This window comes from Ictidomys tridecemlineatus, chromosome 7 (genome assembly GCF_052094955.1).
Source record: "Ictidomys tridecemlineatus isolate mIctTri1 chromosome 7, mIctTri1.hap1, whole genome shotgun sequence".
In the NCBI taxonomy this organism is placed as follows: Eukaryota; Metazoa; Chordata; class Mammalia; order Rodentia; family Sciuridae; genus Ictidomys; species Ictidomys tridecemlineatus.
This window is the reverse complement of record NC_135483.1, coordinates 145,095,447-145,339,239: the sequence shown is the minus strand read 5'-3', so window position 1 is coordinate 145,339,239 and position 243,793 is coordinate 145,095,447. Positions and strand designations below refer to the sequence as shown.

General features: G+C 34.9%; 2 protein-coding genes and 1 non-coding gene across 11 annotated transcripts; 1 reads left to right on the top strand and 2 right to left on the bottom strand.

The window, feature by feature from the left end:
• The first annotated feature begins 532 nt into the window (after positions 1–532).
• Positions 533–35,752, top strand: Ift70b (intraflagellar transport 70B). Of its 5 annotated transcripts, XM_078017644.1 has the most exons (6): positions 656–806; positions 1,237–1,367; positions 13,177–13,293; positions 23,512–23,698; positions 27,068–27,169; positions 30,245–35,752. In XM_078017644.1, the coding sequence occupies exon 6, from the start codon at positions 33,113–33,115 to the stop codon at positions 35,108–35,110; it is 1,998 nt and encodes a 665-aa protein (XP_077873770.1). In that variant the 5' UTR covers positions 656–806; positions 1,237–1,367; positions 13,177–13,293; positions 23,512–23,698; positions 27,068–27,169; positions 30,245–33,112; the 3' UTR covers positions 35,111–35,752. The 5 variants fall into 5 exon arrangements, with proteins under 5 accessions (XP_077873771.1, XP_077873770.1, XP_077873769.1 ...); XM_078017645.1 differs by lacking the exons at positions 656–806; positions 13,177–13,293 and adding an exon at positions 533–635; XM_078017643.1 differs by lacking the exon at positions 13,177–13,293.
• Positions 35,753–42,717: 6,965 nt separating this feature from the next.
• Positions 42,718–171,576, bottom strand: Agps (alkylglycerone phosphate synthase). Of its 5 annotated transcripts, none has more exons than XM_078017638.1 (20): positions 171,209–171,576; positions 150,409–150,498; positions 146,294–146,354; positions 142,930–143,050; positions 142,757–142,831; positions 137,922–137,993; positions 136,185–136,264; positions 132,698–132,778; positions 123,220–123,345; positions 119,061–119,169; positions 101,566–101,693; positions 91,188–91,239; positions 86,238–86,314; positions 84,236–84,348; positions 79,819–79,888; positions 77,539–77,600; positions 72,635–72,724; positions 64,842–64,941; positions 61,550–61,607; positions 42,718–46,577 (listed from the first exon to the last, which is right to left on the bottom strand). In XM_078017638.1, exons 1-20 carry the CDS (start codon positions 171,514–171,516, stop codon positions 46,456–46,458), a joined length of 1,995 nt encoding a protein of 664 aa, XP_077873764.1. In that variant the 5' UTR covers positions 171,517–171,576; the 3' UTR covers positions 42,718–46,455. The 5 variants fall into 5 exon arrangements, with proteins under 5 accessions (XP_077873764.1, XP_005324700.2, XP_077873767.1 ...); XM_005324643.4 differs by having other exon boundaries at positions 146,264–146,354; positions 171,209–171,575; XM_078017641.1 differs by having other exon boundaries at positions 146,264–146,354; positions 171,179–171,345.
• On the bottom strand, positions 76,670–76,776 carry LOC120883866 (U6 spliceosomal RNA). The gene has a single exon (XR_005726045.1). It is a non-coding gene; the product is annotated as a U6 spliceosomal RNA (small nuclear RNA).
• Positions 171,577–243,793: the final 72,217 nt, after the last annotated feature.

Below are 243,793 nucleotides of genomic sequence, written 5' to 3'. Positions count from 1 at the left end.
GTTTCAGGGTTATAGGATCATAAATGGGATTAGATAAGCCAGACAGTGTGGCTCAGACTCCAGCACTTTTAAAATATTATTAAAACCCCCAGAAAAAAAAAGCAAACAATTTTGAAGGGAAAGTAAGATATAACAGATCCCGACAAAGAGAGAAAAGAACCCTGGCTCTGGTTCAGGGGATTGGTAAGCCCCTGGAGCATTTCTAGAGTACATGTTAGAATAAGTAAATATTTTAGAACATGAGACATAAAGAAACAGGTCATAATTTATAGCTCAGAAGGGTTTCTCTAGTAGATTTCAGCCATGGCAAACATTTTTTTTTAAAAAAGAAAAGAATGGGAAAATGTATTGAGAAAAACAGAACTGACAGTAAAAATTTGCAGTTCCAGAGAGCAGAATGCCATGCACCACCTGGTGGCCTTTGCATTTTAAATTATCTGTTTCTTTTTAATTGACCAGATTAATTATTTCCACCTTGCCACTTGGCAGGTAGGGTCACTGTTCCTTTTCACTGCATTAATGAACCCATTCACTTTTTCTCCATGTAATTAAGACTGTGAGTTACAGATCACATTCTTAAATTGGCTTAGTATATGGCCAACTCAGTCTTGATTAAACAAAATAAATGACATCAGGTATTTCTCACTGAAAAAGAGTGTTGAGTTCCTTCTGAGTTTTCCTCCTGTTGTCCAAAGAGAGTGGTGACTTTGTTCTTTTATTTATTTATTTATTTATTTTAGAGAAGAAATACAGACGTGTAAAGGTTATAGCATCCAGGATGGTGTTTCATTCTTAATATACTCAAGGTCTGGAAACCTAAAGGCACTTGATGGATTTCTGTTTGAGTATTTCTTTGGCAGCCAAAATTCTGACCAAGTCCTTTCATGAGCTATTTGAAAAGAAATAACGTTAGAAATGTTACATTAGTTAAGTGAAATATATTGCCCTCTTCTGTTCACTTTGTTTTTAGGCTATTTAGGAAACCCTAGAAACATTAAGAGTTATTCAGTCAGTGAATACAGTGAACGCAGTAGAGAAGGCTTCCTTTATGGTGTCTACAGCTCTCAAGAGAGTCAGCCTTAATATGAACCAACCCAAATTGTCACCCAAAGCATTTGGTTTCACTCAGGATTTCTGCATTTCAACTTGATTCCCAGAGGAACTAAATTTATAAAGGTTATAAATTTATAACCTTTAAGTTTATAATTTAAAGGTTAAAATGTTTTCATCTTCCAGGACCTGAACTGGATTTGCTCTGTTAGAATGAGACTGATGGAACACCTGATCAGGAGAGAAACTGACACACATGTATCTTCAGGATGGTCATCTTTGTTACCAGCAAAAGGCGGGCAATACAAATTCAAAATGTAAGTAATCCCAGCACATTGTTTTGACATATTGAAGGCTTGTGAGAAATTATGTTTTTACTGTCTGAATACAGTGGGATTGGTATCAAAGATACAGCAACTTATGTTTTTCCAATTTTTACTCTGCTTCTTAGTGGAAATGGAATATTTTAGTCACAGGTAATAACTAAGCTCTAGTTATCAACCCTGTGACAAAACTATTCAAGTATGCAACATAACTTTGTTCCTAATTTTTATAATGGATCTTAGACTTTGCAATCATCTGTCCCACAGTTGTAAAACTTTATGATGTCTTTTTTTGTCTACTGAGACTTCAGGTGGTTAACGGCTGTATTTCCTTCCAAGCCAAAATGCAATTGCAATAATGATATCCATGTGCTTCGATAAAGGCATGTTGGCCTGTGGTTATGTGTTAAATAGGTGCCTTAATACACATACTCACACAGAGTCACAGAGTCAGCTGAAATGGCATTTCATCTTGGTCTCATGTATGGCAGACTGTGTCATGACAAAAAACATTCAAAGCGAATTATAGTGGCTTAGTGTAGCTCTCTGTCTTTTGCACTAAAAGGGATGGCTTAAATGCTTTCACCCATTGTTAGGATGATGTGAAACAGTGAGCAGTCTTTATATGAATAGCACATTTCAAATTCATGTCACAGGCATGTGTGGGAATAGCAGTAATAAGAAGAAAAACATATCAATTTCAGGGAATTAGAGATCTTATATGCGCTGTTGGAATCCTCTTTGTGGCACGTAACCAAATTGTTTTGTATTGGGTAAAGCCGAAGGCAGGGTCTCTGGAAACCACAATAATTAAAGGGCAACATGCTCAGAGAAATGAGGATTTCAACTTGTAGGAAGCTAATGAAACTAGGGAACCACCTCAATGCATTCTCAGTCCCTGCCAGGCCAATTTCACCACAGGGACAGAGCCATTCCAAATGACAGCAAGTCCATCTCTCTGCCTACCCTCCAAGTATAGGCTGCCCAGGAAGCAAAAACATCCGCCTTAGGGAAATCTTTCAGCATCATAAAAATTCCCTGCTCCCCCTTCAATCAGTTTTTCCGTCTGTGCTGGCGCTGGCGAGGAGGGTTGCCAGGCGCAGCTCATGGGGAGGCCTGCACATGGACATGGCTAGCTCAGCTACCCTCATCTTCTTCCTTTCTCTTTGCCTCCCTTCCTTCTCTTCCCAAAGTTAGCTTATGTCCTTCAGGCTGAAGTCCAGACTACAGGAATCTTGAGGATTAAAAAGGAAGAAGCAATAGGAATCATGACTAGATTAGGTCTTCAGAGATTACACCTTTTATAAGTAACAGTTGTGAGGAATCTATCAAGTGATTGTAATACCAATTTTCAATGTTTGGTGTAACATGCTACTTCATGTAAAAGAAAAAAAACATGTAAAGGACAAAGCGTCCTCTTTGTGGCAATAATGGTGTTATAATGTTATTTTGGACATCAAGACTTCAGCCCTTCCTTCCTAACTTTGGCCTCCAAGAGGAGGGAGCCCTCAAGGCAACCATATCTATGTATCTATGATACTCCCTGGCCAGTACCTCCAGTTGTAGCAGTATGATTCTCCCCCCACTAACCAGGAGAGAGAGGTCCACCTGGGGTCTTGGACATGAGTTAATTTGATTCTCTTTCCAATTCCAACCCCACCTGTACCCTACCTATCATCTACCCCATCACTGACACCCACAACAACAAGTTCTCACAGCACCTCTTTATCATTGAACTTTTGTTAATCCTTCAGATCTTCAACCCCCAACCCCAAACCCAATGGCTTATCAGGATTTGGTGGAAGGAGCTGTATCTCTCTCCTAGGAAAGAGAAAAGCGAGACTCCAGGTGGACCCATCCCTCCTGGCCAGTAGGGAAGCAATCATACTGCTACAATGGAAGGTACTAGCCAGCGAGAGTTGTAGATATGGTTGCCCTCAGAGCTCCACTCAAGGGGCCAAACTAAAACAGGGCTGAAGTCTTGGTGGGCCAGTGACTTCAAAGGCAGCAGCTCCCAGGGATGCAGGGGTAGGGTGGGAACTGAAGGAAAGCAAATAGCAGAGCCAGAGCAGGGCATAGGTTGTATCAGAAATGATAACACATGCTTACCATTTATATCTATGACTTTTGTTTTTACTTGATATTTAAGTGAATAAAATTATCATATGTAAAATATATATTAAATATTTTCTTTCACTGAAAACTTTTAAGTTTTTAAAAAATGAATTCTGAACTTGTTTTACTAAAATGACATCTAGGAAGCTAATTATGCAAAATAAATATCTCAATACTGTATCATATGTAAAATATATTAAACATTTGCTTTCCCTGAAAACTTTTAAGTTTTTAAAAAATGAATTCTGAACTTGTTTTATTAAAATGACATCTAGGAAGCTAATTACGCAAAATAAATATCTCAATACTGATGGTGTCATTTTGTTTCAAATTGAATGGGATCATTTTAGGGATTCCTACTCCTGCTCATACTCAAGCCCAGGTTTTCTTCATCAGAGTTAATGTGTCACTGCCCCTAGATCAGAGAGGTCTGATCTCCAGCAAAAACTCAAGAGTCAGCAGAAAGCCTGCCAGCTCCCACCCTGCCAGTCAGCCTATCCAGTACTCCCCTGCAGGCTTTCCAGATTCTAAGAGTCACAGTGTGCCAGGAGGTATATGGTGACAGTCCGGCATATGTTATTTCTGTTCTTCAGGACACCTCATGAGGTAGGAATGGGTGAGGAACCTGCAAATGAAAGAAGCGACAATTTGGAGGGTTTGTCTTTTGTGAATGTGACCTTTATAGAAGAAATTTCACACAGCCTTCTACTCACGTGCCCTTCCATCTTCTGCCATGGGAGGACACAGCATTCCTCTCTGCCAAAGATGCAGAAATGAGGCGCCATCTTAGAAGCCAAAAGCAACCCTCATACACTTGAACCTGCTGGTAGCTTTATCCTAGACTTCCCAGGCTCCATGCACATGAGAAATAAAACTCTATTCTTTATAAACTACCCAGTCTATGGCATTTTGTTATATCAGCACAATGGACTAAAACACTAGGGAAATACAATTCTACCCTAGGGAGGAGCAGCAAATATTTTGAACGATAATATAATATTATAGGCCAAATTATCAAACACATGAAGCTAAAAATCTGTAAATTAATAAAAATTAAAGAGGGAAATTATAGAGAATGAAAGGAAAATACACTGGTCAAACGAAAGTAACCAAAGAGAAAGTGGTGTTTGATTACAACAAAGTCTCAGTAAAGATTCAGTTATAATGATTCTCATGCAATGTTTTATAAATGACTTGTCAGAATCTGGTAGAACTGACCTGTAGAACTTAGAGCTGTGGTGAGCTGAAGAGGCAGAATTCAAGGAAAATATTTCTACCTGACTTAGAGACTATGAGAAAAGTTATGATCACTTGTTAGTATTGAGGGCAGGCAGGGAGTGGGCAGCTTGACATTTCTTTAACAAGCGTAATTCATCAATAGTCCCTCAATAATCAAAGACATCTAGAACCACATGGTAGAGATCAGCTGTTTGGTGGTGAGACCAGTGTGGCCCAGAAAGGAGACTGCAGCCTAGAAAGAAGAAATGTCACAGTTTTGTTAGGGCCAATCTCAATTGGCAGGCTGCTCTGACAGGTAAAACACATTTGACTCTGACCTTTGGTTGTCACATAATTTGCATTGAACCTCACTGCTACTCAGAATGTAGCATGGCACATGAATCTCCTTTCAGTATAGATAAGGAGGCCTGAAAGGTCCCTGCCTATTTGCTTGAGCTTCATAAGTAGGCTACATCTCTTCTGCCCACAGCCACACCTGCCCCTGAGCCTGATGTAGTTAGTGTAGTCAATCAGGAGCCAGATTGAATTGTTTGCCCCTTCCTCTAAGATTTTGGCTTTGCCTAAACACAAATCTGAGCTCTGTTAAGCCCTAGGAGATGCAGGTTCCCACACAGACCTACTGATCCTAAAATGCGACCTGAGTAAGTGGCAGAGGAACACTGCAGTTCTCTCTTAAGACCCTCTGGACCCTCACCCCCCAAAAAACACTTAACTGAGCTTTGTGCTCACTGACAAGGGATGAGCTCCTAATCGCCAGCTGCTCACATGACAACTGGAAGCAGTGCAAATAGGCCCGTGCTGGCATGTCCTTGGTCATTGTTTGCCCTCTTCCCATCTGAAAGTGAGCATGATTAATTAGAGACATCTCTATTAGTAACCCACCATCTTGTAATGCCTGACCATTCCTTTGCATGCATTAACCCCACCTCGTATATCCTAGGTCCTTTATGAGGATAACAGGTCAAAGAGGAGGTCAAACACTGCCCTAAGCAAAGATAAAGCTTGCTGAGCTTTATTGGTATGAAATAACTGGATTACATACCATGCCAGAGAATGGCTCCAAGGTGAAGATACCTTTAAAGTGAACTGAAGGATGTGCCCATTCAGGATGCAGTGGACATTATCTGCTCAGTACCCTTCTCCCCAAACATACCATGTCTTCAGTAACCACTAGCCACAGGGAGTATCATCTTTGGTCCAGTTATAGCACCTCATATACTTGGTTCTTAAAGGGAAACATATAATCCAATTAGGAACAAACAGATCCTTCCCTGAAATTTTCAAGTGATAACTTGCCTCCTGAGTCTCCATTTCAGAGTTGCTCATCTAATCTTGTCCCTGACAAGGAAGGCAGAGGGAGCTTCAGTATCATATAATTTGAAATTGGCCTGATATGGAAAGTTGACTTATTTCTCTAATCCTAATTTCTCCTAAGGTCAGATAAATAGTTTCATTTCAGATGGGTGAAGTGTAACTTAAGCACGAGTGATTTCACTGGATTTTTAGCCTGGTCTATCGGAGCCCAGATTAGGAGCTTAGTCCAGAACAATAGCTTCTTGGAATTTGTATTCAACAGGGATAAAGTCTGATACAGAATTTTCAGCAAAGCTAAAGAAACTGCACCCTGATCTTGAGGAAACCCTGAATAGCTAATCTTGTCCTACAAGGTCTTTTTTGTTTCAGGACAAGCATAGAGAGGGTGGAAGGGATCAAGATATCACATCTGTCCAGCTTGGAAGATAACTGGCAGAGCCGTCCAGTGGGAAAGGAAATTTCTAGTACTGCTAGTGATCCAGAATATGTCATTTTTTAAAGGCTGCTTGTCACTGATAAAGAATATCTAATGGTTAGCACATTCTTGGTGTGTCCCTCTTTTGATCTTGTAAGGTATCATAAACATACCTGGCCTTCTTTGTCCCACCAGTGTACTCAATATTTGTAAATGGCACTGAATGCCATGCACACCGGTGACAATTTCACTCAGACAAGTGGTTCAGGCACTGAAGATTTTAGGATATTCAACAAGACCCCAAGAGTCCATAAAGGTATGAAATGATGAGTGAGCGTTTTCTTCCTGTGCTGCCTCCCATCTCATTCTCTGCTAGAGAGAACCACTGCCAACCATTTCCTACAAGTTCTTCAGAAATATTTCCATGTCTATACAAACACACATAGAGTAGATCCTTTTTTCCAAACAAAAACAACAAGGAGTTAATTTTATAGATGCTCTTCTGTACTTAATTGGGTTAACCATTAAAATTTATTATAAATCTATTAGTAAACTTTTTAATGAAATAAATGAAAGAGATATATGATAGACTTTGATATGCCCTAAAATGGTCACCCACTTTTAAATTATTCCTGGATCCTTCCCAATCCATCCACCTTCTGGCTTTTGAATAGATTCTCCCCTTAAGCTTCAATTAAGAGTGTTGTAGACAACCACCTCCACTCTCTGCCTCATTCAGAAATCCTGAACAGACATGACAGGCAAAGAGTAGGAGCACATTCTGGTTTTCCTTGGCAACTTGATCACACATTCTAAAAAAAAAAAAACAAAACAAAAAAAAAACAACTCACTATTGCATTTGAAACAAGCCTGAGTTTCAAGATAATTCTATACACATAGAGTCTCATTGAGGCTAAAAACAATCTATCTTTTTCATGTAAAATTCAAGCCAGATCTGCCTTAATTAAGAAAAAGCAAGGTTTACATGCCATTAATTCAGTCCTTTGCATTCTAAATATTTAGAACAAATATTCTAAATCTTTTTTTTTTATTGGTTGTTCAAAACATTACAAAGATTGGAGAATCACATCAGTTACACATCCACATTTTTACATAATGCCCTATTAGTAACTGTTGTATTCTGCTACCTTTCCTATCCTCTACTATCCCCCCTCCCCTCCCCTCCCATCTTCTCTCTCTACCCACTCTACTGTAATTCATTTCTCTCCTTGATTTTTTTCCCATTCCCTTCACAACCTCTTCAACCACAACCTCTTCTAAATCTTTTAAATCAGATTCCTATGAATTACCTTAGCAAACCCCTTCCAGGCAGTTAGAATGGAAATCCATTTCCATTCTGCTACCGATTAAATGATAACAGACTCCAAACTGGTCAATACAGAAGAACAAAGTTTGATTACGTTCCTGGATGAGACAGGAACTCTCAGGGCCTTGAACCCCAGATGTGGCTCTACTCCAACCCTCCATCTGGACAGTGGCAGGGAGGCTATCTTAGCAGGGGTGCTGACTCACAATGGCGGCTGACAGGGTGCCAGGAGCCATGGAAATCCCAAGTGTCAACCTGCCTCTTGGCCCTCAAGGTGGCAGGGATCGGGAGAGGGAGCTCCACTGGTGCTAACACCACCGTCCCCTGGTCACCACTCCTCCCACAGATGAGCTTTTCACTCCTCTCAGCTCTCCACACAGCCTCTGTAGGACATCTCACAGGTCAAACAGTTAGACATATATATTTGTTCCAAGTGGAGTAGGCCCTCCACTGCCTATTCCATAAATTTTCTCAAATGGCTTATCTCCACCACCCTCTGTCACCCTCCAGGAGGATTTTACCCATTCTGAAACCCCTGAGGGGAGAAGGGAACTAGCATCTGGAAGGTCTTTCCTCATCCAGCTGAGCTCCATGGGAATGCTGATTAGAGAACTTGTCATTTTCCCACTATAGTACAGCACAGTAGAGGAAAAAAAACCACAAATCAAATACACAGGAGATTACATCCCAACTCTACCCAACAGACTCACAGAATTTGGCTTCTCTGAGCTTCATTTCACAATTGGTAAAAGTAAGACAATTCCTACTTCTTGGGATTACTGTGAGAACAAAGCATAGCATAGCTGTCCCCAAATGACAGATGGCAATACAAACATTAGTTTCCATATTTTTGCTTTCTTCTTTAAATGGGACTCCCTAACCTAAGTCAACAAAATCTCTCACCACAGATGGTAATCAATCTTTTAATGTGTATACAATAAGAGAAGGTGTGCTGTCAACTGAGAGCAGGGTATAAAATATAAGACAACTAATTGCTATAATTTTATATATGTTTTCTGTCTTGTGAAAATATACTTGAGAAGTGTTGGCTAAAATGAAGTGAGTAAATTTACATGTTAAATAAGGTGGCAGTTAGATGTGCCATGTCTTGAACTATGAAACCTGTAAGAAGCTTAAAATGATCCCTAAAAACCCTTGAGTTTGCTTAAGCCTATGAGACCAACAATCCACCAGGACTTTCTGAGGCATCACATCAAAGGTGAGATTCATCCTGTTCTCCTCTACAATTGGAGACACTTGTACTTGAAGAGCTGACTGTCCAAGGAGGTGTGTGTATTTATGCCAGAGAGAGCCTAGGCACTCTCCTGATGGCATAGAACATCCTACTCAGGACCGTGGGGTAATTTAAAAACAGTTCTTCCCCAAATGACTTCACGACTTCTGTGTTCTGAGCTCAACCTGGGCTGTACATTAGATCTTGAAGTCTGGTTTTCTATAACCTTGGCCTTGTCACCTATTAGATAGACATCCAAGTTATTTGAGGGCTTCCTGAATAAGACCTAGCATGGTGCCTGGAACACAATAGGTGCCCAATAAATGATACAGTAAATTTACATGTATAGTTTCCAGTTGCCTAATATTTTAGATCAGGTGTACATGTGAAATGAATAGTAGGAACCTCTTCAAGGTAATTCTTCTTATTGCTGCCTTTGATATTTATTTGCAGAAATAATAAACACAAATATCTGTGTATTAATGCTCTTTGACAGCTGACTTTAGGAAGGCCATGGTCATATAGAAGAAGGTGGGAAACCTCTTTGTTTAAAGGAAGCTGAAAGGAAAAGAGAGAAGTAAGGCCTGATCCAACTGCGGACAGATGTTCTGCAATCACTCCTGGCTGCAGGAAACACTGACAGAACTGAAGTTCCTAGGTGGCTACAGAATATCTAAATGTGACAAGAAGGACCATTTGTTAAAGCCCTCAAAACATTGCCAGAGGCCAGCTTCAGAGTTCCGGCTGGGTCTGCCTCTCTGGGCCTGCCACCTGGACCACGAGGCCTGAAAGATTACTTTGATGGCTGCATCAATTTGGCAGAAATGAAAAGGCACTGAGCTACCAGGCAAGCTGCTATTAGTGGCTACGTTTGTGATCTCCTGGCACTTGAAGCACAGGCTGGCTAGCTTTCCAGCTTGCCCTGGCACTTAGGCCTGGCATTTCCAAAAGTTCTGGCATCAAAACCTAGGAAATGGTACCTTTAAAAAAAAATGTGGAGAAAGCTAATGTTGTATTGGCAAAGAGCTCACCTGAGACCACCTCCATCTGTTGTTTCCTCTCTTTATGGCTCTCCAATTTCACTTGCTCTTTAGCAGTCAGAACCTCTTCTGTCCTTTTGGTGCCCTGGTTGGGGACAGTCCTGAGGATGACACCCTCCTTCTTATAGCCCGACAGCTGGGCAAGGCAGCTGAAGCAATTCCCATAAGCATTATTAACCAAGCCTGGAATGGAGGGAAAGATGGTTTGACATGAATGGGACATAACCTGACTTGCTGCCACAGACCAGCACAGGGATCTATCTGCACAGAGCATGGATAGCCATTCTGAGGCAGCAGAAGTGCTCTTGGTTCTTCTGTAACCCAAAATGGATCCAACAAGGATAGTGGTGGGATCTTGAGCTTTCCTTGTCACCCTTTTGGGCATCCACTAAGTTTCCTTAGTTTCAAGCCTCAGAAAGCAAGTATGTTAAGAAAACATGACATTTCACTGAAAGTATACCGGGGTAGCTCACAAAATCAAAAGAAATACTGACTACCTTTGTCTGAGAGCAAGAAGAAGGGAAGGACTTGGGATCAAGATAACAGGGCACATAATACAAATGAATCTCTCCAGAGCATTTTTTTTTTTTGTTCCAGAATCCAACTGCTCAGGATTCCTGGTGAATCTCATTGGCAATATTGGCATTAAGTGATTCAAACAAATGCATCTGATTGGCTTTTTCAACACACACAGTAAGACTCTGCAGAGCACAGAGGAAGGTTCTTTCCCCAAAGAGAAATCAGGGCTCCACTAGAGGAGAGTTGAACAACTGGGTGTTCAAAACTGACTGGTGTTCTTACCTCAAACCCGGAGAATCACTTTTTCTTCACCCCTCTGTTTTCTCTAACTTGTCAAAAATAGGATATTACTGTGAGAAAAATGGTGAAAGATTTTAAAACAGGAGGGGACTCCATTACAGTCTGTAAGTAGGATAGGCCTTGAGAGCAGTCTTGGAGCTATTTCCTACTTCCTTGAAAACCTGAATAAAGGACTAATACCATTCATCTAAGTCAGAAAGTTGAGTCATGAAGATGCCTTCTCTCCTCTCCCCACAATCAAATCAGGCACTAATTTCTTTTTTTTAACCCTCAGAATATTTTTCATTTATAAACAAGCTTTCAGACCTCAACTTCTTACTTGTTGAGGGCCAGAGTCTCTTAATAAGTCTCCCTGACTCCCTTCACTATTCTTCCACACTGGAGTCAAGGAGAGCAGTTGGAAACCCAAATCTAATCAGGTCTCTCCCTCTCAGGGACTTCCGGATACATGTGGAAAAGCTGTACCAAAACAGGCAGGGCCCTGTGATGTATCTGTGACTCACTTCTTCAGGCTTCTTGTGAGTCTCTTCTTTCTTCACAACTTTCACATGAAGTTAGAACTGCTTCTCACTGTCCCCAACCATTCCTCCTGCCAACTGCCAAAAGGGAAGAAAGGGACCTAGTCCTTAGACATCATCTCTTACCCAGATATTTGAACTCTCTCTCTAACCTGGCTTTCTCATCACCACACATGGCAGCCAAAACAGCTACTGCTCTGGGACCAAATTGAAGAAATGAATTGAAAGGAAAAAAAATTATCCTAGACATCAAGACCCACAGTGCTCTGGGGCCACATCTAATTAACTTACAGCCTCTGATGTCAACAGCTTCCAAGGCTGGTATAGTGCTTTCACAAACACATTCCAGAAGACTCAACATGATCTGGTGTTGACACAGACCCAATAACTGTCAGAGGCAGTAGTTTTCAATTTATGAATGCCATAAAGCTTTGGCAATATGATTGTTACAATGTGTGGTGTGTTTTTGACAATAAGCAGGAGGCGGGCAGATGAGGGGATGGGGAGGGTCGGCTCCACATTTGGCCAAGGGCTCACAAAGGAAAACCTATAAAGATTTCTACTATTGTGAAAAAGCTTCAATAATGACTGCAAATAATGAAACCAGGAATTTTATGCAGTTCTTTAACAGCAAACTTGACCTGCACATCAGCCCAAACGTACAGTAGTTGTTCAGCAAATATTGGTTACCACCTACTGGGTACCAAGCTCATAGTGCAGGATTAATATAGAATATGGTGTGAGCATAAGAAATAGGGGTAGGTTTACCTTCAAGGGAGTCAATAAATACTGTCCTGAACTGGAGCAGAAGAGCACCTGTGTTTTTGTATGTATGTGCATATACCTATGTGCTAGTTTGAAACTCCCGAAATAGATTTCCTGTAGTTCTTGAAAGTAAGGGCAACAAGGTCATTGAAAGCCAAGCAACCAGCAAATATTTACTAGCCACCAACAGGATGCCAAGCATGGTGCTAAAACCAAGAAGCTAAGGGGCAAAATGTGTGACTCTCCAAAGTTCCTGTAAGTTAAGAATGGAGAAGGAGGAATACATTTAGATTCATATTCACATTCATACTCATTGTCAGGGAATTTCAAATAGGAAAGTTTTATTATCTTAAAAAAGGAGCCAGGGAGACAAGATACTCTCAAGGGCATACTCCAGTGACCTACTTCCTCCAACTACACCACACCCACCTATAGTTACTACCCAATACAGCAGTTTTTTTCACATTATTAATCCATCGAATGGATAATTCACTGATTACATTACAGCTTTCATGATCTAATATTTCACCTTTGAACGCTTCTGCATGAACACAGGAGCTTTGGAGGAATATCTGACATCCAAACAGTAACACTTGGAAACAACCAAGATGACCTTCACGAGGTGAATGAGTAAACTGTGGCACGTCCAAACAATAGAGTATTATTTAGTACTAAAAATAAACGAGCTATCAAACCATGAAAAGACATAGTGGAACCTTAAATGCATATTACTAGGTGAAAGAAGCCAATCTGGAAAGGCCACATATTGTATGCTTCCAATTATATGACATTCTGGGAAAGGCAGAATTATGAAGGCAATCAAATGAGCAGTGATTACCAGTTTTTAGGGAAAGGGAGGGAGGAATAGGCAGAGCACAGCAGATTTTTAGAACAATGAAATCATGCCAACTACAATAGTGTATAGGGTACATGTTGTCTTACTCCATTTTATTATTGCTACCACAAAATATCTGAAACTTGGGTAATTCATAAAGAACAAAAATTTATTTTTCACAGTTCTGGAGGCTATAAGTTCAAGATCCAGGCTCCAACATCTGGTTTCTGATGAAGGCCTTCTTGTTGCATCCTCCAGAGGGGGACGAACAGTGTTCTGTCATGGTGGAAGGCAGGAGGGTAAGAAAGAATGAATACTATGTCCTCACATGGCAGAACAGATAGGAGCAAACCCGTCCCTCAATCCCATTTAATAAAGACATAAATTCATTAATGAAGGCTCTCATGACTGAAACACGCCCACTTAGGCTCCACCTTCCATCACTATTGCATTGAGGATTAAGTGTCTAACACGTGAATCTTTGGAAGGGACAAAAATACTTGAACTATAGCATATGTCATGCCAAGACATATAGAAAGTACACTAAGAGTGAGTTATGATGTAAACCATGGGCTTTTGTTGATAATGCTGTGTTCGTGTTTGTTCACAGGACTGTAAGGACTATAACCAACATATCATGGTGCCAGATGTTAACTATGGGGAAGGGAGAGTTGGGGAGGGAGTATATGAGAACTCTCCACTTTGCTATAAACTTAAAACTTCTGAAAAAAATAGTCCACTTAAGTGGATGAGCAAATAAACTGACAAAAATAGCATTCCAAACTTTGGACAGTTATAGACAAAAATGAATGGATCCAGTGGTTATCTTCTCTGTTTGATATGAGAATATTTCATATTTTTATACTGACATTACTCCTTCTGGTTTGTGAGACTTCCTGGATGATTCCAGAGAGGCTATTCCCAGCCCCAGAAGTTGTGCAATCACTTCCACCAGAAGCCAGACAAGCTCAGCACAGAGAGTGGTACATGACGAGCTGTAAAGGACAGGTGCTCTCAGTGTTCTGTAACCATGAGGAATCCTGTTGAAGAGTTAGTCTTCCTAACCAGGCATACTTACATGGCCAATGTATTAAGTGGAAAAAGAAAAGAGAAAAAGAAATCTTGAACATGAACAAGATGGTCCTGATTCTGTTAGGTAGACTGTTAAGTCTATTTGAACTTACACAAAAGATCCAAAGACATATGCCAATTGTTAATAACAGTTAATAACAGTTGTCTCAGGATGACATCCAATAATGTGTGGTTTTTACCTTCTGCCTTATGTATCTCTACATTCCAAATTTTCTCCAATAAACACATTTTATTTTTTAATCAAAATAAAGAGAGATTGAGAGAATGATTGTCTATCAAACAGAATTGGGGGTTCTAGCTTTATCAAACCAAAAAATAGCTAGCAGGAAATCCCTGCAACATCTGACCCAGAATGAGTTTCTGAAGGATTGGGATATGCTTGGGTTTGAAACTGTGCACATAAGGGTAAAGTCCACATGTGCTGTTTTTAAGCCAACTACTTAGATCGTTGCAGTAAGGACCCATCAAGTTTGTGGACTCCGGAAGGGGATCAAAAGAGCACAGGCAGGTTTTCCCTTCAACACTGAACTTCTTCACAAATGGGAAGAAAAGGCTTCCTTCAAAGTATAAAGGGCAAGAATGTTGAGTATGTCACCCCCAAGAGATACAAATAATAAAACCAGAAATCTAGGCCAAAGGGCTTAAACTTTAATAGGTTGAAGGTAGGGAGGTGGAGGAAGGAGATAGAAATTAAATAAATCTGAATGACAGCCAAGGATCAAACCTAAGTAATTCTACTTGATACAGTGGCTCTTCCAAGAACCTATTAACACCATGTAACTACACCGGACACCTCCAAAACAAACCATTGCACAGGGGAAACACAGAGGATTCACATACCCCAAAGTCTTTGGAGCAGAACAGACAATTCTTCCAAGAAAATCTCAGTATTGAAAAAGCAAGATAAAGGAGCATAGTTCTTTAATGCTCCTCAGTATCCGTGAGTATGAGTTGCCTGTTCAAATTCTCAGTTTCCTGGAACGCATGTTTTGTATTTCAGCAAAGGGCTCCTATTTGACAAATCAGGTAGTGGATATCTAGATCCCATCTCGGGAGTTAGATGAGAACTAGAGGATGGGCTATGAATTCCTAACAAAAGCTATTAGATCCACTGAGGTGTTGCTACCCTAGATCCCTATAATATAGTGAGAAACATCCTGAGTCAGGATCATTGCTAATGCTCCTCACATGTTGAGGGACAGTTGAAGGTAAGATGTGTGAAGTCAAGTAGGTATTGTTGCTATTCCTAGGCTTTTATGTATCTCCTTAATAACTAGAGCTTAAAATTCTCAGAAGTTATACAAAATGGCAGATATCTCCACAGAGGTTATAAAAGGAGGAGCAGGATGGATTGTGTGTTTAATAATGGCCTGTGTGGGAAGTTTTTATGATATATGAATAACTGATATCCACATCTCATTTACTCTTCACAACAAAGCTTCATGGTAAGTAGTGTTGCCACTCCCATTTTACACAAAGAAACTGAGTCTCAGAGAGAATGACTCACCCAAGATGGGAATCTAGAAAGTGACAGAGCTGGGTTTTGAACCCAGATCTTATTCAGCATTTGTTCCATGCTCCTACCTGAGAGCAGAGGGCTGAGATGTTATAGTTAAAAAGCAAATTCTAAGCAAGACCTGTGAGTGGAAGCCTGGAAAGTCTGAGAGCCTTTTCAGGGCAGAGATGAGGCCCTATTCATCTTGTGCATCAGGGCTTGTTGTGTCCTCTCATCATGTGTGGAGAATGAAGGAGGAAGGGAGGCCAGATAGACCCAGGGGAATTGATGTCAGCTCATATCATTCCCATCATGGGCTCCATTGGAAGGTGAAGCAACAAAACTTCTTAGAGCACCTTTGAGAGCAGGAGCAGTGTGGTGACTGCAGCTGTGGGTACATGAATCTCCCTCCATACTCTTTGGAGACTTTCAGAAACAGCCTTGGGCCACTTCTAAGGTCAGGGCATGAGGTCCTGATAGAACAAGTACAGAACTGAGAGGAAGACATGAGCCATTGACAATTGAAGCAGGTGGGTGATATTTAAATTATCTTTGTTTTGTCAATAGACCCACTTGTCCAATGTGTCAATGGGCAAAACCATATATTTTCTTTCTTATCACTTTCTGCATCAGAAAATATATAGATCTCTATCAACATGGGTAATGGCTGCCTCATTCTCCAAAATATATAAAAATACAATAATTCATTTAACTGATGGACTCTCCACGGGCATTTGTGGTGCTTCCTATTTTTTGTTATTATAACTGCTGCTGTGAACATCCTTGCAAAGACAGATTTCCTGAACTCAATAATGAGCATTGGATGGTCAGAAGACAGACAACTTCAAGGGCAGGCTTTGTGGCACATTTGCACTTTGAGCTGGACTTTTGACTGGGTGGAGAATGTAAGCAGAGTAGAGAGAAAGGTAACTGAGTAGACAACTGACCTAGAGCAAGAGCAGAGGCAGGAAAGGGAGCACAGAGGGGGAAAAGTGAAGGGGCTGGAAATAAGATTTCACAAAGAGATTTGGATGGGACTGAGGAAGGCTTTGACTGACAGGCAAAGGAATCTAATATCATAGATCAACAAAATGGTATGTTGATCATTCATCTCAGAGAGCACCCATCCAGACCACAGCACTCAATGGGTAACTTCAACTCAACTTTCCTGTGACTGTTACCAAGAAAGAAGAGTGCTCTTGGTTGCAGAGTAGGAGATCTGACAAGAAAATTTACAGACTCAGAGAAGTTTGGGGAGGTAATGCAGGAGAGAGCACAGCATGGAGTTGGCACAGCTGACTATTAATAGGACCAATAGGCACTAAGGGTGTTTTTTAATCCTGGCATTCTGCAGTCAGAAATACAGCATTTAAAAATGTTGGCATGGTTCCATGTGTCTTTACTTTTGAATGAAGTTGCCTTCTTACAGAGGCAAACTTGCTTTGAGGGGAGAAAAGGAGAAAGCTTACACATCCAAGTGACTACTGGAATTAATTTTTAGATGGCTTTATCTCTGTAGTATTCAAGCCCTCACCATCTGATCATCCAATTCACATGGGTCTATGTGGTTTTTTCTTCTAAATTTGAAGTTTATATTAGAGATTAAGATTTACTGCATTTTCAGACCATTTTTAGACTTTTTATGATAAAAGTGGAGTCAATAGAGACCCACTTGTCCAATGTGTCATTTTAAACACAATGGGCAAGCACGAAGGTGGCAGCTTTATTTATCACCACATGGTTACTGAAGTGCTGGTAAATGGAATCATTTGCTCTGCCACCACACAGGGAATAAGTACAGCACCGAGGCTGGGTTTCTACAGCAGCCCTGTGATCCTGAATTATGAAAAGATTAGATTTGGGAAAAGGGAGGCTCTGTTGTTTATCTTCCCTCCTTTGTGAAGATTTGAGGGTGAGGAAAACCTAGAATAAAGGAAATAAAAAAAGTTCATCAAATGATGCCAATTGGAAATGGGATAGAGATGTCTGATTTATTTCCTCTATTTGCCACGTCAGAAATCATGATGCAAATAATGGCTTCTCTCTCTGGAGTGGAGACTTCATTAGCATTAAACCTCAAGTCCCACCATGGCCCTGAAGCACTTGCTTTGAGCTGCCACTTTAAGGGTCATTGTATTGTTTCCATGCATCTAAGAGTTGAATCCATGCCTGCTTCACATCACTGGTGAATTAACTGTATTTTTTCAAAGCTGTTTATCTTTGTTCTTTGCTGCTAAGCTCTGTCAAATCCAAATGATCTGCAAGCATTTGGATATCTCCTTTGTTAAAGAGACACAACATTAATACCATTTCTAGACCAGTTCCTTATTTCTGCCTACCTAACTTTTAGACCACACCCACAGGTCCCAAGCATCATTCCATAATTCTTGGGCACCTGCTGCAAGGTTTGTGCATGACAGAATCATTTTCCTGGGAACCTTATTCAAAGGCTTCAGTATAATGTGAGCCTTTCCCATCAGATCCAACTTTGGCTTATCTCTCCATCTTCATCTGCAGCCACCAAACTCCTTGGATGAGTATAATTTTTTCTTATTTCTGAACCTCTGCAAAAGGTGGTTCCTTAGAAAGAAATACTCATTTGTCTTAGCTCAGGCTGATGTGTGTAATAAACATTCAATAAGTGCCTGTTGCTTGGGTGCATCAGTTAGGGTAATACTAATTTTAAAAACAATAACAACAAAAATTGACATAGAAGTTTATTTTTTATACACATGACAGTCCAGTGCAGTTGTTCAACAGGCAGTCTTCTGCGGAGTGATTCAAGTCTCCTTTCTGTCTTGTTCTTCTATCACCCCTGAGGAGCTTTAAGTCCTTCTATTCCAGTCAGAAGATGGGAAAGAAAGAATGCGAATGATGTACCTAATTCCTAATTGCTTCTGCCTGGGGATGACATTCTTTTTTAATCACATCTAATTGGTAGGAACTGGTCCCAGCTACAGGCAAGGGGTGAGAGGACAGGGGAAACAAACTGTGAAACATGACCCCTGATGGGCAGCTGCTTCCAAACAACTACTTTTTACTATGAAATAAATGAAATCAAAGATACAGTATAGTGGAGAGAAGAATGTTGGAACCAAAAGAAAAAAAAACATATTAAATCCCCCAACCCTCATCTTTAGAAGAAGCAGGTCCAGAGCAGATAAATGACTGGCCTCAAATCATACAACTATTAGTAGAAGACCTGGGAATTGAACTCAGGTGACCTTGGTATTTTCCCTAATTTTTTGAATGTGAAAGTCACCCCTACCTCTCAAAACTTCAGTTTTGTCATCTGTAAAATGAGAGGTTTGTGCCAGATGCTTCCTAAGATCCAGCCCAGCAGAGTTGAGCTGAAGGTGCACAACTGAGATCTTGGAGGTTTGTTCTAAGTGGGGTGCCATTCAGGCTCCTCAGTCACACTCAGCAACCACTTGAGGAATAAAATTTACATTCATTGATTGGTTATTTTATCTACACGTCCTCTATTGATCAGAAACCATCCTTCACCACAATGAATAACACTGTGGAGGTGTTTCAGAATCAGGCAGAGAGAAACACTGTCCAGGTACCTTCATCCATCCAGAATTGGCCCAAGTTTGCACCCAAGGTCACTGTGCATGACCTACATGCCTGTATCATCCCTTTGGCAGAAGTTAGATCTTCCACAGGGAACATGAGAATGACAGTTACTCGGTTATTTCAGATTCTAGAGTATTCGAGTGTTAATATCAAATCTGATCTTTCTTTTTAAATAGTTCTCAGCATGCATCTCATGCTATTTGGAGTTGTTCAAAATCTCAAATTTAAAACAATTAAGTAGAAAGAACTGAATAGCATGCTGACTTCATTAGAAGCCTATTTTAGGAAATAAATAAATTTAAATTAGAGTAGTTCTCAAAACAAACTTAAAACAGATAAACTTACTAGTTAAAAGTAAAAGTTACTGATAAACTTCAAGTATTTTTTGTCCCAGAAACTTTTTTTTACTATAATGATTTTCTAGACTCTTACATAGCTAAATAACTTATGCTTAGGTCTTCAAAATGCAAATTAACAAGAAAGTGTCCTAGAACCCTTATAAGAATCAATTTTCAATTACACCATTACATTTTCTCAGGAGAAAATGAAGTTTCCTTTAGTATTTTGAAAGCCGTATACCATGCATATAACTCAATATGCTGTTTATACTCATAAACCCCAAGCCCTTTCACTATGGAAGCCTATTCTGACTCATGTACCTCATCTACCTTTGTCCTAGAGAAAAGCATCAAGTAACAACTCCCCATTCCATATCCCTTAGGAAGAATATGTACATCTTGAAGGTGGCAAAAGGATGACATAGAAATGCCACAGCTCTAGAAGTTGCTAGCAAAGCACTCCCTAAGTTTGGCAAGGGAAGCCTTCCCACCCTTCCCCAGCCCTGCTGCTGCTATGTCGCACAAAATTCTCCTTCCATCTCAAATCCGGAGCCCCTGTCTATAAAGCAAAAAGGGAAAGGCAAGCAGTCTCAGAGAGTCTTAATTCTTCTTTGTGGCATAAGGCAACATGGTACTGTGGCTTTTGACCTCCAGGGGTTGGATGAGATGACTTTCCACTTGGGTTTATTGTGAAAGGTTTTATTGCACCTTCACCTCTCAGATCCTCCAATTTAATTGCCATAAAAATAGCTAACATATGTGGCAGGTTTTAAAAATGTCCATCTAACCAATGAATTTGTTTCTCATGAGGCCACCCAGACTGGCAGCTTTTACCTCCACACATCTCACTAAGGTTCTAAGATAGACGTTTGGAGTCACCCTGTTGAACTGTAATGAATGTGGCTCCCAGGAGAAAGGAGACAAACTCTCTCCTTCAACCATCGGACAGGTCTTGGTTGCCATTTTTCATTTCCCATATTGGTGATAGTTCAATTTGTTTGTTTTTCTTCTCTGGAAGGTATTTGCTGTGGTTTTCACATTTTTTTGGTATTTTTTATTAGCACATAATATATGTATGTGTTTGTGTATGTATTTATGAGGTACAATGTGATATTTATATTCACATATACATTGGGTCATCATCAAATCTAGGTAATTAACATATCCATCACCTTAGATTTTTATCACTCCTTTATGGTGGGTATATTCTTGTATATCTCAAAATAATGTAGAGATGTTTTTCAAAACATCTCTATATGAAATAATGTTTATAGTCCTAGATTTCATGAAGTTGGAATGAACTAACACAGCTCGTGATTCCTATCTCAACAGGCTATCTGATACTAAGTGTTCCCATTTGTTAAAAATATTACTAATCAACATTACTAACCCATCTGTTAAAAACAGAGAAGGAGAAATCTATCATAATCTTCTAGGAGCAATGCAACAATTTCTTTGGCAGGAAGTCATTGCTTTTTCTTATGGTTTGGATAACATGTCTCCTAAAAGCTCGTTAGACCATATAGGAATGTTCAGAGATAAAAAGATTAGATTATGAGAGCTATAACCTAATCAGTGGATTAATCCATTTACGAGATACTAATGTGAATGGATTAATGGATGGTAACTATAGGCAGGTGGGGTGTGACTGGAGGAAGCAGGTCATTGGGTGCATGCCCTTGGAGATTATCTATTGTCCCTGGATTCTTGTTTTCTCTGTGCTTCCTCACTGCCATGAAATGAGCAGTCTTCCTCTGCCATACCCTTCTGCCATGATGTTCTGCTTCACTCAGCCCCAGAGCAATGGAGTCAGCCGACCATGGACTGAGGCCTCTGAACCCATGAGCACAAAGTAAACATTTCTTCCTCTAAGTTGTTCTTATCAGGTATTTTGTATACAGTGATGCAAGCTGACTAACACACCTTTACATCACATTATCTAGTAACAACAATACTAAAAAATTATATGTGGGTGTATTTCTTTTAGCATAATGTAAGTTGCTACCTCTTAAAGTGAGATTACCTATGGAATATTCCTTCATGGTCCAGCTCATTAATGCTTTCTCTCTAGAAGAAATAAATGGTGTGATCTCTCCTATGACCTTTCTCTTGTCACTTTTCAGGGTATCCCTAGCTGTTCCTGGGGGACCCAAAAGTTAATCTCAAGCAGTTCACATATCAGGCTGCTAACAGCAGTTCCCCCTCCAGTTGCATACAATTCATCATGAAGAGGATATTGCTCCATAGAAGAATCCAGTATCCATCCCTGGGTGCAAACAATGTTTCTTCTGTTCCAGGCACTGAAAGAAAGCTGGAAAAGATGAATGATGGCCTCCTCCTGTCCTTCAGAACCTTACCTGATCACCTACCTTAGGCTTCTCCACCAGGGCCCAATGAAAATTTCTCTTGGGAAGTTCTATCAGCTTCTGATCTCTAGCCCTCTTTACATGGTGGCTTGAAATAAATTCAAGGGATCATAGAGGGTCTCTTTCATCTTCATGGTTAATAGGCGTTTTTTATCCCCATGTCTTTTTCCCCTTTAATAATAATAGTGGGGAGGGAAACATTGTTTAAGGACTGGTGATAGAATTGACCTAAAGAAGACTTATCTTTTGTTTGCCAAAACATTTTGATAAGCCACTTTGGCTATAGTAGCATGGTCCTTAGGGTATGGGCGATATAAAACAGAATAGTCTGAAAATTGTTGAGTTTCCAGGAGCAGTACTGGAGGAAGGGGCCAAGGAATGGAGAAAAACTAGGCGAGATAAGAACTGATAAAAGATGAGCCCGAAAGAGAATGAATCTGTGACCCCAAAAGAGGAGAAAATGAGAAATTCACAATGCAGGATATGACATATGGACTTTTTAGAATAGAACTAAGTTTTTCAGTATAGAGTTGTTTATTTTGCCATGAATACCTGTCTTATATTAAAAGGAGCTAAATTAAATTTCTTTGATGAAACAATCAAATTCATTTATCAAAATCCCCAAGGCATAATGTTTAAAAATAATGATTATTATTATTATTCATTCATTAATATCCTTAAATATATAAAAATGTTATATACAGTGGCATCCAAATGAACCAAAGATCATTTTTATATTTAGCTACATATTGTATGTAGGATAAGAGATGTGGGGTTTTATGGCTTTTTTTAAAGCACAACTGTTCTCACATATATCCCCTTCCCCAACATTATTTCTATTCAATGCCTGGTGGTAATGTGTTTAGGAGAAAGTAATTAAAGGAGTTTTCCCCACATATTTTAATTATAAGACCTAAAGAGAATATGCTACAAGAAGTGAGATGTGAGAAAAATGTGTGTGTGTGTGTGTGTGTGTGTGTGTGTGTGTGTGTGTGTATGTGTGTGTGTTGCTGAGGATTGAATCCAGGGGCTTCTGCATGTGAGGCAAGCACTCTACCAACTGACCTATATCCCCAGCCCAAGAATTTAGAATCTGAGTATAAAATATTGTGGTGTGGGCATGTTTTCAGATAAATATAGGATGTCCATAAATTTGAACTTCAGATAAATAATGAATTAATATAAGTACATTTCAAATACACTTATTCCATTTACACAGAATGTCCTATAATTTTATTTGCAAAATCTGTCAACCTAGAACACAAGAATGCTGGAATGTGTTGTCAGTATCAAACATTTTAAGTTAAGTATCATACGAAGAGTATTACTTGGATACAGTGAATTCTGAGTTCAATAAGATTATTTTCAAAGGTACTGTATTTTGAATCAGGCTCAAAGTCCTTTACAAACTTACATCGGTGATATGATTTTATTTTTACACTATGAAATACATAATCTGAGCATCCTCAACATCAAAACTGGCTATGAGACCTTCAAGGAATTCCTAACACCATTATCTTGCTGATTATCTAAAACACTAGCCATTTCATGTTAAAGCAAATTGCTAGTTAGACCCTTAAAATTGTAGAGAAATGAAATACTAGATGGGCGAATGAATAACTCTCCAATCCTGTTCCCTACCAATAGATCAGCTGACTGAAACACCATCTGGGAACCCTGATCTAAGAAAGATAGCAGATCTCAACTAGTCCAGCCTACTCATCAGATAACCAACTTGGAAGGTTCACCCATTCTTCTACTCCTTGGCAACCATAACCGTGTTTTTTAAATGTCAAAATTTTGTTTTTAGAAAGGATCTGAGCCATCCACAGAGGTAAAGTGAAACATAGGAAATACTTGTCAATTGAAAAAAAATGTTATTACAAATGTGCTTAATAAATTCCATATACTATAAATGTGCTTTAATAAAGTTACAGCTTCAAATGAAATGTGGGGAACTTATTTCATTTTTATTAAGGCTGGATTTATTGCTTTGGTTTAATAGTTCATGTTCTCAGAATTTAATTTAGTCTCTAGATGATTTTGCCAAAAAGAAAGCAGGTGGGTCAGCTGTGTGTTGAGCTACACCAGTATAAGGGGTAATATTTAGGTATTAGCTAACCTTGGTTTGTGCCATTACCCCCAAAACAAAACAAAAAATGCAAACAACAAATTTCCTACTCCTAACTTTCTATGAATATAATCAGTGCTTTTAAAAAATTCTCTGAAATGTTCTCTCAGATATGCCAGCTTGAACCCTACATGTCTTTTAAAGCTCCACTAAGATGCTCCCTTCCCTATGGCATCTCCAGTTCTCTTCCTTGTCAGGTCTCGATAGGGGCTGCTCTATTTGTTGGGGTCATTTTAAATATTTGTGATGTTTTCATGGTGTTGCCATAACCTAGATAGATAGCACCATAAAAAATGTATATGGTATCCATCTATCTATCTACTATTTGACTATAGATCACTTTCCTTTCATTTAGTTTTTTTAAAATAAATAAATAATTAATTTATTTAATCAATCTTTTCAGCACTGTGGACTGAACCCAGGGATGCTTTACCATTGAGCTACATTCCAGCCCTCTGTGATTTTTGAGATAGGGTCTCACTAAGCTGCCCAGGCTGGCCTTGTACTTGGGATCTTCCTGCCTCAGCCTCCTGAGTTACTGGGATTACAGGCATGCCCAGCTATTTAGTCTTTGTATTACAATAGGGACATTATTTTGATTTTTAAAAATTAGAAATGTAAGGAAAAATAAAGAAACAAAAATAGATATTAACAATTTACTCTACTTTTGAAAAGGGAACACACAGGATAGGTATTTGCCCAATCAGATATTTGGATTTATCACAGAGCTATGAAAATTAGGACAATATGTTGTTGGTCCAGAACTTGGTAAAATTGAATGACAGAATATAAGGGCAAGAAATAGGCCTATGCATATAGGAACTCTGTATATGACAGCATAGTATGTCAAAATGAGGTATACTAAAAGATAATTCAACAAATGGAGCTATGAAAAATGATTATTAATTTAGAAAAAGTTAAAATTAATCTCTACCTATTTTTTAAATAAAAATAAATTCCAGATGGATTAAAATTTTAAATATAGAAAATAATGTAAAAATTAATACAATTTAGAGTAAACTAGAATTTTTAAAATAAGATATAAAAAGAATTAACTGAAAAACTAATCAATGTGACTATGTTAAAATTAAGCACTCTAACTTAAAGAAAGTGAAAAGTTACAAACTGGCAGAAGATGCTTACAATTCATATAATTGATATGGGATCAGCATATAAGTATATAAAGAACTCCTAAAATTAATAAAAATACTAACAACCCAACATAAAAAAAAATGAGCAAAAGATAAAAACAAACTTCACAGAAGAGAAAGAATATACAGCTAATAAACCTAAATTCTGACAATTGCAGGTGTTGTAAAAGATTCAGATTTACAGAATCTTATCCTCTACTGGTGGGAATTTAAATTAGGGAAACTTTTGTGGAAAGTGCTTTGATTTTATATGCTAACATTAAACATTCAAATAATGTAATAATACAACAATCTTACTTTAGCAGTGTATATGAGAAAAGCTCTTACATGTGTATACCAAGAAGCAAATATTAAAATGTGCATAAAAGTAATCTTTATTAAGTTCTGGACCAACATCATATTGTCCTAATTTCCATAGTTCCATTATAAATCCTAATATCCGATTGGGCAAATACCTACCCTGTATGTTCCCAACACAGCAAAAACTTATTTTAAACTGCAATGCCCTTTAAAAGGGGTGAGTAAAATTTGGTACATCCACACAACAGAATATAAAACAGTAGTTGAAACCAGTGAATCACAATGACATATGCAACAACATGGATGAATAAGATTAAGTGAAAAGTGTACATGGTATATGAACACTCTTCATAGAACTAAAATATCTAAAATGAAAATATGTTCAAGAAATTCATATAGCTATGTGCAGTGTAGTTCCTGTAGTCTCAGCCACTCAGGAGGCTGAAGCAAAAGGATTTCAAGTTCAAAACCAGCCCAGAGAGATCCTGTCTCTTATTTTTAAAAATTAAATTTTTAAAGGAATGAGGCTGTAGTTCAGTAGCAAATTGCTTGCCTAGCATGCACTAGGCCCTGGTTCCATCCACAGCACAGCAAAACAAACAAAAACATACAGATACAATGAAGCTATATTTTTAAAAAGGAAGACAAGACAATGAAAACATGGAATTGGGGGGTTGGTTACTCAGAACAAGGGCGACAGGAAGATGGTTGGGGGAAAATATCCAGAGTAGATTATGGTAAAGGTCCTACATCTTAGCTTTACTGGTTTCATGTTAATTTAGTAGACTGTACCTGACTAAATAAATAGAAGACTAGAAGAGGACCATGCACAGACCAATAAAGGTAGTGTATCAATGACTAAGAATTATGATCAATCAGCTTTTAAAACAGAAGAGAAAGGAAAATAAATTATGTGTGTGGGATATTATATATTACATATACGTTTTATTTCCAAATATGTAATAAAAAGGATCTTGGAAAATATTTGTTATAGAAGAGGGGATAAAGTATCTGATATGGTTGCAAACCACTACTCTAGCCAAATGAGGGGTAGTTTTTACTATAACTCTGAATTTCTGTGATATTTCATATCACTCTTAAGGCACTGCATATATTAACTGGGCTGTAACTTTCTATGTACTTGTAGTATATCCTCTGGGCTATAAATTTCTTGAAGGCTCGTTGGAAACAATGCACAATGACTTCAGTGGAGGAGGCACTCATGAATTTGTTGAATTAGAAAAAGATTTAACTTAGAACTTTCAATTATTTGAAAAGTAGGTTTAGTGAAGACATTACCTAGCATGTGCAAGACCCTTAGTTCAATCCCTGGTATTGATAAAAAAAGAAAACAAATAATAAGAATTAAAGTGCTATAGGTATTTACTATTGGCTAATGCTTTGTGTGATACTAAACTCCCTTAATGAAAATATTTTTGTCCCTGTTTTACCAATAAAAAAATTATTATCAGAGGTTAAGAACCTTCCATGGCTACCCTGTTGGTGATGACAGGAATTTAACATTAGATGGCTTCATAGTAAAATAGCCTCTTATAAATGTATGCTGTTAGCTGAGAACATTTTCATGTCTTGATAATTTTTTTGTTTATTGTTTTTATAGGTTCATTATAAGTAGAAGACCAGGTATATAGGATTTGCTTGGGCCAAAAAAAGGACAAAAAAATCGTCTCTAAAAATGCTTACATGGCATCGAGATCCAGAGGTAAGGAAAGTATTTGATATACTTAAAAAAGCAAAACAATGTTATTAAACACTTCAGGAGAAGGAAGTCACTATAATACTGTATTCAGAAACAATTCCTTCTAAAATCATTCAAAGTCTCTCATTCCCAAGCCATTCCCATACAGTAAGGCAGCAAGAGTCCTTGGGGGTGAGCAATAACATTCTACACACCTGAGACAGAAACTCTGGCACAGGAAGAGAAGCCACCAGGAGTACTATTTTGCATAAAAATCTCATAATTTCTTGAAAGAAATTGTTGAGTGCATTTAAAGGCTTAATGAGGTCCCCAAAGCAAAGTCCTGAACAAAGAAGGGAAATAAAATGCCTCAAAATCTTTGAAAGGTTCCAATAAGAAGGCTAGTTGCAGTGTCTAGGAAGAGATGGATAGCCACCAGAGTAGTGGTGGTAGACACTGAAAAGAAGTAATGATAGAGATTAAAGAGAAATATATAGTGAGATATTTCAGAGGCAAAAGAATCAGAACTTGATTGTTGAATGTGAGAGTGAGGGAGCAAGAAGCTTGAATAACATCCTTGCTTTCTAGTTTGGTCTCTTAGTCTACCAGCAGCGACCCTGAGAATCTGTTCCACAGCACATGAGATTGTCACAGAAAAGGCTTCAAAAACTAGTACAGCCCCTATATTACTGCTCAAATACCATGGCAACTGTCATGCAGTTCTTAGTCATTCTTTAAACTGGTGTGGTCTGAGGATAGTTAATTGTGTATACTGCATTAATCTTAAAAAGACAATTTAAAACATAATGTAATAAGGCAGTTGTCCAAATGGTCACTGATCAGGGATTATAAAGAAGATATGTATCATGTTAGGCAACAGTCAAATGCAAATGTGTGTTATTTGAGACAGGTGGATGACTCATACCATGGAAAAACTGTTTGCAAACTTTTCAAGCCAGAAAATGTGTTCAGAGGCTGATAACATTTTCTTTTAGGAATCTTATCTTTTGATCATGGGTTTCAGAGACATCAACTTTTAATTTTATTTCTATAGCAGAAATAGAAAGAGGTATACAGGATATATCTGGCTGTGAATGGTACCAGTTTTAGGGGAAAAAGTGACACTTCAATATTTTTTGCCTTTTGAAAATGAAAGCAGTGAAAGATGCTCAAATGAAGTAATTTGGGTAACAGCCCATCAATGCCTCCCACAGCAAGCTCCAACTCTGGGGAATGAATTTTCAATGGCAGTATCCGCAATTGTATCAATTGTATCTATGGCCTATATTCCTTTTTATAGGCCATATCATTGTATAAAGTTAATTTGGACAAAACACCATAAGCCCAGAAATAGAAATGGTTTGATCAAAAGCAAGGTATATTCAAGAAGGAACTACATTACTATTTAAAATACTAACAGAGATGGAACTACCCAAGAAAAAAATTAATCTCATAATGAGGTTAAACTTCCCACCATTTGAATGTAAACCTTTCCAAGTGATCTGGCATAGAATCCTTTCAAAAAGTCTTGAAAGACTGAACATATGCTCCTAAACATCAGTCAACTACATTACAAATTTGGCACTAATTTATTCTCTTTTTGTTTTGGGTACTGCGTATTGAACCAAAGGGTGCTTTACCACTGAGCTACATTCCCAGCCTTTTTTATTTTTTTTATTTTGAGACAGGGTCTCATTAAGTTGCTTAGGATTTCACCAAGTTGCCCAGGCTGACCTTGAACTTGTGATCCTCTTACCTTAGTCTCCTGTGTTGCCAGGATTACAGTTATGCACTACTGCACCCAGCTTAATTTATTCTTTTGTTCCCTGTTTTGTTCTGGGGAGTATAAAATAAGAGGAATTATAGCAGGAGGGTCAGTCCTACAATCATTAATGTTTGCATAGGGACAAAAAGTCAATCTGGACTCCAAAGAAAGTAAGAAAACTGAGCCTCCCAAAGTGGCCATCCTGAAGAAAATGGTCAGAAATGGGACACAAAATAACCAGAAAATGGTTTTGCAAGAAGTTTTTCTTTTATTAAGAAAAATATTTGACCACAGCTATGGTTTAAATATTCATCAATAAGTAATGAAACCAACAACAATAACTAATTATCTTTACAAAACAAAAAGAATTACTTGAAACTAGTTTTAAAAGAGACTGCCAAATACAATACATGAAATTTAGTCATGTCACATTTTGGCAGGCAGAGACATAAATAAATTCAGAACCAAATATCATGCTTTTCCACCCTGCCACACTGTGCCTCAAAGGAATTCTACACAGTAAATTTGCCTCCCCTTATTCAGCAAAATCCACCCTGAGTCCTAAGCCATTTCCTAAAAGCCCAATTCCTTTCATTAAGGCATTAAATCATTTATTAACACAAATGCCTTCTTATTGCTGGGAATGGTATTATAGACTTACTTTTTTAATATATGCACCAGCTTTTAAGATTCTGTTGCAAACAAAATGATTCTTTGTGATTATTTATAATATCCTACCTAGTTTATTGCTTTCTAGAATTTCTATTGTTAATTAAAGGGCCTTCTTTCCTCCACCTCCCCTAAAAAGCCAATCTATTCCCCAAATGCCTATTAGAGACTAAATAAAAGTCAGTCTATCACAGCAGCAGTGATGGTCATGCCAATTTCCCAGTGTGATTGGTACACTCGTTTTCATTTTGAAAATGACCCTACCCCTCCATCTGTCTAAACCGAATGTCCTGCTTTTTATAAGCCAGGCCTCTGCAGTAGCATCACAAGGAAGAAGACACAGAATGGCTTCTCTCCTGCCCATTTCAGCTGCCAGGCTCACAGTTAGAAGAGAACTCCAACTGATTTCTGTAGTGATCAAAGCAATGTACAGGACAGACGATCATCCTTTTATTTTTCATACATTTTCAAGAAGTCATTTGAAGGAAAATGCTTTCATGATGCAAATACAACTCTGTATAACAGAATAAGGCTAAAGAGATAAAAGCCAATTTCCCATTTTCATGTTTTGCCATCTTGCCTTGATTTAATAGCAATTTACCTAAAATAGCAGTTAAATATATGAGGATTTTAAAATATTGAACCTTTTAAATATTGTTTCCTAGGAGTAAATGTTAATCAGGCAGGCATAAAGAAGAGGACTCCTTACTGCCTTATTGAGTGACACTGGCCAGTGTCTCTCAACCTACATATCTCCCTGGATTGAAGACTGGAAAGAGTTACAGCTGGAGGACAGGTTGGAAAAAGCCTTGGCATAAGGTTTTAGTGGCTCCCTCAGCTTCTTTCTCTGGTGCTTTTTTTAAAAAAATATTATTAGTTGTAGTGGACACAATATCGTTATTTTCTGTATTTATTATTATTTTTATGGATTTAATCCAGTGCCTCACACATGCTAGGTGAATGCTCTATCACTGAACCACAACCCCAGTCCCTCTGGTGATCTTGTGTGGTGTCCATAGCTACAGTCAATCCTCCTGGGATGGGTACTTCTGGCCTTTTGATGATATGCATGTAGTAGGCAGTTTCTTGTCTGATCCTATCCAGAAGAATACAGTTGTAGGTAACTTCTCAGTAAGGGAGAAGAATGCTTAAGTGTGTGAAGTCAGCCACTTTATAATATACCATTCAGATGCTAGCTGAAGTCTCTTTCTAGCTGTAACAGGTGACCAGGATCTACACCATTGCCTACTAATTACTTCCTAACACCTGCTTACAAACACAATTCAGGTCAGAAAGTTCAAATTTCTGCTGCACAAAGATCAGTTGTTTTAATGTAAAAATCATGACAATTTTAAAAAGCAAGTTACTAATATCCCCTCAAAGATGGGCCCATACATGAAACATGGATTAAGTTAACTCATCAGTTACTCTTTCCTTCTGAACACAGCTTTTAGACAGGAGAGTTCAGCCACTTCTTATCTACTTCTACTCAACCTTTCTGAGTCACAGGCTCTCCATCTGTAATATGCAGAATTCAGGGTAGTTACTAAGATTAGTATATAAGTAGTAGAATTTCATGCAATAGTATAAAATTAGTATGTAATAGTATAATTAATATGTAAGGGGTAGAATTTCATGCAATATGGTTGATATAGGCTCCAAAAATTATATACAGAAAAGATTTATGGGCAGCAATGCATTGAGGAGGCAGATAACATACCTGCTTTGAAGTCACTTTGACTTGGACTATTTACCTCAGGTGACAGGAAGGCCAATCTCAATTCCTTTATCTTGGAAGACTACACCCTGCCCCAGGTCACCTGCAGAAGTGCTTCTTATGTATGATATTAGTATCTTGAAAACAACAGTTTACAAATGGGTTAAACAAGTTTTGTAATTTGCTGTCTTGAGTACTTCTCCAATATATGGCTGAAAAATTGTACTTACGCTCTCTTGAATTCTAGTTTCTAAATCAATCATATCATGGCTTATGCTTTTTATCCGTGCCTCAATGTATTTTTATATAATTAAGTCCCTACTTTTTCACTGCTCCATCATGGGCACTATGAAGTTAAAAAGACTTTATACAAAAATAGACCTGGGACACTAATGTGGAATCTATTCCAAATACATGACAAAGAAATAAAGAAAACCAAGAGTTATTTCTTGTACAATCTGGAAAATCTACAGAGATCTTCAAACTAAGAATTTGGGATTAGAAGTGGTCGATTGTATTTTAACTGAAAAAAAAAAAATTCCTCCGCCCCTACTGGTAATGCAGATGGAACTCAAGAGATGCTCAACCATACAACTACATGCCCAACAAACTCTCCACCCTACCCCACCCTGCCACCATTTAAAAATAATTTTGGAACAGGGTCACCTAAATTATCATGTTCCTAGAACTTTTGATCCTGCCCAGTCTCCCCAGTCGCTGAAATTGCAGGCCACTGGGCCTAGCTGGAAAAAAAAAAAATCCACTTTTTAATCGGCTCAATAATATCCAGAAACATATTTTCAAATATGAAAAGTAGAGGCTGAGTATCTGTCACTTACAAACCTACACATCACAAGCTGCTAACTTAGTTACGAGAGAAAAGGAACAATGTGCAGGGAAGGTATACATATTAGTATTGCATATTTTTACCCTTGAAAAAGCCAAGGCATGCTTTTTGCCAACGTTTCTACCTGGTAGTGAAAGTTAGAACACCAAAGCAGTGGCTATGGCCAGGTTTCACAGCTAACATTCACTCAGTAATGCTTGTCATTAAAAAAAAAAAAAAAAAAACGAGGTGAGAAATGTTTGGATCTAAAACTCAATTCTCTCTCACTACCAATTAAGATGCACAGGACTTTTTCTCTGGCCAACCTCCCCACACGACCAAATAAGGACGCCTGCTCATTGTACTAATCTGTTCTCAGAAAGTGTGCCCTCAGGGCAACATAAAAAGAATCTACTCTGCTTCCAGGCCTATTACAAGAAGATAACCTTTTATCTTTTACCATCCAGTTCCTAATTAAAAAAAAAAAATAAATAAAACGCAAAATGAAACCACTTCTTTGCATCACAGGATGAATACTGAACATTGCAAGGAACCTCGGACCCTAAACCTTACTCCACCACACGAGACCGAGGAGGCATAATAGAAACACAATAAACAACCTTCATTTTAAACGAGGAATAAAGGCTGTTCACACCACATCCCTCCAAGCACCTAACCCATAAAGACAGAATAACGCCTCCCAGCATGCAGAGCGGCAACGCCCCGAGATCCCGCGCGACTGAAGCGATGCATGCCGGGAAGTGGAGTTTACGCCACTGAACGGCCTGAAGAATTTCGTCTCGCTAACCCAGCTCCCTGCCACTACTCAGTCCTGAGTCATCTGAGACGAAACCAGAAGTTGAGACTCAGCAAGTGCTTCCTTTTTATTCCTAACCGGCTCCTTCCGCGGCAGGGTAAACCTCCGATCGACTTCCGTTTCCGGAGGTGTGGTTGCCTAGGAAACCAGCAAGCATCGCAATCCAAGCAGTTATGGCGGGGCTGAGCAGCACGCAGATCTCCGACGGGGAGTTCACCGCCGTCGTGTACCGGCTCATCCGCGACTCCCGCCACGCCGAGGCGGTGCAGCTGCTGGGCGCAGAGTTGCAGCGGAGCCCCAGGAGCCGCGCTGGCCTGTCGCTGCTGGGCTACTGCTACTACCGCCTGCAGGAGTTCGCGCTGGCCGCTGAGTGCTATGAGCAGCTGGGCCAGCTGCACCCAGAACTCGAGCAGTACCGCCTGTATCAGGCCCAGGCTCTGTACAAGGCCGGCCTTTATCCAGAGGCCACGCGGGTGGCCTTCCTCCTCCTGGACAATCCCGCCTACCACAGCCAGGTCCTCCGCCTGCAAGCTGCTATCAAGTACAGTGAGGGTGACCTGCCAGGGGCCAGGAGCCTGGTGGAGCAGCTGCTGAGTGGGGAAGGGGGAGAAGAGAGTGGAAGTGAGAATGAGCTTGATGGTCAGGTCAACCTGGGTTGTTTGCTGTACAAGGAGGGACACTATGAAGCTGCCTGTGCCAAGTTCTTTGCGGCCCTGCAGGCTTCAGGCTACCAGCCTGACCTTTCCTATAACCTGGCACTGGCCTATTACAGTAACAGGCACTATGCCCCAGCTCTGAAGCACATTGCTGACATTATTGAGCGTGGTATCCGTCAGCACCCAGAGCTTGGTGTAGGCATGACCACGGAGGGCATTGATGTTCGCAGTGTTGGCAACACTTTAGTCCTCCACCAGACTGCTCTGGTGGAAGCCTTCAACCTCAAGGCAGCCATAGAATACCAGCTGAGAAACTATGAGGCAGCCCAGGAAGCTCTCACTGACATGCCACCTAGGGCAGAGGAAGAATTGGACCCTGTGACCCTGCACAACCAGGCACTCATGAATATGGATGCCAAGCCTACAGAAGGATTTGAGAAGCTACAGTTTTTGCTCCAACAGAACCCCTTCCCCCCAGAGACTTTTGGCAATCTTTTGCTGCTCTACTGTAAATATGAGTATTTTGACCTGGCAGCAGATGTCCTAGCAGAAAATGCCCATTTGACTTATAAATTCCTCACACCCTATCTCTATGACTTCTTGGATGCCCTGATCACTTGCCAGACAGCTCCTGAAGAAGCTTTCATTAAGCTTGATGGCCTAGCAGGGATGCTAACTGAGCAGCTTCGTAAACTTACCATACAAGTACAGGAAGCAAGACACAATAGAGATGAAGAAGCTGTCAAAAAGGCAGTGAATGAATATGATGAAGCCCTTGAGAAATACATTCCTGTGCTGATGGCCCAGGCAAAGATCTACTGGAATCTTGAAAATTATTCGATGGTAGAAAAGATTTTCCGCAAATCTGTGGAATTCTGTAATGACCATGATGTGTGGAAGTTAAATGTGGCCCATGTTCTGTTCATGCAGGAGAACAAATACAAAGAAGCCATTGGTTTCTATGAACCCATCGTCAAGAAGCACTATGATAACATCCTGAATGTCAGTGCTATTGTATTAGCTAACCTCTGTGTTTCCTATATTATGACAAGTCAAAATGAAGAAGCAGAGGAGCTGATGAGGAAGATTGAAAAGGAGGAAGAGCAGCTGTCCTATGATGACCCAGACAGGAAAATCTACCATCTCTGCATTGTGAATTTGGTGATAGGAACACTTTATTGTGCCAAAGGAAATTATGACTTTGGTATCTCTCGAGTTATCAAAAGCTTGGAACCTTACAGTAAAAAGCTAGGAACTGATACCTGGTATTATGCCAAAAGATGCTTCCTGTCCTTATTAGAAAACATGTCAAAGCACACAATCATGCTTCGTGACAATGTTATTCAAGAATGTGTGCAGTTTCTAGAACACTGTGAACTTTATGGCAGAAACATACCTGCTGTTATAGAACAACCTTTGGAAGAAGAAAGAATTCATATTGGAAAGAACACAGTCACATATGAGTCCAGACAGTTAAGAGCTTTGATTTATGAGATTATAGGATGGAATATATAGTTATAGATGATGACTTCTGTTGGAATAGTTTTGTTATATACATTTTGTACTATTTTTCTATATTTAGCCTTTGGCATTTATATTTGTTACATGTTGCACTTTGTACACTTTAGTATTATAAAAAATATTAGATAAACTTTCATTTTTAAATTCCCCACAGAATGAAATATCTTAAGAACTGTTTTCCCAGAAAGAATTGTCAAAAGTTAAAAACTGATATGGGATATTATGTCTTTTAGAACTTATTACTTGTTTCCTTTTGTTATAGTTTGTGCTCTTATATATCCTGAGGCAACCTTATGTATATATTACATTACCTAGGGACCAGTCACTAAATCCAGAATTGAGTAGTAGCTAATGTGTAAGGACTTCTAGGTTTTTAATAATTTCAAAGATTGTTGTCTTCTCACAACTTGCCCTCATGTTAATGTATGATATAGATCTTTACAGAGTTTAGGATATCTTTCCTTTTTTAGGATATTTGGTTTTCCAAATAGATAAATTTTTTAGTTATCCAAAATTCCTTAGGTTATATATGTATTTTTTAACATGCAAGATTCAGTGGCAGATCTTGTTCATTTAACAAATTATGGTGCTGTGTTGCAGAGACAATAAATCATTAAAATAAACAGATTTCCAAGATTTTGTTTTGGTCCATTTGTTTATAACCTGAATATGTGAAAAAGATATACTGTTATTATTTTTATGATAACTTTGTTTTCATTTATCTTTTACAGTGACTGAGAGCAGCTCTGAGAATTCAGTTCTTAATTCCAACCTTTGTGTCTACAATTTAGGATATGCTGTTGTTTCCATGTTGTAGTGTTTTGGATAAGGACAAATCTTCCATGCTGTTCCCAAGTTGCCTTCTTACCTACCCCTAAAACTTTTTATACACCTATCTCTGATGAATAGGTCAATTGTGAAACCTTTTGTAGATTCATAGTTAGTTTCAATATACAACACCCAATAGTGTTTTCAAGTTCCCTTTGGGAACCCACTGATTCTGATCAGGTGTTTTATTTTCTGAATCCTAATGAAGTTTATTATCTGTTTCTCCCCACCTCACCCCTTTCTCCAGTGACCTGTTTTAGAAAAAAAAAATGAAAGGTTAAGTCATATGAAATTGCTGCTTTTGACAGTTTTTAACCTACGAAATTAGCAATCTTATTGTTCAACATAATCAATTTTACAAAATGAGCTTTTTTTCCTTTGGGGAGAAACTCATTAGTCCACATATATACTCAGATGTAGGTTCAGCATAATTTCCCAGTAGCATGAAATGCTGGCACTCAGATTTATTAGATCAGAAATTTTGATGTATGCAATCCAGTGATTTAATTTATAGCATTAATTATTTTAGCTACCACTTACCAGTGATAGTTTATTCCACATTTGGAGAACAATGTTTATATGACCTCTTCACATCCCATTCTATGTATGGGAAATATTTTTTGTTTACCAATTTCTGTATTAAGTGTTGCTACAATCACTCCATGATAGTGCCTCAGTCTACATAGCCCCTTAAGATTTGATTTGGAAAGTAATTGAACTTATTTTCTTCACCCACATTAAAATTCTTTTTCTTTCTATTTCCAAACCACTTTTTTTTTCCTAAAGAGAGAAAAGTATAAAATAAGTAATGTTAGCCACTCAAATGTTTTCCAGATTTCCTTTTGCAAATAGCCTGGCCTCTATTCAGCCAAAATTTATTTAACCAGGTGCTGTGTGTTTGTGGTTTCCATATATGTCTAATTTAACTTTGCAGAACATAAAAAGCTTTTCAGAACAATTTTTTAGCCCCTTGTCGCTGGGCAGCTGGGATTTCCTGGAAAGTAATGTATCAGGAAATCCTGACTGCTGCTACCACTGACTAAAGGAATAATGGTCATTTTTCCCCTTAACCAGGCTCTCCACTGAAGTAAGTACTTACCTGGATTCACATGGTTGTTAGTGACAACAGTCTCCTGAACCATATTTTAAAAATTCACTGGTCTGGAGGAGTTTGGGGAGAGTGAGAACATTCTTAACTTCCCCAGGCACTGACTGTCCTTTATTTTTAGGGTATACATCTGATGTTTTTTTAACCCAGGGCCTTGTGCATGCCAGAAAAGTGTTCTATCACTGAGCTATATCCCCAGTCTCAGGATATATATCTTTTAAATTCATGTTCAAAGTACCCTGGCTCTATTTCTTGGTAGTAAATGGCTTTACAATGACTCCATAGTTTGCTATTTGACCAAAAGTCTCCATCTTGGGCTGTGGCCATGGCTCAGGGGTAGATCGCTTGCCTGGCACACATGAGGCCCTGGATTCGATCCTCAGTACCACATAAAAGTAAGGTGAAAGTATATATAAAATTATATATATATATATATAATTTTAAAGCCTCTATCTGTAAAGCTGTGACAAAAAGCTTTGTTCTATGCTCCCAGAGCATACCTAACAGTGTCAAAAGCACTTTTCTTGACAAACGGGGAGATTTCCCTGTATTGCTAAAGCTTTTCCTTGTAAGATTTCTTCATAATATCTGTAGTCTATTTTGAAGGTACCAAATGCAAGACCAGTATTTCATAATCTTAGCAACTTTCTGACCTCAACACATGCACATACAGAATTTGAGCTTGTGTTTGTATACAAGTAGTTATATCCATTTTCTCAGAAATGAACTTCTTTCCCCCCATTTTTTAGAGGTACTGAGGATTAAACCCAGGCATACTATATAAATGAATTATATTCCAAGCCCTTTTTATTTTTTGAGAAAGGGTCCCACTGAATTGCCCAGGTTGGCCACAAAACTTGCAATCCTCCTGCCTCGGCATCCCTAGTTGCTGGGATTATAGGCATAAACAAGAACTTAATATTAGTGTAGAACCACTACAAACAGAATCCTTTGATCATGACATGATATGCCAGCCAAAGGATTTGTATTCTTCATGACAGTTCCTCTTTGTGACCTCAGCTGTGGCATGATGTCTGCACTAATACCATCTATGAACGTTGGGCAAACTCTAACCCAGTCTTGGGAAGCAGACCACTGGGAGCTGGGAGAATTTTATGGAGAAGGAGGTGAATCATTTGTAATGAGACAGTTTTACTCTCTGGATGTGATAAAGCATGGAGTGTGATACAGGTGGGGTATATATATAGTCATAATTGGTTTGGCTCAACATTACAGTGATTTGTTTTTAGAGGGCTATATGTTAAACTTCCAAAGACATAAAATTATTAGGAAATGTGAGATAAGAAAGGGCAAATGACTTGGATGGGAAGTTTTAAGAAAGCAACTTTCTGACCCTGCTGCCCCACAAATCCTTTCCTGGATATACTTCCACAATGGTGTCCCAGGGCGTGAGCAGTGCTGAAGTCCAATTCTAGGTAAGCAGACTGGCTGCCTAAACCACCTCATTTTAAAAGAATAACATCACCAAAGACAAAATTTTCATTTCAAGTGAACATCAATATTTTCAAATAGAATTTTTTATTTTAGGTTCCTTTTTTTCTTCCTTAATGACCATGGAAAATCTGGAAACATCTGAGAGCTTGTGCTTTTCGAAGGGCATTCCCTGCTCCACTGAGTAGCTTCCTGGTATCAGTGTGACTTGCAGCTCAATGCCTTTTAACTTTAGCATGACACCCAGTATCTCTTATCCAGTGTTGACCTCCTTCTGCTAAAATTACACTTGGGTTTTCCGTATTTTTTACTTATTGAGCCATGCCCTTAGTGTTAAGCCAAACAGCATATTTTTTTGATGAACAGATGATTCCAGGTTCTTAGTTGTCCAACTACATAATCTGACTATAACCACCAGATTCTAAACTTAGATTAGATTTTAAACTTAGATTATAACAGAACTTTTTTTTTTTAAACACTTCTTTCACTTTCCAGGCTCTCTGGAAAATGTCTAACTTACAGAAATAGGTTACATTTTAAAGTGCAGCTCAAAGAGTACAAAATTAGTCAAAACTGCTAAGTCATCAGATGCAGCACTTACACTTGAGTTTCATATTAAACCCATAAACTCATCCATGCAGGACACTGTGGAGTAAACATTTACATAGCAAGACAGCAACTGATTCAAAAGACTTTCTACTATTTCTGTGATGTGTGTTCCTGAAGAAAGCAGCTTTCACCCAGTAGTAGGGGACTGTATTTCCTTACTCATCCCCTCTATAAAGGACAATGACTAATAATCTGCTTTAAAAAGCAGAAATTCTGGGGCTGGGGCTGAGTGGTAGAGAGCTCACCTAGCATGCATGAGGCACTGGGTTTGATCCTCAGCACCACAGAACAATAAAAAATAAAGATATTGTGTCCACCTAAAACAAATATATATATATGGCAGAAATTCTGTACAAACCATAGTTACCCTGCACTCTGCAGTGAAGCAGCCAGCAGCACAGTGGTACAGGGTACAGTCATACTCAACTGCATAACCCAGCAATGTCACTTTCTACCACTAAGGGTGTTTCTTAACTAACTTTTTTTCACCAATAAAAAGGGGATAATTCCACTTCCTTGACAGTAGTGCTGTGAAAACAAAATTGCCTCTTTCCTCAGTCTGGCATTTGAAGGGTAAATTAAAAATTAAATAATTAATAGTAAATTTTAGGGCAGTGTTCAGCACAAGTACATAGACTCAACTAGAATCACTGAGAAGGGTTAGAAGGGACCTTATAGATTTTCATTTTACAAAATAGGGAAAGTGATGTATATGGATAGAGAAAAATGATGCATATCCAAAAGGTCTAGAGCGGTTTCCACTTTGTTCTTAACCTTTAGAACCCCATCATTTCCTGTTTTACAGCTTCATGGTGAGACAGACTTTTTTTTTTTTCCCCAGCACAATGAAGTACAATGGATACGGTTGAATTATGTGCAAGGAGGGATTTCAGAATTTGTCCATCAGCCAATAGTAGGCCCCGGGTGTATGAGTCTTCTGGAAAGACGTGCCCCTGAGGACAAACATAGGCAAAAGTAAACTTCACGTTTTTTCCTGACTGGGTAGCACAGGAAATTAGGGCAGCAAGCTTTATCCTTATTTGAGTCTGGCAGCTGACAATGTTAAATTAAGCAAACATGATTGTGTATTTAATGTTTGATTAACAGATACTGACTCACTGAATAAAAAGACTATTTGTGGACAAAATGTAAAAATATGAGGTAGACAACAGTATGTCAAATGGAATCTAAATGCTTGTTCATGGTTGGAAGATCAGGATGGTGGGTCAAACAAGCCCTTATAAAGTACCTGTTGTCTGCCACTATTTAGATGAGAATACAGACAGTATTTGTCTCAATTTTACGAATGATACAAAGCTGGATGGGACAGAAAATATTCTGGGTACAGGTCAAAAATCCTAAGATTCTGAAAATCTGGAGCAAAACCTACTAAGAGAACAAATTTTAGTGGGGATAAATAAAGTAACAGGAAAAGGAGCCTTAGAAAAATCACCTCCAGGGAAATGTGAATAAAATGTCACATGCAGAGAAAATAACCCTGTTAAATTTAATTTCAGTGTGCATGGAGAGTGCAATGCCCAGCAAACATGCATTTATTAGTGACTATACTAAGGGAAGCATTGGTCCACCTCTGGTATATTTGTATTCAGGCCTACACAACTCACTTTAAAAACTGGGCACATGTAGAGAAGATTAGGATGGTGAAGGGTCTGAGAAATGACAGGAGCAAACGCTGATTGGAAAAGGTCTGAGGGCCCATGAGATCAGTCTTTAAACACCTGAAGAACTACACTTCAACAGAACAAATGGTCAATTCTTTATGACTACAGAAGGCAAGGACAATGTATTAGTGGGTAGAAGTAAAAGGAATACAGGTTAAATGAAATCAGTATGAAGTAAATAAAAATTTCTGTAACAATAAGCTGTTTTGATATTATTTTATTTGTTCCCAGCACATCTTAAAAAAAAATAAAACATGGGCATTTGCTTATAGAACAGTACACTGGAGGGAAACCAATAAAAGAGAATCTGAACATACACCGAAAGCACAGTACATAGACTATGTTTTGAGCCCTTGTGGAAAACAACATGGCTCAGTATGAATTGACAACGCTATATTGGAATCTCTCAGGAACTTCCCTTCCCACTACATATCCACTTTTAGACTATAAATGTAAAGAGAAGAACTGTATGCATTAGTTACAGCAGTAAAATGGCTTACACACAAGTGCTTACCCACACATAATTCCCAAAAGATTACTAGAGTACTGGCAGGAATACGCACTGCCTTGGAGGAAGACTCAGGATAAGATTTTATTCAAGTTGTATCAGAGCCAAAGTATTTCACAGGCTTAGCAAAAATGGACAAAAATTAATGTGACCTACACATAAATCTCATAAGATTTACCACTGTTCAGGAACAAAAATATTTATTAATCGGAAGGCACCATCACACAAAAGGACTGACACACAATATAAGGAATAGACCCCACTCCCTCTTCCAGGCTCTGCTCCCCAGGGACCATGTGAGCAGACATCCAAAGCACAGAGCGAGTGTCTCAAGGCTGGGTGAATAGCCACACTTCAGAGCTACCAGGTTGGGGCAGTAGGAATGAAAATGTAGGGATGAAAATTCCTATTGACTGATTAGTACCTCATCTGTATGTGAGGGTACAAATCCACCATACAATTAATTAAATATGTTAGATGAGCCAAACCAACAATGGAGAGGATCATCAGATTAATGCACAACTACTTAATTCCTGACATGTTTTTAAAGAGGAATAGCCTTGAGCTGATAAATAACCTCTGTCTTTAAAGACTTATCCTCTTCTTCTCATTTTAAATGGCTATTTCATGATGGGGGTGGAGGGGAGCAGAGGAAATCCCAAAAAGGCACTGTGAGCAAGGGGGTACTATTTAAGTAGCTCAGTAAATAACTATAGAAACTATACCAGTATAAGCATATCATGTTCTTTTTGAAATTCAATTAAGAGTTAAAACATGTTTCATGTGGGGTGCTTAAAGTGGTCATGAAAAACACTGCCAACAATAAGGTGCCTTAAAAACATGTATATATGTTACTTAGAAATCTACACGAAAACCAGATTTCTCTCTCTCTTTCAGAATGGGAATTCAGAACACCTGAAAAATTTTACTAGCAATACTTAATGTATTATTTTTCCTTTGTGAAAAATATATAAAATAATATCCTTTGGGAACCTAAAAAGAAATCATTTCACAGACCTAAAGTTAACTGAATTCAGTGATGGCTCTTTGGCTTGAGTATGATAGATATTTGTTAAGGAATTAAATTCTATAGTTAGAAAAGCAAGAGAAAGCTCATTCTTTGAGATTCTTCCAAGGTTTTTAAAGGGAATTCTTTATAATTACAAAAGACTAAATGCCTCCTAAGAATTTAACATTGATTTTTAAAATAATTAGAGATTGATACAACCTAGCTAATGACAGACTGTTAGTAATCCAAACAGATTTAGTCATAGGTTATACTTGATTAGGCTACATCAATAAAACAACAAAAACTAATTTCCTATTTTCAGATCAGTGGAAATATTAAGATGATAGACTAAAGATGAAAGAAAAACCCATATGCAAACAGAACAAATAACACCTTGACACTCCCTTTGAGGAAAAAAAAATCTTAGACCCAAGTCCAGTTTATTAATAATATGTTTCTATAATCTCTCAACATTATACAAGCAGTTTTTACAGTTAAATTTCACACTGAAGACAAACACTATTTGGCTTAGGGAACAGAAAGCTGAGTAACTTACATCCTTCATATCAGTCAGTATATTTCAACAGTTTCAGTAAACCTTTCACACTTTCTGGATTTCAGCATCAACGTATAAGTTCATTTTTTCCCCTTTCCTTTTCAGGAAACTGATATTAGTAAGAATTAAACGAATATGTTGACATATGGCTCATTTGGGAACATGAAGCCTTGGGCAAAGCCAAACTTCCATAACTCAAAGCAAAGGTGAAACAGCGAATTCTTCAATCCTAAACTGGCACCTGTAACACTTTCTGCTTTTTTCCTACCATGAGCTAAGCCCTAATTAAAATCAAAGTTGCTAAATCTTAAGTGATAAACAAAAAGCTACTAAAGCTGTCCTTTACTCTTATCTCAGTTCCTTAAAATGTAGATATGCTTTCCACAGCATTCCATTTGGCTGCCTCAAGCACCACCACATGCAATTTGTGAATCAATCCATATTGAATAAGTGTGTTCTAATATTGATATGGAATAGAAGCTAAACCAAACCCAGCCCATTTGAAGACTTAAGGGAACAAACTGCAGTTTAGGACTTCACAGCTTCTCTGATTGACTGCAGTTAAGAAGTAGTTCTGAAAAAATGACAAGGGAAAATCTCTGGGGCCAACATACAGAAAGGCATTGTCAAAATGCAAGCTAGGACTTAGTTACTAATATTCTGGAAAAAAAAAAAAAAGGTTTCCTTGCAACCATCTGCATCTGGTATATTATGCACACTGATGGCAGCTCATCCTTTATTGCATTTTTTGTTTTCCAAATCAACACAGCTATGCTAACTAGATGGCTTCCAGCTTCACAAATAACTTTACAGTAATAGTCCCACAATATGCAAGTGCTTTTAGGAAGAAAACTCCTAATTATTCAGAAGCAGAAGAATGTAATCCTCTTTTCTGTGGTAAATACTGGGCACAATTAACACGTGACTTCCACAATTCTTACCAAAATAAAAAAGCTCAAGACTAATTCACTTTTGCACTACTATAAATTGCACCAAACATTAAGGCAACAGTTTCTCTAAGGGCCAATAAGAGACCTGTTCATATTACGTCTCTTCAATTCCATTTCTCACTAGCAGCAAGTTCCCATTACCATTGAAAACCCAACCAAGTGAGACATCATCAAAATATAAGCAAAATATTACAAACATGACTAACTTAAGAAAGTCAGTGTTACCCAGTTAGAAAACCAAATAGGCTATGGGTCTTCAGAATTTTAAATAAACTTGTCCAGAATTAGTTAAGAAGCCTCACATAGACAATGTTCTCCAGGCTTTCACTTTCATGAAGCCATTTTCAGATACTTCAAAAACAAGAGGTATGGTTTAAGTGCTTCTGTGCATATTCATGAACTCAGTGCTCCAGACACTAAGTCTGTACTCAGGCACCTCCCAGATATGAGTGTGTCAAAGCTGGGTGAAGGCTTTCTGATTTACTAAATCAGAGTGAAACAGTACTGATGAACGTTCTTGCGTTTCAAAATGATCCCTGTAGAAATGATTCCAACTACAAAATATAGTCACCATTATAAAATTAAGGTTGGGAATGCCTGCATACATGGAAAAAGAAACACAAAAACATAAATCACTAATTTCCATAAGGTTCATGTAGAATAGTGAACACAATTCCAGGTGTTACCTTTATAGATTCTTAATATCTAATATAGATATGTGAGGTTGTTGAAATCTCAACTCCCTGGGAAAGAATACTAGACCAATCACATGCAAAAGAATGGATCTGCTTGTGAATCCGTTTTATTTTTTAAAATTGCTCAGAAACATGTATACACTTTCCGTGAGATATTAGTACCTTACTAAATTTTACATTTTGATCACCAATTAGAGAAATCATCGTCATGAATAGATGCATTTTATAAAGTTGAGAATATGATCATTCTAGAGGCAATTTCCTCATCAAGTGTCCAACTATTTCAAATCATCGAGGGTTTTAAGCATAGATTTGCTGGAAATTTTATAATTAAAAATAAATCACCAATAAAGAGAGGCAGCTTCTAAAAATACATAGTTTTAGTTTTTGTCGTTACACTAGTACTTAATTTTGATTTGTTTACAGATTTAATTTTGTTAGTTTGAGGCCAATTTTAATAGTTAAAAATTATCATTTTGAAGTCTTAAAAATACATTTTGTCAAATTTAAATTTTCACTTTTCTGGTTAAGGCTACTTCAGATAAAAAAGATAGTAAACTGCCCCAAAATAGTTTGGAGTTGTTGCTACACAGAATGTCCTTTCAAAGGATCATCTGCATTTTGACATATATTATCTGATTAAATATTAGTTTTAAAAAATTATCAAAAGTTAGGTATTGCAGTAAGAAAAGAATCCATCTTAAAATGTAAAACATGAACCAAACAGACAGTGATTTAAAGTAATAATTTCACTCATTTTAATAGCCAGGTTAAATGTAAAAATGTTTGCTAAATGTGATTAATGTTTTCTTTACTATGTAAGAAATATGATATTTCAAACTTCTGATTATGTATATGCATTAATACATTTTTTAAAAAATTTAGGTTAAACCAGTAATTCAAAAAAGGCATTAAACCATTATTAAGAACTAATTTGAAACTTATTTTCACATGAAAATTTACCATGCTATTTGGGTTAATTTAAAAAATTAAAGATTTTTGTCATTGAAACTGTTGAGGCTTTTAAATCCAAATGCTAAATCATGAGTGTTTCTTTAGCCAAAGGGCTCTTTCAGCTGGAGACATTAGGGTCAGGAGTCTTCCTTCTGTTCCTGTTGCAGCTTCTGCAGCTCAGCAACAAGCATGGGACAGGAGAAACACTGGGACTCAGGGTGGATAAAGGCATTCATTTCATAGTAAACCTGACCTTCACAGGAATAAGTGAGGGATAAGTCAGCTTTTCTTACAAAACATACTATGAATGATCTCAGTGATGCAAATACAAACTCATATATCAGCAGAAAGAGAAACATCAAGAACAAAAATGTGTCCCCTCACAGAGTAATTCCTATACTGGTAATTACAACTGTATACTAATTTCAAAGAAAACTGTAGGCCAAGCACCTTATAGAATTGAAGGCCTCCTAACAACAGGTTGCCTATACTCTTTCCTCCCTTAATGTCCTATCACAGTATAACATGTTCTTAGAAAACATATACCTGTATCACTCCTCAGTGGACACGTTTCCTAGATATCTGCTTCCCAAAAACGTTCTTCTTCTTCTTTTTTTTTTTAAAAGGCCAGAGAAGCAATAGATGATACCAAAAGCTGCCTTTGTTCCTCAAGAGGAAGCATTAATCTAAAACAGCAGGCAGCATCTTCCTCTGAAATATCTGGTAGCCTTGTGATGCTTGACTAAAATTTGAAATTATAAACAGTTGGCTGTAAACTGATATACCTACACTGAGAGAGATTTAAGAACACCATCTGTCAATCCATAGATGTGGAAACAAAACTACAGAATGAAAGCAAACTTATGTTAAATCAACAATCAAATGTAGCCAAAATATAGTCCATAATGTATCTGATTACTGGTATAACCATATAGTTCAAGACTTAAAAAAAAAAAAGGTGACATTTTTCATAATGGTACTAATGGATTTATAAAAGGTTTCTATTTCCAAAGATATTACTGGGGTCCACATATTCCTTGACAGACTTCAGCATTCCAAAACCGACGTCGGAGATACTTTCCTTTAGCCACTGCTTCCGCAACTTGCCCACTGGAAAAACAAAATCAAAAATGCTTCAATATACACTATGATGCTGGGAACCAATCAATCTTGTGACCACGAGTGAACAAACACTGTTTGATAAATGCTTTTATTCAAAAATGAGAAATGTTTTGCTTTATTTGATTTATTGAGCCCACCAGACTATCAAGCTCATTAAGCTCAATGCATTCCCAGGGGAAGTCTGTGCTCCACAGTGTCTCCTTTCTCTGTAAACTATGAAATGGAGATTGAAGGAAGCTTGGACTGAGATTACAGCCCATTTTACAAATAAAAATGATGATTAAAACATGCATTTCAAAAGAACCCACCCCCATCTTAACTACTAAAACATACCAAGTTTCAGAGAAAATAAAGTTAACTAAAGAAAAACATCACATTGGGATGAATTTGTTGGCAAAGCTTTGCAAAACTAACAGTATAGATCCTTAAAATATTTTAAGGAGCACAAAGACTTTTCCAAAAAAAAAAAAAAATTCTGAATCTTTAACAGGCTGATGGGGAAAAATATTTAGCTGTGAAGCTTTCTGTTTACAGTTTCTTGTCACAGGCTTTTAAATAAATTTGCATGTTCCCAAACAATGGTTACTTTCTTCCTATTGTTTTTTCTAATTAAGAAATATTTTTGGCACTGAAAAAAATCAGATGCCTAATCCATTTTAACCTTAATCTTTAGCTTTATAAACTATCATCTTCTTATTCTTTGTTTCTAAGTCTTACTAATTTAATTTGAGAATGAAGTAACATAATAATTAGCAGCAAGAATTATATTTTAAAAGGCAGTCAATGAAAAACAAAACTTTTCTAAATATAACTTTTATAAGAAAGGATATGTAAAAGAATTCTGAACTGTCAACTTAATTTGGCACTGAAAAACAAAGCAATATGCTGACGTATCTGTGGCAAAATAAGTAAGTCTTTTAATTTATGGTTAGGATTATTTGTAGTTAGTATTTCTCAAACACATGCATTACTCAAATGGTCATTTTCCACAAATGTTCATTATGATCCAAAGTCATCAACAGTGATTTGTTGACCAACCGAAATGGGAAACCTTCTCTCATTAAACTGTTCAGCCTGTCACTCTAAAATGCACTCCCATTTATCAGGCTGCAGCAATACATCATAGCATCTGCCTTTTGGAAACCTTAAATACCATCTCAACTCAACTCAAACCATCTTCTGTGTCTAGTTCTCCAGGAAACCATCAAATTGTCATCAAAATAATAAATAGTATGGTTTCTGCCTAGATTTTAGAAATAAGGGAGTATTGCTGGTGTTAAGAAAGGGGATAAGATAATGAGGTTCAGGAGGGGAAAAAACTGAATTCAAAATAAAAACTTTTTAAAAAATATATCTAAAACCAGAGGCAAAAATTACAAATTACTACTTATACAATCTCTGCTACGTAAGAGATTTTTCTGCTAGGATCTTTTATTTAAGGGACAACTCATGACTATGCATTAGCCTTAGTTTTCTCATCTGCAAATGGATTAGAATCTATAGTCTATTAAATTCTAATATTCTATGATTTTAAGAATTTAACAAGTTAAAAATCAGTTATTTCCAGATTTGCTCTGTAAGATTAAAAAAAAAAAGTAACTAGTCTAAGTGTTGGAGGTGGCATTAGATTACTGTGTTACTTTCTATAAGCTAACTACACTGAAGCAGCTCAAGAGGGGCGAGAGCAGTCAGTGCCAGACCACTGTTATCTGTAATATAGTTTCACTGAATGTGTCCTGTGGTTATAGATGTAATTGTCCTGAAAAGACTGCAAACAACTGCTCCAACAAGATGGAGCACATTAGAAGCTCAGCAGGATGCCCAACAGCTAGCTTGTCTGCCTGGTTTTACACCTCTAGTAATAATGCAATTCCACAAGGAACTGAACCATCATCTGAGAAGCCACCCAACAGCCATTGCATATTTAATGAAGTCTCTCACCAAGCGCTGGAAAACAGAAGGTGCTTGGAGTGCATCATTAGTTCTGTCAGAAGGATAATTTACACATCTATCTTGTCAAATTTTCTATGGTTTATACTTTTACAATAATCAATCTAACATACATTTGATTAGTGAACTAGAAAGTTAAAAAAAAAAAAAAAAGACAGTACAGCCAACATGGACCCTCATAAACATACTTGATGAAAGAATTTAACCCCTTGGTGGCAGAGGTCTGTGAGCTTCTTTTAGTACTGATAACAGAAACTGAAATGGGGTTAGAAGCCAGGGCTTATACAATTAAAGGGATTAGAAATCTTTGGTTTTGTTCAACAAATTAAGTCAACTACATTGTACAAAAAAAAAAAAAGGATAGTATAAGCAAAAACAATGTGCATTATAAGGCAATTACTGAAACCAGTTTGCGACTACAGAAGAACTTTCTGTGGCTACCTCAGATTAAAACAACAAACTCCACAGGCCTAATCCCAGAGAAGGAAGACTCTGAAGCAGAAAATTTATGTTCCACAGCTAGACAATAATGCTCTTTGCTCAACCCTTAGACTGCACTGCGAGGCATTTGGAAATTAGCTGGCTATACTGTCCTGCAGACAAATGTACTATATATACATATGTAACACATATGTGTTACATAGTACTTGTCTAAACATTTGTACAGTTCATTTTCTGAAAGGGAAGAAATGATTTCTCTTTTATGTAGTATGCCACATTGCAGGAGGAAAGAATGATGAATAAAAATTGCAAAAACAGTAAGAGAGGGCCTAAGAATACTTTCAACACCTGGTATTATCATCCATTGAAAAGGCGTATGCACATTCAGACCACATAAAGCACATTCTTCTTTCTAGGCCTCGATGATCATCTGATGTGAGACATTCATGGCTGCTGATCCAAGTACCTTCCTTTTACTTAACTGAGAGTTAACACTAGAGCTACAAATGCCTGGTTTACTGTCTTCAAAAACAAGACAGAGATCCCAAATTCCACAATTCATTATTATTACTCTAATAAAGAATGCCTTAAGTATATAAACCAAATATTTAAGTCTTGTAAAGTATTTTACAAGGTACAAAAAAGGTGAATCCAAAATTGAATGTTATGAAACTAATGGTGTAGGGGGAATCTAAACTAAAAACTGAGTTCACCTTTTTAGAGTCTGATTTTGAATAATAAATATACAGACAAAGAAACAGTTTGTTTTTTTTAAATATGTCTTTCTAGAATATACAGTACATTTTTTAAAATTTACTTTTGGAACAGAGAAAATGAAAGCTTTCAGGGATAGACTCCTATTCCCTTTGGATGCTAACAAATCAAGGAAGAACTCAAGTTTTGTGGTATGATCAACAGTATGAAAGAATAAACAGACATGTGAGGGGCACGGGGTAAAGAGATTTTGTATGTGGAAAATGTGAACATGGGGGCCAGCCTAGCCCTCTGGGGCTACTCATATTCACCTTATCTGGAACTACTCTTTGTGGTTTAAGGGATCAAAAACTTAGCAAAAACTATCGAATAGTTCCATTATAAAAGGGACAAACCTGGGGTTTGTTGGGTACAGAGGTCTCTTTTAGCTAGATATATTTTAACTTTCTAAATTCTCCTTTTGATTATAAAGTCAAAAAGACTTTTATACTTTTATTTAAAAGAATGAATTATGAAATGAACCATACACTTAAAACTTACTAAAACTACAACACAGAAGTAGAATTTAGCCAAAACCAAAAGCAACTACTCATTATTATGACTGCATTTTGAGGGCTGAAGGTATATAGCTCAGTGGCAGAGTGCTTGCCTAACATGCCCCTGGGTTCAATCCCCAGCATTGCAATAATTGGAACAAAAAACCCTGTATTTTTGGAAACTCAGTTTTGAGCATCCTCGATAGCTATCTAGCATTAATATACAGGTCATATTTTAAAAAGAAAATCTAGCGTTCACTGCTGATAGAAGTATTCTGAGCAATGACTTTTTATTTCTAGATTTAATTAATCAGACCAAACTCCTGATAGATTATGTAAGGAACCAGTGTTGCAAGGACATCCAGGCTTTTGTCAGATGAGGCTTTGGAATCCTGGAACTTGTTAGGCACTAACAGGAACAGGAACAGAGAAAAACAATGGACTGTTTCTACTCTTTTTGAGTTATATAGTACACCTCACTGTAATATTTCTTCTGATGGGGTTTTTGGCCTGGAAAAAAAGAAGGTAGTAGTTTATTTGTGTGTGCTATAAATATAAAACACATTTCTGTGTGGTTAGTTGGTTTCAGTGGAGGTGTATACTGAATGTTAGCCAACAGACCTCTAACAGAGGGAATGATAACATCTACCCTTTAACAGAATATGAGACAGGACCATGACTATTAAAACAAAAATAAATTTAATGCTTAATAGGTAATAAAGGTCAATTTGATTTAAGTCATCTGACTAATTTTCTACTAATTAAACTTCTGATATCATGAAGACAACTTCATGAATATCAGGAACTTTACTAAAGCAGTTAAAATCCAGTATTATAAGATTTTTCTCTCATTGTCAATACTCAAAATGTCAGTTTTCTTAATGCTAAGTTTTCTTTAGTACAGTTTAGCTATAAGTGTTTACAGATCCTTAAGTAAGTCTTTAGAGATTATGAAACTGAAAACAAGTTTAGATTATTAGTATGATCACGCATCAGAAGAGCTGGATTGAGCCTGTCCTCAGAATCACAATTAAGTCCTAATTATATTGTATGTTCACAAATGATGCCCTGGCACACTTAAAAATTTAAACCAGAGTAGCAATCAATATCCATACAAAAGAGACCAAAGCCAGTGAACAGGTCAAATAATTTGAGATAAGAATAGAAAAAGACAAAAAGCATCGTATGCTTCTTGAAGACTAAGGCCATGTTTTATTCTTCTTTATGGTGCTGTTGCATAACATAGTACACAGCATACAGTAAGAATTCAATAAATGTTAGCTGAAATTTAAAAAGTATGGAACGACAGTTATTCTGAAGCCATACATATGGTGTAGGAATTCCAGTATTTAGGGAAAGAAATATGGGTTTCCTCAACTTCCTTTGATTGTGTCTGTCTTGCATTTCCTATATTTTGACATTATTTCTTGGATATATTCAGAACTGTTATGTAGAAGCAAATACAAAAGAAGTTACATCAGGAAATCTCAAATTCTCATTTCCTTCACAATCTCTAGAACTTTCTGAACTATATCAGTAGTTCTCAACTGGTGTGATTTTGGTCCCCAGGATACATTTAACAATGTCTAGAGACATTTCTGGTTGTCATAACTGGGACATTAATAGCATCTACTGGGTGGAAGCTACAGATGCTGTTAAATGTCTAAAATGCACAGGACAGTCCCCACAGCAAAAAAATATCTGGCCCAAACTGTAAACATTAACAGGACTGAGAAATCCTGGTGTCTGTTTCCTAGTGCTTATCTTTAGGTGCCCAATTTCCATAAAGGCTACTGTCACTACTACAGCTAACTAACTGGATCAGCAGCAAGAGACTTACTACCATTTGCAAGGGGACCTTGTTCTAAATTTGACATTACTGATCACACGGAGAGAAATTTTGGGAAAAGGGGCAGACAGAAGTTAAATCTGTGAGAATATCAATTATAAATGACAAATGCTATTTAATCTAATGTCTACTGAAAAAAAGTTTCAAGTCATATTTTGGGAGACTATTTTCTAGGTGAAAATACATGCAAAGTAAAGCTTTTAGCATTGTCCAAAAGAACACTCTAATGTAAGGAAAATGTTCTTTATCTGCACTATTTAAGATAGTGGTTATTAGTTACATGTGGCTATAAGGCACTTGAAATGTGCCTAGTGTAACTAAGGGCATGGATTTTAAATTATTTGATTTAAATTTAAAATTAATTTAAAGTTTAAAATTTAAATTTTAAATTTAATTAAAATTTTAATTTTAATTACAGAATGTAAATATAAATGACTACATGTATACTAGGGGTTTCTGTATTGACCGGCAGAGTTACAGACAACACAAGAAATAAATTTTACTTAAAGTCATCTATTTATTAAAGGATCATCTATTAGGACTGTTTGCTAATCACTGAATCTAACCATGAAAAATATTCTGTAACAATATAATAATGTAATACAGGTGCTTCCAGACTAATAATTTTCTGTCCTACACACTAAAACTGTTGGGAAGAAAAAATTCTCTTTAGAAGTCTAACGAGCAATAGTAGTAACTATCTTCTCCTAATGATACTGATGAGGCTGAAAGAAATATAAATACAGCATGTAGCAGAAGAAAGTGAACACAATGTTGTCCCTGACTGTTCTCTTGAACTGTAGCATCTGTAGCTGCACAGGGTGGGAAAGGGTAGGAATCAATACATTCTTGCTATGGGTTTTCTGTCAGTTCCCAAATCTGCTTAACCTACGATATAGCTGAAGTAACATAATGTTCTACTAAATTAAAGGTTAAATTGGTTTTTAGTCTGTTCTTAGGATAACTATTTACTATATTGCTTTAATAGAAAAAATATTATAATCATCATCTAAAGTCTATGAGAAAAGGCCAATCACAAAGAAGAAACTGGGAAAATTAATTTGAAGGGCAAAACAAAATTTCTGCTATCTACAGCAATCGGATAAAAACTCGATGTTGGAAAGGCTACACCCATCTGAAGGTTATCAAAAGAATAGGATATTGACACTGATATTCAAGATATACAATAAGTTACATCATTAAAGGGATCCCCCATGTTGCCTGATTATAATTACCTTCTCCCAAGTTCTGACTCCTTTAGAAACCATTAATCACTTCTCTAGTTCCTATAATTTTGTCATTTCAGAAAAATTATAAAATCATACAGTATGTAATATTTGGGGGTTGGTTTTTATATACTCAGCATAATTCCATGGAGATTCAGCCAACCTGTTATATGCATCAATAGTTCATTCCTTTTCACTGCTGAGTAGTATTCCATGGTATGGATATACTGCAGTATGTTTAGCTATTCACCAGCTGAAGAATATCTGGGCTTCCCAGTTTGGGATCATCACGAACACAGCTGATGTCTTGTTTTGGATATGTGGTCTGCACATATTTTCTGCCTCTTTTCCTTATCCTAATGGAGTCTTTCATAGAGTAAAAATTCTTAATTTTGATGAATCCAGTTTGTTAATTTTTCTTTTTATACTGTTGGTGTCCAGTTCAAGAATAAGAACTATTTGACTACCTCTCAATCTCAAAGATTTTATACTATGCTTTTCTTCTAAAAATTATAGCATATTATGTTTTGCATTTAAGTCCATTACCCATTTCGAGTGAATTTTTGTAGAGATGTGAGGTTTGGGTCAATGCTTTGTTTTGTTTTGTTTTGTGTTATTTTTGACCACAGATTTGCAACTGTTCCAGCACCAGTTCTTGCAGGAGATATGCTTTCTCCACCAAATTGCCTTTGTATTTTTGTAAAAAATCAGCTGGATGGATATATTTGTGTGGGTGTTCTTCTCAATTCTGTTCCACTGATCTATGTGTCTTTCCTTCAAAACCACACAGATTACTGTAGTTATAAGACTCAAAATTTGATAGACTGCTGGGCATGCTGGTGCATGCCTGTAATCCCAGCAACTCAGGAGGCTGAGGCAGGATTACAAGATAAGGGCCAGGCTCAGCAACTCAGCAAGACCTCGTCTCAAAATAAAAACTAAATTGGTTGGGAGTTGGGGATGTAGCTCAGTGGTAAAGCACCCTGGGTTCAATCCCCAGTTTTAAAAAAAACAAAACAAAGAAAGAAAGAAATCAGGTAGACAGATCGCTGTCATTTTATTCTTCTCTTTTCAAAATGTTTCAGCTACCTAGTTCCTTTGCCCCACCACTTCTATTTTAGAATAATCTTTCCTATAATCACAAAATATTCTTCCTGCAATTTTGATCTGGAGAAAACTGACATTTTCACTATGTTGAATCTTCCACTAACCCAAGAACACTATATACTCCTTCATTTATTTAGGTCTTCCTTGATTTCTTTCTTCAACATAATCTTTAGCACACGGATTCTATATCTATTTTGTTAGATTTGTGTGTAAGTATGTATATGTTTTATTAGATTTATGTCTATTTCATTTTTTGAGGAACTATAAATGGTATTGTTTTAAATCTTGGTTTCTATATGTATTATTTTCCCCACTCTTTTATTGTTATATTATAGTTGTACATAGTATATGTATTATTAATATATATAAATGCAATTGATTTTTGTGTGTGATCTTATATTCTGCAATTTTGCCTTGTGTAGATTCCTTGGGATTTTCTACAATGACAATCATGTAATTTACAAATAAGGGCAGTTTTATTTCTTCCTTTCCAACCTATATGCTTTTAATTTCACACTACAAGCTTTTCAACAAATGATCCCAAGGCTAATCTTTTATAGATTGTCTTTTGAGTAGTCTTTTGAAAAGTTGCTGATACCATTAGATTTTGTTAAGACCACAGAAAAGAGCTAAGAGTAGCTGCCCTGTGTTTATAATAGAAAATTATTTTGATAGACACAATATTTAAATTAGGACTGGTTATGCTTAATCAAGGTTTTTTACTTTCTGACAAGGTCTTAGATATAATTTTAGCGAACGAACAACTTAAAAACTTCAGTCGTAAATTGAAATTAAATATGTAGCTGACATAAACTCTGCTGGTTAAACTGCCCAGCTCGTCAGTTATAAAAACAAGCATTATGAAGATTAAGTTAAGCAGACTTTATATTTCCTATAGCCTCCAGTTCCAGACTACATCTGTTTTCTTTGATACACAAAACCAGAGTTAAAATAGCTCCATTTATCACAGCATGATTGTAGGCAGACAAACCAGCCTGTCTGTTTCCAGATAGTGAAAGCAACTGTTATTAATCACAATTACAGGCCAAACCCACTATGAGAAATTGCATCAATATTCTTCCAACCCCAAGCTCCTCTCGTAAAGAACTCAAAAATGGTACTGAGAGCATCATGACACTTCCTGAAGGTCAGTAAATAAAGATGCTTCTCTGAGGTTGGGTTTTCAGTTGAGGATGCAAATCAAGGAAAACCTTTTGAACACATAAAAAATAAGTGATGCCTCAAAATCTCCAGAATTGATTAAGTTTATCAGGACAATTAAATGCATTATTTAAAATTCATATTGAAAAGGTTTCTTCATGAACTATAATGAAAAGTAACTGACATTTAACATTTATAAATCAAATGATTTTAAGCAGAGAAGCTATTATAGAAACAGACACTTTTCTGCAACAAATTTCATAGCTAATAATATGAAAGAAAATTTTTTTCTTGCCTTACAATTTTAAGAGACTTTCCCATAGAGTGAAGTCAACTGCAGGTTATAGATGACAAAGTATTAAGTCCATCACTGACTCACACATTTTGAATACATGGATCTTTTCCAGATAAACTGCAACCCTTTCTTCAATGGTTAAGACAAGAGATTATGAATACAAACCAGAGTTCCTCCTGGTACTGCTATTGCTATTAGAAAACAAATGCACTACAATTTTGAAAGCACCTACTACACGCAAGCCATTTTAGATACTTTACATACATTATCAGAGTTAGGTCTTCCAATTAATCTATGAGGTAGATACTATTATTCTTGTATTGCAGGTAAGGACAATTGCAGTTCAGAGAAATTATTTCCCTAAGACTACATGACTAGTTAAGTGCTGAGCCAGGAGTCAAATATAAATCTCATTCCAAATCTGATATTTTCTATTTATCAGCCCCTCAAATTCATTTGTTTTGTTAAAAAGTGTGAATGAAACCTTGTACACATAAGGTACCTATGGAAGAACACTAAAGTGGCTGGTGGTACAGAACTTCAGAGAAATGCACATTATTCTCCTCTGATCTATTTATCCACTGAATAACTGACTCTGATAATATACGTTCCCAGAAATATTATAAAATAAATTTTTGAGTCTTCCTATGATTAAATAGGCTCCTATATTCAAACTGGGACTGTTTATTAAATGTTTAAAGCTAAATTAGCAATGAGACTATTGCCTTTCTAATATGAAACATTTAGACTTGTGTGAGAATTTGTAAAACTGCTCTAAATTTTGCAAGCTCTTAGGCATACACCTATCCATTCACTTAACATGTTCATATCTACTACACAACTAAGTACAGCAGTCAGTCACTGTTCTAGGGACTGGGGAACATAGTGACAAATAAAAAAAAAAGTCAGTAATCTCACTGAATTGAAACTACAGAAGAGGCCAAGGAAGATACCTCTAAGAAGGTGATATTTCTTCTGGAGACCTAAGTGAAGGAAACAGAGCCATACACATATCTAAGGGAAGAACAAGAGAAAGAACATTAGAAATTAAAGGAACAAATATTATAGGACTTGAAGAGGAAAAAAAGATTACTGGTATGTCTGAGGAACACCAAGAAGGCCAACATTGCCAGAGGAGAAAAAGTAATCAGAAACATGGACAGAGAGATGGACAGATACACTGTTTACATCTTCGAAGACCCTGCTAAGGAGCTTGGGTTTCATTTCAATGTAAGGAGAAACCACAGATTTCTGACAAGATTGCTCTGGCAGTGAAAAAAAAAAAAATGAGAACACAGAAACAGAATGGAAGAGGCAGATCAGTTAGGAGGCCCCTGCAGTAGTGCAGAAGACAGAGTGGAAGAAGGAGGTGATCTTTTCAGGTACCTCTAGGTACCTGATGACTCTAGTCATCAGATTACAGATGCTCTTTTAAGCTGTGGGATTGAGGTAGATAATCACAGAGGGAGTGAACACAGTAGAATGAAAGCTGAGGGCTAAGCCCTGAAACACTCTTAATGTTTAACAGTTTGAAAAGGGGAAAAGCATCTTCATCTGAAGTCTATTTTGTATTCAGGCTTTTATGGTTCCTTTTTTAAAGAATTAGAGAAATCCAGGTTGTTTGAAATTTGTTTCTAAGCAGTCATATCTTTGACTACATAGAAAATAAAAATATGAGAAGTAGGATAGAAATTTTAAAAATTATATTTTAAATGTGGCAGAACCTCTCAATAAACTAAGGTCCATTCAACTTAAAGCCAATAATTTCTAAAAGTAAATTATTTCACTAAAATTGGAGTCCTTAATAAATAAAGGCCTCTAAATATAAAACCTGACATGTTAGATAGTTATACAAGTAGTTTTATTTTAACATAATCTGACCTACATTTGTTTAACTACCTGACATTGCTGACATGTTAGATACCTATAGTCAGGAAGTATAAAGACAACTAGAAAGTGAAACTGATTTATGGGCAAGAACTGAGAAAACTGAAAATATCTATGAGTAGGAAATTAACATTCTGAATCATTTCTGCTCTTCTGTTTCATCTAAAGTAAGGTGGGTAATTAATGTCAAAATTAAAGAAAGTTTTGTGTTTTTTTAAAAAGAGTAGTCTCATATGTATTTCTAAAACTAATTATGTATCTCTTTTCAAAGGATGTCAATTTCAATCTTTTTAGATTGTAACCATTTCAGATATTTTTGCTGTTAGGTAAGAGGACAGGGATACTGAAGCAGAAGGATGTGAGTTCAAATTCAAATACTAACAGTTGCTTATGTGGGGGCCACTACTACACATCAAGAGCCTGCGTATCTTCGTTTGAAAGATAGGAATAATGCCCACTCCACAGCATTGGGAGCAGGATAAAAAGAGATTAAGTCACACAGAGACACCCCCCCAACAACAAACTTTTAGAGCTTTATAAATGTTAATCATTTTCTTTCATTCTTTCCTCCCTTTGCTTCACTGTTTCAGCATCTATAGCATTTACATGCTTATTTAAAAAGTCACTTTTTAAATGCTTTTCAAAGAAAAAGTGTCTTAAAGTGGTAATGATATCACAATCCCACCAATTCTGATCAATGACTTTTGAAACATTGTAATATTTTACTCTAATGAACTACACAGACCCTCAAGGAAGGGTGTTTCATTCCTTTGTTAGCAGATGAGACACATTTATAATATGGAAAACAGATTATAAGACATTAAAAGGCATTAAAAGCATAGTTTGTATCAAAAATACCACAGCACTGCTTTTTGCCCTTTTGGCAAAAATCAAAGGTACAAATTCACCGGGTTCAATCCTGAGGGTGGGATGGGGAGGGGTAGAGACAGAAACTGACAGAAACTATTTACATTTTTGCTTTAGGACCAAGGACTGAATAATCATGACACTGCAGATTAAGGTTTACATTTTTCCAACTATTATTTTCTTATTAACTTTCTCCTTAACTTCTATGTGTGTTAATATTAATATACTTATTATATTAACACACATAGAAGTTATTATATATTAATTATATTAATATTTGCACAGGTTTCATAAATAAAATCCCAGTTTTAAGTAAATTTATACTACAGCTGTTTAACTGTATTATTTTAAATTTGCAAATTACTTTTTTTCTGTAGCGTCAGCTTTATAGATATATTACTTTGAGTATATTTATGTAGGTTCTGTTAAAGCCAAGCAAGAAGCTCTCAGTGTCTGAGGTGTACCTAAAACAGTAACATCAGTACTTCTGGCATATTACACTTTTGCCACTGCTGGAGGGACTTGACTATCTTAATAGATCTTAAAGAGATAAAGAGCTGAGGAAAAAACTGTGCATTTGGCTTTCCTCTGAAATGTTTCAGGTCACTTGCTCATTTCCAACTTCCACAGAATTTTTGACGCTGTAAAGCTTGAGTGAGCTAAGAATATTATCCCACAATTAAGGAAACAGCTCATCTAATAACCACTTATCTAAATGACAAGCTTCTGTTTCTTCCTTATACAATTCAGCCACTCTGATCCTTTTCCAGAATTCTCTCTCTCTTACATTTACTATTATAAATACAGAGCCTACACTGCCCAGATAGGCTGGGCTACTCTCTGGTAACAGAAAGTAAAAGGTACACTATTGATTGCTGGCATGTGCAACATTGTTGGTTTCTGAAAGGACATTTTAATTTTTCTTCAAATAAGTAATATGTCTAAATTATTCTGCCTCCTTCACTGATGCAATCAATTCAGATAAAAGAAAATATGAATACTCCATAATATTATCTGTTTTAAAAAGTTCTTTACTTATTAATAGAATGTCATCCTGAAATAGAATTGAAAAAGACTTGAAATAATTTATGTGGTCTTCAGAACATTTAAAAGAAGCTAAAAAAAAATTTAAATTTATTTTTGAAATATCTCTCCTTTAAATTTTGAAGATTAGGTGTTTTCTTTTTTAAAAAGAAATTTGTTGTTTTTAGATACACAGGATAATAGTATAATATTGACATATTATACAAAAATGGAGTATAACTTGTTCTAATTAGGATCCCACTGTTGTGGTTGTACATGATGTGGAGATAAACTGGTCATGTATTCATACAAGAGTACAGGAAAGTTATGTCCAATTCATTCTACCGTCTTTCCTATTCTCATCCCCACTCCGTCTTTCCCCTTTGTCTAATCCAATGAACTTCTATACCTCCCCTCTCTAACCTCCCTTGTTATGGGTTAGCATCCACATATCACAGAGAACATTCATTCAGCCTGTGGTTTTTTTAGGACTGGATTATTTCGCTTAGCATGATATTCTCCAGTTAAGTTTATACTGTTAATCAGAAGCTTTTAATTCTACTTGAGAGACTTCTAATATGCATTTTCCTCCTTTCATTTTTGTAATTCTAATATTCATTAGAATCTCCAGCAAAGGGGGGGGGATAATGAGAAGAAAAAGAAGGGAAAGGGCAAATTCATTCACTTTAATAGTTACCAGACAACTAAGTTAAAATTTTATTTGTGGGGGTTAAGAAAAAAGTGAGGTGACAGCAAATGATTAAAATGATATAATGAGACTAGGAACTCTTTCTGTTTCATTCATCTACATTAGCAATCTTCTCCAGGCTTGACTGCAAAAATGTTATATGCTCAGAGGCCTTTTATAGTCGACTCCTTTTCCCACCAAATTCTTTCATCCATTCTACACAAACGTAGGGACTGAGTGGGCTAAGTAGTTCAGGTACTGATATATAGCAACACAAAAAACAAAATCCATGTCCTCAAGGACCCTAATGTCCCAGTAGGCAGAGAAAAATATTTTTAAAAAGCACCAACACTCAGCATATTAGATAGTAAGTGCTATGAATGAAAATAAATAGGGGAAGAAGGATATGGAGAATCCAAGGCAGGCGAGGATTTACATTTTAAACTGAGTGGTTATTTGTCTTCATGATCTCATTAAAATTTATTTAAAATTTAAAAATCTACACATTTCTATTTTTCTAAGCATTAAATTGTATGCAGGGATTTATTTTAAGAACAAATTTTTGCTACAGAACTGGTAAATAATCTCAAAAATTAAGATTTTTAATGACAGAATGAATGGCTATTCTTTAACTTTTTTTAAAAGATTGCCTCATATTATTTTCCAAAGCTTTTGAAGGTAGATGTATCACCATCATGTTGATTGGTGATACAATAAATTCTACAACAAAACTTGATACTTATATCAAAATGACTACCAAGTAATAATAAAGCAGCATTAAAATCTTGAAAAAATTTTTTTCATATGTCAATTTGCTGGTTTGTGTAGGTAGAACAAATAGCTCTTCAATATATGTATGACTGATGTCCACCTATATTCCAACAGTGGCTGAAAATCATTCATGAATGGTATTGTTTTGCAGTAATGATCAATTATCTCCCAGGCAAGCTGGGCTACTCTCTGGTAACATGAGACCCCTGAGAACCCAGAATGCTGGCTAGGTTCCAGACAGAGGCAGCCTTGTCAAATAAGCTTCTATTGGTAACAATCACAACCTAACTACCTACTTCAGTCACCGTCATCCTAAAACATAAAAGCATCTAAGAAATATCAAGCATTTTCAAATTACTCACATCATGACTCTTCCCAGGATTTTATCAGACCAAGTATTTTTAAAAGTAAGAATACTAAAAATTTTGCTCCCAAAAAAGAATACCTCCATGGTGATGTGACAGGCTCCCTCCATTTGCAAGGATCTCTTCTCTAGCAGCTGCCTGTATTTGGAAACAAAACAACCAATCACTGCTACTTAGATTTCACTTTGGAATTAAAGAGTAAAACCCAACTCCCAAAGGAGATGCATACTTCTTGTGTTAAATAATAAAACAGAAGCCTAATTTTCCTACCTCACAGGTTAATTTCATTTAAAAAGCAATTAAACTTTGTGGGTTAGCTTTATAATTTTTTTCCTAGTGAATAGTCATATTATCTACAAAGATTACTTTGAGATTCTAGAGGAGTAAAGGCAAAATAACCACCTCAACACTAAATTGTGAACAGGTAAAAAGTTATAAATGTGGAGTCAGGTTTTACTTTGAGTAAATAGCTTATGCCAACAAACAGCAGTAACTAATATCAAATGACTACTACTGTATGTCCAGAAAGGTACCAAGCAATTTGCCTATAGTATCTCTTTTTTTTCACTGTAGTCTTAAGGAATGATTACAATTACTCTCATTTCACAGATACAAAAATCAGGCTTAACTAGGTTAAATTACTTATCTAATACCACACAATGAGCACCAGAGGGGGGAAAAAAATCACCCACAAAGCTATTGGGGATCAACCATAAAAATTCTTCGGGGGCTGGGGCTGTGGTAAAGTGCTTGCCTAGCATGTCTGAGGCACTGGGTTCAACTCTCAGCACCTCATATAAATAAATAAATAAAGGCCTATCAACAACTACAAAAATATTTTAAAAAATCTTTATGGAGAACACTTCTTAGGTCAATGACATGAGACAAATTACCTATCAGTTCTACAGGATGTGGAAGAAAAAACCTTGCTTTTTTTTTTTTTTCCCTTGTTGTAACCCTCCTGACACACTACATACTGATTAACTTCCTTATGGAGCCCTCAGATTAAAAAGATAAACACTTATAACAAAATACAGACTGAAGTGCAGAGTAAAAAAGGGTAATAGAAAGTGGAATTACCTTTGATTCTTAATGATTCATGAATATGTAATAGTCATGAGGTATCTACAGTGCCCTGAATGTCTAAGACTTTCTCAAGTGCACATAAACCATGAGGAGGCAGGTAGAAGAGGGCCCTGGTAGGACAAAGAAATGGACCACATCCCATTGCAATGTAATCTAGAAGAACCTCATTATTTAGGATTTAGGGTTCTCCAAAAGAATCACAACTATGCTAGTCCTGCTCTTAGAACTTATCGTTTCTAACAAATTACTTCAATAAGGCAATAATTCCTTGAGATCAGTAGCACTTAGCAAATGGCAGCTTAAACTAGGAAAAGGAAACAACTTCACTTGTGCTACTGCAGGGAAAGAACCTTTGGTAGCCAGCAAATACCACCAAAGCACTGAAAAGCTAAGGGGCTAATACACTCAAACTTTTAAGGGCTGATAAATATATTCATTATTTTGATTATGACAGTATTACATACTTACATCAAAACATCAGGTTGTATACTTTAAAATGTACAGTGTACTGTTATTTTAATTATATTTCAAAAAGTTGTTAACAAAAAAAAAGGAAGAGGGGTAGGGAAGAGCCCACCAAATCATGTCTATAGTTCAGATCTAAACACATGTACATGTGTGGCACCACTGAAATTATGGACTGGCACACAATGGAATTCAAATACTGGGGCACCTGAGTTTTTAAGAAAACTGTTTCCTACAGAGTCCTCCATAGTTCCATTTGTTTCTTTAACTCTACACAAACTTGTTTTGAGAAATACTGGCCATCAACAAAAGGTTTTATAAAAACTAGCAGCTCTGGGCTGGAGTTGTGGCTCAGCGGTAGAGTGCTCGCCTAGCACATGTCAGGCCCTGGGTTTGATCCTCAGCACCATATAAAAATAAATAAATAAAATAAAGGTACTGTGTCCAACTACAACTAAAAAAATAATAATTAAAAAAACCTAGCAGCTTAACTATTGTGAATTGTGCTGCTATAAACATTGATGTGGCTATGTCCCTGTAGTATGCTGTTTTTAAGTCCTTTGGGTATAGACCTGAGGAGCTAGGTCAAATGGTGGTTCCATTCCCACTTTTCCAAGGATTCTCCAAATTGGCTGCACCAATTTGCAGTCCTACCAGCAATGTATGAGTGTGCCTTTTCCCCCACATCCTCGCCAACACTTATTGTTGTTTGTATTCTTAATAGCTACCATTCTAACTGGAGTGAGACAGTTTTGATTTGCATTTCTCTAAATGCTAAAGATGTTGAACATTTTTCATATATTTGTTGACTGATTATATATCTTCTTCTGAGAAGTGTCTGTTCAGTTCCTTGGCCCATTTATTGATTGGGTTATTTATTTTTCTGGTGTTAAGATTTTTGAGTTCTTTATATATTCTAGAGATTAGTGCTCTATTTGACATGTGTGTGCAGATGAGTGGATAAAGAAAATTTGGTATATATACACAACTGAATATTATTCAGCATTAAAAGAGAATAAAATCATGGCATTTGCAGGTAAATGGATGGAGCTGGAGAATATACTGTTAAGTGAAGTTCGCCAATCCCAAAAAACCAAATGCCGAATGATTTCTCTGATTTAAGGATGCTGATCCATAATATGCTGCTAGGGGTAGGGGGTGGAAGGATTAAATGAACTCTAGATAGGGCAAAGGGGAAAAGGGAAGGGAGGAAAAGGGAGGGGGTATAAGAGTAGGAAAGACAGTGGAATGCGATGGTCATCATTACCCTTTGTACATATATGAAAACAAGAAGGATGACTCTACTTTGTATACAACTGTAAATATGAAAAGTTGTGCTCTATATGTGTAATATGAATTGTAATGCACCCTGTTGTCATATATAACAAATTAGCAGCTTAAGGACATATAAGAAATAGCTTACATACATTTTCAATACACAAAGAATTTATAAGCCTAGAATAATATTAGCACAACACAGACCAGAGCATGACCTAATAGCAATTCCCACATAGAGATGGAGAGGCTGCCAAAGAGTTGGCAAAGATTCTTATTGTTATTTAATTTCATCAACTATCATGTACTATAAATAACAATCAAATAATCTCAGGTGATAGCTATACAGAACAATAATTTTAGACTTAGAATTTAGTACACAAACCAGTGCAACAAATACATTTTTCATTTCTACAGGCTAGCAGCCAGGCATACCAGCTGTAATTAAACAGAGTCAAACTAAAATTCACAAACTGATACCAAAATTTATTCAAATTACTAAAAGAATGTGAAAGCTATTGTGTATATGCATGTATACAAAATTACCTCAGTTTGTTCAAACACGGTCAGTGGGTCACTAATTCCCCTGTAGTTAAAGGCAAAATAGAAGTAGATACATGCACCTGCATCATAAGTCTGCGTTACCCTAAAAGAACAAACAGACAAAAATCCCCACAAGGGTTTTAAGTTAAGTGAGAACAGATTTAACATCTAGACAAAAATCAACTGAATAATCATTAAGCTATAACGTTATTTTCTTTGTGGTTTCCTACTTCATGGAAGAAATGGAGACTGGCTTTCTTTAGAGCTATTACTAAAATAGGTAAAGTGAGAATTTGGTGAGAAAAAGGAGGATTGTACTTCCATTTAAGTGCCAATTTAGTCAATATTTTAAGTACACTCTTGACTGTGCCAAGTTACTAAAACTTGAATGACAAAATTTTTTTTATACATTTCATTAGCATTTTATGACAAAATGTTATTTTGTTATCTAGAAGTAATGGGAGATATAAGTAATATGTGTGAAAATATATTTAAAATTTAGACAGGTAAATACCAGTATTAGTTGTTTTAAAATGCAAATTCAAAGTAACATTTAATAAAAGCATGACAATTAAAATTACACCTATCTTGATAATAAAAGTAATATTTTTCTCTTTGACTAATATTTATGCATAGTCCTTTTGTGACTGGTAAAAGACAATATTCAAGGGACATCCATATTACAAATAGTATAGCTCCATTATTTTTCAAAAGCCAAGTATTCTTGCCAAAAGACCAAACAATGAGATGTATACACATAGATATTAATTACATTTTGTGTGGGCACAGTAAAGACACATGACGTAAATGTCTCCTCCTTAAGAAAGGTGGTATTAGACTAGAAACAAGAAATTTGGTTCTGTTCATTGGCCCCATCACTGAAAAGCAAAAACATGAAATGCATGGAATAAATATGGGCATGCAAACACTGACTAAAATCAATTTTCATTATTTTACAAATCTATATTGGTAAAATATAGGCAAGTTATAACCTCTTCAAAGTATATTAAGTTGACAGCAATATTATGAACTTGTCATTTGTTTTGATTTTCTAGTTCAAGAGACTTAAGGATTCTGGGCAGAAAAAATTAAAGCACTGAAATTGTTGCTATTAAAGAGGGTAGGGCTGGAGCTATTTAGTCCTCGCTATAATTTTAAAAATAAATGAAATAAATATCAACAACATTTTTTTTTCTTCACAGTAAGTCAAGTGAACTAGAAGAAACTCTTATAAGCTTTCTATAGTTGATACAAGATACAGTCTCAAAACACAGAGAAACAAATACGAGTAAAGAATGCTGATATTTCTGAGTTCAGTTCAATAGGCTATCTGATGATGCACTAGAGACCTTGAGAGAGACAGAGAGAATATAAAGACAGACAACATCAATCACTTTTTGCAGCCTAAAAAGCACTCTAGACTCTACAAAATACAGATGGGAAATGAAAAGGTTATCACATTGAGTGATGACACAAAGAATAAGAAAACCTGTGTGGGTCAAATTAGGAAATGTACCTAGTTATAAAAGGTATGCCTAAATGAAAACTGAAAGAAAATGGAAGATATAGTTCTATGTAAGAAAAATGCCATATTACTAACATACAGGATAAGTCAATCAGGAGATAACAGAGGAGACTAAGAAAGATAACTAGGAGCAGAGGAAGCAGATAAGCAATAAGATGGAGGAAACATAGTAGGGACAAAATGAAAATAACCACAATTCTGACATGAGGAATAAGAAAAACCAAGGAATATGAAGACGAAATCAAGACCAAAAGACCAATGGTGAGCAAAGGCTATTATTAATACTGCTGGGACGGCATGTGGAGATGATCTTCACTGGTACCAGTTCTACAGCACCCACACCCTTTGTGGCACAAAGACTTGCTTTTTTTCTCCCTCACTTCCTCACTTATGCCACTCACCCTGCCTCAATTACTGTCCTTCCTAAGTATGAGCTCCCTTTTTCCTTCTCTTCAAAAACTACCATCCATATCAAAAGAACACAGAAGCCAATTTAAAGTAGTTTCTAACTGCCTAATCTGGGAAAACTTAAACAAGATGAATAGTGATAATCATGGATCTAACTCAGAGAAGAAAACATATATGCATTCATACCAATCAAAGGGAGATTCTTCTAGTGAATTTCAACTGATATATGTAAAAGAAATGATGAAAATAAAAGTTGCCATTTGAAAATTTCACAATAACAACTGTTATTATCTGAAATTATTAATGGGAGACTGACGATTTAGGAGACTATATGAGAAACAAGATGTTTACATAGTCTCAAAATTCCTTCCCAAAGAGTATTTATTAAGTGAAATAGGAAAAAACAGTAATGTTAGAGCTGTAAAATCAGGCAGGCACCATTTTAACCAAGTAATCAAAGTTAATATCATCAATAATATGACATATCAATGTCATGTTCCTGTTGATATGATGTTCCAAGGTTATTCTGTAGCCTTTTTGCCAAAATGTATAAATTGAATTCAATCACAAGGGAACATGAAAAAACAACAACAACAAAAGAAAAAAAAAAAGAAAAGAAAAACTGAATGTCATTTTACAAAACAACTGGCCAGTGAATGTAAAAAAGTGTACAGGTCACGTGAGATAAAGAAAGTGAGGAACTGTTCCAGATTAAAGATGATTGCAAAGACATGAAATCTAAACACACTATATAATCTTAAGATTGGATACTGAACCAAAAGAAAAAAAAATAGTGGGAGAAAGGGTAAATAGAAGTGTCTAGATTGGTTAGTAGTATTGGTTAATAGTATTTTAACAACACTTTTTGTTTTAGCAATCATCCTGTAATGATGTGTGATATTATATTTGGAGAAGAGGAGTGAAGGGTATATAGAAACTGTTAGTTTTGCAACTTTTGGGGGAAAGTCTGGATTATCCCCTCCCCCACCACCCACCAAAACTAAAAGTTTAAAAGCAGTGTAAATGTTTCTGTAATTGGCCTAAATAGCAAAAAAAAAAACAACAAACAAACAAATAAGCAAACAACAACAACAAAAAAAACAAACCCATCTCCTTCTGGTGGTTTCCCCCACCAATCTAATTATACTACTGTTAAGAGAGCCAAAACACACTAGATAGAACTTGGTGATCAGTTATAAGTCCTCCAAACTTCCTCAAAGTTAACAAACATGTAAGCTCAGAAAAAATACCAAATGAGATCAGACTAGATGAACTATAGCATCTTCACTAAACTTATATTAACAATTATGTGATTCTGCAATCTGTATTTGGGGTAAAAATGGGAGTTCATAACTCACTGGAAACTAATGTTTGAAATATGATATGTCAAGAGCTCTGTAAGGTTTTGAACAACCAATAAAAAAAATATATAAAAAAAAACAAAAAAAAAGAGAAGGACTTGGAAAACAAACTGAATTGATCATATTAAATACAGTGAAATGACATAAGCTTAAAATGGTGCTTAAGAACCTACATGTGTTCATGTTGTATATATGTACATAAAAGATATCAAGAATATTAATTAAATATATTATAATCTGGGCTTTCAAAATGCAACTAGGAAACATTTAAAAGGGAGCTCAGACAATCCTAGTCAAGTCTCCAAATTCAATCTATGGAGGTTTCCACGAAGAATTTAATGTAACAGGAGGAACAAATACAGAGGAAATACTTTCTTTACTACACAATACAAACAGAATCTGATCTAAAATTTTAATAGCATTTTAGGCCAAATGTTAGGTGCATCAGAACAGAAGAAATGAACTGTTTAACAATGCTACTGTCAATTTGCCAGCTGTGTTTTTCTTCTAGCGTTAATTCACACTCATAAAAAGATCCCTTGAACATTTAAAGTTCCAGATTTACAAAGTTTAAGAAAAACTGTAGAATTATTTTAACTATGAGTGCACTATCATTAGACATAAGCAAATTCAAATAAAATTTGACAGGTAAATGAATGAGTTTACAGCACTTGGTAAAATATAACTCATAAGCGATTCATTAATAACAACATTAGAATAGGTAACTAAACATTAATTGAGCATTGCCATCTTCCAGCAAATCTAGGATGTGGATCACCAGTTTTCATAGATGAGCAGATTACTAACGTCAACATAAAACATAATGGGCTTAAATGATCAGTAATTCAGATAAAGTTTAATAATAAAAACACCTTTTGGAAAACCTCCATTTGGGTCCACTTCAGAAAGTAACTCAGATCTAACTCCTTTTAAAACAGATTAATTCCAGCACTAAAGACACTTAAACACTAACCTCTTTCAAAATTATCTGCACAAATAAAAATGTGGCTGTCAAAGTCACTTCATTATTTTTTCATTTCTAAAACTTTTTTGTGCTTTATTCTATCTGGGGTACTTTCTTACGTTAGATTCACTAACAATTCCTTCCCATATAACTTCCTTAAAAGAGTTAGGGTTAAAATATCTATTCCAATGTACAAATTACATTTTAATGGTTAAAAATTAAATAATCCAATAAATGAACCCTTATAACTTGAATTATTTTTCTTGGGTTCTTTGATTTTAGAGTTATTAATTATTTAAAAATAATCTTGGAATAGCTATTTTAAAAAAACTGATTTGAAAAATGCATCTCACACATTCAATAGAGAATAATCTCCTTGGTCACTTTTAAGCAGATCAAATAAAATTAAATAAAAATCAAAACTCTAGTTAAATGTTAATTTAAAAAAGTAAAAGTAAAAGAACGATTCAAAATTCTAATTTACCAAAGCTATTTAAATAATTATACTTTGGCCATTCTAAACTGGTTTCATAAAGTAATCACAAAAACTGAGCACATAGAACTTTTATAAGAAAATCATTATTACAAAAATAGCTATTTAATAAACACAACTCTTAAGGTTTAGATCTGGAATGTCCCCTAAGTTTCATGTGTTCAGAGGTGAAGCTCTGAGGAAATGATTGGATCATGAGGGCTTAGAAGATTAATCCAATAATGGCTGAATAAACTACTGGAAAGTGGAACCTAGTTGGAGGAGGTAAGGCTCTAGGGGCATGCCCTGGAAGGGTTTATCTTCTCCTTGTCCACCCCCTGACTTTTAGTTGCTATGAGATGAATTGCTTTCCTTCACCATGTCCTTCTGCCATAACTTGGAGCTGGCTAACCATGAACTCAAAGTTCTAAAACCTAGAGCCAAAATAATTTTTTCCTTTTCTACATTGTTCCTCTCATGTATTTTGATCACAGCCACAAATAGCCAACTAACAATAACGTATAGCCAATTCAATTTGATTATATTAATTCTAATGTCTACAAAACACAATAAAGATGCGTAGCCTTACAAATACTTTCTGAAAAATGAAGATTTAACTGTTAATTATGGAGTACACTCCAAAGCAGAATATTTTGCTTTCCATTCATTTTCAATTAAGTAAATATTTATCACAATGAAGGCAGAGGAGGTTCTCAAGAGACACTGAATAGGGAGTTGGGACAAAAGGAGGAAGAGAAGAGGGCAAAAATATATAAATTTCCACTTGACCAAAAAAAGGAATAATACTTTCTCAACTACACAATAATTAATTCTAGTTTATTATTCTCTGACTTAAAATACTTCAAACTTTAACGATAATAAGTTGCCTTTGGATATTTGTTTCAGGATTATAATAAAAGAGGCCTAATAGATTGTCAAGAGCAGAAACAAGGATCAATTTGAGATAATATGAGTAAATACAACTTTTTTTTCCTTTAGATTTTAAGGAATTTAAAGGTTCATTTTTAAAGACACCAATTTTTTTATTTAAAAATTAAAAATGTTACATGTATATTCTTTTTTAAAATTTCTTTTTAGTTATAGATGGACACAATATCTTCATTTGGTTTATTCATTTTTATGTGGTGCTGAGGATTGAACCCAGTGCCTTACATGTGCGAGGCACTCAGCCACAACCTCAGCCCCTACATGTATATTCTTACAACTTTATTTAGAAAGGTTTTCTCCAAAGTCAATGACTAAACCAACATTAGCTTTATGAAGTTATAGTTTTTTGTTATATAAAACAAGGCCTCTACTTTTCCTTCCTTTGGACATCTCAAATGCCCAGTCAATAATTGTTAAAATCTACATTTTAAAAATTTTATTTTCTCTATTCCAAGTATACTTGTTCTAAAGCATGTTAAAATACTGACTTGACTTGATACTTTCTGTAATGCTCATCAAACCCTGAAAGATTCCCCCACACAGAAACAGAAAAGACCATTTGCAATGAGAACTTTCTCACTGAAATGAGCAGTTTCCTCCCAATGGAAGTAATTTTACAATACCAACTTTTCAAAGTAGGCAAGAAGTTGGCAAGGTGGGTTGGCAGGCCCAGGTTCCTGGGCTGGAATAGACCTTGATCTGTTTCCCAGGCTGAAATTAAGTAATTCAAATCAGAGAAATAAACTTCATTAATAGAAATGCAGACACCCTTTGACTTATGATGGTGTTTGTCCAAATACAATTATTGTAAAAATACTGTAAGCTGAAAATGCATCATATATACTTAATTTACCAAACACAGGGTTAGCATAATCTATCTTAAATATGCTCAGAACACTTAAATTAGCTTATAATTGGGAAAAATCAACACAGTCTATTTTGTAATAAATTGTTTAATATCTCATGTAACTTACTGAATATTCAACTGAAAGTGAAAAAACAGTGCTTGTGCACTATTGTGAATTTGAAAAATTTTAAGTCAAACCATCATAATTCAGGGACAGTCTTGCATATAGAAATGTTATGCTGAAGCACACGTGTTTTTGAAATCCAGTGTCAGGCACACTTAATAACAGAGACACGTTATTTCCAAAATTATCTACTTTTTTTATTTTGTAAAAGTTTGTTTCTAAAATATTAGATGTGTTCTTGAAAGCCTCCCCCAACACATACAGAATAAAATTGAGGCAGTTATACAATACAGAATGCTAGATCAATACTATTAGATTCAAATTAATTCTATAACTTTTTATAGAGAAGTCAATTGTTTGACTTGATACATTTCATCTTCTGTGTTTGCACAGAAAATTAATATCAAAAGACTGAATACAAAATGTCCTTGCTCAAGGAATCTTCCTTTTTTGGGCTGGCGCTATGTAACAAAGAACATCAGCTAAACACACTGTCCAATATGGAAAATACTAGCCACACATAATGTTATACATTTTTTTAAAATAAATTAAATAAAAACTTTAAATTTAACTTCACAATAACACTAGCCACATTTCAATCTCTCAGTAGTCACATGTGGGCTTGTGGCTACCATACAGGACAGTGTTGATACAGAATACTTCCATTATCAAAGAAAGATTTGTTGGAAAGAACCAAGTTAATCATCATTTGAGTCATTTGTGCCTCTTAGTCCTCTATCCCTTTCCTATCTCCTTAATCAGCAACTAAAATGGTTAAAGTGGTTTTTTTCCCCCTCTGATGAAGAAAGAGCTATATTGACTATATATCTATTTATAGCTGCTTGGCTACATATGTAATTTATACTTGCTGTGAATAAAGGAGTAGTCCTCTTTCCAAGAGCTTAGATCCTTGACTCTTCCCTGCCATGTTATCCAGATAGGACAAAAGGCTTATGGAAGGCTGGCCTATTCCTAAAGAGCTCAGGACCCTGTGAAATCCTATTGATACATCCTAACAAGGTGGTGAGTAAAGTTCAGGGAAGCTTTCCAAGGAGAAAAAACTGAAATTTTTCCTCAGCTGGAAATTATAATTTGATTAAATAAAGCAGTTTTTCAGAAGGAGTAAAAGAACAATAAGAAAACTCACCTGCATGTAGAAAGAGGAGCAAACTGTACACCTTTCTCCTTGCATTCCCTTCTTATTCTTTCTTTTACATTTCTACAGAGATCTACAACCCTAGAAAAGAAAATTGAATAAAATATTACACTTTCAAATGAAAACTACACAAATTCTAAGAAGTGCTGGTTTATCTGGTACCTTTCATGTCTGTAAAATCTCTTAACCATAAACTTTCATAGTTACTCTTTAGAGTGCACAAAAAGAGCCTTGATCATTCATATTGGGTCCTCCACTCATAACTTTCTTTGTTGCTTTAGAAAAAATATAAATCAGAAGAGTAGACTCAAGTCTCATGAATGGAGTTTCCCATACTTAGGAAACCTAACTTCAAAATAAACTTAATTACAAGATTTTACAAGTTACAAAAAATATGCTAATGAAAATTCAATTCTGGGTTATTCGAATACCAATCTTTATTGATGTCTAAGCAGCTTTCCTTAATTCAAAATAATTCAATCAAAAATAATTATGTCCTATCAAATGTGCCACAGACTATTCTCAAGCTAAAATCCAATTTGACAAAGACTTATTGGATATAGACTGTGTAAAGTGCTAATGTGTTATGCTACACTGTTTGATATTGGGTCAATGAAAATAGGGGATAGGTGGCAATAATCCTTCATAGGGAAATATTTGACAATATTTAACAATGTTCATCTATTTTTAAATTCACCCATATTTAAATGTGAGCTGCAGCATGTCATTGTAACTACATATTTTGTTTTATCTAAACAATAAAACTCCTAAGCCATATATAAACCATTTTATTCCCCTATAAATATCTTCGCCGCATACTGGCAGAATCTGTGTTTTAAACAATGGTTTGTTTAGCACCTAGCTTTCTAATCTTCAAACTGACTCAAATGTGTAGGATCAATAAAAACCATACATCTAAATGGATTAAGCCTTATAAAGCATATTTAAGTTATCTATATTTTCAGTATCAATAAATATAGGATTAAAATATAAATAAGGCTTTAATATTATCATGCCATATTTTTTAATTTTTATGAATACAGCATATGAAAATTTTATAAATTCTAATTTTACAAAATACTGCTTTTAAGTTAAATTCTGATTTAATTTATGAGAGTTGCAGATAAATATGATTTACCAATGTTATGTATGCCTCATTCATAGAATGGCAAAAATGAATATTTTTAAAAATATAAAGTATTAAAGATTACTGAAATTTGGTTTTTTATCTTGAAAATTCACTTATAAAAAGCTTTCAATACAAATAAAACCTATTCAGCTTTAATATCTATAAAGACTAAGGAATATTATAATAATAAAGTTACTAAATAACAAGTTACTAAAATAACAAGTTCTTTATCTTGGCTTTAGAAAACAATGTTAAGTGTTACTGCCAAGTATTCTAAAAATATTAATACAATTCTTCTGTTGATTGGACTATGTTTCAGATTAAATACATGTAAATATACTTAATTGTCAAAAATGCAATAGGAAACATGGACATGTTAAGAATGGCCTATATCTAAACCCTGGTAAGTCAATAATAAAAGAGATGGTAAGAGGGCTGAGGATATAGCTTAGTCACAAGGCCATGGGTTCAATCCCCAGCACCACCAAAATAAAGAGAGAGAGAGAGAGAGAGAGAGAGAGAGAGAGGGGGGCGGGGGAGGGAGGGAGGGAGGACGAACACAGGACTAACTGGTTATAATTGCCAAAGGTATGTTTCTATACATGATTTATGGGAAAGGGGTTCTGAAAGTATTCTCATATAATTTAGATAAGTTCAATACAGTCCACTGGACCAATCTTTTTTTTGGATATAAATGCAACTATGTATATACTTTAAAATTCTTACTTGACCTATCAGCAAATTTTGCACTGTTGATCACTTTCCCCCCCAAGCAGGGGGGACTATCTTCTATATGTTGAAAGTCCCTAGGACTTCTTTCATAGGTTCTTTTATTTTTCCCTCTACTCCATTCTGTTTGTATAAAGCAGTTTAAATCACCACACTCCCACTGCTATCTCCAAAATCTTTAAAATCTCCAACTCCTAAAAAAAAAGCTTTTTAAAATTTATTTATTTGGGTATTGAGGATTAAACCCAGGGGCACTCAACCACTGAGCCACATCCCCATTGCTTTTTGTATTTTATTTAGAGACAGGGTCTCGCTGAGTTTAGGACCTCACTAAGTTGCTGACGCTGGCTGTGAACTTTTGATCCTTCTGCCTCCGCCTCTCAAGCCACTGGGATAACAGGCAATGTGCAACCATGTCTGGCAAAATCGTGACTCCAGAGTTGATTCATAGGACTCTACATAAATACTCATTGAGCACTTAAAAAAAAAAAATTACCAGGTATAGTCAGTGTGCTAGAGTCACTATGGGACACACAAAGATTAGTTAAGACCAATAACCCTTTAAGTGGCCTGGCATGAAGAGGCCAAAGACCCAATAATGTGTGAAAGTTGAAGGTCCTGGTCCCATGGGCTACTGCTAAAAACAGTCACCAGCTAGCTAAAAGTTCAAAAAACAAAGCAAGTTAGATAGTACATGTGTAATAAGTAAAGTTTACTTCACAAATGTAGTTACTTTTCATTAATGTCATCAGTTAACATTAATGAATTATGAATTTTTCATAATGCTGAAGAGAAACCTCTACACTAACTCATCTGTACCAGTGATAAGGACAGAATGTTTGTGTCCATCTCAAAATTCACATATGGAAATCCTAACCCCCAGTGTGATGACATTAGGAGGTGGGACTTTTGGGGAAGAAGCACAGCTCTCATGAATGGTATTGGGCACTTATAAATAAGACACGAGAGGGTTCTCACTGCTTTCTGTCATAGAAGGATACGATGAGAAGAGAGCCATCTCTAAGCCATAAAGTCTGCCTTTACCAAAGACTGACAATGCTGGCACTCTAATATCAGACTTCAAGACTCCAGAACTGTGAGAGATAAATATTTCTTGTTTAAGAACATTTAAGTCACTCAGTCTATGGTATTCTGTATACAGAAACTAAGAAACCCAGCAAGGAGATGTATTAAAAGACTAAAATCATCTTTGAAAACACTATGAAAAGCCTCTAAACTACTTCTGCTGCTCAAGTGTAAAATGTCCATGAGCTGGTAATTCTTTTTATTTACAAAATTTATTCTCCTTATTAAAATTAAATGTGAAAACAGAGAGATACTATAAATTGGGTTAATATCTAGTAATCCAAGGAACATGAGCACCAATAGTCACAGTCCTGGGTAAGTGAAGACAATAAGATAGGAAAGTTTTCTGAGGGGACAAAAAAGAGCTTAGGAAAAACAAAATGTTATGATATATACTATCTAAACAGTAGATTCATGGCAATTTGTTATAGCCTATATTCTTTATTGTAGATTTTAAATAGTGCACAAATTTATAAAGAAAAAGTAAAATGTAGGCATATTAAAAAGAAAAAGTAAAATGTAGGCATATTAAATAAATATATATATATATAATTCCTGAAGAAATTAATTCACAAGTCCATTTTTAATAAAACTACTTGACATTTCCAAATAAGTTTATATTAATTTACAAACTGATATTTGTGTGAGAGTATGTGTGTATGTGTGTATGTGTGTGTGTGTGTGTGTGTGTGTGTGTGTGTGTGTAGTGTATTTCTGATAAAGAAATCTATACATTTATTTCCATTTATCGATTTGGACCTTTTCTTACAATATTCTCCCATATTAGAATTTTGCTTATATTTAAAAATAGAAATGTACTTAATTTCTTATTTTCTTATTTAATAAATATATATTTTTTGGTTTATTTATTTTTATTTATATGTAACAGCGGAATGCATTACAATTCTTATTACATATATAGAGCTCAATTTTTCATCTCTGGTTATATACATAGTATACTCACACCAATCCACGTTTTCATACATGTACTTTGGATAATAATGATCATCACATTCAACCATCATTAATTACCTCATGCCCCCTCCCTTCCCTTCTCACCCCTCTGTACTATCTAGAGTTCAAAAAATATGGAACGCTTCACGAATTTGCGTGTCATCCTTGCGCAGGGGCCATGCTAATCTTCTCTATATTGTTCCAGTTTTAGTATATGTGCTGCTGAAGCAAGCACTGTACTTCATTTCTTAAACAGGGTTTCTTTCAGAAATCACTTAAATGAAATTAAGATCTTGCTTAATACATACATACACAAACATCAAAAGCTACATAATATATTATAATAGATTAACTGGTTTTAAAATTTTGGGGGACTTTTTGGAGAACATATTTATGATCCAAGAATTTAAATAAAGCTGGGTGCAGTGGTACATGCCTGTAATCTCAGTTACTAAGAAGGATGGGAGGTAAGAGGATTGCAAGTTTGAGACCAGCCTCAGCAACTTAGCAAGACCCTGTGCCAAAATAAAAAATTAAAAAGGGATAGGGATGTAGTTCAATAGTAAAACATACCTGAGTTTAATCCCAGTATTAAAAAAAAAAAGAAAATTTAAATTAAAGCTAAGTAAAACAAACAGTAACATTTAGTACTTTTTTCTTCTTATTGGCACATTATAATTATATATAACAGTGGGATTTGTTATTATATATTTTTAACATTTAGTTTTTAGAGTCTTCAAAATGTGAACATCAATAATACCTTCCTTTTTTGGATTACAGATAAATTTTCCTCAAACCAAAAAAAAAAAAAAGTGTAATGGCTGGAAGTTCTGGTATTCTGATGAAAATGTTAATTTAAATAAAAGAAGCCACCTTGTTTCAAGGCTTCTTCACAAAATTTTGAAAGTTTATGTATTCATACACCAAAATAAATTACGTTAGCAACTCACAAAGCATATTTGAATTGAATAATATCCGACATTTTATTATATATTACCTGTCCCAAGGAGCAGAAGTCTCAAAAGATTCTCCCAAAACATAGTATTCCAAACCCAAGTCCTGTTAAAACACACAAAAATCACTAAACTACAACAGATGCAATAATCAGTAAGTAATATTGTTATTATTTCATGTAACTGTTAGTATTACATTTCTAATTTAACCTCAAATGCTTTTATTATCTATCCCATAAAGCTCTGGGAAGATGCCCTGAATGAAATATGATCTTCTTAAGGACAGGAATCTTGTGTCTTGCTTTCTTCTCTATCCCTGGCAGCAGACACAGTGCCTAGGACAGAATAGGAATTCAAAGATTTCCCCCGTGAATGGAGTATCTATCCAGGAAAAATCTACGTACATATAGAGAAGACTAATAGAATAGATTTTTACTGTCTTAAATACCAAATTAACCAATATCAAAAATTGGTCATCAAGATGGAAGAAGTAGAGGGACAGAAGTTGAGAGGGAGTGGGATTAAAATAAGCAAGTATTTTCCTTTCTTCAAGTCAACTTTTCTTTAAAAACAAATTCCAAAAATAGTGTCTCTCTCCTTGAGGTTGTCAGATTAGTCAAATGTAGGGAAACAGAGGGATTTCTGCTTGGAAAATATTTTCTAGCTTACAAGATGTAATATTTATATTACAAGTAACTTATACCATTTGATTTCTTTACCCAGAGCACAATTGTCATCACAGCTAGAAAGATAGATTCACAAGACCACAGAATGTAAAGATTTGAGGAAAAAAAAGTTATAAGGCAGAAAAATCAATACAGGTTATAAATTTGCACTTCCCATAAAAAGAATCACTTTGACTCTACTAGTGGTTGGCAGGGGGAAAAAACGCAACTACTATCTAAAATGGTTGTTTTTCTCTTATGAATTAATTTATTCAGTAAACATATATCTGAACATGTAACAATGACACTGTGCCCTGGAATTTTTTTAAAATATGAAACAAATAAATCTAGGGGAAAAATCCCTAATTTGCTTTTGACTCAGTTTTAACATTAACTGGAAACTTAAATTAAGACATTCACCCCAAATTGTATGTACACTGTACTTGCTACAACTGTATTTCATTTTCTAGAATTCTAAATTCAGTATTATAAGAAAATGATCAATACCCTTTGTTGAAACAATAAACAAAATTTTATCTATACTCAAAATTCTTTCTATGAGAAGAACCGTGGATACTGACAATTTATGGATGTACACATAATGCATAAAACCTATTATCATTCATGATCTGTACATTCCTTAATCAGAAATCTTAACACAGTATACAGGCAATAAATATATTTTTCCCCATTGGCACCACTAGGTGGGGGATAGAAAGGCACAGGACTAACAATATACTTCAAATTCACTGCAATTTTATAATTTAGATCTTAACTAGAATTAAATTCTTTCTAAAATGAGAAAATATTAATTCAAGCTTTCTTAAATAAGTAAAACCAAACTGTATATAAGTTTTTGTATTTCCTTCCAAACAATTTCTAACTGAAGAATTAGAAAACTTAGTAGTAAGGAAGCCAAATTCTCAATAGAGTAGCTGAGAAACGACCTTTTAGAATAAGATCATTCACATTAAATAAGAGGCAATATTTAAAAAACAAAACAAAACAATTCTAATCACCCGGGAAACAGCAGAAAACAATTAAGAAACCTGAGTTTATTAGAAAATAGAAAGAAAAAAAAACACTAAATAAAGGAAGAAATAAATTTCCAAAGAACAATGTCATGTAGCATAGATTTAAATATGACTAATGATGTTTCTAACATATATCCCATAAAAATCTATAATCAGAAAAATTTTAATGCTCAAGTACACATAAATTATTTATTTCTAAATAGTAATAATCACTAGTAAACCAATAACTACTTGGAATTAAATTAAATATCAATTTTTAAAAAGACAAAGATTTATATACATAAAAAACAGATTATAAATTAAGTGAGGAATGCTGCCAAATAAAACAGCTTGATTCTAACAAGATAATGTTAGGAAAGACACATTCAATGTTCAGACAGAGAATGACTCCATTCTTTTAAAAGAAAAGACAGACATTAAATCATTTTTAAGTTACTCAAAAGCATAATTTGGTTTAAATGGGCTTCTGTAAACCCACAGCTAATGCAGGGTTCATGTAAATGATGTGCTTAATTATCATATCTTAAGATGTTTAAGAAACTTAAAACTATGGTTTCATTCAAAGTAGGAAAGATTATTATGTGCAATGTAAATTAAATGACAAGGGAAATATGATGTAACCTACTCGAATGTATGCAATGACATAGGTCAGCAAATATCCTCTCTGCCCATTATCTTCTCCAGCTGCCAATCCACTGTGATTAAAGAACAAACTGTTAATACATTTTAAATGAACCATTAAAAAATATATAAAAGTAACCAAACTGATTTGATATCTAAAGAAAACTGCTTTTCCAGATTACATCTCATTTTTATCTTAATTTCATTTATATCAAAGAGATATCAAGAGAATAAGTTTAGACAAAAATCTAAAAATATTTTTAATATTTCAGTCTAGTCATTAATTTCAAAATTTATCCACCACACTAATAAAGCTGATTTATATTACTTTTCATATTCTCAAAAAGAGCAGAGAATTAGTCATGAAAAATAGCTTAAATAAGCTTAATTCTCACATGCATAACAAGACACTTAAATATTCTTATTTTATTAATATAGGCGGAGTATCCCTAATCTGAAAATCTAAAATCTAAACTATTCAGAATTTCCTGACTTTCTATTCTGGATGGATAAACACAAGTTAGTGTTAGCTAGAAGGAGTAGCAGGCTTGACAGAATAGCTCTAGTCTAGAACTACTTGAGGACAGGCTATAATGAAATGTGGGGAACTGTTTGTATTAATAGAATGTTTATAAACAAGAAAGAAGCATGGCTGAAAGTGAAAAGTAAGAAAACACAGAAAAACAGTACTGGGTTGGATGTGAGGTTGTAGGTAGAGAGCCAAATAAAGTCCTCAAACAAAAGGAACACATGTCAGAACATTGCAGGGACAAGTGCTTGGAGGAAAACAGCTGAACCCATAACTCACGTAGATATGAAACAGTCAAGATTAAAACCAAAGGAGAAAAAACGCTATAGATCTAGAAAATACAAATGGTTCATCTTGGAACTAAAAGTAGAAGGAAAGGAAATAAGAGTGAAGCCTAAAAAAGGGTACAAGATACCTGTGCTAGGAATCTTTGAGAAGGAGCATGCTAAATATGTTATATGGTGAGAAGTAACAGGTGTGAATAAATATTCAGTTGGCCTATCTCTGTTAAGTACGGTTGAGAAAAAGTCCTTCTTTCCTCTCACAGACAAGACACTTCTCTTTAGATTCTCTTCTAACATCTGGTGACGGTTTCTGTTTCACACTGGGATCCAGTGGGACAAACCACACAGAAACATGCATTGTTTTACCTAAAGTAGGAAGAGATTGAAATTGGATGTCCATTCTAAATTCATAAACCCCAAAGGAGAAAAAAAGTCAATTTGGGATTCTTTCCAAGTTATGTTTTCTGGCAAATTTAGCGTTTTAGAATTTTTCTTTATTTTTTTTTAAGTTTTTAAAACTGTCAATCTTCTAGTCTGAATTATCTTAAGATACAATTGTGTCATACAACATGAACACAATCACTTATGTAACCACTACAAAAAAAAAAACTATTTAAATTCAAACTGCTTTATTTTAAAGTAGCAACTTCCATCCCTTATTTCCTGCTCTTTGCAAATTTCAGACATTAATTCATGGTTCTTGAACAAATTTAAAGCTATTTCATGAGGAAGCACTGGGAAGACTAATGAAAGAGGAATGAGACAATCATTTATATAAAAGGGCCATCTGGTAAACCTAATCACTCTCATGTTGAATTATGTTAAGCAACTTAAGCACACTTTAAAAATAATGATAATATATTACCTTAAGTTCTATGGTAAATGTCAAAACACCTGTCATGAGTGCTGACAAGTAACATTTATTCTCCTCAGTTCTTAGAAAAGTAAAATCATTTAGCCAACAAGGATAAACAGCCAAGGTATGATGATTATTCAAAATTTGGTTACTAGGCTGTGCTGCGTCACATATGTTCAAAGGTATTTAACAGTGTCGGAGTGGAGTGGAAGATAAAGAGACAAAATGGCTAAGATAACATGTATTCTAGATTGTTCAGAGTACTTCATTAAAAGCAATCAACTTTAGCTAATAAGGTAATGGGAATACAGGACAAAAGGAAGAGAAAATAATGGACAGATTAATAAAGCCCTAATTAAAAATTAAATACATGAACTAAATTAACATATAAAAACTTTAGCAGAAAAAAAGTTGGTGGTGCCTTCCTCTAAATTGTTATGAAAAAGTGACTGAGGATTCAGGGTTTTCGGAGTGGTACCTTAAAGAAAAATACCCCTGAGTCTTCAATAATTAGAACCAAAAAAAAAAAATTTTAACAGAAAACAAGGGGGCAGTCAGGACCTCTGATAGAAAATCAAAATAAGATACTTCCAAGTTTAAAAAAAAAAATTCATTTTCCTAACCAACAATATGGGTTGCTCAAAACCAAAGATTTTTGCATCTAAATGAAGGAAGCCAGGAAGAAAGTACATTAAGAAATTAATTGTAATGTAACTAAAAAGGAATAAATAATAGCAAAAACACGAGACACCAATTTGAGCCAATGTTTTTAACAGTTTATCTCTGCTTTAAATTAATATCTCATTTACTATAATCTATTTTTAATGGGTAAATCTGGTAGAAGTGTTATTTGGAGTAAGCAAAATGTTGGAATTAAACCAACAGTTCTGGAGCTTTAGTATCAGTGTCTGGCAAGCTGAACCCTGTATCTGAAAGAAGATTCACTCTTATTTATAAGCTATAAATTGATGGTGTGATGTGAGAAAACAAACGGCATTACTGACATGCCTGAAATTGATTACTCAAACAAAACTGATAATATGGTTCTGAAAAACCATCTAAAGATTAAAATACTCTGTCTTACAGGTAATAGGCATACAAGAATTAGGAAAAAAAAAAAAGATATCAGGGAAAAATACAGAGCTTGGCTTCATCAATTCATTCAACAAATGATTAGTCAATTTCAAGTATGTTCCAAGTATCAAGAGTGAGGCCCAGGAACAGACAAATCATGCCTTATTAAAAAAATTAAGTGTAATACAGAATGGGCACTTTTTATCATCAATGGGTACTTTTTATCATCTAACAGGAAATGTGACACATTACTTACTAGAAAATGTCTTCTTACATTTCCCTACAAGTCCTTCTGAAAAATTTTATAGTCCCAATTAAATACTTAAATATATTTTAAAAATTTAATGTTTCAGTTTCTAATATTAAAGACTAGAGAAGAGATAAATGTTTTCATTAAAATTTACTTATCACCTGTGAGTACCTACTTCCTAAGCAGTAGGTATACAAATAATGCCAAATTCCTTCTGGGCAGGGAAACATGCACATTTTAAAAATGCAAACAAAAATGAGATGACCTGAAAGCCAAGCAATTTGATCATTAAATAAATCTTTATAGCATAATTATTTTTAATTAATTTAGTTAAAACATCAGTAATTCCAAAAGGTAACATATAAAAACTTTAGCAGAGAAAGTTTGAAAGATTAATGAACTTTATCTGTTACTAAAGAAAATTAAAATTCTACTTGCCAGTTTCAGAATAGGGGGAAAAATGTGAGAGTCTAATTTTTAATATTCAAAACCAGTACAATAATAAACTAAAACTTAAGCCCAAGGTTATACCCTTTTCCACTCTGACAATACTTCACTTCAACATTGTTCAGACAATCCTGGAAGTAAAAAGCTAGTTACATATTAAAGTGTGTATGTGTATGTGTGTGTGTGTACAAGTGGGATACTCTAAAACACACAGCTCCAAATTAAGTGTTCAATTGTTGGCTTAGAAGGAAAAAAAAGAATAAAAGTATTAGAAAGAACTCAGACTAAGCATAATGTGTATGCTATATTTTAACACTGAAACAAACAAAAAAAGTAAGACTAGTATCCATAAAACTGATAATTTATGTACTTAGAAAAGAAAAAATGTAGTCCTGATAAATGGCATTTCCACTATAGTTCTCATTGATCAGTCTGATAATCCATCAAGCAGACAGACAAAAACCACCCTATCATTATTCAGTTGGTTATAGATGTGAAATGTTTTCTGTTTCTTTATAGCAGCACAAAACTGTAAATGACACGGGGTGGAGTGTAGACAATTTGTCAAATACCAGGGATTAAACTTAATTTCCTTTTAAAAATACACTAATAGCATGTTTTATATATACACTATTTTCACTGAAGAGTAACATGACAATGAATTTTTTCCTACTTTACCACACAAATATGAAATTGGTATTAGTGCAAATGACCAATAAAATAATATTTATATACTCCATATATAATTAGATAAGTTAGAGCAATCAATCTAACTTCTTACAAATTTTGGAAGTAAATCAAAACAGTATTTTAAATTTACTATCATAAATTAACAGAAATTTAAGATGAAATTTAAATTAATAACTGCCTAGAGATATGCAATCTGTTTATAAACATTACAGTTTGGTGCATTAATAACTGGTTGGAGATATTAGAATTCTAGCTTATTATTCTCTTGGCATTAAGAACTTAAAGACATACCCAAATTTTGCAGCAATGTCATATACTTGTTTTTCATGTTGAAGAACCTTCTCACGGTCCCCCTCAAATAGTAATGTGGCTACACTTAGCTGATTTGGATCAAATCCTTTAAACTTAAAAAAATATATATATTTTATTACAGATGAGTTTAACCTTGCACAACAGTAAATCAAAATGCATTTGCTCTTTTCCTTCTGGTCTGAGTTCAAATACACCAAGTTTTTAAAAATTGAACTTCGGAACTTTAAATTTCAATCAATAAGAATGCTTAATGCACCTATGCAGGTCATTACAACATAAAACTATAGAGCATACAAAAAACATTTTATATGTATTCCATGATTTTAATCATATAAAACCATGTATGCCATGGTTTAAATCAAATGTCATATTGATATATAAATATAACAAATTAACAGAATTATAATAAAGAATTAAATAAAAACTACAAAATAATAAAGTAGCTAGTTATAGGGAGGAACACAACAGTATCCTTACATACTAATAAGAACTTCTTATTAAAAAATACTTTCAAAAGAGATCTTAAACATAAAACTAAGAGAAATAATCTTATAAAGAAATATATAACTTCATTAGGAAAACACCTAAAAAATATAATTAAGATTTATGTTCCTGAATGCATAAACTAAGCATTACAAACCTATATATTACTCTATTCTGAGTTTAGTAAGAACTCCAGTGGACTGTTGAAAATTAAGAGTTTCTAAAATTTTTTCTAGAATAGAATAGAGGTAGGTGATAGTAACCTCAAGGAAAATTCTGAATAACAAGAGAGAAAATCAGACCTACAACAATTAAACCCATTTAATTTCTCAAGAACAAAAAGCTCACTTAAAAATATGCATTCAGGGGCTGAGGATGTGGCTCAAGTGGTAGCACGCTCACCTAGCAAGCGTGGGGTACTGGGTTCAATTCTCAGCACCACATAAAAATAAAATAAAGATATTGTGTCCACCTAAAACTAAAAAATAAATATTTTTTTAAAAAATGAATTCAAATGGAGTTTGTTTATTTGATAAATACTATGAGAAGATGTGTTGGTTATGGCAAAACAATGAAAGAAGAAGGGATTAATTAGTTAATGGTGTTGACTCAACTGGTTACCAACTGGGTACAGAAGGTGAAAATTACTTTAGATTTTTACTTCATATCATAAAATTGAAATAAATTAAAGTGTAATAAGGAAAAATTTTAAATTCTCATTCAACACAAAAGAGAAAAGCAAATGGTCATAATCATAGGTCCAGATGAACGAAGCTTCTAAACTTAGAAGCAATTAAATAATTACAGAAAAAGCTTAAAAAATTTAAAGTTTTAACACCAAAAAGAAAAATCTCTTTTTAAATGGGAAGTACTGGAGTGAAAACATTTATTTACAAAATTTACAACAAAGGATCTCTAATAATTCCTCAAAGAGAACATAGCAGAGGAAAAAAAGGAATCAATCACCTTGGCAAAATAATCATATTCAACTAACTCAGAGAAAAATTACATCTAGAAAATATAAAGAAATGTTTTGTCTCACTGATTTTGAAGAACATCATCTAAAACAAAGGACTATTCCTCTCCCAATAAATTTAAAACATAAAAAAGCAACAAGAACAAAAACCCATATGCAATAATAAGGCCACAACAAAAAAATGACACACATTTTGCTGCCAGTACTATACACTGGTATATGTTTTAGGAAAGCAATCCAGCAAAGTTTAAATAAAAATTCATACTCTTAGAAAATGTGCATGAGACTGTTCAATGAATATTATTTTTAGAAACCTCAAAACTAGAAAAGAAAAATTTTTGAAAATGACTACATGACTGATTTAATATTATTCCAATATGAAAAACAATAATTATAAAATGTACACAGCAACTATTATAAGAACAAACATCCTTATAATAGGCGTCTGTGAGAGGAAGAAGGCAGGAAACCAAATTAAAATCCCAAGTATTTAAACATTTAGCATTTTATAAAAATTCTTACCTTTGTAATATAAAACTTTTTTAATCCATCCAAAAATGATGTAAAAATAGAGGAAACCTGAGGTTTAAGAGCATGACCTGAGAAAAAAGTTTCTATATTAAATTAATAGCAAATGATATTTTCAGAAGATTAAAAGACTACTTAGTAGTCTAAAAGTGAAAGTTTTATGCCTTTAACTTTTAAATCTATATTATGTATATTTATATTAAGATCTTCATCTTTTCTTTTCCCTTCTTTCAAAAATCACAACTTTTTATTTACAAAACCCATTCTGTTTGTTAAATTCAAATTACCACATGTAATTAATACTACACATAGTTTAGGTCATCTTTCAATGATGTATTTTATACATACTAAAACTAGTTCATTAATTTTTATTTTATTAAGAACTCCCAATGGTGGCTGGTTTTACTTTTATTTTTCTAATTATACAGAAACCACTCAGAAGTATAACCAAATATGGAGTCAATGCAAAGTTTAAGGTTGTTTCTTAATTAATTCTTAACTCATCCCGAATTCTTGGCATAAAACTAGCAATTGCTTTCTTAATCACACCCAGAGAGTTAAAATTGCCAAAATAACATAAACAGTGTCTCAGAGTCTGTTAAATTAACATCTTTGCCTGCGGATTAAGCTTAATTGAGTGAAAACCTTTTACTGTTTCCCCATTGTTTTCAAAGAGTAGCAACTTCAACTTCCATGACTGCTACATTTAAGAGTCATGCATCTGGCTTTAATGTTATGAGCCCAATTCAGAAAAATATGGCAACCATTTATATAAAAATTTATAAAGAATTTTAAAGTCTTTACTAAATCTAAAATCATATCCAAAAAAAGATTAATTTGTTTAAAGCCTTTCAAGTTTGAGGGATTTTGTTTGTTTTTAAAGAGCAGGACTTCCCTCTAAAATAAGTACAAAAGCAAACATTTCTAAAACAACTATCACTGATAGTCTAGTTTTCTGACCCACCTATTTTTTTAATTGAAATTATGAATCTGTGATACTACAGTTTTGCTGTCTCTAATAGGAAACTGTTAAAAGGACACGTAACATAAGTCTTAACCAGGAGCTAATAGAAATTCATGCTCTGAGGCATTAAAACAAACCCCCTGCCGCCCCTGACACTCCAAAAGAACTGCAGATTAGATGGAGATCCACCTGGCAATCCTTTTGAGCTACTGGATCAAAAGTAGTTATTTTTTTCTTTTTTTATTGTGAACTATCAGAGATACTTTTCCAGAATAACCAGTGCTTTTTGATATAATTTTTAGCATGATTTAAGTTAGAAATAACGTATCAACAAAACACTTCCTGCACCAAATGGAAGTCATCCTATCTAAATAACAATTGAAAATAAACATGTAAACATATGTTGAGTATGTGTTGTGTTTTTGCAAAATGGAAATTGCTATTCATATAAAAGTTTTCTCATTCATTTATCTTTACACAATGCATAAGAGATCCAAATGTTAGTGCTCCAATATGAAATACTCCTTAAGGGTAAATAATCCACTGACATTTATTAGTATAATTTCCATTACATCAGTAGCAATTAGTCACACACATCTCCAATACTAAGTTGACATGATAGTTTTAAAGAATAATAAATAAATTATTGCAAAAGAGACACTGACTTTTGAGTCAAGCATTAGTACTACTTGGAGGATATTGTTATCTTTTACTTTTTCTTAAATTAATGCTACCTATGAGATTAATTATACTCTAAATATATTTCAGCTAGCGTTTTATCTTTTCTAGTAATTTGGTTTCCAAACAGCTTGACAGTGCATTTTTTGTTCCTACAATTTGAATTAATTAAAAAGGATATATTAACCACGTATGTTTCAAAGAAGTGGTTTGAAACAGTGTAAAAAGTATTGGGCTTTGGATTCAAACTAAATGAGTTCAATCTCAGCTCTACCAAACAGGACTTGCAGACTTTGGTTAAAATACTGAGCCTTGAATTGTTTTTAAAATGGGAATACCACCTTGAAGAACAGTTGTGGGGAGGGACTTCATAAATTATACTAAGTTAATGTGCTTAGCAATGAGCTAAGAGCTATTTAGGATATGCTTACCTTCTTTACCAATGCAATGATTAATGTTCAAATAACAACTACATGCCTGTTATGGCTAGGAACGATAGTGCACACCTGGAATCCTAGCTACTCGAGAGGCTGAGGCAGGAGGGTTGCAAGTTTGAGGCCAGTCTAGGCAAATAATTAAGATCCTGTCTCAAAAATAAAAATAAAAAATAAAGGAATATGGATGTAGCTCAGTGGTAGAGCACTTGCCCTGCATGTGCAAGAAAGACCCTGGGTTGATCCATAGAACCACAAAAATACAAAATTTAAAAATGCCGACAATGTGATAAATGCAAGAAATTTTAAAAATTACTAAAATACATCCTCTAAAATTTGAGAAACTTTGATCTACAGAGGAAATCCATAGATCATTTCAATATACTGAAAACAGATAATCTAAACATAATGTAATAGGGGTTTTACTACAAGAAGTGGTGATATTAAAAATATTCACCATTTGTGAATAAGGCTTATGCTTTATTAATCAGTATGACACAAACACTAAAAATAAGCAGGCTATTGTAGAGTTTGAATTGCTGTGCTAAGCATTACTCTTTTAGTTGTTTATCACAAGGTCATGACAATATATATAGAAGGAAAGACTTCAAAACAAACTGAAGAATCAAAAAAGACTACAGCCAACCAAGAAGCATAACCAGATCTGTAATTCAAAATAAATACTATGGTGGCTAAATAAAAAGCAGAAGGGAGACATGATCAGTACTAGAAAGAATTAAGTCCTACCATAGAACTAGAAGGGACTATGTGAGCATGTTTCTCGGTATATAATGAGAATGTGGAACACAGATGGCAGACAGCCAGAAAGACCTTTTCCTTAAACTCTCATTTTAAATTGCTACAAAACCCAATTATAAAAAAAAAAAAAACATGGTCAGAATTATAGTTTCAAAAGATGCCTATGTCTAACATAATGTACTACAACATCATCACATAAATAGTTAATAATTTTATTAATTATATACATGGCTCTATAGATCTCCAAAAGCAAGCCAAACATACTAGAGCCTTGATTTTCATTTGACTTAAATATCTCATTATTTATAGGATACAATTATCAACTTTTGTTTCTTAATACTATAGTATGTTGAAAGTAATTTTTTAAAGAAGTAATTGTGAATAAAAAGAATCTAATTTAAAAATGAATTCTTGATATAAACCTGACTTTCCTAGTTAAGTTTCTACATAACTATAATATTTTTCCCTGTATTAAAACCTAAGCAACTTTCAGACATGACAAACAAAAGCCTGCCTTTCAGGGCTGGGGGAATAATTCAGTGGTTCAGTGGTTCTTTCCTAGCATGTGCAAAGCCCTGGGTTCAATCCCTAAACTACAAAAAAAGTAAAATAAAACAAAACAACAGCAACAACAACAATAAAATCTGCCTACCTTAGCCTTTGGTATTTATTACTGAACAATAATTTCCATAATTTTAGGAACTGATGTTTTGTTTTGTTTTGTTTTTGTACCAGGGATTGAACTCAGGGGCACTCAACCACTGAGCCACATTCCCAGCCCTTTTTCATATTTTATTTAGAGACAGGGTCTCACTGAGTTGCTTAGGGCCTTGCTAAATTGCTGAGGCCAGCTTTGAACTTACAATCCTCTTGCCTCTGTCTTCTGAGCTGCTGGGATTACAGCACCACCATGCCTGGCTCAGGAACTCTTTTGAAGGTATTTAAATTCTACAAACTCAAATCCCAAAGTAAATTTCAGCACGTGAAAAAAAATATGGAAACAAAAAAACTAGAATTGAAAACATGATTAATAAATTGTATCAAAAGTTCAATAATTTAGACATATAGGTAGAAAAGAAAAATGGTTTTGGATCCAAATACCTACTGAATTCTTCACCCCAAGAGCCCAATGGCACCTTAGATACAATCCATTGTAATATATTTTTCCCCCAAATCGACCATTTTTACTTCAACTCTTCCCTTTATTTAGCCTTCCACATCTAATTGGCTAGCTGATTTTTAAAAATCTATCCTCTACTCTATTTCCATTATTTCTACCTTACTCATGGGTCCCAAAATTTGCCTCCTGAGCTGTTTCATGTCTGTACCCTTCTAACCCACCCTGAGCAAAACTGCCAGAATGAGCTTTTGAAATGTAAAGATGATTCTATTCCCTCCACAAAGAAATCCCATAGCTTACAAGATAAAATACAAATCTATTCTGCAAAGCCCTAAATGACCCATGTAGCTTTATTTCATATGACAAGCCTTGTCCTACCCTCTATTTGAGGTAAACAATATGATTCCCAGTATCCTAAAACATGTCACTGAGGTTTCATAACTTGGGGGGGGGGAGGGGAGGCAGCCCTTGGGTATTGAACCCAAGGCTTTGTGCATACTAAGAAAGTACTCTAACCCTGAACTATATCCCCAGCTTCTTTTTTTAATTATTGTTGTATTTTGAGATGGGTCTCAATAAGTTGCTCAGAATGCCCTCAAACTTTTGATACTCCTGCCTAAGTCTCTTGAAAAAAAATCGTATTTCTGTTTACAAGTGAATGAGTGTGGTAAGGAAGAAATAATCTCGAGCAAACTTCTATTTACCTTTTAAGACTTTGCTCAAGTATCACCCTCCTTTAAAAGTCTTTTCTGACTTTCAACCCCTAGGTTGAACAAAATCAAATAGAATCAACTGTTCCTTCACTTAAAAATCTATACAGGATCCAATGCAGTCTTCTTTCATAGTCTCTCCAACACTACTGAACTCATTCATTTATGTAACTGTCTGAGAGAGCTTCCTGAATGGCAGGAACTATGACATTAATCTTTCTAGTGCTGAAAATTTTGAGAATAAATGAGCATATGTTAAAATTATCACTCCTTACTTACCAAACTGAAACTGCTGGTTGTCCATGAGGCGAATAGATGCAGGAGCACATCTCTGTTTAAAAAGAGAAGAATGTGATATAAGTTTAATACAATAAAAAGCTAGATGAGTAGAATATGAATATTTTTCTATATTTAAGAGATTAAGAGCTTAGTTCCTAAAAATATACACAAGAATTTTTTATACAATTCTATGAAGATAAATAAAACATCAGTGGCTTTAAATTATCTGGAGAGATCTACATGCAAAATAGATTAATACATACTACAATACCTTTAATTTCTGCAATAAGATGTGCTTATGTCTAGCAAAGACCTATGGAAATGCCATAAAAGAAAACTGGGCTTCAAGGTGAACTAACTTCAAGATGGATTATTTTAGAACAAAGTAGAAATTTTTAAGACTAAATACAGTTAATTCAATAATTATCTGTTTATGAACTAGTTATGTTAGGTTCTTGTAACACTTTTTAAATGAGGAACATGGAGGTGAAAATTTTCAGGAGACAAAGCACTAAAATGTTGTCCGTGTCACAATTCTACGAACTGAAATTCTTTCTTTTTATCCCTTGTCATAACCTATTTTAAATAGAACAACCATCCAGTTTCCTGATTTGCAAGTCCTGTCAAGGTTACTTGTATGAAAACAGTGATGAAATTCTGAAGGATAAGATAATGTATTCGAAGAATAAAAACTGCACTAGTGTTGTAGTTATTTAGGCACATACTACAAGTAGCAAGTAAAGAAAACCAAGGAAAGCAGATACAGGTTAAGTAAGCATTCCTAACCCAAAAATCTGAACTCCAAATTACTCCAAAATTACTAACTTTCTGAGTTCCAACTTCCCAGACTTGGGGGCATTTGGATTTCTGGATTAGAATATTCACCTGGTAATGTCTATGCAAATATTCCAAAGTCTAAAAATCTCCAAAATCTTAAACATCTCTGATCCCAAGCATTTGGGATGAGGGATATTACCAGCCTATATTTATATTTATTTGGTGATGATAAAACATCACAATACTAACACTAGCAAGGTTCTCATTAGGTGTAATTTCTCCATATTCATGTGAGCTGAACCTTAAATGGAATTTTTTATTTTCTATACAAATTTTCAACATGGCTAATGTTTTAGGGGCTGCAGTTGTAACTCAGTGATACAGCGCTTGCCTAGTATGTATGTGTGAGGCACTAGATTCCATCCTCAACACCATATTAAAAACAATAAAGGAATTATGTCTATCTACAACTAAAAGGGGGGGGGTGTTTTTATACCATAAGTCTGACAAATGCTATATATTTTTAAGCATTTATCTTCTGAGTAATATTTATCAAAACAATTTCTAGCAACATAAATTTCTGAAACTCAGAAGAAACAATATACAATAGTAACATACAATACACATTTTATTTTACCCAATAAAATGACTAAATGTTTCTTATTTTGAGAGATTCAATTTATTTACTCAGTTTTCATACTAAAAATGAGGTAAGTAAAGTTATTTAACCCACATCTTATATTATTATTAAGAATCACAGTTTCCAAGCTACTGTCATGTCTTTATTTCATATAAGAAACAACACTATCAAGATAGCAGAACTGATATTACCCCCATTTTACAGAAAATAACACCAGAATCAGTGAGGGCAAAATATTTGCCCAAGGTCAGATGACTGTTAAATAACAAAGACAGAAGTAAGACCAAGATACCTTGGGTCCTAGATGAACGTTATTTCAAGTATATCACACATCCTCCAAAAAAATCACTTAAAACACATTCACACAAAGTTTCAGATTCATATTTTAAACAATAGCTACATTAAAATTATCTTATTTGCTATTTTCTGAATTTATTAAGAGTATAATAATTTTTAAAATACATTTACAGCCTGAGTAATTTCAAATCTTGGTTTAAAAATCTTTGTGGTTTGGCTTATGCTTCTAAAAATGCTACCAGTTTCCAAAATACTAAAAGAAAATCCATTTTCTTCATATGTACAAATCTAAAATGTTTTTAATAAAATGAGTACATTGACTTCTAATAAAACATATGAAGCTTGATTAGACCAAATTTCTGTTCTCCATAAAATAAACAGAATATCCATATAACATACATATTTCTATGATGTCTTATATATCTAATAAAATATAAAAGAATTTAGAGCCATTTTTCATTTTTAGAATAAAAACATTTTAAACTCCTATCAACAACTTGTAAATTCCATATCTTACTTGCAACCAGATTCTACTTCACCTGTATCAATATCAGGTGTTCTTAATGAAAACAACCAACATAAATACATCTGTATCTGAAAACGGGAAGAAAAGATACTACGTTAAATAAATTTCTATTGGTACTAAATCTGTAAAGCAATTGAAGTACAATATGCAGATTCTGATTAAATATTAGTTTGCAAATACTCTCTATAAAATATATTTGAGGGACAAGTGGAATAATTTGAATAGAGAATTGTAATTAGCTGGCATTAGAAAATTACTGCATAGTTTCTTAGATATGATAATGGTACTATTCTATGTTTCAGGAGATAGATGCTGAAGTGTTTAGAGGTCAAGGGTCATGATGTCTGTCACTTAATTTCCAATGGCCTAGACAACATATATATATACACAAAGAAAAATACTGTAAAACATTAATAATTGCTGGATATACAAGGTGGATATACAGGTGATTGCTGTGCTATTCTTTTAAATATTTTATATGTTTTAAGTTTCCAAATTAAAGAACTGGAAAGAGAGCTAATAAAGTTTCAGGGCACTTGCTATACACACAGCTACCAATATTCAGTTAAACTGACTGTGATTTTAACTATGATTTTTGACAAGTGAGTCACATAAACTAGTTAGTACACTATTCCCATTTACATTGAGGAAGTACAGTATATGAGAACAGACTATTATAAAAGAATAAGCAAGCAGCTAAAAAAATTGTATTCTAAATAACATTTACTTTTCTGAAATTATCAAATGCAAAGTAAGAGCTTTAAAGTTTCATATTGTAATCATGCCAGGGTTTTCAAAGGTTGCTAAGTAGAGTTTTCAGTTACTGTCATATTCTGATAAGTAAAACACTCAGAAATTTAAAAAACTAATCTAAATTAGTTTGTGATTCTCTGGCAACTAATAATTTGTAAATCATTGTGTCATTCTACATATACAAAAAGCTTATTTACAATTTGAAATAATTAAAGTCATTGCAACTAATTAAATAGAAATTTCTATAATCAAAGGATTAAAATAATGTTACTATTCTTAAAAAACATTATTCAATCTGATATACTCTATGTTTAAGATTTGATTATATCACCATTGCTTTAAAACTAACTAGGGAGGTTAAAAGCACTCAAAAGATTGCCTTTAGAAGTAGAGACAGCACAAATGCTAATAACTGAAAATCTAAATTCATTACTACACTATTGTAATATGCTGGACTAAGAATACTATATTCCACAGATAAGGAAAGGGGGATAAAAGGCCCTTCAGTAAAAGTGACCTCTGCTGGTAGGTGATCAGAACTAACCTGAGAAGGAATCTTTTAACTAATTTTAATAAGTTAATTTAAAAAAATTAAAAGAATTTAACAATTCTCCAAAAAAAATTGCTCACTCGAATGGGAGTTAATGAAATAAATTATATGCACTTACTAGGATCTCTCATGTATCCTGACTGGTACCTGAGTATACTTCATAGTTAGTAAACAGTCAAAAAAACTATAAAAAAAACCTATTATTAACTAATGAAAGTATATCTGTATCTTTATTTCACTTGGACATTTTAGAAATAAATAATCACTCTGACCTTAAAATATAGATATAAGATGAACTAAGTGAAAGTGCTGGCAATTTCTTCCCAGGATGCTACAACCAGGAATTTACTTGAATATATAACCTAATAAATAAAAAATAATCATTCTGTTGAATCTTATTTTACTAAGTATTGGTAGTATTTTCTGCACTAACCCAAGAACCAACAGATTTCTTATCCAACAATTTTATTTTTTTAAAAAAGTCCCTATACAAAACACACCAAAAGCTGTCTGTAAAATTTATTTTTCTGGCACTAAGTTATGCTTTCATTTGTCATAGAGAAAATCATAATTTGCATTTCAGATGATATACATATATCATTTGGGAAGATGTCTCTTAATTATCTAGCTATTGGCAAAAGAAATTCAATGCTAACATACATTTCAAATGTCTGCAGCATATCTACTACTCTAACTTTTTATGGATAAACTATAAAAAGATTAGCACTGAATGGTCCAGTATCTGGAACCACAGCTAAGGAATGAGTCATCGTTAAACTAATAAGGTTTATTTATTCAAAACATAAATCAAACTTTCTGTCTAGAACAGCCCAAATTCTTCAGTCTAAACACTATATCAGAGATAGTGAATTTATCTCATATTGCATCAGAAGCAAATACTTCAATACTAAACCCCATGTGCAATGCCATACAAAAATTTAAAAGGAGAATTTATCATGATATGCAATATTCTTAGTGATTACCAGGAGAGGAATCCCATCCACTTAACTTGCATACTATCCACTGCACTATGTGTGCGTTGCACTAAGAACAGAGCACTTCAAAACGCAATGATAAAATTAATAAAAATAAAAGTTTAAAAAAAAAGGCTGAAAGAAATCTATTGAGTAAAAATATCTAGAAATAAAAACTTTAAATGTAGACAGATTCTTCCTCTAACTTTTAAGTCAGAGTTGATATTATAGATGAAATCATATAATATTTACGACTATTACAATTACTGGCTGGTCATATTGGAAATGACATACTAGCTTACAGCTAAGAGTCTTATTGTAAACTAGAAGATTTTTATATTTTAAAGACAATTATCTCTTAGTTTTTAAAAATGAAATAATATACATTATTGTGTGAATATTTCCTTCCACTTATATTAAGGGAAAAGCCAAAAGTTAGGGTCAGTTTCCTAATTATAATTTTTATTTTTTCACTTTAATAAAAGTAAAATAACTTGCTCTGAGTGGCTTCTGATAGAGAGTCTGTCTTATAGTTGTCCTCATTTTGCTGGATTACACAATAAAAAATTCAATTACCAAGCATTAATTAAGGTTATTCTTTCTACACACAAATGATTTTAAATGACAATTGCATCTTCTATATGTAATAAATATTCCCAAGAATTACTTCTGAATATAAAGAAGTTTAAAATATTTTACAAAGTTATGTGGTAAGCCTAACTCTTTTCAATTTATTTGAACCCCTGCAGGATAAATTTTTACAAAAAATTCAAGATCTATTCTTTCCTAAATTATGATCTAAGGTCACCAGGAAAAAATACCAATCAGTTTAAAATTGTTTAAATAAAAATGCTGGAAAGTAGAAAAGGCTACTCTTTGTCAAAAAGTAATGAGACGAAAGGCTATCATTTACCCTGTAATTCTAAAAATCTAGTTCTGATACTGAGAAACACAATTTTCAAGGGAATGAGTAGAATCCATCCCAAACATAGTCAGATTTTCCTCTTACTGAAACAGATGCTCTTTTCTCAATATCATAACGTATAAATCCTAAATATTTTTTTAAACAAATTCCATACACACACACACACACACACACTGTGCTTTTAAGCTTGTTTCAACATTCAGTTTTCCTTCAAACCATGTAAAGACATGTCCACTGTCATTTCCAGAAAAACAAGAAAGGAGAATAATAAAATGTTACATCTGACAATGACACTGATTTAAGAAAAAAATCATGTTTCCCCTTCTTGAGAGGCTACTATAACAAATCTATTTTCTAAGAAAGTCTTAAAATTCACTTACCCATTTACTGAGTAAAGTTGGAGATTATACTGAACTGCCACTTATGAGAAAGAATCACATTAATCTTCCACTAAATCTTCCTTTCTAGCTCCTCATAAGACAGTGAAGTATTGAAAGGGGCAATTCCTCACATGGGCAAATATGAGAGAAACCTTAGTAGAATCCTTCTGCTGCCAGTGTATGGTAGCTTATTTATTTCCCTCAGTAAGAATAGTAATAAAAAGTATACACAGAGTCCACTTTGCTATTTGTGAACAATCATGTATACTCCTTTCCAAAAGATATTCATCCAAAATACAGTTTCCCATTCCAAAAGCAACTTGAGTCTGAAAATACTGCAAAAAATTGAAGTGCTTTGAAAATGACAGTGAGGAATTACAAGCAAACAACTCATTATTCAATCAAGAATTTGGCACAATTATAAACCATGTACCATCTATTTTAATGGATCTTAATTTGCCTGCTATCAGCAGAAATTTCAAATCCCAAATTGAACAATGACTAGTGCCAATATCTGATAATTTCCTCACTTTTTCTTCCTGAGAATACTGTTACAAAGGAAAGCAGCAAATAGTATCTTGCTCTTGACATATGAGATTTGCACACTCTGTAAATTGATATGCAAATATCCCTAAACCATTATACAATCCTTTATCCATTTCCAGGTAAACATTTAATGCTTTTCTACTACATATCATAAGAGAAGTAAAATACTTAATTTCCCCAAATAATGTAATATCTCCAAATTGAAGTAATGTTTCTTAGCATCTTTATAATGCATAAGAGTAATATTCGAGAATAAAATATTGTCTCTCTGGACTTTTGAATCAGTTCTAAGACCACAGCATTTGTCTCTAGAGATTATCTACTACTAACTACATGAAACCAAACTGTCAAAACTATCAGAAAAGTGTTTTCTTTTTGACTTGCTTTTTAATCACAGGGTGGTACTTTCTATTAATCATTACCTTTATTTTTTATTTAATTTTTTTTAGTTTTATTGATTTTATTTTTTAAATACACGACAGTGGAATGCATTACAATTCTTATTACACATATGCAGTAAAATTTTTCATCTTTGTATATAGAGTATGTTCACGCCAATTCATGCCTTTATATATGTACTTTGTTTTTTGCATTACAATTCTTACTACACATATATACCACAATTTTTCATATCTCTGTTTATATACAAATTATGTTGACATCCAATTCAAGTCTTTATACATGTACTCTGGATAATGATGTCCATCACATTCCACTGCCCTTGCTATCCCTTGCCCCCTCCTTTTCCCTCCCACCCCTCTTCCCTATCTAGAATTAGATAAATTCAATCATTACTTATTTAATCCAAGATATAAATGCAGCATAATTTTATATAGTGAATTCTAAGAATTTTTGAGTATCCTAAGAACTTTTTTAAATAAATAAAAATACAAATTTTACAGATTTACACAAGAAAAAGAAAAAAATCTATCACCCACTATTCAATGACACAGGTAACTCCTCTTTTATCACTTTCTATCAGGAGCGTCACAAATTGTAACAAATACAGCACCAGACTGCACCGACCATACCATGTATGTTTAAATTTAACATTTCCATTCTAATGAAATCACAAACTTAAGATTTTGATTCATCTGTACATCACTTCTTGTGATGAAATGTAACATAGATTTACATATATTTATAATGTGCAAAAGTTGATGGAACACTCGGGAAAGCATAAAATGTGTACACATCTACTCCAAAGATCACATAGTATTTTTTAATGAGTCAACTGAATCTGTGTTCTTATAGTGCATATATCATGAAGGGACAGTGTTGAGTAAACATGATCTCACTGAGGTCTTTTGTTTAAAAACAAAACAAAACAAAAACAAATAAGGGCTGGGGATATAGCTCAGATGGTACAGTACATGCCTCTCATGCATAAGGCCCTGGGTTCAGTCCCCAGCACCACAAAAAAAAAAAAAAGAAAAGAAAGAAAAAAAATTCAAACTACTTTTATAACTATAATTTTTAAAATTCTAACTTGTCATTCATATTTATTTTGCCATAAAATGGAGGAAATACTAATAATTAGCAGATTATGCTTAGTGAAGCTAGCCAATCCCCAAAAAACAAATACCAAATGTCTTCTTTGATATTATGAGAGCAACTATGAACAGAGCAGGGAGGAAGAGCATGAAGAAAAGATTAACATTAAACAGAGACACGAGATGGGAGGGAAAGGGAGAGAAAAGGAAAATTGCATGGAAATGAACGGAGACCCTCACTGCTATACAAAATTACATATAAGAGATTGTGAGGGGAATGGGAAAATAAACAAGGAGAGAAATGAATTACAGTAGATGGGGTAGAGAGAGAAGATGTGAGGGAAAGGGAGAGGGGATAGTAGGGGATAGGAAAGGTAGCAGAATACAACAATTACTAATAGGGCATTATGTAAAATTGTGGATGTGTAACCGACGTGATTCTGCAATCTGCATTTGGGGTAAAATTGGGAGTTCATAACCTACTTCAATCTAATGTATGAAATATAATATGTCAAGAGCTTTGTAATGTTGTGAACAACCAATAAAAAAAAAGAAAGATTTTAAGAAAAAAAAAGAAATATGTTGTTCAAACCTTGAACAAGAGATAATGTAAACTGTATCTTTAATGAGCTTTTTGGTGGGAAATTGTCAAGCTAGATAAAACATGCAGGGGAAATAAAAGAATTTAACACATAAGGTAGATTATAATTCAAAGTGAAAATATCTGAATAAAAAATCACTCATTAAGATCTGAAATTAACAAGAATACAGAATTTATTCTGAAAATTCTTTGATTTTGTTTTTAATTGATGAACTTCCCATTCTTCTAAGGTATCAACTCATAAGCAAAACTGTAAAGCTCTGTACACAGTTTCTTTGCTTCTTAATACTTCAGGTAGCTTACATATAAAGTTACCATGTTTTCCTTGGTCTTCAAAAGTGATGGAAATGTTTTACACACATGCATCAGAACAACTTGAACTTCATTTCTTATACATTATTTTAGCACAAGAAATACTATTTACTCCTAAAACTTATTTCCATGCCTCCTTAATATTCCTGCTTTAAATATTACTGCCAATAATCATTTTGGTAAATGTGATGTCAAATTATATACTCTAGCTGCCTAATGATAATATAGTATCATCAAGGTTGTAGTGAATTAGGGCTTTTAGGCAAAAATTTCAACTGTCAATATTTATTTCTGCATTAACACCAAAGTAACCTGTCACAGTCCAAAAATGTTCACCATTTTCTTTTTAAAATCTTCTCTCCACCCCAAGAGCAGATAGACAATAATCAAGATTAAGGGGCCTATGTTAAGTCTAGCAATCTAACTGTGATAAAGAAGCTTCTCAAAAACAGATGAAATTATTGAAAATGCAAAATTAACAGAATGGTGTCTCAGAAAGCAAAACTGAGCATATGCAATCAAGAGTACTAGAAATAGTATACACACACGTGTGTGTGTTGATAATTTCCTTTAAACACCAATAGTGGTTGTCTTGGGATGGTGGGAAGATGAAACTATTTGCCATTTTCCCTTTCAGTATCTTACAAAGTCCAAGATGAAGACAGACTACTTGTTAGTTATTTTCATTTGTTTATCAGACTCCCTCCACCTGGACACTGAGAAACTTAGATACTGGGTCACACTGAAAAACTCCCTTGCTCACAAGATTCTATTTAAATATGGATAACAGTAAGTATTAAAGAGCTCTAGGAGTTTAAAGAAAAAGGCTAAGTACATACCCTTAACTTCCTTCCTGCTGAGAAATGTTGAGAAAGAATTACAAACTATTCCGGTTCAAACAATGAACAAATGCAGGAATTTCCATACTAATACATAGAAAACAGAAATATGATTTCTAGGCATTATTAGTCTTTTGAAAAACACTTAACAATATATCTCTTTTTAAGGGAGAAGAAAATGGGAATTCTTTTTAGCTTATAGTTAAACATATTGTTTTATACTATATTATTTTATATTACTTAAACAATAGCTTAAGTAATATTATAAAACAAAGTAAAGCCTAGCAGCATATTCTATTTACTGATGGAAGTCTAATTGTCTACATTTCATTTCTAAATTTCAGGGTCACTGATATTCAGACATTACTCTAATTTCAAAAAATGTCTTAAGATAAATTAAAAATCACTTTAATCACAAAATATCTTACCCAACAACAACTTAAGAAATAGAATATCTAATAAAAGGCAGAGTCATTCAAAGCCACAATCCAAGTACATATCTTACCTTGGCTTAAAATCACACATCCCTTTTTAAACCACGAAATAGGTGTGATAACAATATAATTACTGAAAGTAATAGTAACTGCACTTAAAGGGGTGATTTTATAGCACTATCCTTTCATAGAGAACTGGGTAAAAATCACAAATATAATACAACTGAATATGAAGATTACTTAAAACATTTCAACAATTACGCAGCAGAATTTTAAAAGTATAAATATATTTTCTTATTATTTTTGTTTTTGTTTTTGTTTTTGTTTTTACCTGTTTTGCAATTTCTCTTAAACAGGCTACTCCTTGTTCAAAATTAGGGAAAGCTACCGAGCCATACTTTTGGTATTCAGGGGTTGGTCTGATTTTTATTGTAGCTTCTGTTATTACACCAAGAGTTCCTGAAAAAGAAGGGGGAATAATCCAATATATCACATGACAATTTTCTAAATCATGTTTAAATCTATTTAATCTATTTATTCTTTTAATTTATTCTATTATCCATATTTAAATCTATTTAATTTATTCTCTTTGGGGAACAAAAGCTAACCAAGTCTTTTTAGATAAACAATTAAGCAAATTTTATAATTTCAAGAAAAGTTTTTAGAATAGACTTTTTTATTTACATACAAATATTTTAAAGTAACCTCTAAGAGGGTTACTTTTAAGTGGATTTTAAAAATATTACAACTTACTAAAAGAAAAAATTTTGGAAAAAATACAGGTTTTTATATTTCATCTGTTTTAACACAAAAGTATATTTGATATGTGTGCCTGTTTTTACTATGAAAATAATTTATTGGGGCAAAAGAACCTAACTTCCTTGAAAACTAAAGATGACAGAAGAAATTTAAGGAAATATTACCTAGCCATTTTTCCTAAGAACTGATTCAAAGGAAAGATAGAGGCATTACTGTGATGCCCTTATAAGAAATCAAAAGACATATCAGAGACAAAAGTTTATAAATATCTAGCATAGGAGGACCACTAATGAAACAAATGTTTTTCTTTATCATAGGAGACATAAGGGATTAATCAGAGATGAAAAAAATGTTAAATATAACCCTGACCTAAATATTTCTAACAAAATATTTGAAGAAACATGGTTAAAAAGGAATATATTTACAAAGCCAACCTTTCCAAGTCAGTGGTTTCTAATGTACAATGGTAGAAATAAATTACACTACTAGTAAAATTTCTGAGAATCATTTTAAAAGACTGTTTTAAAAGTGTAAAGTGGGAAATCATTAAAAATAGAGAACTTAATTACAACATCAGAATAAAAGTTATCACAAAATCAAAACTACCAATAAATTTTATGATTTGCCTAGAACTTGTCAATATATAATACAAGATGAAAACCAGTATGAGTTAATCAAAAGTAAATTATATTGTATAGATTACAATATATTCACCACAAATACACTTGATTTTTAAACTGAAATTATAAAATATGAACCTCTTATAATCTATATGATCACAAAAGCTCTACAAGTTGGCCTGATTGATATTTGAATGTAAAACAGATGTCTCATAAAATTCAAAATAAAACCTAAATAAAAAACTTTCTTTTTGTTTTAGCATCTTTATTAAGATATAATGTAGATAATGAAATTCACCTGTTTAAAGTGCAAACTTCAATGGTTTGTAGTATATTCACAGATATGTATAACTATCACTATAATCTAAGTTTAGACTACTTTCATCATCCCCCAAAATAAACCTGTACTTATTAAACAGTCACACCCCATTTCTGCACCCACACCCTAGCCCTAGTCAATCACGAATCTATTTTGTCTAAAATTTGCATATTCTAGACATTTCATATAAGAGGAATCTCACAGTATGTAGTCTTGTGATAGCTTTCCTTCACTTAACTATGTTTTTAAGGTTCACTTGTTATAGCATATATTAGTATTTCATTCCTTTTTACTGCCAAACGTGCCACTATATGGTATGACTCATTTTGTTCAGCTATCAGTGATAGACACATGGGATCCTCCTTTTTGGCTACAATGAATAATGCTGCTATAAATATACATATACATACACAAAGAAAAGACAGAGAGGCATTACTCTGATGCCTCAAATACCTAAAAACAATTTCAAAGAAAATTTCTGATCCTATTTCATATATTACCTGATTGCCAGCTACCTTTTCCCGAAATTAAGTTCCAGAAGTATGCAGCCATGCAGCCAACAGGTAAAACTCACTTCTCTGAATTTCAGAACCGCTGGTACAGTTGTTCTCCCTTGAATAGGTCACACTAATAATTGGGTCCCAATCATCCTTGCTCTGCCTTATAACAGGGCTGATGTCTTGCCAGGAATAGCAAACCTAGATGGCCTACTTTCCCTTATTCACTTGCCCTCAGCACTCAGCTTCTAAAGCAGGGTGTCACTCAGATAGAAGCATGCCACTATCTCTACCCCCATCCCCAGAGCCCTAGTTCAAAGATTTTTACATGGGTCAAGGAATAGTGTAGGGGGCATGAGACAGATAACTCCTAACTAACCTTTTACCAAAGGAAAATTACTTGCAACACAACATGGGGAAGATTAAGCCTATGAATAGTCTCAAAAAGAACGAAGGATGGAGTGAAGTGAAGCATCTGCCTATCGATAGAATGGATACACAGATTCACTGGAAACAGACTAAACTGCAAGCTGTCTAGTTTGCCCTGGGAAAGAGATATTGTGGAGGACCCTTTCTAGACTCAAACAAAAAACAAACTCAAACTATCCCTTCTAAGGAGATTGAATTTACCTAGATTAGTCTGTAGATCATTTTATGCCCCCGAACATTTTTGAAAACATCAGCATAATCAGCTTGCAATCAGTGGCCATTAAAAGCTAAATGTGGTTAAGCAAAAAGGATATCAAAGAAATCCCTGTCATACTGCCATCCCCAGGAACTGTAGCCATACCTAAAGTGCATCACCAGAGGAACAATATCAGAAAGTTAACAGTGCAAAAAAGAAAAGTATGAGGAAAAGGACCTCACTAAAATCATACAGTCAGTCCCTCAGCAAATAAAAACCAATTCTGGGGTGGGAGGACAATATACAGAGTTGTTTCAATATATTACATAAAACATTCAGTTTATAAAAACAAAAAAAAATTTGATGCTTACAACAAAAGAAGAAAGTATAAGCCATATACTAGAAGAAAAAAAGAAACTGGAAACTGCCTGTGAAGTAACTAGATATCATATTTGAAAAAGAATTCAAAATAGTCAGTATAAATGTGTTCAAAAGACTAAGATAAACCATGATTCATGATTCAAAAAAGTAAAAAAAAAAAAAAAAAGATATGCTGATGTTACACCAATACGAATTTTCAAGAGAGAAATCATTCAAAAAAACAAAATGGAAATTCTGGAGTTACTAAGTATAATAACTGAAATGAAAAATTCACTGACAGGGTGCTCAACAACAGATGTGATCTGGCATAACAAAGAACGAACTTGAAAATACATTGATAGAAATTATGCAATACAAAGAACAAATAGAACAACAAATATAAATGAATGGAGCCTCAGAGAAATATGAATAACCATTAACCACACTACTACATGTACAATGGAAGTACTAGAAAGAGACCAGAGACAGATTATTTTTAAAAAAAAACTTCCTAACACTATCATATACGTTAAGGGAATGGAACAAATTCCAAGTAGGATGAACATGAAAATATTCATAAACAGACACATAATAGTAAAAATGCTCAAAGACAAGGCAAAAAGTCTTCAAATAACTTTAAAAGGCACACTAAAAATACCACTAAGGCATTTAAAGTGCCAGATTAAAAAATACTCACTAATGCAAAGGAAAGCAATAATGGAAGAACAGAGAAACAGAAAGACATAAGACCTACTGGGGGGGAATATGGTAGACATCAGTATAACTACAGCAATAACATTAAATGTTAATATACTAAGTATCCAAAAGAAAAAGAGATGGTACAACTAGATTTAAAGAAAAATCAAACTGTCTGTTGCTAGAGGACACACACTTTAAATTCAGAGATACAATTAGATTGAAATATGGGAAAAGATATCATAAAAATAGCAACAACAAGAAAGGTGGAGAGGTCTAGGGTTGTAGCTCAGTGGGAGAGCACTTGCCTAGCATTATGTAAGGCACTGGGTTTGACCCTTGGCACTACATAAAAATAAATCAAATAAAGGTATCCAACTACAACTAAAAATAATTAAAAAGAAAGAAAAGGTGGAGAGGCTAAATACTAATAATGATAAAACAGACTTTAAACAAAAATGTTATTAAAGAAGGATACTGTACAATAATAAACTGCAGAAAGACATACAATTATCACAGGTATGTACCTAAGAACAGGACATAATAATACAGGAAGAGCTAGGTGAAACAGGTAATTTGGAAACTTAGTAGTAGTTGGGAGACATCAATACCCTACCTTCAATAATAGTCTTAACAACTAAGCATAAGAGCAACAAAGAAAGAAAAGATTAATAACACTATAAATCTACAAAACTAGAACCTTTAACTCAACAACAGCAAAACATATATTCATTTAAGGTTCATAAAGAACATTCTCCAGAACAGACCACATACTAGCTAGGCCATAAAACAAATCAAACAAATTTTCAAAACTTAAAATAGTACAAAGTATGTTATGTGACCATAGTAGAATGAAATAAGAACCCAATAAGAAAGAAATCTGGGAAGCTTACAAATATGTCGAAACTAAATACATTCCTAAATAATCAATAGGTAAGAGAACAAATAAATAGGGAAATTAGAAAATAGTTTGATAAGAATGTAAATAAGATACAACATACTAAAACTCATCAAACACAGCTAAAGCAACACCTAAAATAGGAAATATATTATTATAAATAAAGTCTCTTTTTTAAAATACTGAAGATATCAAATCAATAACCTGACCTCCCACCTAGAAAATGAAAAGCAAACTAAACCTAAATAAAGCAAGCAAAAGAAACTAAAACTAGAAGTGATATTAATGAGATCAACAAAATTAACAAACTGTTAGCTGAACAAAAATGAACCAATTACTAGAATCAGGCATGAAATGGGGGACATTACTACCAAATCTACAAAAATAAGAAAGATTATAAAGGAATGCTATGAACCGTAAACACGATGGCAATAAATTACACAATGGAGGTAAAACAGACAAATTCCTAGAAGGGAAACAAACTACTGAAACTGACTCAAGAAAAAGTAGATAATCTAATTCAAATTAGTAATGAATAATCTAAAAATACTCATAAAGAACGCCAAGGCACAGATGGTTTTACTGCTTAATCCTGTCAAGTACTTAAGGAATTAATACCAATTCTTCACAAATTCTTTCAAAAAGTGGAAGAGGTAAGAACACTTCCCAGCTCATTGTATGAGGCCAGTATTATATTATTCCAATGCCATCAGACAAAGACATCACAAGAAAAAAAAATGACAAATCAGTATCTCTTATGAATATGAACACAAAAATCCTAAAAAAATAACACTGTAGACCTGCACAGGACCCAGGCCCAGGATAGGCCTAGATCCATCCCACCACCAGCAGATACCCCCTGGAGCTCAGGCTCTGGCACAGGACCACTTCCTCCAACCAGAAGAACCCTGCCACAGCTCAGGCCCAGTCCAGATCCACCTCTGCTCACCTGCACAGGAACCAGGCCCAGGGTAGGTTTAGATCCATAACACCCTACACACACACACACACACACACCTGGGAGCCCAGGCCTAACCCACTTCCATCCTGGGACACTGCTAACATCGCCATACTCTTCCCCATGCAATAGCCTCTACCTTTCAAAAACAGACAGGGCCTAGAAGCAGCTATGTCTCACGGCAGACATCCCAAAGCCAGTGGAAGGCCCAGCATCTCAGCCCCATCTCTAAAAGACCTTGCATTTACCTTGGGGCACCTCCACTGCTATCTTGAGTTATCTCCCCCATTGCCGCCACCACCTTTATTGCAGTAACATCCATCATGGGACACCTGCAGGGTCTGGAAGCCCAGCATCAAGATTAGGTACAGATAATTTATAAGGATACTACAAGATTATAGGATAGAAACTGTAATATCTCAGATCCACACTGTAAGAAGGGAAGACACATAGACAATATGAAAAAACAAGGGAGGAAAGTGCCCCAAACAAACCAGGATAATAACAGATCCAATGGACAGTGAGGTTGATGAAGTGTCAGAGAAGGAGTTCAGAATGTTCATAATTAAAATGATCTGTGAATTAAAGAATGACTTAAATGAGCAAATAGAGGCAAAAATTGATCAAACAAAGAGATAAGGGAGTAAATACAGGCAGCAAAAGATTATTTCAAGAAAGATATAGAGACTCTGAAAAATAACCAATCAGAAATCCTTGAAATGAAGGAAATAATAAACCAAATAAAAAACTCAAGAGAAAGCATCAGCAACAGGCTAGATCACTTGGAAGACGGAACATCAATTAATGAAGACAAACTACACAATCTGGAAAATAAAGTTGACCACACAGTGAAGATAGTAAGAAACTATGAACAGAACATCCAAGAATTATGGGATAGCATCAAAAGACCAAATCTAAGAATTATTGGGACAGAGGAAGACACAGAGTTTCAAACCAAAGGAATGCACAATCTCTTCCATGAGATAATATCAGAAAATTTCCCAAACATAAACAATGAACTGGAAAATAAGAGGCTTACAGGATAACAAATGTACATAATTACAAGAGATCTACCCCAAGACACATTATAATGAAAATGCCTAGCATACGGAATAAGGATAGAATCTTAAAAGCTGCAAGAGAGAGGAATCAGATCACATATAGGAGGAGAACACTTTGTATCTCAGCAGATTTTTCAACCCAGACACTCAAAGCAAGGAGATCATGGAACAACATATACCAAACTCTGAAAGAAAATGGATGCCAACCAAGAATCTAATATTCAGCAGAATTAAGCTTTAGATTTAAAGACGAAATAAAAACCTTCCATGATAAACAAAAGTTAAGGAATTTATATCTAGAAAGCCTGCACTATAGAACATCCTCGGCAAAATATTCCATAAAGAGGAAATGAAAAACAATGATGAAAATCAGCAGAGGGGGAGATTACACGAAAGGAAAAACTAATCAAAAGAGAAACTAAGTCAAGTTAAATACAAAAAATAAACAAAAAGGGCTGGGAATACAAATCACGTCTCAATAATAACACTGAATGTTAATGGCCTAAACTCACCAATCAAAAGACATAGACTGGCAGATTGGATTTAAAAAAAAAAAAAAAAGACCCAACAATTTGCTGCCTCCAAGAGACTCATCTAACAGGAAAAGACACCCACACACTGGAGGTGAAAGGTTGGGAAAACTCATATCACTCACATGGACTGCAGAAGAAAGCAGGGGTTTCTTAAAAAAAAAAAAAAATATATATATATATATATAGATATATATATATATATATATATAGATATATATATATATATACTTCAAGCTAAATTAATCAAAAGTGATAAAGAAGGACACTACATACTACTCAAGGGAACCATACATCAACAAGACATAACAATTATAAATAAATAAATATATATATATATATATATGCACCAAACAATGGAGCATCTATGTTCAGCAAACAAACTCGAGTTCTCAAGTTCAAGAGTCAAATAGACCACAACACAATAATTCTGGGTAACTTTAACACATCTCTTTCACCACTGGATAGATCTTTCAAACAAAAGCTGAACAAAGAAACTACAGAATTCAATAATACATCAATAACGTAGACTTAACTGACATATATAGACTATTTCATCCTTCAGCAAGTGAATATATATTCTTCTCAGCAGCACATGGAATCTTCTCTAAAACAGACAATATATTATGCCACAAAGCAACTCTTGGCAAATACAAAAAAGTATGCATTCTATCAGATCATAATAAAATGCAATTAGAAAATTAATGATAATATAAAAAATAAAAGCTACTCCAACACCTGGGGACTAAACAATACGCTACTGAATGAACAATAAGTTGCAAAAGACATCAAGGAGGAGATTAAAAAATTCTTAGCGGTAAATGAGAACACTGACATAACATATCAAAATATCTAGGACACTATGAAGGCAGTACTAAAAGGAAAGTTCATTGCATGGAGTTCATTACATAAAAGAAGAAAAAGTCAACAAATAAATGACCTAATATTATATCTCAAAGCCCACGAAAAATAAGAACAAACCAACACCAAAATTAGCAGAAGACAGGAAATAATTCAAGAGCTAAAATCAATGAAATTGAAACAAACAAACAAACAAAAAACAACTGAAAAAACTGACAAAACAAAAAATTGGTCTTTGAATAAATAATTGATAATCCCTTAGCCATGCTCACAAAGAGAAGGAGAGAGAAAACTCAAATTACTAACATCTGTGATGAAAAAGGAAATATCACAACAGACACTAAAGAAATACAGAATATAATTAGAAATTATTTTGAAAATTGTACTCCAATAAAACAGAAAATATCAAAGGCACTGACAAATTTCTAGAGTCCTATGATTCAGTTTGCCCAAAATGAATCAGAATTATATGCACAAGTTAAACAGATCAATTTCTTTTTTTTTTTTTGAGAGAGAGGGGAAGGAGGGAGGGAGGGAGGGGGAGAGGGAGAGGGAGAGAGGGAGAGAGGAGAGAGAGAGAGAGAGAGAGAGAGAGAGAGAGAGAGAGAGAGAGAGAGAGAGAGAGAATTTTAATATTTTATTTTATTTTTAGTTTTCGGCAGACACAACATCTTTGTTTTTATGTGGTGCGGAGGATGGAACCCGGGCCGCATGCATGCCAGGCGAGCGAGCTACCGCTTGAGCCACATCCCCAGCCCTAAACAGATCAATTTCAAGCAATGAAATAGAAGACTCCATCAGAAGCCTACCAACCAAGAAAAAGCCCAGGACCAGATGGATACACAGCTGAGTTCTACAAGACTTTCAAAGAAGAACTAATACCAACACTCCTCAAATTATTTCATGAAACAGAAAAAGAGGGAACACTTCCAAATTCATTATACGAGGCCATTATCACCCTGATTCCAAAACCAGGCACAGACACATCAAAGAAAGAAAACTTCAGACCAATATCTCTAATGAATATAGATGCCAAAATTCTGACAAATCGAATACAAAAACATATCAAAAAGTTGGTGCACCACAATCAAATGGGGCTCATACCAGGGATGCAAGGTTGGTTCAACATATGGATATCAATTAATGTAATTCATCACATCAATAGATTTAAAGAAAAGAATCATATGATCATCTCAACTGGTGTGGAAAAAGCATTTGACAAAATACCGCACCTCTTCATGTTCAAAACACTAGAAAAACTAGGGATAACAGGAACATATCTCAACATTGCAAAAGTTATCTATGCTAAGCCCAAGGCCAACATCATTCTAAATGGAGAAAATGGAAAGAATTCCCTCTAAAAACTGGAACAAGACAGGGATGCCTTCTTTGATCACTTCTATTTAACATAGTTCTTGAAACTCTAGCCATAGCAATTAGACATATGAAAAAAATTAAAGGGATATAGATAGAAAAAGAAGAACTCAAACTATCACTATTTGCTGAAGACATGATTCTATACCCAGAGGATCCAAAAAAAATCTCATCAGGAAACTTCTAATACATAAATTCAGCAAAGCAGCAGAATATAAAATCAACACCCATAAATCAAAGGCATTTCTGTATATCAGTAACAAATCCTCTGAAACAGAAATGAGGAAAACTATCCCATTTACAATAGCCTCAAAAAAAATAAAATAAAATAAAATACTTGAGAATCAACAAAAGAGATGAAAGACCTCTACAATGAAAATTACTGAACACTAAAGAAAAAAAATAAAGAAGACCTTAGAAGATAGAAAGACCTTGTTCTTGAATAGACAGAATTAATATTGTCAAAATGACCATACTACCATACTATATAGATTTAATGCAAATCTGATAAAAATCCCAATGACATTCCTCAGAGAAACAGAAAAAGCAATCATGAAATTCATCTGGAAAAATAAGAGACCCAAAATAGCTTCAGATATATATCTAAGAAAAATGAAAACACTGTGTCCACACAACAATTAGTACAAGGATGTTTATCGTAACATAACTGATAATAGCCAAAAGGTAGAAAGAGCCCAAATGTCCGTTATTGATAAATAGATAAACAAAATGTAGTATATACATGCAATGAAATGTTATTCAGTTATAAAAAGGAATGAAGTACTACTGATATATACTACAACAGCTGAATTTTAAAAACATTATAGTAAGTAAAAGAAGTCACAAAAACACTAACTATACATATATAATTCCAGTTAGGTATAATGTCCAGAAAAAGCAAATCTATAGGGACAAAAAGTAGTTGCTCAGGGCATGGAGGTGTGTGAGTGTGAGCACAGGGTGGGGGTACTGATAGCTAAAAAGGACAGGGTTTCTATCTGGGGTGAACTTTTAGTCTTTTGTCAGAAAGGGGCAAAAGGTTGACAGGTGAGTACTATGCTGTCTTCTCACCCATCAGCACAGAATTATCTATCACAACTATTCTATATTATCAAAACAGTTTTTAAAGTTGCTAATTTCCTTCCAGAATACTGACACTGTCACTAAACTTAGTTTTAAATGTTTTTACTCCTTTCAACATTTTTACAAGTTTCCTAGTAGTCTTGGAATTAACACCTGATGTTCAAAGTCAGTTCTACAAACAAATTTAAAACTTGGTCAGGCATAAATTCCTAAACATATGAATCACCTCATCCACCTACTCTAATCTAACCATAGGCTACAGAAAATCTTTTAAAATGCTTTCTGCAATTCAAGTTTCACCAGATTAAATTCATTTAGGGAAGGTCAATACAAACCCTGACTTTTGACAAGAAACTTTTCGATTTAAAAACTGAACTCCAAGTTCTCATATTTTTGACATATTTTGACATATTTTCTTACTTCTGATTAATAAAGTAATTTGAAAATATTTCTCTGAATCACAACACTATAATCAAAATATGATCCAAAGGAAAAAAATGGAAACTACTTAAACATCAACCAATAGAGGATATATATTACAATAGTGTTGACTCTGGACAAATACACATCTTGAATTTTGTACATACTTCTACATATCTGAATTTTGTAAAATTTTGTAATGTACATGTTATTACTCAAAAAGCTTGTTTCAAGGGGCTGGGATGTGGCTCAAGCGGTAGCGCGCTCGCCTAGCATGCGTGTGGCCCGGGTTCAATCCTCAGCAGCACCACATACCAACAAGGATGTTGTGTCCGCCAAGAACTAAGAAAAAATAAATAAATGTTAAAATTCTCTCTCTCTCTCTCTCTCTGTCCCCCTCTCTCACTCTCTCTTTAAAAAAAAAAAAAAAGCTTGTTTCAAAATACGTATGTATCTCTATACATACATAAAGGTTTTTTGAAATTCTCAAAATTCCTAAGTATTAATTAAAAGAATGCATGCCTCAAATATCTATATATCCATATTGTTTCATAGATATGCACCCTAAAGTAGTAAAGCCCACCATAACACTATGAGATTGTTAAAATCTGGTTTAAAATAAATTATTGTCTTATTCCAAGGTCAAGGAAGTGATCAAGGTGAGTCTATGCAACTTGTCATCTATCAGTTCATTACTCTCTCACTATGAGATCAAAATCCACCCAGGTCCCAAATGTAGTCTGATGGGGACGGCTTCCATTCAGACTTATACTCAAATTAAGCAAATCAAAAATGGATATGTCCAAATTCACTTCATCAAAAGGCCCATTTCTATGGTATTTTTATTTAATTAATTTTTATTAATTCTTTTGTTCTGGGAATATTAGATCAGTAGTGATATATAAAACTACATAGATTATTTATCACTTGATTATACACATCTTATGCCAATATTTTATATATACTTTATATAACTGTTTACAAAATAACTTCATGGAAATGTGACATCACTGAGGCTTACATATTATGTTTATGTTTAAAAATACATGCTTATATTTAAAAAATAGACTGCAATAACTTTCAACATTTTGTTTTATGATTTTCAAATATAATTTTTGTTCTTGAGAAAACATGAATCTTTGATTGCTATTTATTATAAAATGCAAGTATTTGCTTGGAGCAAATTTAAAATCTTTCATAATTTCATAAAATATACTCCAGTAACCTTCTGATTAGGAATAATGGCAGTCATTTGATTCTGAAATTTCCCTCTCATTTTGTTTCCCCTACCCTCTCCCCCCCCCAAAAAAAAATCAACATGGAAAACAAGTCACACAAGGCCTACAACTTCAGTATTACAAAAAACAAAAGAACCCTGAAACCTTCAAATTACCTCTAAGAAATTTGAGGAAAAAAAGAAAAAAACTCCAACAGACCTCCTGCAGCTTTCCAGCTGCTACAAGCTAAAAAGTGAATAAAGGAAGGATTAAAAGATCACAAAACAAAGAGGATAATTGAGGACTTGGAAGAAGCACAGACAAAATTACACCCAGAAAGTAAATGCACGACAAATAATGCCAATAAAAACAACAGACTGTATAAGACCTCAGTAGTCCACAGCCTGACTTACAGAGTGGAATTTGAAAATGTGAAGAACCAAAAATTACAGCCTTGGAGAAATACAAATGACACAAACACACAGAGGGGGGAGAGGGAGAGAGGGAGAGAGAGAGAGAGAGAGAGAGAGAGAGAGAGACAGACAGACAGACAGACAGACTAACTGCTGAGACTCTTTAGATACAAGGCAGTAAAGAAAAAGAATGGGAAAAGACAGCCATCCTTTGCCTCAATAAAACTACCACAAAAAACAAACAGCACAAAAGAGGACAGAACATGGAGAAAAAAACACTACCATACTAGAAACCTATTTAAAGTAACAAACATGAATAGAAAAAAACAGAGCAAAAATATTAAAAAATAAATAAATAAATACTGCAGCTGGGGACAATGGTGCACACCCCAGCAGATCCAGAGGCTTAGGAGGATCACGAGTTCAAAGCCAGCCTCAGCAATTTAGTAAGGCACTAAGCAACCCAGCGAGACTCTGTCTCTAAATAAAATTTAAAAAATAGGGCTGGGGATGTGACTCAGTGGTTGAGTGCCCCTAAGTTCAATTCCCGGTACAAAAAAAAAGAAATACTGCAAAAAAGTCAGAAAATACAAATAATAGTATGCAGAAAAAATCCCATTCCCCAAACCAATCATGATCTTGAGAAGAAGTGCAATACAACATTTCAAAAGGAATTAAATATTGCCAAACAAGCTACTGGGAATACTAAAAACAAACAGAGAATTAGAAACACAAAAATTAAAGACAAATTTAAAAAACCCTAGCAGAAATAAAACAAACCATCAAATTTGGGAAAGAAATACAGCAACAATTTTAAAAAGCACCTAAAAAATGACGGTTAAATTATAAGGTAACTGAATAAGAGATACATTTGAATGAAAACTTACTAAAGGGTATTTTTATAAAGCAGAAAAATAGCCAAAGAATGACACTAGAATAAAGAAATCAGAGAAAAAGTGGGTGAATTGGAAAATAAGCAAAAGAATTCAAACATATGTATAATGGGCGTCCCTAAAGAATAAAAATCAAAATAATAAAACACTTTTTTTTAAATGTGGTGCTGAGTATCGAACCCAGTGCCTCACACATGCTAGGCAAGCGCTCTACCACTAAGCTCCCACAATGTCAGCCCCCCAAAATACCTTTATTTTTTAAATAGAAATTTTTAAAAAAATTTAACATTACAATCCAAAAAAAATTGGCTAGAAATAAAAGACGTGAGTCTATACATTGGAAAAGTCTACTAGATACAACTACAGCAAATAACCCAACCAATCAACTTAAATTTTAAGAGTATAATGACAAAGAAAAAAAAAATCCTGGGCCTCCAGGTAAAAAGAGAAAACAACCTATGAAAAGCAAGAGAAATAGACTGGTATCATTTTTTTAAAACAATAAATAAAATTAATATAATAGGGGAGCTGCATTTTCAAGAAAGTTAGAGAAAGAATGACCCAAAGATGTATCCATTCAAGCCGTCCTTAGTATCAAAGTCACAGAAAACCAGTTTAGGACATTCCAGAACTCAGGGAATGGTAAAAGTGCCTTTCCTGAGAAATACACCCAAGGATGATCTTTATTTAATTAAACATGACTAGTGAATCTTTAAAAAAGGATTGATATAAGCCATTTTTATCTACTTAATTGTAGAGCAAACATTAAAACAAAAGTATTATCAGTAGGTTAAAAACTAAAATTACACTTTGTCTTTCAAATAAAAGAAAGTTAAATTATTAGTAAATCCTATGGTTAGGAAAAGAATGCAAAGCATTTATAATGCTTTGAATATTTATTATAATTTGCATTATACTGATCATGTTAGAGCACCTAAAATAGAAGAAAACTCCTTATTGGAAGAAAACATGAAAAATTTACAACACAAAACAAGACAAACACATTATACTTCAGGTTATTAGGTATATGTGAAATTTAGGATTACCAGGTGCAATGGCACACACCTGTAATGCCAGCAGCTCAGGAGCCTGAGGCAGGAGGATTGCAAGTTCAAAGTCAGCCTCATCAACTTAATGAGGCCCTCAGCAACTTAGCAAGACCCCAACTCAAAAGAAAATAAAAATAAAAAGGGCTGGGATGTGTCTCAGTGGTTAAGTGCCCCTAGGTTCAATCCCAGGTACAAAACAAAAATTCAAGGTTGTCATCAAATAATTTAACTACGGAAAAAAAAAAAAACCACATTTTTAACCTTCAGGAAAGGTTTATGATCACATTTAAGGCATAAGGTTATTATATATGTAGTTCAAAACAGCACATAAAAATACATTTTACAGGGTATAGGTTATAGCTATAACTTATACCAGAACTCAGGAAATGGTCTTTATTTATTTATTGTTTGCTCTACAATTAAGTAGATAAAATGGTTTACAGGGTGTAGGTTATAGCTCAGTGGCAGAGTGTTTATCTACCATGTGTGAGGCACTGGGTTCAATCCTTAGCACCGCATTAAAAACAACAACAAAAAAAAACCCATAAAGGTTGTCCATTAAAATATATATATATATATATATGTATATATATATATATATATATTTTACAACAGAACATGATGTACATAAATTTACTTTCTCAGTCATGTCATCTCCTGGCCTATATAAAAATAATGCTATATTTGCATATAAGCTGAAATAGTGATTAGGAATCATAAATGGTAAAGATCGATGATATCAAAATAATGAACAGCCAGAAAAACAGTAATAAACTTAACATTTGGTCTTATAAATTGCTGAGCACAATCACATTAAATCCTCACAACAAATTTATGAAGAGGGATGCTTTTATTATTTTCATTTTATAACTGAGGACATTTGACACAGATAATTACCTAATTTAAACAAAGTCCCAGAAACACAAGTGATAAAACTAGAATTGAAATCCAAATCTGACAGACTTCATGGCTCATGCTCTTAAATCAGTATGCTATTTTGAATACATATTCATAATAAAATCTCACTTAACTATTTATACCTATTTTCCATAAATCATATTTCTTCACTTACTTTACTGTTTTCTTACCTTAAATCTCTCTCCATTCCCCTTATAACCTGCTGTTTACTCTACCAAGCAATTAAACCTTATGTCCTACTTATACTGAAAAATTGGCAGTTTCATGATGAAGCAGACACGGGGCTTTCTCACTTCTCAGTCTGCTTCTATGTTGTTTTTTAAAGAGTAAATACTGCCCATCTTTCTATATTTGACCTAGAATTATTTTCTGCTAACAACCTTCAACAACCACTTTAGATATGGCTTTTCCGGGGAAGCCTTCAAATACCCATCAACCTGACCTGATCTGTATTTCTCCCGCACTTACTTTAATCATAGAATTTATCACACTGTTGTGTCATAACCTATACTTAAGTGCCCTTAAATGTGCTAGCATAGTACCTAACAAGCAGAATTTTTAAAACACTGAGAAAAAAAATTGAAGAGTTTACTTGAAAAGATAATATATATTTTATAGATTCAATTCCAACTATGTATATATCAATAATAAAATTAAAAATTATGAGTTTTAGGGGAAGAGCAGTGGTATACAGCTACAATACCAGTGACTTGGGAAGCTGAAATAAGAGGATTTCAAGTTCCAGGCCAGCCTGGGCAAATTAGGAAGACACTGTCTATAAAGTAAAAAATAAAACGACTGGAGATGAAGCTCACTGATAAAGCACCCCTAAGTCCATTTCCCAGTATCTGAATGAATGAATGAATGAATAAATATATATATATATATATATATATGAATTTTAATACCCATTTCTTATTTACCTTGCAATCTAATAGCAAAATTTACATTCTTTTAGTTAACTTTTAGATAATGCACTAATGTAAGAATTTCCAGAAAAATATTTGACAACTATATTATTTTAAAGAAACTTAATATTTTATTTTTCTCATTAAAAATGTAGCTGTTTTTTCCTAGAAGATTATGCTGATCAGAAATGGAATAAACTAAGTAAACTGGTGAGAAATCTCAACAAAAGTTTCATTGATTATCATGCAAAACACCTAAGCTATACAGAGTCTATCAAATTTTAGTGATATGGTAAAGATCATATCACTTTATCATAACACCAAGAGCTAGACTTTGTCATTTTTCTCCTCTTTGATGTTACCATCAAAGATTGCAATCTAGCTTCTAACATCTTAATTCATTATAACTACTTGTTCCATTTCTCAATATAGCTTAAAATCTTTTTCTACTTGGACCACCTCTAAAGCAAATGAGTTCCTTTGCCAATTTACACTTTCTTGTTTTAATTTATCAAATTTAGAAATAATTTCTTGTTTTAGATTATTTTGTTTCTCCAAATTCTTATTTTTCTGAATTTTCCAAGCCTCCCCTTCAAAGAACTGAAAATTACGGTCATGTTTAGCTTATCCATACAATTCACTGTGTCTACCTACAGTCTGTGAAACATAAAGAAAAGGTTAATTTTCTTCTAATCTATATAGCAACTACATATTTAGGATGACCTAAAGAACTACATTCTAATCTATCCAACATTAAGTAACCAGCTAAGGATACTACTTGCAAAATTTAATGACCAACAGGTTTAAAAGATATGTGACTCAAAGTACTGGGGGCTGAAATGAAGAAAATTATGTAACATGCATTGATGAATATGTCAAAATGAACCCTATTATTATGTATAATGCACTAATAAAGATGTAAATCAGAATTTAATTTCAGGTCTTCTAAAAATCAAATAGTAAAAAAAAAAAAAAAGATAAAATTATAGAAAAATAAGACAGCAAGATAATGTTTACAGTTCTTTCCCCTGACAACTGTAAAGATATTAAACAGTATAGTACACAATATTAAACTACTTTACATCCTACTTTTCCTAAAATTAATTAAAAATTTTGAAAGAAAAAAATGTAATTTAAAAAAGATGCACTATCTCCAGAAAAAAGCAAAATGAACAAGAAAGTTAAATAAGATGTTCTCATAATAAAAACTTTATGAAATACTAAAATAATAAAACTTTTTAAAAATTACTATTCCTTAAGTATATAAAATGTCTTTCTTTCAAAGATCTGATATCAAATAACATAGATTTTTCACAAAATTGAGTCACCAGTATTTTTTTTCATAATAAATCTGTAGTTATATTTACCTTCAGATCCCATGATGAAGTGATGGATATCAGGGCCTGTTGACATACGAGGTCCTTGACAGCTTTTTTCTATTACACCTCTAGGTGTTACCATTTTCATATGAACCACCTGTTTAATACAATACAGGATGTAAATTCTAGGAATCAGCCATTGAATTAGTGTGTGTATATACATATATACACATTTTACATATTCATATAAAATACTACTTTTAAAATGTGGGGCTGGGGCTGGGATTGTGGCTCAGTTGTAGAATGTTCACCTAGCACGCACGAGGCACTGGATTCGATCCTCAGCACCACATAAATGTAAAATAAAGATATTGTGTCTACCTAAAACTAAAAAATAAATATTAAAAAAAAAAAGAAATGTGGGGCTAAGCAATAGATTGTGATGCCCTTTAGGACTTTAGTATCTTTTAGTAATTCTTAGATTAAAGATAAAATTTGTATATAACCTAAAAGAGAGAAAAATCCTAAAATTATTATATGCCTCTTTATTTAAGCTGGTTTAAATATATTCATCATCTTAAGAATGGAAAAACAAACTTCTTTAATTAAAGATTTAATCCAAGGTTATCCATATGACAAAGAACTAAGGACTCAAACAACAAACAACAGTGAAGATATTACTTTAACAGGCTCATTCTTTCATTAATTTCGTATATATAGTAATATATTATTATATTATATCATATAGTATATGATTATATATACTATATAATATACATTATAATATTGTTATATATTATACACTATATATTGTATGTAACATGCTATATGTACACATAACATACATGTATATGTGTGATAATATTTTTTATATAATTATATATTTTATTTATTTTTTATTTCTCATTAAATTGCCCAGGTTGGCCTCAAACCTGCAATCCTCCTGCCTCAGACTCTCAAACTGCTGGGATCACAGGCATATGCCACTACACCTGGCTATTTAAATGTATTTTATGAAACACTAGTACTCATGTCAGGTACTGTGCTACATGCTTGAAATTCTAAGAAAAATAATATTTTTGCCTTATCCCCACAAAAAAAGAATGAAATATTAATTATGATCATGTCAAATGAAGATGGGGCTGGGCTTATAGATCAGTGGTAGAGCACTTGCCTAGCATGCACCAGGCTCTGGATTAGATCTCAAGTACCACAAAAATAGACAGATTTAAAGAGACAGAACTGAGTTAAAGAGAAAAAGCAAGGGATATATGCAAGTGCACCGTATAGGTAAGAAAGTCAATATTTTGGGCAAGAAGGATCATTCTAAAAATCAGTTTCAATATCTCATTTGGAAAGAGGTAAAAATCCAACACATTTTTAGAATGGATTTTTGACCACTAAACAATGATGATCTATTTACTATTAAAGCAAATGATGAGAGGTCATATAAGCAATTCACAAAATAAGAAATGAGAAGTGCCAGTGAAGACATTTTCAAAGTTTACACTCTAGCAATTAAAAAAAAAAATACATACACACACACAAAACTAAAACACAAAATATAAACAAAAAGGCCTAGTTAACTACAAAGATTCTCATAGTGCTAGTGGGAATATCAATCAGTACAAACATGTTATATGGCAATTTGGCTGGAGGATTCAAAACTTAAAAATGTATAAATTTCTTGATCCAACAATTCAACCTCAGGGAGCCTACTAAAACAAAGGAATATACCCAAGAAACTATATTAGAGGATATTTTTATCAGTTTTCTGTAATTTTAAAATCAAAAATAACTACGGAGACTGTTTAATAAACCATGAATTATCCATAAAGATTATGTGAACCCTTTTTAAATGATTGTGTACACCTCCATTCATCCATGTTAATACACTGATAACAAAAATTAAAGAACAAATCAAACACAGTATGATTCCTTTTATATTAAAAACTAGATATACTCATATGTTTGTGGTATGCCTAGAAAAATAATTGGGAAAATAAATATAAAGATGTTAAAATTGTTAGAAATGACTATGTATTTAATATACAAAGAACATGTAATTTTTTATAATATGTATATATATTATTCTTAAAATAAAAACAAGTTGTTGTCTAATTACATAAATTATCCATATAATAGTTATGATTTTAAAAGAAGGATTTTCTTCTGAAAACTAAATGCTTGCTATTTCACACTTTATTTATTTTTGTGAAATTCAGAATTTTTAGTTTGATTTTATTACTGTAGGATTCTACTTTTCCTTCTAACAGTACTTTATAATGAAAAAGTATAGCACAGCACCTTTTACAGTGGCAGTAGATTATTGTTAAAGATCATGAGCTTCAACTCCATAGCATCAGTATAAGAAAGTGTAACCAAAAATGCTCAGGAAATCCTTTAGTGAAAAGACTTCTAATAAATCAAAAGATAACTCAAGTTGAACTTTAATTAGAATTCCTTAAAATGTTCTTGGAAACAAAGGGGGACGGGAAATTTAAAGTTAAAAGTTTATTCTATTGTACACAAAAAGTATTCAAGACTTTTAAATCTTCAGATTAAAAGTTAGACCAAATAACTCTTTTCAACTTTTTTCCAAAGTTAAAATATCATTACTTACTATACTTTATACACTAATAATGATTAAAGAAATGTTAATACTTCTAGAAAGTGTAATATTTTTCATGAGTGCCAGTGCAGGCACAGATATTAAAAATATATCAATATTAGTAGAGATTTCAAAAAAGCAATGAAAATTAAGATAGTTTCAGAGGATACAAGATGTTGCAAAAAAATTAAGTTAAAAACAAAATGTGCTTAGTAACTGCTTGTCAGATAAGTACATTAGGATGTACACTTATAATCTGTGGCCCTTAACTATCTCCCAAAAATGACTAAAATAAATTAAATGCTTTGGCAGTACCAAATCTAACAGTTTATCAAGTATTTGCCTACCTCTGATAAAGTTCGTAATCTAATAGCAAAAAAAAAAGTTAAATCTTCTCCCCTGCAATTGAATTTAGTTATTTTAGTTACAAAAAAGAAAAATGTAATTTTTAAAAATGTCTGCAATAAAAGAAAACAAACATGGGCACATAGGCTGGAGTGTGGCTCAGCAGTAGAGCCCTTACTAGCATGAATGTGGCCCTGGGTATCCTCAACAGGAAAGAAAAGAAAGAAGGAAAGGGAGAGAGGGGAAGAAGAAACCAGGATAATGTGAACATTTCTAAAGAGCTGACAATATAAGCTGACAAGAGTCTTAAATTACTGGGTGTTAACTACAAACAACAAATATATCTCATTAAAAATTTTAAATTCACATCAACTGAAAATGTTGAAACTTTAGATTTGAAAAAGAAAGCTTTACAAGTCCAGGAATACTGTTAGGAACATCACTTTAATACCCTCTTAAATTAAAGTTCTTTTGAACTACTCCCAAAATATTGAAGATAAAGGAACTAACATTTATGAAACACCTAATGCACACCAGAGATTCTGCTGAGTTTTCCCTTCATGCCCTTTACTCCTTACAATAGTTCTATGCAGTGAATTTTATTTTTCTATTTTATAGAAAGGAAAATTGAAGTTCAGAATGGTGAACCAATTTGCATAAGATCACATAACTAATCATTAGAAAAACTACCAATGAAACAAATGATATCTAATACCTAATGAGGGTGTCTACAGGTACACTATTATCACACTGACTCCCAGAAAATTGGCACCAGATAAGCTCAAACAAAATGGTAAACACATTAAACATTACAGATCATATCACTACTTAACAGAATAATTTCAAATAGCCTTTAATTAAATTTTTGAAAAAAATTTTCAATTTTTTCAGAAAAATAAATTTTAAATCTCCTAAAGTAACATAGTAGCAATGCTGAAATACTTAAATAGACTAAAATCTTTGAGTTTCCATAAGGCTTGTAAATAATATTTGTGTATTTCATAAGTTGGATACTGTGAAATATCTACTAAGTTTAAGTATTAATCATGTGACAAGGGCATTCTTAAATAATGACTACAATTATGTCTTATAATCATTTCCTATATATATACACACACACACACACACACACACACACACACATACAAACACCACATCATTATAATCAAAAGAGTTACATTTTGACAAAGATGAACCTCTTCATAATAATCCCTATATGCTAATCAATTATATAAACAGAAATAAATTCACCAGGTCCTCAATATTGCCATAGATATTCTTCTTCATGCCTGATGCCCGAGTAGATATCCATCCTCCCACAGTGCTGAATTCCAGGGAATCTGGTTCATGACCTGTACAATAACCACTTTCTTTAAGCTGGAAAACAAAAATGTTAACATTTGAACAGCGAAATGGTGCCATTGTACATAGGACTCAATACATTAATTCCTCCTACTTTAAAATTTCCATATGACACTGCTGATTTTCATTGAAACTGAAAAATAGATACTTTTATTAGTACTTCTCAAAAAATTTTAAACTTCTGCCTAATGGAAAGCTTTACAAAACTGGAACATGTGGGCCAAAAGATAGCTGTAGTCCACAGGTTCAACAAAAAATCTTGCTCCTTATATCCTTTTGTTATAAAGCCAACTGTCCCTCCTCACCTCTACCCACCCACACAAAGAGACAATTTAAATACTTATGGAGAACAGATTAAGCTTAAATAACTTCCAACTTCACCTAAACACTTTCAATAAATAAAGCACTTAATCTCTTGTTCTCCCTGCCCTAATATAATATGCAGCAGGCCTGCAGAAAATCTGAGCAAATTGCCTGTACTTAATTCTCTCAAGGAGTCATGTGTTTTAATGTACAGCCATCTGGCTAGGTTTCCTGCATGTAATACCATCATTTATTTGTGATGTGGATCATGCATTCCTGTACATTAAATAGTCACTTGTTTCTCATTTTTCTATATTAGCTTAGCTTTGCCATCTGTACAGCACCTGAGGTTGAATGGATGCCCTTTACTGCAACAACACCAAAGCCATTCCACTGAAATAATTTTAAAGACTCAGCCATCTCCTGTCAAATGATACAGACACCACCATCTGCATATCCACTATCTACTGCACTCAAGCCCATCAATCTGCATTGACCATTTTGATAGTCATCCAGTTAAGTAACTGCTTCTACTATTTTTCAAGTAAACCATGCAGAGACATAGAATATGTCAGCTATGTTTGCATCTGAGTATTTGAGTGTGGTATGAAAGTTATAATCCCAAATTTGAAAGCCTACTAGTTAAATGTAACTTGTTAGATTTTGTACACCACTGATGCAAACTATATTTTCTATTTTGCTGTTAAGAAAACAAGATTTGAAAAGACACCAATTGCCATTCTTTTCCACTAGATACCCAATACATTTATTTAATTTCAGGAGGTTAATGCCAAGCACAGTGGTGCACACCTATAATCTCAGCTACTTGGGAGGTAGAAGCAAGAGGATTCTAAGTTTGATGCCAGCCTGGGCAACTGAGACTCTGTCTCAAAATAAAATTCTAAAACAAACAAAAAATGGGGGTTGGGTGTAGCTCAGAGGTAGAAAGCTTCTGGGTTCAATCCTCAATACCAAAATAAACTAATAATTTTTTGAAATGAGGTTAATAACTACCCACAAATAAACCAAATACATGTCTGAACAGGTTAAAACTAAAAATATCAGATTGTTACATTATATTTCTCCTCTAACTCCACTCACAATCTAAACTGATGTTATTTTCTCTCAAAAAAAACTAGTTACTCAATTTTATGAAATTAGGAAAAGAAAAAAATATTTATGGAGTCCTAAGATGTGGCAGGCACTAAACAGAATTTTCACATATTTTAATGACAAAATGAACTTCCACACTACTTACTCAGAAGCCTTCACATAATTAAATATACACTTAAGCTATTTCCATTAGTATATCCAATATTAAGATATACTATTAAGTTGGATCTTATATCTGGTAAGCCATTTCCTTACTTTCTCCAATTACAAATAGTTACTATGTGCCAGGAATTATGTAAAGCAATGAAGATAAAGACTCCAAAAATAAAAACAAGGAGTTCTTATGCTGAAGGAACTCTACCTAGCACAAATATTTTAATCTACTTTCTTGTTAAAAAATCTCACTAACTTCCTACTAAGTGAGTTAAGTATTAACAGTTAAACCTGGGTTTGAGGGGCTGGGGTTGTGGCTCAGTGGTACAGTGCTCACCTAAAATACAGTGTCCACTTAAAACTAAAAAATAAATATTAAAAAAAAATTTATCCTAGCTAGAAAATCTGCATACTACAGGATGCTAATTTACTAAGAAACTGTCGTTAGGACACAATACTCTATAATTGTATCTACTACCATATACATGATAGGAGCCACTTTATCCTTTAAAAGCTTATATTTTCTGTTATTGTCATTAGCTACCTAAGAATAATCTGCTGAAGGAAGGTCCAGATTTATTCATACACTTAACAAATAATCTTTTAAACAAAATAACCTCTCTGTTCTATACTGCATTATATAAAAGTAACAACTTTGTCCATCAATCTCTTCTCATGTGCCATGAAAAACTATAAGAACAGGAACTTTATCCCACTTCTGTGTCCCTTTCAATACCAAAACAACAAGTATTTATTCAGTATGTGCCGAGCTTCAGATACATCACCAAAACAAAAACAATCCTAAACTGTGGAGGTTGTACAGTGTCTCCCCTTATCCACAGAGGACATATTCAAGACCCCAGTGGATATCTGCAACTGTGGATAGTATCAAACTCTATGCAGCATTTTAGGCTTCTCTTGTAGCATCACTACTCTTGCCCTTTGAGGCCATTATTCAATAAAACTGTTATAAGTTAAACAAGTGTACAGTAAACCCTAGAATAACAAAATAAAAGGTCATAGCTAATAAAGAAATAAAGGAAATAAAAAGTATCATTAAAAAATAATACATCTTAAAAAGGTAGTAAAAAAGAGGAAAAGAAAAAAACACATGGACAATATAGAAAATAAATACAGGTTGCATACCTCTTATCTGAAATGCTTAGAATCTGAAGCAGCTCAGACTTCATTTTTTTTCTGATTTCAGAATATATATACATATATTATAAGATATCTTAGGTATGGAGACCAAGTCTAAACATGAAATTCATTTATATTTCATATATATCGTAAGCACACAGATAGATGATAATTTTATACAGTATTTTTTGGGTATCTACAATTTGACTTCAAACCATTATATGAAGTCAAGAGTGAAGTTTTTGCATGTGGCATCATGTTGGCATTCAAAAAAATTTGAATTCTGGAGAATTTCAAATTTGAGATTAGGGATGCTCAACCCGTTAGCAAGATGACAAACAAACTAAAACTGTCAAAAGATGAAATGATGCCCCAATGAAAAGGTAGCAACTCTCAGGTTACACAAAAAGAAAAGACCCAATTATCTGATGCCAACAAGAAAGGTATTTTAAACATAAAGATACAAACTAGTTAAAAGCAAAAGAATAGAAAAAGGGAAAAAACATACCATGCTAACAATAATCAGAAGAAAACTACAGTAGATATTTTAATATTAAAGTTGATTTCAGAGCAAAGAATGCTATCAGGAATATAAAAGAATATTTTATCATGACAAAAGGGTCAATTAATCAAGGAGACACAATAATCTTCAACATTTATTTACTGTTGTCCTCTGATAACAAGTTTTAAAGTACACAGAGTAAACATTGATAGAAATATAAGCAGACAGATCTGCAATTATACTAGAGGTTTTAATGGCCCTCAATAATTGATCAAACAGCAGACAGTATATAAGAAAAATAAATAAGTCCTAAATAATACTATAAATTATTTTGACCTAATACATATTTATAGATTAAGCCACCAAACAGCAAATGACACAGTTTTTGCAAGTACACATGAAACATGTACAAAACAGACCACATCAAGGGCTATAAAACAAGTGACACTAAATTTGAAAGGATCCAAGCTGTATAAAGTAGGTTTTTTTAGACACAATAGAATTAAGATAGAAATTAAAAACAGACAAAGGTCTGTTAAAAAAATCTCTAAATAATTGGAAACTAAATAGTATAAGTAAAGCTTAGGTCAAAGAAAAAAATCAAAAGAGAAGTAGAAAATATTATGACATGAATGGGGTAAAAATTGAGGATGCCACTAAAGCAATAGTTAGGCAAAAATTTACAACAGTGAAACCCTTTATTAGAAAACAAGACCTCAAATTACCATAACTTCTGCCATAAAATATGAAAAGGAATTTGACAAATCCAACATTCACTCCTAATAAGAACTCTAAAACTAATGTAGAAAAGGACTTCCTCAACTTGATAAAAGGTATCTACAAAAAAACACCTACATTTAATATACACTTAATGTTAAAAGTCTGAATACATCCTATATCAGTAATAAGATAAGGATATCCACTCAAATTTATTTGTATTAAGAGGTTCTGGTTAGCATGATCAGGTGAGAAACAGAAATAAAAAGCATCCAGATTACACCGGTGTATAATCCCAGCAGTTGAGGAGGCTGAAGCAGGAAGATCACAAGTTCATCCTCAGCAATTTAGCAAGGCCCTAAGCAACTTACAAAACCCTGTCTCGAAATGAAAAATTTAAAAAGGGATGGGGATGTGGCTCAGTAGTTAAGCACCCTTGGGTCCAAGACTTGGTACCAAAAAAAAAAAAAGCATTTTGATTCGAAAGGAAGAGATAAAATTGTCTTCATTCACAAACAACATGATCATCTACGTAGACAATCCAAAGAGATATACAAAATATTTAACCTAATCAGTGAATTTAATAAGGGTGCAGATATAAGAACAATACACAAAAATCAACTCTATTTTATATGTTAATTTTAAAAATCAGAAATCCAAACAATAGCACTAAATACTATATAATACTTAAGGACTAATCTGATTTTAATAAATTCTTAAGACCCACACATAGAAATCATAAAACACTGCTGAGGAAAATTACAGACCTAAAAAATTAAAGATATACTGTGTTTATGGGTCAGGTCACAAGAAACAATATTGTTGAGATGTCAGTTCTCACCAATACAGAGTCAATGTAATCCTAATCAGAATCCCAATAGGCTTTTTTTTCCAAACAGAAATTGACAAAATTATTCTAAAATTCCTATAAAAATACAAAAACCTAGAATCACCCAAACAACTCTAAAAATGAATTTAAAATGTTGCAGTAATTCAGTCTGGTCCTACCATAAAGGTATACACACAGACTAATGCAACAGAACAGACTCCAGAACTAGATGCATATATATATATACATATATACATACACACACACACACACACACACTCAAATGTGTTTCGTTTTGTTTTTAAATGATGGTGCACTTGTTACAGTGAAGAAAATTTATCTTTTTCAACAAATGGTGCTGGAACAGTTAGATATCCATATGCAAAAAGAAATCAACTTCAATCAATATCAATACCTCAAACTGTATGTAAACTAAGGATTCTTCTAAACTAATAGATGTAAAACCAAAAACTATAAAACTTAAATAGGAGAAAATCTTTGCAACCTCATGTTAAGAAACAATAACAGAAGCATGATGTGTAAGATAAAAAAATTAATACACCGAATAAAATGACATGCCACAGACTGGGAGAAAGTATCTGCAAAACATGTACCTGAGAAAGGACTTTATACAGAGAATATAAAGAACACTCTCTTTTGTCAGGCATTGTGGTGCATGCCTGTAATCCCATTGGTTCAGAAGGAGGAGACAGGAGGATTGAAAGTTCGAGGCCAGCCTAGCAATTTAGCAAGGTCATAGCAACTTAGCAAGATCCCCAACTCAAAATAAAAAGTAAAAGGGCTAAGGATGTGGCTCAGTGGAATCAGTGGTAAGGTACCCTGGGTTCAGTCCCTGGCACCAAAAACAAAAGGACTCTCAAAGCACAATTATAGGAAAACAAACAAACAATTCAACTTAAAAATGGGGCTAACAATTTCAACAGACACTTTACCACTGATGATACATGGATGGCAACTAGGCATATACAAGGATATTCAACTTCACGAGTCATTAGAGATATTCAAATTAAAACTACAATAAGATACTACTACACACCTGCTACAATGACTAAAATTAAAAAAAAATAAAAAGTATTAGCAAGGATTTGAAGACACTGAAACTCTTAATATAAGCTAAAATATAAAATGATACAATCACTCTGAGGAAAAGTTTGATATTTTTTCAAAAACAACCTATTATTTTGATCTATCCATTTCATTTCCAGATATTTGCCCAAGAGAAAGAAAACATACATCCATAAAAGAACCTGTACATGAATGTTCACTGCAGCTTTATTTCTAATAGCCCCAAACTAGTAATAAACTAAGTGCTCATCAACAGGTAAATGGATAAACTCTGGAGTACCTATACAACAGAATACTTCTGAGCAATGAAAAGAAACAAACTATTAATACATGCAACAATATAGATGAATCTCAAAATAATCATGGTAGCAAAAAACAACCAGAAACACCCCATCGTCCCCCCACTCAAAAAAAAAAAAGAGTACTGTATGATACTACTTTAATAAAATTATAGGAAATTTAAATAAATCTATAGTGTCTAAAAGCGCATCAGTGACTGTCAAGGACAAGGTATGGACTGGGAGTAAGAATGAGGTAGAATTATAAAGAAGCAAGAGGAAACTCTTGGGATTAATGAATATGTTCACCATCCTGATGGTCATAATGGGTTTCACAGTTGTATTCATATTTTAATACTTATAAAATTTGTACACTTTTAAGTGAAGACAATTTACTATATGAAAATTACATCTTAAATGAAACTATTACAAAGCAAAACAAAACAAAAATATGACTCATATTTTGATCTTAACTCTCAATCAACTAAATTTCTCTCTACTGAAAATGAAAAGCTACAGGGTAAATAAAATTGGAAGGAATGATTAAAAATTTTATCTCTAAAAATTCAGTTTTTAAAACATTCAGTTTGGAAAAAAAAAAAAATTCAGTTTGAAATATCCCTTAGTTACCCAAGCAGACACATCAACTAAGAAATTGGATACAAGAATCTAAACGATTCAGGAAAGAAGTCTGGGTCAATGGTACAAATTTGGGAGTCTTCAGTGTAATAATAATTAAAAAAAAAAAAAAAGTTAACTGTACCTGGATGAAGCAGATAATCCTCCATAAAAATTAGTAGAATGAATCAAAATTCTAGCTATTAACTTAATTCAACCCTAATGAACAATCTAAAGAAGTAGAATCATCCCCATTTTATAGGTGAGGAAACTGAGGCATAAAAGTAACTTGCCCAATATCATATAGCTACAAGCTATATTTGAAGTTTACACTAAGATCTAATATCTAGAAAGAAAGAAAATGATAAGTTTTTTAGCAATATGGACCCAAGGGGAAAAAAGAATTATGGCCACACACATCCCCAGTTTTAGCCAATAAAGTAGTCAAAGTATTTTAATAAAACTGAAAAAGAAATTCCCCATTAGTGACTTCCCTTAAACATACTTAAATCAAAGTAACTTACAAGTTAAAGAGATTAAAATCAGCTTCCTAATGACTGTGTTGTTTCCTTTTTAAACTTCCAGAAACAAAAAGCAGTACATGTTAAACTGGTTGTCTCAGCTGATATAGAAACTGAAGGACACCGAATTTTAAGGAAGAACTTGAACTGGGATCAAAACTGCTGCAGAGGGCTGGGGTTGTGGCTCAGTGGTAGAGCATTTGGCTAGCACAGGTGAGGCACTGGGTTCGATTCTCAACACTACATAAAAATAAATAAATAAAATAAAGGTATTATGTCCATCTACAACTAAGTAAATTCTTTTTTAACTGCTGCAGAAACTACAGCCTACTGCAATCAAAACAGAAAGTGGTACATTGGCAGTAAGAAAAATAAACTAGTAGGTAAAATATCAGAAGTTTCTAGTCTAGGAGGATGTCATTCAAATTTAAAGAAAATATGTTCCTTGAATTTTAATTTTAACCTTTAAAAGAAAAGAAAGCTTGAAAAGGTTAAGATGTTATAATAAAGTATGTAAAATTAGAGACATAAAAAGCCATTCTTTTAATTTAAAAAAGAAATGCTATATTGATTGAAAATGCCTCATTCTGGCAAAATGGAAGACTAATATTTGACTTTTGGGGGTTTTCATTAAATACTACTATTCTGCCCACTGAAGTTCATTACAAACTATAATAATTAATAAATTTCCTTATCTTGACATACAAAACCTTGACTTATTTGATAATCTTTAACACCTCAAGAAATGTCCAATTAAAATCAGCTTTCTAATTTATTATAGTTCTCTATTTATTCTAGTTCTCTACATCTTACTATATTAAATAAAAAATAAAGACAATAGTTAAATATTGTTTTCAAACCTCTTCAAGTAGAATTAGTCTCAGCAGACCAACTTCAGTCAACATTTCAAAAAAGAAGGAAAAAGACAATAAAAAGTAAGTTCAACAATCATATCTTTCTCTATGTCCTGTTAAAGTTTTGGAGGGAAGAGTCTTTATAATCCCAAGTTGGACAAAGTGATTAATACATGACCAAAAAAATAGAATTTCTAACTTTTGTTTACAAAAGCTAAGTTACAATTGCCTTGATCACAATTCAGGAAGTTGAAGGATCCAACCATTTGAACAATGACTTGCTTAGAACCTATGAAGAGAACCTATAAGTTTTTCAAAAATTCATTAGAATCACCAAAACATGCTACAAGGACTCTCTAAGTTTCACTACTTGTAGATGAGCAGTTTTCAATAAAAATTATTCATTGAAAAGTTCAGTAAACAGCAAACACCAACATCTACCTACTGGATGCAATTTACCATCAAGACTTGAGAATTATATTTCCAATATGTTCCATTTTGCTCCCTTCCATTCCTCCTACTGTGTATCAGGTCACTAATAGCTCTCATCTAAATTATTACAGCAGTCTCTTAATAAGCTCTTACATGGCCTATTCATCCTCCACACAGTAGCCAGAATTATCTAAGGTACAAGGATAAGGTTCAAGCTTTCAAAGTAGTTTTATAAGGTCCTTTATTTTCTGACCTCTTCATGTTTTTTGGACTTATCCTCTTACTCCTACAGCTACTCCCATCCAACATACACCAAGGATGAGTGTTCTACATACACACTACACTGCAGTCATACTCAGTTATCTGCAGTCTCCACTAAAAGCAATAACTATCTTTAAGGCCTATGCACATGCTTCTTCCTCTGACTGCTTGTTCTTCCCACCTCACCTCTTTTTTTGCTAATCTGACTCATCCTGAAATCTCATCTCAAATTGCCCTATTCTCTGTCACACATTCTTTGTACAAGTTCTTTCCACCTGGCCCCATTTGATGACTTGAATTTAGCCTTCAGATGGCAATTCTCACTCTCAATCATTAAATTTCTATTTACCTAACTTTCTGTCCTAATAGAATGTAAGCCACCTTAGGGTAGTAGGTAATGTCTTTTTCACTACTATGTTCTCAACATCTAGCTTAATGCTTGACCCACATAGAAACTTGGCAAATTCATTGAGTTCCTGGGGGGGGGGGATGTAACATGAAAGGTACTTCATTTACATAGAGGACAGAATAGTTTTGAAAACCTTAAAGAGATAACATACCTGTCTTTCCAAATCTTGTCCTGTTATGCCAGCCTCTACATGAGCTGTCAGATTGTTCTCATCAACCCAAAGAATTCGATTCTGTTGAAAGAAGTGAGAAGTCTCAACTCCATATTCTATTAACATTTTCTCAGGAAATACAGAACTTCCTAATTAAAGGCAACAAGTGACAAGACAATAATTAAATAAGTAGGGTTATTCAACCACCACCCAGGTGGGAAATGAGCTACACTTACCTCTTATTCACATAAAATACTGATTCTTTAGGCAGATATTAATATGAATTAAACTCCAACTCTTAGCTTAGGCAAATAACTATCTAGGCTTAGTCATTCTTCGCTGTAAAAGCATATACATAAATTAATACTATATACTCATAATAATGTAGACACGTGCTATTGGAAATAAATGAAATAATGCATATAAAAAAACAAACAGCATACGTGAGGCCTGGCATTCTGTAGATACTATCTGTACTTCTGTCAACATGGCAATCCTATCTAATTAAGAATCAGAAAATAGAAAAGAAAACACCTGCCAAGGCATCTGAATTAATAAATGGCATCTCTGCTTTCTGTCAATCTGAAAAAAAGACCAGAAATCCCACAGAGAAAACAAAGCACATCCCTGTGTCATACTCAAAAGAAGAAACTGAGTATTTTCTGGCAGAAATATATGACTGATAATAAAAAAAATGTGTTTTTAACATTCTTATTTGGCCTAATTTTTATGTATATATGTGTCTAATATATATATATATCCTTCTTTCCCCTTCTATTTGAGCAATCAGGTAACACATAGAATCTTCTGGATCCCAAGGAAGCTTACTTTGTATTTTGGTATGTTTAACTGCATAATAATAACTAATGTAAATAAGTCTGGTTAATGATAAAAAGAATACAATAAGCAATACAAAAAGAGCAGTGTCTGCCTAAATTCCAAATTAGAACATATACAAATAACTGCACTGCTTAATTCATAGGGCACAATAATTACTAAATGAGAATGTATTTTTTGGTTTGTTATATAAAACTCATTAATTATACTCTGCCTATAACAGTAATTTCAACATAACTATGGTATAATTGGGTGTTTGGGTCTGTACCAGCTAAACAAATTTAGTCTTATATACATATATACATATGTATATATTAAATTGTTGAATAAAAAGACAAACAATTTATTAATCTAATAATACCATCTATATAAGTTATGTACATCTTCTGCCCCAACAGACTGACCCTTGAGACAATTACACATATGTGCTAAATATTTACTTGTACCCAGTAAGGGTCCAAACATCATTTTTGGCAGAAAAAAAGAAATTAAAAGAGGCAGAGAATAAAACCACCTTCATGAGTATTCACATAAAAACCTCAAGAAAATGTACAGGTTATCTTATTACATCTAGTATACACTACCCAAGTTAAAACAAAAACTTCCACAGCCAACAGGCTATAGTATTATTATATGTATTCAAATACTACTCTGATTCCCTTATTTTATATGTATTACAGCAGAAATACAGTGAGCAAAATCACTGAGATATGACTTACTGACTTCAACACAAATCATAGTTACAGGTACCCACTCAACAATCATATTTAAAACAATTCAAAGTTAACAGTTCAGTGAGTACACAAAACTACTTGGAAACATGGCAATCCTGCTTCAGAATTTTAAACATCTACTCAGCATCAAGACTTTTACTTGTATTATCTCATTTAACCTTTATAATAACCTTCTGTAGTATTACTATTTCACACATTTGGTAACAAACTTACAGGTAAATTTGCACAGCAAAATAAAGAGCCAAAAATCCAAATACATTCCAAAAAAAAAAAAGGCTACTGTAGTAGCTCTATATTTTGAATAAATTATAGTTTTTTTTTACATTCTGGAAAAAGGAGAAACGTTGACAGGGAACTTCATCGTACAATAATCAGGCAGCTACCATGTAAAACTTGTGATCAATTTTAGTATCACGAACGTAGGATAATCAGCTATTGTATACCACCTCTCCTAATGTTATATGATATTTAAACAACACATAATTACAAAGTCTTGGGTATGATAATTGCTCTGATTTGATCATTGCAAAGTATACAAGTATAAAAACATCACTCGTTTCAATAACCCCACAAACATAAACAATTATGTCTCCATAAAATAAAATTTAAAAGCATATCACCATCTATAATGATGGTATATTTTTATTTATGGTATATATTAATTTTTTTAAAATCATACCTGAATCTAACTAGTCTATATAGAGGGCATAAAAGAAGAGTTAAATGACACCAAGAAGAAGCAACAGACAAATTCAAAGCAAGTCACTTTATGATATAAATAACAGTTTCTTCAAAAGTCAGAAACATTTGAAAAAGGGGAAGAAGAGGATACTTTCAGATAAAATAAGATTTAAGAGAAACAACAAAAAGCCTTTTCTAAACCCCCATTTGAACAAATGAACTACAAAACAAAGGCACTGTGCATAAAGAAAGACTCAATATTAAATGGTCTAAGAAATTACTTTTGACTATGCCAAGAGTGATAATAATGTAATAGTAACATGAGAAAATATTCCTTTTAAAGAGACAGGCAGAAATATTTAGGTGTAAAGTAGCATTTTTAAAGGATTTGCTTTAAAATACTAAAGAACAAACAAAAGATAAAACAAGTATGTCAAAATGCTAATAACTAATCTAGACAATAAATATACCATTCTCTTTATTCTGTGTTTGAAAAAAAATTCAAATTAAAAAGGTTTTTTTTAAAGTTGTTTTTATTATAATAAAGAAATGATCAGGAATACCATTGATTATATAAAGTTCATACTCAAATTAAAGCCTTAACACAGCACAACGTCCAACTCAATGAATCCAAACTTCAAACTAAAGCCTATCATTAAATTAGTTCTTCCATTCACCACCAAGCAAAAATGCAACAGCATTAGTATAAATCTGGGAGACAAGTTTTGATTATTCAAATTAACCTTAATTGACTAATATTATCTGTCCTGTTTTTTTAAAAACAGGAAGTCTGACATGGCAGTGCAGGCCTGTACTCTCAGCTAGTAGGAACAACAAGGCAAGAGGATCCTAAGCTTCAGGCCAGCCCGGGCAACTTAGTGAGACCCTGTTCAAAATAAAAAATAAAAAAGGACTGTGGATGTAGCTTAATAGTAGAGAGATACTAGACAGATAATAGATAAATGAAATCAAGTCATCTATATGTCAATCTTCTAATTCATGCTTCTCAAATTATCAATACCACATTCTAATTTGGTAAAATAGCAACAAGATATGCACCTCAGAGTAAGTGAACTTAAGATTTTGAATATCTGAAGACAAGGCTAAAATATAATAATGAAATACATTCAAAACAAAACGGATAACAGATCTTTTTTCGAATGATAATTGAGGCAAAGTCATAAGGACAATGTTTTAAATATAAACATTCAAATACATCTTAAATTATTATATACCATTTGTGAAGTGTCCAAAGAAATTATTGTTCTTGTCTCATCTTCAGGACACATCAGGCCATATGAAACACTTGTTCCTCCTGCCAAAATACAAACAACTTCATGTTTAAATATTTTCCTTTTAGCTACACTTCTAGGGCAAATTCCTAACACAGTGTATATAAATAGAACCATTAACAGAGGGACATCTATTTCTACTCTGCAAAATACAAATCACAAATGATAACAACATACTAAAAGAAAACTCACCTTTAGTTTATTTATTGCCAAAATGAAGCAATATGGAACCAAAAGCAATGGGATATGGTTTTTTTCTCTGAACAAAACACACTCAAGTGAAGCCCCTACAATTTGTAGAACTCCACATGCATAATTAGAATAATACGTAATCTAAGCTAATGATTACTGTGAAAAAAAGAAACATCCTATATAACTAGATGCCATTTATTACTTTCTACTTTAATATTGAGATTCATTTGTCATTTAAAATAATATTCTCATACAAAAAAGCTTTTAATAATTACAAACAAGTTAAAATGTCCAAATTATGTGATATTTAAAAACAAACTAATATATTCTTTGGTGAAAAAGCGACCTTAATATAGAATAAATAATACACAGAAGTATTTAAGTAATATACTGCTGTTTTCTCTTAATACTTATTGTCAAAGTAAAAGTGTTTTCTTGGTACCAAGAATAATACAATATTTTCAGTTCCTTAATTAGATCTCCATCAGCCTATATCAGAATACATTTTAATTGGTACTTGCATACACTTTCATGTAAGAAAACATATGGGAGTCACTTCCCATAAAAAGCATATGGATGCTGATCAGATTAATTTCAAAAGAGGAGACAATTATCAGTTACAAATATGATTCCTGTAATCAGTAACAACTATTTGATTATCACAGTTATTTGAGTTCAGAAAAATATTTTATAATAAGTGACACTGCAGTCCCTTTTTTGTATAAATTCAATAGATAGTGTGAGCTGAAAAGGGATCTAGAGCTCCTGAAATTGTTAATGTCCCATTTCCATTCCATCAATGCTAATTTGGTCACTAAGGTTTATTTCCTTTTACCTAAATAAGTTATTAGAACAAAGCAGTCAATAAAAGATCAAAACCATTTTAAAATGCAAAACAATGCTAGTTTTCTGCATGAAAAGATATAAATGATTTGATCATATACTGTTGCTCTTTTAATCCACAAAAGGCTCTATTATGACTCTGCTTCTCAAAGGTTTAGATTGGGTATATCTATTTTTGCCTTTGAAAATTAAAATCATATCCATAAACATACAGATTAGAAAGTAACTACTAAAGCAGGAACATTTTCTTATTTAGGCATTAAATCACAGTTTCAACTATGATCCACCAAGAAAAAAGAAACCAGGAATTAAAAGTTTGTACGCCAAGTCTCAGTTTAGGTAAACCTCTTCAGAACAGAAATAAGCAGCATCAACCAATTTTTTTAAATAATCTCATCTGTTGGGGCTATCGCTCAGTAGCAGAGTATGTGCCTTAGCACATGTGAGGCACTGGGTTTGATCCTTTAGCATCACATAAAAATAAACAAAATAATTAATTCTGGATACAATAAAGAGACTCCTTAAAAAAAACTCATTAAAATTATAGAAATGTTTCTTTCAGCAGACAACATAAACACTTAAAATACAAATACTTTAAATAAAACAAATTTATATCATATTTAAATAAAAAAGCACAATACCTACCACCAATTGGTATGATACAAAGGTTATATTTGCATGCTAGATTCACAATCTTAACTACATCATCATGACATGCTGTTGGAAAAAAAAAAGGAAAATACATTAATTAAAGGGATATGAATAATATCTGGTTGATCCTAAAAAATAAGGGTCTATAAAGTTATTTAGCATCCAAACTTTTTCTTTGCTTATTCATTAATGCACTAAACAGCTGTATTAAGACATAACAAGTTCTTTTCAACTTTTCATTTTGAAATAATTTCAGATTTACAAAAAAGTCACTAAATACTACAAAGAATTCCCTTAACCTTACATCCCCAAACAATAACATCTTATATTACAAAAGTCCACTTAACAAAACCAAGCAATTAATACTGAAAACTATTAACTAATTTACAGACCTTAACTGTGGTCAATTGTCTCACCAAAGTTCCCTTTTCTGGTTCAGGGTCAAATCCAGATCACACAGTGATTTTAGCTAGTCACATCTCCTCATTCTTCTTTAAAGCTACACATTTCCGAAGCCTAGCCTATCTCTGACTTTCATGACCATGACACTTTTTAAGAACACTGTTCAGTTATTTCATAAAATATCCTCAGTTTGGATTTGTATGTTTCCTCATGATTAAACAGATTCTATATTTTGACAGCAATTTACACAGAAGGGGATATTGTACCTTTCTTAGTGCAATACTTCCGGAGACACATGATGCACACACAGACATGTCTTATTTCCAGTAACGTTAACTTTGTTCATTTGGTTAGTGTAAGGCATGATGTAACGGGGGCATGTTGGATCAGAAAAGAGGAAACTTAACTTGCTGGCTGCTACTCGCTTCCCAGTCCTGGGGCCATAGGTGGCTAAGAGAGCACCTAGCAATTAGCCAGAAGGCATTGCCATGGGTTGTGATGAAGAATGGGTCCACCTCTAGGATAGGCTCAGAACCCTTCTGCCCTCAAGGACAGCTCATGTCTCCCATTACTGTCTGTAGGTTGGGTGTAGATTCCCCACCCTGCTGACCTTTACCCTGATTGGTTCCTGTACATTATATTAGCTGTGTATGTTTTCTCATTAAAGGAAATCCTGCTTTGACTGTTCTCCCTGGCCCGCCTGTGGGCGGCCAGTCGACCTTTACCTTTCTTGGCCTGTCCTGACCAGGGCGTGCTCCCTCAATCTCTCCCACAGGTCAGGGGGGAACCGGGTTGGGGGGAGGGGGGAACCGGGTTGGGGGGGGGGCGCTAAAAACCCTGACAGGTTAGATTGTCTGGTAGGTATATTTCCTGTTGAAATCAGTAAATTTCTTTAGATATGTAAATAGTATGTTTCTCATCATACTTTCACCCACTAATTTTAACACTTCATTAATGATTCTTTTTTCTGCTTTTTAGAAAAACATTAAAATCTTACACAAAATAGACCAACACCTAACTAAAGGGCTCTTTATCAGTGTTAAAGTTATCCAAGTACGAAAAACCTAACTATGGAAGACTGTAAATGCTAAGTAAGAGGTGCTGAGACTAAATATGAGTGGTTCTGGTATTATTAAGTGAAGTAATTTTTAAAATGTTTTCGCTAAAGGAAATTTTAAATTTTATGAGCATACTTACACCAAAAACATGCATTATATGAGTGACTAACCATCTGTCCAAACTAAAGGTCAAGATATGTACACTGTGGAAAGGTCACAATGGTGAAAATCCTGCTTTAAAGATGACACCAGAGCAGGAAAGCTACATATATCACAAAGTCTTTACTCTTAAACAATCCATAGCCATTCCATTAAAGCAATATGTACAATTCAGATTCAGATTAAATAGACTTAAAGATAACTTCAAATACAGATTTGGAGAGGTGTGGTCTCCAAACTGCAAGGTGAGACAGTCAATTCTACTCCATGGAATTAGCTCAAATTGCACTGCCTCAAAAGTTGCCCTCATGCAAAGGAAAATTTAGAAGCATCAACAATAAGAATTTATATCAAAGTTAAATAAAGGTCACTGTGAACTGACAATGTGATGGGAAATAAAGTATGACATAAAATGCAAGGAATTCTTTCACAAAAATTAAACCTCTGGAGAGTATACAGGAGATCTGAAGAGTTAAGAAACTTGAGGCATGAAAACCTTTAAAGCTATTATTGCAAAAACCCAGTTACACGCTAATAAAAAACCGAACTAGAAATTGGGGTGGGGAAAATAAAATGGACAAGCACAGACGTGTAGGAACTAACCAAATGGGTAGGATTTTACAAAGAAAAGAAATTTGTGTGTGGCAACTAATTCTGTTTCCTACATTTGGCTTTTTAAAAATACTTAGACTTCTTAAAGAAAGACATACTTCCACTTTGGAATTCTCTCAGTACTTCAATATTCAAACATGATGACAATACCCAGAAGACACACTTGAAATTTCTTCTCAAGATACGTCAAAGGAAGGTCTATTAAGTTTCCTGTGGCCAATGAAAATCAGTAAATTTTGCTTTCATGTTTTCCAGTAAAAAAAAAAAAATAAAAAATAAAAATGGATTGAATAGATAAAGAAAATGTGATATATATTATATATATATATATATATATACACACACACACACACACACACACACACACACACACACACACACACAATGGACTATTATTCAGTCTTAGAGAATAAAATTATGGCATTTGCAGGTAAATGGACAGAACTAGAGAATATCATGCTAAGTGAAATAAGCCAAAACCAAAAAAACAAAAGCCCGAATGTTTTCTCTGATGAGCGGATGCTAATCCATAGTGGGGGTTGGGGGAGATGTGAAGAAACTTTGATTTGTGTAGAGGGGAGTGAGGGGAGGGGTGGGGCTTTTGGGATGGAAAGAACAGCAGAATGAGACAGACATTATTATCCTATATACATGTTTAATCACACTACTGGAGTGACTGTGTACCATGTACAGCCAGAGGAAAGAGATGTTGTGCTCCATTTGTGTACAATACTCCAAAATGCATTCTACTGTAAAAAAAAAAAAAGTAATTAACTAACTAATTAATTAATTTAAAAAGCCATCCTCAGCAACTTATTGAGGTCCCAAGCAACTTAGCGAAACCCTTCTCTAAATAAAATATTAAAAAGGGGATGTGGCTCAGTGGTTAAGTACCTCTGGGTTTAATCCCTGGTACCAACAAAATAAAAAATGAAAAAAGAATTTTCAAATTTAAAAAAAGGAATAAACCTTCCACAAATCTTAGTAAAGAAGCAGCCTAAAGTTACTAAAAAAATCAGCAGGCAAAACAAAATATTTCTCCTATTTGACAATAACTTTTCCTTTTTCTTTTTCTTAGGAAAAACTAAATTTCTATACTAAATGGAGACAAAAGACCATAACTATTCCAAATGTATGGGAGAATATACATCCCAAGAATCAGGAAACTAATTTCATCTCTACTACATACGATCTTGGATTTTCCTATCTTACCTCCTTTTTCTCCCCATCTTAGGTATCATTTTTCCTTCAGAAAGTTCCTACAAAGTGGAAGGATCTTATCTAAGACCTCAGAATTCATGAATGAACCAATTTTCTGAAAAATAAAATATTCTATATACTTTGAAGTGGAAAATCTTAAGAAAAAAGTGGTCTGGAAATCAATATAACTTTTTTAACAATGCTATCATGGACAGCAAGGAACAACATACCTTCCCTGCTTTAAATTATACCGTAAAAGAGATAGTTTAAAAAAAGTGTAATAAATATAGTACCTAATTCCTTACCAAGAGCAAGATAACAAAAAGTTCATCCATCTTCTTTCCCAAGCCAGGTCCAAAATGTTAATTTCTCAAAACTTATTCATTTCAAAGATAGTAAGTATATCATATTGACAGGAGAGTTTGAAATAAACAAAGGACAGGAGAGTTTGAAGTAAACATGTTGTGATGAAGAAAGGTGCCTAAGCTAGAAAATGTGTGAAATAGATAAGGATATAAGGTAAACATGTTTTGAGGTATGTTAGCACAAAACAAGTGTGATTGTCTAAGATAAGCAAAGATGTAAGCAAGGTGTGATGTAATAGAGACGATCTGTTAAGATAGGATAAGAAATAGAAATTATGGAATAAACATGTTTTTGGTTTGAAGTGTTGTAAACAACTATAGTATTTAAAGGCCAGGAAGGCTGAGCTCTTTGGCCAGTTCAGACCCACTATGTGGTGGGTCAACATCGAGCGAACTGCGTCCCGCCAGCCTCTGTTCCTGTGCCTCGTGTGATGTGATGCCCTTGGAGTGAATAAACCGAGCATTCGAAAAGGCATCTCCTATGCGGCGGCTTCTTTCTTCAAGACACGGATCGTCGGCCGGGAGAGGTTACCTGGGGCAGGGGCGACGGTGACTTCAGGACCACCCGGGAGTGGTCGGGGGACCTCGCTGCCATCCCTTGCTCGTGTCACATATATTTTTAAACAACTTGTTTTACCACATAACCTTACTTTTTAGCCCATAAACTAATGTTACCAAATTACTATTATTTTTAGTTTTATAGTAATTGTATTTATTAATAATTTCTATGTATCTGAGTAAATTGTACTAATTTCACTAAGCTTCCAAATGAATAAAATATATATCTTTCTACTGATCATTAAATGCAATTATATACATTTAACTTAAAGACTTAATAATCAACAGTAATCCTTAAAAACCTACTGTTCAGAACAATCTCATCAAGAAAGAGTCTCAAGGCCTTTAGTAAGTTCTTAAAAATATCACTATTTATATTTAACTCATACATTAAAAAGTACATATTTCAAGTACCAAATTTACTTAATATTTAACAATACTAAGTTAATGGTACAAAGAGAAAAAAATAACTTACTTGGCCATAAAACTATATCAGGAATTCGCTGAAACATTCCTTCCCTGAGCAAAAATATCTCATGAAGACAATGACCTGTTAGTGATTTTAAAAAGAAAAAATGTAAAAATATCTTTATAAAACCTAGAAAATTTTTAATTAAAAGTAAATGATACCAATTTAAAGTAGCTTACCATGAGCTCTAAATACTCGATCATCTGCTTCTTGTGAATATGAAATATTAGTTTCTTTAAGTTCACGAAGAAAATCTTCATTTACAATTGAAGGAGGAGTATCACTAGGATTTAAGGATGCCTAGAAAATAAAATTTATTTCCAGAAAATAAATTTTTAATATCTCTTTTCAGGAGAGTGACTATGAAATGCAGATTTCTTTTTGCATTCAAAGTTAGAAGCAGTAAACACAGAAACCAACTTTTGACAGTGGCAAATTACAAATAGTCTGATTAATTATATCCTATCACATGAATTACAGAAGTCCCACATTTCCTCTTGGCTTCTATGACGCACTTTTCATTATTTGCAATCCAGAACAGGGAAGAAAGTAGTCAAAAATCTTCAATTTTAGTTTAAGGAGAGTGGGAGAAGAGTGGGAAAGAGCTATTTGTGTTTTGCATTATCTATATTTTTCCCTGTAGAAAATATTATCATCTCCTAGTCTTCACTGACCATTTTAAAAAGATCAATAACAGTAATAAAAAAAATTTTAATGGGCTGAAAAATCTCATGACACAATTATAAACTGAATACCAATTTCAACTAAAAGGTATTTTGAAACCTAATGTTAACTAACATTAGTTTATGGGCAAAAAGGTATTTTGAAAACTATGTGACACTGGGTTTGTCATTCAACTTCTGTGAGACTTGGCTTCTTTATCTGTTATATGAGATTAACCCACTGTTAAGGTTTAGATATGAGATGTCCCCCAAAAGTTCATGTGTGAGACAATGCAAGAGGTTTCAAGGTAAAATACTTAAGTTATGAGAGCCTTAACCTAATCAGTGTATTAATCCACTGATATGAATTAACTGGCCAAGTAAGTGTAAGCAGGTAGAGTGTGGCTAGAGAAGACAGGTCACTAGAGGTATGCCTTTGGGGTTTATATTTTGTCCCTGGTGAGCAGTGCTCTGTTTCCTAACTCCCTATCCTGAGCTGCTTTCCTCCCCACACTCTTCTACCATCATGTTCTGCTTCACCTCAGGCCTAGCACCATGGAGTCAGCCCTCTATGGACTGATACCTCTGAAACTGTGAACCTAAAAAACTTTTCCTCATCTAATTGTTCTTGATAGGTTTTTTGGTCACAGTGACAAAAAAGCTGACAAAAACCCACCCCCAAATGTGTAAGAATACTATGAGGAAAGCAGATTAAATGTGCTAATTTTTGTGAAAAGAACCTAATAGCATGTCTAGCAAATCTTAAAAAACAAAAACTATGATATAGTATTCAGGGAAAAAAGTACAAGAATATATAAAGAAAAGCATATGATATTTCTATATTCCTGGTCTCTTATGAATTTTATTCATATAACAAATACTGATTGCTAGCTACTATAAGCTAGGCATGGACCTAGGCTTAGGGATATAGCAGTGAGTTAAATAGAAAAAAAAAAGAACCTCATGGAATTTATCCTGTACTAGAAGGAAATTACCAAAAGAACACCTCAAAATAATAATAACAATACGTTATTAAAAATCGAAAAGGGCTCAAAAGCAGAAAAATGGAATGTATCTGAAATGTGGTGACATATCTGAATATAGCATGTGTTACATCAATGTCAAAGATAAAAAGTATTCACAAATAGTTGAGACAGAAAAATAATTTAAGAGATGATAAAAGAGACATAAGAAAAATAATTTGGTTTGGTAGGGGCAGGAATTAGCTATTCAGTCCCACTTTTTCTTTTCTTTTTTTTTTTTTTTTTTGGTGATACTGAAGATTGAATCCAGGATGTAGTTCTACCACTGAGCTACATCCCCAGCCTTTTCTATTTTTTTTTGAGATAAGTTCTCACTACATTGCCAAGCTGGCCTTGAACGTGTGAGATCCTCCTGCCTCAGCCTCTGAATAGCTAGGATTATAGGCATGTGGCATGTTGCATGGCTTGTTCAGCAGTCTCATTTAATCACTAGAATAAAATAACTGAATTTATAAATAAATCTAGCAATTACCCACTGACTACCAATACTTAATAATATATTGGTTACAGTGAAGAATATCATGAATGACATAGCCCCTATATTTAGGAAATTCATATCCAGTTGGAGGGACATGCAGAATACCTCTGGTACAGCAAACTAATAACAATATAAAGAGGTGATAAATATTTCATTGGTTTCCTATGTATACAGTTTATTGATTTTTTCTTTTTTTTCCTTTGTGGAACTGTGGATTGAACCTTGGAGCTGGTACATGCTATGGCAACACTTTATCACTGAATCACATGCCTAGCATTTTTTTTTTTGAAACAGAATCTCAACAGATTGCCCAGGCTGGCCTCAAACTTGCCATCCTCCTTCCTTGGCCTTTCAAGTAGCCAAGATTATACGCCCGGCCAGTTTAAAGTTTTTTAATCTTTCAGAAAAGTAAAAACTACACAAACAAATTAAAATTCTCTATCATTCATATCTTTTAAGTTTTTAGGTTTTTTGGTAATTTTTCAAATATTCTAAATGTTTACTATTAAATATAACATATAACAATTTTATTTTATTCTATATATCATAGATTACTACCTATTACTTTGTTATCTAAAAATAACAGCAATTTAGCTGGGCACAGTGGCATACACCTGTAACTTCAGTAGCTCAGCAGGCTAAGGCAAGAGGATCACAAATTCAAAGCCAGCCTCAGCAACTTAGCAAGGCCCCTCACAACTTACAGAGACCCTGTCTTAAAATTTAAAACATAAAAAGGGCTGGGGATGTGGCTCAGTGGTTAAGTACCCTAGGTTCAATCCCTGGAGCCAAAAAAATATATATATTTTAGGAGCTGGGGTATCAGCTCGGTGGTAGAGCGCCCACCTAGCACATGTGAGGCACCGGGTTCTATCCTTAGCACCACATAAAGATAAATAAATAAAGGTGTCCATCTACAACTAAAAAACATTATTAAAAAAAAGAGAAAGAAATTTTAAAAATAAAAATAATAGCAACTTTCATTTCTATAATAAAATACTCACAGAATTAACTAATTTGTACAACACTACTACCCTGTCAGAGGTATAACAGTTATTACTCCCACTTCTTAAATTAAAAATAATCAAAACTCAGAAAAGAGAAAAAAAACTAGTCAAATAACTCTTAAATTCTGAAATTTAGAATCTAGATACTGTGAGAAAAAACCCCTTCTACAAAACCTGACAAGACCTATATAATTAATAGGCTTCATAAAAAAGAAACCATAACTGTATTAAAGCAAACACAACAAATTACAAAGATAATTCTATTTAATTTGGGATTAAAAAAAAACAGTTAAGCAAGTTAGTAATTATTCTTATTTGCTTACTTTAGAGGTAGTTTTATGTTCCAGACTTACTCCAAGTGTATTTTGGATCCATTCCTTAAAAGTTGGTAAAGTCAAGCCACTAAGAGGGTACCTAAGATACAAAGAAGATTAAATTTTAGAGTAAAGTATCTTCATTTAAATTTGAAGCTTAGATTCTGCTTCTAGTAATGGTCAAACAGTTCCTATCAAACTAACCCTCCAACATATAACTATCAACTCCAAACAAAAACAAAATAAAACCTAGCTATCTGAAGACAGTATAGATGGAACAAAAGTAAGTATGCAATACACTTGGAAGAAGGAAAAAGCACTATGTAAATATCCAGCTTTGCTTTGCTTTTTAAACAGTTTTGACAATGGGGAGAACTACAGCTGTTGAGGTAACAAAAATTTTTTAAAAACAGCTTAAAGAAGCAGAATAAGGGAGTGTTTGTAGTAAATGCAGCCGTCTGGAAAGCATACAGAGAAATCACAGAACCTATAGGAGGGACCTATGTTTCAACTCTGTCCAAACATCTGGCTGACCCTGAATATACATGGGTAGAATATGTATGAGAGTCTTATAAACACCCCAGATAAGCTTAAAAGAACTGAAAAGACAACATAATTGTTTATCGCTTCAGAGGAGCAGTATTTGGAGTCTGACATCAGTCAAATTAAATGCTTGATTTAGGGGGGAAAAAAATTAAAAGTCTCTATGGCAGAATATAGCAGCGTCCAGAAGAATCCTGAGTTTCTAGGACATATCAATCACAACATCCAAGACTCACTCCAGAATTATTAAACATGAACAAACAAGAAAATGTGATCCATCATCAAAAGAAAAAAGAAATAATGACAACTGACCCAAAGATGATCCAAGATACTGGAAATAGCACACAAGGATTTTAAAGCAGCTAATAACAACTTGGCTAAAGGACCAAAGAAAAAAATATGCTCCTAGTAAGGACCAGAAATTTCAGCATAGAAATAAAAATTATAATAAATAACAAAACAGAAATTCTATAATTGAAACTCTCAAACATTCTGTTGGTATCTCATTTCAGATATTCTTTGTTTTGTATGCCAGTTCAAGTTTTTTGGTCATTTTTCTTTTGGGCTATTATTATTTACTTATTGATGTACCAGAACTGTCTACATATTATGAAATCAGGAATATATGTATTAAACATTTTATCATACTCTATGATTTACATTTTCACTCTCTATTACTAGAGTCTTGATAAAAAAAATTCTATATTTTAATGTTGTTTATTTTCTTTCCTTTGTTAGTTAATAATCTTTGTTCTCTGCTTTTCGTAAACCTCAAACTCAGAAAGAATTCTGTATATTCTCCTAGCAGTTTCAGTTTTAGCTTATACATTTAAGTCTACATTCTATCTGAAAATAATCTGTGTATGTGGTATGAGGCAATATCGAATTAATTTTTTCCAAGATGGTAGTTTATGTCCTCCTATTGCTACTTTTGTTCTGTGTGTTTTTTAATGGAGGGCGGGAAAAAAAAGAGATTCTAGTAGACACTATTCCAGTAGAGAGAACAAACAGAATGGTAGAATACTTGCCTAGCATGCACAGGGCCCTAAGTTCAATTCCCAGCACTACAAAAAGAAAAAAAAAAAAAAGAAAAGAAAGAAAGAAAGAAATTTGCAACACTTTCTGATACCAGAGAAATCCAATGATTCACCCATTATCCTCAGGAAACTAGACTAGACTTAGAGAGAGTTATGCCTAAATTCAATTCACTTTATTATCCTGTCTGTGAAAAGATAAAGGTGTTCCCTGAAGCATGAAAATGGGAATTGACTATTATTTAGTTACTTAATTTTAGTTCTGTTGTGTGTTACACATTTCATCTTAGGTTGTCTAAATTTCACTTTTATGCTTGAGGAATTACCCTTTGCATAAGTCTTGGAGGGAGGCAAGAGCTACCTTCCACCAACATGCATACACCAGATATTTACTTTCCAGGTCTCCTTGTAAGCTCTTACAGTTAGATGTACCCTTATTCTTCCTCTCTCCCATGAACTCTGACTCACTGAGAAATGACACAAAGAAATGATGCCTTTAAAGAATCCTTTCTATTAAGACTGGCAGTAGTGACAATCTTCCTGTGTGTAAACCCAACAGATAAATTATCTGGTTCTGTTACTGCCTGGACAAAAATGTCTATCAGGGTCACTAAAATCCCTTTTGCTCTTAATTTTTGCTCTTCTAACAATAATTGAATTACAAATTTTGTTCTCTAGATACTTTAACGTAAGGAAGGGCAGAAACAAGTATAGGAATAATCAAACCATCAATGAATACACTGGGGTTTAATTTTTAAAATCTCTCTCAGGAGTGTGGTCCATGTATCAAGTCTCCACAGCTTGATCTCCCCTGGGAAAAATGACAAACCAAGTGCCAGAACACCTAAAATAAGATCCAGATGCTAAACACATGGGATCCACTAAGGCAGTTACCTGTGATGTTTTCTGTGACTAATCATGTCACATACCCACATACATTTCTAACATAAACCACTCCATTACCTACAGTACTCCACAGAAGGCTCCAGGAGTCTTACGCTTTCAATGGCACTATGCTGCAACACAAGTGACAACATGCCCCCTCCCATACAATAGAAATAATGTTCCTTCAGGTTCAAAGAGACAGAGAGAAAAATGAGGAGGTGTCTAAAAGAAAATAAAGTTGGTTTTCTAAGTTTAAAAAATTTATTTTTTTCTCCAAAAGATTTTGAAAAGCCAAACTTTACCTAGGTAGGTTTCTACTGTATTAGACATTATTCTATTTAAAACATAAAAACTCAAGATTAAAAACACTGGTTAATTTACTTTAACAAGAAATCCCTTTTTCTACCTGAATTACATAAGTTCTCAAGTAAGCCTCTATGCTGCCCAATTATATTTAAGAATAAAAATGAGAACACAGATGTTTATTTTTCCTATTAAAAAATTAAAATTTCCTATTAAAATACCTTCGTGAAAATTAGTTTCTACTTACTACTCCTGATGTTTTACTTCAGGTACAAAATATAGAGAAATCAAAAAATAGACCAGCACTACAATTATGTTGCAAAGAAAAGAAATAACTTCATCAAAAAAAAAAAAAAAAAACAGGCTGGAGTTGTAGCTCAGTGACAGAGCGCTTGCCTAGTACATGTGAGGTACTGGGTTTTGAACCTTTGAACCTCAGCCCCACATATAAATAAAATAAAAAAGGTACATTGACAACTAAAAATAAATAAACACACAAAAAAAATAGAATTTACTTCCTTTACTGACATTTTAATAATACATCTATACCCATTTTTTTCTACTTAGTCTCAATATTTATTTTTTTAAAACCAGCATTCACATAGTGCATATTTATACTCACTGCATTTTCAAAAGTTACATAAAAATTCAAAAACAAACTAAAACAGTTTTGGTAGGAGCAGTGTTGTTTAAAGTCAAATAAGAAGACATTTCACAATTCTGTTTACCTCTAAAATAAACACTTAACAATACAAATATCCTTTAGAATTCTTCTGAGGTATGACTGAACAAATATCCTTAATAATTCTCATCAACATATTACCAGAACACTTCAGAAATGTGAAAACTGTCATAAAAATGACCTTTCTTCATCATTTCTCCCCAATATATCTCAGAAATTCATTTTTTAAATAGCATTTATCTTTGCACAGACCTAAAATTATTACCTTTCATTATAATCCACACAGAGATGTGAATAATAAATATGAAGTTACTTTTAATAAATCAATGGCATGGATATTGATTGGGTGGTGAGATGGCTGAAGACCTTGTTTGGATTCAGAGGCAAATAAACTACTTACAAAAGGAATTTGTGAAACAATTTAGAGGAATGTTCATATGGACTGAATAATTAGATATTATTATAAAATGTTTGCTATCTTGGAAGTGTGACCTATAATATTAGGTCCTTATTTTTTTAAAAGGATACATATATAAATATAGACATAATGTCAGAATTAAAAATATAGAAAAAAAGGAAGGAATTATTACAAAATGCTCATAATTTTTAAATGAAGGCAGGATCATTATGCTATCTTTTCTATTTTTATGTTTAAAATTTTTTGTAGAGAGAAAAAGGAAAAGAAAGGAATAATCAAACAGGATTACCTTTTCCCAGTCAACTCAGCTTCACCCTTCTTATTGAAGAAGAACTTGGAATCATTGTAACCCCATCCATTCCATTTCATAACTTCTTGCCTAATAAAGAGAAGATTGAACACATCAAAACTAAGCAGCATATTATTGACCATTAACTTTCACAATCATTTAAAAGACCTTATGTCCACCAGTATTTTATTAGTTGAAAATGACCACATATTAAAATGTCTATATATTAATATTTCTAACTATAGATTCATTCTAATGAACAGTACATGCTTTCCAGAGGACTATACAAAAAGATCTAAAGGAAAAGATGTGCTCAGAGTATGCTTCATTTTGTATATGTTATTAAGTTTAAATTACAGGATGCCCCCAAAATATTCAGCAATTAAAACTAAGAATTTGGGGTTGGGATTGTGGCTTATGGGGCTGGGGTTGTGGCTCAGCATAAGAGCACTCGCCTAGCACATTCAAGTCCCTGGGTTCAATCCTCAGCACCACATAAAAATAAATAGATATGGCTGGGATTGTGGCTCAAGTGGTAGAGTGTGCGCCTAGCACATGTGAAGCACTGGGTTCCATCCTCAGCACCTCATAAAAAATAAAATAAAGATATTGTACTCATCTAAGACTGACAAAAGGAAGGAAGGAAGGAAGGAAGGAAGGAAGGAAGGAAGGAAGGAAGGAAGGAAGGAAGGGATGGAGGGAGGGGAGGGGAGGAAAGGGGAGGGGAGGAAAGGGGAGGGGAGGGGAGGGGAGGGGAGGAAGGGAGGAAAAGGAAGGTAGGAAGGAAGAAAGGAAGAAATTAATTTTTTAAAAAAACTAAGAATTCACTTGGACAGGAGATAAAGTTTCACCTATATTAGAAAAAAATACAATTGTTAATCTTCTGCTATAATGAAAAAGACCAATTTACAAGATAGGTTCATTAGTAACGGACACTTTCTATAACATAAATTAAAAATCTCTGTACTGGACTCAAACTTTCTAAATCCTTCAACTTCTAAGTAACTAGACTCGGAGTCTCCCCCTTACCTATATATCCTAACAATTAATGACTATTCCAGACTTCAGTACTCCAAAACATGCTTCTTAAAATTACTAATATGCCAATATTTCAGTTTTAAAAATCATTTTCATTAAAATCAATGATGCAATTGCTCAATTTTACAAAGAACATAGGAATAGATAGATCTGAGACTGTGCAGAACACAATAGGCAACACACAGAAGAGTCAGTTTTTATTACATGTTTTACCATAGTGCCCTGGTGTCATCTTGGCTACCAAAATAAAGCGTTAATAAATCTTCTTACTATAAATTGAAGTATGAAGTTTATGATAAAAATAATTTGAAGAAAACTGTTCTTTATCCAGAAAGCAATTTGCTGCAAAAAAATCTCAAAACAATCAGACACAGCAGCACAGTCAGACTCATTCCCAGCTAGATGTTTCTTTAAAAAATAATAATTCAAAATAAAGATGTGCTCATTAGAAAATGGTCCATAATTCTCAGGGGAGAGAAAAATAACAACTGACAAGCAAATATTTTATTACAACCCTAATTCTTGCTCTAGTTCAAGAGTTGCAAACAAGTGGAACATGAACTAAACCAGATACAGATAAGTCAATACATATACTGAAATCTCTTGAAATCTCTCTATTCAGGGGCTGGGGTTGTGGCTTGGAGGTAGAGTGCTAGTCCAGCATGCATGAGGCACTGCTTCGATCCTCAACACCACATAAAAATAAAATAAAGGTATTGTGCCCAACTATAACTAAAAAATAAATATTTTTTAAAAATCTCTATACATAAAACTGAGACAAACTAGAATGCTCTCTTTAAAATTACAATTATCAATAAAAATATAGTTCCTATACAAATTATTCAAAATACATCAAGAGTATCAATCCAGAAGCATTCATAATGAGTGAGTTATAAACTAATGCCCAATATTTTCTTCTAATGCCTCAATATTCCTACTTCATTGTAAAGAGAAGTTTTGGGAAAGAGTTTAGGGGAATTACCTACAGAAAAACCTCATGATTAATGTCATCACTGACACCCATTTTCTTAAGATTATACTTTCTAAAAGCAAGTTATCTTTCACTTTGTTTTTTAATGATTAAATTTCCTTCATGTTTATAAAGTACTATTTATAAGTACTATTTACAAATATTTTAATTATATTTCCAAAATAATGTATATTAGAACAATGTGTATTTCAATAAATTAATCTTTAATATATTTTCAATTATATACATAGATCTGTATGTGAATGCATTTTATTAATTAGTGGATTTAATCATTTATCATGAATTCTGTATTCTACAAAATAGCATGAATTCTGTGTTCTACAAAATAGTTTTGCATTAATATACATGACTGCATGATCAATGTGATACTGCAATCTGTACACTTAGAAAAATGAGAAATTATACCCCATCTGATTCAAATGTATGATATGTCATGATCATTGTACTGTCATGTGTATCTAATTAAAACAAAAATAGTTTGGCATTACACAAAATAAATGTAAAACTATCAAAGTAGTCATTTTGCTTTGATATTACAACCACCAGATACTAGGAAATCATTTCAGTACAGATGTTGAACTTGGCATTTTACGTAGGTTAACAATGAGGATCATTTCCTTAAAATTATCTCTAGAATTCAAAAATCTTTCTATTTTTTTAGTTGCTAATGAATCTTTATTTTATTTACTTATATGTGGTGCTAAGAATCAAACCCAGTCCCTCGAACATGTTAGGCAGGCACTCTACCACTAAGCCACCACCCCAGGCCCTAGAATTCAAAAATCTTATTCCCAGGTGACCCGAAAGTAAAAAGTAAACAGAGTCACAAGGGCTTACCCTTAGCACTGCATGAGAAAATGAATCAAGGTAAGCAGGAAAAATCTGTTGCTATATCCTCCAAAATAAAGAGACTGACATACTCAAGAAGCTTTGGTCTTAAATTCAAATTGGGTTAATACCCTATAGAATTTCCAGGTTTTCAAATGTGGGATAATGTACCCTCTTCTTTTTCCTCCCAATTGGAAAATTCTTCCTCATTGCTACAGTTTAAATTTGGAATGTCCACCCCCAAGGCCCATGTGTCACAGGCTTGGTTCTTAGGTATGGTGCCATTGGGAGGTGGTGGGCCCTTTAGTAAGAACTATTAGGTCCCTGGAGGCATGCTCTTGAAGGAGTCTGTGGATCTCTTCCTTTCTCTCTCTTTTTTCCCATGTCCTAGCCATGAAGTAAAAGACTTTGCTGTACCCTCAGTTCCCACCAGGATATGCCGTCTTGCCACAGGACGAAATCAATGGGACCAAATGTTCATGGACTAAAACCTCCAAAATTGTGAGCCAAGATAAACCTTTACTCTTATTAAGAGACTATCTCAGGTATTTGTCACAGTAACAGAAAGCTAACACATTTATGAATGAGGGATTTACAATATCTATACCAACTTTTTAGGAATCTTTCCCAGAAGTTGAAATGCAAGCATCTGGAATATATTTGTGCCAACACAGTTTTATCTTGCATAAACAGTACATAATTAAAATACAATTTACCCTAAAACTAACTTTCTGATATCTTCAAGTACCCCATGTATTAGATAAAAGTGATGTATTAGATAAAAGACTCCTAGGGGTCTGATTTTCTGATTTTATTTTAAATTTATGTTAATGTATCCCCTTCGAATTACTAATCCATAATAGGGAGTTAAACACAACTATGTGATTACATTAAATTTTAAAATAACTTCCCATGTAGCAGAGTATAGTGAGTACACTAAAAGGCATTATAGCATGAGTAAGCTTTACATATCACAGAATTCGAAAGCTAAAAAGAACCCTAGATACCACCCAGTTTTCAGATAAATAAACTGCCCAGGAAGATCACAAGGCTAATATAGCTGTGAGCATCTAAAGTCTCGCTCCCAGTCTCATGAGAGTTAATATCTGAAACCCACTAAGTCATGTGCTCAGGTTTAAAAAAAAAAAAAAATCCAGGAACCCTTTTTCAACACATTGATATTTTCAAAGCACTATTATATGTTATTATTGCAGTCACTCTTCTGTACTTGACCTGAAGGAAAACATTTAGAAATAAAGGAATACAGCTTATCACTAAGCCAGATGCTCTATACCTCCCCATAGTAAAATGAATTCTGCCATTCAGAATAATCCCAGAACACTACAAGCAAGCATTAAAGTGAAGAATGATAAAAGAATCTCCCAATATTCTATAAGACTCAAATAGAACAATGCAATTTTCAACTAACCCCAGAAGTCAATTAACCAGAAAGATCACTCAGACATTCCAATCCTTAGAGGTAACCACACCAAATTTAATAGCTTCAAAATACAAGACTCTCCCTACTGCCAAAAAAAAAAAAAAAGGTTTGATTTTACTTCATAAAAAAATACTTACACATTGATCACAGTACCATATGGTGTTAAATGTACGGTTTCAGTTAGTGTAACCAAACAAAATTTAGATTTATAAAATAGCATCATATATACACAAGGTGGCAGTATTCTCCATAATATACATGGTGTACATATTCAGACTTCTGCATTTCCCAGGCTGTTATTTATATTATCTTTAAGTGAAATATTTGATTTATCCTTGTTCTTACTAAAACCATAAAAAGTTCCTTACTTTAGTCTTAAAATGTGAGATTAAGTGTAAGTCTTGGTTTACATAGATTAATCAGATTACTATTCCTCTATACAAGTAATAAATTGTAAGCATCTGGATAAAAATGATGGTTTCTACCATTGCTATTTTCTTATGATATTTTTCACTTCAAAATAAGGAAATGGAAAAAATTATTTAGCATACTATCATTCCAAGTTAGCGGTAATAAAAAGTTCAGCTAACAACTTATTTTTAAGTTTCCCTGATAAAATTCCAACAATCAAAATTCTGATAAAAGATATACTATGCTACTCAGTTTAGATGAAAACTAAACTTTGGCCTAAACTTTCCAGCTTAAAAAAAATAAGAAAAATATCATATTCTCAGAATTTTTGAAAAGTGGAAACAGAAGTATGAAACTGAAGTGCTAAATTTCTAACTAACCAACCTCTTTATCAGTTAAATGGCAAATCAATCCCACAGATAGTACAATATGCTAAAGTTTTTTTAATATTTATTTTTTGTAGTGGGACATAATACCTTCATTTATTTATTTTTATATGGTGCTGAGGATCTAACCCAGGGCCTAGACAAGCGCCCTACCACTGAGCCACAACCCCAGCCCATGCCAAAGTTTTTTTGTTTTTTTTTTAAGTCCTTAAAGAATTTTTTTGCTAATGATCCTTATTATCTGTTTGTACACTTAATTACCTTAAGGCCAGAATTACCTACAAGAAATTCTGAAAGTGAAGTAAAAAATAAAAGTGATGAGAAAGATACCAAGACTTGATCAATAAAACACATACACTCTTCAAAAGATATGCTATCAAAAAGGAAAATCTTATAAATGAAATACTATTCCTACTGACTTTTTATTTAAAAAAGAAAAAATAGAGCTAAATTCCCATTAGAAATATGAAAGCCCATGGGTTGGGGGAGGCTTTGCAATATTTTTTATCCTACAGTTTAATCTCAAATGTAGATGCTCTAAAATAAATTTAAAATCATATTTATATCTAGTCTACATGTCCTCCAAAATTATTCCTAAAAACTCAATAAGAAACCTTTTAAGACTCTTTACACTGTGTACTGACTCAATCTTTTCATACAGGTAAATTAATCTAAGTAATTTAGTTATTCATGTCCTACAAAATTATTTCTGAAAACTTTAAATCTATTTACAATATGTATTACCTCAATCCTTTTCAATAGGTAAATTAATCTCAATAGTTTATAGTATTTTATATATTCTTTTCAAAAGAACCCGTTAGCCCCCCAAAAATTCTTCTTAATTAACAATGCAACATCACATGTTTCCAAGATTGTAACATCTGACTTAGAAAATATACTAATGCTACCAGGCTTTTTGATATGCAACACCATCAAACATCTGAACCACACAATTTTTCTTCTTGCCTAGTATAAAATATACCACACTATATTTTATATTATATAATATAAAATATTATAATTCATCTGATTATACTTTTATTTCCTACAGAGAGAAACAGAACAAGTGAAATGGTCAGAAGGCACAACAACTTTAGTTTTCGTCATGAATTAATCTATTTGCTAATTAACTTTGATCACTGGTGAAGAAAGTTAACACCCCTCATTCTCCCCGTTTTTAAGTTTTTGTTGTTGTTCATTTGTTTTTGTTTTTGTTGTTGTTTGTTTTTAGTGCTGGGGATCAAAACCAGGGCCTTGCACATACTAGGGAAGTGCTCTACCACTGAACCAAATCCCCAGCACCCTCACTGTAAGATTTTCAGGTCTAGTTGCCATAATAAAAATTTAGTCCTTTGAGTTATTAATCAGCTTGCTGATTTTTTCCCCACTGTGCTAATATAAAGTGACTTAAATATGAAATTTAAGAATACAGAAAATTGTTACCTAGAATAGGAAAAAGAGGGACCTACATATAATCCATTTCACACAGCAACCACGTACTAAGCTTTCACAGGTAAGGTCAAGTCTATGGCCCAGCAACACAACTCCTCAATATATACTATAGAGAAGTTCATACACAGTAATAAGGGACTTTGTCCCTTATTACATATCCCTAATAATGTCTGACACAGTCCCTGGAACACTGTAAGAGTAGTTAGAGGCATCTCTAGAGGAAGAAATATGTAAAGTGGAAAATGCATTCAGTGAAATATGTAGCAATCAGAAGCAATGAGGTAGACAGATAAACATATAGAAACAGCGGTGAACAAAAAGGAGAAACAAGATCCATAGCATAACAGCATTTAAGCAAACTTAAAATAGACACACTAAATAACACTGTATATTTTATAAAACATATATAGAAGAACATTCATGAGTGCCTGTGGGAGGGACAGATACAATTAAGAATCAGAGACAAGAAAATAGAAATAAGGACCTTACACAGACCAACACCATAAACTCAAAAGTATAACTGCTCCCTGAACCTGAGGTAAAAATGCTGCTCAATCCTTGAATCTTAAAGCATTATCTCTGTTGCAAGGAAAACAATTTTTCTTTCCTCTATATGCAAGAATTCCATGAGGGTTTATCATAAAACCCATCACTGGCCTTATCAATCAATCTTACTTTTTTTTCTTAGAGAGAGAGAGAGAATTTTTTAATATTTATTTTTTAGTTTTCGGTAGACACATCTTTATTTTTTATTTTTATGTGGTGCTCAGGATCGAACCCAGCGCCCCCGCATGCCAGGTGAGCACATTACCGCTCGAGCCACATCCCCAACCCCAATCTTACTTTTTAATGATAGAATTCCATTATAATTAAGTCATTGAGTCAAACATTCAATAAATCAAATACATCTTTTACTCCCCATAGTTAACTGTTTACAGTTCAAGAAACTGGTACTCACTCTAAAGAAACTTTTTTAAAACTTTAAGAGCCAAAAATTGTGCCTCAAAGGCCCAACTTCTATTATATTTGCTAAAAATAAATAAATGAAAGAAAAATGAGGGACAAGGAAGAGGCTCAAAGTAGGGAAGACTGGAGCAAGTAAAATAAGGTCAGCCTTGCACACTGGCAGAGTAATCTGGTAGTCACCATTCATTTCTTCAAGGCTTTTGGGGTGCCTTCCCTTACCCCCAAACTTCTCTTATATATTACCCCAAATTCTACCAATTAGAAATTTATTGTGGTTTAAATAATGTCTCTGGAAATGGAAATATTAATCACGTAAGCTACAGTAATACCCATGACAAATATCTTGGGCCACACATCTTCACACAAAGTTGGCACCCGCGATTCTGAAGGCCTGGAAAGGTATATCTATCTTATCCTCTACCTTTATGTGTTGCTCTATATCACAAGGAGCACAACCCAACCCAAATCAGTATCAGGGAGCTACTGTAGCAAAAGAAATGGCACAAGGAGATATACCTTCCTTGACCAGTGGTGTTCCCTAAACTATATTTTAAATTTCGTGATTTTGTTCCCCTTGCTGTCCACTAATCTAATCAATACTGTGATTTGGACAACAATGCCAGATTCTCTTTAGCACCAACTGGAAATGACAGTTCACTTTCATTGCTCACTCCCTCCTTACTAGAAATTGAAAAAGGAATTAGGTCACAAGTTTATTAAACTGACTACTCTGTTAAGTGACCAAAGACCATTTCTGGTATTTCTGCAGGAACTATAAAAATGAACACTATAAAACTAAATACAAAGAAAATATGAATGTCATTTTACTATAGAAACAAAGTGGAGGAGAGGGGTTTCACATTCTACTATTTAGACAGATAAACATTTTATTTTAAAAGCAGAGTCCTGGATGCCACCCTAGACCTAACCTATAACTGGAATCTCTAGCATTGTGGGTCTCAGAATGCACATTTTTAAAAAAGCACCTATGGGGGAGGTTGTGGCTCAGAGGTAGAGTGCTGACCTAGCGTGTGTGAAGCCCTGGGTTCAATTCTCAGCATCACATATAAATTAGTAAATAAATAAAGATCCATCAACAACTAAAAAATATTAAAAAAAAAAAAAAAAGCAAAAAAGCACCCATGGCCAGGCCAGGCCAGGCCAGGCCAGGCGTGGTGGCATACACCTGTAATCCCAACCACTCAGGAGGCTGAGACAGGAGAATCACAAATTCAAAGCCAGCCTTAGCAACTTAGCAAGGCCCTAAGTAACTCAGTGAGACCCTGTCTCAAAACAAAATATATAAAAGGGCTGGGGATGTGGCTTAGTGGTTAAGTGCGCCTGGATTCCAGGAGATTGGAATTAAGAGAAAGGAAAACAAAAAAAGAGAAACTTTAAACTCACTGCATCATAGAAGAGGATGGACCTGGGTCGAGTGCAGCAATAAAACAATGGGCAACAAGAGGCAAAGTGGAGAAGAGGGGTTTCACATTCTACCATTTAGACAGATAAACAGCAGAAAAAAATCTTATCCACCCAGAGAAACATGTGCAAGAAGTAATTCTAGCAAGAATCCTGATGGATTTCTGGTTCTGAGCTCTAGTTCCATACTGAGGCCAAGTTCCATTCTTGCCCTTGACTTCCTTGGTGCCCATGTCCTCATAATAAATCCCCTTGGGTCTGGCAGTATAACTCAGTGCTAATGCTCTGTGATTAGCATGCTTGAGACCCTGGATTTGATCTCTAGCACAGTAATAATTATTATGATAATAATAAAAGCCAAGCAGAGGCAAAAAAGCATAAGGCTTTTCTCACCTAGTAAGTAGCCTAAATTGACTGAAGCATAAATATTCAAGAAAGTCATGGAAAACAGTAAGAACAACAGGATGAAAAAAAATATATTTTCCATGTTCCCTGATGCTATTAAAAGCAAAAATCAAACAATGTTTGCTTTACAACTTCAATGACTATCCAGTACTGATGAAATCCCAAGTCTTCAACATAGCACCAATCTACATTTTCACCTTCTTTAACAGCTATTTCTAGCCATGTTAAAAGTTAACACAATTCCTTGTACATACCATGCCCTTTTATGTCTGCCTGTCTTTGCATTTGTTAAATATTCCCTGTCTAAAATGTCCTCTCTCCCTAAAGAACTCCTATTTATCCATAAAGAGCCAGTCCAAAAATCACTTCTAGAAAGCTTTTCTATCTTCCTTAGGAATTTATGACTTTATCCAAATACACTGACAACAGTGTTTATTACAGAATATCTTCTATGTATCTGTCTTATATAGCTCCCCTGTACTGCCAATCATTTTTGCAATGTTAAAACATACCACAGCACCAGTGGGCAGTGAGTACCACACTTTCCCTGAACAAAGATTGATCAGGGGTAATAGAATGGAAAATTGTTTTTTAAAAAAAGGAAATAAACAAAGGGAGACCAGGCTATACATGAGACCATTAAGATTTCATCCACATCGGTAACAGTGGAAAAAATTAAAAGTTGCTTTGGAATTACAGCTAATAGAATCTATCTGATTTGCCAATAGAATGAACAAGGGATGGGGAATGGAGCTCAGCAAGGTGTTATGGATGTGTTAACCTTGAATGTCTAAAAAATAGTGAAAGCAAATACAAATAGTGAAATACTGAGATTGAAGACTAAAATAATACCTTATACATGCACACTGAGTTGAATATACTGGCAAGAAAGATAGAAATGCTCAATAATGTAAAATGTTAAAATGAGAGCTGAAAGTGCAGTATTATCTTAAAAGTTTCCCCAATAGTAGTGAAAGCCAATACAGTCCAAGTAGATGAGATTAATAAGAAAGAAAATGTAGAAAAATTAATCTTAGGGATTTGTAAATTTAGGAAGCAGAAGTCAGTCAACAAGTATTTGGCCAGCTAGATAAGAGTTTAAAAAAAAAAAAAGTCAGGATAATGGTAACATGGGAGCTAAGGAAAAAATAAGAATATTTATCAAGTATTTAGAAGTGGTCAAAAGGAAGACTTAGGTTTTTTGATGGCTTTTAAGATAATATTTTATAATTTTAAATGGTGGAATTTAAACTTTTAATCCTTTGGAAGATATCAGTATTATTTTGAGCTAAGTTAAAGTAGGAAAGAGGAAATAATAATGATAATAATAATAATACATAACATTTTATGTAATACATAATTATATATACATTATATGTTATATAATAATATTTTTTAAAGTGATACAAGTAGAAAACTTCAAAAAGTTATTTGAGCATACCTTTTAAGCAGCAGAAAAAGTCATCAGAGTAGAAATCTGATTGGCTCAGAAAAATAAATAGGGTAACTCAAAAATTCTAGAAAAGGAATCATCAAAAACAATGAGCTGATAATCTAGATGATCATCTTTCAATAAATGATAGCCAGAGTTTATTCAGCTCATTCAGCAGCTCAAGCAGCTTTGTCCTGTGATCACCACTTCTGTCCTCCAAGCAACAGCTGATTAGAGCAAGGTAGACATGTGACCCAGGTATTAAAAATAAGCGGTTCAATTATTCTCTGGTATTGGCTGAATACCCCAGAAGGATAAGTGCACACACTGTTCCTCTGCCCAGAACACTTGTCTGCCAACATATCATATGGCTAAACTCTCTCATCTTTAAATATTTGCTTAAATATTTAAATTAAATATTTTAAATAAAGTCATGTTCTCAGTGACATCCTATTAAAATTTGAACTCTATCTTCTTATTCTCTTGAACTTTTCTTTTTTCTATAGTACTCAACACCTTTCCACACATAATAATTTACTTGTTAGAATGTAAGCTTTAGTAAGACAGAAAACACAAGTGAACAATAAATACTTGTTTTAAAAGGCACAAAATGGATGGGAAGCACATTAAAAGAAAAAGGAACAAATTCTGTGATATCAGAATAGCATCAAGGATAAAGCTCTAGATTTGAGATAAAAGATCTAGATTCAAATATGAGCTGTATCACTCACTAGAAAATGACTATTTGCTGGAAAATACCTATGAACTTAACTTTCTGATTTGTGAAATGAGTGGGGTATGAGGATCAAATAACATAATATGTCTAAGACAAGCAGGATAACTACAGAATTCAAAAAAGTTTAATTTTAAAAGAATGAAAATAGTTCAAGATTTGGGATTGAAGGATGTGACTGGGACTAGTGTTAACACTAAGAGAAGTAAAAAAAACCCAGAACAAAAAACTTCATTTGGAAAAGAGAAAATGATTTAGGTTTGATCTATAGCTATACTGTCCAGTACAGTATCACCAATCTTGTGTGCCTATTTAAATTTAATTAAAAACAAAATTTAAAATTCAGCTCCTCAATCACATTAGCCATATTTCACGTACTTAATGGACACATGTAGTTAATGGTTATCATACTGAACAGTGCAGATTACAGAATATTTCTATGATAATAGAAAGCTCTATTGGACTATGCCAACTTATAAAATTTAGGTTGACATCAGAAGATTTAGTCAATAGAATGTGTGACTAAAGTCATGAGAGAAGTCAAATGGGTGTTATATTATGTCTCCGAAGCTGTTTTCCAGAAAATTTCAAGCCTTTTGAAGAATTATATAACCAACAAAGTAATCAATCTGAGTGTAAGTTGAGAACATCTGTGGGTATAATGAATTAGAAGTCATATTATTTGATTTCAAGGTCTTGGAATACAAGAACATTCACCTATTTGATAGTATAAAGTTTCTAACACAGCAACTACAAATAGAACCTGGGAGGTAGCTGACATGAATTTACTCAACATCCTAGCTAAAATCTCTGATTAGTATCTTCAAACATTAGCAAGTGACAATATGATATCTACAACTCCATATCTCACCTAGAAAGCAAAACTCTCATCAAAGGAGACTGTAGTAATTGGAATGGTAACACTCTTACTTAATAAGAATAGTTCAACTACTAAAAGATCCAAGAATTCACTATACAAATGCTTAAAAGAATCAAAGGCAGAGGTTAACACTCTCATTTTAAGAGAGCAGTACAAAAACTATCTTTTACATATTTCTAAAACTGAAAGAGAATCTGGCCAGTAAGAATGACTCATAACTCAAAATTAAAATGTAAAATCAAGTAATAGATTTAGACTTGTGATTTTAAGCTGATCTTCTAAGGTCATAATATTTGAACACTGTAAGGATTTTAAGGTCATCATGTTTAAAAACTCAATCTGTTTCTAAGAATGATTTAGTACCAGAGTCCATTATATTGATTGTATCAGAGAGCTGATATACTTAAGAAAACTGAATATACTAAATACTATTTTAATTATGTTAGCCTCTTCCTTTCCTCGTTTTTCATATTAAAATAAATAACTATTCAAATCAATAACAATGAATAAAATAGTAGATATCTACCAATGGAATATTATCAGGATGAACAAAATGAACTATACATAATAACATGGATAAATATCACAAAAATAATTATAAGGGAAAGCAGCCAAACCCAAAAGAATAGACACTATATGATTCTACTACATAATTCCATTTATATATTATTTTAAATAGGCAAAATTAAACTATGGGGCTAGAAGTTAAAGTAGTGTTTATCAGCATAGGATAAGCCTTTGGAAGTAGTACCAAGTGGGTTTCTAGGGGACTAGTCAGGCTGTTTCTTAATCTAAATACTGATAAAGCAGATGTGTTCACACTGCAAAATTTAATTAAGCTGTAAACTTGAGATATGTGAACTTACTTTTGAAGCACTATATAACTATTCAATAATTTTTTAAAATATGTGTGTATATATGTGTATAAGTGCATGTGTATGTATATATACATGTGTATGTTTGTTTGTGTGTGTGTGTGTATGTACACATATAAACACTTAGAACTATTCAAATAAGGTTTTACACTATGTACCTCCCCCAAATTGTCTCAGGACCATCAGACTATATGCATTACACTATACTTTGGGGAAAAACTAACCTATCAAATAAAGAGAAGGGAAAGGGAAAGGCATGAACTGGGAATGGCAATAAGTCTGATGTAGTTACAATACATACTAGTCATCAAGGAAATAGGAAACAGGCCTAAAAAGTCTGACTAGAACAGACTGTCCTGGAGAACCATAACTTACTACCAAAAAAATTATGTAATATATTCAGTAGGCAATGGTGATAACACCTACTAGTAAGATATCCAGTCAGCTACCATCAAGCTTCAGGCCATTTTTCCTAATTTCTCTGAAAGCGTTCCAGCAATACTTCCATTCTCAGGCTCCAGTTTCCAATGCAGGAAGACTTCAGCAAGAGTAATGCTCCTGGCCCCTGCCCAGCCCTAACATACTCACAGTTTCTCATGGGAGGAGTGATTCAGCTTGTCAGTGAATTATGAAAGACACCAAGCGCTTGGGGTTAGCTCTCTCTTTGGTATCTATCCTCTTATGTCTCTGAGACAGTATTAGGCTTCCTAACTCTGCCCCTGAAGAGATGGTCTTTTGTGGTCCCACATTGCCTGTGATAGACTAATTCAGGGTAAATACTTGGTATCCAAATCTAAGCAATCCAACCAGTTTTGTCAGTAATAAAGCTGACATTTTTTACCTCCACTGTCCATATCTTGAACTACCTATCAAATTATTCTGTACTCAGATGCTGAGACAGAGATAGGATAAAATATTACCCCTAAAACCCAACAAAGAGTGTGCTAATGGAGGGAGAACAATTACTACTTTATAATAATATGGCTTTGGTTTTATTGGGTTGAAATCACTATACTAACTGGTAAACAGCAGAAGTTACCTGCTCAATAACAAGAAAATAAAATCAAAAAGAATGATACTTGCTTAGCACTTGCTTTTAAAAAGTTCCAGAAAGTATCTCATCTAACAGCAATGGCATTCTATTTATTTGTAGCCTAAAATCAGATCACCTGATTTATTTCCAGTTATTTTTATTAAGTGCCAATGAGGTAGATAGCTCTCTAATAATTTCTTTTTTTAAATATTTATTTTTTAGTTATAGGTGGACACAAGAACTTTATTTTATTTTTTTTAATGTGGTGCTGAGGATCAAACCCAGTGCCTCACGCGTGGCAGGTGAGCGCTCTACCTCTAAGCCACAACCTCAGCTCTCTCTAATAACTTCTTAATATAAAGACATCTGTTTGGAGAAGATCTGGTTCATCTCAAAATGCAATCCAGATTGGTATGATACCAAATAACCATAGAGAATAATAAGTTTTCACGGTTTCTTACTCATTCACAGTCCAAAGACTGAAGTAGTCCTAAAGCCAAACAATAAATCCTCCATGACCTCTTCTCTTTTCTCCTTTGATCTTGTCACTTCCACATTGTTCCTAACCTTATTCCTATTTATTCCCAACACTGTCTTCTCCTACAAACCAAACAAAGTCAAAATTCACTCATAGAAGATTAGTCTATCTTTTTAAATCATGTATTTTATTTTCTTAAATTATGAATTTAATTTTGACAGGATAATACTTTATATGACATGGTATTTGATTATGATCCATTTGATTGCAGAAGGTTTGAAACTTACCATGACAAAGAGACTAATTTGATGAATAGTTTTTTCCCTGAAGAACAATGTCAAGTATGGTATAGAGCAAACAGAAAGAAACAGGCTTGGGAGTAAGACCCAAGGTGAAATGCCATCTCTCTTATTTCACAGTTGCATGACCTTAGACAAATTAACTACTCTGAGCCTCCACTTCCTCACCTGAAAGCTACATATAGTATCACCTACTCTCCAGAGCTGATGTATGAATTAAATGAAATAACGTATATAAGTTTTAGAATGGTGCCTGGCATGTTAAGATTTACCCAAATTAAAACTCTACATCATCACTAGAATTCCTAGGTAAGAACTCAGAGTATGCTAACTATTTCATTCAATGTAACTATTAACATAAGTCAAAGAATGTTAAGTCCAGTAACTTATGCAAATAACCTTTGCTTCAGGAATGCACCTCTTACAGGCTTCAGGAGCCATTCTGGGAAACATTTACAAACATTAACTCAGCTTTTTCCTTTCTGGAAAACATCTACCTAAGTAGATGTTATATAATGTATTGTTTTTTAAAAAAAAAAAGAGCATATGAAAATGTCATTACAAGCAAATAAATTAGTAGCATTCTTAATCTAATTATTCTTCTGATATTAACCAGAAGAATTTATAACCTCTGTAAAAACTGCCATTAGAGCAGCTCTGACTAATGCAAATCACAATGAGGTGAGCCAAAGTTAAAAATGGGAAAGCCGCTAACAACGTGAAGGGATAGAAGTCAACAAGGGATTTTTTCCTTTTCCTTCTCTTTTCTGTAACATTACAGTCACTGAAAAAAAAAAACTGAAAAAAATCAAAAAAAGAAAGACATAAAAATGTCACATGTGTAACTGACATTTACTATAATTTTTAAGAATCTAAAACTGCATTCAAAAACAAGGTCAAATGAAAACTATACATGGAGTAACACACACTTAAAAAAAGAGGGTCCAAAATTAAACTGTCACCCTCAAAAATCTGCTCAGCAACCTCAAATAATGAGAATGTATGTTCCTAGCTAATTAAAGTAGTTGGAACCAATTCAGAGGAGTATATGACAACACATTTTGGTTGACCAACCCTCTTAAATGCCCACGTTTCTCAGGAACTCTCATCCCTTTTCTATTTTTATTCACTTGTCCAACTCCCATGGCATTAATTTAGTCACATAATTTTAAAAGTATCACCTAATGCACTAACTTCGGAAACTCTCAAATCCATCCTTTCCTGCCCATACTCACTGTTATAATCTTGTTTTATTCCTTCAGTATTTCTCACCTGTTGCGCTCCAAACACCTCCCCTAACTTATCTCCCTATGTCCATCTTGTCCATCTTTACTCTTCACCAACCCATTCTTTTTTTCTTCTTCTTCTTCTACTTCTTTTTTTTTCTCTAGTACTGACACTACCACTGAGCTATATCCCCAGTCTTTTTTTTTTTTTTTTTTTTTTTTTAATTCTGAGACAGGGTCTAAGTTGCTGGAGCTGGCCTAAATCTTGAGATCCTCCTGCCTCAGACCCTGAAGTCCCTGGCATTACAGGCATGCACCACAATGCCCACCTCCAGCCCATTATTAATACTGTGGCTGGAATGACTTCTCTCAAACCTAAACCCAATCTGATCTTATCTATGATCAGCTTCATTCCTTCAAGCATTTGCCATTAACTAGCCTTTTCACTCTTTCATTTTTTTATCACCCTATGACATACTATTTTACTTATCTGTTCACTGTCCCCACTCTGAACAAAATATAAATTCTGTAAAGGGCACAGTTTCTGTTCACTACTATAGGTCACTTGAATGTATAGACTGATCACCTATAGACCAAAGGCCTCCATGACCGGACAATGCGCTCTTTCTTCACTTTATTCCCACTGCACCAACAATGAATCGTCTAGTTACCTAAATACAATATATACTTTCATACCCCCTTACTTTGACATATATTTTTCCCTTTGCCTAGAATATATCTCTCCTCACCACTGAACTTGCCAAACTATCACCAATATCTTAAAGCCTTCTCCAGAAAGCTTCTACTGACCTCATGGAGTACATCCACCATTCTTTCTTTCCTTTGTACTGCATCAGTACCCTTATCTACAGTGGCTTTAATTAAACTACTGGAATATGTTATCTCCCTTCCTGAATACTTTAAGGCAGAGGACTATTTACTCTCCTTTTTAACATGTATGGTAGTACTTGTCATAAATTAACTACTGTGTAAATGTTCACTAAATTAGTTGAGCATAATTAATAATGTATGTATAACTATTCTGTAAGAAGAATGAAAGCATGAAGTTTCACTGGGTGTGGTGGCACACACCTGTAATTCCAACAGCTGTTGAGACAAGAAGATCGCAAATTCAAAGCTAGCCTCAGCAAAAAGTGAGGTGCTAAGCAATTCAGCAAGACCCTGTCTCTAAATAAAATACAAAATTGGGCTGAGGATGTGGCTCAGTGGTCAAGTGCCCCTGAGTTAAATTCCTGGTACAAAAACAATTTTTTTAAAAAAGCATGAAGTTTTAAGAAGTCACTACTACAAGTTCATGTGAATTTAAGTTTAACCAGCCATGAGATAAAACAATTATAATTTTCAACACAAACCACAAAATTATTCTAAAGTAACGGCTTTATGATTACAATCACACTTTACTGGATATATACTCTGGCTCCTTCTTGCTCCATCATTTGCCTTTCTCTTAGGCTCAGTTCTGGTACTGACAACTCAAGGCCCAACTAAGCAATAAAAAGCAGAAAACAGTACTGGGTTTCTTATGAATAATCTATCAAATAAATCATTCTCTGAGGGAGTTTTAATGTTTCATCTAATAAAGGTTTTTCTTCTACAAGTTAGTATTCTATTTTGTCTTTAGTCAGCATTTTTATTAAACTTCAAAGTACTTGTACAGGATTAGATTTTAACATTAACCACCTAACCCTGAACCAAAAACCAGAGCTTCCCACCAGCTGTGAGCTATGCCATAAATGGGATAGAGCTACACCTAGACTATTAATGCATTCAGTCCTTGGAGCAGCCATACAGGAAATCAGTCACCTTCAACTATAGTGACAGATCCATTACCCCAGTACAAACATAACTATTTTTTCTCTAAATGCTTTAAACCAAGGCAACTAAATCCAACCATAAGGAAAATCTGCCCTCCCTGCTTAGTTCTTTTTGTGTACTAGAGATTGAACCCAGGGCTTTGTACATGCTACACAAACACTCTACCACTGAGCTATATTCCCAGACCCCTGCTTAGTTCTAGTAGTATGAACCTGCACATGAATGTACAATCACACAGAGATGTATACAAGTAAGTAGACATAAATATATGTGAAGCCATTTACAAAAGAGAAAGTCTTAAACACAATCACAAATAATATAACATCAGTGTGACCAAAGGATGAAATAGATGTGATCTTTGATTTCTCCCTCTCCACCACTTGGTAACCAAGTTCTAGAAAATGTCCCTTCTAATGTTTTTTTTTTTTTTTTCAAAAATTATGCCTTCATTCAGAATTCCAACATTCTTCTTTGGAATAAGAGACACTTATTGGTTTGTCTTTGGACACAGTAAAAACTGCAGCTACTATTTGTTGAGGGTTATGTAATAAGCATTGCACTGAGCACTTGATCTTTTTAACTATTTTTTTTTTCATTCTCACAGAAACACTGCACATTTTTTAAAAAATGAGGAGACTGAAGCTCTGAGAGAGGCAGACTTGCCCAAAGGTAAAATTGCCTAGTGGAAATTCAAACCAAACTGCTCAACACTCTTTCACTTGGTTCTAGTAAATCTGATCATGGTTTGCCCTACGTATAATTCTGAAAAGTTTCATCTCTCACGCCTTTATCGCTTGTGATTCTCACCCATGCTGCCACATTTTACTTCTAGTAGTTCCCTAATCTCTCTCACTTCTTTACCTGTAAAAATACTGTCTACCAAGAATACTTTTTTCCTTCTTCAACTAGTGTGTGCTTTCCACCACGATGACAAAATACCTGAGAAAATTAACTTACAGGGGGAAAGATTTATTTTGGCTCATGGTTTCAGACCATGGTCAGCTGACTCCATTGGCAAGGCAGAAACATCCCAGTAGAAGGACATGCTGGAGGAAAGCTGTTCACTTCATGGCAGCCAGGAAGCAAGAAACAAGGAAAGGGCTGGGACCAGATATACCCTTCCATGACAAGCCCTCAGTGACCCACCTCCTCCAACCAGGCTCCATCTCCCAGTTTCCACCATCTCCCAGTAGTCCATCCAATTATGAACTCATCAGTGTATTAATCCATGGATGAGATCAGAGCCCTCATGATCTTATCACTTCCCGAAAGCCTACCTCTGAACGCTACCTCTGAACCAAGCCTTCAACACATGAGCTTTTGGGGGACACCAAACCATAACAGCAGGCTATTTACAATATAAACATCAGGATTACTCAGACAACCTTTATTCAGAAAAGCTTTTGCCCTAACAAAAACAGTCAAACTTGGATTAAGAGACTATATGCTACAGGTATCAGCTAAATTTCTTATCATACTGCATTATAACTTTATTAGTTATAATCATTAGGTTCTTAAAAGTAAATACTGCATTTTAAAAATCTCTGTATTGCTAGTATGATGTGTATGTAATAAAGGGCTCTCACATGTTGAATTCATGAATTATTCATCAGAAGCAGTTTAGTTTTAAAACTTGGCTCTGAAGTCAATTTCATGTGCTTCTGAATTCTAACTTGCCACACAGTATACCTGCTAAGCCTGCAGCCCACTTCTTAATGACTTTATAAATTTCTTTTCTGTAAAATGGGAAGAAACTAAACCTACCTCATAGGAGAGGAGTGCAAGAAATAATGGATTTAGCACAAACTCTGGCTCTTTGAAAACACGGATTAGCAACATCTTTTTCACTCTCAATGTCCATGTTGATACAGCTGCATCTCAGAAAATAGTTTCTTGAAGTAGTTTTCATTGGACCTTAAGATTCCAGCCCTCCACCCCAAATCGGAAGCTTAGATCCTCATTCACAGATCCTTGTCTTTTATATTATGAGGAGACTGAAGCTCTGAGAGAGGCAGACTTGCCCAAAGGTAAAATTGCCTAGTGGAAATTCAAACCCAGGTCTATATGCCCAGCCACTACATGATATACAGAATTCATTAACTATACCACCCTACTCATCTACCTAGTGTATGCAATTTATTGCTTCTTACTACTCATGGGCTTCCTACTTCAAAGTCAAAAACTATGCCCCTAAAGGAAGCGGAAGCCTTGCCCACAGAAACCAGTGAACACCTTTTTTTCAGAATGTGTCCCTTCCCCATGCCTTCACCCAGGATCATCTAGTACAAACTTGAGTCTCCTGGGAGGGACAGCAATAGAGCCCCTGCTACCCATTCCAAGACCTTAACCCCCAAAGTATTTTAGACAGAAAATGAATTCCTGACATCAAAAACCCAAGAAAAAAAGATCTCTCTGGGCCCTTCCCCAATAAAAGCTCCTCAATTATATTACCCTCATATAGTAACCAAAATCTCCCACCCAATCCCGTCCCCTTTTGAGATTCCGGGATCTGGTCCACTATCTCTCGAAAGGTGAATCCGTACTTTCAGGGACCAGGATGCTCTCCGCCCACCCGTGTCGACTCCCTTCCCACCTTCCCAGTGCCCTCGCGCCGCACAGGCCCGGACTGGCCCCTTACCGCCGGCTGCTTCCACAGACCGCTACTCACCGCTTCTTGGGGATGGTGCCCGACTCCTGTGCGGCGGGAGTGGCCGTGGCCGCCGCCGTGGCCGCCGACGCGGCTCTCGGAGCTTTGCACTCATTGGTACTCAGAACCTTCTGGGGCCGGCCCAGCAGATGGGCCGAGAGAACCCGAAGCCTCCGCCCAGCGCGGTCCAGGTCCGAGTCCCGGACCACTGCAGAGCCGGGGCTCGCGCCGGTCCTGCCCGCCTCCGCCATGGCTTCCGCCTTGTGCCGCCGCCCGGGACCGCTGGGCGTGGGTGAAAGGTCACTCAGAGCGGCGCCCGGCGCGACCATTCGCTGCGGCGCATCCCGGCAGCCACCGCGGTGCCTCGGCGGCGGGTGCCATGCGCCTGGAGCTCCACATTTTCTGCCCCCGCCCACCGCGCCCGCCCTCCCTCCCCTGTCACGCCTCTGCCGCGCGCACCTGCCAAGCAGGTGAGTTTGAGCTAACTTGATTGGCCCTGCCGGGTTTTGGCAGGTCCAAGAGCTGAGTCGCAAGCGTCCCCGCTGTGTTTCAGAGCCGCGGAGATGTCCTGGGGAGTGGCCTGGGCTTCCTGAGGCCCTCTCCGGGGCAGACTCCCAGGAGCAGGAAAAGTAGGCAATGCCATTGGACCTGATCACGGTACCAGCAGCGTCTTTTCTTGGAAGAGATCCTAGTGTTCTACCTCTGCTTTGCCCCTTGTAGGGTCACTCAGAACTGATCCTCCTAGTTTCTATCCATTACAGCAGATAGTTCTATCATTTTCTCATTTCTCATCTCCTACTTCGTTCCTTCCACTGTGCTTAATGCTAAATCTCAAGTAAGTAATCTCCAATTTACAAACAAACAAAAAAAAAACTGGAGGGTGAGACATTTCTACCTTATCCGAGAGTATACAGCTAGTAAATGCTAAAACTGAGTTGCAGCCTGTTTTCTTTCCATTTATTAATGGATTCTGTGTCCTTCCTAACCCATGACAGCTAAGTTTTTTATTACTACAGTTAGAATTACTCAAGAGCTATTCTTGAGACTTTTCGATTATTTACAAATTGACCTCTTTTCTAGAAGATGGCACTTTGTAAAATTGGGGGGATCTCATCGGAAAGTGCTTCACAATCGCTTTCAGCCAGCAGCTTAAGAATTAGCTTTAAAACTCCTACTTTTACTGGCCAGTCATTCTCTGTGGTGTCACCACCTTCCAGTTATACCTTCCTGGAGAAAAGAAAAATATTAGCAGAGGAATCTGAAGAACACCTCATACCTAGGATTAGATATTGACAGGATCTTGCCAGCTTCCAAGACTGAAATTGTTTTCACAGTGAACTTCCAAAGAGGCCCAAACTGGTTAAAACCCATAGATTAAGGGCTAGGCAAATTACTGTTGGCAGCCAAATCCAGCCTGTGACCTGTTTTTATATAGCAGTCAAGCAATGAATTTTATATTAGGGGGAGGGGTAAATAAGAAGAAGAAAAAGAAAGAATATGCAATAGATATCTTATGTGGTCCCACAAATCCTAAGATATGTAGTATTTGGCCTCTACAGCTTTTATGTCCTCAGAATCATACATAAAGAGGTGCCAAGCCACATTGAATACAATCCAAATGACCAACAATAAAGTAGTGGTTAAAAATAAATTAGGGGGTGGGGTTGTGGCTCAGTAGAGCACGTTCCAGCACATGTGAGGCACTGGGTTTCATTCTCAGCACCACATAAGAATAAATAAATAAATAAAGATATGTATCCATCTACAACATAAAATTTTTTAAAATTTTTAAATAAATCATGTTGCTATGTTAAATTTATCATGGCCATTAAAACAGTTTAGTGCAACTGTGGAAACATAGGAAAATTATTATGAATTTGTTAAATATAAAAAATAGCTATAATCTGGGAATGGGGTTGTGGCTCAGTGGTAGAGCACTTGCCTAGCACATGCAAGGCCCTGGGTTCGATCCTCAGCACTACATAAAAATAAATAAATAAAATAAAAGTATTGTGTCCAACTACAATGAAAATATATATATATATACATATATATGTATATATATAGCTATAATCTAACCATTTTTATACATCTATTTTCTCGATCTTTTTTTTTAATAAAGTACAGATTGTTTAAAAGGGAAAGTAGCACTCGGATTAGGTAAAGCAAAGTAGGCAGAACAAGACAAAAAGGCTCAAGGCCTGTTTTCTCAATTTTGCAGCAACATCATGGCACAGGTTTCATTGTCCTTATTTTAGAGATAAAGCCTCAATGAGATTTAAGAGGCCTCTCTGAATAACTATATTATTTCCAGATATCATATACTTAATGCTATCATTCTGATTCCTCCAGTAGAGTTTTGGGGCATTAACATTGCATATTAAAATTTACTTATATGGGAGATGTAACTCACTTGCCTAGTATGCACTAGGCCCTGACTTTGATCCCCAGCACAAAACACACACACACACCTTATATAGGCTTGGTTTTATTTGTGTACAAATTCTAAAGTAGTACTTCCTAAAACAAATTTTTGCCCTAGACATAAGTTATAGTCCTAGTTTCTTAAGGATTGAGTCCTGGGAAGAATTTTAAGGATTACTACCACACCCATTAGGACCTCAATCATGCAGTACAAGAACATAGCACTTTCCTAGGTTTTTGTAACTGTGAAAGAGAATCTTTAAATGATCTTGAATAAGCCTCAAAGGTACTAGTTTCTGACTTTTGCATACATAGTCCCTGTTTTGTTGCACACTCTCACAACCAACAAATCTTAACCCTGATTGGCATTTCCAGGATTCAGCTGACTACCAGAAAAGTGGATATATAATCATGCACATTTGAAAACCAAAGGGAGAGATTCTTTTACTCGACTTCATTGTCAATGAGAAAAGCTGTCTCTTATTTTAAAATTTTAACATCCACATTGCTGTCCAATGTCACATACATAATCCTAATAGTCTTTTTGTATCGTACAATCTGAAGACAAAGCCACATTTATATCTTTTGATCTGATAAAAGTCATCAGAACAGATAGAGATTACTCAATCCAAGAGTTAATGAGGCAAGCATCATTCTTCGATTTATCTGGGCATCATTTCATTTTCTTCATATTTTTACTTCATTCACCTTTCAAAACAAACTCAAATGTCACCAGTGATCTTGTTATAGAGAAAAATAATAGCAACACTGATCTAGCCCTATCAGTTATTTAATCAAAATAATCTATATCGTTTAATATAGGTCATTTGCTTTTTGCAGGACTGTATTGGTTCTCCCTGTTCTTCTTCGAATGGGGCAGAAACTGAGCTCATTTCCCCCTCCCTTGTATGTTTCATCGTGTTGCACAAACCTCAGAGTTATTTTCAACCACTTTCTCTTTTGTCTCTTTATAGTCAGTACATCAACAGTACTTGGCCCTCTGTGTCTCTTAAATCCATTGTTTCCCTAAGAATTTCTCACTTACCATTTATTATATACTACTTTATTTGTTAATAAACTTTTTGTTTGCATATATCTGTTTCTCCAGACAGACCAAAATCTCTATGATGGCAGAATCAATAGCATATACAAGAATCTAAGACTAATACTTAATTTATAAGGGACTCACAAATTTGACATTGGGGAGCCACAATCCTAATAGGAACAGTTTTCTCTCTTCCCCCAACTGAAAATGTCTGACTAAAGTTGTCTTATAAAACAGCACTTTCCATGATGATGGAAGTGTTCTGGGTCTGCGCTGCTCAATACACTAGTAGCCAAATGTGGCTATGAGTACTTAAAATGTGGCTGAGATGACCGAAAAACTGAATTTTAAAATTTTAATTACTTAATGGCCACATTTGGCTCGTATGACTACATTTGGCTCGTATGACTATATTGAATAGCAGTTATAGTCTATCAATAAGTTATTGATGCCTGCAAACACCAACACTGCCTTCCTCCTTTCCCCTACTACTGATATAATTCATACTTTTTATTATGAACAAGAGGAGATGTCAAGGAGAAATGTTTGTGTTTTGTATACTGACCTGATGCTATAAATATATTTTATCCCCCCCCCCGAAAAAAGAGCTATAAGTGATGAAATGTGGTCAAAAATAATACACCTTCCAAGACATTATAGGTTAATTAAGCTTTTATAAGCCACGTTGAAGATCTAACCATTGGAAATAAAGTTCCTTTTGCATGGTGTGCAATTCAAAGATAAGTTTGGGGAATGTTAAGAGAAAGGACTGCCATAAGGGTATCAAGCCCAAAGAAGTTACCTTCTTTCTGACGAACCACTTTCTTTATAACAGGAGATCTGTGAAAGAGTTCAGACATTTCAAGAGTTTACTAATACATAAGAATTATTTAATGATTCTCAGATAATTCAGACAATGATAAGGAAAGGACTTGATGTGTATGCTAATCTCCAGATCGTTAGAGATAGTTCAACATTAGATACCAAATCCACTCTAGAATCCCTGAGCCCAACTCCTGTTTAGCTGCTGCTTCTCATCATTATATTTTTGCTTGGGGAAGTCATTGGCTTTTTCACGTGAACTAGGAGTGAATAAAAGGTATAAAGGAAGAGTAATTTGCTAAGTGCTCTAAGGAGAAAAGCGCCTCAAGTTTAACACTTCAGCAGCCCTACTCTTCAAGCTTTTTACACCATTTATACATGTTACTAGAACAGTGTTGAAACCCCAACTAACACATTTGCTTATAATCCTGTAAAATTCTAGATTTATTGCCAAAATATTACATAATCCATAGTGTCCCCAGATTGTTTCTGGAATACAATGTGTCTATTTTTGCCTGACTCCACAGAGAATTTAATCTAACAATACTAACATACTTTTAGTATAAATATAGCTAACTAACTTCTTCGGTCTTGTCCAAATTGAAGTTTGGACAACCGCAATTTGCAAACCAAATTTAAAGATTTGGCAAATATCAGTAGGCTAACAAAAAGCTTTATCTTAGATGATGTAAAGACTAAGGTAACCCAAAATTATGTGCTAGTAGAAAAACTGCTTACATACATTTCAAATATGTGTATGGTGATGAAAACATATAATCAGTAAAATATTTGTTAAGAGCCACTGTATTATATTGTATATCTAATTTACTACTAAGTGCTATGATATGCAAAAAGTACTTAAGCCAATGGCTTATCTACATGATATAATTAGGCTAGTTAGGAGTCAGGATATATAGATGGAGAAAACCTGTCATACTCATGAATAGAGTATAAGTGTGATAGAGATGACCTTAGTGATGGGTTTCCTCTTATAAGAAAAGAGTCCAAAATTTATTTCATGCTACCTAAGAGAAACGGATGTATCCCATGAAGCCTAACCTATTGAAATGCTTATGATTCCCTCAAAAAATCAAAAACTCACACTCAGGAGAACCATCAGTGAACCCGTTCCTTCTGAGTCCTGGAACACATGGCCCTCAGTAGTAACCTGGGATCCCAAGGGAGAGCAGATCACATGCATAGAAACAAAGGGTGAACCCATGCCATGTGGAATAAATAGAGTGCCTTTATTTTCATTTGTGATCACTCTTTTAAGTTGAGGCACATAAAAAAATCTATAATAAGATTGATTAACTCCTAAAACATACACAAGACTTCTTTACCATACTGATTTTCATAACTCATCGTCAGAGCTGCTCAGTGATCCCTAAACACAGGAATTCTTGCTTTTTTAACCTTTTAATCATGAAATATAACACATAGAAAAGTGAACCAAAGCATAAATTAAAACAAACCAAGCATCCATGTAACTGTCATCTAGGTTAAGAAACATTGCTGGCACCCCAAAATCGCCCTTAAGCCTTCTCCTAATTGCCAAGACACCCATTGTCTTGAGTTTTATGGTAAGCATTTCCTAATTTTTCATTGTCTTTTTGACAACTAAGCTTTCATCTTTTACTTAGTTTGGTTCGATTGTATTTTTGCATTTATATAAATGGAACCTTATTGTATGTTCTTTTGTGTGTGGTTTCTTTCGTTCTTTAAACATTATGCAATTCATCCATATCATTGCATGTAGTTGTAATACATTCATTTTTTATAGTATTGTATTGAATGCATATACCAGATTTGATCTACTCTACAATTAAAGGACATTTGAGATATTTACAGTATGATACTAATATGTATTATATGCTCTGAACATTCTTATATCTGTCTCTGGATGGAATATATGAATTTCTGTCAAGTGTCCATCTAAAAGTGGAATTGCTAAGTCATAAATCATGCATACATTTAATTTTAATTACTAATGAATGCCAAACTATCTTCCAAAGGAACCACACAAAATCTACCTCAGCAATATATGAAAGCTCTCATTGCTTTAATATGGGTGGTTGTCAGTCTGGTTAGCTTTAACTACTCTGATGGATGTGTGCTATTATTTTAATTATCTACTCTAATGTATGTATACTATTAAAACTTTTTGGACTCCAAGATTCCTTTGTAATTTAAAAATTGAGACTTCCAAAGAGATTATATTTATGTTTATTTCTCCCTGCTTACCAATCTATATATCATGTTAGAAATTAAAACTGAAAAATATCTATTTTATCCATTTGTTTAAAATAATAATGATAAATCAATACATTTAATAAGCAATATATTTAAATAAAAAATAATTCTATTTTCTAGATAAATAGCACGAGAAGAATGTATTCTTTTACGTTTGTACAGATCACTTTAATGTCCGGCTTAATAGAAGACAGCTATATCTCATATTTACTTCTGAATTTCATCCACCAAGATACACATGCTGTGTAACCATTGGAAAACCCCACACTCATGAAATAATGAGAGTGAAAAGGGCAAATAACATCTTGGTTAGTCTTATTTTAAAAATAGTTTTCACCATGCTGACCCCCTGAAAGGATCTCAAGGACCCACAGAGGTTTCTAGATCACATTTTGAGAACTGAAGCCCTAATGTATTCCTTTAAAATGTCTGCTAAAAAGTTAATTGCGGAAGCTCTAGACAACTGGATGCCAAAAGTAGTTAATGAATTGCCACATGAAGTAGTACATAGGAGTCAAATACTCCTATGCCTTAAGCATGTAACAATTTTTGTGTTCTTTTTCCATTTAAAAAAAGTATGTAAAACCAATATTAATGAAGTTATCAAAATATTTGAGGCATAATTTCATGTTTTGATGAATTCTATAATTTTTTTCAATTTCATACAATGAAATCTAAAAGTCATTCCTGCACTTTAAAATCAAGTTTCTAAGACAGTTGTGATGGCACACACCTGTAATACCAACTACTTTGGAAGCTAAGGCAGAGGATCACAAGTTGGAGGCCAATCTGGACAACTTAGTGAAACCTGTCTTAATTTTTTTTTAAAAAAAGGGCTGGGGATGTAAATTTAGCTCAATATTAGGGCACCCCTGAGTTCAATTCCCAGTAGCACCAAAAATAATAACAAAAAAAACTATGGTGAAAAAAATCAAATTTCTGGGGGTTGAGATGTTGCTCAGTTGTTGAGGACTTCTAGAACCTCCAAAACTAAATCAATAAAAATTTGAAATTCCAATTCATAGATGAACAGAAACATGATTGGTATAAATGAATAGCTAAATTTAATGTGACTATTATGTTTTGATTTAAAATTTAAAATTAAACATGATTTAAATTTCTTTGTAAGAGCAGATTCATTCCCATTTTAGGATGACAAAGTTACTTTTATCATTGCATTTAAATCAGTGGTAAATAGTTAAAGGTTATTCCAGTCCTGTTATTCCCGAGACATTTTTTTTTTACTATTATCAAGATCATAGCTTGGGAATTGTTTATTCACAAATCCCAGCATTTGACCTTTTTATACATCAGGTCTCTTAGTTCTCTTCATCTGGCCACCTTTATATGTTGTCACCAATAGCATTCAAGCATTCAAGGGCAAAGGATATTCTTAAAGACCAATATGTTCTGCCCTAATTCAGATGGGAATTGTTTCCCCCCTCCCATTGGTTAAAAGTATTCTGGGGCAAAGAGATGAGGTAAATCATTGAGTGCACTTAAGATTCTTCCAGATTCCCAAAGAGAGCTAACTTTCAGTGATCTCCAGGAGTCTATAATTGGCCCTGGCTAACTCTGCCTTTGGCTGCATCAAAGCCCCAGAATCCCTATTCTATATTCAAGAGAATTTACCGAGGAAGTAATCTGCCTGCTTAACTGGCTGTTAGTTCTCTCCCTACCATTTTCCATTATTTTCTAAAAGGGGAAACTGACTTTGCTCCCCACTGGCTTAGGTTATGTTGTAAGAAAAGTTTTAGTGAGTATATTAGGGTTACATTCACCTATAATGCCGCCCCATCCTTATTCTTCTGTGATCTAAGAAGTTTTCTCTCTAGTGTAATTGCCTCTTACCACAGGCAATCATACCACCTTGAAGCCTGAAGAAGCATGAAACTACTTTAAATCAAATGCTTAAAATAACCTGTTAATCACCCATGCAGTGTTCCTACTACTACAAAATCTGCTACTGAAAGTAGGAATGTCTGGTTTTGAAATCTACTTTTTAACATATTGACAAATTCGATTATTGTATTTTTAACAAAGACATATGATAATTTCTTCATGATCTTAATTTCTTCCCTTTTCCTTCTACCCCCACATTTGAGATTGAACACAAGGGTACTCTATCACTGAGGTACATCCCCAGCACATTTGATTGTTTTGTTTTGAGACAGAGTCTCAATGAGTTGCCCAGGCTGGCCTTGAACTTGTAATCCTCCTGTCTCAGTCTCCAAAGTAGCTGGGATTACAGGCGTGTGCCACTGTGCCCAGCTCATCCCCATTTTTTTTCTTAAACATTCCCCTTCCTATTTTTTTTCCTTCCTTTTAGACTTATCTTTTTTCTTTTCTGTTTCTTTTTTCAACTTGGGTCAATATGATGCAGTGCTGGAGAGAAGAGGAAAGAAAGTATTCATAGTCAGTAAAATAAACAATAAAATCAGTCCATGAGCTAAAAGATAAAGATAACCAAGGCTAATGCCAGAAGGTCCCCGTGGGAGGAACCAAAGCAGAAAACACACCCCCAGATAGAGCCCTGCATAGAATCACTGATAGCCAGTGTGAGGATGGTCACTAGGAGGCAACAAATTCTGCTAAAGCAATCCTTTTCCAAAATATGATCTTTAAGGACGTTGTTGGCCCTTCAGAGTATAGTCCCAAAAATATATTCTGATCCAGCATATTTTAAATTTGTATGCAAAATAAGGTGTGTTGGATACTAATTTTTCATTTCTATTTTGAAGACATTCAAATGCCAGGGCTATTAGCACATTCAGTTCTCTTTTTTTTTTTTCCTTAAAAAATATCCCAAAGCTACTGGATCAAAAGCAATATTCTGATTTACTTGTTTGTGCTATTGAGGTGAAGGCAGTGTTGAAATTCAAAAAACTGAAATTTTAATTATAATCATTTCTAATTCTCTATATTTATGGTGACTCATATGATCTATAAACAACTTTTAAACCCATTTATTGCTCATAGATGAGGTTAGAAGATGTCACCTGTGAACCTACTGAAAACAGGTGAAAGAAACTTCTGACAAGGAAGCAGGGTAGCAGCTAGAAAAACACCACACCAGATGCAATAATAACCACAAAGAAATCTCCAGTCCACTGAAGCAATGGGATTTGCGAAAGGAAGGGAAGATATTGAGTAAATGAAACACTTTTTTGTGTTAGTTCTGGGTGGCACTTACAATGCACTAATGGTCAGGAACGTAAGCCTTCAGTGGCTTTCCATTGACCTGCCCTTTTGTACCTAAACTATAAGGACATTTGTAGTCGTGGGAAGTACCATCTCAGGAGTTAACCATGATTTTCTAAAAACCATGCCATCATCATTATAACCAATCTACGGATCTTAAAAGGTCTGGAAAAGTCTTTCTTACTTTCAAACCCACATTTCAGAATGTAAATTCATGACATTCCCATAAAAATGTGTGAAATTTCAGTTTTGCCTTAAAATAAATCACAAAATATAGGTTAACCAACTATGTAACTTGTCTAAAATACTAACATATTTCATCTAAGTCACATTTCTTTACATCTAACCAGTGAAAACAATAGGTAAGCTCTTCTCAACTTTCAAACAAAATTAAGATCATCCTGTCTTATGATCCTGTCTTACGAAAGAATATGATGTTTTGGATTTGCAAATTTGATTTAGGAGGTAAGCAGGGAATACAAGTGGATTAGAGTATAGATAAAACAATATTGGCCATCTTAAAGCCAGTTGATGAGTAGAAGGGGGTTCACATACTCTACTTTTGTATACTTTTAAAATTTTCCATAATAAAAAGTTTAAGAATCATATTTAAATTTTTAATTTAGCTTTTTTATTACTATTTTAAAAACAGTATCTGTTGTAAAAATTTCAGAATATATAGAATGTAAAGAAGGAATTAAAAAACAAAAAGTAATAAAATATTAGCATGCATTACTTTTCCCAATATTTAAATATCAAATATGTAATAATGCCACTCCATAAATGTAAATTAATAAGTCTTTCTAGGTATTAACTCTAATGCCATCATTTCTTCAATGTTGATAGACACTGACATTACCCCATTCTGTTTGAGAGTTAGAGATGAGAAAAAACCATTATGGAACACATTGTGCTGTTCAGTCACTAGTAGTAGTGATAACTGCAAGGTCAGATCAAATGATGAACCAGTGTGAATAAATAGATATCTTAGAGTAATGTGTCCACCCTCTTCAAGTTGTATGAACTCTGTCAGGGAACCAAGGCATCAGGTCAGTTACGCTTTGCAGTAGTGTTGCAAAACGTATTAGCAAAGAACTGTTGAGCCACTGCCAGCTGCAGAAAACAAGAGAGGTCATTTCTTAAGCCTAACCATAAAGCCAGATTGCACATTTTAATGAAGTTGTAGTATATGGTTTGGACCTGAAATGTCTCCCAAAAGCTCCTGTGTTGAAAGCATGGTTCCCAGTGCAGCAAGGTTCAGAGGTGGATCATAAGGGCTCTAACCTCACCAGTTGATTAATCCATTTGATAAATTAATCTATTGATAACTGAATAAACCACTGGAAAGTAGGGCACAGTTGAAGGAAGTAGGTCATTGAGTGCATTCCCTGAAGGGTTTAATATTCCCCCCAGTCCCTTCCTCTCTTTTTCTGCTTCTGGCTGCCATGAGCTGAGTAGATGTTCCTCCACCATGCTCTTCTGCCATGATTATCTGTGGCACCTTAAGCCCAAATCAATAGAGCCAGCCAACCATGGACTCAACTTCTAAAATTATAAGCCAAAATAAACCTTTCCTCTTCTAAGTTGCTCTTGTCAGGTATTTGAATCACAGCAATAAAAGGCTGACTTACATAGTAACAAATCAACCCAAACTTAGCATATTAGAACAAAAAACATTTATCATCTCACCCATTGATTATTTTGACCCACTTCTGAAGGTCAAGAACCTAGAAGCAACTCGGGTGGATGGTTCTGGTTCACAAATCCATAAGAAGTTGCAGCCAATCCCTTAGCCAAGACTTTGTGATCTCAAATCTGGATAATCTGCTTCCAGATTCACTCACAAGTTCATTTCTTTCTACAAGGAACTCTCCAGAGGTTGCCTGACTGTCTTCATGATATGGCAACAAATTTTCCATGAAGAAGGTCATCAGAGAGAGGTAAGAAAGAAAAGAGATCAAGCAAATAAGAGAGTAGCCATGTTAGAATCTGTAGTCAATTATAACTTGGTCTTGGAAGTGACATAACCATCATTTTTATCTTATCCTATTGATCCTGTTATAGCAGGAAATAATATAAGTGCATGAATACCAAGAGGCATGGATCATTGGAGTCCATTTTTGAGGCCGGCTACTACATGTAAAATTAAAAAAAAAAAAGAACACCTAAATACTAGAGACAAAATATATGAAAATGAATTTGCAAGTATTTAGAGACGTATACTTGGACCCCAATCTGTTTGGGATTGTTACGTTACGAAGGTCAATGAAAGGAAGCCAAACAATGACTTCCAATCATTTAAAACTTTGAAAATGACTTAATGTTATACATCTCTGTGTATAATTACAGAGTACAACTGTCAAGCATTCAAGCCATGAACTTGCTAGACTTATTTATATTCAAAGCTATACAGAACAGCAGTAGCAATGGCTGCTAAATTCTGCATTATCCACACTATTCTTGAATGGTGTTATGTGGGACTCTGCCAAAGCTCAGGTCCTAGTTTCTAGTCCCATTCTTAATAGATTTCAATATGACTTGGCATAAATGCGCTTCCCTGGCTTTTTTGTTTATCACCCCAACCAAGGAATCATGGTAGAAGAGAAAGGGATTACAGTATATGGTTTCTGCCTTCACCAAACTTAAAATCTCAGTTTAAGAGGAAAATAATCTTCCATACTCACAACTGGAGGCCTTGAAAATAAATATGAGAAACATTATACACTGATAGATAATAGTTATCCCTAGGACCAGATTATACAAATTAAAAGTTATGCTTTAGTCTCTGTCTGTATTAATCTCTAAAACCACATTTATGTATTGACTACTGGTGATTTTTAAAAATATTTTTTGTTTCCCACCATGCTTTTGGAATGCAAGTCATCTGTTCAGAACAAAATCTGACTGTGCTTACAACTTTGATCCAATAACTTAACAGTAATTGATGTGGGTAAACAATCGAAAAGGTAGATAAATTTCACAGTCCACCAAGAGAATCATATTTCTTCAACAATGACATTGATCAAGTTATAATAATAAAACACACAATATTCTGATATGTAGATACCAAAACATCAAAATAGAGACTAACAGCACACTTGAAAGTAGCCCTAAACATGGAAAACTATGCAAACTAAAGAATGATTATTGAAAAATAGAAGGGGAAGTGAAAGATGAGTGAGTTCTTTTTTACTTTTATAGTTTACTCTTTATAATAATTTTACTTATTTGTAAAAGAGAAATTTAATCATTAATTTTTACAATTAGTGGGAAAATAAATTAACTCCCTTTAATGGAAAGAGTTTGATGCATATGATCATTCATTCTCAATCTAATAGTCACTATCAAACTATCAATCACTATTTCATCCCAGCCCACTGAGCCACATTCCCAGATCTATTTTGTATTTTATTTAGAGACAGGGTCTCACTGAGTTGCCTAGTACCTCACCATTGCTGAGGCTGGCTTTGAACTCTCAGTCCTCCTGCTTCAACCTCCTGAGCCACTTGAATTATAGGCATTCGCTACCATGCCTAACCCAACGACACTCTTAATATCCTACAATTCTGAGTCACAGATTTTTTTTAGTCTTCTTTTGATGGTATTAAAATATGTGGAATTAGTGTTGTCAGGTATTTTCTTCTTGTCAAGATAATTCATTGGCATCTCTTCAAAGGAGGTATTTTGTGTGGGTGTAACAATCAAAAGAATAAAGTTTATATGAATTATTATGTTTACATGCCAAACTATGTAGGTTTTTTTAAGGTTTGCTTTGGCAGATACATTTTCCCATGGAAAGATTGTTATTGATCATGGCAGTGGATATTTCTTTCTTGTGTGTTTATTTTTTGAGGAACTCCCAATGACTCGCTTAGCCTTATCCACAGAAGTTTGTTCTATATAATTTGTGTGTGGGTAGATAAGTATGTGTGTGTGACAAGGTGGGGGCATAGGAAGAATTAATGGGAAGGTGGGATATAAATCTTGTTTTTTACACACATGTAAAAAAAACCCTCAGATACATTGGGTATTTGATCTCACCAAAGAATAAATTATTGAGATCAAATTCTTTTCTAAGACCAAGTTTTGACATTTCAGAAATGGAGATACCATGAAAACACCAGCCTAAAAGGGGGTTAGGAAAGGTCAGACAGAAAATATCTATATCCAGGATCAGTCACCTATTCTCAATCCTAGTTGTTTATTTGAATTACTAGGAAATTATTTAAAAATAGCAATGCCACACCTAACACCTAGTAATACATTGAAATCTCTAGGGGGTAGGACCCCAGCATCAGTACATATGTTTTAAAAGTTTCCCAGGTGATCCTAAAAAGGATTGGCTTAAAATGTAATCCCAAGAACACCAACATCACTATTGCTGGGAATTTGTTAGAAATGTAAATTCTCAGATGCTATCCCAATCTACCAAGTCAGAAATCTGAGGTTGGAGCTTAGCAATGGGTGTTTGAACAAATAAGTACTCTAGATGATTTTTATGGGCTTTGAAAAATGCTCTAGAATGTTAATAAAGTAAGACAGGAGCCAGGGTGCCAATAAGAAAAAGGATTGTAATGAATTCAATATTTGTGTGATGCAGGACAAAAAAATAAATTAAAACTATACAAATAGCCTTTCAAAAATGAGAAAGAAGCCAGGCACAGTGGCACAAGCCTATAATCCCAGCGACTGAGGAGCTGAGTCAGAAGGATCATGAGTTCAAAGCCAGTCTCAGCAAATGTGAGGGGCTACACAACTCAATGAGACACTGTCTCTAAATAAAAATATAAAATAGGATTGGGGATATGGCTCAGTGGTCAGGAGTGCCCCTGAGTTCAATCTCCAGTATCAAAAGAGGGGTGAGGATAAAGAAAGAATCTTCAAAAGAACTAAAATATAGTGAGGACTGAATGGAAATATGCTTAAGTATGCTTATGGTCACCAAAGGAGATATTTGAAATCAAACTGAATATTAGTATATCCACTAGATTTAACAATTAGGAACATTGATGATGATTATCAGAGGAACATTGATGATGATTATCAGAGGAACATCGGGAGAGAAGAGAAATACAGTGGACTGGGGATATGAACAAATGAAGACAGTAAATGTACACTGGCCTTTTGAGAAATTCACCTATGTAGGAATGGGAGATATCATGAAAGAACAAAGAGATGGGATATTGAAGAAGGTTTATTTTATAGTAGATGATTTGAATATCTTTATATGCTGAGGGAAAAGAGCCAAATAGATATGAAAGCTTAAGATAAAGAGACATTCAGGTGAATGGTAGTTGATAAGGTTAGATAACTGAGAAAATAAGAAGAGGAGGGATAAACCATTAACCACAGGCAGAGAGAGGGTGACTTTTCTGCTGGGCAGGAAAAAAAAAAGAAGAAAAAGGGTAAGAGAGAATTCTTAGGTGGTGAGAAAGCTATTAGTAATAACATATATTGATATTCCTTGAGGACCTACTCTGTACCACACAATGTTCTAAGCAGTTTTCCTAGTATCAGGTAGGGCAGTCTCGTGGTCACAGTCTTAGGACCCCCACACAGCCACATACAGGTAGACATTGAGGTTGGAATATTTTCAGTTGAAGAATCCCACAGCCTGTAGGCTTTTCACCTGTGTAGCAGTGTCTTTCCCTATTTCATACTCCACGAGCATTCCTTGTGTTTTGTTGAAATGTGTGTCAATAACCCTCAGCATGTCCAGCTTTCAGTATTTTAGACTTTATGAAGAAGAAGGAAGAGTCCTTTATCTGCAGCACAGAGGGGTAGTAGGCAGATTTTCCTGTAAGGGTTTCTGGAGGAGACCCACTAGCCAGGGAAACTGAGGCATACTATTAAAGCTGACCTGGCTCTCTCTCTTCTATACGTGAGTGCTTCTGGAGTCCTAGGCCAGAAGCCCAACTCAGGGGGTCCCAATAAATCAGGTGTAGCCACTTATCTCAAAAACCAAAGAGAAAGTGAAGATAAAGAGAAATCTGGGGAAAATTAGTCCTAAACTTAATCTCTTTGTCTTAAACTTTCATATTTATTTGGCTTTTTTTCCCTCAGCAAATAAAGAGGTTCAAATCTATTTATTATAAAATAAACCTCCTTCAATGCTCTTTTTGTTCTTTCCTAATTACTCCTATTCCTTCTCGGATGAATTTCTCAAAAAGGTCAGTCTACATTTACTATCTTCACTTTATTTTAAACAGAAAAAATAGTGGCAAAAGTTAGAAAGGAAGTTTAATTCATATGGCCACATTGGGAAGGCAAAGTGAGATGGAGCATCTCAGCCCTGTCTTTGGGGGTACCTACATGAATTTTACACTTAAATAGAGAAGAATTGGGGTAGGGGGCAAGAGGTGTGCAAAATTAAACAGTTTTGGTCAAACTCCATGGTCTGATCTCAATTCTCATTCTGTGAGGTGGTTCCAGAGAGGTCCTTAACACTAGAGGGGACAACCTTCATTTGCTTTGCAAGATCTATCAGACCTGTGATCCTGGTAAGGAGGAACAGACAATTCCATTCCTTTGAGGTAATTACTCCTACTTAGGATTAATTATTATGGGGTGATCTCTTCACAATGCTCCACTGTTCCCAGAAGGTGTAAGCAATGACTGGAGATTTCTAAGTGTTACTCCAGGGCTCTGGAATGGGTCATTGTAAAGCCAGGAGTTGAATGTTTCTGCAAATCTTGAAAATTTCTTAGTTACACTTAACTTGGTGTCTTCAGCATTAAAGGGGCAGATTTAGATGAATAGGCATGAATGACTAACATGCCTATGTGCAGAATTGAGCAGAAATCTGACCCAAAGTTTAAGGCAATAAGGGAAACACATACAAAATGAAGTCAAATATAGCAAACCTTACCTTTCCTTTAGTTACCCACTGGACAGCTGCAAGGCCAAGTAAAGAATTAGTGATTTTAGCAAAAGCAGCTTCTAATCCTGTCATATAAAATGTAAAGAGTTATTTCAACCGATGCTGCACTGAGTTGTGCCTTCCTTGGCGACTAATATACCAAGAAGCCATGGGCAGACATACGGTTTGTTCTATTTAATCTTTAAAGTGATCCTTTAGGGTAGGCACTAATGTTATCCCAATTTTACAGATGAAGAAAAGATATTAGACTAATGAATTCAGGATGAAAGTCAAGTAAAGAAAGATCTGATCCTAATCAGTACTCTTTGAGAAGAGAGGTCTTCTTTGGTGTTCTCAATTTCTCTGATTGAAATAAGAGGCAAGAGTATTCCCTGAGATTGATTCAGGAAGGTGGACAAGGGAAGGGATGGAGCATTCATAATTGGAATAGCTGCAGAGAAAAATGAGAAGTACTAAGAACACATTTGAGAACCTAACTAAAACTAAAGTATATGCTTTAGCAGAAACTTCAATTCCTGTAGCTTGCAGTACCCTACTCTTGTTACCTCCATCTGCTATGCCAGGACTTAGATAAACAGGCAAGGAAAAAAATAGGGTAGGACTTTCAGGCTCTTTGAGAAGAGATGCATACAACCTCAAAAGTGGTTGTCATTAGGGCTGCAGTTAGCTCAGTGGTAGAGTGCTTGCCTAGCATGTGTGAGGCACTGGGTTCAATTTTCAGCACTGTATGTAAATGAATAAATAAAAAACAAAGGTCCATCAACAACTAAAAAAATATTTCTAAAAAATTGGTCCATCTTAAATACAAAGTGGTTTCTCCCAGGTGCTCTTGCTTAGATATAAGCAAAGGGCTAACAGATTTCAGAGGATAGAGAGAACTGTGTTCTAACAGAGGGAAATGGAGAAATGTGAGCATATAGAGGAAACTTAAACTAGGTCTTGTATGCATAAAAATTGACTGGTTTTGAGCCTAATCTACTAAGAAATGAATTAACAGCACAAAAAGGAAAAAGCACATTTGGCTTGGGGGACCATAAGTTAGTTTCTAGACAGGCTGATTTTGAGATGTTTATGATTGTACCATGTAGAAATGTTCTCATTTAGAAGTTACCATATAAAGGTGGTAGTAGTTAAAGGTTCACACACCAAGTTTCTGGCACATGAAGAGAATAAAAGATATTAGTTATCTCAGTTTGTCATGGATGAGGGCAGACAGAGATGGCCACATGATGTACCTGATCAAAGTAAGACAGTAATCTCACTAGGCACCAGAGCAGAGTTCTCTGGCATTGAAACAAAAATAGTAAAGGAAGGAAAGCCTGAGATGGTTTTAGGGCATGTAGTGGGTAGTGATGTAGGTAACCCTTAGAAATACTTAGAAGATTGCATAAGGGAACTAGGAAGGATTTAAGATTAAGCAAGTCAGGTGACACCTGGAGGAATTTCAAAAACAAAGTTCACCTTTGTTTTTTGTTTTACAAGCTGGCCTAGATCCAGCCTCACATGAAATTATAGCAAAAATATTCTGGGTTCAATAGCAAGGGCATGATGTTTGTGCAATATCATAGCTTCTTGCTTTTTTCTCTAACCTGTCTGCTATCTTCATTGTACTTTCTTGTACAGTGCTCTCTCATTCCCACCAACATTGCCTCAGGTATTCCTCTTTGCTCTAAAAACCCATTTTAGTTGTAATAAAACTCAAATTAAAAAACTCAAAAATTTCAAACTTGTAAAAGAAAATTCTTTAAAATATTTTGTAGTAAGTTCCAAACCCTGTGTATGTTTGTGTCTGGTTCAATCCTGGGCTTACATCTTAGAATCCAAATTTGAGGAGGCAACCAAAGAGTACTTCAGGAGTAGCTCCTAGAAGTAAGACAAGTCAGAAGCCACCTCATCACAGCTGCCATTGTACAGAGAATTACTAGTTAGACACCACTTCTTTTACTTGTATTTCTGTCCATGAACATAGACCATTTTTAGTAGGTACCACACTCCATAACAAAATAGAAGAATTCAGCTCCCAGAACACATAGGTTTCTGCTAGGCATGGCGGCACACACCTGTATTCCTGGCAACTTGGGAGGCTGAAACAGTAGTAGGATCACCAAGTTTGAGGCCAGCCTTAGAAATTTAGCAAAGCCCTAAGCAACTTAGTGAGACCCTGTTCCAAAATTTTAAAAAGGAAGGGGGATATAAGTCAGTGGTAAAGTGCCCCTGGGTTCAATTCCCAATACCAAAAAAAAAAAAGAAAAAGGAAAAAGAACTCCTAGGTGCCAGTTCTGAACCTGTTAATATCTATCTTTGCTACCACAGGCAAGTCAACCTCTTGAAGCTTTATTACTTCAACAGAAAAACAGAAGTAACACCTGCCCCCTTCATACTTTGCAGTGGCACTGAGAATCAATCAGCCGGATATTGTATGGGACATTTTTTCATAAGATAATTATCACAATATAAAAATAAGATGTAATACAGATTATAAAATAAAGCTAGAATAATTTTAGTAGTAATTGTCCTATTATTATAATAGTATATGTGTATATATGACACATTTTTTAATCCATTCATCTATTGAAGGCATCTAGATTGGTTCCACAGTTTAGCTATAGTGAATTGTGCTGCTATAAACATTGATCTGGTTGTGTCCCTGTTTTTAAGTCATTTTGGTATAGAAATTACAAAAAAAAGTTTATTTTCACAGTCTCATGGCATAATCACCAAAATCAATATAGTAGAATCTCAATGAAAAGTCATCCTTATGGTACATTGCTATGTTTAGCAACAGGCAGGAAGAGAGATCAGGTAAAGGGTGGTTAAAAAAAAATAATGAAGGCAGAGAAGGAGTATAGTAAGAGAAGAATGAAGAAAAAGGAGGAAGGGAAAGAGAGCAAATGAGAGCAAGGGACAAAAGAAAGCGAAGAAAGTAGGGAGGATGGGGAAGAAAAGACCCCCTTTATAACTGTTTTTGTCCTCCTGACACCCCCTTTATTAGTTACTAAGTGCTGAGGGTCATTGGCAAGTAGGAATGACGCATCAAAATTTCCTTGCCAGCATACCCCATGTTAAATGGACTTGCCTTGGACATTGTATGTGTCTTTGAGAAAGGTGACCCTGCTCAAGGACCAGAGTGGATCCAGGATTAGGGTGTATCCTGCAGGTTTTAGGAAGTATGGGCTTAAGACAATTTGGGTTTAGGGTGTTCCCGGTTTAAGACAATCTGGTTTTAGGGAAGTTGGAGGTTTAAGGTTATTGCTGCTGGGTATAGGGCGTTCCTGCTGCCTGAGTTTCCCGTTGAGTTCTCGTGGAATTCAGAAAGTTTTTGGGACGTGAATTGTGCGGGCAGAATGTGGATTTCCCCAGAACGTGATTGTACAGGGCCGGTGTGCGTTCGGGAATAAAGAATTGCTGTTTGAATCTACAAGCTGTGAGTGGCTCGTGATTCTGTGCCCAGCCGAGACATTGGCATTTGGTCATCCGTACGCAGGATGTCTGAAGCTTGGGGGTAAGTGAATTTGCTCGCTCCTGAAGGAGAGCAAAAAAATGGGTGACCATTTCAAAAAACAATGTGTTCTTGTTTTGATTTAGTTTGTTTTTATTTCAAGTTGCCTGTTCCTAGAACTTTCTCAGGCAAACTGGGGAAAATGGTTGACTCGAGGTTTGAAGTTGTTTGCCTCCAAGGAAGAGAAATTGTTAGAGAAAGGAGGCACCCCAGTGAGACCAAGAACAATTAGGGCATATGTTGATATAATACAAAAATGTAACCCATGGCTTTTTAAAGACGAGTTTTTAAGTATATCAATGGGACCATCATGGTATCCTGTAGAAGGATTTTTCTTCAACAAGAGAGAGATGGCTAGTTCTGTTTACTATACTTGTCTAAGATCTTGGTTTTTACAGACATCTGATTAATTTACAAAGCTAAAATGTTAAAATATCAACCATTAAATATGAAATCAAGTACTCTTTACTTATTAAGTTCCATAAGGTAATATATTTAAACATTATGTGTGTTTTCATAAATTGGTAAATAGAAAAAAGTTTAACATTGCTTTGGTCTGTGTCTTTGCTGAAACAAGGTTACTAAGTGTTAAGATTCTATCATGTGTAATTTATATACAAAGAGTATAAGAAGTTTCAGTTGGGTTTCAATTACAGTATTATAGTACCATAAAAAACATGAAAGTATTTCATCTTATTAAAGTGGAGTAATTTGTCTAAATTCAAAAATTTTATAAGGGTTGTTTCAGAATGTGAATTTATAAAAATGGCTAATGGTTAAAAAAGAGATAAAAAGATTCAAGATGTGGAAATATATTTTAATATAAAAGGTTAAAGGAAAAAGAAATGTTTCTAGATGAGATAATCTCAATCTCTATGTGGTAAAGTAAAATATTGTAAAATGCCATTTAAAAAGATTTTGAGGAAACTAAACTTACTTTAAAAGCTTGAGAAAGGAAGAAAGAAGAAAAAAGGTATTTGTACATGGCAGAATGAGACAAAGCTTCTTAATGGAGTAAAAAAGAGCCTTTGGTTGAAGGGCAGCCATGTAAACTAATATTAAGCGATTTAAACAGAATCTAAGCCTCATTTAAAAGAGTGAAGCTGTAGGTGGTGAAAAAGTACATTTAAAAGTACAGTATAGATGATAATTGAAAGGCTTTAAAGGTTAAATTGAAGGTGGTTGAGATACCTTCATGGCAGAAAAAAGATTGCTTTACTCATTAAACTATTAAAATGTACTTATTAAACTAAAAAGAGGGAGATGAGATCATCTTTGTTTGGTAAAGTAAAAAGTTGTAAAATGTCTAAGTACATTGCAAAAGGCTTTAAAAGGTTAAATTGAAGGTGGTTAAGATGACTTCATGACGGAGGAAAAAAAAATAACCCATGAAAATGGGAAGATAATAAGATAAAAGATATTTAGATAAGAAGATTAAAAATTTGAAGTGGAAAACTTTAAAAACAGAAGTACAGAAAGGTAAAAAAAAAAGAAAGAGAAGATGTAGAAAGATAAAAAAGATATAGGAAGATAAAAAAGATGTAGAAAGACAAGAATTTTAAACCCACAAAATAGGAAATGAAAGAAAACTAGGAGATAAAAAAGCAACTAAGGGTAAATATAAAAACCTTAGAAGAAAAGTAGAAGATAGAAATAAGATAAGAAATGGTCGAAAATGTCAAGGAAAGGTATTTCAGATAGAAAATGCAAAAAGCTCAGACAATTATGGTTTAAAACCACATCAAAAAAATTTAAAGGACTAAAATAATTCTAAAACTAAGGCAGAATGCTTTTGAAAGACTTAAATTTAAAAGGAACTTTAAGGGATATATATCCCCCAAAGATAAACTTAAAATAACCCTTTTTTACTCTAAACTTTCTAAATTTGGATTCATCAGGACTTAGTGCTGCAGAAAGACATATGTATCTGAAAAAATGTACATAAACCTAAGGTACTTTGGAAAGATATTCTAACAGGACAATGGAAAGGTCCCGACTCTGTTATTGTCTGGAGTCGGGGTTCCGTTTGTGTTTTTCCACAGGGAGAACAGCAGCCGATTTGGATTCCAGAGAGATTAACTAAAGCAATTTCTACAGAAAAAGAAGATGATTTGACTGAAATCCATAACAGCTGATATCCAGAGCTCCAGCTTGGCTATTCTTACATCTTCGACAGTGATTAACCAGGGTGCTTTTTTCAATATCTATTTTATTATTGCATTTTTCCCACATCGTAAAGTTCTATTTTATTTTCTGAGCTCATACAAACCTAGGTTAATGTTTTTCTGATCAGTTTTATTTTTTGACTGTATTTTATTTTTTGACTGTGGAGTTTTTAAACATTGCAATGGAGATTTCACCTAGGTAAAGCTATAAGGCCTTTACTATTTTCTTATGTGTTGTATGTTATGTGTGCACACTTCTGTTTTGTGTTGTATGTCTTTGTGTGCATATGTCCATAGATCATATATGAGGAGCGCTCATGAAAAAAATGGATCCGAATTTTTTTTTTTATTCACGTGATTTAAATGGTTTAGTTTAAATTAGGTAAACAGCTGTTAAGGATTGTTTTTAAAGGTAGTTAACAGATCTGTTTGTTTACTAATTTAAATTAGGTAAACAGCTGTTAAGGATTATTTTTAAAGGTGGTTAACAGATCTGTTTGTTTACTTTCACCTTTCCTTTTCATTATATTTAATAATTCTGTTCAGGATAATGTCTCTTTAGCATCATTGCCAGAATTCCCATCTCCATCCCAATGCCAGTGAAGACTAAGATAAAACCAAACTACAGCTTCTATGATAGCTATCATAGTAAACTGTATAAACTGATGCATCAATGAATATAACTCAACAAGTAATGCTCAATCAAGGACTCGATTTCCTTTGGGAAGAAATGGACATATTGATAGACTCCTCCGCTTTGAACTGCCTGCAGAACCTGCCTGGACTATATATCAGTTGTATGCATTGTGAACTATGGTTTGGTGCAGCGAATTGTGGTAGTGCTGGCATATCTTTGCTGATGGTGTCACCAGTGATGCAATTTCCTTGCCAGTGCACCCCATGTTAATTGTGGTAATGCTGGCATATCTTTGCTGATGGTGTCACCGGTGACGCAATTTTTCCAAAGGAGCCGTCAATTGGCTTGGTGTCGTGGCATTTCTGTATCCTCCTCCCTTCTACTAGTGATGGTCTAAAATTTGGGGGCCAACAAAGGTGAAGCAAAGAACCTCACCCCCCCACTGGCACCAACGCTAAATTTGGGGGCCAACAGAGGTGAGGCAAGAACCTCACCCCCCGACTGGTGCATAGGCCTATCCACAAGCATGGCTGAATGCTGGACCGGTAGTCAGTGACGGGTTGATCTGATTGCAGTGGTATCAACCTAAGACAGGAGGCTGACGCCTAAAGGTCAGTTTTCCCATGACGGGTAAGAACCATATGTTGAATTGGACAACCTACCAGGCACGGTCCTTAAGCCACATTGCTTGTTGTTTAATTAATCAGAAGGGGGGAGATGCTGAGGGCCATTGCCAAGTAGGAATGACGCATCAAAATTTCCTTGCCAGCATACCCCATGTTAAATGGACTTGCCTTGGACATTGCATGTGTCTTTGAGAAAGGTGACCCCCTGCTCAAGGACCAGAGTGGATCCAGGATTAGGGTGTACTCTGCAGGTTTTAGGAAGTATCCGGGTTTAAGACAATTTGGGTTTAGGGTGTTCCCGGTTTAAGACAATCTGGTTTTAGGGAAGTTGGAGGTTTAAGGTTATTGCTGCTGGGTATAGGGCGTTCCTGATGCCTGAGTTTCTCGTGGAATTCAGAAAGTTTTTGGGACGTGAATTGTGCGGGCAGAATGTGGATTTCCCCAGAACATGATTGTACAGGGCCGGTATGAGTAGGGAATAAAGAATTGCTGTTTGAATCTACAAGCTGTGAGTGGCTCGTGATTCTGTGGCCAGCCAAGACTGCGGCAACTAAGATAGGGTTCCAGAGTGATTTTTCCACAAGAGACCATTGAAATCATTAAGCAATTATTGCACTGTGTTTGGGATATGTTCTAATCTTCATAGGTAGCCCCTGGAGTATAGAATACTAAAGAAAACAGTTTTGATGGGGACATTTTTTTTAATTTAAAAAAATGAACAAGGAAATATCTGCTCAGTGGTGAACTACTGTTTTGCATGAGAGCTGACATCAGGAAAGATAAGTGCAAATGGCATAATCACCAAAATCAATATAGTAGAATCTCAATGAAAAGCCATCCTTATGGTACATTGCTATGTTTAGCAACAGGCAGGAAGAGAGACCAGGTAAAGGGTGGTTAAAAAAATAAGGAACAAATGTTAGCATTTTTAAAAAACTCCTAATGAAATAGCTTTGTTTTATTAAGTCCCTTAAGGGAAGGAACTGTGTATATTTTTACTATATATTACCTAGTCTGATGAAGAAAAATATGTCAATGAGCAAATTGGCACAGCTTCTGAAGTGCTTAGTTGTAAATGTTTTGGCATAGCTGAAAAATGGCAAAACAACTGCAGTTTGGGAGTTTTTAATTTTGAATAACAGCATCATAGAGCAGTGTGGTAAAGGTATTTGAGGGTCAGATAAGGAAAAGGAGCTGAAAGGTAGAGGAGAAACTTAAGTTCATCAATCGTGATTGAAAGATACTAATTTTGGGGACCCAGGTTGTAGCTCAATGGTTGAGTGCTTGCCTCGCATGTGTGAGGCACTGGTTTGATCCTCAGTACCACATAAGAAAATAATAAACAAAATAAAGATTGTGTCTATCTAAAACTAAAGAAATAATTTTTAAAAAGATACCATCTTCTCTTTTGAAATAAATAAACAGTTTAAGTTTTATGGGATTTCATTAGCATTTGGGAGGAGGAAATAGACGTAGAAAACCACCTTAAATGTAATCAAGCTGGCTTATAGAGGATCAAGACCCATTCCTATCTTCTCTGTGTCTGTGTCTGTCTCTTTCTCTCTAACTCACAAATCATTAATAGTTTCTTGGGTTTGTTTTTAATTTATTTATTTCTTACATACAAAAGCCTAGGATCATACTTTTTAAATTATTTTTTATTTATATATGACAGTAGAATGCATTACCATTCTTATTACACATATAAAGCACAATTTTTCATATCTCTGGTTGTATACAAAGTATATTCACACTAATTCATGTCTTCATATATATACTTTGGATAATATGTCCATCACATTCTACCATCATTTCTAACCCCATGCCCTCCCCCTTCCCTTCCCACCCCTCTGCCCCATCTAGAGTTCGTCTATTCCTCCCATGTTCCCCCTCCTTACCCTACTATAAATCAGCCTCCTTATATCAGAGAAAACATTCAGCATTTGTTTTTTTGGAATTGGCTAACTTCACTTAGCATTATCTTTAACTCCAACCATTTACCTGAAAATGCCATGATTTTATTCTCTTTTATTGCTGAGTAGTATTCCATTGTGTATATATGTCACATTTTTAAAAATCAATTCATCTATTGAAGGCATCAAGGTTGGTTCCACAGTTTAGCTATTGTGAATTGTGCTGCTATAAACATTGATGTGGCTGTGTCTCTGTAGTATGCTGTTTTTAAGTCCTTTTGGTATAAACCGAGGAGAGGGATAGCTGGGTCAAATGGTGGGAGAAAATCTTTACCCCTCACACATCAAATAGAGCATTAATCTCTAGGGTATATAAATACTCAAAAAGCTAAGCACCAAAAAAACAAATAACACAATCAATAAATGGGCCAAGAACCTGATCAGAAGATGATATACAATCAATCAACAAATATATGAAAAAATGTTCATCATTGCTAGCAATTAGAGAAATGCAAATCAAAACTACTCTAAGATTTCACCTCATTCCAGTCAGAATGGCAGTTATTATGAAGACAAACAACAATAAGTGTTGGTGAGGATGTGGGGGAAAAGGTACACTCATACACATCCATATTGATGTAGTCAATATGGAAAGCAGTATGGAGATTTCTTGGAAAATTGGGAAAGAATTATACTTCTTTTTATGTTTTTAAAGGAAGAAATATTGGGTGTGATATTAAGGAATTTAACTTATAATCTTTACCTCCTAAGTAAAATAAAAATTTACCCCTATGATTAATAGTTTTTTATCTACAAACACACACAAATATTTATGTATATGTACATGCACAAAAGTGAATAGGTTGGAGACAATAAAACAAGACTTCACACATTTACAGAGAGCCAAAAGGCACTGGCCCAAGAATGAAAAGGGAACTAAGCTTGTTTTAGGTATAAGACCAGGAATCTTCAGACAACAGTCAGTTCTTTTCAACTGAAAATATGAGAAATGAAGTGGCCTCCTTGACTGTCCCAGATATCTATAGGATAATTAATGTGCTCTTCATCCTGCTTACTGCAAGCTCCACTCTATGAAAATGAAGGCAGGATCCTTTCAAACAGAAGAAACAGAGGGAGAAGGAGAGCTTGTATCTATACACATGACCCCTGGAGAATAAGATACCAAAGAAAGCAATTTTGATAGGAAAATACTTTTATAATTTTTTTAAAAATGAACAAGGAAATATCTGGTTTGGTGTGTCTATATAAAATATATTTGTCATACATATACTATATATAATATTCTTTTTTGATTATAAAGTAATTCATGAGAAAAATACACTTTTAAAAATGATATTCACTCTAGAAAAATCGGGAAATTCAAAAATAAATAAAACAAAAATAGTTGATGATTCTAGCACTCAGGTAATATTTCAATAATATTTTGTATTAGCTGTTTCTATTGTTTTCTTTAATGCTATAACTATCTTTGCTCATAATAAGTAAACCATTTGATGGTTTCAGCACTGCTAGACAGGAAATGAATAAAAACATACACAGAAAAAGAAAGGACAATGGCATCCAGTTGAACTGTGGGAAGCTGTATCAGCCTCCACAACTAAGTACTTGGAAGAAAGAAAGCAGTTGTGAGAAATCAGCAGAGTGCTTTTAGAAGAACACAAGAAGATTCTGTCCCAGTTCCGTCCTAGTGTTACCTCACTCCAAGGCCTTGAGAAGCCATTTTCCTTCTCTGGGTTTCATTTTATTCATCTTTGATTTAGGATACTGGAACTCCATAAACATCATAAGGTATTTTGCCCTGTGCTGGACCCCAAAGATGACAGGCAGGAAACTTGTAGTCTAATCTAGTGAGTTTTAAAAGCTCAGAAATGAAAAATTGGGTAAAATTTTATGACATCACTGAAATGTCCCCCTAAAGTTCAGAAGAAGATAATTTTCAAATTCTTGTTTTAGTGGAGTAGACAAGATGCTGCTTAAAGTTTCTTAGGCTCTGAAATTCTATAATTTATCGTCACCAAAAATCCTGAGTTCTATAAGATACTATTCTAAACCAGTATTGATCATTCTCAAGCTGAGAGTAAATTTGTTCAAAGTCCAGGAGAACAACATTTTCAAAGCAAAAGGAAACTGGAGCTGGATGTTCTGTCTATTCAATTGTCATTGTATAGTCCCTCCACATCTACAGCCAAACTTTGGCAAAATTGGACAGTAAATAATATATCTTTTCTCCAAACCTTCTGATCCTTCTCTCCTTAACCAGTTTCACTCTAACCCAGGAATTTAGCAAATTTGAAACTTCCCTTTCATCTCCTGTGAAAACCTGTTGGAAAGTGGTAGATGAGTAATTTATAGCTTAGTGTGTTTCTCCCAAGGGTATCTATACTGACATTTTATTCTAACTACTTAATAAAAGTCTTTTCTTCTTATAGAAGGAATTTCATGTACCAGTGAGTAGGTAGAGAAGGGCAAGACAAAAGAACTTTTCTATATTCCCTGAATTCATACAATATGGATATCCCTTGTCCGTGATTCTTTTCAAATTCTGAAACAATAAGGATTATGTTTCTAACATGGATCATTCCACAAATTGCACTAATAAGGACCTCTTCTTCTGCCCACTTGGAACTACACTGGAACATAGTCTTTATTTTTGGATAACTTACAGAAAAACCATCCCACTTACTGAATAATCATTGATACTGAAGAATACTTTTAAGGGTTGGTAGAGACTGGGTTTTTTCCCTAGTTTTTAGTGAGGCTGAAAGTATTTAGGAAGAGTGTTTCAATTTAAATGAATTACAAATTCAATTAGGAATTGATGTATTTACAGATAAATGATTCTTCTAGATCAATGCTATACAGCAGAACTTCTGTATTTCTGTGATAATGGAAATGTTCTATGGCTGTGCTGTCTAATAGGTAACCAATAGCTCCATGTGACTGTTGAGAACTTGAAATATGGCACTCGAAGCTGGGGTGGAGCTCAGTGTTAGAGAGCAGCTTAACAGATGGGAGGGAGGCCTTGGGTCCAGTTGCCAATACAAGAAAGAAAAGAGAGAGAAAGAAGAAAGGAAAGAAAAAAAACCCAAACTATGGCACTTGAAATTCAGAAACTGTACTTTAAATTTTTATTAATTTTTATTAATTTTAATTTTAATGGCCATGTAGATAATGGATACCATATAAGAGAACACCATTATCGATGATTCTTTGTGCATGCTGGTTGAGTGCCAACGGTACTATTCTAACCATAAAAAGGGAAACTCATCCAAGTGGAGTGACATGTCTTCAGACCCAAGTCTCTTATGATTATATTTGTTATAAACACAAAAGCTGTTGCTATTAGCAAACCAGAAAATTTCTAGAGTTGCCATGAAACCCCTATAGAAAAATATGGGACAAACCAATATATTTCACTGTGGTTTATCAATATTCAAATAGACCTGAGACTATATCTCAAAGTGATGCAAATAAATCCAATTTAATGTGTGTGCATGTGTTGGAGGGTTATTTTTGTTTTGTTTTGGAGGTATTTTTTTTCCTTTTGGCAGTGCTGGCAAAGCATTCATGCTAGGCAAGCATTCTATCACTCACTGAACTACATACATTCTTAGCCCCCAGTGTTATTTTCTTTGCTTTCCTAAAATTGTGCCTACTGGGAGTTTTCCACGTATCTATGACAACCCCTGTTATAGGATACCTTTAAAAAATTCCCCTGACTAAAGACCCCTGAAACCACATTTTTTTTCTGACTAATGGAATTAAGAGACTGTAACTATTATCCATTGTTCCTTAGGAAGACCTTTGGGACCCTTCCAAGAAGTAACTTGACTATCTGTTATAATGAAAGAGAATTATGAAATGTCTAAAGGTTCTTTGTTAAAAAAATTTTAATAAGCATTTTTTATCAATAGGCTCTTTGATAAAAATCTCTCTTTGAGATTACACTTGATGGCTCTTCTGATCTGTTTGTATTAAAAAAGAAAAGATGAGAGAAATACTTTCCCTTCAGTGTTTCAAACAAGATAAGATTAGTATGAGATATTACCATTGGTCCTTACTTTCTGCTCTGAAACATTAGGAGTGCCCAACCATTACATTTATACCTTGTAAAATAGTTAAGATTTCCAGGGACTCAGTTTCCTGTTTTTTCTAGGCCAAAGTCCAGAGAACTCCAGTAGCTACTGCAGCCACTGTTTTCATGGGGAAAATATCCATGAAGATCCCTGGAGAGAGAGAGAGAGAGAGAGAGAGAGAGAGAGAGAGAGAGAGAGAGAGAGAGAGAGGGATATGAATCTCCAGTGCCGCATGGAGAAAATAGAAGTCACTAAAAGTTATAAAAATTATTTTTATTTCTAGAGTTTAAAAATATGTTTTCCTTTGTTATGAAGACTGAGGACCTAGACAAGAAGGCTGAGGCTTTGCTGCCTGGGGAAGAGTCCTATGAGGCTAGGGTTGAAGAAACTCAGATGAACCCAAGTCCTTGACAAGAGTACTTGCCTGAGTTCTTAGAAAAGTTGTTGAGAAACTGAGGATTGTATTGAAAAAAGAACGTTTGTTTTAGAAGTAACAGGTGCCAGTTTGAATAAAAACACGTGGTAGCAATCACTTCTTAGTCAGAAGCCCAGAGAAAGTAATCCACCTTTGGATCCTGTCTCAGTTTCAGATTCTTCAAAATGTAACACAGAAGACCTCTAATAGTTGACTTTCTTTCCTTCCCCTCCCCCCAGCCCCGTTCAAATCTACAAAAGCTTTTGGATCTTGTTTTCCATATTTTATTAGCCAAAAGTTGCACTTAGCTTCCATCCTATATAATGTTCTTATTTTGAAATTGAGAGAATAAAACACAGACTTTTCAAGGGTCACCCAGTTTTTGCTGGAACGTTAGGCCACAAAGTTTCTATTTCAGTACAGCAGCCAAACCCCTAACTATTCCATGCATCTTTCTCTTGTAGTGAAATGACAGAAGCTGGGACTCTAATTTGTGCTGAGAATATAGTCTTTAGGAGCTAGGGACAATTTGTTGAACTTATACTTCAATTCAACAAATATTTACTAAATGATAACAATGTCCAAGCCTTACGAGTTGGTGCTGTTCCAGCAGATAAGAGCCTCAAACATAGTTGCAGCTAAAATTCTCTCTGTAGGGTTATTTCATCTCCACCCAAAACAGGAAGGCTTGGGGAAATTGACTAAGTATTTCTATATCTCTGTTCTGTTAACCCATAGATACTCCTCTCCCTTTTCTTTCTAGCTGATTACAGACAGATTTCCCATTTTCTTTTATGTCTTCTTGTAATCCTTTCCTTGTCACTATTTAAAGTTGGGCACAAGGTTCTGGGAAAGAATTGAGAATGGTTGGGTGTGACCCCACAAGCCATATCTTGCACAGTTTCGGTATATGGGGATTAAGAAAGGATGACTGATTCTTGAAGTTCTGGTATGACTTAGAGTTTGGAGATTCTACTATGAAGGAAAAGAGTGTATAACTAAAAGTGGTACAGAATTACTAATGTAAAATCTGATCCCTGCTTAGAAATAATCTGATTCTTCTCTGTGCAATGAAACACACTTACCCCACACCCCAGCTGATATGATGTGGTCAAAGCTATGCTTTGTCTTCAGATCTTTATCTCTTCCTCTAAACATTTCTTCCCATCCCCATCGTCTCCACCTAGAACAATTCACCACCACTTCTGTGTCTGGATTCCTGGAAGGACACAATACCTTTCTAACTGTTCTTTCCATATCTATTCTTGTATCACTTTTACCCTGTCATCATCTTGCCCTCAGAGCAATATTTCAAAACTGTGTTGCTTCCTAGTGTGTGAGGGTAATGACCCAAATAATGAATGAGGTATATATACAAGGCCATGCACAAAGAATCTTTCACCCACATCCTCGGTTTTCCTACACTTCATGGCCCACCCACCCTGGTGCCACTGTTATAGTTAAATCTTTGTCCCAGGGTTTCATAAACTGACTTCCAGACCACTCATGTATAATCGAATTAAGCCTTTATTGAAGCACACTATTGGCGGCTGACCAGAACATAAAGCTGTTCCCCTGCCCCAAACAATTGCAAGGGTGCTCCTTATAAGCCTGAAAACAGCAAAAGAGATGTTCGGGGGTCTAGCCAATGCAAGCAAGCCAGGTTACAGAAGTGGGAGAGTGCAGTCAAGCGCTGGGAAGCCTAACCAATCACAGTTATCCCAGTCACTCCAGTTACAGAAACAGAGCCCCGTTACCCTAGTTACAGAAGCAATGCCCCATAAGGTAGTTCCATGTTCTTAAAGGTTTCTATAGCAAAAGGAAAAGAACATCTTGCCCCAGTCATGACCCTTCTACATGGTTGTTTTACAGGATGAGTCATAAAACAAAATGGAGTCACATTTGCTTCTACTATCACACCACCACCACCCTAGTCTCCCCTTACCTTGAACACTCTTCCCCCACCCTCATCCCTAACCCTAGTATCTGCTCCCTTACTGTCCTTTCAGTGCTCAACTCAAATAACACTTCTTTAAGGAAGACTAAACTATGAGATGTTCCCTAGCATCTTCTCCTCACATCACTATTGCAGATGTAATTATATAATGTTGTTTAACCAAGACAGTTTCTCTAATCTGAATATAAATTTGGGAACTTGGGGACAACAGATGTCTTGTTTATAGCTTTACTCCAGCATCCATCCCAGTGCCCAGCACAAGGAAGGGCTCATTAAATATTTGTTGAGTGAATGGCCACCTCCATTTTGTAGAGATATGGCCTCTTCCTCAACATGGAATCTAAAGCAGAAAGAACCTATTCTGGTTCTGTATTGTATCCTCTGTATTGTTATTCTTTTAACTTGGTTTGGTTTGATTGTTTTTATCCTCTGTGTTTATCCCATTGTATTTCCTGAAGGTAAGAACAAACTCCCAGGTGGAATTGCAGCTGGCGGTTGAAACCATACCAGTGTTCTCAGAACACATCCTGTCCTTTCCCATTTCCTTTATATACTAGAACCACCAACAATCTTAGAGTGAGCCAAATTCTGATTCTCAGTCTGCTGAAGTAAGATCCCTTAAGGCCCCACCAAACACCACTTTCTCTCTAGAAGGCTGCCTATTCTTTTTTTTTCTTTTTTCTTTTAAATTAGAGCAATTGTTATCCATAGTAGTTGGTTTCATTTTAACAAAAATCATACATACATGTATGGAATTTGATTTCAAACCCCCCATTTTCTCCATCTTCCCTTCCCCTATTCTCCTCCCTTTATTAATTGTCTTTTCACATGTTTAATTATTTTTAATGTATTCTTTCTACTTATACATAAAAGTGAAATTCCATGTTGTATTCATATATGCTCATAATGTGATTTTGTTAAAGTCATTCCACATTTCCTCCCTTTTCTTGTCCCTCCTCCCTCCCTTTCATCTTCTTCTTCTGCTCCACTGATGTTCCCTATATCATACAATTGCAAATTCTCCCCCCACCTTTTTTTTGCCTTATTTTGCTCTAGCTTCCACAAATGAGATTTTCTGAGTCTGGCTTATTTCACTTAGCATGATGTTTTCCATTTCCACCCATTTACCAGTAAATGCCATAATTTCATTCTTATTTATGGCTGAGTAAAACTCCATTGCTTATATACACCACATTTTCTTCATCCATTTATCTGTTGACAAGCACCCAGGAAGATTACATAATTTGGCTATTGTGAAGTATGCTACTATAAACATTGAGGTGGTTGTATTACCATAATGTGCTGATTTTAGTCTTTTGAATAAACACTGAGGAGTGAGATAGCTGGGTCATATGGTTGTTCCACTCCTAGTGTTTTGAGGAATCTCCATACTGCTTCCAGAGTGGTTTTACTAGACTGCAATCCCACCAACAATGCACAACTATACCTTATTCCCTACAACCTTGTCAGCATTTATTATTATTTGTGTTCTTGATGATTGCCATTCTAACAGAAGTAAAATGAAATATTGGTTTAGTTTTTATTTGCATTTCCATGATTACTAGAGATAATAAACTTTGTTTTCATATATTTGTTGACCATTATTGATTGTATTTTTGTGTGATTTTAAGTTTTTTGAGTTCTTTATGTATTCTGGATATTAACTCCCTGTCAGAGGAGCACCTGGCAAAGATTTTCTCCCATTCTGTAGAGTCTCTCTTCACACTCTCAATCATTTCCTTTCATGTACAGAAGCTTGTTAATTTGATGATATCCCACTTATTGATTCTTGATTTTATTTCTAGAGCTTCGTATTTCTTGTTATAGAAATTGGTGCTAGCACCAATCTTGTGGAGTGTTGATCCTATGTTTTCTTCTAACAGTCGAAAAGTTTCTGGTTTAATTCCTCAGTCTTCGATCCATTTTGATTGGACTTTTGTGTAGGGTGAGCGGGATCTAGTTTTATTCTTCTACATATGAATATTCATTTTTCCCTAACAAGGTTATATTTTCTCCAACTTATATTTTTGGCAACTGTCAAGTATCAGATGGATTATAAGTATGTAGGTTTATATCTGTGTCTTCTATTCTATTCCATTGGTCTTAAGTCTATTTTAATGCCAAATATACATGTTGTTTTTGTTACGATAGCTTTTTAGCATAATTTGAGATCAGGTATTTTGATATTTCCTGCATGGTTCTTCTTGTTCGATATTGCTTTGGCTATCCTGGGTCTCTTATTCTTCCAAATGAATTAAAGGATTGATTTTTCTAATTTTGTAAATAATGTCATTAGTATATTGATGAGGATTGCAGTGAATCTATATATTGGTTTTGGTAGTATTGCCATTTTAATAATATTAATTCTGCATTTCCAAGAACATAGGAGGTCTTTACATCTTCTAAGTCTTCTTTAATTTCTTTCTTCAGTATAGAAGCCTGCCTATTCTTGTCAGAGCTTTTCTCTTCTTCCAAAACATTTTTTAGACATTTACTGGCTTTTTATTATGGATATTTGATGCTCATCTACTCAAATTACTGAACTCTGTTTCTCCAAGGGCAAGTATGCTGAACTGATATATTATCCAAATCATCTTTGTATCCTCAGCATCCACCATAATGTTAGGTATATATTACACAACATTAACTTTTCTCATTGGCCTAGTAGCAGAGACTGGGGTAAAGTCCTTCAGTCTTATCAATTCCATTAATCAGTTCTACTATATTTTCTTTCTTATTTCCACTCCCTCTGTACTTCAGAGAAACATAGAGAACAGAAATATTCTACCTTCTTTGTCCTTTCTATTAATGGTTTCCACATGACTATAATCAGAACTTTTCTATGCTATATGATCCTCCTCCTCTGGTCACACTTGATAGGTCCAGGGGTAGGCCCCTGACTTAAACCAGTAAGATAAGAAGACTTTATCTAGATTTTTCAGACTAAAATAAAGAGGCAACCATGTAGTTGTTAAAGGATGCTGATCAAAGAGCTGTTGGTGTCCATTCTTTCTGATTTATGAGGAAATTCTGTATGTAGTTGGAGCAGAGGAAGAGGAAGCTGACATGCTGAGAGGAAACAAGCCAAATGAGACAGAGAATTTTGTTGGCAGCAGTGTTCCTCAGGTGTTCCTGAGGTCCAACTGCACCTACACATCTCTTGGGTTGACTTTTTAACACTTTCATGGAATTCATAAGGCAATAATTTCTAATTTTTGCCAGAACTCATTTTAATTGTATTTCTGTTGTTTGCTATCAAAAGAATTTCCACTTCATTAACAAAAGGAATTACATAGAACAAAATTTCCAGAAGTAATAAATTTGTATTTGAATAATTTCCATTTTATTGTATCATACACAAGTCCTTTCAATTCCCCCACTCTTGATTTTTTCTATATTGATGCATTAAAATTATATACAATAGTGGGATTTGTTGTTATATATTCATATACATGCACACAATATCACAATATAATTTGATCAATATCGTTCCCCAGTATTTCATCTTCCTCTCTCTTTCACCCTCCTCCTGCTCACTATTGCTAAAAAAACTCAAAATATTGATAGATTTTTATGTGCATGATTTTTTTAACTTGGTTATTCGTGATATAGAATATGTTGGGAGTGGCAGAGGATAAATCTAGGAAGATAAATTAAGATTAGAGTAACTAGGATCTTAAATATCCTGTTAAAAAGTTTAAACTTTATCCAGTAAACCACTGGGATCTATTCGGAAAGTGTCCAAGTGAGGGAATCATATACTTATATCTTTAGGATGTTTAGATACATAATTCTTGTGGCAATTTGTAACTTCAATAAAATGGGAAACAAACTGAAAAAAGTTCAATAGGATGTCATCCTGGAAACCCAATCACTTAAGGACTATTTTAGGTGTTCAAGTCAGAGTTGATGAGGAACTTACCTAGGAAAGATACCCTGAAAATGATTGGAAAACAGAGAGAGTCAAAAGATGGTTTAAAGGTAAAACTGATGCTGATGAATGACCACTTGAGCACAGGGAAGCAATTTGTGAGGAAATGTAGAAGGGTTGTGAACAGATGGGAAAACCATCAACACAGAAGGAGGAACAGATTTGAGAAGACACTAACTGATACTTCAGCAGGTATGCTGTCCTTATGTATTCTCATTCTCCAGCATTTCAAAAACGGTCACAATTGATTATATCTCAGTAATTTGTACTTTACTGGAATTCCCCTACATTTAAGATGCCAAGGAAATTGTTACATTCTAGAAATTTAGGATTCCTTCTTGGTCTCTAAAAGGAAGGGCATTAAGTGTGATTTTGTCATGTGGTGTATATTGGTCTAATAGAAATCTTTGGTTAATTAATATAATTAAAAGCAATAACGGTCAAACTAAAATTTTGTATATCAGATATAGAGAATGATATAAAATAATTATCTACTCTACCTTCTTCTACCTTCATGGTTAGAGGTAGAGAAACTAAAATTTTATGATAGGGTGCTGTATGTGATGATGCATATCTATAATCCCAGCTACTCCATATTTGCAAAGCAAAAAAAAAAAGTGGGGTATAGAGCACTTGCTTAGCATGCAGGAGAACCTGAATGCAATCTCCAGGACCAGAAAATGAAAATTAGAAAAATGAAAAAGAAAAATTATAGTAAAATAGAATTGGAAAGGATATGATAAGGTGATGTGAGGCTCACATTTTCAAAACACATTTCTATGTTCAAAGCCATTCACTAGAAGACCCATTTATACCTTCCCTGAGGAACTAAACAAAGAGCTCTTTTCCATCAGATTTCTAAAACAAAATTGCCAAATGTCAGCAAGATACCTTCTTCTGTGTTGAAAGCATAACTAGACACAGTCCACATTCCTGGGAACAACAAGCTCACTACCTTTACAATACTTTTTGGAAAATGTGAAATTCAAGTTTGCAGACAGTGATTTTTGCCAAAAGTGAAAGCTCAGCAGCTCATACTTGTGAAGAAACTGACAACTTTTTGTTTGCTTATTTGCATGTTGTTTTGTATCTGTCTTGGTTGCTAGGAATTGAACCCAGAATAAGCTGTACCACTGAGCCACACCCAAAACTCCAGAAATTAACATCTTTATGTTTCTGACACAAGTTACAGGAAACATTGGCCAAATTCTGCTGGTTTGATTTCCACTCCTTGATATATCTCTTACGTCAGCACTGATGGATGAAAATATAAAGCAAGGCATATGTGTAATTTAAATATTTCTATTAGTCACGTTTTTTAAATGTAAACAGAATCATGTGAAATTAATTTTAATTTGCTTTTTATAGACTTTTTTTCTTCTTGCCAAGGCCCACTACCTTAGGCTTGTGGATTTTTTTTATTTGCTTCATTTAGTTATATATGACAGTAGAATGCATTTTGACACATCATACATAAATGGAGTATAACTTCTCATTCTTCTGGTTGTACATGATGTAGAATCACACCAGTCATTTAGTCATATAAGCACACAGGGTAATAACGTCTGGTTTATTCTACTATCCTTTCTACCCTCTTACCCCCTCCCCTCCCTTCACTTCCCTTGGGCCTAGTCCAAAGTACCTCTATTCTTCCTAGGGACCCACAGCTTCTTGTGAATTAGTACCTGCATATCAGAGAAAACATTCAGCCTTTGGTATTTTGGGAATGGCTTCTTTCACTTAGCATGATATCCTCCAGCTCCATAATTTACCTGCAAATGCCATAATGTCTTTTTTAACTTTAAATCTGAGTAATATTTCATTGTATATACATACCACATTGAAGGCACCTAGGATGGTTCCATAGCTATTGTGAGTTGAACTGTTATAAACATTGATGTGGCTGCATCACTGTAGTATGCTGATTTTATGTCCTTTGGGTATAAACCAAGGAGTGGGAAAGCTGAATCACGTAGTGGTTTCATTTCGAGTTTTCTGAGGAATCTCTATACTGCTTTCCAGAGTGGTTGCACCAATCAATTTGTAGTCCTTTCAACAATGTATGAGTATATCTTTTCCCCCACATCCTCACCAACATTTTTTGTTGCTTGTATTCTTAGTAATTACCATTATGACTGGAGTGAGATGAAATCTTACCATAATTTTGATTTGCATTTCTCTAATTGCTAGAGATATTCAACATTTTTTCAAATATTTGTTGATTGACTGTATGTCTTCTTCTGAGAAGTGTCTGTTCTGTTCCTTAGCCTATTTATTGATTGGGTCATTTGGCTTTTTGGTGTTAAGTTTTTTGAGTTCTTCATATATCCTGGAGATTAGTGTTATATCTTAGGAGCCTATGGTAAAGATTTTCTCCCATTATGTAGGCTCTCTCTTCATTTTATTGATTGTTTTCTTTGCTGAGAAGAAATGTTTTAGTTTGAATCTATCCCATTTATTGATTCTTGATTTTACTTCTTGTTTTCTAGAAGTCTTGTTAAGAAAGTTAGATCCTAAGCTGACACGTTGAAGATTTGGGCCTACTTTTTCTTCTGTTAGGTGCAGGGTCTCTGGTTTAATTCCTAGGTCCTTGATCCACTTTGAGTTGAGTTTTGTGCAGGATGAGAGATAGGGGTTTAATTTCATATTGTTACATATGGATTTCCAGTTTTCCCAGTACCTTTGGTTGAATAGGCTATTTTTTTCAATGGAATGCTTTTAGAGCCTTTGTCTATTTGTCTTCTATTCTATACCATTGGTTTTTGTCTGTGTTGTTGCCAATACCATGCCATTTTTGTTACTGTGACTCTGTAATATAGTTTAAGGTCTGCCATTGTGATGCCTCCGGCTTTACACTTCTTGCTAAAGATTGCTTTTTCTATTCTGAGTCTCTCATTTCTCCAAATGAATTTTATGATTGCTTTTTCTAGTTCTATTAAGAATGTCTTTAAGATTTTAATAGGAATTACATTAAATCTGTATAACTTCTGGTAGTATGGCCATTTTGACACTATTAATTCTGCCTCTCTGAGAGTATGTGAGCTCTTTCCATCATTGAAGGACTTCTTTAATTTCTTTCTTTAGCATTCTGTAGTTTTCATCAAAGAGGTCTTTCACCTCTTTTGTTAGGTTGATTCCCAAGTATTTTATTTTATTTAAGGTTATTCTGAATGGGATAGTTTTCCTAATTTCTCTTTCAGTAGATCCATCACTGATATAAAGAAATACATTTGATTTATGGGTGTTGGTTTTATATCCTGCTACTTTACTGAATTCATTTATTAGTTCTAGAAGATTTCTGGTAGAATTTTTTGGATCTTCTAAATGCAGAATCATGTCATCAGCAAATAGTGATAGTTTGAGTTCTTCCTTTGTTATCCATATCCCTTTAATTTCTTTCTTCTAATTGCTCTGGCTAGGGTTTCAAGTACAATGTTGAATAGAAGTGGTGAAAAAGGGCATCCTTGTCTTGTTCCAATTTTTAGAGGGAATGCTTTCAATTTTTTTTCATTTACAATGATATTGTCCTTGGGCTTAACATATATAGATTTTACAATATTAAGGTATGTTCCTACTATTCCTAGTTTTTCTAGTGTTTTGAACATGAAGGTGTGCTGTGTTTTGTCAAATGCTTTTTCTATATTTACTGAGATGATCATATGATTCTTGTCTTTAAGTCTATTAGTGTGATTAGTTACTTTTATTGATGTCTATGCATATGTTGAACCAACTTTGCATCCCTGAGATGAACTATACTTGATCAAGGTGCACTATCTTTTAAATACACTTTTGTATGCAGTTTGCCAGAATTTTATTGAAAATTTTTGCATCTATGTTCATCAGGTATATTGGTCTGAAGTTTTCTTTCCTTGATATATCTTTGTCTGGCTTCAGTATCAGGATAATATCAGCCTCATAGAATGAGTTTGGAAGGGTTCCCTTCTTTTCTATTTCATGGAATAATTGGAGTATTGGTGTTAATTCTTCTTTGAAGGTTCTGTAGAACTTGGCCTGAGAATTCATCTGATCCTGGGCTTTTTTTGATTGTTAAGATTTTTATGATGTCTTCTATTTCATTGCTTGAAATTGATCCGTTTAAATTGTGTATATCCCCTGATTCAATTTGGGTAGGTCATATGTCTCTTGAAATTTGTTGATGCCTTCAAGATTTTCTATTTTATTGAAGTATAAATTTTCAAAATAGTTTCTAATTATCTTTTGTATTTCAGTAGTGTCCATCATGAATATTTCCTTTTTCATCATGAATTTTAGTAATTTGAGTTTTGCTCTCTTTTTCTTCATTAGCATAACTAGGGACTTATCAATTTTATTTATTTTTTCAAAAAAACAACTTTTTTTTAAAGAGAGAGAGAGAGAGAATTTTTTAATATTTATTTTTTAGTTTTTGGCAGATACAACATCTTTGTATGTGGTGCTGAGGATCGAACCCGGGCCGCATGCATGCCAGGCGAGCGTGCTACCACTTGAGCCACATCCCCAGCCCCAAAAAACAACTTTTTGAATTGTTTCTTTTGTTTCAATTTCATTGATTTCAGCTCTGATTTTAGTTATTTCCTGTCTTCTGCTGTTTGGGGTGTTAATTTGTTCCTTTTTTCTAGGGCTTTGAGATTTAATGTTAGGTTATTTATTCATTGACTTTCTATTATTTTTAATGAATGAGCTCAATGCATGAACTTTCGTCTTAGCACTGCATTCATAGTGTCCCAGAGATTTTGATATGTTGCCTTTAAGTATTTTTTTAATTTTATCCCTAATTTCTTCTACTATCCACTCATCATTAAATAGCATATTATTTAATCTCCAGGAGTTAAAGTAGCTCTATTTTTTATTTTACCTTGGATTTCTAATTTCATTCCATTATGATCTGATAGAATACAGTGTATTATCTCTAAAAATTTTTTTTTTGTATTTGCTAAGAGTTGCTTTGTGGCATAAGATATGGTCTATATTAGAGAAGGATCCATGTGTTTCTAAGAAGAAAGTATATTGATAGATACACTCATTGAAGGATAAAATATTCTGTATATGTCCATTAAACCTAAATAATTGATTGTATTATTAGTTCTTTGTTTAGATTTTGTTTGGACGATCTATCCAGTAATGAGAGAGGTCTGTTAAAGTCACCCAGTATTATTGTGCTGTGGTCTATTTGATTCTTTCTTTTTTCTTTTCTTTTCTTTTTGGTACCAGGGGTTGAATTCAGGGGCACTTGACCACTGAGCCACATCCCCAGCCCTATTTTGTATTTTATTTAGACAGGATCTTGCTGAGTTGCTTTGCACCTTGCTTTTGCTGAGGTTGACTTTGAACTCACAATCCTCCTGCCTCAGCCTCCTCTGGGATTATAGGCAAGTGCCACCATGCCCAGCATGGTCTATTTGATTCTTGAAATTGAGAAGGGTTTGTTTGATAGACATAGATATTCTGTTGTTTTGGGTGTAAGTATTTACGATTGTTATGTCTTGCTGATGTATATGAGAATGGAAACACTGCTTGTTTCTTTTGATATGTTGTTTCCCATCCTTTCACCTTCAGTCTATGTATGGTTTTGCCTATGAGGTGAGTCTCTTAGAGACAACAAATTGTTGGGTCTTTTTTTAATCCAATCTTCCAGTCTATATCTTTTTATTAAAGAGTTTAGGCCAATACATTCAAAGTTATGTGATTTGTACTACCAGTAATTTTGGTTTATTTCTGATTTGTAATTTGACTTAGTTTCTCCTTTGATTGACAATTCCTTTAGTGTAGTTCCTCCCTTTGCTGGTTTTCTTTTTTCATTTTATCCTCATGGAATATTTTGTTGAGAATGTTCTATAGTGCCAACTTTCTAGTTATGAATTCTTTTAACTTTTGTTTATCATGGAAGGTTTTTATTTTAGCTTCAAATCTGAAGCTTAATTTTGCTGGATATAAAATTCTTGGTTGGCTTCCATTTTCTTTCAGAGCTTCATGTATATTATTCCAGGACCCCTAGCTTTGAGGATCTTAGTTGAGAAGTCAGCTGAGATTCGAATTAGTTTCCCCCTATACATAATTTAATATTTTTCTCTCATGGCCTTTAAAAGTTTATCCTTATTCTGTATGTTAGGCATTTTCATTATAATGTGTCTCAGAATGGGTCTTCTGTAATTTTGTAAATGTGGGGTCCTGTAAACCTCTTGTATTTGATTTCCCATTTTATTCTTTAGATTTGGGAAATTTTCTGACATTATGTCATTGAAAAGATTGTGCATTCATTTGATTTGTATCTCTGTGCCTTCATCTATCCTTATAAATCATAAATTTTGTCTTTTTGTATTATCCCATTCTTGGAAGTTCTTGAAAGTTCTGTTCATGATTTCTTACCATCTTCTCTGTATGGTCCAATTTATTTTCAAGATTATATGTTTTGACTTCATTGCCTAAGGTTCTATCTTCCAAGTGGTCTAGTCTGTTGGTAATACTTTCCATTGAATTTTTAAAAAAATTTTTGGAATTATAGATGGACAGAATGCCTTTATTTTATCTATTTATTTTTTATGTGGTGCCGAGGTTCAAACCCAGTACCTAATGCATGCTAGGCAAGTATTCTGCCACTGAGCTACAGTCCTAACCCCAGCCCTCCATTGAATTTTTAATTTGGTTTGTTGATTGCTTCATTTCATGGATTTCTGCTTGATCTCTTTTCATAATGTTCATCTCTTTATTGAAGTGATCTTTCACCTCTTGAAATTTGTCTCTGATTTCACTAGTCACAACATCCTTTATGTCATGGATCAACTTGGCTATGTACATTGTAAACTCCTTCTTTGACATTTCTTCTACTTTGTTATTAATGGATTCTATTATTGGAGCATCTTGGTTTGTTTGAGGTGCTTTGTTCTCTTGTTTTGTTTTGTTTTGGTTTTGGTTTTGTTTCATGTTTTTTGTGTGTCTTTCCATCTAGAAGTATGGACCTGAGACAGTACAGTTACTACCCTGTAGACTTATAGTGTCCTGAAGGTTTCCAATACCTCATCTTTAAGGGGTAGATTATATTAACAAAACCCAATGCAAACAATATACAGCCTTAAACCAACTAGCTCCTATTAAGATGCCTACAGTTTTGTTGCAATAAATAGACAAGATATGTTCAATTATTGTCTACAATATAAACAGTAAGTTTCCTAAAAGAGTTTACAATTTCAAATGATGTACAAAGAGAGAACAGAAGTGATATAGGATGTGATGTTTATGAGGGAGGAGGAGAGAAGATAGAAGTAAAATTCTTAGTAGGAGTGATAGAGGAATTAACAGAGGTTGGCTGTTGGCAGAAGAAAAGAGACAAAGAGAATTCAGGGAAACAGATAAATGAGAGGGAAAATATATACGAAGTTTTAAAAAATAAAAAGTCAAAATATAAGGATACACAACAAAACTATAATATACTATTCAGATGTCCCAGTCCTGAATAAACTGATGCATGAAAACTACTTGGTTTCAAAAATGATAGACGTGAGAAAGAGGGGGGAAAACAAATCTCAATGGAAAATTGAACAATTGTTCCCATTGGTATTCAAAAGTTTCTCAGTTTCCCTTCTCCACCAATAGGTGGTGTTATCTGGAGTTCAATAGTAGCTCCAATCTGATGAGTGCCAAACTGGCTGGGTGGGTGAGCTGATAGCAAGATACCCTTAAATCCCCTTCTGACCCATTGTAACCAACCTTTGTCCCTGAGCACTTAAAGACTCACTGAACTGGGGAGAACCCAGCTCCTTTCAGCCTCTCTAACCTCTCCCCCCTCTTCCCCCCCCACCCCATTAAAAGCCCCCAGTCTCCAACTTTCCATGGGATTGCCAGGCCCAGACTGGCCTGTGCAAACCCAGACACAAACTGAGAGATCGAGGCTTCTGATTCCCCCCATGCTCTACTATGCTTCAGTCCCAAGATCTCAAGATCTCAACACTATTCTAACTTGCAATCAGAGAGACCACCAGGAATGTGCTCACACAAAGGAGCAATCATGAAAAAAAAGCAGCAAGATGGCAGCCACTAGCCCACCCAGCAGAAAGACCTCAGGTGCAGCCAAACCTACAGGCATGCTATCAGTGGACCTCCAGGCCCTTGCTACTAGTTTCCCCAGACATAGGAGGCTATGCCCTGAGATGGCAACTGCAGCAAACTTGCAGGTACCCTGGCCTGGACCCCCAGGCCCTGGCCAAGATAGAGGTGGCTGCTTGCAACCAAACCTGCAGACATCCTGACAGTGGACCTCCAGGCCCTGGCATGGTGGCAGTGGTGACCTTAAAGACTATTTTTAAAGTGGTTTTAGATTTATAACAAATTAAGAGGTAGGCACAGAAATTTCCCATATATCTTCTGCCCCCACATATGTATAGCCTACCCCATTATCAACATCCCTTGCCAGAGTGGTACATTTTTTACAATTGATAAACCTACATTGACACGTCACTATTACACAAATTCCATAATTTACCTGAAGTTTCTATCTTGGTGTGAGTTGTATGAGTTTAGAGAAATATATGATGATGTATATTTACTACTATAATGTGAAGTAAAGTAGTTTTACTGCCTCAAATATCCTTTGTTTTCTACCTGTTTATACCTCCATCACCTTAACCCTTCTGACCACTGGTCTTTTTATTGTCTCCAGAATGTCACACAATTAGATTCATACAGTAGTTAGCTTTCTTAGACTGGTTTGTGAAATTAATTTTAACAATAGACGTTATTTAATCAAAATTTCCCACATTGTTAGCATTTTAACATGTATCTCCCAAGGAGTATAAAGACAAATTTATAAATCTGTCTTTATACTCCTTGAGAGATATATACATATATATGAAAGGGGAGATATATAATGGATAAAGAAAATGTGATATATATCATTGATGGACACATAGGCTAGTTCCATAGTTTAGTTGTGATGAATTTTGCTGCCATAAATATGGGTATGCATGAATCATTATAATGTGATGTATTATATTTATTGATTGATTTGTGTATGTTAAACCATCTTTGCATCCCTGGGATAAAATCAACTTGATCATGATGTTCAATCTTCTTAATATGTTGTTAAATATGATTTGCTGATATTTTGTTAAGGATTTTTGCATGAAACTTTACCAAGAATATTGGTGTATAGTTTTCTTTCCTTGATGTTTCCTAATCTGGTTTTGGTATGAGTGTGATACTGGCTCCATAGAATGAATTTGAAAGTGTTCCACACCTTTATATTTCATGAAATAATTTGAGGAACACTGGCATTAGTTCTTCTTGAAAGATCTGATAGAATTCAACTGAGAATCCCTTTGGACTTGTTTTTTTCTTTGTTGGAAGGCTTTGTATTACTACTTCTGTTTCATTGCTAGTTATTGGTCAGTTTAGATTTTCTATATTCTCTTGATTCAATTTTGGCAGGTTGTGTGTACCTAGACATGTACTCATTTCTTCTACATTATCTAATTTATTGGAGTTTAAGTTCTCAAAATAGTCCCCAAATGATTCTCTTGATTTTTGTGATGTCTATGGTGATTTCTCCTTTTTCATCTCCAATTTTATTAATTTGGGTCATCTATCTTTTTCTTTTGGTTAGTTTGGTTAAGGGCTTATCAGTCTTATTTATCTTTTCAAAGAACCAACTCTGTGATCCATTCTTTGTATTGTTTTTTTAGTCTCAAGTTCATTGATTTTGGCTCTAATCTTAAATATTTTCTTCCTCTACTGGTTTTAGAATTGGTTGAGTCTTCTTTTTCAAGGGCTTTGAGATGCATCATTAGGTTGTTTATTTGGGATCTTTCTGATTTTCTTATGTAGGCACTCATGGCTATAAAATCCCCTCTTAGAACTGACTTCATAGTTTCTCAGAGGTTCTGATATATTTTATCTCTATTCTTGTTTGATTCTAAGAACTTTTAAATTTCTTCCGTATTTCTTCTACCACTCACTTATCGTTCAAAAGTTCAAGCTCCCTGTGTTTATATGGTTTCTTTATGGTTTTTTGATGTTGTTCTTATTTTGTTCCTCTATGATCTGATAAGATACAAAGAATTATATGAATTTTTGTGTGTGTGTATTTTCTAAGACTTTCTTTGTGCCCTAAAACATGTCTATTTTGGAAAAGTTTCCATGAGCTACTGACAAGAAAGTGTATTCACTTTCTTGGATGAAATATTCTATAGCTATCTGTTAAGTCCATTTTATTTATAATATTAATATTTTTCTGGTCTAAAGAGTCTTTCCTGAGTTTATGTCTGGATGACCTATTGATTGATGAGAAATGTGTGTTGAAATCACCAACTATAATTGTACTGGGATCTATCTGAGGCTTTAATTCAAGTGGTGTCTATTTTATGTAATAGGTGCACCAATGTTATGGTTTAGATGTGAGGAGTCCCCCAAAAGCTAACATGTGAGACAATGCCAGAAGGTTCAAAGGAGAAATAATAGGGTTGTGAGAGTCTTAACCCAATCAGTGATGTAATCTCCTGATAGGGATTAACTGAGTGGTAACTGAGGTGGGGTGTGGCTGGAGAAGGTGGGAAATGGAGCATGACTTTGGGGGTATATATTTGTATCTTGCCAGTGAAGACCTCTCTCTCTTTGCTTTCTGATCACCATGTGAGCTGCTTCCCACTGCCACACTCTTTCATCATCATGTTCTGCCTCACCTTGAGCCCCAAGGAATGAAGCTAGCCTTCTATAGACTAAGACCTCTGAAACTGTGATCCCTTAAATAAACTTCTGCAATTGTTCTGGTTGGGTCTTTTTGTCACAGCAGTGAAAAAAGTGACTAAAACAACCAACGTTTGGTGCATAAATATTTATTATCATTATACCTTATTTTTGGATTGTTCCTTTTACCAGTATAAAGTGACATTCTTTTTTTAAAATATTTTTTACTTATAGATGGACACGATACCTTTATTTTATTTATTTTTATGTGGTGCTGAGGATTGAAACCAGTGCCTCACATGTGCTGGGCAAGCGTTCTACCACTGAGCCACAATCCAGCCCCTGAAGTGACACTTTTTGTCTCTTCTGATTAATTTTAGCTTGAAACCTGCTTTTTCAGATATGAGAGTGCCGGGGGGCGACGAATAACTTGTGTACGTTGATACAGCAGGAATGGAAGCCGTTTATTGTAGGACAACAGAGCTATTTATACATTTTGCACAGCTTATTTTAATTAGCATAAACTAGATACATCAGTCAACCAATGAGGAATCTCCACACTTAATGGCTCGCTTTTGTTACTTCTCAAACCATTCCCTCTGGCATTTTGCCAGGCACCATCCAGACTTGTTTACGAACTCTAACATTCCCCTGGCAAAATTCCACGTGTTATTTTGACTTGTCTACAGACCTTAACATGAGAGTAGCTACTCCTGCTTGTTTTCAGGCTCCATTTGTATGGTATATCAAGTCCAATCCTGTAATTTTTAGCCTGTGGCTGTCTTTGCCTGTAAGGTTGGTCTCTTATAACAATATATAGTTAGGTCTTGTTTTTCTCTTTTTGTCCTCCCCCATTTCTTTTTTTTTTTTAATCAAGTTGAAAAAACTCAAGGGTGCTTAATCACTGAGCCATATCCTCTGTCTTTTTTATTTTTTATTTTGAGACAGGGTTTCACTAAGTTGCTTAGTGCTTGCTAAATTGCTGAGGCAGCTTTGAATTTGCAATCCTCCTGCCTCAGCCTCCCAAGCAGCTGGGATTACAGGTATGCGCCACTTTGCCTGGAGGGTCTTATTTTTTTAATCCATTCTGCCAGCCAATGTCTTTAATGGGATAGTTGAGATCATTTTCATTCAGTGGTATTATAAAGAGATGTTTATTAATTCCTGCCATTTTGATTTATTTCAAATGTTTAATTTAGACCCGTTTCTCATTTTCTTAGCCACTCTTCAAATGAGATCTGTTTATTTGTGAGCTCTGGGATTTGCTTTTGCTTTTGTCTGGGTAGAGTATTTCTTTAAGTGTTTTCTATAATGCTGGCTTAGTAGTCATGAATTCTTTTTATTTTCTGCTTATCTGGAAAGCTTTCTATTTCTCATTGAATCTAAAGGATAGCTTTACTGGCATAGTGCTCTTCATTAACAGTTATTTTCTTTCAGAACTTGGAACACATCATGCCAAGCCCTCCTGACTTTAGAGTTTGTGCTAAGAAATCAGAAGTAATGCTGATTTTACTTTTCCAGGTCTTAAATTTTTTTCTTTGTTATGTTATGTTAGGCATTTAATCATAATGTGTGTCATGGAGAGGTTCTAATTTGATCTTGTCTGTTTGGGGTTCTGAATGCATCCTGTGCCTGGCTATCCATTTCATACTTACCATTTCATAGTTTCACATTTCACACTGAGATATGTTTATCTCAGACTAATCAGATTTCAAGAGCCAGTTTTCATGTGGGCCTACTGGCTACTATTACTAGATAGAGCAACCTTAAATAAGAGAAGTCTCATAGATGGAGACAATAGCATATTTCCAATACTTGAGCTGCTTGTCCATTAAATTAGACAATGGGTACAATATTCTTAGCACAGTGTTTGTTACATAGCTGTAAGGTCACTCCAAGTCTTAAAGGGAAAGTTTATGTGATGCAAATTATAAATTTACATTCAAATATTTAATCCTGTTTTTATTCAAGTGCCATTCAACTTTCCACCTTTTGAAGAGTGGCAAATGATGATACTTTTCTTTCATAATGAGTTAAGGATTAGAAAATATGAGTGGAGTTGCTATTAAGTCAAATTTATTCCCAAGTAAGAAGTAATGTGCTATTTTAGAGAGAGTACTAGCTTAAAACACAAATTTGGGTTTTTCTGGCTAAGCCACTAACTGTAAAGACTGAGACCAATCAAATCAATTCTTTAAACAGCCTCTAAATTGAGATTGAACTAGATCAGTGATTTTCAAACCATAGTCTGGGGAGCCTAGGTATTTATAAGGAAGAGTAAAAAAGAAAATATGTGGTATTTCTCTCTCTCTCTCTCTCTCTCTCTCTCTCTCTCTCTCTCTCTCTCTCACACACACACACACACACACACAAACACACACACACACACACAGCCAGATTCAACCACTGAAGGATCAAGTTTATTTGATTTATTAATCTTCAGAGTGAAGTCCAAAATTAATTAAAACTTTAAACATTGTTATCAGGGAATTTGATCATCTCTGGTTTCCCTTTCAATGATAAAATGAGACATAATATTTGCATCTTCAGGCCCATTCTTAGAGGTCCTTATGTATACCTTTTTCTTAAACTGCCTTGTCACCAATATTGCTCCTTACGAAGCTCTACTTAGATTATCAAAGCATTAACTACTACTAATCCTTAAAACAATATTGTTTCAAGTTCTGCTTATTGTGAGAATCATCTTTTTCCTTGATCTTTCTGTGTCATTCTGGTAAGCTTTAAATACTAAAGCAATAAACTTCTTGCCAGGAAGGCGCATCAGAGAACCAGGATTTTCACAAGTCAGTTTGTCATAGCAAATGCCCAGTGAGACAGTTAAATGTAAATTGGAGAATAAGACAGGTAGGCAGCAGGAGAATATGAGCAATGTGTCTATTAAAGTCCTTGCCTTCAAGATCTGTCGAGGTCTGGCTCTATATTCACTTTTTCAACTTGAGTTAGGAGTCTCAATTAACTCCTACATAAGAATTGGCAATTACAATTACAAAGTTATCTGGTGTCCCAGGGTTAGGTATTCTATGGGGACCTAGTAGCAGGTCTCTGAAATTGAAAGAGTTTTATAAAATAGTGCCTCCTCATATTCATAAACAGCTAGGTACTGCAGTTTATCTCTCACTGTAGAATCACAGCCAAACATGTTCTGTGCACTACTGGACACTTGAAATTTTTCTGCTAACTTTCACATGTTTTTTTCAAGGTTTCAACAATATTTACTTTTGATCTAGTAGGAAATGTCAAGCAGGCATTTCCCCAAGGTACCTAGATTTTTTAAAAACTGTGTCTGAGAGTACATTCATAACTGAGAATTGGATAATGTCTCTCTTTTCAACCTGAAGTTTGTTTATTACATAAGTCATGTAAGACCACTAGTGAGCTCCCTGTCTGTTTGGTTTTAGGGGCTTCATGATCAGTCAGTCACCACCTATATTTCTCAGCTTATCGTCACTGACCAAAACACCTGACAATTTTAAGTAGAAGAATTTTATTTTGGCCCATGGTTTCAGAGTTTTCAGTTCATGCTTGAATGACTTCATTGCTTTGGGCTTGAGGTAAGACAGAATATCACAGTCGAAGGGAGTGATAGAGAAAAGCTGTTCTACTTTCTCTAACTATGCCCCACTGCCTATAGTTTCCACCATCTCTCGAGTCAACTCACCTATCAATGGATTAATATACTGATGAGGTTAGAGCCCTCATGATTCAATCACTTCCCTTAAGCTCTACCTATGAACATTACTGCATTGAGGACCAAGCTTGCAACACACGAACTTTTGAGGGACATGCAAGATCCAAACCATAACACCTCTCAAGAATCAATGGGTCAGAGCATTCTATTTTTCACATTGATCCTACTACCTTTCAAGTTAGCCACATGCAAGTATCAAATACTGCTTAGACCAACCCATTCTGGGATTCTCCCATTCCCATGAAATACAGTAGCCAAATTCAACTGTAATCTGTTTTGCCCTCAGTCCTGAACTACAGAGAACATTCTCCAAAGCACTTTTCAAATATGCTGACCTTCTTCTTACAGATTTGTCAAGTGTCTTCTGGTTCTTTTTTTTTTTGGTAGATACAGTTGAGGTGGGTGGGTAGGTCAAATATAAATCTACTCAAGCTTTCTGTCTTCTGAAATTTAAAACTTTATTCTTTTACATTCCACCGAAGAAATTTGTATCTCAATTTCTTTTTGCATGAACAATCAATCATTCAGTCCAGATTCCAATCTACCATTAGCTGAACAAACAGAATTATTTCCAACTTCTCAAACTACCACGACTAATCTAGAATCACTTATAAACCTATTACTAAATTGAACCCAGACTCAAAATTATGTCCTCCTTGTCTTCATTCAACTTTCTTAAAATATTTTCTAACTCACATCCCACATATTAACAAAGTCTTCAATTCATTTGTTGCTAGAGCCCTGTCTTTCTGAATTTCACTTTGTGTGTGTGTGTGTGTGTGTGTGTGTGTGTGTGTGTGTGTGTGTGTGTGTAGTGCTGGATATTAAATTCAAGGCCTCACACATGCTAAACAAGCATTCTACCACTGAGCTGCACCTCCAGCCCTTGTAATTAGTTCTTGAATCAGACTAAAATTTGACTCTATAGATCTGGCAGAGTGAGAGTAGGGAATCAGAGAATCAACTTTCTCACAATGTTATCTTTTCAAACTATGGAGTTTCAATATCTTTAGATGACGAAGAAATAACCTCATAAGCGAAAGTTTCAGCTGTCAAGAAGGCTCACAATTCAGGGGCAAGAGTTCTCTGAGTTCTCAAATTCTCCCCTGTATTACATTTTAATTGTAAAAAACCTACTTCTTTCTGTATCCACACCTTAAATATGTTCATTCAATAAACCAGGTAAGGAAGTAAATTCAACTAATTTGCAAGTCATCAACAACAACAAATATTGGTTTATAGCTATCTTAGACCTGGAAGCTGTAACAGTTTCTCATAACAGATTCACACTTTGGGTTTCAGTTCACATTTTAAAATGAGAATTTAGAGGTTTTCATTTGTCAATCTCTCAACTGAAGTAACTAACTTCATCACATAGCTCCTCACACCCTCCATATTGTTCTAAGACAACTGCCATTAGGTCCCCCATAGTCTTGTCTTCAATGCCCATCTCAGCCTAAGGTTCAAGAGTATTAACTTTTTAAATATATTTATTCTTTTAGTTGTAGTTGGACATAATATCTTTATTTTATGTGGTGCTGAGGATCAAACCCAGGACCTCGTACATGCTAGGCAAGTACTCTACTGCTGAGCCACAACCCCAGCCCCTCAAGAGTATTAATTTTGTAAGCTATCTCACTACTACCGGCATGGGCTTCCAGAGTCCTAACTCTGAATGGTAATTGACTCTTATTATCTTTAAGCATAAAGAATCTAGATAACCAGATACTCCTCATTTCTCTAAGAGTCCATTGTTTATAACTAATTCCCCATTACCAGTTTCTGCACATCAAGATTCCTAGTTGCAAGCATTAAAAATAATTCTAGGTGGTTTAAACAGAAAGGGATTTGTTGGGAATGTCTCACAAAATCCATGAGAATGTTTTTAAAACAGGCTAGAAAACTGGAACCAAAGGAGGCTAGCAGTAGAAAAATGAATCAAGGGTGACCATAAGAACAACCTAGTTAGAATGCTTCCAGAATTTGGTCAAGAATTATTATAGGAAGAATCTAAGTAGAATGCTCCTAGTGACCCTGTCATCTCCAGACATTCTCTTTTCCTGGATTATTATTGTCATCATTGTCTGTAAATAACTTGTTGGACCCTGCACCTTTGCTTCGTCTCCTTCTGGATTCAGAGTCAGAATCCTTTAGTTCCTATATTGAGAAGAGTACTGGGATATTGGGTAACCAACACACACACACACACACACACACACACACACACACACACACACACACACACATACACAAGTCCTGGGCACGGTGGGTGCTTTGTTTTGTTTCTGGATTTGCTATTCTGTTGTATTGGTCTGTTTTTATTTTTTTTTTTGCCACTATGAGATTGTTTAAATTTTGGCTTTTTTATCATTTATTTTTAAATCTGGTAGTTCAAATCCTCTTCCTCCACAAAAGTTTAAGTCTTTTTTTCTACCTTAATTTTTCTGCGTGAATTTTAGAATTCTTTTTGTCAAATATCCAAAATCATCCCATTGGGATTTTGGTTGAAACCATAGTATGAATTTATTCAGGGAATAATTTATATATATATATATGTTTGTTTTTTAAGTCGTAGATGGGCATAATACTTTATTTGTCTTTATGTGGTGCTGAGGATCTAATCCAGGGCTTCACACGTGTTAGGCAAGCACTCTACCACTGAGCTACTATCTCAGCCCAAAATTTACTTCTTATTATCCAAAAACATGGTATAAATATTTAATCCTTGCTTTCTACTCTTGAGTAATTTCATAGATGTCTTCATATAGATTTAGCACATGTATTAAGTTCATGTTTGTGTTGTTATAGAAATTGGGATTTATTGGGGAATGGCCAATAAATTGAATTTTTTCCTTTGAAAAAATTTCAAGGCCCTCCTTTTGGCCCATGCAAAATCACAAGGTAATATTTACTGTGCAAATAGCTCTATGGTTCTAATTTCCCTATTAAGATGTAAATCTGGGCTGGGAATGTGGCTCAAGAGGTAGTGCGCTTGCCTGGAATGCCTGCGGCCTGGGTTCGATCCTCAGCACCACATACAAACAAAGATGTTGTGTCCGCCGGAAACTAAAAAAAAATAAATATTAAAAACTTCTCTCTCTCCAAAAAAAAAAAAAGATGTAAATCCATTGAGCTGAATTCTTCCTCAGTTTATCCAATTTCCATTATGGGATTAAACCTTAGACTTTGTAGTATAAAATTAAATTTGAAAGTTGTAAAGATAAGAAATGTTTTCTAGGGGAATAAATTCAGGAAAAAACTCAAACAATAGGACTGGATAAATTGGAAGATAGAGGCTGCTGCACTAGTACTACAGTACCCCCTGGTGGACACAAGGAAGATTGGTTTTGTTTATAGTCAAGAATGGCTTCAGTCTCATCCCCAGGCAATCAGAATATGGAAATCCCTTAGTGGTTAATTAGGTCAACATCTCTGACTTTCAGATAAGGAAACTGAACAAAAGGGAGAAATTATTATCTCAAGCTCACATAACCAACCCAAGGCTAAAATCTAAGATCATAGCTCTCATTTTTTCTCCCCCTCTCCATTTCTTTCTTTCTTCTGTCTTCTTTTTCAACATGTACTATGTATGTACTATGAAGCAAGATGCTAAGAAAAAAAAATTAATTTAGTCTTTATCTTCAAGTCTACTTTTCTTTTAAGCCTAATTTTTTAGAAATCTTCAGAGAATTAATTTGTTGGAGAATGACAAGAAAGCTATGCAGGAGAAGATTCTCTGATTAATCATCTACAAATTGACTTGCAATGTGATAGTTAATAGTTGAGATTTAACTAGAAATACGTTTGCAGTTCTGGAAAACCCTTGGCCAGGTTCAGACCATTTTGTGGAGAGAGAAGATTTTTATTTTTAAGTACCAGGGACTGAACCCAGGGTTGCTTAACCACTGAGCCACATCCCCAACCCTTTTTTGTATTTTATTTAGAGACAGGATCTTGCTGAGTTGCTCAGGCCCTCGCTAAATTGCTAAAGCTGGCTTTGAACTCATGATCCTCCTGCCTCAGCCTCCTAAGCTGCTGGAATTACAGGGGTGCACCACCATGCCCAGCTAAGACTTATTTCTAATTGACCTGCATTAACCTTTATCTTATTTCCTTTTTACAGATTCATAATTGTGAATTATTTTGCGAAAAATGACAATAAGATATTGAAGTGTTCGTTTGTACACACCACCTATTCCCAAACATTATCATTTATGGGTACCACATCGAGCAAATTTTTATTGAGGCCCTACATGTCAGGCATGTAGCAAGCACTGGGTTTAGTATGATAAAAAGAATAGATACGATCCCACAATTTCTGTTTTCATATAGTCTCCTATGTTTGTGTGTATAATTTTCTAAATTCTAGAAAAACTTTTTCCCATTTCACTTTGGCAAGTTATATTTTTAAGTTATAAAAATCAGGGAATATTCAAACATTTTCTAGAATTAATCTGCTCCACCTTAAGGGGAACAAATAATAAGGACTAGGAACCAGATAGAACTGAATTTGAATACCTATTCTTCCCTTTATAAGCTATGGGACAAACTAAATAACTTCTATGAGCCACAGTTGCTTCTATAAAATTAAAATAATGTTTCCCTTCTAAAGGGTGATTTTTTTATCACATTTATTAATACCTGAACAGAGACATTACTTCCTGAGTGAAAGCATAAATTATATATTCCTTTCCTAAAATGCAGAAAAGTTATCAAAAGAGAAACAATATTGTTCACTTCATTTTATCTAGAATATTTTTCCAGAATTAATACAGATAAATATTTATGGCCATTGACATTCTGATTTTTTTTAAAAAATAGATTGAAATGATTTAACAATGGATGCTACTGCAACAGCCTTTCTGTAAGGCTGTTTTCTTTTCCCATAGATCAGTATGGTTTTCCTTCATAGAAATTATTATTTCAGTTATGATGAAAAAATGTGGTATCACCATTATTTATCTTTATAAGGAATCTTTCAGTAATTTGTATGTAAACTTATCACTTCCACATATATAATGGTTACACAAAGACAAGAGTCATGTTTTACTCAGCTGTGTCTCCCCTCCCATTGGTACCTTACTTAGAGTTAGAGCACACTAAATATGTACTAAATAAAAAGACCATCTTCCAATATGCTACTCAACATGCAAGCTCAGAGAATATCTGACTTGTGCTATAGGTAAACTTACTTTGTTATCCCTAACAAGTACCAAATATCAAACAAATCCCACCTCTATCACATTTCTGCTGGAAAAAAAAAAAAGTACAGTACAGTCACATGCTACATGCCAATGTTTAGGTTAACAATAGATCACATGTATGACCAGTGGTCCTAGAAGATTGTAATGAAGCAGAAATTTTGTGACATTATCACTATCGTAATGTAGTGCAGCACATTACTCCCTCATGTGTGATGATGCCGTACAAATAAAAAACCTACTGTGCTGCCATACAAGTAAAAGTGTAGTACATTATGTACAGTGCATAGTGCTCAGAAGTGATAATAAAGGGCTATATTACTGGTTTATAATTTGCTATACTATAATTTTATCATCATTTTAGAGGAAAATTCTTCTACTAATAAAAAAATTACTATAAGACAGTACACCGTGTTAAGCTACAGCAGCCTCATACATCTGGTGTTTACCACAAGATACGTCAAGTAATTAACCTATACCCCCTAAGTTTGCTCAAGCACACTCAATGATGTTCTCATAATGACTTATCCCCATTGTTAGTGACTGTAGCTAAATTCCTCAATCCACTCAGCCCAAAACAAAGCTTAGAAAATGTTTGGACACAGAGAGAAGAAATAGAACAGGACCAGGGAGGACTGGTATGTTTGTGAATGCTGTGCATGCAGTAGGTCAACTTCCTTTCCCTCTTACAGCATCTCCTAAAGTATGCTCCTCACAACATAATTTATGAAAAGCCCAGGGTTTTAAGGTCAAGTACATTTGGGAAAGCTTACCCAGCACTTTGCTCTCTTAAAAGTTCACAGTGCACATTCATAAGTTAAAGAGTATAAAGAAAACTGGCTAACACTGTTTTCCGTAGCAGTCCCCAAATTTATTTGTCCAACATTTCAACCATAGACATCTTGCAGAACAAGTAGGTTCTGCAGAACACAACAGACTTCAGGAAACTGTCCCTCTGTGTTGAAAGGACTTTTTCTTCTCATTAATTCACAAAAAAAAACAACAATAACAAATGCCTCTATTTCATCTTTGAATCTTTCAATACTTGGAACGTGAGCATTTTTCTAGCAATGTTTTAGTTATAGAAAAATGAGGCCATGATCTGACAGTTAAAAGCTACCAGAAAGTTTACACAACTGGATTTTACATATTTAAGAGGTCAATTTGAATCCAGGAAATGGCTTTCCAGCAATGCCTAAAATGTTTTTATAACAGTCAAACAGGTATCCAAATCTTGTTTTGTAACTGGGCAGGATGGATAGAGAGAAGAAAAGCATTATATGTTAGTCACCAGATCTCCCTGATGTTTTTAAAAGTTTTATACAAATAAATATTTGATATCCATTTCCTCTTAATTCCATCTGAGGACTTCCAGTTTATTTTTGTGTGTTTTTAATTCTTCTCTCTAGATGGCAGCACAGATGAAAAAATGACAGAAGAGCTCGCTCGGAGCAGGCTGGCTTTAGCAGAAGCAAACTGTCACCAACTGCCCTCCTCCAATTCATCTATCCTCTCCTCTCCTCATTCCTTCCCTTCCCTTCCCTTCTCTCTTCTCTTCTTTTCTCTTCTCTTCTCTCTCTCTGTCTCTCCTCTCTCTCTCTCTCTCTCCATTTCTCTTTCTCCCCTTAAGAAACAGAACCTAAGGTATGATGGCTAACATTTATCTTTTTCCCAAATAGATTTAATTGGTTATCTAGGGATGCAAAGAATTAATGACAACTGATAATGAGTGGATGAGGGAGCTTACCAGCATCTTTCACAGGCTAGCTGAATTTTCTCTATCTTAAAAATAATGTCAGCAACATTCCTAAGTCATGCAGCATACCATATGAGCATGATCACTTGCATCATTACACTGAGCATCAGATAGAGCCAAACTCTGAGACACCTCCTTTGCTTTAAGTATTGAATTTAAGATCTGTAACAATTCTCTTTACTGACCCTCTTGTCAACCCATGTTTTGAAGCCACTGTAAAGTGATCCTTGTGTCACTAGATGCTGCACTAAAGCTTAGAAAGTTAGCATGAAGGTAACACTTCATTAAAAGTGCACAATTTATAGTTGAATTAATAATGCAAGAGAAAAGGAGTGGAACAGACTTAGAAGACCTTTATACTTTATATCAGAGCCCCACTAGGGATATTTTTTAAAACCTTACCCTTCAGTGGTTCATTGAGTCTCTTCATTAAATAATAAAATGGGATCTACCAATCAAGATGTTCTCAACAAAATCTGCTGACAGGGAAAAAAACATAAGGAAGCTGGCCCCTACAATGTATGGCATTTCAAGGGCTCCAGAGTGCTCAAAAAACACTAAATTGTTCATGTGTAATGAACTGGACAGCAGCTAAAAGGTGACTTGTGCCTTTTAAACAGTAAAACAAAAAAATCACCATGGGAAGATAGTCCATAAATAAACTAACCTAAGTCCAAAATAATAAATTAGTGGATTTTGGTTTATATTTAAGAAAAAAATCAATTTGCAATGTAACAGAGAATTTTTAAATTCTCTGTTGCTTTTCTTTCTTTTTTAATGAAAGTGATCATTCCAGAATGTAACTCTAAAATCAAATCTTTCCTTGAGCGAGTACCTTTAATAACTCATGTGGGTTGAAATTGAGTAATACTATGGTGGATCAGCCTGTCTTTCCCAAAGCAACTCCTGGTTCTCCAAGACTACTCAATGCTTTTTCCTGGGCTCCAAGTTTAGAGACAAAATCAAGACCTAAAATAAACAGGAAGAGAGGCATTAAGAAAGCACAGCACAAGGGGCAGAGAAGAAAGCTAGGATGTTAAATATCACCTAGCCCCAATCTGCATCCATCTCAAGAATCATGCCACCAAGGGCTGCTGACCAACAGCCCTCAGCTCTGAGTCTATCCCTAGAGTCAATCCTCAGATGATTTCTTCCAGAGACTCAGGAGTGTTGGAGTAATGGTACACCCAGGACAAAGCTGAATCCTGAGAGTTGGAATCTTCTCCTCTTCCCATTAATTTTCCTGTGTCCCTGCAGCCTGTCCAAACTACCATCCCTCAGACCCTCATTATCCTTGATATGTGCTCAAGAGAGGGGCCCTTTCAATGAGCTATCTTCTTATGAATTTTCATCCTCATGTTTGACTCAATTTCCCTTTCTTATCTGTGAAAAAGTGATACTATAAGAAATAGGTGTTTGGTTTCTATCCTTAGTTCCTGACACACAAATTCCTAAAACCCTCAAAGTCTCCAGAGTTAAAAAAAAAAAAAGTGTCTTTTGTATGGTAATGAAATGACTGGTTGCTGGGGCCCCCGAGTAGTTTCAGAATGGAAGCTGGTCATGGTCACAGTAAATCCATGCATGATTAGAGGATTGGGACTTTCAGCCTCACCCTCCATCTCTGGAGAGGGGAGAGAGGCTGGGGTTGAGTTGAGTCCCATGGCCAATGATGTAATCAATCATGCCTAGGTAATAAAGCCTCCATTAAAATCCAAAATACATAGTTTGGAGAGCATCCATATTCCTGAACACATACAAGTACCTGAAGGGAGGCATGTGCCTCCCCAGTGCCTTACCCTGTGCATCCATCTGGCTAATCATCCATATCTTTTGTAATATCTTTTGTAATAAGTGGGTAAACACAAGAGAAGTGTTTTTCTGAGTTCTGTGAGTCATTCTAGCAAACTGACTTATCCTGAGGAGGAGGTTGTGGGAACCCCCAAAATAGCCAGTCAGAATATGACCAGCCTCTTGCAATATGCATCTGAAGTGGGGACAAACTTGCGGGACTGAGCCCTCATGGTACATAGTGTCAGAATTCAGTTGAATTATAAGACACCCAATTGATATCCGCTGGAAAAAATTGATTTTTGGTGGAGGGAACCCCGTATATTTTGGTGACCAGAATTGTTGTATTGGTTGAGTTTGTGAGAAAAAGAAAAACAGTTTGGATTTTTCCTACATCTCTTCACTCCCATTCCTCCCAAACTGTTCCTCTATGGCCTCAGGAATCCCATTTCATCACCAAACCCTGAGACTCCCAGACTCTTCACTGAACATTCTTTAGCTTTCTAGCACTAAGAACCCTAGCTTTCCCATAAGCATACTGTTTCCTCTACAGCCCTCGAAAGTGGAGGCTGCAGGGTCGGATCCTTCCTGTAATACAGTCATTTCCCAAAGTCTTGAGTTATCTGCCCTCTGAGTCCCAGGATGCAGACTCATTATACCAAACTCCCTATTCCAGTTGTCATCTACTGGCCACCTGGTCATACCTCTTACTTTTTAGATCCCACCTTTCTTGGTTATTCTTTCTCATTTCTATTTTATCTTAAACTTCTTCCTCTCTTCTGAATCCTTCCTTCGTTCCAAGAAGGAAGGAAGGGAGGGAGGGAGGAAAGAAGGAAGGAAGGAAGGAAGGAAGACAGTCACATTGCCCATTATCCACAGTCCTCTCTCCCCTTATCAACTGTACTTCTTAGAAAAGTCATCTCCATTCACTGTTTCAACTTTGTCCCCTCACACTCACTCTCCAAAATTGCTCTCTCCAAGGTAACCCATGATCTCTGGGTAGCTAAATTCAAAGAACTCTTTTTGGTTCTCTCTTCATTGACCTATGTTAATATTTGACATATGTACCTCCACCCCACCTTTCTTCCACCCCCCCCCCAGGGCTGGGTATTGAACCCAGAGCCTCATACATGCAATACAAGCACTGAGCTACATCTTCATCTCCTATTTTTAATTTTTTAAATTTGAGACAGGGTTTTACTAAATTGTCCAGGCTAGCTTTATGCTTGTGTGTCTCCTGCCCCAACCCCTCAGTAGCTGGGATTATGGGCCTGCACCACCACACCTGACCTCCCTTCTTGATACTTTCTTTTGCCTGAGTATCTATGGCACCATCTATAAACAGTCAGATATCTCACCAGCTCTGACCCTTTTCTGGAGATTCAGACTCTATTATTTCCACAGGTATTTTAAACTGAACTAATTTTCTCTTCAAAAACACTTCTCTTCCTGGATTCCTCCTGGAAGTGGCAAACACTAGTATGGACTTGTTGCTACATCTAGAAACTTGTGTATCATTCCTAACTGCTTTCTCTTCATCATCTCTCACATCAAGTTGCATCACCAATAGTTCTTGATCCTGTCACCTAAATACCTCTCCTACTCTGGTACTTATCTCTTTGTCCTCTGTTCTCATCACCCTAAATCCATTTTCAGTCTTCCTTTCAAACCATTCTCCATGCAGTAGCCATGTGATTGTAATGCACAAGGAATCTCACAGATAAGAGTCTGTAAACACTCAGGTATGCAAAAAGGTAACTTTTATTTTTTTCCTGGAGTAAATTTGATTTCTGAATCTGAACCTCCAGCCTTTTTCCTGGCAGACAACTTAATCTAGGTTTTCTAAAGTGAGTTCACCAATTTGTCTGTCAACTAAGATTACATAAATATTTCAGTTCAGAATTCAATTTCAGATCTTCTTTCCCTTTCTTGCCTGTTAACTCTTAAAGGCTTCTCTGGCTGGGGCCCAAGGGAAGTGGGGAAGAGGATGGAGGTGCATGTGTGATTGGCTGCATGTTGTGATTGCGGGGTGAGGTAGAGGGAAGCCATCCATCAAGTGTAATCTGAGGTGGTCCTAATGCTAGTCTGAACTGCTAATGCCATTGTTGTTTATCCTGTCAACATAGCAGGGTCCAGTGTGTCATCTGGGATATTGGATCCTGCTGATTCTGACAACAGGTGATGGGCTGGTTGGTTACATATATGGTGCTTTAGCTTCATCTGTCAGAGGAACAGCCACATCTCCTGCAACCCCAGTAAGCAATCCAGGGACACCTTTTGCCTAGCACATCATCTTTCACAGCAGGCCATTTCTTCTCCTTCACAGCACAGAAGGAAAATCCAATTCACATTTATGCATTTGCACAAATTGATTTCCTCTCACTGGTTTCATCTCTGAGTTCAAGTGCAAAGCCTTTCATGTTTAAGTTTTGCAATATAGAGTCTGGATTTCTTTCAATAACAGTCCCTTCGTAATAATTAATATGTTTTCTCTTCTACTGACAAATGAGTCTGGCAGAATGTTTGTGTTCCTGTATGGGCATGCATTTGTGGGCATGCATTCGTTTGCACAAGTGTGTGTGAAGGTATAGGGTGGGGGCTGAGGTTCAGGCTGGAAATCCAGAGCCTGAGAAGAAAGATGAATGAAGAGAGTGTATTTCTTAATACTTTACATATCATCCTATCATGTGTTCTTTCTAAATCACAAATCTAAACAAGTCCTTCACCTGCTTAAAGCCATCTGTAGCTTTTCACTGCCTTTAGGATAAAGTCTAAACTTTAAAACTTGATATACAAGTTAAGATCTGTCTGCAGATTACCTCTCCCATTTCATTTCCCTCAATTTCTTCTCTTATTTCAGTTCCATGCTCCCTCTTGCCTCTGTACTTTCTCACATTCCTAGAAGACTCTCTCCAACTTTTCCCTACATCTGGCTAATTCTTGCATGTTCCTCTGATCTCAGGTTAAATTCCACCTCCCCAGGAAACCTTCTTTGGCCTCCTTTTAAACCCTGACAAAATGTGCCCCTGATATGTGCTCTCATAATGTTCTCATGTCATACCACTTTTAATATTTATTTTTTTCCTTTGTTCTATCATTGGACTACAAATGCTTTTAAGGCAGGACTGTGTCTGTTTTGATCAGTGTCTACTCTCCAGTACCTAGCATGTGCTGACACCTGATAGGTGCTCAATAAGAGTTTGTTAAATAAAAATTAAATAAATGAATAAAAAATAAATTGAATGTGCAAGCCAGATATTAGCCAGCTTCATGTGCATTCTTATTACCTTGTAGAAGGACTCAATACTTTATTGTTTCACCCACAGCAAGTCAACTCCACAAAGTAGAGGTGGCCAATGTAGACTTCGCTGAAGATTTCATAAAGATAATGGTGGTTTAAATAGCACATATTTTTATTTATCTATAACAAGGCTTTTAGATGTTGGATCTTCCTCTTTTGACTTTCCCTTCCTCTTGCTCCCCACCTCCAACTAGGTCTCTACTTCCTTTCCCTAAGCAAATATCACATTGAGAGGACTATAGAAGACCAATTGGAAATAGATGAGGCTAGTATCAGGCAGTACCATTTAGAAGAAAATTGAATGAGGCCAAACAGAAATGGTGGCCTGAACTAAGAAAATGACAAAATAAAGAGAAGAGAGTGGGGTTAAGAGAAGTCTGGGAAGGCAGAAGAGAAAGGAAAGAAGAATATAGTGTTCATCTCATAGGAAAATAGAAAAAGAAAGATGAAAGAGAGAAGGAAAGGAAAGGGAAGGCAAGGGAGGAAGGAAGATGATGATGGTTGGAAGATGGAGAGAGTAGGGAATGAAAGAGTCATAGGATTAGTATTATTAGTAAGGGGACTAGGAAAGACAATTATGCTGAGGGGCCTGCCCTTCCAGCATTGATTATGGGAAGCTTGAGGGTTCAGAGAAACCCCTCTGAGAGTATTTCAGAAAACTGTGTCTGCTTTATTGCTCCACAAAAATAGCTTTTATAAGGGGTATGTGCCAATTAACATAAAATAGTCACAATAGGCCAGAATCACAGCATACCATATTATAGGAGTCCAGACACTGAGAGTTTCAGGAACTGCCATGTAGGCTGAACTTGTACCAACAAGGGAATAACTTCTTGTCAAAGCAGCAAGGAAATGGTGCTTGTCAGTGTTCTGATAGCACTTCATCCCAAAACATAGCATTCTATGTTAGGACTTCCCTGCTGCATGACGAGCAAGATAAACATTCCTCCATGAGGGTGCAGAATCAGGCCCACCCACACGATTAAGTAAGGAAGAAAAAGTATAAGGGTTATTACCTCCTAAGGGTCTGAAGTTAGAAAACAAAATTGATATGGGCACTAGTCTACACAATTGTGTGATTTTTCTATACTAACTTGGAATGCCTATAGTAGGAGTTGAGAAAATGGGTGGCAGATTGATCCAAGATTTGGAATGAGCTAAGAAGATGGGGCAGAAGGATAAGATGGAGAGGGATTGACAATGCCATGAAAAAAATATTCAAAATGATGAAAAATGGCACTAGGCTCCATGATGATAGAAGTGGGCCAGGGTGGTGCAGATAGATTGGGAGAGAAGGGGAGGGTCAAGAAACTGGACCTGGGGATATGGCTCAGTGGTACAGCGCTTGCCTAGCCTGTGTAAGGATTCAATCTCCAGCACAATGAAGAGAGAATGGAAGGGAAGGGATGTTTTGCTGTAATGAAAAATAAGTAAGAAAATTAGAACCCATTTTGCTTCTGTCTAAACCATATCCAGGATGTCTTGGGCTACCTCAGAATTCCTTGTCCAAATGTCCCCACCACTACTTCCAGGGTCTGCCAAATACAAAAAACAAAAGAAATACAAAACAGAAAAGGGCCTATTTATGATTGAAGGGAATAGGAGTCCACAGGATCCAGGACCCAAGAGGAAAATAACTCCCCAAAAGGATAAGGTTTCCTTCTTCCTCTGAAGTGAGACAGGAGAAGAGGTGTCATCTCTAAGTATTTCTTGGTAGAGAAGAAAAAGGAAGAGGAGGGTGACGTTGGAGTATTTTGATTTTTTCCATTAAGCAAGAAGGGAAAGTCATATGCAGAAGTGGGATTGAGGCTGGAGGGAAATAGAAAAGATTTAGAAAAATAGCAGTGGGGAATATTACAGGAAAACAATTTTGAAAAATCAGAGAATTGCCTGGTAGTATCAAGCGCTCATCTAGAACCAATAAGTTAATACTGGCTTGGATCAGATATTTAAATTTCTTCCAATAATATCTTCTGCTTAGGAGCAAAAACAGAAAGTATATAATGAACTTAATTCAGGGATATTGACTAAAAAGACAGGAATGAATGAAGGACCAAGGGAATGAGGGCACCTATCAGAGCTACTGCTGAAATCATCAGCATGAGCAGATGATCATTGGCACTGTAAGAAGAGTGGAAGGCAAGGGAACAGGGGTCATAAGAAGAGGACAAACAGAAAGTTCAGTGGCCCTGATAAAAACAGCACCACGATCTTCCAGGTATTTTCTTCATAAAGTAAAGAGGTGAATGCCCCTTTAATCATTAGCTAAATCTGGGTAGACTCTCAGGCGGGGCTGATCTGCTTGGCCAAGAATTGATAAACTTCTGTGACCCCTCCAGGGCAAGTGAGGTGTGCTCTACCATTCCTGTCTAGACAAGTCGCTCTGGCCTCCCTCCCTTGTGCTGCACCAAGCCCCAGGTATGTGCCAGGATTGCGCGTCTTGTGCTAATTACCACATTCCAGAATGTGGGGCTCTTGCTGGTTCTGCCTTTAGGCTTTTAGAGCACCCTGCTCTGACCCTCCCTGGTTGTGCTCCTTACCACAGGGTGGGGAGACTATGGGCCTGAGGGGATGTAGACACTTAGAACCCATTTTGCTTCTGTCTAGATCATACCCAAGATGTCTTGGGCTATCTCAGAATTCCTTGCCCAAATGCCCCCACCACGACTTCCAGGGTCTGCCTAGATTTCATCCCCAAACCCAACGTCCCCAGGGCAGATCAGGCTGCTGGTACGTGTAATCAGCCTGACTGTGGCCCAGGGGATCATATGTACAAAGACACACAGAGCACTGGAGTGTCACATGCATGCACAGGAGGCCCTTCTCAGCCAGGATAGGAGGACAGGGGACAACCTCAAGTTGGGGTCCTGCCCTCACATGTCTGGAGATCGTGGTGCAGAACTCCAAAGAATACAAGAATTGTACATTCACTCCTGGTCTTCTGGTCTTTAAGAAGACAGTTATCAAGGTAGGAAAACATAATTTGTTTAGCAGTTTGATTTATAACTTTACCATAGCTATCGTTCACATGGAATATGGGCCTCCATTTGTACTCTTGCCCTTGGCCCAACAAATGTTAGGGAGAGGCTTGGCTCCTGCAATGTATTATTTAGCTGTCATGAAGAACAGCCCTTTGAAATTACCATTCTAAGTTTACTTGACATAATATTTAGGTCTGAATTGTATTCCAAGATAGTAAAAAGCAAAAATCCATTAAAAAAAATCTGTTTGGTTTCTAAAAACATTTGGTAGCCTAAACCCTTTCCCCTACTTTTATATTGATTATTTTTTGTATTATTGATGTTATTTTTCCCTGTTTTTTTATTTAAATGATCTTTTGGTATCATTTGATACAGTATGTTTCCCTGTTTTTTAATGTTCATATTTAAGATGCACATCTGAGCTTCGAATATCAGCTAAATAAACATCAGAATATATCTTCAGTATACTCCTTTTAATCTTAAGGATTATTGATCACACTTTTTCACAAATTGCAGATGCTTACTGTTAAATTCTTTCTGACCTGTTGAATCTTCCTTCCATTTGCCCCTTGACAAGCCCTCTACTACATCTAAATCTCAAAAGAGATGACCTTTTGGGAGAATTATATAGTAGGACCTTTCCAGTAGAATCTGTCAACAAGTCCCAAAGACTTATTTGGTTGATACCAAATCAGGAAGTAGGAGGCTCAGTTTTTAAAGAAGGAAAAAGAGCATTTGTCTAAGCTAGAGAAAAATCTAAGCTCTTGGTTCAGAGAGCACATTAGACTGTTTGTGGACTGACACAAAGCAAGGTCATCTCACTTTTCTGTTCCTGAGCTTTGATTGCTTTAAAATGTAAGTGGGAGGCAGGAAAGGGAGAATTTATTTAGCTTACTGTTTCCCAAACTTAGTAAACTGTGGAACCTTTTTCTTTTTCAGCCTAGACTTGGTAAATGTTAAACTAACTCAGTGGTTCTCAACAGGGGTGTGTGTGTGTGTGTGTGTGTGTGTGTGTGTGTTGGGGGTGGGTGGGTGTGTGTTGGTGCCTTCACACCCCATGGGGACATTTGGCATTTAGCAATATCTGGAGACATTTTGGGTTGTCACGCTTAGGGAGGCCGTTTTAGCATCCTACAATGCCAGGACAGCCCTCCACAAGAAAGAATTATCCAACCCAAACTGTCAATAATACTAAGGGATTGAGAAACTATGAACTGTTTCTAAATCTTCTTTCAACACTAAAATTGGAATGGGGTATTTCTTGTTTTCTGAAGACACAAAATTTTATTTCTCTTTTAGTCAAAGTCAACTATGGGTCTGAGTGTGTCTCCAGGACAATTTTCTTCCATATGTTGGTGCTGTATTTTAGTTGCTCAGTTCTTATGGCATCTTCTATCCATATGTGTTTCTACAATTGCCTTGGCAAGGTGAGAAGCATATAGAACCACATGCTGTAATGATTCTATGGATGTGACAGTGTCTTCCTGAGTTTTGTTTTTGTTAATGGGGATTGAACCCAGGGCCCCCTTTTGTTAGGCAAGTGCTCCACCACTGAGCTACAACCTCAGCCCCCTTTTTTTCTTCAAATAAACAATTTTACTGAGTTATAATTTATGTACCATATAATTCACCCATTTAAAGCATAAAATTCAATAGTTTTAAAATATTTGTATATATGTGCAATTATCACCACAACTGAAATGTTAGAACATTTTCATTACCCAAAAGAAATTCTGTACCCATTAACAACCTCTCCCGATTTTCACCCAATACCCCTGTCTTCCCCCTAGGCAACCATTAAACTATTTTCTATCTCTATAGATTTGCCTATCCTGGACCTTATATGTCAATGGAATCATATATGGTCCTTCGTCATTGGCTTCTTACCATAATGTTTTCAAGGTTCATCCATGTTGAAGTTTGTGTCAGTATTTCCTTTTTATTGCTAACTAATATTCTATTGTATGAATATCACATTTTATTTATCTGTTGATCAGTTGATAGATATTTGGGCTATTTCTGTTTTTTAGGTGTTGAAAAGCAAGAATAACACTGCTATGAACAGTTATATACAAGTTTTGTGTGGACATATATTTTAATTTCTCTTAGCTTATACATCTAAGAGAGGAATTGCTAGATCATATGGTAACTTCACATTTAGCTTTCTGAAAAACTGCCAGACTGTTTTTCATGCGACTACACCATTTTACATTCCCAACAACTATCAATGTATGAAGATTTCCATGTCTCTATGATCTCACTAACACATACTATTATCTGTCCTTTTTTATTCTAGCCATCCTAGTATATGAAGTGGTAGCTCCTTATGGTTTTGATTTGCATTTTCCTGAAGGCTGATGATGTTAAGCATCATTTCCTGGACTATTTGTTTCATCAAAAAAAATTTACCAGAAGAAATTTTCAACATAAAAAAGGAAGCTTTATTTCAAAAAATAATAAACAGTTTACAAACCAGACTTTGGTACAAAATGAAAGCATGCTCCAAGGAACAAAGAAAGGGGTTGACTACATAAAGTTCCTACCCAGTTCCTCCTGAAGTCTGTTGTATAAATAAGGGATGCAAGTATGAGGGAAGCACTTGGTCCTGATAAGTTGGTCATAGTTCATTGGTCAGGTTCCAGTAGCAAAATAGGACTTTACGGAGGCTGTTTATCTTGGCAATTCAAACGAGAACATGCCCGGGCAAGAGCCTCAAAGTTTAGTTTGCAGTACTGAAAACACAGAATGTGATCAGCCTCCATTCTAAATTTAGGCCCAATTAGCCACTTGGGACCCTTCTTAGAGATCCAACTGTTCTTAAAGTTTACAGCATATCTTCTTTACATAAATGTCTATTCAGATCTTTTGCCCATTTTTAAATTGGGCTATTTGTCTTTTTATCATTTAGTCACAAGAGTTCTGTATCTCAAGATTCAAATACTATATCAAATATATTATTTAAAAATATTTTCTCCCACTCTATATAGTTTCTTGTTGGTATCCTTTGAAATGTAGAAGTTTTAAATTTTGATGAAGTCAAATTTATCTATGCTTGCTTTTGTTTCTTGTGCTTTCTTGTGTTGTCCTAAGAAACCATTGTCTAATCCCAATTAACAAAGACTTATACCTATGTTTTCTTCTAGATTTTTATCATTTAAGTGTCTATATTTAGGTTTTTGATTCATTTTGTGTTAATTTTTATATTTGGTGTGAGGTAAACTTTATTATTTTTAATGCAGTATCCAGTGGTCCCAGAACCTTTGTTAAAAAGTCTATTCTTTCCTCATTGAACAATTCTGGGATTCTTGTCAAAATCAACTGACCATAAAAAATCATTGTGACAGGCTGGGGTTGTAGCTCAGTGGTAGAGGACTTGCCTAGCACACAGGAGGCATTGGGTTCGATCCTCAGCACCACATAAAAATTAGTAAACAAAATGAAGGCATTGTGTCCATCTACAACTAAAAAAAAATTTTTAAGAATCAACGAGAATGTGTATGAGCGTTTAGAAGGCCACTTCTTGGCTGAACGTGTTGGCATACACCTGTAATCCCAAAGGTAGAGAGGCTGAGGCAGGAGGATCTCAAGTTTAAACCAAGCCTCAGCACCTTAGTGAGGTCCTAAGCAACTTAGTGAGAGCCTGTCTCAAAATAAAAAATAAAAGAAGGCTGCGGATGTGGCTCAGTGACTAAGTGTATATGGGTTCAATCCCCAGTGCCAAATAAATAAATAAATAAATGGTAGAGCACTTCTCTGATATATATTTAAAGGAATATGTTATAGATCACATCCCAGATTACTATGACTCTTTTAAATACAAAAATTTTGAATACAAGCTACTTTAACAATTGTTTACTTCCTTAGAGTCAGAAAATTCTATCTGTGGCAAGAAGCAATCTTTCCCTTTGGAGGTATTTTACCCAGACATGAAACAAATCTAAATAAACTAGGGGAAGAGGATAGAAAAAGGGTCTTCTGATTTCTAGTTATGTATTCTAATTTCTCTTTTTGTGCTCATTTTTCCTTTCATCTGGAAGAGTAGTATTAATTGTGTGTGTGTGTGTGTGTGTGTGTGCGCATGTGCACATACACACTAGGATGAAACCCAGGCCCTCACACGTGCCAGGTAAGTGCTCAACCACTGAGCTACATTCCAGCCCTTTAAAATTTTTATTTTGAAACAAGTTTCCACTAAGTTGCCTGGCTGGCTTCTAGCTTTCAATTCTCCTATGTCAGCCTCCAGCAGGTCGGAATACAGGCCTGTATCACTATGCCTGGCCCCACCATAATTTTTTGTAAAATTGGTAGAGATTGATCATTTCTCTAGTATTTGGGCCTAGAATATATTACCTGACTGAAAGATCTCTTAACTGCACTTCCATATGTGGAAAGAAATGAAACATAGGACTCTAATTCCACAAATAAAGTAGAAGGACTCTTTCCTCAAATGAGGTAAGGCTTAGAACGGGAACAGTTTGGGGGTTTTTGTTTTGTTTTGCTTTGCTTCTTTTCCCCCTTGATTGTGCTGGGCAAGCACTCCACTACTAGGTTATATCTCCAGCCTAGATAGAAGCATGTTTTTGCTTAAGATGGTTTGTGGAAAACCCAATTGATTCCAATTCTGGCTTATAGTATTATTCACTGTATTTTGTTCCTATTTATAATGATGCATGATAAACTTAATTGTGTTCCATCATTTATATCATTAATATTTCCTTTAGGTTTGAGTGCTGTGAAAAGTTCTCCTTCAAACTTGTACAGGGATTGAACTTGGCAGTGACTTGAGATGATTAATTCATATGTTGGTCGTTAGCAAGGTCCAGTAGTTAAAGTCTACTTTGAAGTAAGTTATTAACTCCAATTTTAAAAAAAGCACTTTATCAACTTATTTACTCTACTTGACAGATGAGATAGGGAAGTTACTGACTGTATGACATCACCTCTGTACTTTTAACACCAGGGTCAAGTGAACATCTAGGTTGTTCAAGGACATAGTTTAAATCTAGAATAAAGCCATTAGGTTGGGGGTGGCAGAAGGTGCCCTTGAATCACGTTACCTTTGTAATACTGTCTCCATTTTGTAAAGTCCATTTTTGCTCTTTTCAAAGTCCTCAAACTTCTAAGCTAAAGACAACTAACCACAAGGCAGCACCCAGATCAATAAACAAAATATTACCAGCACCTCGAAGCCTCCTCTGCGTGCAAACTCTAAGAACTACTGCTCTAGTCAGAGCCCAGTTGTGACACTCTCCTTCCCCAAGGTCCCACCTTTCCCTTAAGGGCCAAAGCCTCATACTGTGTGAGTACTCCCAAATCTGAGAGCCTCACAAGCACCCTGAAGAATGATGTGATTTAATTTGTGAAAAGGGTCATGAAGGGTGTTTCCATCATTTATATTCCTGGCGTACTCCGTAAACTGCTTAAAGCAAATGAATTCAGGTCCTGGCCAAAAAGGAGTGGAGATCAGTCATTGCCTGAAAGCACCAGCTTATTGCAACACTCCAGCATATTCGCACGGAAGGGTGAATGAGGTGGATTCTAGTGTAATTACCTTTGTGTAATTGAAAACTAAATCACTGAGGACTGCATAGTTTAAATATCCATTTAAATACTTTCAATTTTATTGCACTTATTTTTGCAAGACATGCCACTACCAAATAGGCTATTCATTTTTCTAGTGGATTAAGATCTGAATAGGTACATTAAAAACTAGCACAGCTCGCATAGATGCCCTCTTTTTCCAGAGATCATTAGAGAGAGTTTTTCTTTTTTTCTTCAATTCATCTTACAGGACCTGTAATAACACAAAAGAGATCAGATTTTCTGTGAAATGTAATTTAGACAAGTCTTTAAGTGGTAAAACAAACACCTGTGGTGCATTTGCCTCTAGTCCTCAAATTTTTAACATGCATAACAGTCACCTGGAGGGGTCTCATTAGAATGCAGATTCAGACTCTGTGGGTCTTGGGGCCAAAGATTCTGTAATACTAACAAGGTCCCAAGTAGCTTGTGCTGCTGGTCTGGGTCACAATTTGAGTATCAAGCATGGGCAGACTGAAAGTTATTCAGCACTACTATAAGCCTGGATCTGAGATCAGGTTCCTGGAGTATTTCTAAGGTCCATTATAACTACAATTCCACAATGCAATAATCCCTTTTCACCTATTAAATAATTTTCTTTAGGTTTTTGATTCTCATTTAAATCTGTTATTTTAGGTATTGTTCTTTATAGGGAAGCAGGTAAAAATTCTCATAGTTGACATGTTTTGTTTTTCAATCTCCTACAAATCTACCTCAATCCATGGGAAATAACAACATGGTATGGGCTGGGAGCATATGCTATATACTTGAGTCAGCAATGCAGGGCTTTGGTGAGATAAGCAAGTGTAAACTTGGGAGTATCACCAAAAGAAAGGGACAGCTAATCCTACCAGAATAAGGAGTCCTTCTATGAATACCTTATTCAGATTAGCCACAACTTGGAAGAGCACACACCATGTAATAAAAATTAAAAGCATTGGTACTATTTACTTGTGAAGAGAAGACAAAAAAAAAAAAATGAATGGCAATTGAAACCAGCACATCCTCTGAAGTAAATAACTTTATAGTATGCCAGATTAGATTTAGCTTCACTCTAAAGCAAAACTTTCTCGTGATAATCATGATCTTAGATGTAGGATTACCAATGGTAACTTTTCAAACATTATTAAAACCAGCCATAACCCCCTACTTGGTTGCCTTTCATTTGTGCTATAGTGTATTACCTATCTGTTGGGATTCAGTAAAGACACCACTCCAGATTTTGAATATTAGGAATCATATGCTTATAAAACCATTAGAAGAGCTGGAAGAACAGAAATCAGAGGGCTGCCCTTAAGCTTTCTCACAATCTAGAGGTCAGGAAGTGTAGAGACCACTGCTGACATAATAGCTACTTCTCACCAGTGGAAGTGGTGAGAAAACAGAGGCACAGAAAGTCTGGTTACTAAAAAATCACATTTAATGTAGGACATATAGCAAAAATTGCAATGAAAACTAACAGGGAAAATAGCTTCTATATTCCTTTCTCTTCAAAATCTTACATCATTACATATGGTTAACAAAAATCTCAGTTGTTTATAGAATCATGTTAGCAGGGCAGTCTAAGAATGATAGTTGTTTTAACTATAAATCAAATTTTATAGAAATACAATATATTGGCATGAAAGTATACCCATATAACCATTCTGGTTTTCACTTTCAGTATTCAATAAACTACACAAGATGTTCAATGCTTTACAAAGGCTATGGGTTAGATGTTTTTTATTTGTTTTGTTTTGTTTTTTGTTTTT

Excerpts from the sequence above, each read along its gene's own strand:
- Ift70b (XM_078017645.1), top strand. The coding sequence starts at position 33,113 with ATGGCGGGGCTGAGCAGCACGCAGATCTCCGACGGGGAGTTCACCGCC.
- Agps (XM_005324643.4), bottom strand. The coding sequence starts at position 171,516 with ATGGTCGCGCCGGGCGCCGCTCTGAGTGACCTTTCACCCACGCCCAGC. Across the intron at positions 137,994-142,756 it reads TGATATAGTTTTATGGCCAA|CATGTCATGATGATGTAGTT; the intron begins GTAAGTTATTTT and ends TTTTTCCAACAG. Across the intron at positions 79,889-84,235 it reads GACATTGCTGCAAAATTTGG|TGGATTGGCAGCTGGAGAAG; the intron begins GTATGTCTTTAA and ends CTTTAATCACAG.